Source organism: Ylistrum balloti, unplaced genomic scaffold (genome assembly GCF_031769215.1).
Source record: "Ylistrum balloti isolate Yb309-2 unplaced genomic scaffold, AGI_CSIRO_Ybal_v1 Utg370110, whole genome shotgun sequence".
Taxonomy (NCBI): Eukaryota; Metazoa; Mollusca; class Bivalvia; order Pectinida; family Pectinidae; genus Ylistrum; species Ylistrum balloti.
The window spans coordinates 1,281,734-1,570,091 of NW_026782132.1; the positions used below are offsets into that span (position 1 = coordinate 1,281,734).

Genomic DNA, 288,358 nt, shown 5'->3' on the forward strand with positions numbered 1-288,358 from the left:
TTTCAATTTTTCTTTTTCTTTCCAGGGTAACAGGAACACAACAATGCAATGTCGTGTGTAATAGTGGGTATTTATTGGAACTATCACGCTTATTCACATTTCTCTGTTGTGACAGGGTCATCAATGCCTTAATTGGAGACAAAATTATGTCAAATAGAAAGATGCTTAAGGAAGATGCTAGGTGAGAATTTAGATACCGATGGTAAGTATTACATCATAAAATTGGTTTTACAAAAAGGTAGAATTCCTTGAAGGAGGTCTAACCGCGCCAAAATGCCTCTAAGAGGAGCTATTGAGTTGGTCCCATGGCCCCAAGACGCATTCAAGACCATAATCTCATGAGCTCTAGTCCTATAAACCCAATCTCTCAAATTCACCACGGAATCCAACCATCAAAAGTTCTTATCGGCAAATCTGTCAACCTGACAGATCCCTATCGAAATAGTCTGAGAGAAAATGTCCTTCATGTGTTGCTTTGAAGGACAATAGGAGCCTTTTTTGAGGACCTCGCCAACTGGTTTTATTCTGGATAAAATTGAATTGCCTGCTAGGGAGGGAATAACATATTCTTGATTCTAGGTCCTACAATTATCTTTATTGAAGTAGTTTGGGGTTTTACAACATTTGCCGGAACTGTAACAATTAGTTTAAAACTATTAAGTAATTCAATAAAAGCTCAAAGTTACTAGAGTTGTTCATGATTTAGGCGTACAGTATCATATACGGTTATACTGATCTCGTTAAATATCTTATTTAAATGGCGGGTGTCGAAGCAGAAGCCGCTTACATTTCTGGTGTACCTGGACTTATTCTCCTTGTACTTTGTTAAACTGGTGGCCCGAGTTTTTGTTGAATGTTGACCTGGATAAGTGGCTGATAAATTCGATTCTGGAAAAATAACTTCATATCTAGAACTTGTTAAGTGCTTTATTAGTTAAATCAATGACTCGTGAAGTAGCTATGAAATATTACTGATATGTCATCAATAAATATTAGCTTGAGATGTATAACTTGTTTTTTTATAGTTTATCGATGGTACACGTACACGTTAATGTATCAATTATCACCAAAACAAAATGTATCTAGATCGTCCTTGAATACGTGTACTAAAGGAGGAGTAGATTGTACCAATGCTTTAGCAAAGCATTGGCGGACTTAGAAAGAAGCAATCATTTTTGCAACTGTAGAGAATGTTGTACATAATGTGTATGGCTGTTCATACGGGAGACGATGTGGATAGGTATACTATAAGGGATTTGGTTTCAAGAGTAATAAATAGGATATCGCTATTTGAATTATTTAATGATTGGAATCCAGCTCAATTATCTATCTAAATAAGTGAGAGGGTTATTATATTGACTAAAGTATTTGGAGGTATCGGTTGACCATTGGAGCAGGACAAGAGCAGTATGAATGCCAACTTGATAAGAGCAGATTCATTGATGTGCATCGATACTAGCGGGATGGAGATACATATTTAGAATGTATAGACTGGTTAAGAGAGTTTTGTATTCTAAACTAGGAAAGGAGGTAAGTATCTAAGGAACGTAGGTTGACTAGTGGAGGTGGTGTTAGTGTCTTGATAAACTTATGTTTGTGATGTTTGTCTACAATAGAGAACTGACTGCATTCATAGATATAGACAATGGAATGAATACCTTGATTATTAGAGTAATATATGTAGACAATCTTGGGGATCGTACGATGTTATCTAGGCACGAGTACTAAAATCCACGATAGGCATGCTTTGTATGGCACAAATGGCACACGCATCCATTGGATGGAAGCGGACATGACTTTAAGTTTCACTTAGTAATGTCCATTTTCGTCCATGTTTGCATGAAAAAAAATCAAGACGTTTTCATATAAGTTCTCCAAAGGATTGCTCACATGAAAAACATTAAGACTTGATTCGTAAATTCATATATCAAAAACAGACTCGTGTAAGATCCTATATGTAATTATGAGAAAGGTGAACATGCTTTTCGATATAAGAAACCGGCGGTTATTTTTCAACTTGGTATATTAGGAGTATGTCACCACATTAATGGAAGTAAGGGCTGCATCTAGTTTAATTGAATGTGTATCAAATCCATTGCTTTGCAATTTAGAAATAATTATGCCTATACTTATATCGGGGAATAAAGATGTTTTATCTGCAAAAACGTTAACCATATCTAACCTATCCCAAATGAGTATTGTCGAAGTGCCTTTTCAGAACATGGAATTTCAGTTAACTTTGCAGTAGATTTATGATGATGACCGACACAAAGACATGATGTGAGCACAAAAATGAGGAAGTTTATTAGGTACAAAACAAAAGTAAATAGCATCTCTCCGTACAAATTTAAAGTTAAAAACTGTAGAGCCAAACAATGAATTTCCCACTTTCATACAGCCGTTTCGGCCATCCAGGACTGGTTATTGAGCTAAGGGTCTAAATTTAGAAGTCTTGGAGGCAGCTGAGAAAAATCCAAAGTAATTGAAATAAATGTCTAAATTTAGGTAAGAAGGTGCACTTACCGCTCGATTAAATAAATCTAGCAAATCTTTATTTGTCTGATGAGTACATGTGTATATTCCGGACGGTGTCATTTTTCGAATGAATTAAAACCACCGACAAGGTTGTACAAAGGACATACTACTGCCTAAATCCCAAAATGCAAATTAAGAATTTACTACCTTAAAGCCGAACAAATGAATCAAACTGCATCGGACAACCTTTTTCCCTTCTAGGATCAGTGATGCCAATAGCCTACATTTTGAAGCGTAAGAGGCAACAGCGGATATAACAAATTGAGCGAAAGAAAGTCAAAATATTACAGATAGTCTGGCTAAAGGAGAGCAAAGGAGACAATTTTGAAATATGGCCTGCTGAGGCAATTGATTTTAGCTCAATGAACGTGTTGACCTCCCTTCATATTAGGCTTCAGAAAGTAATAAAAGTAACGGCCGTCCTGTTCTTGAATTAATGGGACGGTGTTGATGTTTGACGCCAGGCTGTATTAAATTGCCATCTAAGATCAATACTGTGGACTTCGAAACCAGCTCTTCATAGATGATATGAAATACCAAAAGCATACACCAAATGGGATATTATCTTCATCACACAACATCATTATACATGAACACGAGCTAGATTCTTACTGTACATATATAAAGCAATAGTTGTTAATTGTTGTTAATTATCATGATCATTGTAGTAAGAACTGATTTATGTGTTTTCTAACGGATAGATAAAATATATACTGAAAACGATCAATTTTTACTGATGTATCGTACATGTAACATCCGAGAAAAACCCCTTAAGTTTGATTACCAGCCCGCAAGTTTTAGTCAAGAGTTACTATGCTTAATACTTACATTGGGTTATCTCCCCTAGTTTAAAAATCAGGATCAAACATATCTTAAAGACAAAACTGATAAATTCTCAGTTTAATTTATGGCTTTGATATTCTAGAAACGGGGACCAATCTGGCCTGCACTACTATGTTATTTTGAGCCTTCGGATATTATCAAGATAATTTAAGTATATCGTCGTTATCTTACTCAGGTTTCCAAATTGTACATACGTGGTACCAATTTAGAAAGGATATCAATTTAGGAAAAAGATTGAGAACAAGAAATAAAGACCACGAATATGAATTGTATTCATCAAGGTAATTGACAAATGATATTATTTTCTCTACGCTATGAGACAAATGCGGGGAGCTCAAAATATCCTATTGTTAAAGTCCATTTCTGGATGGTAATATTCCTGTTTCCCAATTCTATGGTGTTCATATTCCACAGCTGATTCGACAATTGGTATCGCGATTCCCTGTGATGGATGTTGACAGTCGGAAGCACAAGGTGTACAGAGATGCAGGCTGATGAAGACTGTAGGGTCGTTATCTCACTAGGAAAGATGGTATTTCGCGGGCAGTAAGAAGTTTTATGTGTTTGATTTCTGTCATCATTGTTATTGGTGTTGTTGTTTTCAATCAGGTTCACAATTTGAAAGAACGTCCTATTACATAGATTAATATTTACCTGGCGTGGATAATGATGAAAAAGAAATTATAGTTTTCAATGTTGTCTGTAAAACAACATTGTAATTCCTCATTGTAATCAGATACTGGGTGTTGTTAGAAAACGTTTTTACTTTTGTATCACACATATAACATCCGAGACAAAACCCCTTGACCACCAGCCGCAAGTGAAACACACGTAAATCTCTTGTAAAATTCAGGTTCGAAAAGACAGCTTATATGAAATGGTACATGTAGATAATTGACTTCCCATTGTTTCCTTAAACAGTATCTTCCTATTTTGTTTTTTTTAAATGTCGTTCAGAGAAAACCCCGGCCCTTTTCTGATCCGTCTTGGTCTCGACTTATACAGAAGACATAGTCACCAACAAGTTGAATTATAACTAAGGCCAAGTTGTAAAGTTCACTAGTGCTGCCTATATTTAACAACAGGAAATTTGTAACTCGTTAACTATAAAATGACTGCAGAGACATCCCTCCTTGCAAAGTAGCTTATCCATCAATCTATCACAAATCGCATACGCGCCTGATGCACTGTATGGCAATGCCAAGAATACGCTTTATTACTAAAAAAACAACCAAAGCATATACATGTATTTATCTTTAATATATCTTTCATCTACCTGATACAATCAGCCTAAATCGGAAATCGATTGTACAAAAGACACACAAGAGAATAAACTCCCACTTATAAGTGTTAAACTGGCTTTAAAATACATATCTTATTTTATTCAAATTACACACGGTGGTGTATTGCAACCATCAGATAAAGGAGTGGCGAAGCGTAGTAACATATTTTCATTAAACGGGTATGAGAATTTCTTTACAAAAATGGTTTTAAAACATGGCATCTTCCGAACTGTATAATATATGTATTATTATGATTATAGAATATTGTGATTCAAGTTCATATGACAGAATGAAATAATTATTACTATCTGCTTTAATTGCTTTTTTTAATTATTTGTTTCATCATGGGTAAAATAATGCTTCAGTTCATCGGTGGAAAAGACTGCTACTCTACAGATGCAATGATATCATACTTAAACTTTCAATGCTTTAGCAAGTATGTATTTTAATGAATGTTTAAGGAATGACATATCGTTATTAGGTTATAACAGTTCTGGATATAATAGGTAAAGGTGATGATATCATGTAATTATTTTAGACAATTAAATATTCTGATTATATGATAACGTTTACATATGACATCAGATAGTAATGTAAAATAAGTGAAGAAATTTAATGTTCGTGAGCAACATCATAGATGTGTACACCAATAAGTCATACACGCCGTCTTGAAGCAATTCAATTAATAACAATCAATGTAGAAATTATCATATCCACGGTACTGGAATGCATTTAAGTGTTCCTTAAAAGAAATTTGTCACAGTACGCAGCCTGGTTACATATCATAATCGGTTATATAGATGTACTTTGAATTGATGCCGTTAGTAAAGAGTTTGAATACTGTACAAGGCACAAGTTAGTTGTGTTTCTATGCTAATTAAACAATCAGATAAGATACAAATCATATAATCTGACATCACAAGGAGATTATAATTTTATCACAAAATTATCGTAAAATGTTTATGCTACCATCTTTATTATCTAGAGGTATAATGATCAACACTTTGTGAAGATCAAACTTATAAGCATGTATTTAATAAAGTCCTATTTCACATACATGTGACTTATTGAAACTATCCTTATGAAGCAGCACATGGAATTGGATATTAATAGTACTAAAGAAATTGACTACTTAAAACCTGTCTGGAATTAACTTGAAGTAGGGAATGTCAGATCCGGCACATTTTAAACTAAAAGAGCGGTGAAACATATTAATGCGGAATCCTTAAAGTGCAGAACTAATTTGGGATCACAGATCCTCATGGTGTATATATACATATCAAATAGAGTATTGGTATGTATACTAATTGATTACAAACCATAATGTTATATTATACATTTTGAACAAATATTACAATTCATAAGCTTAAATTTCCGGCCAGCCGGTTGCTTTTGAAATTATGTCGATAAAAAATTGAGTTGATACTCTCTATCGTTAATGTTCGTTTGCTACGGCTTTTTTAATGTCTTGATATTTAAAGTTATCGTCAATTTATCGTAGAGAGAGAATAAAAAAACATATTAAAAAAGTAAAATAAATATAGGATTTACCTAAATGTCGGAAAAGTTTCAAAATTAAGAAAAAAAATCCTTATTATGTATTTGAAAGATTCAAATGTTTTCTATTGACATGTAGCTAAATTTTCATAATGCATTTCTCCATTTCGTGTTTCATACCTCAGATAGAAATAATTGACTGAATTGGCGGGCATAGAGAAAAAAAAACTTTTTAACATTCTTTTCAGCAGGAAGACTTCTACAAGGAACATCTAAATAAACGTAGCCTTGTTTAAGAGTATGCTCTAATATTTCTTCTTTTTGCGATGAATTTGAAGTCAACCGGACCATGCGAAATACCATCACAGCCCACGATCTTTGGTAAGGATTCGGGATCCTCCGGTATAAACTCGAAATTCTGTACCATGCTGGTAATAAAGAGGAAAAGTTCGATCTTTGCCAAATCCTTTCCAAGACAAATACGGCGTCCTGAAACAGAGAAAAAAAATATACAATCTGTATGACTTTTTGATAATATTGAACATTCCATTAAGATTAACGGATACAATTCACTAAGTCGTGACACACTCCGAAAATTTTATGTCCCTTTGTATCGACTATAAAAAGTGACGGTTTCGGGGATTTTCTATCTTTTCAAACCCTATGTTCTTCTTTACTCTTTCCTCTGAATCCCCTAGTTTTAAGCACTTGTTCATAATGTGCACATGCTTTTGAGTTTTGTTTTAATCAATAACTGAAATTTATGGAAACTATTGAAATGTTTGATTTGTGCACCTCCCAATCTAGTTCTGTATATTTCTTTGGACCAATTAAGATTTCCATCAGTTTTCACGATTTAGGCCTTAAACATAAGAGTCCAGAAAGAACAAAACAACAAAATGAGCTAGTTTATCCTTCGTCATTTGACAATTATCATCGGACTTCGAATGGCCTTAGTTATTGCAAGAACAAAAAGTAAAGCAAACAAAGAAAAGGTACGGTCACGACAACGCCCGTATTAATGTTACACAGGTGTAACTATTTAACGTTACCTTCGGAGTAACTATTAAAATTACCTATTGAAAAAGGTATCAGGCTGTTTTGGACGACGTATGACCCGTTTCTGTCTAAAAATCGCTCAGGTCTAAACTCTTCTGGGTCATCGAAATACTTGGGATCCTTTAAGGCGGACGTCAGGTTCATAAGCAGAGTTGCGCCCTTGGGAATAAGGTAACCATTTACGTAAAAGTCTGTGCTGGCCGCATGTGGTCCGGAAAGGGGAGCAACATTGCCACATCGTTGAACCTCCGAAATGAAAGCGCGGCAGTAGTCGAGATGTGAATGGTCTGCCATTGTCGGTGGCCTGTCGGTTCCCACATGCGACATAATCTCATTTGCCATTTTCTCCTGCACGTCTTTGTGGTGGAGCATGAATAAGACAGCCCATCTTATGGTTGCACCGGAAGTCTCAACACCGGCAACAAAGAATTCAAACAGCACGTGCAGCAGTTGGTGCTCTGGAAAACAGTAACAAGTAACAACATATAAACTACCGCTATCGTTTTAACATTATTTCATGACCCGACGATACCGTCACCCATTAACGACGTCGCTAAGTATATAAAACATCGAGAGATTTAATAGTGCCCTTTTAATATCATCGGTAGATGTAATAGTATTCATTTAGTAACATCTATAGGTAAATAGAAAGCCTTTAATAACATCTTAATATGTAATATCAACCCTTCAAAAACACCGATAAATTAAATAACATTTCATAAGTTTAATAAGTTTACAAAAAATCACCTAACAATATGATATAGCTGCCCGATAGAACTCTCTACTGTTCTAACAATTGACAAAGAGCGCGAACTTTGTTTAATGAAAGTTAATTCTGTGATTCTCAAATGTTTATAAACGAATTGTTATTTAGTTTCTGTTCGTGTATAGAGGTGTACAGTTGGGTACTGACTACCAGCCCGCAAGTGAAACGTAATGTATTTTACTATAAATAGGTTCAAGTATCACTCTAAAACGAAGAATATATAAGAACGAGCTCTTTGTGAAAGGAATCATGAGAGATCCAAAAGAAGACAATATTATGGAATGGAGAAAATAATATATAAGATAGGCATTGCTATACATTAAATGAAACATAGAAGAGCTAAAGATTGATATAGAGGACGAGGGAGAATGGGAGACATAAAGGAACATTTACCTGTATAAGTAGTGTCTTCTTCCTGTGCCTTAGCCTCGAACAGGAAGGCGTCTATAAAGTCTTTGATATCATCTTCTTTTTCCGGAACATCACCACTTCGTTCGTCAATAAATGCTTTGAGCCATTTGAAAATGTTTTCTTTATCTTTCAACATTGATTCTGCATGAAACATGTCGCCGGGAAGGTACTTTAGTGAAGGAAAGAAGCATAGAGCTTCTGAAAAACCAGAGTATAACATTATATCATCAATGGCTTTCAAGAGTTGTATCAGCCGAGTGTCATCGTGCTGAAAGGACTTACTCATCCCCAATGTTAACGTCACGTTTGTAAGACTTGTTCCAATAATTCTGCGTAGTACCATTGGTTTTTCGTTAGCTTTGTGAATGCGCTTGATATAGCGAGTGACCTCGTTCTCTACCAAACTTTCAAGGCGATCTCTGCGAAATGATTTCCTGAGAAAATTTAAGATGAATGTCCGATGTTCCTTCCACAAATGACCGGAACTTCCTCCAACACCTGCAACACAAAACAAATGGAGACAATATTGTATTGTCCATTGATTCATCTGTCATTTCGTCTACCAAATCACTCATATTATCCCCTTTTCATTTATAAAGCAGCTGCCCTAGTCAATGTAGGTTGTCCACTGGTCATCATCAAACCTCGAACAAGAAAAAGTCTGGTCACAAGTAAGGTCATGTCATGGTAAAACGAGAGGTGCTTGACTGGACCTCTGAACGGGTATCTTGTTTGCAATGCTAAGACATGCCACACTGGTGTTGATAAAAACGAAATTAAGATGGTCAGCGCGATAGATGTGACACACGTACGTAAGGGGGGGGGAGGTACGGTTGGACAAATAGAACTTGATAATTCAGAAAACAATGGCAGCCTACAAGTCAGCAAATGATGTTACGGGTTGACACAAAAGTGAAAAGCACTTTTTCATAATTTAGAATGAGATACAGTAAAGCCAAACACTGAATTATTTTTGTTTTGTTTAACTGCATCATACAGCTGTTTCGTCATTCTAGGACTCGTCAAAGATGCTAAGGACCAAAATTTTGAAGCCTAGGAGGCGACTAAGGAAATTCTAATGTGATCAAATGAAAAGTCAAAATCTGGCCTGGGGAGTGCAGCAGCCCTGTAGTTAGATTTCTGAGCCGTTTTGCTACCTAACATCCTATCAATAGCATTAGCTACAAATCGAGGAGTTGCCAAATGGTAATAAGGTAATAAAAAATTCAGATAAAAAGTCAGTGTGGCAGATTGAGGGATTTCAAACAAAGAAATGATTGCAGCGATTACTATGATAAACAACAACACTCAACTGAAATATTATACAGGAGTGACCAATTCAATATTTACTAGAGAGGAACGATGTTCGGAAGTATCAATTTACATTACGCCATATTGAAAAGAAATAATCCATATGGATGTAATTGTAAGCCAACCAAGATAGCCAAATCGGCTGGCTTGTTGGAACAAAGGAAAACTACGATAGATAATCCACTCAACTGTGCGCTATTAATACCTATTATACAATTAAAGTATGGAAAGGAGTGATATCGCAAGCTGCTGGTTTTCCGATATAGGTACAGTAAATGTGGTCAACGGAAACAAGAAATTTACTACATGGATATCCATCAAACCCATTATTTGACCTCTTTATTTGATAGGTGCAATCTGGAGAGATATCTTTAACTAGATACTATTTGTTTAACACATTCCATGATAGAAGTTGAGCCAAATGCAAATGGAAAGAGAAAGTGTCATGTGCAGAACGAACATGTGTTTAATAACAAGCTCCGCACACCTCTCGCCTGATCGTCTTGACGGAAAAAGCCAACTGGCGGCATTTTTTTTTCTACATAAGCGTTTTAGTTACAATATTTAAACTCAACTGGAAAATACGTTAAGACACAAGAGGGTATGTATTCAATAATCGATTGATTCAACAGGTTACTTTTGTGTACAGTAAATAGAGATATCATATAACCGTAAACACTAAACGCGGGAAGTTTGACTTGTCTACATGATACACAGAGACCCTGTCAGGTAAATTGTTATGGATACGACGAACATGACCTATCAAAGTGTAAGGTACTCCAAATGCTTACTTAAATCACAACCCTACTTCAATCAGATGTTCTACTGATGACAACGACGGCGTGGGCGTGGGCATGTGCTTCGAGGTGTGACGAACTTGACTATCAGATGTTTCAACAATGAATGGTGTCCCGGGACCTATTGAACGAAAATTGTCTGTCGGCTGATGTTTTTTTTACAGAAACATATCTCTATCGTCATATATTTCTAAGACAATGTGCTATTTCATAACACGGGATAAGATCCAAACATCCGACGGTTGAAGAAGTCTAGTGTTCACATAGTTTATGTGATATGATATGAGAAATAGTGACAAGAACAACTATTAGACCGAAACGTTTCAGAGCTACTGCGTGCGTCTATTCTGAAAAGTTATCTCGGTGCAGAAACTTTAATTCAACTTCTGTTTTTAGTTAATAATATCTAATATGTTTGTTGTACAAATGGAAACATATATATATATATATGAATGTTAATGTATGTGTCTTTGGGAATAAAATTGCAAACAATGCTTCTTAACTTTGTTATATTTAAAGGGAATACTTTTAATTTTCATTTAAGTAAGAAAACTTAAACCAATTATTTGTTTGGATGAAAATTATCTCGTAATGATAAAAACTAAGCTTTAAAAATCGTTCATTATGTTGTATGCTGACAAATGAAGTGGGAGTCCTCTAAATGTTTCAATTATTAATCTGCCGTTCATCATGACACTCCTATATTCCCTCTAGCACATGAAATCAACACCACGAGTAACTCTTCTTCATCAGCCGATTGCATTGTTCTTGCTTATGTGACCAACAGAAACAACGTTACCCTTACTGAAAACCTAATCATCCATCTTATTGCTTTTTCTATTTCCAAATAATCACAACCCCAGTGTGTGCTGTTAACGTGCTGTGATTGAATTTTGATAGTCTTAAGCTTGTTCCCGTTATCACCATTTCCGTGAACGATGTTCCTACGTTTCGAGAGAAGGTTAATGAATACTGTTAGAAAAATTTCAACTTTTCTTTTGCGATAAGTTAGATATGTCCGATGCTTGTCTGTGTGACTGTTTAATTGTAATTACCGCAATAGTTTTGACTGACTTTTGATTAATTTCATGGTTGTCATAAGAGTAGAAGGCACATTCCTTTAGGAAAAAATCATATAAGAATTGAAATAAATGTTATCTCCGTGTATTGACGTTATTGTGTTACTTGTATATTAGCAGTATATCATAGTTGTTGATCAGATATCAGTATTAAATGTCGAAGTGTCATTATCTTCCTTGTTTGTTATCACTGTATTAAACTGTCATCGACAGCAAGTGAGACCTGGCGTGGAGGGCGAAAACTGTGATGTACGTGCAATTCATACTTTACGTGGGCGTGAAAGAATCAATATTATATACGATCATTTTTTGGCATATGATAATCACAACAAGTTAGACTATACGTCTAACTAATGAATAGGTATCTGTAATCATTTTCAATCCAACCAGACCAAAGATTCACTTGAATTGACTTGACCGAAGGGGGCCTAAGTATATGGAAATAGCTATTTATTTGCAAGACAAACAACACATAAAAAACTTTGCCCAAGTTTCACTTTAATTGACTAGATGGAAGCAAAATAGAAATATATGGAAATAGTTATTCATTCGCAAAACAGAGAGACAACAAATAAAAAAAATTAGTCCAAACACCACAGTTGAACGCCCTCTATATTAAAACCCGAGTATAAAGAGAATATCTGTGGACTGATTATTACCACTAACACTGTTAGTATTTATTATTCATCACTTTATTTATTCATTATCTGACTAATGTGCGTATTTGGTTTATAATGGCAAGGCTTTCATACGATATACATGTTGCCCAATTCCTTTCTATCCTTAAAATCATGACAATAAAATTTTGAAATGAAAAAAGAAACAACTTCAGAACACATTAAGGCTCTCCACACCTTGTATACAAACCCGGAGTTACATACACACTGGAACAGTAATCTCTCTTTTACTTTATTTCTAAACAGGCTCGAAATGGAACTTGCTGAGATAATTCTCGCCTTAAGGTTAATCTCATTGTGGTTCTTATACTATTACAAGATATGGTTTTGCTTCCTAGTACACATTGCTTACTCTACAAAGCATAAACGGATTTGAATTCGAATACTAAGAATTAAAGGCGATATACCATAGAAAAGCAGTTCATTTAACATACATCATGAAGAATGCATCGATGACAATACTTCACGGAAAACTACCTATAGACGGGGACACATTAAAAATTGATAAACAAATTGTTTATAACCCTGAACAAGGGAATTCCGCGTGATGGCAGAATGACATTTCAGGACTGTTCGGAAATTTTTCATACTTACAACAAGGCGATTCCATGTTTTGGCGGAGTTGAATTTTACTTTTAAACTTAAAGTGTTTATATTTTTTCAGAATTTCACACAGAAGTTACACGTTGTCGAATACTCAAATAACGACCCATACTAATTCGTAAAACTAAAGCAAGTTTTGGTCTAATTTTTACCGAAATAATGACATCCATATATTAATATATTAAATAATATTGAACAGTGAATTATCTTAAATAATATGAAATAAACATGTGAATAACCAATCAGACGTTGCCTGTAAATGTTTGGTATTATTAAGTGATTTTACATTCAACAAACCACCAATCGAATATGTACATGAAAAACACAATTTGGAAATAGATCTTAGATATCGTTTGCACGTTAAACGTTCATAATGCCATTTAAACAGGAATATTTTCCAATCATTTTATCTGCTTATATACTTCCTTTGTCAACATGCAACATAATGAAACAATTTCGAAATCAAAAAATCAAATAAGATGTAATATGCTACTAACATTGTATCATTTCCTATTTGGCAATATTGCGTAATGCACCTATTGTAGTCGTAATACGACATTGAGCTATCAGCATAATTGCATAATATGTATATCTATGTTACCCAACAAATGAGATACTGTTAACGTATAAAAAAGCCTTGCAATAATAAATGAATATACATGTTGCAGTAGTCAATATGTATTGTAATATGTACTTAATATATCAATTATAGGTCTTAGTAACAGAAAAATAGCTTATATTAAGAATAATCTGTTAACAGAAAATAAATTAGTTTTATTAAGAATAATTAGTATGAAAATGTTCACATTCTCCGTTTGAAGGTTAATAATTTACATACCATATCCTTTCTGTATCGATTTGATGAAGAAGCTCTGAGGAGGTCTATTAGCTGTTGCGTCTCCTTTCTTGACAAAAACTTCACGGATAAGGTCATACCCGCTGAATATGACGCAGTTTGTTGTTCCAAAAGTCAGGCAGACGATGTCTCCAAATTCAGCTCGTAGTTGCTTGTAGACTTCAAGTTTGTCAGTCGGTAGGAGCTTCAGGATATTGCCTATGATGGGCAACGGGGTAGGACCGGGTGGCATTCGAACATCGCGCCGCGAACTACGAGAAAATAGAATGGCAATATAAGGCAGTAGAACGCAAATTGCGGCAATGATAACTGACGTTACTGACAGCATTGTGACGATACTAACGAGAATGGGGGGAAAAGAAGATAACTGGCGTTTATATAGCCTTCAGATAGTTGTTATGCAAAGTAGTAGTTATCGCCTAGATTTTCTGAATGAAGAGGTTAGGTATATTTCACGTGACCCCATACAGCAACGCCGTTCGCTACTTCAGTTACAACAATATACGTCAGCCACATGACTCTGTCGGATTCTAGTCAATAGAAACACACGTGAATTTGTGCAAATGATATATACATCCCGGTTAATTTCACATTTGTTGTTGGTTGTTACCAAAACAGTTCTAGAATACTTAATCAGACTATTTATGATATGGACCAAGTAACTGAAAGATTGGTTAGAATTAACTATTGATTAATCAAACTTTCGAATATAAATACAACAGATTGGAAAACATTCAGTATAACTTTACGGCTCTAGATTTGTTGGAACAGGACAATTTCATATGTTTGTAGTAAATTGTTTACTTTAAAACCTTCTGTTTGCTAATACTAATTATTGTACTTTAAGCTGACCATTCGTTAAGTTAAACAATCTTTACGATGTCACCATATTTTATAAAGTTGTATAAGTGCATTCATAGTCATCACACAGATAAATGATATGAAACCAGTGTCAAACCATGGTACGTATTTTACTCTTTACAATCTATAAGATCAATTACTGTTGAGTTATCAATATTTGAGTTTAGTTATGCTGAAATCAATAAATAAAAATTAAATATCTGCAGCCGATATATAATTAGATATAGCCTATTGTTTTAGCATTCTCTAAATATATCGCATTGATAGGTTCATAAAGTACAGACTTAAGCTTCTTACAAATCAGCAATCTTCACCAAAAACAGCTCGATTCCATAAACTGAGTAAATGTGCAAGCTATCTCGTTTACGTGGCTTTGACGATATCTCAATAAAGATGGTACTAATGTAGACACACCATCAATACATTGATACTGTAGAGAAGGGCCAGTGGCTAAACATTGACACTACAGTGGTATTTTACAAACAATACATATATACTGGAGAGAAGGGCCAGTGACTCAACATTGATACTACAGTGGTATTTTACAAACAATACATTGATACTGTAGAGAAGGGCCAGTGGCTCAACATTGACACTACAGTGGTATTTTACAAAAAATACATAGATACTGTAGAGAAGTGCCAGTGGCTCAACATTGACACACCAGTGTATTTTACAAACAATACATAGATACTGTACAGAAGGACCAGTGGTAAAACATTGACACTACAGTGGTATTTTACAAACAATACATATATACTGTAGAGAAGGGCCAGTGGCTAAACATTGACACTACAGTGGTATTTTACAAACAATACATAGATACTGTAGAGAGGGGCCAGTGGCTCAACATTGACACTACAGTGGTATTTTACAAACAATACATTGACACTGTAGAGAAGGGCCAGTGGCTAAACATTGACACTACAGCGGTATTTTACAAACAATACATAGGTACTGTACAGAAGGACCAGTGGCAATACATGGACACACAAATGGTGTTTGACAGACAATACATAGATACTATCTACATTTCAGTGGCGTTAGAATGACACAACAGCGGTATTTTGCAAACAATACTTGTGTGTACAATATTTTGACGTGCTACACTGACACTACTTGGATACTTTACAAACAGTAAGTAGACGCTTTAAAGACATGTTCGTGACGCTGTGTTGACACACGATCTACCTTTTCGTTAAAATGGATCGTAACAACAATGTTAGTTTACTAATAACACATTGACAATATAAATACCTCATTGTTAGATTTTGCTATTTAACAAACAACACTTATGGGACGTGTAAGTGACACTACACATGCATTTCCGACACTAATGGCTAAATGACTAATACAGTATAAACTTAGACAAATAATAGATGTATTCTCAACACGCTGTTTATTTATCTGGAACTGCTGCAGTCATTGTCAGAAAATAGTTGCATTTTTGGACTTGTACCTATTTGCTGAAATTACTTTCTAATTTACTTAGATATTCCATTTAAGGTATTGTCAATTTCTTACATACGCTTTTTGATTTTCTGTAATGAATATTTTCATTTACAAACTACATATATATATATAATTTGTAAGTTTTACGTTGAATTCTATAACTATATTTCGGGGTGTAATTCAGCGTAACTCCGTCGTCAGGTAAGCAGAGACATAACAACAAACTTTTGAAGTTTCGATAGAAATGTTGTAGGATTAATTGGATGCATTGTCAAAGTCTTTAAATGTAAGCTGCATTCCAGCACGGGACAGAACAACTTACATGTAAGTGACTCGCCAGAGCCTCGTCACTTTGGTTTCTCTTCATTCTCACCAAAATACAGCCTATGTGTATTTCGAAACATTTTCTGGTAAATAATATCTGCATAATTGTGTAATAAACAATAGTTATAATACAACCGGTAGAAGACTGTGACATAATTACACTGTCACCTTCATTAGTAGCACTGAAGTATGTAGTCTACGAAATGGAATGTAATCGACTGTCTTAAAATGGAAAATAGTGGGACGATATGGTTAGAAAGTACAGAATAAAGGTCACAAGAAAGTAACAACATACCCAAGTCGATTCGGCTACGGTTTTTACTTCTTTCTCGCATAAATCCCGTAATTATAACCTGGCCGCCTCATATACTTTATATATATATTGCCCTCACTGAAATAAAACACTTTTACACACTGTTTATACACTTTATCAGTTTCACTTTGGTACTTAGGATTTTATTCTGAATTTTATTCAAAAAATGCAACTTTAGTTCTATAAAATAGCAAATTCATCGGAAAAAACAATTTCTCATCACGGCAATAGCACTCTTCATAATGAATGCCACATATACCCCGTTATTTCGTTTTAACACAACCAGATTGATGTGACTGTTAGATGGGAGGTTAACCAGTGTCGTCAATGGTTTGTTGTCTATCAACAGGGATACAATTTCAGTATATAAAAATATACATCTAGTCATATTTTTATCGTACCATAAATTAAAACAATACATTTTTACGAGTAAAGAATACCGGCATTTAAATGTAATTATATTGTTGGTTCTGACGCTTGACTTGTTGTTATCTTTAGCTACAGGTGTTAAATGTTTGTAAAAACTTTAATTCAGGAGTCGTATCACTTCACTGATGTATTTAATATTACCACATTCATAATATCACAATATATTCTAAATAACAAGCATGGATATAAATAAACCTGTGAAATAAGTAGTCATTCAGACCGTTTCAGTCTAAGGTACACGATATCGCACATCTTATGTCTGAAATACTGCAAAATCATGGTTTGTTGACCTTAAAAGCACGTTTTTTGAATGGCCCGGTATTAAACAGCAAACCTGTATATCAAATAAAATATTTGTTATTGGGAGTTGAAAAATATTCCTGTAATCAAATGGAACGATACAAGAAAACGTCAAACCATGCACTCGTTCTTAATATACGATTTGGGTTCTTGGATAAAAATTTATGCTCGAAAATTTAATGATTGATTCGTCAATTTTTTTGTTTATCTTTAAAAAAGGGGTGATAGGACGAAATGAATTTCACACCTAACACCTAGTACATTTCACATCCAACACCTAGTACATTTCACACCCAACACCTAGTACATTTCACACCCAACACCTATTACATTTCACACCCAACACCTAGTGCATTTCACACTCAACACCTAGTGCATTTCACACTCAACACCTAATACATGTTTTACACGAAACACTTTGTACATTTCACACTCAACACCTAGTACATGTTTTACACGAAACACTTTGTAATTTCACACTCAACACCTAGTACATTTCACATCGAACACCTAGTACATTTCACATCCAACACCTAGTACATTTCACACCCAACACCTAGTACATTTCACACCCAACACCTAGTATATTTCACACCCAACACCTATTACATTTCACACCCAACACCTAGTGCATTTCACACTCAACACCTAATACATGTCCTACACGAAACACTTTGTACATTTCACACTCAACATCTAATACATGTTTTACACGAAAACTTTGTACATTTCACACTCAACACCTAGTACATGTTTTTTACGAAACACTTTGTACATTTCACAGAGCAAAATTTTTAACCGTAACTTTATGACATGTTTTCATTCATTTATTTTTTGTTTTTGTTTTGTTTTTGCAGAAGCATTGCGAGTTTATTTTGATAGTATGTCTATCCGTACTGACACAGGCCTCCTCCGTACAATCTACTCGTCCTTGTTTATCTGGGATTATCCGCTATTCACAGGACAAGTCCCGAGATACCCCGCATTCCATTGTTATCTTCTGAATCAAGGTGAACATAGATACTGATGTGAAAGGTAGTAGAGCCGAAAAATATAGTTGTAATGAAACTTGACTCATTCATTTTATTAACACTGCAATGTTTGTTTGAGTCACATATTATCGTATTATAATGCTGTTTATTTTCCTTAGTGGTGACAATTAACTTCCGGGTTTACACTTAAATATGCCAAACGACCGGGTCAAGAAATAGAATATGATACCAGTATCACAAAGTAGTACGATAACATATGGACTGTATCCTATTGTACCCAGGAGTGTACCTTTCAATAAAAAAAAAAAAACAAGAAAATACCGACATGTTTATAGAATATTAACCCTTACACAAATTCACAGGGCAAAGAAAGATTAAAACGGAAAAAGTACAAGGAGAATACGAACAGGTATTCAGGAAGGATAAGAGCCTGCCGCTTCACCGACAACAGAGTTCCATCATTACATAGCACGATAATATAGAACACAATATATCATAATTATGACTACCGTAAAACTTTCCCATGATCTTAACGTTTATATCTCGAAACCCTTTGTTGTTATATTGTCTGTCATCTAGCGAAAACTTGCAAGAAAATCGTGGTACATGGTGTTGCTATCCAGAAATAGAAATTTCACAGTATGGAAATTGAAATTATCATGCTGAACATGCCGCGTGGTGGAAAGCTCTACATGTTGATTTCGTTGTAAAACTGTTGATGTATTTGTAGAAGAGTCTGGTGTGTTTTTAATCTTAAATTCCGGTTGGTTTATACCATGGTGTTCATGGTAAATGAAAGTTTAGAAAGTGAAATTAAAGACCTCGGCAACGTCTTTGTGATCCTTGTTTTGAAAAAGCACATAGATAAAATTAGCTTCAAAAGATGTTATTTATGAGGAATCATCAATGTCCCACACAAGCCACTTCGGCTAGATAGCATCGAACCAGTCACCCAAGTTTACGGGGGCACAACGATCTCCCAAATGAACCACCGTAGCCGAATTTCCAGTTAACACATTTTATATATTGTCTGAATTTTAAGACTGTACAGTATATTTTTACCAAGTAAATAAATAGTACATCGTATTTTTGATAATACGACCGCACTACTTTGTGTAGTTTTCTTTTTAACTTTATTTACTTTTGTATACATTTACTACCAGAAGTACTATCAATAGTAAAGTATATACGAATTCCATTTGAAATACGATTCAGCACAAACTTTCTCCGTGCTTTTTTTTTAGCGTTTTAGAACAGTTCATGTGTATCGACAGCGTTTTGTAGTCCGTTTATTATTTGTAGATAACATGTCAACATTGTTGATTGAAACTGGAAATATTTAAACAGAATGTCTTTGGTGAACATTCTAGTGTTTATACAAATAAATTGAGTCCATTCACCTGTGTAAGGGCATACTTAATGACCTCGTGTCTGAAGTGCAATTGGTAACTGATCTTAGCTGATAAAGTGTTTTATCAGATAAGCTATTAGATCTAAGATCATGTTGTGATTGGTTAAGAAAACATTCGAGCATTTTGAATGATAATGACGACACAGGAATGGGGTCACGAGTCGAATGTGCAAGGACACAATGAGCATAAAGTAGTCACAAGACATCAAGGAAAGAAAAATTGTATGCAAGCTTGATACACCAAATATCCGCTGGTTTGACTCGGGTTCTAAGAATGTCCTATAAACTTGACCATAAGTTAAGAACCATTAGTTCAAGTAGAAAGATTTAAGCAAAATTGATTTTTGCAAAAATAAACCTTGTCATAACTTGCAGCGTTTCTTTTTTGTGTTTGGTGTCGTATACCATCAATCGATACATCCAACTTAACAGAATCCGAATTAAAACAAAATACATGTTTGTTTTTCCAACTAAAATAGTCCTTGTATGCGTTTAATTAGTAATTTAAGCACATGATCACACTTTATTTTGAAAAATGATGTCAAAAATCAACACAATTCTGGAATGGTTCCGATGTTGTATACATTGTTCTAATTTGAGAACATGACATTCCTTACTTGGACTGACCAAGTTTCACATTGCGGGAATCGTCGATGAAGCAGAATACGCTTACTCTTCTGGAACACATGGTCTTATTCTCCAGTCGAGTATATATTTGTTTGCAAACAAATGTTGTTTTTTTCCAAGTTCAAATACATTAGAGAATTATTCAACTCATCAGTGAATACGTCACATAGGTAAACAATAACATTACTTGATAAATGACATAAGTATTCTAACTCTATAATAACTATACATGTACATATACATATAAAAGATTTCTGTTTAATCACATTCAAATCGCCTTATTCTAATAGTACACATTACAATATAAACATGCAAATTAATGTCCATTGCTAGTAAATAAATCAAAGCAAAAAAAAAATACCGATAAGTTAACAGAATAAATGACGTATCAATAGGAACAAAGAGAATGGTAAGCGCCTTTTGTTACATTGGCGACATCCACCTTGTAAATCTCTGTCAAGTCAACTAGGTCAACAAAAACGGAACAGCCTGGCAAACAACAGAGCATCAAAGATATCTTATTTTTATCGCGAATAGAAAGGAAATGTTTCCTTGTGACATCAGTGTGAGAAACAAAACACTTCCGAAGGGTTTTCATAAATATGTATCCATCAAAACAAAGGATTTGTGTAACACTTGTACTGACAGATGTTGACATCATATATGCATATTGTGGTAACAGGGGCAAGCTCTTGAATATCAAATAAAATGCAACATGTAAAATAGACGCTAAACATTTGGAAGCAGGATTGTTACTATCTAAAAATGGAAATATTCAAAATAGAGATATCGAAGTCATTGCGCTTATATTTCAGCCTGTTGAAAAGCTGTCTCTGTCGTCGTAAGAAATTATGTTGGTGAGTTGTTCTCAAATTATGTCGGGTATAAAGATGGACACAATTAACAAACGTCTTGTTATCTAAATACATTACATCATCAATACAACAAAAAGTAAAATGATATGACAAAATACACATGTACGTTATTCTAAAATTATCTGATGAATGAAAATAACGAAATTTATCTTATCATGAGACTGCTGCACCTCCCTGTCTAGACTTTGGATTTTTCTTAGTCGCCCCCAAGGCCCTTCGCATCACTGACAAGTCCTAGAATGGCGAAACAGCTGTATGATGCAGTTAAATCCATTGTTTAGCTCTACTGTGTCCCACTCTAAATTATGAAATGGTGCTATTCACTAGTGTGTCTTTTGTACAATGTTGGCAAGGTCTCTGTGATCTTTGATAAGTTCTTCGATAAGTTCTGCTTTTTTTTTTCACAAAAAACAAGTCAGCCAAGAAAGGGACACAGTCTGACCCATGGGTATAGCAGTGGTACTATTGAGGACCTTATTACCAAATTCGATATTGTCAACAGCAATTTGACCAAGACTTTATTCTCATAATATTTCTTCTTGGATTTAGTCGTTCTTTTTATGCTCCAGCAAAGTGCTCACCCATATATTGGTACCGCCGTAATCAACTCAGCGAGTTTTGAACGGATTTTTAAACAATAATTGGCAGCGGGCGTCAGGAAGGGTTTCGGTGCCATTGTACTCTGCTAAGACTTGAGGAGGGGCGTCGGATACCAGTCTACTCTGATGAGACTTCAAGAGGGTTGTAAAGTGGCAGTCTGCTCTGCTATGAATTCTTGAGGATTGCCTTGGGTCTTGAATACAGGCAGTATTATTGGAATCATTTTGAAGACTCTGTGCATCCCTCACAATCTGCGTTAAGAGTATAATGTACGTCTCGATGTCAAAAACATCGAGATGAGACCAGTAGGGGTTTACGCCTTTTGAAATCGCGCGTAACGAAAGAAGTAGCTATTTTTTTACCATTCTTATTTCAAGCCAACGACGTTAGTTGATGTAGTAAATATTGACACCTGGTAAGACTCCAGTAGTAACTTTGTAATGTAACAGGAGTGAGACGAGATTGGACGATAGTACCCCTACAGGATTTCCGGACTGGAAAGAGGGACGTCCAGTCACTGTAAAAAAATAAAATTTAATTTAAAATGGTTTATATAATTAGACAGGACTACTAGACTTATTCCTTGGTTGTATGTTTAATACCGAGTGGGCACAATGGGCCGCTGTTTAATAAATGAAATGATGAATGTCAAATAAATACATATGTATAGATGTCATTATACTGTTATAAAAGTGTCAAAAGGGTATTTATTATGATTTTATATAAACATATGTATGTGTTATGTCATAGAAACCTGATACTTGCAAGGAAGTCTACCTACCCCAGGAACAATTCTGTTTGTAAATTTACAAATGCAAGATAAAAGACATCTCTGTGACATTTTTGTTTCAATTCTTTACTCTTAATTTGAAAGTTTAAGTGCCAAATGAGTATTTTAAGTACAAATGTTGAAATATGTCCACTAAATATAAACATAACCCACTTTGTAAATATTGTTATGAAATTTGTTCATAAATACAACATTTGTAAATACATATAGAGTTTTTTTCAGTTTATTGCAGCTGCTAGGGAAACATTGATGATAGTGACTAAGCTACACGTAAACCCCAAAATCCCATTCACAAGGTTTCGTGTGACCACTACCACCAGCAGAAGTGACATATTCGATAAATAAGTGTCAGTTTGTGCTGTTTTCATGATCCTTCAATATTTGTCACTCTTAAAAGATACATTCAGACACGTCATGACCCCGTTTTGCACGTCAAAGGTTCTGAATAACGTTAACATCAGAAGAAGAGGTAGTACCATTATTGTAAAGACTTTATCATTATCAAGTCATCATCATGACGTCATCATAACAACTGAACTGCTGATTTTTGTAATAAGATAAATCAATTAGTAATTAATTAAAATTTAATAAATGTGGAAATCTCGGATAAATATGTAGAGATGAATAAGATTTTTATTATAATTGAAATCCCTATAAAGATGGTGAAGAAGGTGATTTAGATTATTGATTGGTGCGACGTGAGGCAAACAGTCGTATGACATATCTCTGATTTGTTATTAGGAAACAAGGAATGTGTATACAAATATGAACTACTACCTATATTGACTTAAGTGTACCAGTAGATGGTACAATGCAATACTTATATATGCTATCACACTTACGTTACCGGTGAAGGCTTTCCCGATCATACGATCTTACTGATATTCAGTAAATAAATGATAAAATTATCCTGATAACTTGACCAGGGCGCTTGCCCGCAGTGTACTCTCACATTTGACAAGTAAATGTGACCTTAACCTGAATTAAAAGTACATGAGTGGTAGCGACTTATTTAGCACTAGATTAAACCTGAGGAAACCTGGATCTAATAGATGTGCCGTTATTGTACATGTTAGAGCTTATCATATATCGGATATTGTATACTAATTGCCTAAACATACAAATGATTCTTTACTGGAGAAATCAGATTGGAATCTCAATATTTTATACAAATCACATTTCCATTTGGAAAACATGGAGTTACACAATTACAACATAATCAACCAAGTTATTGAAACCTTAAAATCATATCCTGAATTACATGTGTTATTGTTGATGTCTTAATGCCAAGCATGCCAAATGGCTTAACGTGAGAGTAGGAGAATTCAGTGATACAGCGGTACATTATATCTGTCAACCAAAAGAGGAGCACAGTACGCTGAAAATATCAGTTGATTTTGGAAGAGCTCACCAACAAACTCTATAGAGATACTGTTCAATTCAATCACTTTATCTTTGCTTTAGAGATGTACTTTCTATGATTTACACTTAAGTATATGTCTTTGTTCTTTAAGAAGAAATATCCTTGATTAGAGGAAGGTGTTCCGTTACCGGAAAAAGTCAAACGTCCTTTAATCATTTCATTTAGGATAGGATGTTCGAAGTTGGTGAAAACCGTGTGATTTCTTCAAATTCCTCCTTCTATTTAGTCTACTCCCGGAGTAAATTATATTACATGAATCATTGACTTTGTTTTTATAGAAATAATAAGACAAACAAGTAAATAACACATTTCATAAAAAATTGAGACGAAAACAATCAAAATAGAATTCTCTATTTAACTTCATCATCAAGCAGTTTCGTTTTTTAAGACTTGTCAAGTTGAAATCTAAGAGGCGACTATGAAAATCAAAATCGGTCTGAACAAATATGAGATTCTGTTTATCTCAAAAGGTACACCATATCTTATATAAACATACACGAAACCAGCATTTCGTCCAGTTCTGTCTATATAGTAATGCCGTCATCATTAAAAAAAAGAATGAATCCTTAAGCCATGTACAACTCCGCTTAAATTTATTAATTATTACACAGATATCTAGGCAGTTTTGTTACACAGTTATTTCCTTATTGTGTCATTGCACTATAAAAACATATCGATTTATAGAAGACATTTTTCTTCTTGCTATGTCAAGAGTTGTTTATTTATAGTTATTTGTAATATGTAGGTCCTATACTCATATCTATTTACTTAAGCGTAATGCACTAATAGACATGTGATTTTAAAGTTATTACAGAATATTTAAAATTGTTATTTGATGATTGGCGCGCATTCGTATCACGAACATCGTGTAATTTTAAACACACAGATGTTGATCACGGAGAAGATACTTATGTATATGACCATCAATCCCAGTGATCCGATATAAGGGATATCATGTTCAGAAAACAGGTTTTTGATGTGGCTTGCTTTCACCAAATCATAACCTCATGGTATAACGTGATGACATCATCATGTCATATGATGAAATAACATTCTTGATCAATTCATATATATAGTGAAGACGGAAAGTGATAGGGATCTGATTCAAATATCTTCGCTTTTGGTTCTCGTGCTATCCTGTGTAATCGTTACTGTATGGATAATGTATTGTCGTTCAGATAATGTATTATCGTTGAAATGATGTATTGTTGTTCGGAGTATGTATTGTCGTTCAGATAATGTTTGTCGTCAACATTATGTATAATAGTTCAGATAATGTATTGTTGTTCAGATAATGTATTGTTGTTAAGATAATGTTTGTCGTCAACATAATGTATAGTAGTTCAGTTAATGTATTGTTGTTCAGATAATGTATTGTTATTCACATAATGTTTATCGTCAACATAATGTATAGTAGTTCAGATAATGTATTGTTGTTCAGATAATGTTTGTCGTCAACATAATGTATAGTAGTTCAGATAATGTATTGTTGTTCAAATAATGTTTGTCGTCAACATAATGTATAGTAGTTCAGATAATGTATTGTTGTTCAGATAATGTTTGTCGTCAACATAATGTATTGTTGTTCAGATAATGTATTGTTGTTAAGATAATGTATTGTTGTTCAGATAATGTTTGTCGTCAACATAATGTATAGTAGTTCAGTTAATGTATTGTTGTTCAGATAATGTTTGTCGTCAACATAATGTATAGTAGTTCAGATAATGTATAGTAATTCAGATAATGTATTGTTGTTCATATAATGTATTGTTGTTCAGGAAATGTATAGTTGTTCAGATAATGTATTGTCGTTCAGAGAATGTATTGTTGTTAAGATAATGTTTGTCGTCAACATAATGTATAGTAGTTCAGTTAATGTATTGTTGTTCAGATAAATGTCACATAATGTTTATCGTCAACATAATGTATAGTAGTTCAGATAATGTATTGTTGTCAGATAATGTCAACATAATGTATAGTAGTTCAGATAATGTCGTCAACATTGTATAGTAGTTCGATAAACATAATGTCAACATAATGTATTGTTCAGATAATGTAAGATAATGTAATTCAGATAATGTATTGTTGTTCATATAATGTATTGTTGTTCAGGAAATGTATAGTTGTTCAGATAATGTATTGTCGTTCAGAGAATGTATTGTCGTCAAAATTGTCACGAACGCAAGTGCGTTATAACATATTTTTGTCAGGAAAGCGATCGTATGTTTGAACGCGTGAGTGAGTACGGGTGGTGTGTGATCGGGAAGGTTAGAACGACGGCCATTTTGTATGGTTTACCCGTGTTCGGGTCAGTTTTTTTGGCCATATAATGTTATGGAACGGAGCCCAGGACTCTAACTGGGCTTCACATGATGGGCAGATGACATGAGCACCACCAAGAGCTAACAACAAGGTGACTAACAGACAGTGGCGTCAGGACCGACCAGCATGATATGTCATCGGGGTCAAGGTCAGCCTCTGTAAAGAACGTCACGCTCTCAGGCAGGCTACGTTGGGAGCCAGGATTGTACCAAGCTTCTGGTTTGATGGCTAGGGTTATCGGACTGAGGTTGATACCCTCATCACCTGAGTAGTTTACCTTCTCGTACTGTGTATACTGTTGGCACGGTCTGTGCTACTGGGGATATATTATTCACTGTCAACGAATGCTGTCAAGTGAAGTTTTACAACAACCCATCTATCTGTGAAGAGACTGTAGGGTCATTACTAGTATAGACAAGTGACTGAATGATAGCGAGCGTTAGAGTGAGAGTGAACTGGTCAGTATTTAGGTTTATTTAATGTAAATGCATGTGTATATATATATGTAATTATTCTGGCTTTCCTGTGTTTTTTCCTTAAATACTAAACCGAGACTCGTCCCGCGTTACACAAATTATATATAGTCGTTCAGCTATCTGTTCAATGATATGGACTATTGTCTTTAAGACTAGTTGAGGAATCATTTTCAACTCACAACACTCATGCACATACACCTCAACATTACACACATACACACATCCCAACACTACGCTCATACACACACCTTAACACAACACACGTACACACACAACACAACACACGTACACACACAACACCACACACACACAGACACACATACACCACACAATAAACACACATACACCACACACATACACACACACTTCAACACTTCACACATACAAAAACATTAACACTACGCTGATACATACACAACACCACACACATACACACATTCCAACACTACGCTCCTACAGACACACCATAACATTACACATATACAAACATCTCAGCACTGCACTGATACACACACACGTCAACACTACACACATACACACATTCCAACACTGCGCTCATACACATACACCTCAACATAACCACACACGCACACACACACACACCTCAACACTTCACACATACACACCTCAACACTGCACACATACACACACCTCAACCTCAACACTACACTCGTACACCCACACACTGCAATACTACACACGTACACACACCACAGACTACACACCTAAACACTACACACATTTACACCACACATACACACAATATACACACGCAAACAACAACACATCAAACTCATACACACAACCCTCAACACTATAAATACAACAAACCACACACATACACACACACCTCAACACTACACACATACACAATCTACACCACACATACACACAAAATGCACACACATACAACAACACACCACATTCATACACACACATACCCACCACACATACACTACATACACACACATACCACAACACACCACTTTCATACACACACACGACAACACCAAACACACACACACACTTCGTACACACATACCACAACACACCACACTCATACACACACCCCTCACACTACACACATACACACACCACACATACACCACATACACACACCATACACACACATATATGAACGGAACTTTATTTTATCGAGGTATAAGGCAATGCTGAATTAAGAAAATCCCTTTCATTGTGGTCGATCTTATTTCTGTTTTCTCTCCAAGTACCATGACATTGAGTACCTGAATTCGAGTTCCGTTACGATATCAGACAGGATAAGAAGGAAAAGGACATGCAAAATGGGAGGACATTTTTCAGCTTTCATCAATGGTAGAATTATTGATTTTCATATACGATTTCGCCTGTTATTATTATTAGATAAATAAATAAGAACGAAATGAAATTATGAAGAACATACATGATTAAAATCGTTACAATGGATCTGTTCTACTCTTTATAAATTAAGTCCCTACAACCATATCTGAGACCATGACACAAGACTTGGATGGCGTTACAAAAGTACATCCACTCTTTGTTATTATTACGTTCTGTTTTATTTACACCGCTACTATATCTGGCGGCCATCAAAACTATTGTCGCTGCAGCTATTTGTTTGTCGTTTTTAATTTATTGTAAAACATTTGATCCTTTTTCTATGAATGTTTGTTCACGTGTTCGATGTGTGACTTCTGTGAAAGATAATACGTGACACACTCGTACCCGATGACTTTCAGCTCGCTGACTGCAACTGTCGTAAGTTTATGAAGCAACACCCAGAAATTATCTTTTAATATTTTTAACTTTCATTGATTGCACACTTTTTTTTAAAATACTTCGATGAGTTACTGATTTTTGCAGATTTGACTCTGGACAAATCTTGATGTTATGGTTAAATTTATGAAAATGAATACAAAAGTATTCAACAGTCTTGGAAACAACTAGACGGTGTTACATTAACTAGACGGTGTTACATTAACTAGACGGTGTTACATTAACTAGAAGGTGTTATATTAACTAGAAGGTGTTACATTAACTAGACGGTGTTACATTAACTAGACGGTGTTACATTAACTAGACGGTGTTACATTAACTAGACGGTGTTACATTAACTAGACGGTGTTACATTAACTAGAAGGTGTTACATTAACTAGACGGTGTTACATTAACTAGACGGTGTTACATTAACTAGAAGGTGTTACATTAACTAGAAGGTGTTACATCAACTAGACGGTGTTACATTAACTAGAAGGTGTTACATTAAGTGGAAGTTGTTACATTAACTAGAAGTTGTTACATTAACTAGACGGTGTTACATTAACTAGAAGGTGTTACATTAACTAGACGGTGTTACATTAACTAGACGGTGTTACATTAACTAGAAGGTGTTACATTAACTAGACGGTGTTACATCAACTAGAAGGTGTTACATTAACTAGACGGTGTTACATTAACTAGAAGGTGTTACATTAACTAGACGGTGTTACATTAACTAGACGGTGTTACATTAAGTGGAAGTTGTTATATTAACTAGACGGTGTTACATTAACTAGACGGTGTTACATCAACTAGACGGTGTTACATTAACTAGACGGTGTTACATTAACTAGAAGGTGTTACATTAACTAGACGGTGTTACATTAACTAGAAGGTGTTACATTAACTAGAAGGTGTTACATTAACTAGACGGTGTTACATTAACTAGACGGTGTTACATTAACTAGACGGTGTTACATTAACTAGAGACGGTGTTACATTAACTAGGTGTTACATTAACTAGACGGTGTTACATTAACTAGACGGTGTTACATTAACTAGACGGTGTTACATTAACTAGACGGTGTTACATTAACTAGACGGTGTTACATTAACTAGACGGTGACTAGACGGTGTTACATCAACTAGACGGTGTTACATTAACTAGACGGTGATACATTAACTAGACGGTGTTACATCAACTACACGGTGTTACATTAACTAGACGGTGTTACATCAACTACAAGGTGTTACATTAACTAGACGGTGTTACATTAACTAGAAGGTGTTACATTAACTAGAAGGTGTTACATTAACTAGAAGGTGTTACATAAACTAGACGGTGTTACATTAACTAGACGGTGTTACATTAACTATTAAGGTGTTACATTAACTAGAATGTGTTACATTAACTAGAAGGTGTTACATTAACTAGACGGTGTTACATTAACTAGACGGTGTTACATTAACTAGACGGTGTTACATTAACTAGAAGGTGTTACATTAACTAGACGGTGTTACATTAACTAGAAGGTGTTACATTAACTAGACTGTGTTACATTAACTAGACGGTGTTACATTAACTAGACGGTGTTACATTAACTAGACGGTGTTACATCAACTAGACGGTGTTACATTAACTAGACGGTGTTACATTAACTAGACGGTGTTACATCAACTACACGGTGTTACATTAACTAGACGGTGTTACATTAACTAGACGGTGTTACATTAACTAGAAGGTGTTACATTAACTAGACGGTGTTACATTAACTAGAAGGTGTTACATTAACTAGACGGTGTTACATTAACTAGACGGTGTTACATTAACTAGAAGGTGTTACATTAAGTGGAAGTTGTTATATTATCTAGAAGGTGTTACATTAACTAGACGGTGTTACATTAACTAGAAGGTGTTACATTAACTAGAAGGTGTTACATTAACTAGACGGTGTTACATTAACTAGAAGGTGTTACATTAACTAGACGGTGTTACATTAACTAGACGGTGTTACATTAACTAGAAGGTGTTACATTAACTAGACGGTGTTACATTAACTAGACGGTGTTACATTAACTAGACGGTGTTACATTAACTAGAAGGTGTTACATCAACTAGAAGGTGTTACATTAACTAGACGGTGTTACATTAACTAGAAGGTGTTACATTAACTAGACGGTGTTACATTAACTAGACGGTGTTACATTAACTAGACGGTGTTACATTAACTAGAAGGTGTTACATTAACCAGAAGGTGTTACATTAACTAGACGATGTTACATTAACTAGACGGTGTTACATTAACTAGAAGGTGTTTAACTAGACGGTGTTACATTAACTAGACGGTGTTACATTAACTAGAAGGTGTTACATTAACTAGACGGTGTTACATTAACTAGACGGTGTTACATTAACTAGACGGTGTTACATTAACTAGACTAGAAGGTGTTACATTAACTAGAAGGTGTTACATTAACTAGACGGTGTTACATTAACTAGACGGTGTTACATTAACTAGACGGTGTTACATCAACTACACGGTGTTACATTAACTAGACGGTGTTACATTAACTAGAAGGTGTTACATTAACAAGAAGGTGTTACATTAACTAGACGGTGTTACATTAACTAGACGGTGTTACATTAACTAGACGGTGTTACATTAACTAGACGGTGTTACATTAACTAGAAGGTGTTACATTAACTAGACGGTGTTACATTAACTAGACGGTGTTACATTAACTAGAAGGTGTTACATTAAGTGGAAGTTGTTATATTAACTAGAAGGTGTTACATTGACTAGACGGTGTTACATCAACTAGACGGTGTTACATTAACTAGACGGTGTTACATTAACTAGACGGTGTTACATCAACTACACGGTGTTACATTAACTAGACGGTGTTACATCAACTAGAAGGTGTTACATCAACTAGAAGGTGTTACATTAACTAGAAGGTGTTACATTAACTAGACGGTGTTACATTAACTAGACGGTGTTACATTAACTAGACGGTGTTACATTAACTAGACGGTGTTACATTAACTAGACGGTGTTACATTAACTAGACGGTGTTACATTAACTAGACGGTGTTACATTAACTAGAAGGTGTTACATTAACTAGACGGTGTTACATTAACTAGAAGGTGTTACATTAACTAGAAGGTGTTACATTAACTAGACGGTGTTACATTAACTAGACGGTGTTACATTAACTAGACGGTGTTACATTAACTAGAAGGTGTTACATTAACTAGAAGGTGCTACATTAACTAGAAGGTGTTACATTAACTAGAAGGTGTTACATTAACTAGAAGGTGTTATATTAGGTGTTACATTAACTAGACGGTGTTACATTAACTTGTTACATTAACTAGAAGGTGTTACATTAACTAGACGGTGTTACATCAACTAGACGGTGTTACATTAACTAGACGGTGTTACATCAACTAGACGGTGTTACATTAACTAGACGGTGTTACATTAACTAGACGGTGTTACATTAACTAGACGGTGTTACATTAACTAGAAGGTGTTACATTAACTAGAAGGTGTTACATTAACTAGACTGTGTTACATTAACTAGACGGTGTTACATTAACTAGAAGGTGTTACATTAACTAGACGGTGTTACATTAACTAGAACGGTGTTACATTAACTAGAAGGTGTTACATTAACATTAACATTAACTAGACGGTGTTACATTAACTAGACGGTGTTACATTAACTAGACGGTGTTACATTAACTAGAAGGTGTTACATTAACTAGACGGTGTTACATTAACTAGACGGTGTTACATTAACTAGACGGTGTTACATTAACTAGACGGTGACGGTGTTACATTAACTAGACGGTGTTACATTAACTAGACGGTGTTACATTAACTAGACGGTGTTACATCAACTAGACGGTGTTACATTAACTAGACGGTGTTACATTAACAAGAAGGTGTTAGATTAACTAGACGGTGTTACATTAACTAGAAGGTGTTACATTAACTAGACGGTGTTACATTAACTAGACGGTGTTACATTAACTAGACGGTGTTACATTAACTAGAAGGTGTTACATTAACTAGACGGTGTTACATTAACTAGAAGGTGTTACATTAACTAGACGGTGTTACATTAACTAGAAGGTGTTACATTAAATAGACGGTGTTACATCAACTAGAAGGTGTTACATTATCTAGACGGTGTTACATTAACTAGAAGGTGTTACATTAACTAGAAGGTGTTACATTAACTAGACGGTGTTACATCAACTAGACGGTGTTACATTAACTAGACGGTGTTACATTAACTAGACGGTGTTACATTAACTAGACGGTGTTACATTAACTAGAAGGTGTTACATCAACTAGAAGGTGTTACATTAACTAGACGGTGTTACATTAACTAGAAGGTGTTACATTAACTAGAAGGTGTTACATTAACTAGACGGTGTTACATTAACTAGACGGTGTTACATTAACTAGACGGTGTTACATTAACTAGAAGGTGTTACATTAACTAGACGGTGTTACATTAACTAGACGGCGTTACATTAACTAGAAGGTGTTACATTAACTAGAAGGTGTTACATTAACTAGACGGTGTTACATTAACTAGACGGTGTTACATTAACTAGACGGTGTTACATTAACTAGACGGTGTTACATTAACTAGACGGTGTTACATTAACTAGACGGTGTTACATTAACTAGACGGTGTTACATTAACTAGAAGGTGTTACATTAACTAGAAGGTGTTACATTAACTACACGGTGTTACATCAACTAGAAGGTGTTACATCAACTAGAAGGTGTTACATTAACTAGACTGTGTTACATTAACTAGACGGTGTTACATTAACTAGACGGTGTTACATTAACTAGACGGTGTTACATTAACTAGACGGTGTTACATTAACTAGAAGGTGTTACATTAACTACACGGTGTTACATCAACTAGAAGGTGTTACATCAACTAGAAGGTGTTACATTAACTAGACGGTGTTACATTAACTAGACGGTGTTACATTAACTAGACGGTGTTACATTAACTAGAAGGTGTTACATTAACTAGAAGGTGTTACATTAACTAGACGGTGTTACATTAACTAGAAGGTGTTACATTAACTAGACGGTGTTACATTAACTAGACGGTGTTACATTAACTAGACGGTGTTACATTAACTAGACGGTGTTACATTAACTAGACGGTGGTGTTACATTAACTAGACGGTGTTACATTAACTAGACGGTGTTACATTAACTAGACGGTGTTACATTAACTAGACGGTGTTACATAAACTAGACGGTGTTACATTAACTAGACGGTGTTACATTAACTAGAAGGTGTTACATTAAGTGGAAGTTGTTATATTATCTAGAAGGTGTTACATTAACTAGACGGTGTTACATTAACTAGAAGGTGTTACATTAAATAGACGGTGTTACATCAACTAGAAGGTGTTACATTATCTAGACGGTGTTACATTAACTAGAAGGTGTTACATTACGGTGTTACATTAACTAGAAGGTGTTACATTAACTAGACGGTGTTACATTAACTAGACGGCGTTACATTAACTAGAAGGTGTTACATTAACTAGACGGTGTTACATTAACTAGAAGGTGTTACATTAACTAGAAGGTGTTACATCAACTAGACGGTGTTACATTAACTAGAAGGTGTTACATTAACTAGAAGGTGTTACATTAACTAGAAGTTGTTACATTAACTAGACGGTGTTACATTAACTAGAAGGTGTTACATTAACTAGAAGGTGTTACATTAACTAGAAGGTGTTACATCAACTACACGGTGTTACATCAACTAGAAGGTGTTACATCAACTAGAAGGTGTTACATTAACTAGACGGTGTTACATTAACTAGACGGTGTTACATTAACTAGACGGTGTAACATTAACCAGACGGTGTTACATCAACTACACGGTGTTACATCAACTAGAAGGTGTTACATCAACTAGAAGGTGTTACATTAACTAGACGGTGTTACATTATCTAGACGGTGTTACTAGACGGTGTTACATTAACTAGAAGGTGTTACATTAACTAGACGGTGTTACATTAACTAGACGGTGTTACATTAACTAGAAGGTGTTACATTAACTAGACGGTGTTACATTAACTAGAAGGTGTTACATTAACTAGAAGGTGTTACATTAACTAGACTGTGTTACATTAACTAGACGGTGTTACATTAACTAGACGGTGTTACATTAACTAGACGGTGTTACATTAACTAGACGGTGTTACATTAACTAGACGGTGTTACATTAACTAGAAATTGTTATATTAACTAGAAGTTGTTACATTAACTAGACGGTGTTACATTAACTAGAAGGTGTTACATTAACTAGAAGGTGTTACATTAACTAGAAGGTGTTACATCAACTAGACGGTGTTACATTAACTAGACGGTGTTACATTAACTAGAAGGTGTTACATTAACTAGACGGTGTTACATTAACTAGACGGTGTTACATTAACTAGACGGTGTTACATTAACTAGAAGGTGTTACATTAACTAGAAGGTGCTACATTAACTAGAAGGTGTTACATTAACTACACGGTGTTACATCAACTAGAAGGTGTTACATCAACTAGAAGGTGTTACATTAACTAGACGGTGTTACATTAACTAGAAGGTGTTACATTAACTAGACTGTGTTACATTAACTAGACGGTGTTACATTAACTAGACGGTGTTACATTAACTAGAAGGTGTTACATTAACTAGAAGGTGTTACATTAACTAGAAGGTGTTACATTAACTAGACGGTGTTACATTAACTAGAAGGTGTTACATTAACTAGAAGGTGTTACATCAACTACACGGTGTTACATCAACTAGAAGGTGTTACATCAACTAGAAGGTGTTACATTAACTAGACGGTGTTACATTAACTAGAAGGTGTTACATTAACTAGACGGTGTTACATTAACTAGACGGTGTTACATTAACTAGACGGTGTTACATCAACTAGAAGGTGTTACATTAACTAGACGGTGTTACATTAACTAGAAATTGTTATATTAACTAGAAGTTGTTACATTAACTAGACGGTGTTACATTAACTAGACGGTGTTACATTAACTAGACGATGTTATATTAACTAGAACTTGGTACATTAACTAGAAGTTGTTACATTAACTAGAAGTTGATACATTAACTAGAACTTGGGTGGCGATGTAGTTCGTAAAAAGATTTGTCGAAACATTTTATTGATGTCTGCTTTAAAGATCTGTTGAAACCTCAACGTGAACACGAACACTGTAATGTACAACTATAAATCTGTTTAGTTCATACAGTTATTATAGTACCATGGCTGGCGTGTAACATCTTTACATGATGTCGAAATGCATCGATTGAACAAAACGCAGATTCAGCGATCGAAATCGTTATAAGGAATGTAACAAAAGAACATCTTTTACAGGCGAGTATTGTTTCAAGGGTAAAAATGAATGATAAAGATATAACTAGCCTGTATGGTGGACGGATGGAGAAGTGAACTTAACACTAGTATTGAGGTCTCCTTCTAATTTTTGTTTATGTGCCTGTTGGTTCCATCGTTATAAACCTTATTGTCATTTGAGAACATGGCTTTACTTGCTTGGATTGACCAAGTTTTGTCGTCGATGAAGCATATGACGCTTATTCTTCCGGAACACCTTGTCTTATTCAATTTGTACTTTTTCAGGACAGGAGTCTCCGTGTGAATCTTTCTTTTGTTCATATTTTGTCCTAGTTTTATTGAATTCGAGTTTGGATTTTGTGTTGACATGTTGGTATTTCCTTGTTTATCGGGAGAGGAGCTATAACTCACAAGGCCGACAAATTTAACCGTTGTGGTATGATTACGTTTTGAACTGTACAATGTGTTTGGAGATATGTAACAACGAGATGCTCAATGAGACATTATCTTGTTCATTCCACATCCTGCCGTTTTCAATACATAATAATCCAAAATGAAACACACCTAACAAATGAAAAAACTATCAAGTAACCTTGCCGTACACCAAACGTTGGTGAATTAAACAGATATTTTTAGATATGGTATGAATCTCTGGATTACTTTGAAGCATTCTTATTGAAATCATTCAGGCATGAAGGACAAAAACAAATTCTTTCACTTTACTCGAAATTTGTTTAGTTGAATGCCGTAAAACGTTTTATGTACTATCTCAGAATCTTATTATCAGAATCATCATCTAAATTGTAGATTAACGTAATGTCATGCTGCGAGTCAAGTCGGCACATCGCAACAAAAAGGCAATATGCCCGAAATGGTGCGTTTTTTTTTTCATTGTTAGCAGATGATGTTACTGAACTATCGGGGTTAGCTAAGACATTCTGCACTCGTATGACCCCACTTGTTCTATCTCGGTGTAAACGTGCCTCTGATAATCTAAGGCATGTAACGTCCTTTATCACAACCCTGTTCATGGTTCGTGTTGTGACTGCCCATTCAAAACTATGTCATTTGAGTTCGCACTAAATGTTTCAATGTGATTACATATTACGATAAGATTTGACCTTTACCATTAGTAAATAACTGATACAAAAGGTAATTTATTCGGAACATCGTATGTTACGTAAGTTGTAACGTCCTTGTCTCCTGAAGGATATCGTCTCGACCTTGAGTGGAGATGTATATTACCCCTGTTTTTTGGTCCGTGCGATTTATGTGTGCGATACAATTTATTTAAAGGGTGAGACATTCTATAAATCCCTACAGATACGAACGAATAAAAGGGAGATTTTCGTCACTACTTCTTACTCTAAAGTTCGCAATTTTTATTCCCGATTTTTATTTACATGTATATATATTTGTTTTATTTATTTTATTATTTTTTTTTGCGGGAATATATGTTAAACAAAGTGGTCACCAATTGTCATACTTATTTCTAATACAAACATTTCGAGCAGTGATAAAGAATCCACTTTCGACGATAGTATTATTAATAACACAGTCCATGCGTTTACTATTCATTGTATTTTAATTGTATGATTCAAAACACTCATGTTGATTTAATCTAAACGGTATTTTTTTATTATAATAATGGTAATTATAAAGAAAACAGGATAATATGACTTAAATATCATAATGACATTTGTATGACACATTCGAGGCCCATGTCCCCTATCTAGATTGTCTGAGAAATTATGTAGTCGTAAGCTTTACCATCTTTAATGATATAAAAAAAAATGGTACTTTCTGTTGTCTGAATCCTTATTGTGTCTTAATGTATGCGGTAAAACGCCATTTCTCCACAAAAGGCTCTGCTCGACTTCATTTCAGAAATCACCTCACTAATTTTCCAGTTTTGTGTGCAATTATATACAATTATGGACTTCGGATGAAGTCTTTCAGCGATTTACGAGACTGTTTTGAACAAAACTCATCGAGGCCGATGAGATAGACAGAAAACATGGTAAGATCCATTTTTCTATTAACAAGTTGAGTTTCTTTCACAAACAAGCAACATACACAATTACAAATTCAATTCATGTTATGTTTGATTTCCAATAACATTGTTCAGGTTCGATTTTCTGAGAATTAGTCACACTGAATTCTACCAATTTCTTCTTGGGTAATACGCCGTCTACCATATTGCAGACTATTGTCATGCAAACTTTGTGTCATATACGATGTTGTGATTGGCTGTTAATCGATGGCTGGGGAATTGTCTATGCCTATTTTTAGAAGAGTTCAGAAACCCTTTTTTATTTTAGATCAAGGTTTGTAACATTTTCTATTTCTAGACTGAGGTCTGTGACAGATTTACAGACTCCTCACATGACGTCACTCCTCCAATCAGGATTGGAAATTAGCACCAGTTATATAATAACACTTATCATAATGTTTTGCATTATGACGTCATAACGTCAAGTTGTCATATGTAATGTGACGTCACCGTATAAATGGGATGTCGCCAACTTAAAGTGCATGCCAGTCAAATAAGAAAGATATTTACACGGATATTGGAAAGGTATTTTCTGTAATGAACCTGCGGTCAGTACATGACAATATTTCTCCATATGAGTGCCGCTTAGGCATTGATGATTTCCGTAACCCACTAAAGTTCATGTGCAGTGCACTACCGTAATTACAGATGTAAGGGGCAAATACAGGCTCGAAAATTATAATGCATTATCTGTTTTGTTTGAAATTCTGGTGATTGTGGAATGTAATAATTAAATCTATGAATTGATGTCGTCTTAATTTTTTTCTTGTATTGTTCCTTTGAATATTTTCCAAGATATGATAAAGCATTGAACATATACCGACAGTTCTCTGACCTGCTGGGCAGGTGTAGTAATACGCTGTGATTTGATGTTCGTCATCTGTCAAACAATATTGTATCTATATATTGTATTTTGTTTGCAATTTATGTCGCGAACGGATCTGGCACCGTATAAGGTCAGTGGATTGTCGATGAACCATGACTTCATGGGCTCCTGCTTCGCTCAGGTGTTAATAAAGATAGCTTATTGCTTGCTTCATTTGGAAGGTAAAAAGACACTATAACATCAGGATTCAGATCTTTTCCAACCAAATGCTTAGAACATACCCTAGCTTCTTAAGAACACTAGCTGTTATGATTAAACATCACAGTATAGCTCGTTTTGGTGTCCTGTACTTGTCTTCCGTGTATTTACAACATATACTTCACTTTGGATGTGAGGCTGGGGCATAATCAAGGTCATCTACACAGACATTTACTATTCGACGGAGTTGTGCATTCATCATCAAAGACATCGTCGTTATTTTCATTGCCATTGCTGTCTTGCTTAGATCTTTTCTTTAAATATTTAACATAGGACTTTAAACACATTTTCATATTCTCTTCGTCTGTAAGAGACACTTTCTTCGGACAAAAGCTTTAGCATACATGACTGAACTCTACGAGGATGGACGCCATCACCTACTTTGAAGTACTTAAACTTGGTGGTGCATTCAAACCCATTACACGTGTATTTTAGATGTATACAGAATTTTATTTTTATAAACATCAATGATTTTCTATTCAAATATAAACAAAATCAACAAAAATTTTAACAACATTAACAATAACGACTGTTTAACAAAGGTACAAAATGATATTTTAATATCTTTTACTGAATAACAAAAACACATAACAGTACTATTAAATCAACTTTTTAATTCTATCAAGATTGATAGCTGTGTCAGGATGATGATATCACTTTGTGATAGTGATACCAGCTGAGAGCCTGATCATAAGACTGTAATGTCCTCGTGATACAGGTTAATCTCATCCAAATGATGAAATAACAAATTTGGCGATAGTCGAAAGTTTCCCTCAAGGCCATCTGTCAAATCGTGTTAGATGCAAATATCAAAAGAACAAAAATGATATGGTTTTATTGTGTTTTTCATGCATATGTCTTCTTAGGTGAAGAATGAAGGTGTGTTGTTTCGTTAAGATTTACAATTTTATATGTTAAATGGGAAATCCTGTTAATAATAGTTGTACATATGAACATAAACTCATATGGAATCATACTTACTTCAAAATTAATATCAATTAAAAAAAAATTTTTGACATTGATTTTCCTGTTCAAGTGTGTTTTTACATATAATGTCTCAATAGAAAGCCAATTATTATGTAGAAATTTAAAGGTAACTATGTATGCTGCTGAAAATGGTCAATGTGTTGCCATATGACTAGTTAATGGTGCGTGGGACAATAGAATTTGTTTGATTTAGTGTAGAGCTGCTTCAAATTATTTTATATCATTAAAACACCCTATCAGGTGCAACACCCTCTTTGAGAAAGATTTATTCAATATATTATTTGGAAATAGCAGGAAACTTCTATTATCAAAATTAAAGATGGCTCCTATCGGCCATTTTGTCACAAATTGAAACAAGCACATCTAGGTCTTATGTATCACATTATGTCAAAACTGGCGAGTAATTAATCCTACAGCTGATAGGTTATTTTTATTGTACGATTTGACCATGTACTCTCAGTACTTTGATATTCAGTCAAAAATTAGGGGGTAAACGAAAAGAAGTTCCGAAATCTTTGCATATCCAGTAATTCAGAAAACACTAAATGTATATGATGAAAGATAGTTATTTAAAGATAATTATAAGCATGAAAATTTGAGGGTACACAAATGGTTATTAATTTGTTTTGCTGTTTTTGTACCAATTTGTTGAAAAAATGGTTTTTGGGGGCATGTTTGCAATTAAAATGCAGTTTGTATTAAATGTATATGACACATAGCCGATTGTCATATATCAGTTCTAAGGTCACTATATATGCTGTTTAGCTGTGTAACTGTGATATAGATCATTTTTATGACTTATGTCAGGTAAAATGCCTACAGGCTTCTGTTTTTCCTGGTATCGATATAGGTGACACTGCAGTCAGAATAATGATCCAACAGGTTTTTAACTGTAGCGTGGACCGTTTTTCACCCTCAATGCAACACCTCCTTTATACATTTATGTAATATTGGTGGGTTTTTTTTAATTTTTTGTGGGATTTATTATTATTATTATTATTATTTTGTGTACATAGAACACAATGTCAATGGATTAGTTCGTGACTTTATTCAGCCATTTACGAATTAAACTATTGTAACAAGTAAACAATGAAAAAAAATCAATAACAACACTTACATAGGGGAGATAACTCTTACAAAACATGACGGAGCGAAATGGTTCACGACGCTTCTCATATATGTTACAGAAAAATAAATTTTGTGTCTTCGATAAGAAGAAGTTACATCACATGATATAGTTAACAATGATCATACAAAGTAGACATAATAAACATATACAACAATAAACCTACAGCACCCAAGTGTGGTTCAGAGCCACTTACAAGTACAGTATGAATCCATGTGTCACGCTGGTATAATGCATTATACATGTAATAATATATACGTTTTGTCTCTGTCAGTACGTGTCCTGTTGACAAGATGGTAAATCAATAACGAAATGACGAAACACAGAGCAAAACTAACTGTAATGTCGGGTAGCTGCCAATTAAGACATCAAGGAAACCTCAGAGCCCCTATGACGGTATACAAAACTGACCACTCTGACAAATCGTTACAAGTAAGACTTACACTTTGCAAACAACGACAACTAGGGACGACAAATGTACACATTACGGAATTCACCAGCGAAAATCATAAACTGGATATAATATTGAACCTAAAGTAACACATATTACATGTAAAATATAAATGTATACATCAAAATAGGTCACTGCTACAGTTATGTGTTATTTTTGTTTTTGAAACCATCTCAGAAATTAATTAAAAGCTTTGATAGGAATATCTTTTAGTTTCATGCTGGTATGAAAGAAAACCCTTTTACAAACCGAATGAATTAGCATTCATGATACGTTTGCATAAGGTTTTTCTTTCATTCAACATGAAACTAAAAAATATTCTTGTCAAAGCTTGATGACGAACATCACTCTATAACAGTTCAGTGTTTTTACTACCTACAAATCGATCTGTCTCGTGCTGATAAGTATCTGATTCCAATTTAGATAACTGATGTTTTTCCAATAATGTAGTCTCTCAGACGGAACAGCCTGTGTTCCAAGGACGTCATCAAGGTAAGGTCATTGGTACATATTGCGTTGGTTTGAATTACACCTCGTTCGTGGTAATTTTTATGCAATGACGTTGGTTATGTCTATAACGCGTAATGTTTGATTTAAACATATTTTATTGGTATCAAATATACAGGTCGGATTGGGCACAAGTTTTCTAACTTTCCTATAAAGTTTGACAAAATACATAATAATAAGACAAGACGATATGTTTAAATACAATTATTATGCGAAGAGAGAGAAAAAGAAGAGAGAGATTAATTAATTTCTTATAAATCTGTCTCTCCTACAATGAACAACACTACTAAAAATATAAAACACGTTTCAAAACTTGCAAACTTTTCTAGAGTTCGTCACATCTCGTGCTTATTTCACTTTCTCCTGTCATACGGGTCCTTCAAGTAAACATCACCACTAGTGCGTCGGAGCAAAGAGAGACCAAACATTTTCTATAGTGTAAGTGTACCTTTAAATTTCACACACACACACACACACACACACACACAGAGAGAGAGAGAGAGAGAGAGAGAGAGAGAGAGAGAGAGAGAGAGAGAGAGAGAGAGAGAGAGAGAGAGAGAGATCAAAATCTATTTGAGTTAAGTATATACTGCTGAGTGATTTGACATATTTTTACATTATCTTCATACGAGTAGTTAAGGCTACCATATAGAAGTAACTGCAGGTCTAGAGGGATAAAATTATTTAGCTCTCGGTAAAGAATCGCTCTCTGGTTAGTATAATAATTACAAACAAAAAAATAGTGGTAAGTGTCTTCAACGGGATGTCCACATTCACAGCAACGATAATCTATAAGATTGGAACTGAAAAGGTCATTGTTTAAGGTAATGGATTTACTTCTTAACCTCGCGTGCAGTATAGTAGCCTTACGACTACCAATTAAATAATAATTTGGAAACACTGTAGGGGTTCGAAGGGAATTTTTAAAGATAGAACAAGAAACACTTTGTCTTAATTTCAAGTTCAAGTTGGTTCCAAAGTCGGATAGTAGACGGAAAAAAGGATAAACTTGTTAGTTGTAGTCGGAAATTTGGTAAAGAGTAATTTTGCACATGACGGAGGTTATATAGAGAGTTTTCTGATACTAAAAGGGACAACAGAGAGGACAGATAATTAGGAGTGAGATGGTTACTTATTTTGTAGAAAAGCTGTAGTATTCTCCTAGAGCGTCTTTCTGATAGCAGTTCTAGACCACTTTCAGAATAGAGTGAATTTCTACTGATATAAGATGGTAAACCAGTGATAATTCTAGCAGATTCTAACTGAGGTTTTTCTAGTTTGTCTGCATCACTGAGAGAGCACCCATCCCAAACTTCACAACAGTATTCTAGTAATGGAAGTATATGAGCTTTATAGATTTTGACCAAAGTTTGTCGATTTAACATGTATTTAATTTTACAAAGGATATTTACCTGTTTGGATGCATCTTTACAAATATTTTCTATGTGTCTTCCCCATTTACAATTTTCATCTTAAGTTATCCCTAGATGTTTATGATGGTCTACAAAGTCGACACTCACATTATTAAATTTAATATCTATGACACGATCGTGCTCAATATTTGAAATATGTAAAGTTTCCGTTTTCAAGGGATTAAATTTAACAAGCCACTTTTCTGTCCAATTTTGAATTTTAGCCGGGTCTTTATCAATTTTAGTTTCGATGGCCAAAAGGGAAGTACCGGAGCCAAATATTGAAGTATCGTCGGCAAACAGTTTAGAGAGACTTTCAAGGTTATCAGCTATGTCATTAATATATAAAATAAAAAGTGAGGGGCCCAATACCGAACCTAGTGGAACACCTGCATTTGTAGATTTAACGGAAGATTTACTATTTCCTACATAGATTTGCTGTTTTCTATTACCGACATAATTGTTCAACCAAACTAGAAGTTTTCCATTTATACCATAATTAGCTAGTTTTACATTCAATCCCTTGTGCCACTCCCTATCGAACGCTTTAGAAATGTCACAAAACACTAAACACGTTGACTCCATATTTTCAATATTTTCACATAATGTATGATAAATTTCAATAATTTGATGAACAGTAGAATGACCAGGCTGGAAACCTGACTGGTGTTTCAAAATTATCGAATTATCGAGTAAATAATTATTAAGATATTTTACAACCAAACGTTCAAAAACTTTGCCAAGAGTACTAAGTAGAGCTATTGGTCTATAGATAGAAGACTCCTTTTTATTCCCTTTTTTGAATAACGACATAATTAAAGCCAATTTTCCACTGTGACGGGAAGACGTGTAATATATAACAAATTGTTGTACATTACACACAGCGAATTATCTATAGGTTTCAAACAACTTGATTTTTAGGATAAAATTTGTATATGTTACTATATAATCTGAACTACTTAATGTATACAAGAATTTTAAAAAAAACTTTAAAATGAAGCAGACTGAACTGAATATATGTTTTTGGAGTCACACGTACACTTGATAAAGGGGAGGAAACTCCTACTTAAAATGCTGCAGTTGTACTACAAGCCAAACCTGTCCTATAGTAAAATTGACTTCATAGTGACTTCTCTTGTTTACCAACACATTTTTTTCATCTCCTAACAAATATTTTAATATGAAAGTAACCTAAACTGTCATGAACACTATACACTGTGTATACGTATGTAATCTTTGTTTAAAGTACTCGTATAAACAACTCAAATACAAAATAGCCTTACTTAATTAAAAACAAAACAAAAACAAACAAAAAAAAGACAAACAAAAAGTCTTGAATAGGTGCACAATTGGTAACTCAAACACCGAATTCGTGCCTCAGCTGCCCATTTTTTTTTTTTTTTTTTTTTTTTGTCAGTTTCAGCAATTATGATGATTTATCATACAAGACAATCGAAGGCATAAGTATCGACTTCGAACTGAGTATTGTTGGTATTAGTGATTTACGTGTTAAAGTATAACTTGGGTATTTGAAACGTTTACGACTGTACAAAAGACACATAAGTGGATATGACCTCTCTCTCAATCTCAATAAAACGTTAGAATTAGATACAATACAGCCAAATAGACAATTAAGCCGTGTTTCGTCCTTCTAGGACTCGGCTTTGATGCCTACCGCCTTAATTATTGAGGTGAGGGGTTTTAATTCAGAGATAAGTTATCTAGAGAAAATATGTATTTATTATTATTATTTTCTCGATTGAGATTTTAACTAAGATATTGATATCTGAAGCAGCCACATAAACAGTTAACACAATGTCTTCCGTAATTCCATAATTCTTCGTTATGTCATCGCTTCAATGTCTTGTCTATCTGTTCTTTCTGATGATAAAATGCCCCTCCCCTCCCCCCTCCCCACCTCCCTTGCCTTGATTTCGCACGATTTTGAAGTACAGCTAATATATAGTAGACTGTGTTGAATATCTACTATTTCATTAATGTCAATCAGTACACTACCTAGCTGATTTGTTGAAGGGTTTATCAAAACAGGTCACAAAGACCCTGCCAATTGCTTTATTTTATAGATATATTGATGATCTCTTGTCTTCACATAACAACCAATTTATTGACCATATGCAAATCGTGTATACCCAAAAACGATTTCGAGTTGCTTGTTCTTTTAAGCATGATAGACTACGTGGAATATTATACACACTGAAAATGGACCCAAATGACACAAAACTATGTTTGTGTAAATAATTTAGACTAAAGCACATTTATATTAAATAAATAACTTAGCACACATATTCGGTCAGCACCGCACCACATGTATATTAAAAAAACATCGGATGTAACATACAGAAAACGTTTAAGTGAGTGATAGAACAAATGAAAACTACCAAATGTATGTAAGGTCTGAATCATACAACCTTGCCTGGACACTCGGTTTATATATATATATATATGTATTCAGATAAAAAGTTGTACCACATACAGTAAGTCTTGCTATGTGAAGATTTTGTGTAAGTAAAAGTAGGACAGAGGACGTTGAATTTACAATAATATTTGAATGTAATAACGCTAGCAGATCGATAGTGTTCGTGTTTATTTGGCTATTTATAGCCACACCGCGTCGGTTGCCAAACTGTCATGCTCCAGTTCTTTAACGTATTCTACATCCAACTGTACTGATTTCAGGAAGTTGGTACTCTTTGGCTGACAGAATTTTCGTTGAAACCACATGTCATATTAGGGGAATAATCAGGTCACATGAAAACGTAAGTAGCTGGTTATTGTATGGCCGACAAATTCGGATATTTAGTACATACATGTAGCTTCCATATAAACATAAATGTAATTTATATAAAAATGCATTCGTCGCTTCATGTTTTCATATTGATCATCTTTAACATTAGGGTTTACACACAATTTGATATGGCAAGGTATGGTATGTTGAAACTGTCAATGCCGTGTAATATACATGTATATACACCTGTACTGTATAAGATACAGGTGAGCGGTAAGTTATGTGTGCTGGTGACACATGTGGAAGATCCATTGATCTATTTTAAGCTAACCGTTCTCAGTATAACACGTGTGATCGAGAATATCAAGACATAATACACCCGGAACTTGTTTACTTTTAGCACCACCTCATTCACTCCAGACTTGACGAACGATAAAGAGCTCTGGATATTGGAGGATACTTCTGAGCCGAACGCCATCGTGACGTCATGTCTTCAAGAGCTGCTGTTGACAGTGACAGTGATGATACGTTAGACATTACAGAGTTTACAAAACATGGCAAGAGACTCAAGAACTCAAGATCAGCATGGTATGTATACATCTTTTTTTAATTAAGATCAGAAAGTTATTTCATCACTCATAGTTTAGATATCATGAAACATGATTTTGGAATATCATATATTTATTAGATAATGGTAGGTTTGTATGAATATGTCACTAAAAATAAAGACAATTTCGACAGAACATCATTTTATTGTTGTTTCAATGCTACAAACATTATTGTTGTTATAATATTCATAATAGAATCTTTGTCTGTTAGTGTTCATATATACGTTAAAATGGATATCGTTATTAATAATACTGTTATCACAAAAGTAGACGATTCTTAGTTGTGATATATATATACTATGTACAGGATACTGCTACATGTATCAAAATACATGTAGAACTTTGTCTCGTTATGGTCTTATATATGATTTATTGTATACTGTTATCACAATATCAAATAATTGTGTCTGTGTATGTTCTTAAATGTGTTGTACTGAATACTGTCATCATAATATTAGAATCAATTACATAAATGTCCTGTTGTAATTTTGATAACAACCTTTACATGGTTGACATGTTTAGTATAACAAGGTGAGTGTGTGACTGCTTCCCAGTGTTTTCCATGTGACGTCATGACTTCACGGCGTCATAGATATTGTGACGACACCAAGGAAAGGGATACAAGTACATTGTATGGAGTTAGAATATCGCCAGTTCAGTCCAATAAAATACTGTAAATGTCCGGAAAATAAGTTATGTGATAAAAGAATCTGTTATCATTATCATTATAAAACTCGTCATGATTTATTTTCAATTACCTCTCTGAAGAGAGTCTCGCTTCATAAATCTCCTATGAATGAGAACTCAGGTAAATTCTCTATGTGATTTGGTAACACCTTTATATATGATATTTGTACTTCCTGATACAACGCCCTATAAGTTTACTCAATCCGTTCTGATGTAATAAAGGATACATTTTTAGATGTTCTAGAACCTACCAGTATTACTTCCTGGTGCAGCGATCATAGCCATTTTAAATGGAATAAACCATGAAGATAATATAATATCGTGAAGGTGGTTAAAATCCGTGTACAATGTACCCCTATATTGTATCATTTCTAATTTCTCGTCTGGATTTTAATTTCCCCCCTTTTGATCTCTGGCATTCCAAGCCTTGCTGAAATGTCTTGGGTGCTATTTACCAGATATACGTTATGTGTATAGCGCTTTGTGGTTGACGGGTTTAGTAGATCAATTAAGATATTGAGACAAAGGGCCCTTGTTAATGGGATTAGCAAAGCGTATATGTAAATGGATACGAATTGCACCATGATATGTACTGGTACAGTATGTGATACGTAAGATATCTATGTCAGTATAATCAGATGTCAGAGTTGCATTTCTGTTATTTCGTCGACATAGAAACACTTATTTTATAAATCAGGACATCAGAAGTACCGAAGACCATGCGGGAGGAAATAGAGGTCGCAGAGACAGAAGCTGCTTTCTACCAAGGAATTCTTGACGTCATCATAGCGCATCTCGACCCTGATATTGAGGCTGAAAATATCGAAAGGCTTGTCCTGCCACCAAGGGTTCCAAATGATGTCAGAAAGAAACTCCGCAAATACAGGGTTGAGGCAAAGAACATTATTGAATACATAAACGAAAACACGGGGTGAGCTCAACTGTAACAGAGATAGATTAATTTGTGTTGATATGATTTTTAATAGTTAAAATATGTATACTCTTGAAATAGATGTTTACGAACCATCCTTTAGTTTTATTATTAATGTAATAATAAAACAACCTTATATATATTGAAAATAATTGACATTTTGCTTGTCATGTTCAGAGACGAGAAGGAAGACGAAAAAAGGAATGAAGATGAGAAAGCCGAGGCTATATTTTTAACGACATTAATTGAAAAGTTGTGCTCGGCACTGAAACAAGACACCATATCTTCCAAGTTTAAACTACCTCGTGTTCCTGTTGTGAACGTAGAGAGAAAAGATGTATTGAAACAGTACAGAAAAGACGCAAACGAAATCGTCCAATGTCTAAAACGGTTAGAAATATCTTCTTAATTAGTTCAGATTTTAGATAAGATAAATAATTTTGCATTCATTTGATCAACTGACAAAGTTAATTCTAGTGGGTTCTTTTATAGAAATATCATGGTGATGTTTGTTAAGGTTAACATGTCCTCATGTCAACATAAATATTGAAATCATACTTATCAATAGTTGTCCTCCTGAACTACCCTTATGGCATTTATATAACTATCCAATGAAGATATCAAGCTCGTTGATCGCATGTCTGAATAATATATAAAGTTTGTCAATAGAAACCTCATCTCTTCATTGTTTAAGGTTAAAAACTCAGAAGATAGATAAGGTCACCCAAACCGACTTTCCACAAGAAGACAAGGAAGTGAGACAGACTAGGGTCACAGAGTACATTAACTCAGCTTCATCAACAAAGAGTGTCCCCGAAACGAAGAAGAAAAAGATTATTCAGCGCACAAGACAGACTCAAACAGACTTCGACGAACACGCTCCGTGTACAGCATCAGTATTAGATCCGATTGGGAAAACACTCGGCAGTTCTGTACACCCTCCGTCCTACAATACTGTTTTGTCCGACTACAAAGTAACACAAGACGGTGTAGCTGTTACTAAACCGGAACAAGTTCAACATCCTGATCTTTTACAGACTATTAAAGGTGTAGATGGCAGAAATTTTAAACAACATCAAGATGCAAATGAACAACAATATCAACATCATCACTACCACACTCACAGCATTCAGCAGCAACAACAACAGCAGCAACAACAGCAGAGGGTGATGGACGATGTGGTTCCTAACAGAGAAAGTCGAAACACTGCTGATCAACAAGATAGGTTGACTGACGGGCATAACGCGCAACATGACCAACCGAGACAAAACAGAAGCTCAGATCAGTCTAGTGGAAGAGTGATGTCAGGTTTAGGTGATGATCGACCACTCACGTCTGACAATGATACTGAATTGTCTAATTACCTGAAACAGACCGATGGAAGTCCCACAGATAAGTCAAGTAGGGATTATATCAACATGCTGGAAGCTCACAACTTCAAGCTGTCATGCCGTGTATCGTTATTAGAGAGTCAACTTCACGATTCACAAAGATCCCTTGTGGTGTCGGCGTACTCAAATCAAACTGTTCTTGACAGGTAATTTATACACATTTGAATTACAAATATATTTAGAAAAGAGATATGTAATCTCAGAGATCTTTTAAGCATTTTATCTTTTAATTTTAACATTCGGGTCAGCATGTTTAGATATCTTGGTTTACCATTTTCTTTTTTACAGAGTAAGTGATAATATAAGGTCATCTGTCCATGAACCACCAAATTTACATGACATCCATTCAACGTCACAGCCCTCCACCCGTGAGTTGTCGGATCTTGCGGACAGATATAGACCAATTAAGCTAGCAGAGAAATTTGCAAAATTATACGATAGAGAGTGGGTTGATATATTCACGTTTGAAACGACAGATATGAAAAAATCCGAACAAAATGCAATAACTGATATTCTTGAGGTCATCCAGGTACGTATGGCTTAACTTAACGTAGGAAAAATTATGTTTGCATCATGGTGTCAGTACTCTTACTGTTATTAAATACAAATGAAAATTAAAAGTACTGAAAATAAAAAAAATAAATTTGTTTGATAAATAAATTTAGAGCAAAAGCAATATATCTCGTCAGACTAAATTAGCGTATTGTCGGATGTAAAAAGGATGTAAGAAAATGAAACTTTGGAATAGCAATAAATAGGAATGTCTGTCATAATTCTCACAAATGCACAGAATTGGTTATGGTGAAAAAAGGAAAAAAAATCAAAGTTTCATTTCATGTGTTTATTGCGAGAAGTAATTATACAATTATACTGTACATCTGTTTCACATGTTTCTTCAGTGCCGATACTCTGAAAGTATTTGATAAATAACAGCATCATTAATATTCATATTTCACCGTCATTTGATTCATCCCGTTTTCTTGTTGGTAAAGCAGTCAATAATACTGTATGAAAGATGAAGGAAAATTCATTTCACACATATGTCAAGATTCTGAGAACTTGTTGATTATCTAATGACCATATTTGGAATATGTTTATTATCTTCTCAGAGCATTTACCAAATGTGTGCAAGACTTTCACAAGAACAAATCGAGGATTGGCAGGACCAGATAATGACCGTAAAGAGATCAGAATTACCAGAGGTACTGTAGAAACAGAATTATGCTGCATAAAACGAAAGAACACTTACACATTGTTTTCGTATCTGTTTTACGGGAAGGTATCGCACCAACTATGAATGTGTTTATGTGAATATTAGTGTAAATAGATAAAACTCTGTTACTAGAAGATTATCAAAATAGATATCAACAACTTCTAAACTATTTCAGAGGTCACCTTCTGTGGATCTTTCCATAAAATTTTGCCAAATCCGAAAAATATCAAAGAATCTGTCAGTTATATCATTAAACACGTATAATGAGAAGCTTAAGATATCCTGTTATTATCACATATGGAACTAAACAATCAATAGATAGTGAAATTGGGAACAAGCTCCGAAGTAATAATTACGATAAAAGAAAGTATGTTAAAGGAAAAGAAATATTTTTCCTTGATGCATTTTTGGTTTTGAATTTATTTTTCAGTTTCTACGACACGTTCGAAAGCTGAAAGATGACGCCTTATCCGCAGCTTTGAAACAAACTCAGAAGGAAATGGCAGTTGATTCGATTCCGAATATACGGCAGGTATGAATTATCTATAGGTAAATTTAACACAAAGGTATTGTTTCAAATCAGCACTAGTTTGCATGACTGTGGAGTACAAAGGTAAATCGACTTTGGTATACAACAGAATAAAAATTAGATTTAGAACACATGAATCAATTGGACGTAGAACGTATGTTTTTAATGAATAATTTTATATTATCTTAAATTATTTCTTAAACAAACAAGTCTAGCGCACAGCAGCATCTTCTGTCAGTAATGAATGCATGAAACAAAGCTATACACAGCGATACAATTTTGTTCATTAGTGATTTTGTTTTTGTATTATCACTCACCTGAACCTTTTTTATTTTATACACTTCTTTCTTGTGATCTTGACCTACAGGAGATTGTCACCAACGAAGCATTGGCATCGTTTTACGGCCCGGAGCTAGCTAGCTGTGAGGAGTTTGTATTAGCGTGTGTTGATGTGTGTTGGCTAATGACAGTGAGCGATCCCCCCATACTTCTCGATTTCACGTGCAAGAACGGGTCAAAATTTGACAAGGACGTTTACTCAGTATACACAAAAACGGGCAAGAAGGTGGACTTCCTCGTTTGGCCACCTGTTTATGGAGAGGGCCAATTACTTTATAAAGGAGTAGTTCAGCTGATGTAAGAAAGTGATTAGTTCGTAGTATGATATATTTGACAAAATGGCGGTCTTTCTTGACGGCGTTACATTTGTGTTCTTGTAAACTCTGTTGTATTCTTAATATCCGTGAACAAACTGCTTTGCAAAAATATCTAAACATACTGTAATTGACATTCTTTATTAAAAATAAAAGCTAAATATCGTCACCATATCATAATGTCCTGTAGTAATTATTATGAAATATTACGAAAGACATTAACAACAGTATATATTTGTTTTAATGTAAAAGAGAAAGGTTGACGGTAACGCAAACGCAATACGTGTGTTATAAGGTATCCAGATTTTTCCACCCGAATTTATCTTATAATGTTATTGGATATTATAATATTGTTTGGACTTTGAGAAATAAGTCTTTCAAATAGTCTTATTCATTTATGCCTCTGTAGAAGAACTCACAACACAGTTTTCCATCATTACACCGTATATTCATATCACCCTGCCTTTTTGGAAATGGGGCTTCTTACGTCTTTAGGGGCTCCAAATGCTTGTGAAAACTGTTTTTTGTCCCCTTGGATTTTAGCGTTAGGGGTGCGAAGCGCTTCAGCTCGATTTTCCTCTCTTTCCTTGATGATCTTTCGTTTAAGTTTCCGTTCCCCTTCAATGAATTCTCTGTAATTAAAGTAATGATACATTGTCAATAGCGATCTAACTTTTGTGATGTTTATGCTTCTTATTTAGTTGTATCTGTTTTAACGATATTTTTTAAACGAATCTTCAATGATTTGTAAACCAATATCCTCGGAATATAGACAACAAAACGAAAAGTGCGCGTTATCTTAAAACAAATCAAAATAACACTACAAATAATGCGGACAAAACATCCTCTTTAAGTGAGATTCAACTTACAAGGAGTTTAAACCATGCGACACAGACAAATATCGAACATAGACAAAGGCACATTAATACATGTACTGTAAGTAAGCAATGCACACGATTAGATTCCTTTGAGATTGCATGACAAATTAAATCAGAGCACACATTTTCCTTCCTATTCACCTAAAGACCGATGATGGGTTTAAAACGGGACAAATTTATAATTCATTTTAAAAGACAATACTAGGTTAGGCATTATTCAATTAAATATTTAAGATTCAATTAAATACATGTCAATAGGTTTGTTCGAAACAAACACATCCTTAGATACGAAAGTTTGAAAACAGTGTTGATATGTGATTGGGATTTGATAGTGAATACTTTGTGTATGTCAGTTAATGTTATGATCACCCCAATCAACAACATCCATTTACCCTGGTTACTACAGAACATTAGTTAACTGTAGCACTTGCTGCACTCATCTGCTGAAGACTAGGAAAGAAGAAAGGAATCAAAACTGATTCAGGTGACATCGTACACAATAAAAACACTAATACATAGAATTAAAATGAACAAATAAAAATACGCTAAAAGCTGGCATGTGGTAAGAAAAGATTAGCAACCTATGCTACATTTAGCGTTTATCATGATGGTGTACGTCAAATCTATTATCATAAAGCCTGGTTGAAAAAAGTCCTGTTTGTGCTGTTACTGTTTCCTAAAAGTCCGGCGATGATAAGGAGTGAGGAGGGGATCATCGTCATACAAATATGTTCATTCAAAATTCTCTTAACCATATATCAGATTTCAATGCGTCAAATTATGGACGTTTAATCGTTCAATTTCACCTGTATCAAATGTGCCAGAGCCTATATTACCCCATCAATGGAAATTATAAATCGCAAAGTGTCTCGTGGCTTTATGGAAAGGAAATAGGAAATAGTGTCAGTCTTAGTCACAGAAAAGGTAGAACAGAGTTCTTATATTTTTAGAATTTTTCAATTATTAAACGTACAAAATTGAAATAAAGACCAATAGGAATTGCGTAACAGTGATGAAAGTCATAGAAAGAGTATCTTAAAGAGGAGATCAGTCATTCAAATTATTTGATAGCCTATTCTGTGAACTCGATGATCTGAAGTTGTTTCTTTTAAACAACAAAGATACGATTTCAAACAACATACATTTTAAATACTGAAATGTTTATCTATCAAAATATGAATTAACGTGGAAATGATATCATGCTTGGATGCGGACTTAATTACACTAATAACTCAGTATGGTTATAGAATAATTAAACGGAATACAGAAGATGGCTCGTACAACAAAAAGAGATCCAGTAAGGCGAAAAAGCAAGCCTTTCTAGCTTCAAAAACTAGCATGCATATTTAACATTTTACCTGTAGGTACCTGGATACCGTCGTTCCATCCTTTTCACCCCGGTTTCTAACCTATCAATCCTTTACAAGTGTGATCAACGGTCAAATTGGTTAGTACATTATCAATATTTCAAGAAAGGAAATTTTCAGAAATAAAAGTATGACATACACAGCGAAAGGTCATGTATAATATAAACCGGATGGATTAAGTAAAATAGATATGAGTAGATATGATTCTAATCAAAATAGACAAAACCACGATTAACATGTGTATTAATTTCTATCGATCTAACTGATGTCAACAGGCTACATAATGTACATTTATAAAATTTTGTAATATATATCTGTAAAATATATTTAAACACAGAAAAAGCAACAGTTTCTACATAATAGCAAAATGTGTTATCAATGGATGATCACTTTTGGACGCCTGTCACCATAACTAAAATCACTTTAAATCGACTTTATATATTTGATTTATACTTGTTTAATTACAGATTAACACAAACATACTCAGCAGATCGTATATTAACCCTTTGAGAGTAAACTTTAACGACCCGTAACCAAAAGATTTGATTGTGATCACTAGACAATCAGTGATAGGAACCAAACCAAAATGTTACTCGAAAATGTTAGTGGAGTTAAATGTTGGAAGTGATGGAATTCAATCTAGTTCACACCGTTGAGAGTAAACAAAACTATGAATGCTATAATATTACTTACAGCAGATCTACAGAGCCGTCTTTGTTGGTGTCAAGGTAACTCATGACGGAGTCTAAAGCAGCACTGCTGATCGGGTAACCTTCCAACTATGTAACAATAAATATAGTTATACAGTAACTCATGACGGAGTCCAAAGCAACATTGCTGATCGGGTAACCTTCCAACTATGTAATAATAAATATAGTTATACAGTAACTCATGACGGAGTCCAAAGCAACACTGCTGATCGGGTAACCTTCCAACTATGTAACAATAAATATAGTTATACAGTAACTCATGACGGAGTCCAAAGCAACACTGCTGATCGGGTAACCTTCAAACTATGTAACAATAAATATAGTTATACAGTAACTCATGACGGAGTCTAAAGCAAAACTACTGATAGGGTAACCCTCCAACTATGTAACAATAAATATAGTTATACAGTAACTCATGACGGAGTCCAAAGCAACACTGCTGATCGGGTAACCTTCCAACTATGTAACAATTAATATAGTTAAACAGTAACTCATGGCGGAGTCCAAAGCAACACTGCTGATCGGGTAACCTTCCAACTATGTAACAATAAATATAGTTATACCTGATAGGGTAACCCTCCAACTATGTAACAATAAATATAGTTATACAGTAACTCATGACGGAGTCCAAAGCAACACTGCTGATCGGGTAACCTTCCAACTATGTAATAATAAATATAGTTATACAGTAACTCATGACGGAGTCCAAAACAACACTGCTGATCGGGTATCCCTCCAACTATGTAATAATAAATATAGTTATACAGTAACTCATGACGGAGTCCAAAACAACACTGCTGATCGGGTATCCCTCCAACTATGTAACAATAAAAATAGTTATACAGTAACTCATGACGGAGTCTAAAGCAAAACTACTGATAGGGTAACCCTCCAACTATGTAACAATAAATATAGTTATACAGTAACTCATGACGGAGTCCAAAGCAACACTGTGGTTCGGGTAACCCTCCAACTATGTAACAATAAATATAGTTATACAGTAACTCATGACGGAGTCTAAAGCAACACTGCTGATCGGGTAACCCTCCAACTATGTAACAATAAATATAGTTATACAGTACATGTAAGGCATGACGGAATCTAAAACTGCACTTTCGAGTATGGCATTCAATATAGTTTCAAAAGATATGATTGCGTTTCCATTTGAAGAACTTTGTCCCTGCTAATTTTTTATATGACAGGCCTAATACTAATCATAAAATAAGGGTTTCTCTTGTTAACTATACACATTTTACTGCCCTAGATACATCACAATATGAATATCCTTAAGTTAATATTTTATGTCAACATACGTAAGTATGTAGATTCGCATATATCAAGACTCAAACTATCTTAAAATGTGTTGGATTGTGCGTATCAAATAATGTCGTTATACCTCGAAAGCAAACTGCATTTCCTCTCGCGTGAGGGAGTTGTCAGAGTCCTTGTCTATCTTCAGGAACAGGTCGATGGTACGTAGATGTTCCTTCATGAAGAAGAGTATCCTGATGGGATCTATGTTAAATATGTTTTTAGGATCGGCCTTGAAAACCTTGGCTTTGTTTAGAGGTAGTGCCATATCGTATCGCACTATAAACATCCTGTTTTTTTGTAGTTCATCAAGTATGGGCTGGAAATCCTTGTCTACAACAACTCCCTGAAATCATAACCAACATACTTCTGTTAAAGCAATTTCAGCATTTAAAGCAACTTCCGACGTGCTGTAAAGTAATCAATAAAAAGGTGCGAGAGTTTCTATTATTCCCATGGCTTACTTTAGGTACAAAGGGGAAGGAGGACGAGATGCAATAAAATACCTCGATATCCAGTTCTTTCATTGTGTTTTCCTTGGCATGTAGTATTCGATTCAGTAAAATGGAGGTCATCGGAGCAGTAATAGGGTTGTGCGCTAACTGAAAATATAGGAATTAAGATGTTCAGGGTGAAATCAACCTGGAATGCTTGTTTGTCAAAAACTACAGACGTTGCTTTATTTGTATGACAAGTAATGTGTGAAGTGCTAACGCAAAGCTTTGGTTCTTTCGTCTCTAAATCAATTCAAGGATGTTGTATTGATAGAATGATGTACGTAAGTCGAATGATGAACATGTTTAACAATTGTTCAATAGATTATGTCATTTATCCCTAAAATAGCAAACACAAAATGGTTCTTACTCTTAAGGATGCTAGTGTCTTGTTTTTCTCCAAACCCTTTATAAGTTCAAACAAAGCAGGTGGATGCACACGATTATTGGCCAGATCGAGGCTCATCAAAGTGGAGTTATTTTCTAATACACGAGACAGGGCAACACAACCTTCAAACCCAAAACCATTCCATGCTAGATTCACTGTTGTCAATTTCACGTTTTTCTGCAAGACAATAAGTGATAAAATACCATATATTAGTATGGTTGTTGTAATTTCATATCAGATTTCATGTAATAATCGTTTATTTTTTTTATCTGATCTGATCTCATACAATATACTATTAACTCACCTCTAAGCCCTGGGCGATCCCTACAGCACCGTAACCCCGTATATGGTTCCAGCTAAGGTCAAGGCTAACCATTATCTCGTTTTCTTCTGTATGTCGTGAAAATAAAAACATATGTTGGTATTTCCATGTCAACATACAGAAAATTCAAGATGTCCAGCCATTTCATCAAGCGTGTTTTTGTGGTAAACGACATTTTACATTAGTTTCCAAAGTTCACAGTAACACTGTGAGACACGTCATTCGTTTTTTGTCTTTCTGAAGTAGATCATATCATAAACAATAAATACCGAAATTATGAAAAAAAAAATTTGGGGGGTTAGTGCATCTGCCCTGATTTTCTTGGTTTGCTCATCTCATGTGAATTGTGGGATAAGTTCATTTCCCCTGAGCTGTAGGGTTAGAGCATTACTGACCTATCACTACTGACCAGTCTTATTGACCCATCCCTACAGGCTACTCAAACTCACCTATCCCTACAGACCAGTGTTATTGACCTATTCAAACAGGTCAGTCTTACTAACCTATCAATACAGGCCACTCATACTGACCTTTCCATACAGACCGGTCTTACTGACCTATCCATGCAGGCCACTCTTATTGACCTATCCCTACAGGCTACTCAAACTGACCTATCCCTACAGCCCACTTGTATAGACCTTTCAATACAGGCCACTCATACTATCCTATCCCTACAGGCAACTTTTACTGACCTATCCCTACAGGCAACTTTTACTGACCTATCCCTACAGGCAACTTTTACTGACCTTTCCATACAGGCCACACATACTATCCTATCCCTACAGGCAACTCATACTAACCTATTCATGCAGGTCACTCATACTGACCTATCCCTACAGGCCAGTCTTACTGACCTTTCACTACTGGCCAGTCTTATTGACCCTACAGGTCAGTTTTATTAACCTATCCATACAGTCCAAAAGGGTATGTTTGATATTCATTCTGGTGTGGATGCAAACATTAAAACATATGATATTAAGCAAAAGAACGCTATTGTACCCAAACGAAATTCGCATTTTTCCTAAGGTTTCATAACAAATCGTAATTTCATAGAGGTTTAAATTTGGAGTAAGCGATATATTCGCAGTAGAGAGAAACTTGGTTATATAATAATGTATTTTATCATATATAGTAACATATTTCAATATCGTTGGATGGATTGTCATTTTCACGCAATGTTACACATCAACACTAATATAAGTAAAAGTAATAAAACATAGCAATTTAGTTGCAATTGAAATAGTTAACTTCCTGAAATTTTAACCAAGACCAGTCATCAAACAAATTCAGTCAATAAAATATTGAATTAATATTTCAGTTCAAAATTATGCTTTGCCTTTTTTCTTTTTTAATATACAAGCTTTTGTATGTAAGATATTGGTACATGGAAGGTAACTCTTTTCTTGAAGTGACTTCAGCTGCTTTTAAATGCATTGTTTGGCTCTACTGTATCTTATTCTAAATTATGCAAATGTGCTATTCACTTGCGTGTCTTTGTACAAATCTTAATGGTCAGTCACTTAAGTAATTTGTTAACCGTTATATATGGATTTAGCAATCAGACTACTTGTTGTCATTGCAAACCAAGAATACGTAAAAAGTAAATAGGTTTCATATATTATACATCACAAATATCATGGATTCAGACAAGAAGATTTATTTTCTCTCAAAGTACTTTTTCTGTACTAGTTTTGAACCTATACTTACTGATGGCGTGACCGATCATAATAGCACTCTCTCCAAGCTTGTTCTGTGACAGGATTAATTGACCGATACTTTCGTTTTTCTAAAAGAAAAAAAAAGTGATGATGTTATTTTGTACGAGTTAGGCGTTCTTCCCGTTTGCTCATAATCCTGACTATAAATACATTGTAGAAGCTGGTACATTTTCAGAGTTTAGAATACAAAGCATGATGCCATCAAATGAAATGTTTCGTAATGAAAAGTTGTGTACAGTCATTGAATGTTACGTCACTAGTTTGCGTGAGTTTGTGTTTTCATGATGTTATTCTCAAATAAATTACAAACACATGTTCACAAGGGCAGTTAACATTACGAATGTCATTTTTATCTTGCCAACAGAGTTATGTAAAGAGGAAATAATCTAAAACTAAAATGATGAGGAAAGTTCGTTTTTACTTAAAAAAGAAAACGATGACCTTACTTCTGGACCAATATACAAAAATATACATCAAGCAATCAGCATATGGTACTCTACTTGTTACATAATTTCTCGTTTATTTACTTACCTCGATTATTTTTGCAACGTGTGGGGCGTCGTTATCATCCAAGTCATTATCTACAAACACAAGAGACGAACATGTCTGAAAAGAAACTAGTTTCTGCATTTTTTTTTCAAGTAAATGTAGATACGTAAAACCTAACCGCACTATTCAAAGTCACTTTACGTTTATTATCATCACACAACGTTATCATTTATGCCTACATATCTTTTCAAAGAAGCCTTGCTGTGTTTTACTGATCAAAACAATTTTGTGCGACCAAGCGCTTCTGTTTTAAAGTATTACTCCACACCCTGATGAGGCCAAACTTGTTATGCAGATATGAAAATGTGTTAATATCAATGTTTATTTACATAGTCTACATTTTACTTTCTATGTATTGTTCATCCTCTAGCGAGGGAGGATGTAAGTAACAAGGCTCCTTTTTTTATTTTTCATTTCTTTCAAACAAACCATTAGTTTTGTATTCTATATTGATAAAGTGACAATGAAAGTATGTTTCTGGCATATATTCTGTAAATGGCATATTCGTTGTTGTAGGTATTAGACCTTTCTTATGCAAATATTAAATCACTGCTCTTTCAGCGATTTTGTCCACCTATCTTGGTTACTTTAGAGTGCTACCTCTTCGACATTAACTGACCAAATGACACTAGCCTTCTGGTGCACAACCTTAAATAGTCAGTGAATAGTAGAGCTGCAAAAAGAAATTCCTACTTAACTTCTTCAATAAAAGGTTCACTTAAAAATCAGCCTTCGCATATGCCTGTTTGCATTGATGTAAATGTCCTACTGTGGTTAAATGACTAATTTGAATATTATTGTATACATACCACCCAGGTCCAGTTTCCGTAAAGTATTTGATGTTGACAAGAAGTCCGCTAAGTTCTTCATGGCTGGACCATGAAGGTTACATTTTCTCATTATCTGATAATAAAGGCAACATTTGTCAAAACACATGTCAAGTGCAGCAAAAGCGAAATTCAACACATATTCAATAATAACATAGAAAACCTATTGGTGTAAAACAAAATAAAATCATATCTGAAAATGTATAGTCAATATGTTTCAGGTAAGAGATTTGACCAAAACAATATTTAAAGACTCCTTTTAAACCCCACAAATAAAATTAAAAAAAAAAACCCAACAAGATCCTTTTCTCAACTGAGATTTTGAACAATATATCCTTAACTAATTTCTACATATCTTATACATGTACTAGACTTTACTTCTTACTTGAATTTATGCACTTAATACCACACTGGGTCATACTTTTGAATATATTTCATAATACTATAGAAGTCTTAGATCACTATTGTCTTAAACATCAATATCAGTATCACTCTTGTGTATATTTGTACATAGGGGATCTTACACCAGTTTCTATTTTGATAAGATATATTTTTTATATGAATGCTTCTTGCGAGGTAACGATTCAACACTATTTGCCACAATTTATTAAGACCAATGATGGTTTGACGTGATAAGAGATAATGGAAACATTCATCTCAGCCAATCAAATCTTCGCTTGGTCATATTTCACATGTGTATTACAAAATCAAAGTAATATCTAACAACGGGATAAGTGTGCGATATACCTATCACTCCTGTGTATGTTATATGCAATAACATGACAGGTGTGTGATATACCTATCACTCCTGTGTATGTTATATACAATAACATGACAGGTGTGTGATATACCTATCACTCCTGTGTATGTGATATACAATAACAGGATAAGTGTATGATATACCTATCACTCCTGGTTATTTGATATACATTAATATACGTACTACCACACTCAGTTGTTTATTAGATTTCAGTATTTGGCACAAGTAGCTGATTTCCTTCACCCCGAGTTTGTTTCCAGACAGATCGAGTTCCAAGACATCAAGGTTATTCTGGAAAAATATTGACACTGAATAACTAGGAAAAAGTGTGACAATATTATTTCACTCAGAAAAGACAATCTTTTGAATACTCATAGCACAGTTTTAAAAGTATTCATACTACGATAAAAGCAAATCCCAACTTGTTCAGCAATGAGGAATGAATTCTGTTTGCTTACCATTTTCTCAGAAATTACACATCAGAAAAGGAAATCGACCTGATTCAAGAGTGGGATTCAATAAACTAAAGCAGGAAACAGGAGGAAAAGAGGGATTCAAAAATTAATAATTATTGTTATATTAACAAAGAACCATACATTGTTTACATTTCCCATAGCAATATTTCATACAATTTTTTCATTAAAATTAGTAATGTATCCTTATTGGGAAACTTTCACGAAGAAAACCGGAAAACCATTTTTATACAATGTCCAACAAGTGTACAATCTTTCTTATGAAATGTGTTACATGCCATTGATAAAATGTGCATATCGTTGTAATAATCAAAACACAGCCAATGATATCTCAGTCATCTATTTGTATATACTTACTGCAATACTGACGAAAATGACTTTAAGTTCACGTGCGGACAACTGGAGGTCGTCTATTGAGAACACTGTCTGACCAATCTGCTGTAAGACCTTTTTGATTGGAATTAAACCCTTTCGTTTACATGACTTCCGATATAATGCACGACATTGTTCGATCTGAGTTGCATAGCGTTCCGCTTTTGGAGCGTCTGTAGGGGAGGAAATGGTCTTTATTAAAACCTTATGGATTAACATATATACATTGTATCTTACACAATTTCACAATAATTGCTATTAGAAATGTCGCTCATGTTTATCTGAAACTCGTTCACCATTTTTTGTTTAAACATATTCTATTACCGTTATGCAAAAGGATTGGGCACAAGTTACAATAACATTCTTTACGCCCTTTCCTTTAGAAGATAGAGAGATTTACCCGAATTTCATTGCTAAATAAATACATTCTTACAAAATACATCTTAAATATATCTTACACTATCTTATTCATTTAACCGCACAAACCGAATCATGCTATCACACAACACAAGCATGCTCGCAAGCCATAAAATTTGGACACAAAATTAAACTAATTGGAAAGAAATTATTGTGCGATTTCATAGAGAGCCACAAGAACGTGGAACGCGATCTATCTAAAACCGGCGAGTACTCAATATGTACTGCTGGAAATATATAAATAAATCCTTATTATCATCACTTGAGTAGCCTTCATAGCCAATTAATAATGGCAAAAATTTATGAAGGTTCCTGAACATGGCCAGACGTTGGTCGTTATATCTACCACATGCAAAGGAGAAATGATGAGCATTTTCATAAGGATATCCACATGCACAAGAAGGAAAGTTGTTTATCAATCAATTCCTGTATACTTTTTTCTACATGTTTATATATTTTTCAGTTTCATGAATTTGTTCTGTTACCTTCCTCATCTTCATCGAAATCGTACGGTTCGCTCGGATCAAATGTAGTGGCATTTTCAAGTGTGAATTTTGTCTTCCTCTTCCTTTGCAGAGCCTTAAAAGACGCCCGAGAAAGATTCCGAGATTCCAGGCGAGGACTAGTCGATTCTGGCTCGTCTTTTTCGTCGTCTTTTTTCTTCACTGAGGTTGTGGACAATACTGTGTGCTTCCGAGAAAATGTCTTCGACGGAGATGAAGGTAGTGGAGGTAATTTCACGTCCGCCATGATAGAAAGGTCACTGTCTTCCCGCTTAAGGTCTGTAAATAAAAACTAACTGCATAAGTCACCGCATATTGTGCAGCTATACGTAGAACATTATCATTAAACCAATAATGGATTAATGCACTGATAATATGTACAAACTAGCAAGGCAATATTGTAAGGAAATCTGGCACGGAATAAATGGTAATATTGGGCATAAAATAGTACGTCTTTATTATACGGAAAATCAGCTAAATATAGTACAGCAGGTATGTACAGAAAATAAGCAAAACATTGTGTCGATTAAATAGTGTATTAAACAAAAATGGTGCATATTTTGATAAATACCGTGAACAATACGGCATTATATCGTTCTGTAGACAAAGTACTGTAAACAGGTAACCGAGTGTACGGGATTATCATTAACCAGTACATATGATTGTTAACGTCAATACAATAATTACAATACGGCATTATAACGTTTTGTAGACAAAATACCGTAAACAGGTGATCGATTAAACGGGATTATTATAAACTAGTACATATGGTTGTTAATATCAATACAAAGGCTATATAATTATATACATTAAGTATTGATATAGTAAAATATAGATATATGATGATTGCTCAAAAGATGCACAAGTTGATATCACATTCTTAGTTTAAAGTAAGATAAAGTAGAGCTAAACATCGAATTCATCTGCATCATTCAGCTACTGCTAATGTGGCAATGGAGGAAAATCAGGTGTGATTAAAAAGCAATAATGTCAAAAATCAGATAATAGAATAACACCGATATGACTGCTGCCAAAACCACAAACTCTCTACCCATTGTTTATTTTGATGTCACGGCTGGATGAGATGACATCATTATAATAAAACTTGTTTGTTATATACCTCGCCGTATTTAATTTGTTATATTTAACTGAACCTGAACATTTTACATTTACCTTATAGAAAATAATAATGAGCTGTTTATTTATCCAAGTTTCCACGGTAGGCCTACGTGTTACAAAGACCAATAAGCAAAAGTACAGTGAAGTATATTCCCTCTGACAGTTTTATAGTACTCATTGAAAAGAAATCCTTCGGCTGATAAAACTACAAATCTGACCGCTATTTATATATAGGTGATTACAAAATAGATCAACATTGATATACAGATGTTAACGATAAAGATATATATATATAGGTGATAAGTATAATTTGATAAACCTATATATATATATGCAGGTGATAACTACAAAAAGAATAATTTGTGTATATATAGAGGTGATATATATAAAATGGGCCATATTTATATATAGGTTATAACTACAAAATAGACAAGTATTAACATATATAACTTTCACGGCGTTTATATACAAGTTATTACTCTGAAATAGGGTTATATAAGACATTTTTATTGATTTGTGTTGTGTGTGTGTGTGTGTGTGTGTGTGTGTGTGTGTGTGTGTGTGTGTGTGTGTGTGTGTGTGTGTGTGTGTGTGTGTGTGTGTGTGTGTGTGAGGGTGTATGTGTGTGTGTGTGTGTGTGTATGTGTGTGTGTGTGTGTGTGTGTGTGTGTGTGTGCATTAGGAATGGATATGAACGACAATTTTGCGTCGATATATGTATATCCTGACTCGAATATGATCGGAACTTCTACAACAATGGTTAAAAGGAGAGTTTGGAGTGGCAAGGAACATATGAGGGAAAGAAAAATGTGTAGATTTTAGTTTTTGCCGTATTTCGTTGATACTTTGATCTCTTTTAGTCTTAAATGATTTTAGTGTAGGGATAATGTTTTTTATGAGTATACTAGTAATAAGATTAGGAATTTTGCTTTTAATACGAAAAAGCATTCCGCTATATAGTGTTATATGATTTATATATTCAAATAAGAAAAAAAGTGATATGTTATTAATTTTTGTGATGTTAACAAGTAAGAGCGACATAAATGTACCTAAAGAAAAACACCAAAAATATACATTATGTGTGCAATAACAGTGACAATGTGGGTGTAATAGCTACGAGACGGAACGGTATCTAAGTATCGACAATTAGATATGAGACAATTAGTTATTCAGAAAAGAAATTAAAGAATAACATTTTTTCTCATACCTTTGTGTTCATTATAGCAAAGTTTACAAATTTAAAGGTGGAAAATCCACAATACCTCAGACTAGTCTCCCAGCAAATATCCCTTTTCTTTATAAATCGAAAATCGTTATTGTATACAGAAAATACTGGATTTGTTAGTGAATGTACAAGGAAGAATAACGTGAAGTGTTACAGATGAGATAAGATATATTCATTATTTTATAGCGTCCTCTATGAACGTACTCCTTTGTTTCCTATTGATTTACAGCTTTGGATAAATCAAACCTACTTCACACACGTCCTGTATCACTTGTTGAAAGTACTTAAAGAAGTTTCAATATCTACACCTGGACGACATTTTGTCGCGTGTTGTTAGAGCGATCCGTTATGACACATTTTACTGATATATGTCATGAGACAGCAATGTATAGTTTCCTTAGCAATGTCAAGCCGGAGAGTACAAACCTGTTAAAATTAATATCTTAGTTTACAAAAGAAATTTATTTACAGGTGATATTAGCAATTAGAACTTTCAACTGCCTAAATTTACACAGAAAATATAAATTAAATATTATTCTGGAAAATGTTGATCTTTAACTTAAATGAACCATTTGAAATACCTCAGATCCCTTGTATTAGAAGAAACTGTCATCCCACTATCCCACTGGTCAGCCGACCAAGTGGAACTCTGATGTCCCCAGTATCCTGACGCGATGCTACATTTAGTGACGATTCTACTGATCAGGTGACCACCCCTTGGTAAGACATTATATATGGTCTCAAACGTCAAGGTATTGTTCTACTTCACATACACAATTAGATTGGTCGTATTAGCGATATAGGTTTATGTGTTCAGGTGTAATCCAGATATATATAAATCTTAAAGTATGGATGAAAGTGGTGTTAACAATTGACCTTTTATCAAATAGCTTTATATGTATATTATAATCGATTTCACAGCTGAGATTTGTATTAGTCACCTAAAATAAAAACAATTTTATTGTACAGAATAACGTCACTGTAAATCTGGTTATCTTGATAGCAATGTAATCCGCGAGGAAGTACAGGTTCATATTACAGGGATATTATATATACAGTGTTAAATGTCCTGCATAAACATTGGATATAGCCGAAAACATTAGCGTATTCCACATCAGTGATATGTTTCTCTGTAACTACGTATGTCCAAAGGGAAATCCAGGCGAAATATTTACCAGAGAAATGTAAACATATCGATTATAGGTGAATTAAAAAGGCGTTTATATGTAACATATTGTTCTATATCACTCGATCATAGTATAACGGAGTGTCCGGGTACAGTTTTACTGATTTATAATTCGCATGTAAGTGTCGACCACTTCGTTTCATTTTGCTGCCAAATGAACACACGAGTAAATGAGTTCCAGTTCATTTTTGATGAAATCAAGTGAAAGAAATTGATTATTTTTCCCTCCCGCGATAGTTTGTTTTACCGGTACTTACAAAAGGTCTACATCAGAAAATCATTGACCCCGGTAATATCAACTGCGGTCTTGTTTACTGACATATCTCCGGTTGAAATGTTATAAAGATACGATCGAGCTCAGGCGTAAAGTGTGGTTTCATTGGAAAGTTTGTACCTTCATTAGTACTCAAACACGTTTGTATTTAAATACGCCTTCTGCTTGACAGCACTCAATCACATTTACAGATTTAGCATTGTATTATACTGAATTAGGTTTTCAACTATGTTTATTATCGAGTACTTAACGGGGAAACATATATGTAAGTACAATTGATCTATGATTTGATGACGCCACATGGATATTTGGTATATACTGAACATCAGTCTGAACATTAGTTCTCAATACCTTTTTCCATTTATCTATAACCGTATGTACATTATATCCCATGTCCTCGATGGCTGCTTAATTTTGTACTTATACCCAAACTTTTCTCTCGTAACGCAGTAACTCAGAGCTATAATTCAACTGTATCGGGGCCCTACTGAGCTATAATACGACACTAACTTAGTAACCAAGGTCCGTAACACCGTAATTTGGGCTATAATTTAGCTAAGTTAGGGCCCTTACTAAGCTATCATAACAACCTAACATAGTAACCATGGTGCATAACACAGTAATTTGGGCTATAATTTAGCTATATCAGGGCCCTTACTGAGCTATCATAACAACCTAACATAGTAATCATAGTGCATAACACAGTAATTTGGGCTATAATTTAGCTATATCAGGGCCCTTTCTTAGCTATCATAACAACCTAACTTAGTAAACTTGGTGAATACCACAGTAGTTTGGGCTATAATTTAGCTAGGTCAGGACCGTTACTGAGCTATCATAGGAACCTAACTTAAAAACCTAGGTCCATAACACAGTAATTTGGGCTATAATTTAGCTATGTCAGGGCACTTACTGGACTATCCTAGAACCCTAACTTAGTAACCTAGGTCCGTAATGCAGTAACGTAGAGCTATTATTCAACTATATCGGGGCCCTAAATGAGCTAAATCTTATGTATCAAAGGAACCTTACTTAGTAACCTAGGTTCGTAACGTAGTACCTGAAGGCCCTTATTCAGCTATGACAAAGCCACAATTTACTTAGGTCGGTGACGCAGCACCCGAGAGCTCTTACTTAGCTATGATAGGGTCGTAATGCTATAACTTAAGGCTATAATTCAGCTTTGTCAAGGCCCTAACTTGGCTATCACAGGACCCAAACTTTGTAGCCTAAGGCCATAACGCAGTAAACAAGTGACCCGACATAGCCATTATAGAGCTATAATTTACATACCTAGATCCATAACGCAATACCCGAGGGCCTTAATTTAGCTATAATTGAGTCATAATTGAGTTATAATAGGACCTTAACTTAGTAACCTCAAGCCGCCACGAAGTAAACTAATGATATAACCTAGCTATTATAGAACCATGATTTACTAACCTAGGTCCGAAACGCAGTCAATTAAAGCTATAATGTCAGGGCCCTAACAGAGTTACCATAGGACTCTAACTTGTAACCTAGGGCATAGTAACTAGAAGTCCGAACTCCGTAACCTAGAGGACTAACTTAGCAATGCTAGGGTACTATCTGAGTATGCTATGGTTCTTACTTACATTTAAATAACTTCATGGACAAATTTAACTATGTTGCCTATCTTAGTAACCCAAGTCCCTAGCTTACTAACCCAAGTCCCTAGCTTAGTAACCCAAATCCCTAGCTTAGTAACCCAAGTCCCTAGCTTAGTAACCTCGTTATTCTAGAGCAGCCTAACTACCATTGGGTCCGAACTGTGGTATTTCAGTGTCCTAGCATTTTGTAAGTTAGAGCCTTTACTTAACATAGGTTTGTGTCTTAACTTAGCTATCTAAGGCCCCTTACTGAATATCCTGGAGTTTAAGGTTAGTTACCCCATGCACTAACTTAATCATTGAGGTTCCTAACGTACCTGTAATAAAGGAGTGCTTTTTGTTGATGGGGTTCGATATTAAATTTTCAATTGTTCATACAAGTAAGATAACACGCTTACCTTAGCATAAATACGTTTTGATACGTGTCTTTACAAAAAGCTGTTCAAAGTTCCCAGACTTTTTATCACTTAGAAACACCAGGCTTATCTCAAGTCCAAAATGTAATGCATCCCTTACACTACTATTGAAATATTAATTTTATCATTTTGTATTTCCTTATTTTGCCCAAAGTATATTTTTGATTATCTTTACAGATAGCAACTAGCAACGTTACATATCATTTCATCTAACTCCTGATCATGAAGCAAATGTATATTAATATCTAGTACAAGGTACAGAGTATCATATAAAGAAACAAGAAAATACCAACATGTATGAGGTGATTGCTGATTAGGCCATAAATCTAATGTTTAACGTCATTAAAACAACCATAGTTATAACAGATCAATTTGTGTGGAAGAGACATATTACATGTGTTGTACATCTGTACACCAGAACTCCTGTAGCGACATCTTCATCATTACATTAACACTTGTCTAGGTAATCATAATTGAAAATATATATGACATAGTCACAGTTGTTAATTAAGTATAAAAAAATATTTTGATTTTTCTTTGAGAATTATTGGCTAGTAAACGATTTTTTTTTTAATTAGTAAGACAAAGCCGCTTAATCCTGGTTTTTTATTGACGTTTCACTAAGGTTGGGGGGCTGGTAAAGCTAAATCTGGACAGCATAAACTAAAGTGTTATCTTTATATCTACATTTTAATTCTGTCCTGTACCGTTATATAAACAGAACGTACCAATATAGAAATCACTCTAGAGTAAAGCTATTGAATTGATCATTCGACAGACAATGACAAACGGAGAGAAATCGACCATTTCGCCGTTTGAACTCTTTGTCAACAAACACACATTGGCTGTCATAACATTGTCCAGATTTTAATTTCCACCGGAATAGTCGAGGTCACATATCATGCATGTCCGTCATGCTTTACAGTCAGGTATACTTATGTTTGTATCGATATATACAGCCAAATAACCAGCTTCTTAAGCCTAAATCGGATAATCCTGTCGACAGTTCCACAATAACCTTGGTTTTCTAGACAGAAGAATATCACCCATTGTTTGTCATAGTACGATCGTTATAAATAATACATTCTACCAACAAACGGCATTTAGTCACCAATGTCTACAATTGTACACCGTCATTCGAAAATAATTTTTATATCAACAGAAATAGCTTGGATTATTGCAAGCAGACATCTATATATTAGATTATTATATACCACAATGCCTGCAGGTTTTGTCAGACATGAAAAGTGCGAGGAAAATCGTTATTGTAAACTACCTATGTTTTGTTTCACAATATTACTCTTGTACATTTTAACAATGGTTGGTTTATGAAACATTCAAATTAAACACAAACATTTTGTTTTCTTTCCTGAACTATGCCTTGTTAATTATATTTTGGGGATTATCTTTTTACTAATCTGGTTGTATCTACTACACGGCATCAGATTTGTTTCTCGTCGATATGTATATTCATTTACAATATGTTTAGTACGGGGTTTTGAAAAAAGAAAAATGGTAAGAAAATATCCCTATGCATCGGAAAATGAAATAAAAATAGAAATTATGTCGTCATATTTTGCTATAGCTCAATGGTGACAGTTTAACTGGTGTTTATTTATTCAAGATGTCAACATATACAAAGAGCACTGATATATCCGCAAACTATCTGAACAGCTCCTCTAAATGTTGATAGGTGTAGGAGATGCTATGCTTGCAGAAAACCTTATATCTTGTAAATTATCATATACGTCAACATCTGAACGAATTGCAAATATGCTTTATAATATGATCACACGTCCGCAAACATTTCTACACTTTCAGCAAAAGACTATGGACTCTAACCTATCATAATTAACACCAAAGTCAACAAGAAATAAAAGCACGTGTTTACTATGTTTAAATGAGGTTAGACACGATAAAAGAATTAGGAGTGTCCATCTACTTAAATCGCCTTAAAGAGTTAATGACATTCAATGGGGGTGCTTGAATAATGAGCACACCTGTATATTCTTATTAATTTCCTTTCTATATATTTGTTGTGAAGTACAGAAAAGATAAATAATTCTGACTCTACTGCAAACCTTGATCGTATAGTTCTCCTTCCATTTTGATCACGCAACCGTAAGTAAGTATCAGTTTTGGTACATCCAGGGAGAATATCCGTGCTGCTATTCACATCTAAGGTGATATCACTGCGGCTTGTACTCCACCAAACTAGTCGAATCCAGGTCTGTGTGATGTAATATCATCCATCTCCACACCAAACAGCCGCCATGAAATATATTTACTACATTATGTTTCGTTTTTCATTATTTTACAGAGCAATAATTTCAATGAAGACCTCGTCCCATGTTTGTCAGGCGTGTTGTTCGGGTACGTGTAACTGGTACTGTTGTCTCTCTGATTTAGTCACGCCCTCCTTGCTGTCACATCACCCGGCAAGTCTCCAGTCAAGTGTGAGTTTTACCGACAAAGAACACCAAATACTACTAATATTTACTCGTTATCGTTTTCGTTTGAGATAAAAACAAAATTGATAGACGAAAAACCAAAACGTGCTTTTCTGATTTAAGTGAGTTGAGTTAGGGAATTAAAAACATCCATTACGGTCTGTATACTTTGACAAGGACATTTAAACCATATTGAACTTGGGACTTAAATAGTCGATATGGTCCATTGATCCCAACATGTCAGTGAGCGGTTCGACTAGAATCAGGAAATACTTAAATCGTATTAAGTCGTCTTTACATCGTATTAACAACTATGTACTTAATCAAAATATAGCATTACATTGATTCTGAAGTCATCTGGCACAGTAATTCACTATTACTTAATCTATTAGTGAAAGGAGTGAAAGCTGATTTTATCAGTAATGATTATGGTTCTGCATTTGTATACACAGGTAATATTGTATAAGCCTTAACAATGCCACACTCACACCTTTTATATTCGGGAACTCGGTACGTTCAAGGTCTCTTGAGCAATCAGAAGTGATTCTTTGTTTATTAATACATAATAATCTGATGCTTATGTTTCGACATTTAATAAGGCATTACGGCACATACTGGTACATTGACTGGGCGTAACGCGAATTTCCTCCATACAAAGCGCAAAATTCGTTCGATACTATCGTTATAGAGGTGGTATTGTGAACGAACAACATATTGTGTTTAAAATGCATATGATCATAGAAATTACGATATATATCTTACTGTGCAGTGTATAGTTAAGGGGATATATATCGAAATCAAAATATGACAAAAAGATCACAATGTCATCATATATGTATATCTGTAAGTCCTATTCTACCATCATAAAATGTCCTATTCTACCATTATAAAAAGTCCTATTCTACCATTATAAAAAGTCCTATTCCACCATTATAAAAAGCTGAGTTACAAAGTTGATTTATTTAGCATGTTTACACTAATTATTTTCAACGGGGGTGCCGAAATGGAAGGTCGGGTAGCGTAGTGATGACGCACTCGCCTTTCACCGTGACGTCCGGGGTAAGACCCCACGAACGGACGGGAAATGTACGGAGTCACCTGCCAGACCGCGTTGGATTTTCCCGAATACTCCGGTTTCTTCTACAGAAAGACACCCATCGCGCGCTTCCATCTGGACCAACAAGGATGATTGATATAAGCTTAACGCTTGCGTATATCCTGAAAACTGATAATTTATATTCGTGTAGTTTCACGAAAACAAGTGCTAATACTGACTACGGATATTAAGGTACAGGTAGAAAATGGCATCAACGGTGATGTTGATGTTGTGATTTACAAAAGGATTAAGGGATCAATTAGTTTACATTGGTTAATAACAACAAAGAAAATATCGACATATTAACACAATCTTAATTCAAAAACAAATTCAATGAACCGATGGCAAAATTATACCAAAAGAAATATTAACATAACTGTACATAACATAACTCCAGCCTTAAAGGATTACAGTATTAACAAAAAAGTACAAGAAGAATAAGACCAGGTGTTCAGCAGGGTTAGCGTATTCTGATTCATCGACAACATAAACCATGTACATTGTAATCAATAAGAGTAAGTAAACAATAATGGAACCACTCAGCATACTAATGAGTATCAAAACGTCTAACACAATATCACAACGAAAATGTCCCAATGAGATCTTTGTGAAGACTGTAAAACATTCCAATGTTCAATCTGCTTCTCTGGAAACCCTGTGCTGTGTTTTTGTCGTTTCTGTTGTTTTGAAACAGCGAAGGAATTATTGACATAGTGATAAGGTATTTAATAATTTTATAAACGAATGAACGTTTTTATCTGTTAACTAAGACACGATTTCGTGTTTCCGTGAAAATACACCAAATGCCTATTGATGGCAGTTACTAACCTTCTCACACGTGACGTTTTTATCAACATTTATGTTTAAGATCCGTGACTATTATAAATCATTAAAGCTATGTGTGTTTTAAAATGAATAATAGGAAAAATTTAATTAAAACCGGCTTTCAGTCGACACGATTCCATAATTTACTACACGTATTAATACTATTTTTATATATAAACGTAAATGCGAGAAAACGTCTTTATATCATTTGGACCCTAATCAATATTTTATATTACTTTTAGGTATTGGGATACATAGAAAACACATTACTGACAAATATTCAGTAAATATTTTACAATAACAGTAAACGAGATGGATTATTCATAGAGATATTAACGATGTGTCTATATCTCCACCCGAAAAAACAAATCTTTGGAGATTTGAGGACTAAAAAGTGTGCAACCAAAGGTCATGTTACGTGTTCAGTTATCATAACAGATTTTTAGCAATATCCATATCCAACATCACCCACTGATCATTTTGTTTTTCACAAATTCCTAAGTCTACTTCATATTGTACATATTGGCTTCAATATGAAAGCTAAGCAGTGTTATACGTGTTTAATGCATGACTGCAATTAATGAATGAAATATAAAACCTTGGATAGGAAATTAAGAACAGCCTCCAGCCTTAAAGGATTACAGTATGTAAAGATATTAAACAGGTACAGGTATACCTACATATATAACTACCATATGTTGATACTTATACGGGTATTAATGAGACTAATTACTTTAGTTTATTAGTAACGACATATGTTCCTTATCCGAAACATTATAATATAATATATACAGAGGCTGAAAGTAACCATTATAGTACAACCCGTTATTCTTTAATTGATGCAAGTATCTTTAAAATGTGTTGTTTCTTTATATAAGATGTAAAAAAAACAGACAACATTTTAATTTTAATGAATTGGAGTTGATCGTTAAGAAAATTAATTGTTGTGGCATTGTCAATAAAATATTGAATCGTTGGACTCGCTCAGGTTTACACGAATGAAAAGTGGCAATGATTAGCCACATACAAGGGCTTATTTATAATCGGGTTAAAACTTTTCGTGGTCAACCTCATTCAACTATATAGAATTGTAGGGATGTTCGTGGCGGCTTACGTTAAACAGTAGATTAGTTAAACGTTTATCTACCACATAAGTATATCTTAAGTGTGATATGACAACCTGTGAAGTATTTTAATTGATTTGTATATGATGATAATCGGTGAAATATCAGACCGAGTCAGAAGACAATGTTGTTGGAGATGATTTAATCCGTAACTATTTAGTCTTCCAATAAGGTCAAACACTCTCACGATATAATTTGTATCACCCATCGATATCTCATCTACAGTCCTCACGTGTTGCAAATGACAACAACAATCTATATGAAATGACTTAAGGTGTCATCTCGCATTTTCAACAAAGACCTAAACCTGACCGATGGGTAGCAGTTATAGATCGCAGATAGATATGTATTTCACTATAAATGTTTATTTTTAAATTAAAGTCACTTATTTTGTGTTCAATGCCATCTTAAAATAAAACAAACATACCCACGAAACATTACACACAGATTTAAAAAACATAATTCTGTTCCATCTACTCCGAATGCGTTGAGGTCTAATGTTCGTTAATTTTATTATAGTCCATCCTCTAAAGTGCAGTAATTGAAGATTTTGTTTGTGTTGTTCAGAGTTTAACATCTTCGTATTAACTAAGGAAAACAAAACATATGTATTGAAGTGATAATAAGGAAACACATAAATTACGACGGTTATAACGCCTATAGGTGAGAGGTAAGAAACCAACAAAATTAGATAACACTGCAAAAAACAAAAAACAAACAAACAAAAACAAAAAAAATTATATATATTTAATTTGTATCATAAGATTCTAATGTCTTTGACACAAAAAACAATTCAGATAGGACATGGAGCTTGAACTACATGGCATGCAATGCATTATATGCTAATGATCAAATACTGATGAAAGGTAATGACTCTGCTGTACCTAGTAATTGTATTCCGACGTGATACTTGTTAATGTTTGACAATACAAAAGGTGGGACACAACAATCAAGAAGAAGAATGGCGGAGTTATCTCCCTTGTGCTTCAGGCCTCCACACATCTATTCGTGTTGTTTTTGTTTATCTGTCCAAAATCAAATATACAGGTATTTAGCAGCCGTTAATTACCAACAGGATTGTTGATAATTCTATGTTTTCTCGGGAGTCGATCATCCGCTCTTAGATATCCATTATCAACATAGACACACAGACCAAAGGTACTTCTCTAAAGAGAGTCCCCTTGTCTTTCTAGTCCAGGATTGATTAATTTCGACTGTCTAGGACCTTGTTTCAACTAGACAGTTTTCTTTGGCCATTCGGGGATGACTCTCGAGACATCACGGGGGACAAGAGATTGGGCGCGTTCGACACCTTTAGTCTGAATGTCATTGGATCGATATTTCCTTTCCTGAATGAACGTGAATACTTATTCATGTCTTCGTCTCCCGTCTTTCTGGTGTCTCTAGACATCTTCCTCATCTTCTTGTCGCCGGCAAGAAATTCCCTGGAACAGAAACCATAATTCGTGAAAGTGTATTTCACGGGTACTGATATCCACTTTCATACATTAATAAGGCATAGTACATAAACAATATTTGAAACTTAACGAATTTTCGCCGGGCTGATTCCAATAAAACTTGGTCACAAGCATCGACACTTAAATGAATCAAATTCCCAATGTCTGTGGTGCTCATTACTTGAGCTCCGGTGAAGATGAAGCCAAACAATGAAATAGCAAGTTATTCTTTTTTATCAAATCTTCTTCTATAGTTGGAGACATATTTGAAACAAATGTTTAATGTGGTTGTAATGTCAGCGACTAACCAAAGCAAAAGTGCAATACGATAGCTGGATGTAGTTGGAAGGATGAATCAAATTTTTGACGGAGAAAAGTATTGAAACAGCAATACAATTCTGGTTTCTTTGAAAACAGATAACTAATTATGTATTTGTAAGTTTTAGAAAATGTCATAAAGATTTCCCCAGGTTTTAAGGCCACTGGGTTAAAGGTCTGTTATTGCTAACGTTTTCACTGCTTCAAGAACCACCGGATAAACGAACCAAACTTAATCACGCGCATCAATACCTGAAATGTCAAACAAATTGCAAAATCCTTGGTCCACACCTTCTCGGTGGCCAGGGAATAGGGAGAAAAGTATGACATTTTATGTTATCTTATAAAACCTCCTATAAGTTTGAGATAAAACTGAAACAGATGCTCCAATAAATAACTGTGTCAAATTCATGTTCACTGGATGCATCGTTTAGCATCCATGGGTGGGTCATGTTTTGGGAGGAATCAAAAGACTGAAACGGCAACCACTTGAAAACTGTCAATTGTTTTATAGGCAAAATAAGCTTCTCGTTTGACGAAGTAACTATAAAAACAACAGCTAATCCGACCTACAAACATCACAGAAGCACCATTCACTCAACAACAGCTTACCAAATCAGCTCCACAGACTTCAACAAACACGATTAGACGGAAGATTCACGTCAAGTGTCTTAAAATCGCTCTGCTTCTTTAAACACGTAATGAAATTATATTTATCTTGTCTGTGACAGACAACATATCAGTATACCGAAATTTATATTTGACAGTAGTTATACATTCTTTTATGTGTTGTAAATCTCATTGTAAAACGAAAATTAAGAATATTTTCCACGGTATTATGTGACCATAGTACTAAAAGTATATAAGCATGTTATTACCTCATGTCGATATGTCCGTCTCCATCCTCGTCCAGGAAATTTACAATTTTTTCGATAACCATATCAGACACAGGTACGCCAGATTCCTAGAAATAAAGTTAACACGCGTGTTTATGTTATGCGGAAAGTGTGGCTTTCCAGTCCACAATCCAGTAATTTCAGGCTATCGAACTGAGTCGCTAGAAAATATTTTTTTGAAAAACAAAAACTAATTATTCGAAATATTTTGGAGTAGCAACACTGACCCAAATATTTTGATGACGATGAAAGAGATTGCGATTAATAATGAATGTTTAATATTTCATGAGTTGTACCAAGGAAGTCTACATTTTTAAGAATTTTATAAATAATAAGAACGGATTAATTATATTTGTGAATACGGAAGTAGCCTTACTTTGAACAGTTGTTTGATTTCCTCAGGAGACACAGAATCGTCGTTGTCTTTGTTGATCCGTCTAAAGAAATCCTGGGCACGATTCTTCTCTTTGAGCATGTACAACAACTTAAGTGGGTCCATGTTGAATACAGATGGGGCCTGGATTTCCTTCCGCATCTTGTCCTCCGAGATACTCTTTACCGGAAGTGCCAACTCGTACACTGCGTCGAAACCCCGTTGTTGTTTCAGCTCAGTTAATGTGTCTACAAATGGCTTATCGACCACAATTTTCTGAAGAAAAAAATCTGCTGTTATGATGACATCTGACTTATATATTGTAAATATATTGATATATAATGACACAGTGTTATATTCTCCCAATGTATTGTAAATGTATTAATATCTCTTGACACACTGTTGTATTCTCCCTACATTTGCGCAACGATGACAACATGCGATAGACAACTATCACAAGAAAGGAAAAGTTTCTAAAATTAAACAAATTCCGAATAATTATATATTTTTACCAGACAAGAAAAAGCGAAGGTTTATAAGTGAGCAGTATTAAGATAATGATCTCATCTACCCGTTATAAAATCCTCAATGATACCATCAAGGAACACAGTAAATCAAGCTACAACCAGACTTCGTGTACCTTAATGACAAAAATAAAACTTTGTATTCCTACAAACTATTTAGATACTATGCAACCAAGGAAGATGAGCACAAATTTCGGCAACATAGATAGGTGTGTGAGATATAGGGCTACATGTGTCATGAGGTGTTATTTCTTTCAGTAACAAAGTATCTACCAAGTGATTGTAACATATAGATAGTTGTCAAGGAATAGAAGATTGTCATACAATATAGAAAAAGTGTGTAAGCAAATAAGACATTATAGCATACCTCCAGACGAAGTAACTGTAGCGACATCTCGGGGCATTTCTTGATAGCGTTGATAAGGATGGTGGTATATATGGGTGTGATAGGGTTATTACTTAACTGAAATGTATATAAAAAAAAACATAATAAGACCTTAAAAGAAACCTAGATCACGAGGCAGCAGTAACGGTAAAGGTAATAAATTACATAAGACGAAAAATGTTATAGACTGTAGACGAGAGAGTCACTCATTAGTCAGTCCTGACGGACCACTGTTATAGACTGTAGACGAGAGAGACACTAATTAGTCAGTCCTGATGGACCACTGTTATAGACTGTAGACGAGAGACACACTCATTAGTCAGTCCTGACGGACCACTGTTATAGACTGTAGTCAGTCCTGACGGACCACTGTTATAGACTGTAGACGAGAGAGTCACTCATTAGTCAGTCCTGACGGACCACTGTTATAGACTGTAGACGAGAGAGTCACTCATTAGTCAGTCCTGACGGACCACTGTTATAGACTGTAGACAAGAGAGTCACTCATTAGTCAGTGACGGAACACTGTTATATACGAGAGAGGTGTGAGTCCTGACGGACCACTGTTATAGACTGTAACTGAGAGATATATATATTAAAAAAAACCACTGTTATAGACTGTAGACGAGAGAGTCACTCATTAGTCAGTCCTGACGGACCACTGTTATAGACTGTAGACGAGAGAGACACTCATTAGTCAGTCCTGACGGACCACTGTTATAGACTGTAGACGAGAGAGACACTCATTAGTCAGTCCTGACGGACCACTGTTATAGACTGTAGACGAGAGAGTCACTCATTAGTCAGTCCTGACGGACCACTGTTATAGACTGTAGACGAGAGAGACACTCATTAGTCAGTCCTGACGGACCACTGTTATAGACTGTAGACAAGATATTAGAGTCAATCCCGGAGGAATAAATGTTATAAACTGTAGACGAGAGAGAAATTAATAAGTTGATTCTGGAGAAAAACCGTTATGGTCTGTAGGCGAGAGAGAATCTGATAATTCAGTCCTGGAGGAAAAATTTAATGACATATTTATTACCCTTTCAAAATAGATTGTTTCCGCTATATGCGGATAATGGAATGAGAGATTGAAGAACTGTAACCTTCAGGAAATAATTCATTAAAAAATCAGACCTAAGCAGATATGTATAACTAGCTAGTCGACACGTACGTCCAAGACGAGAAGGCACTTGTTCATACAGAGACCTCTGGTCAGTTCCAACATGGCGGGAGGATGGACTCTGTTGCACGCCATATTTAACCTGGTAAGCGTGGTGTTCTGACGTAAGGCCTCGGACATTGCGGAACACCCTTCAAAACCAAACCCATTCCAGGCCAGGTTAACATCGGTAATACAGGTGTTGTGCTGAAAATAAATGGTGACAACAGCGGAACATTCCAGGTCTGTTCTACAGTAATTATTTAAATGTTGTACAAAAGATTAGTGTAAAACGGTGGCACATGCAAGTGTTATACTGAAGATAAAAGATGACAACGATGGACATACAAGTGTAATACTGAAGTAAAAGATAACAAAAGTGGACATACAAGTGTTATGTGTTATACTGAAAGTAAATGATAACACGAAAAAAATTCATCTGATTATGTGTGTGTGTAGGTGTGTGTGTAACAGGCGCTATGAAATACAGATGTACTGATTATCGGTGATAACCACTTCATCACTAATCTGTGATTCTCTTATTTGTTTCTATGGTAGGTACGCTCATCGTCGGTTCTAGTTACAAGTGTTGAACATATATGTACACATATAAAGGAACTAGCTACTAAATTGTATTTCGAGAGTTTTATACGTACCAAAGTAAACAGACTTTTGCTGAGAAATGAAACTTTTGGAATGAAATTGCATTTTGCATTCGACTTCTCTAGTAAGCGAACAGAATCAACAACTGCTAAGTAGGAGTCACTTTATAGGCAATGATAATAACGTTCATCATTCGAGACAGAATTAACTGCTGGAATGTCACGTGATCATGAACTACATATATTAATATATTATTAATATTAATACATGATGCTGGCAGAGCGAACATAAGGTTTCGATAAATGCAGGTGGATATAACCTATGTTTCATGGCTGCGATACGAGTACATGCCTATCGGTTTTGTTACCACTACTTTGATTCCTGCTTTGAGAACATGACATCAAATGGATTTGACCTAAACTTTCATGGCTTAAGAGTCTACATCGGTTTTCTTTGTTTGGTTGGTGACACGGAAATATCTTATCCTATTCGTCAGAAATAATAGTCTTAGATAAGCAATGTACAACGGAGAATTCTATACAATCGTGATTTTCACGCCTGGCGTAAATCTACAGCAAGTAAAACAAAGAAAACAAGTTATTCCGTCAACAGTCTGATTATACATGTTCCATACCTGTATACCACGTGATATATAGATACTTCCACGCCCCCGGATATGATTCCAACTGAGATCCAGTTCCTTTATGTTGGTGTTTTCCTCTGAAATTTCATATTTTCTATAATTCAATGATGACAGAATCTGATAAGTTTTCAGTAAGATTTGTCAGGTTTAATCATCTAACAATATTGTGTAAACCAAAGGCAAATGCAAAATCTAAATTGTAAGCTTCATCTGTTTCTTTGTCTACATAAAGATCGCAAAACTACCTGGTATAATTCAAAGTTTATCCATGTTAAACGGCATGGTGTTTGTATTATCTCACATTCATTTCCTTGTGAATGACAAATCGGTACTTATATCCGTAACCTGTGTTTGACGTTCTTAATAGGATCACTAGCATTCCAACACGACAGTGATACCTGGCATACTGCACTATGATCCTTATTAGATTTATGTTCTATCGTGTCTGTGTTGGTGGGGATGGTTACATATCGGTGAATGAATAGCAGTGATAGACATATACACTTATTGATGAGTCATTCACTTACTTATAGTATAATGTTGGATCTGGCTTTACAAGAATATGGCCCCCTCCCCTACTCCCCTTTCCATCTCCGTAATTATTGCGAGATACTTGAAATGACAAATTGACAATGGCGTTTTCTTTACATAATTCACGTCGTTTCGGTTTTGTTTTTAAATTGTTAATGTTAGATTGAAATTTCATTTTATCAATTTCTTCACGTTGATTCATGAATAATAAATACCCCGAAACGCCTTACAAGTAATATAAGTGTCTCCCCTTTCTCGTCCCCTCATACTCACCCCCTCCCCCAACCCCCACCCCCCATAATATACATAATATATAGGCCTTCCTGCCGAATTAGTCTTACTATTTGTGCACTTGTAGTACTGTTTAAATCTAATACATCCTTGCCAGGGTAAAAACTTTCGTCACAAAACTGTACAGATAATTCTTGCATCTGAAGTCATTTTTATTTTCATGATTCGTCTACATCCACGAAAATATATATTTTATAAAGCACTTGCTTCCTGTATTATATCACTATGTATTTATATGCCGATTATTGATTATATAACATATCATGGTAAACACGCATTCGTGTTTGAACAAATATGCAAGGTGCGCAGTGTTTACAACGTTTCGAGATAGAAACAATGCCACCCTCAGACTGTACCTAGTTGGTTCTTACCTATGGCCTGACCAAGAATTTTACATCCTTCTGTCTCAAATGTATTATGGCTCAGGTTGAAGTGTTTCAGTGCCTTACAGTTCTGTAAGTAGGAAACGTTAGTAAACAATAACACAGCGGTCTAGCGCTATAATTGATTCCTGCACGTTAATGCATGTTGTAAATGCCGATGCCAAGTCGAATTACGTAATGGATGTTGTCAAAATATCACTTACATCCATCATTCTGTTTTCATAGTGAAATATGTTTCAAACTTGTAAATGTAATAATTGACATGTTTGTGAACACAACAGAAACTCAAAGGCCATATTTTTTATGTATTCTGTCCGAAAAGTCTTATAACTATGTAAACGTTGATGTTTGCTTTGGTAGGCGGTATGGCACGACTCTGTGATATAACATATAGAGGCGTCTTTATGCTTGCTAAAACCTACATGTAGTTATAAGTTATATGCACGGTAACGCGTTTAACGTGACTGATATACGACAGTTCCTCTTAGCATCTCTTTGTATTGCTGCCCGCAAAATGACGTCAAACGACAAAGCCAACTCGTTCCGCGAAATGAAGGAACAGTGGATTTTTTTCTTACTTTGAGGGATATTTGCGATTTCTTTATATTGCTCAAGCGAGTTTTCCTCTTTTAACATTACTTTTCCTTTTTGTGTTTCTTTTTTTTTTTTTTTTTTAATTTGTTAACTTTTTATATTATCGCCTTAATTTGCTGCTTCTGCACATTGCCTAGTGACGTCTTTCCGCGGCCAACAAATAACTTACTAATTTGAAAATTACGTTTGGCGTTGGAGTTTCTCGGTTGCCAGCCAGATTAATTTGATCAAGAGGCAGATACGCCATGCCCGGTTGCCATTGATTTGAAATGAGGGGCTTATAGATTCTGTCCGAGCAAAGCAAAATTACTTTCCTCTGTCATTGTTGAAACGTCAGCTATACGTTTGGGGCAATCCGCTAAAACTTTGATCTCTATTTTGTACAGCATTGCCTGGGTAACATGTATTATAGACGATCACGTTTACCTGTATGATGTATGCTATAGATCCACTGTCCTTGTCCTGTATACGGTTACCTACGGTAGAAAAACTATATTTATTTCCCTACAAATATCTCCACCTTACATTGTTTTATGTCAATCTAAGTTTATTTCTTGTTTTCTACGTCTTTCTAAAATCAGATTTTTTAAAATCAGTTTTACTAGAAAAAGTAAGACAGAAAGACAAGTTAATTTTAGTAAAAATGAATAGGTCAAATGCTACTCCAATGGAATAAATTTTCCAAATGAAGCAGCTTAGCAACACAAGTTAATATGCAAGTATTGAGCTAAAAACACACATCTTAAACGGATCAGAAATAGTTGGTCGAAAAACCGATTACAAGCTGTACTTCGTGAAAGTACAAGTAACCCTCTTTTTGCAGTGTGAAATTCAGATTTAATTTAAACAAACCTCGTTTACTTTTGTTTTCTCTATGAGATTTATTCATTGTAAATATATTCGTCAAATTCAGTTTGATTTCTTTCTCATATTTTCTTTACACTCATTTGATCCAGTAAAATTGCCATAATGAATTCAAACCCAACGTCGATCCTGAAGGATGAGAATACAACGCTATCTAAGCTATTGTTGTTAGTAGTTACCAGAATAAGAGAAGTATTGAATTTACTTTTCCTTTCCTGAAACTACTCTGAAATGACATAAAAGTTGTGAAAATCTTTTACTTAGTATAGATCTGTATACATTATAGATCTTTATTCTCCGTGTTCATGACTGATATCTCACTTGGTAGATCTGTAAAACTGATTTTTCATCTCGCATATCTTGTATTGTCCGTGACTCCGCAACATATTTTGACAAAACATGTATTTCACAATATTTTTCCTATTGTGATTACCTGCCAGACTGAGATGATGAAGCTGACGAATACCCGGACACCTGGACAGACCATCTAGAGTTTCACTTCCCAGTCCACACTCATCTAAAGCCTGAAGGTTAAAAAAATGAAACTTAAAAAGTAGCACTGCTTTCTTCAGAGCCAGGCGTTTAACCATCCTATCCTCCCAGTCCTTCTGAACCCGAAATTGGTCCGTACGCGTAACCAATTTTCCTACCTACGTTCTTTAACATGTAAACCCACACGTAGACAATTCCGCTTCCCTTCTCTCCCACAAAACCTAAATAGGGGTTTGCTGTAACCTACACAATTTTTTTTATTCATAGGAATAGCAGCACGGTTAAGAATATGTAGAGGATATTTAATAGTCTTCAATAATAACAAATATTTTTCACAAATGTGTCCATTTTAGCATCTTTCATGAGTGCGCATCAAGACTGAAAGATAAAAAGATATCAGACACATGAGCGAAATGTATCTGTTATTACTTAAGACACTAATAGATATTCTATTTACTACATTTTCACAAGCAAAATAGCTAAATTCCTAGCATAATAAGTACAGATATAAGAGGACGAAGCTTTTTCGATGACACTACTCACTCATTACAACTTCGTAGTACGCGATAAAATATAGTCTGTTTTTCAAAAATCCTTAGAAATATGTAAACACAAAAAATAATTTCAATGACAATTTTTTTACATTAACATATAAAATGTTTTTTTAATGTCACTAACAAACAAAATATGCAGTGAAACGTTCAAAGAGAGTGTGACAAGTTACTACGCAACTGAAAATATGGCGGCAACTTAACTGTCGCTGTTGATGACACGAATCCTCTTGAAATGTCTGACGTGACGCTATCCACAATGGAACACTTCTCAAAATTTGATGCAGATATTTTGTTTTGCAATATAAGTGATTATTGACTATACTAAACTAAATGTAGTGTATTGTGTCATTTTAACCGGCTCGCGTCTTCGATGTTGCTAACCATCTCCAGTTGAAATTGAAAATACGAAATTATAAAACTTTTCCTGGAAATGATGCCATGCGACACCACAAATATTGTATCATGGTTTAATACAATGAAAAGTGTGTTTAAAATCAAAATTTTGATAGATATCTGACTCTCGTGAGTTCAAATGTGTAAGTTTTCGATTGTGTTGTTTTTCACTTGTGGAAAAAAACAGCACTTTTATCAGTGAGATATTTTTCTATATTTCACAGGCAAAAACGTTATAGATACATATACGTTCATCTGAAATTGACACACATGTATAATGACATCTACATTTTGATTTCTTTCGATCACTTTCGGTTTGCCTAGATATCCTCCTAATTTTTAAAATTTAGTCCCCTTACCTTTTGACGAGTCCTAGAAGGACGAAACAGCTGTATAATGCAATTTAATTCATTATCTGGCTCTAGTGTATCGAATTCAGAATGTGCGTTTTTGGTACAATTTTCTAACAGGCCTTCTTTGTGTGAATAGCAGACTAATAAAAATGTGACATGAAGGATAGCCATGTTTCCTTGTATCTCTGCTGGCTTATCTCTCTGTCAGACGTATTATACTTCTACATACATCACCGTGTACTGTAAACCACGAGCTACTTCACCACATACACCAACCCGAGTCATATTTAAGATTGTGTTCCGGAAACTCATACCATAGTGTTGTGGAAAAGGCAGAAGATCTCGAATACTGACCTTTTCACACAGGGAAGTGACACCATTTCTTATATATTCCCTTGCAACTATCCCTGATACAAGTGCGACCATGGAGTTAAGTTTGTGCCAAGAGGCCGTGTTCTTGAACCAATACCTACTAGCGTGGTCAGTTTCGAGGTATATATCAGAACTTCCTGGACATAGCGGCCTTCTCGACTGGACAACATGTTTCCGGAGAGATCCAGTGTTCCGAGAATCCCGTCTCCCTAAATCATTCAAACTTTCTTAATCAGAAATATAATGTCCACTGTCTGTTAACTATATATGGTATAACACCTTATCTACAACCATTTAGTATAAACTATACATGGTATCACACCTTATCTACAACCATCTAGTATAAACTATACATGGTATCAAACCTTATCATCTACAGCCATCTGGTATAAACTATACATGGTATCACACCTTATCTACAACCATCTAGTATAAACTATACATGGTATCAAACCTTATCATCTACAGCCATCTGGTATAAACTGTACATGGTATCACACCTTATCTACAACCATCTAATATAAACTGTACATGGTATCAAACCTTATCTACAACCATCTAATATAAACTATACATGGTATCACACCTTATCTACAACCATCTAATATAAACTATACATGGTATCACACCTTATCTACAACCATCTAATATAAACTGTACATGGTATAACACCTTATCTACAACCATCTAATATAAACTGTACATGGTATAACACCTTATCTACAACCATCTAATATAAACTGTACATGGTATAACACCTTATCTACAACCATCTAATATAAACTATACATGGTATCACACCTTATCTACAACCATCTAATATAAACTGTACATGGTATCACACCTTATCTACAACCATCTAATATAAACTATACATGGTATAACACCTTATCTACAACCATCTAATATAAACTATACATGGTATCACACCTTATCTACAACCATCTAATATAAACTATACATGGTATCACACCTTATCCACAACCATCTAATATAAACTGTACATGGTATAACACCTTATCTACAACCATCTAATATAAACTATACATGGTATCACACCTTATCTACAACCATCTAATATAAACTATACATGGTATCACACCTTATCTACAACCATCTAATATAAACTATACATGGTATCACACCTTATCTACAACCATCTAATATAAACTATACATGGTATCAAACCTTATCATCTACAACCATCTACTATAAGATATACACGGAATAACACCTAAAAGTATTGATTGATTGATTGATTGATTGATTGATTGATTGATTGATTGATTGATTGATTGATTGATTGACTGCCTGGGTTATTTTAACCATTTTATCGATCTGTAAACATATGATTCATACAATAATCTGAATATAGATAATATATTTACATAGATTGTGCACATCTGATACATAGAATAATCTAAATATAATACAACCAGCATGTATATAGCATACATGTAGTCTTTTTCTGTGTTTAGTAAATAAATTATATTAATTATTCATTGTTCATAAACACTGAAAGTTACGTTTGAAAATATTCCCTCTGTCGTTAATGACCCGTCTGGGCTTCATTACAGACATTAACACTGTGAAGTAGAGATGACCTACCCTCACTGTTTTACAGACTGCTCTGATTTCTTTGCCTCCGAGATAAAAATTTCGGACAGACATACGAGATCCTCCAATTTGACCCATGACCCTTCGGACAGGTATGACCTTGATCTTTTGGCATAATTTCGTGTAGTAATTTCTTCGTCTCCCCGCCTCTTTAGCATTAGCACGAGTCTGCCAAACTGAAACTGTTATTTTTCTATGTCATCAAATTCTTCGATTTGAAAAATAAAATGCATGGAAATGTTATTTTAACATCCACAAGTAAATGACAATGTTGGTTGCATTTGTTTAATATTAATACGTATCGCATGTCGTTATATATTCTGGAACGGTAAGGGCGTATCAAACACATGTTTCACCGGAAGTAGGATATAATTCAATTTAAAATGAGTTCCAATGTAATATCTTGGATTTCTGAGACTTTGTCATCTATGAAGTTGTACTTACTAGCTGATATAAGATGCTTTAGAAGACGTTCTGTAGAGAATTTGCTAGTGGACTACTTTTTTATCAACGGCTCTGTGACGAACCCAGAAAACAAATATCAATAATAAGATAAATCCTCATCATAAAAAAAACTTCTTTATCGGAGTAAAAAGACTTGAAAGTTTTAGAACATGGTCAAATAAACGATTTAAACTATCCATTTTTTTCATTTTTGTTGCTATGACATCCCCAGTTATGAGGTTATTAAATGAAATAAGAATTCAGCGCTTTCACATGTTTTTCCTGTTATCCAGGTATCATTCTATTGCCTTTCAATAAAAGTGGAAATTCATATTTCAGAAAAGGTTGCATTGAAAATAACAAAGGGCGAGTAAAATGGAAAAAAATCAGAAATAGAATTAGAAATTTTAACCACTAAGCCTTTATCCATCTTTAATGCAATGGCACTGTATATCAACACTCGTATACACCGTATGTCAGAGTGACCAGTTAACTACAATACAACACGTTTTCACGTTTTATGAAATAATCATAGAGTAGGACTCTAATTCAAAACTATTATTTTTTTTCTTTTTGGTCATATTATGTGTCATTTCCAGCCATAATAATAAACCGAATTTAGATTCCGTTTTAACACATGGAATTATTTTCCTTGTGCTTAATTTATAACAGATATATGTGAGACATGTACAGACACTTACCGACTTTCTGTGATGTTCTTTTCTTCACTGCTACTGTTAAGAACTCGGTGTCCGAGCGCGTGAAGGCTACACGGAATTGGTCACTTGTTTTAAGCCTCGGTAGTGAGAACTCTTGCTTAATGACATCATCCCTCTTACTCTTCTTTGTTGTAAGAGATTTTACTTTGTCCATACTTGGTCTTGTCCAGCCCATGGTCAAGGCACTGACACTAAAAATTCAATCATTTGATTTTAACATGTTGGTGTCCCGATTCAGCAACTGCTTTCAAACGTAACCTTTACGAACCGACGAACAATTACAGGCTTAAGATTCCAGGCAAGCTTTTCGTTGCATTATCGATGACTGTCTTACAGTCTTGACATTCCGTTGAAGATATTACATGCTCGTCATGAGGTCAAACGGCAATTGAATAGAATCGTGTTCGTGTATTGAATACCAGGAAATCCATAAAGATGTAGGAGGTAGGGATAAAACATTATTTTTACCTCAACATTCTCTCACTAAGCATTCCTCTTTAATATCATATACATGTTTATCAGGTTAGGGAGTTAAACTATCTATCGATTGCAGTGTAAACTTTTCCTTCACGCAAAGATATGGGAGATGTTTTACTTTTTATTTTCATATAATGATATTATTGAAAAAGATCAGATGATAGATCCTTATAGTGATATCACCTGTTCATTACAGTGGTATCACCAATTCATTATAGTGATATCACCTGTTCATTACAGTGGTATCACCTATTCATTATAGTGATATCGCCTTTCCATTACAGTGATATCGCCTTTCCATTATAGTGATATCGCCTTTCCATTACAGTGATATCACCTATTCATTACAATTATATCACCTATTCATTACTGTGATATCACCTATTCCTTACAGTGATATCACCTATACATTACTGTGATATCACCTATTCATTACAATTATATCACCTATTCATTACTGTGAAATCACCTATTCATTACAGTGATATCACCTATTCATTACAATTATATCACCTATTCATTACAGTGATATCACCTATTCATTACAGTTATATCACCTATTCATTACAGTTATATCACCTATTCATTATAGTGATATCACCAAGAATTGGTTATAGTGAATAGGCAATATCAATAAATCATTTGGAGATATCACCGATTGATGATGGTTACATAACAGTCAGATATATTATCAATCCACGTTGAACTGGAGCTATCAACTTTTTATCACCTGTTCACTATAGTGATATCGCCTATTAAGATATATTATCAATTCACTTTGAATTAGAGATATTTACTATTAATTGTGGTGATATTTTAAATCCATTTGGTGATAAAGAATTGAGGATATCACTGTAATGAATAGATGACGCAGCCATCATGAATTAGTGATTTCATTTCTAGTGGTGTCATCTAAGTGTATTTGAAAAATATATTGGCACCTCATAAGGATCATTTTAAGTTGTTGTCATCATTTTCCAGTACATTTAAATGGTAAGTATCTAATGTTTTAAAACCTACTGTTCGTTTAACTTAAAACGTAAGTTGATGAAATTCGGTTAATGAAACGATTTTTTTTAATCTAAATATAGAATAAAAAAATGAAACGGGGTACGACTTTCGTCCACTGGCTATTTCATCTGGCATGAATTCCTGAGTAACGAGCTCCAGTGCTGACTCATCATTAAACATCTATGTGGGATATGTACCTTACTACATCTCATAGCAAGCAATCATTCCCTTACCACTCAGATACGTGTAATTGGATTCAATCCAGTTTCACTTTTTTAAAAGATTCCTTTTCTTGGCGCTCTGCCGCAGCGGACATGGTTTAAGAATGTATCACATCTGATCAAGGCACTCTACCTAACTAGCATTTACAGCCATGGGAAACAAAATGCTTCTCGTTTGTTTCTAGTATGTTCTGAGCACACAGAGGGACTAGTGTGCCACTTTTTTGCAGTAATTTGCAATTACAGACTGAAACGAAATTTTGTTTAAACAAATTTCAGGATCAACGTGCAATTCTTATAATCATATGGGATGTCTTTGTTAAGTCACTTTTTGTTCTGTTACATTATACACTGGTTACATTGTGTGTGACACTGTACATCAGTTGTGTTGTGTTACACTGTACACCAGTTACAATGTGTGTGACACTGTTCACCAGTTACAATGTGTGTTACACTGTACACCAGTTACAATGTGTGTGACACTATACATCAGTTGTGTTGTGTTAAACTGGACATCAGTTACAATGTGTGTGACACTGTACACCAGTTACATTGTGTGTGACACTGTACACCAGTTACACTGTGTGTGACACTGTACATCAGTTGTGTTGTGTTACACTGTACACCAGTTACAATGTGTGTGACACTGTACACCAGTTACACTGTGTGTGACACTGTACATCAGTTGTGTTGTGTTACACTGTACACCAGTTACATTGTTACATTGTGTGTGACACTGTACACCAGTTTACACTGTGTGTGACACTGTACACCACATCACTTTTTGTTCTGTTACATTATTGTGTGTGTGTTACATCAGTTGTGTTGTGTTACACTGTACACCATTTACAATGTGTGTGTGTGACATGTGTGTTTGTACACCAGTTACAATGTGTGTGACACTGTACATCAGTTGTGTTGTGTTAAACTGGACATCAGTTACAATGTGTGTGACACTGTACACCAGTTACATTGTGTGTGACACTGTACACCAGTTACACTGTGTGTGACACTGTACATCAGTTGTGTTGTGTTACACTGTACACCAGTTACAATGTGTGTGACACTGTACACCAGTTACAATGTGTGTGACACTGTACATCAGTTGTGTTGTGTTAAACTGGACATCAGTTACAATGTGTGTGACACTGTACACCAGTTACAATGTGTGAGACACTGTATATCAGTGGTGTTGTGTTACATTATACATCGATCAAATTTTGTGAAACTGTACTTCAATTGTGTTGTGTTAAACTGTAAATTGGTTACCTTATGTGTGATACTGTACGTCAGTTGTGTTGTGTTACACTGTACATCAGTTACAATGTGTGTGACACTGTACATCAGTTGTGTTGTGTTACACTGTACACCAGTTACAATGTGTGTGACACTGTACACAAGTTACAATGTGTGTGACACTATACATCAGTTACATTGTGTGTGACACTATACATCAGTTGTGTTGTGTTACACCGTACATCAGTTGTGTTGTGTTAAACTGTAAATTGGTTACCTTATGTGTGACACTGTACGTCAGTTGTGTTGTGTTACACTGTACACCAGTTACAATGTGTGTGACATTTACATCCGTTGTATTGTGTTACACCGTACATTAGTTGTGTTGTGTGTTACACTATATATCGTCTGTGTTACGTTACATATCAGTTGTTTTATGTATCACACTATACGTCTGTTGTGGCACGTGTCACATTGTAAACTGCATTTGACATGTCAAGCTGTACATCTAATGTGTTGAGTGCACTTCATTTGTACTTCAATGTAACACATAACACAACACGAGCGAAGTACAATGTGACACATATCCCAACACAACTGATGCACAATGTAACACATTCCAGACAACACAACTGATACACAATGTAACACATAACAGAAAAAAACGTGATGTACTTTGTGACACATAACATAACACAAGTGATGAAGAATGTAGCACGTACACATAACATAGAACAACTCATATACAATGTAACTCTTAGCAAAACACAACTGATGTACAATGCTACACATAACACAGCTGATGTACAATCTAACACGTAACGCAATTGATGTACGACGTAACACATAACACAGCATCAGTGATGTACAATGTAACACAACAACGGTGATGTACAGTGTAACACAACAACGGTGATGTATAATGTAACACAACAACGGTGATGTACAGTGTAACACAACAACGGTGATGTACAATGTAACACAACAACGGTGATGTACAGTGTAACACAACAACGGTGATGTACAGTGTAACACAACAACGGTGATGTACAGTGTAACACAACAACGGTGATGTACAGTGTAACACAACAACGGTGATGTACAATGTAACACAACAACGGTGATGTACAATGTAACACAACAACGGTGATGTACAATGTAACACAACAACGGTGATGTACAGTTTAACACAACAACGGTGATGTACAATTGATGTACATAACACAACAACAGTGATGTATTGTGTTAACACAACAACGGTGATGTACATTATGTAACACAACAACGGTGATGTACAGTGCAACTTTTTACATCTGGTATTGTGACAAGCAGATTTTCAGAGAAATACTGATGGTATATGTATATATCCCTCAGAGCGATATCTATAAGAACACTCGTAGATAAATCACTAAAACGTGCCGGTTAGTTCTAGGCTCATGATCTCAAATGAGAGTGAGAATAATTACAGGTGTCGGGCAAACTCCCACAGAGGTCATGGCCTTGGTTTGAAAGTTAACCTCGGAGTCCTCATCATATACCGCATGCCTTTTAGTGTGATGATAAAAACAGGTAATCAAGATTTGTTTACAATATACGTGCTTGTATCTGGAGATGCCTGGAAAATATTTATGCGGCGAATTGTAAGGAAAATGTCAACAGTTATGCAAAATATAACGTCTGAAATATTTCAACATATTCCGGACCCCAATTCGGAATTTACAGAAGAAAATGAAATATTAGATTTTTTTTCTAAATTAAATATCGATATTCAAAATTTCCGACATCTTCATTTACAATTGTACAAATCTTCCCTTCATTTGTAGACATTTTGATATTTTAAAGGAAACGTTTCGAAACGGCTAAATATAAAACATATATTATGCGATTCACAAGCACTTAAAAATCAATCATTTGTAAGGAAACTGCAGTGTAAAGCACTACTAACAAATGTGCTTAACTTTATAACTGGACAAGGAGTAGCTGTCGTTTCTACACAAGATAAAAATAACATACAGAGAGCGCTTATTTTTATGGAAGTTTATTAACAACACCTATCACTTTTCTGAACAAAAATCGTCACGATTGAATAAAGCTGCTTTTTAAATACGCTCATTACAACACATACATGTGCGATTAGATCTGACGCGAGAGAAGATAGTGATTCAGACAATAAAATGTCGATTACAAGGCCCTTGATAGTGAAACAAAACTTAAACAAAAGCGCTTAATAAATAAACTATACTTAACTTTATAAGCTAGTTTGATTAGTTCATTTTAACCACTGTTGCACCATTATTTGAATAAGTCTCTGTTGGATCATTATTCCAGTTAGTCCATTTCCTCTACAGTTGGGCCACTACTTTTTTCGCCTTGGTTTTGGCCTTGACCTTGACTTCCGCCATGGAGTTTGCTCATTAATGGTGCGCACACAGTTTGAACCTCTTTCATTTTGAAGTCGTACTCATCTTTCTCTGCCAACATATTAGCCTCCAGCCACTTGAGAGTCTCTTCACATTTATTCAAAGCACTTGTTTTTTCCTCCTGTGTCAGTTTATCACCTGCTGTTTCATTGATTGCCATTCTCACATTAAACACATAATTCTCGAGAGCATTCCTAGAGGATACGGCTTGTCTCTGCTTCTCGTCCGCCTCGCGATATTTCTCGGCTTCCGACACCATTCGGTCAATCTCTGCCTTACTAAGTCGTCCTTTGTCGTTAGTAATGGTGATTTTGTTCGTCTTTCCGGTGCTCTTGTCTTCGGCGGACACGTTTAGAATACCGTTAGCGTCAATGTCAAATGTGACATCAATTTGGGGCACCCCACGGGGAGCGGGAGGGATACCGTCGAGATCAAACTTTCCAAGGAGGTTGTTGTCCTTGGTCATAGCTCTCTCTCCCTCGTACACTTGTATGTGAACCCCTGGTTGGTTGTCCGCGTACGTTGTAAATGTTTTCGAGGTTTTACACGGGATCCTGCTGTTTCTCTCAATGAGATTGGTCATAACGCCTCCAGCAGTTTCGATACCGAGGGACAGTGGTGCTACGTCCACCAATAGCACATCTTTGATGGCGCTACTGGTATCACCGGACAGAACAGCTGCCTGGACTGCCGCCCCGTACGCCACTGCCTCATCTGGGTTGATTGATTTATTTAGCTCTTTGCCATTCATGAAATCTTGTAATAACTTCTGGATTTTTGGGATACGAGTTGAGCCACCGACCAGCACGATGTCGTGGATCTTACTCTTGTCTAGTTTGGCGTCGATCAGCGCTCGTTCAACGGGTTCAATGGTGGTTCTAAATAGGTCTGAACAAAGCTCCTCGAATCTCGCACGAGAAATTTTAGTGTAGAAATCGATCCCCTCAAACATTGAATCTATTTCCACACTTGCTTCTGAGCTGCTAGATAATGTGCGCTTCGCTCTCTCACATGCCGTCCTCAAGCGCCGGATGGCACGAGGATTATTGCTCATGTCTTTGTGGTATTTTCGCTTGAACTCATTAATGAAGAAAGTGACCAACCTGTTGTCAAAGTCTTCGCCACCAAGATGAGTATCTCCGGCTGTTGAGCGTACTTCGAACATGGATCCCTCATCGATGGTAAGTATAGATACATCGAAAGTACCTCCACCAAGATCGTAAATGAGGACATTTTTCTCACCACTGAGGTTTTTATCGAGACCATATGCCAAGGCAGCGGCCGTGGGTTCGTTGATGATACGGAGCACATTAAGTCCAGTGATGGCGCCAGCGTCCTTTGTCGCCTGACGTTGAGAGTCATTGAAATATGCGGGAACGGTGATGACAGCGTCCTTCACCTTTTTGCCAAGGTAAGCCTCCGCTGTTTCCTTCATTTTAGTCAGCACCATTGAACTTATTTCCTCAGCGCTGAACATCTTGGTTTCACCTTTAAATTGCACTTGTATCAAAGGTGTGCCACCTTTGTTGATGATTTTAAATGGCCAATTTTTCATGTCCGATTGAACTGAGGCGTCATCAAACTTTCTACCTATGAGTCTTTTGGCGTCAAAAACGGAATTACTTGGGTTCATGGCTACCTGGTTTTTAGCAGCGTCCCCTATTAGTCGTTCAGTATCCGTAAAGGCCACATAACTGGGAGTTGTCCGGTTTCCTTGTTCATTAGCGATAATCTCCACTTTCCCGTGTTGAAAAACTGCCACACAGGAATATGTAGTACCCAAATCGATCCCTATAGCTGGGGCAGACATTTTGCCTTGTGAAAGTTTGTGTCGGGCACTAGACTAGTCCGTCTGTAGTCAGTACGCTTGTGTTACTGTATGTTGCTCGCCTCAAAGAATGCTGATTGTAATGAAACGGTCCCGGAAGCTATATACATCTCTGGGCACCTACGCACACTCTACAAACTATGTCGGCCCATCTCTCATGTTCTAGTCTGTTCTGGCGCGCGGAACCTTCGGCGGTTTTCCAGAAACACGCGGGATTACAATGTATAGCTCTAATTCATGTATGTATGATGTTGTAACCTGTCTGATATGACTCAAAATGTTCATATGTTTAATCATTTGTTTACATATATTTAAAAATAAAAGATGTTTCCAGAAACAGGAACGGACATTTTGTAACCATTAATTACATCACATATACAGTTAAAGAGAAACTTGTATCAACATTACCCAGTATCATTCAACATGGTTATCTGCTTAATAGACTTCCACGTTATGTCAAGCTGTCGGAATTTAAGGCATTTAAAATGAGAATGAGCTAACTCTATCAATTTTTTGTCTTCGTATGGAATTAACTCGTCTCTGTATGTGTTAGTTTAACAGGTGGTCGCTTAACTGTGTGTACTCAAAGGAGCGTTTGTGAGATGGTTACAGCTAGGGAAATATATCACATTCCGGGCCTCTCGGATATAATTCTTTCATCAATGTTGCTCCTGTACTTCGTTTAAACAACATTTTTATTCAATATTCAACAATTTAACACATACATGTAATATGCTTGGGGTGGGAAAACAAGCTTAGAACTTATCTTAACTCTGACCCTGTACTCAATCAAATCATATCAGATATCTAATTGATCAGAATAATAGACATAATTCTGACCCGGTACTTAATCAAATTATATCAGATATCTAATTTATCTGATAAATAGACATAATTCTGACCCTGTACTGAACCAAATTATATCAGATATCTAATGATATCAGATATCTAATTTATCTGATAAATAGACATAATTCTGACCCTGTACTGAACCAAATTATATCAGATATCTAATGATATCAGATATCTAATTTATCTGATAAATAGACATAATTCTGACCCTGCACTGAACCAAATTATATCAGATATCTAATATCTAATGATATCAGATATCTATCTAATTTACTGATAAATAGACATACCAAATTATATCAGATATCTAATTTATCTGAATAATAGACATAATTCTGACCCTGTACTGAACCAAATTATATCAGATATCTAATTTATCTGAATAATAGACATAATTCTGACCCTGCACTGAACCAAATTATATCAGATATCTAATTTATCTGAATAATAGACATAATTCTGACCCGGTACTTAATCAAATTATATCAGATATCTAATTTATCTGATAAATAGACATAATTCTGACCCTGCACTGAACCAAATTATATCAGATATCTAATTTATCTGAATAATAGACATAATTCTGACCCTGTACTGAACCAAATTATATCAGATATCTAATTTATCAGATATCTAATTTATATCAGACATAATTCTGACCCTGTACAAATTAACCAAATTATATCAGATATCTAATTTATCTGATAAATAGACATAATTCTGACCCTGTACGTAACCAAATTATATCAGATATCTTAACCAAATTATATCAGATATCTTATTTATCTGATAAACAGACATAATTCTGACCCGGTACTTAATCAAATTATATCAGATATCTAATTTATCTGATAAATAGACATAATTCTGACCCGGTACTTAATCAAATTATATCAGATATCTAATTTATCTGATAAACAGACATAATTCTGACCCGGTACTTAATCAAATTATATCAGATATCTAATTTATCTGATAAATAAACATAATTCTGACCCGGTACTTAACCAAATTATATCAGATACTAATTTATCTGATAAATAGACATAATTCTTGAACCAAATTATATCAGATATCTTATTTAACTGATAAATAGACATAATTCTGACCCGGTACTGAACCAAATTATATCAGATATCTAATGATATCAGATATCTAATTTATCTGATAAATAGACATAATTCTGACCCTGTACTTAACCAAATTATATCAGATATCTAATTTATCTGAATAATAGACATAATTCTGACCCGGTACTGAACCAAATTATATCAGATATCTAATGATATCAGATATCTAATTTATCTGAATAATAGACATAATTCTGATACCTAATGGTACTAATTTATTAACCAAATTATATCAGATATCTAATTTATCTGATAATAGACATAATTCTGACCCTGTACTTAACCAAATTATATCAGATATCTTATTTAACTGATAAATAGACATAATTCTGAACCGGTACTTAATCAAATTACATCATATATATAATTTATCTGATAAATAGACATAATTCTGACCCTGCACTGAACCAAATTATATCAGATATCTAATTTATCTGAATAATAGACATAATTCTGACCCTGCACTGAACCAAATTATATCAGATATCTAATTTATCTGATTAATAGACATAATTCTGACCTGGTACTTAACCAAATTATATCAGATATTTAATTTATCTGAATGATAGACTTCCATATCAGATCAGGATATCTAAATTTTGGACAAGAGGTAAGTTGTTTACAGAATTAGTTTTCTTATTTTAGAAACTTTATTCAATAGATAATATATCTTATTAATTTTTCTTTCAAAATGTATCTTATTTAATAAATTAGATGTATCATAAATTTTAAATAAGATATTTCGAAATTAAATAGATATCTTATTTGATAAATTATATATCATATTTAGTAAATTAGACAGGAGACCGAAGCTAGAGCAGCTACGAAACATTATTTTACAAATCTTCTGAACAACATCCCGTTTTATTATCAGTTTCAGTTGGTTTTGGAATTATGTTCAATGATATCAATTACATTGTATATTCATGTATGTCTTATGATTGATTTTCAATTAATTTATACTCAATAGTTCATGTCATATTCTAAATAAATGCAAGTAACTTTTCGGTATGATTTACCAACGACTTTCAGATATATATTGTTCACGAATTTAATTATGTAATTATGTTTGGTTACAAGAAAAAAAAATCTTGTAAATGACATATGTCATAAAGAATTTGATACATTGGAAGGATTCATTTTCAAAGCATTGCACAGAACTGTCCTCACAATTGTAGCTACTTCTTGAGACACTTACCAATTAACGGTGATTATATATTTAAAGAATACATACAACTGATACCCATTGGGTATATATATGTGTATGAGGGTGTGTGTTGGTATATAATATAATGTTAACCTTTATAATTTAAAGATACAGTATTTCTGTATTTAATACTATGATTTTTTCTAAATGTCTATGATTTTAAGAAATAAGTACATAAATACTTTTGTTTGGACAAAGCCTTTTTTTCTGTCACAAGGTGGTCACTGGTCTGTGCTGTTACCAGTCAAGTTCCGCTACACTAGCACTGCCCATCTCTGTCAGACGATGGACACTGGTCTGTGTTGTTACCATGAATGTCACCCGGGAATATGTCATGTATGGGGCTGCGGGCATTCAATCAAGAGAGTCAAGGGATTCAAGAGTCACCAGGTTACCTTGTCTAAGATTGAAAATAAATGATGAAAACTTTTTTTCATTCAACTTGTAAAATAGATGATGAAAATATAGTTTTAAATCTTTAACCATCATAGGTCATGCATTTAACACATGTTTGTATGGATGTGCTACATCAGGGACGTACATAAAAAATCAAGTTTATATCTTCGTAAAATATCAGAGACTGGGAAAACATGATGATACTTCAAGTTTCCAAATTCCCATTGATCTTTTGATGTATTTTGACTTTACATGACCTGTTAATGTCATTTGTGTAATAACATTCTGTTGTTTGGGTTTGTTGCACGTGGATATGTAATTGTTGCTAACATTTTTCCTACTATAATTGTCTTTAATTCTTTGTGGATTCTCAATCGTTTTAGTTTATGTTATCATATAACGGCATCGTCTTAGCTGATGGACATTTCTTATGACATTCTGTTCATTGGCGTGCATGGATCCTTAATTTTATATTATGCACGAACTGTCTGCCTTAATATCTAATACTGCGCATGAGTAACCGGAAGTTTACATCGACATGTGGAAACCTGCTTGTATCCAAACACGGTGTAACGCTCATCAAGTAAATTGAATGATCGAGAAGCACCTAGGAATTTGACAAATGCAGTAGGTATAAACAATGTTAAATCAAAAGTCAGTGGATATAATGTTTGGAATTTAATGAATCTTAATGGAAAAATTGACCCTTTTGGTAACCAATGTTTTAGGTAAGCTGTCGAAGTCTTACCTGTCATCTTAATCTGCTTGGCGAACATGCGACACGACACATGTTAAGAGTTTCTCGTCGTATTAAACCCCAATCATTGTTTGAGTACTCTATTTCATACACCATATTATCTGTTTTGACGGACATGTACATATGTCTGGCATGCAACATACATTTATCAATGTTAAGCATTCCCTCATTTGTCGTATATGCAAACAATGAAACTTCAGCAAAGAAAAGTAACAATGCAACGAGGGTTTACTGATTATATGTTTATTCCAGATGTCTCTCTTCCTGAGATACCATGACCGCCAGATTTTGAAAGTTTCTTACTGAGCTGAGGAAGTTGGCCTGTACATGTGACACCTATTAAGCTAATAAGTCCAGAAAGAGTAGTATTATTTACTTGTCAGCATGGCTTTTACATCGGACATGGTTTCAGCCTTAGCTGAAATATTGAAACCTCCTGAGAATGCCGATTCAGACAGTGATTTGGATGATGAAGCAGTATGTATTAACAATGATATACACATTAATGATGTGGTTACACATGTTTAACTTTACATTCTGTTCTAACATGTTTTTTTATATGAAAAGATTTTAAACATTTCAATTGACGAAGTGTAGCAGACTTAAGTGATATTATCAATCAATGTTGTTTAATTTATTAGTACAATGTCATAAAATCTATCTCCATGTAAGTAATACAGGTAATGAGTCAAAATATTATGAAATTTAAGTATTTACTTAATATTTTTTATCATGATCACAATATTCATTCATGTAGACAAAACAGTATTAACAACTATCTTAATGTTTGTCTTCCTTATATTGTCCCGAAAACTAATTCAATATTTATTATTTCTAGCCTAAGACAGAGTTTGCTAAGATGGGTCCAGGAGAAATTGGTCCTAAAAAGAAAGATGACAGTAGCAGTGAGTCAAACCAGGGTCAGTACCTAATGTAAGATATAAACAATACCTGAAAGAGCCTATATATAGATTTAAAATTCAATGTATGTATTGCATCAGCCAGGAACATAGTATGTATATTCATGATAACTTATCATAATGTTTTACCTCTGATTAAAATCTTCCATTCACATGAGAGAATTCCACAAAGAAAACATCTGAACTTATGTAGACTGCTATATATTGCTGATGATATGCTGTTAACATTGTTCCGTAGTAGATGCTAAGAAGAACACTAAGGATATCTGGACAGAAGAAGATGTTGGGGAAGGTGCGGAATATGAATCACTCTACGACCCTCGGCCACAACCAGAGTAAGTAGACTGTTTAACACTTAATAACTCTCAGCCAAATTAGGTAGTCTGTCCTGATGAAGTACTGAAGTAATAAACTCTATGATCCTTGGCCGCAACCAGAGTAAGTAGTCTGTTCTGAGATAGTACTTGCAACCCTCGCCTACATTTTGGATAGGCATCACAATGCGGTGCCCTATAGTAATCAGCTGGTTTGTCAGTCTGTCTGAAAATTACTTATTTATTATGCTTTATGACTCTCAGTCACAAATAGCGTAATTTGTCTGTTCTGAGGTAACACTTGAATATCATACTCCATGGCCCTCAGCCTCACCCAGAGTAGGTAGATTGTTCTGAGGTAATGCTCCATTATTATACTCTGTGACCCTCGGCTACATTCAAATAAGGTAGTCTGTTCTGAAATTATTTTTAAGAATTATACTCTATGACTCTCATCCACAATTAAGTTGTTGGTTTGTTATGAAGTTATATATAATTATTATACTCTACAACTTTTTGCCACATTCAAATAAGGTAGTCTGTTCTGAAGTTATATCAGTCACAGTAGGTTGTCTATTTTGAGGTCGTAGTATAGTACAAGGTGTTAAGTTCTATGACCTTCAGCAACAGTCCAAGAAGGTAGTCTTTTTTGAGGTGGGCATTAAATATTACACTCTGTGAACCAAACTATAGTGGGTAGTCTGTAGTACATTATAATTTGCTCTTCAACCATCAGTCATATACAAAGATTGTTCATTGGTAAAACCAAAGCAACATATACAGTGTAAAGACTTTGTACTCTAGGTTCAGGTTGAATTAATCCTAGAATTAGTCCTGTTTTCTTTTTCATTGTACCATAATGGATGTAGCTTGTAGACTGGTATTTACCCTGAATGTTCACCTATTTAATTAGAACACATATTTCATAATTCTTTTTTTCCAAATATTTAGAACTCTGTGTCTTACAGTGTAAAGACTTTGCACTCTAATTGCAGGTTAAATTGATCATTGAATGAATGTTTACCTATGTAAGTAGAACACATATTTCACAATTCTTTTTTTCCAAATATTTAGAATTCTGTGTCTTACACATATTATAGTTGTACTTCCATTCCAGGTATGAAATCCTCTACAAGCAGGCAGTGACATCCGAGGACATGTTCTTACAGATGGGTAATAAAAACCCAGCTACAGCTAGCTGTGAGGATATGGTGGTAGGTTAACTCCACAGACCATTAGAAATCAAGAGTTTTATTGTTTATTAACATGATAAAAACAAGCTACCTCAGCATCTATTTTATAACCTAAAAAGAAGTTATGTTTGCTCTAAGGATGTGTAATTTGTATTGGAAGAGACTTAAGTATTCAAAAAAATCCCAAGGGGGTCAGAAAGGTAAACAGTTTCATATTCTTTTGAGGGAATTAAACTCCCACCTTGATGAAAGACTTTATGTGTAATTCAATATCCACGGTGTCACCCAGCCGACCATGGTTCCTACTACTAATATTAATCACCTGCCAGGTAATGTGACTGATCAGTCTGTTGTGAAGTCTTTTACTCCATTTGTATTTTCTGGTGTAAATGTCTTACTATCATGTCATACTAATCTATGTTCATTTTCACAGGTGAAGATTAAGTTACCAGACACTAAGATATCTGACATGACGTTAGATGTAAAGTCAAAGTTTCTGGACTGTAGAACACCAAAACTGTGAGTCTTCCATGTTTTATATTGTGTGTTCTATCTAAACAGTGATGTAGAACATTGGCATTAAAATTTATTCATTTTCTCATCATAAGTAAATATACTTCAAAATCCAAGTTTTAGTCTAAAACTTATTTCTTATCTCTGTGTACTGTTGACAGGAAGTTAGGACTCCATCTGCCCCACCCAGTGGACCACGAGTCAGGCAAAGCCAAGTGGGATGGAGATAAGGGTGAACTGTCTGTCACACTCAGGATGAAGAGGGAACTGGACTTTATGAACTTTTAATCCCTGTCTTGGAGATACTGTACAAAAAACTAGCAGTAAACCAGTACACAGGCAAAGGATGGGGATGTAGATTTAATTCATGGGATAGATAATTTTGTAATGTGGATCTATATTTCAAAACTATTTCATATTACAACAGAACAGTGTAATAACAGAAATAGTTTCTTTCCATCCCAGACTTAGGTTACTCATTCTACAGTAAGGATGCTGTCCCTTTGATCGATTGGTTTACTGGTGATAAAATGATATCGATATTACTATCAGGAGCTTACCTCTTAAAGTTTTCTTCAAATTCATTCCTTTAATATCAGATTAGCATATCTGATGAAACAAAAGACAGAGATACTTTACATGTAGATGTACTTTATCACTTAGAACACTTAAAAATCGTCTTTTATATTTCATTCACAAACTCACAAAATTATGAATTTCCGTCCATGTATGATATGATGTATCCTGGAGTGTTGATTTCTGAGGAAACTGTTGAATACTGAGCTTATCGTTATAGAATTTTTGTACTGGAAAAATTGCTGATAATTCTTTTTTAATTTCATTAGAAAATTTTCTTCATAATTGCAAACAATTTGTTATTTTGTGAGGAGTTTACCAATCAACATTCCAACACTTGTACAATATTTGTTGTGTTATATTAAATATTGACAAAGTCAAATGTTGCATCTTATGTTATTACTTATAACTGAAAGAGAACAAGGATCAAAACCATTCCATCTGGAATATTTATTTGTCACTTATGTTGCCCTGAGTCTAGACAGGGACATACTTATCTTCTCCCTATTTTAATTAGTGTGAGAAATAGACTGTTATGATTATGTTCTAATGAAGCTGAGACTGGTGTTAATTTTGTCATACTTGGCTGGGGTTCATCTCATTTGATACTCATCAGTTTGCCTGTTGATTCTGTTGTTGAATACCTTGTTCTTATTTGAGAACGTGAAATTAAGTCTAGTCTTTAAATAAAAAGAAATTTATTGACTAGCTCCATCATATATATCCACTAGAACTCGAAATCAAAGATATGACAGACTCTTCTTTATCAGCTGCTTATCTCGATCTTTTTCTACAACGAAACCAACATAGACAGCTTTCCATAAAGTTGTATGATAAACGTGATGCTTTCAATTTCCCTATTGTGAATTTTCCATTTCTGGATAGCAATGTAGTATTTACATGTAAGTGTTAATTTGATATTCAAGGACCTATTCCCATTTTCATGACTTTCGTGCAAGAAGTTGTAAACTGACAGACAGACTCGTAACACAAGGGTTTAAAAGATGCAGGTTGATGAAAATTATGTGGAAGTTTTATGGTCACCATAATGATCTTATTGAGAAATATTCTATTTCTTTCTGCGATATGAAGACGGACGTATTTGGTGTTTGTTAGTTTGCCTTGTTGATTTTGTTATTTTGTCATTTGAGAACATGACATTACTTGCTTGGATCGAACAAGGTTTGCATGGCTGGTGTCGTCGATGAAGCAGAAGACCCTTACTCTTCCTAAACACATGGTCTTATTCTCCTTGTACTTTTTCAGGAGTCTCCATTTTAATCTTTCATTTGTTCATATTTTACCTAATTTTATGGAATTTGAGTTTGAATTATAATTATGTTGTCATGTTGGTATTTTCTTAATGTTTCTTGTCCTTAAACTGGGGCTCATCTTGTCCTATTGGAACTGGGACTGTGGTGCTCATCTTGTCCTGCTGGACTTAAGACTGGTGCTCATCTTGTCCTGCTGGACTTAAGACTGGTGCTCATCTTGTCCTGCTGGACTTAAGACTGGTGCTCATCTTGTCCTACTGGACTTAAGACTGGTGCTCATCTTGTCCTGCTGGACTAAATACTGGTGCTCGTCGTGTCCTACTGGACTTAAGACTGGTGCTCATTTTGTCCTATTTGAGCCGAGACTTTGTAGCTCATCTTTTCTTACTAGAGCTGAGGCTGCAGTGCTCATCTTGTCCTGCTGGACTGAAGACTGGTACTCATCTCGCCCTACTGGACATAAGACTGATGCTCATCTTGTCCTACTGGACTAAATACTGGTACTCATCTCGTCCTACTGGACTAAATACTGGTGCTCATCTTGTCCTACTGGACTAAATACTGGTGCTCATCTTGTCCTACTGGACTAAATACTGGTGCTCATATTGTCCTGCTGGACTAAATACTGGTGCTCATCTTGTCCTAAGTTTTACCTCTAATTCCCCTACTGGATCCTGTCGTTTTACCCCATGAACGTTCCGATCATTGATTATACAAAATGTGGTGCATCATTCATCAAAGATCCTTTAGATCAAAATGGAAAACCGCTCATCTAATGATAAGTTGACCAAAGTTATCGAAAATCCAATCAAGCGTTCTCAGGAGAAAAGTTGACAAACGGCCGCGCCATGCCATAAGAACATCGGTCCTTTTGACCTGTGAGCATGTGTCCTGTCGCCAGGTAGGTTCAGGTAAGGTAGGGAGGGAGGATTACTAATATTGTCTCTTCTCACAGTTTATCTGGAGTTCGGACTGATTTTGTTATCTCAATTCGTGTCTGACCGACTATCCTATGTAGAGTAACACCTGTTTTTTTTCTCACAAATTATCAAATGAAGTATAATTTCTTGGCTGTAACAGCCGACTCGGCCCCTTAAGACGTCAAAGTAACCGAAAAGCTTGTGACTTACACCATCATGAAGCTTCTCGTCATTCTGCTCTCTCAACTGGCCATAGCCTTTTGTGCTGAAAACAGAACTCTGTTCCAGTACATCCAGGGTCATAGCGAATTCAGCATTCTAGAGGGATTACTGAGCAAAGCTCAGCTTAGTTCAACACTCAACAGCCCCGGTAAGGCATGTCATCGTTATACATTATAGCATGTTTTGGTTAAATTAATGATCCATCAATACTGTAGAACTAATGGCGTCCCCCTAGAGTATGATAAATGGCCGTTTCAAACTTGAGTTTCACGACTCTCACGTCTTCTCCGGACCACCCTACAGTAGACTTCCTCACCTCCATGTTAATATGTCCTCTCCGGAACACCCTACAGTAGACTTCCTCACCTCCATCATATGTCCTCTCCGGACCACCCTACAGTAGACTTCCTCACCTCCATCATATGTCCTCTCCGGACCACCCTACAGTAGACTTCCTCACCTCCATCATATGTTCTCTCCGGACCACCCTACAGTAGACTTCCTCACCTCCATCATATGTTCTCTCCGAACCACCCTACAGTAGACTTCCTCACCTCCATCATATGTCCTCTCCGGACCACTCTTCAGTAGACTTCCTTACCTCCATCTTCATATGCCCTCTCAAAGACTACCTTACAGTAAGGGTTCTCACCTCCATCATATGTCCTCTCCGGACCACCCTACAGTAGACTTCCTCACCTCCATGTTAATATGTCCTCTCCGGACCACCCTACAGTAGACTTCCTCACCTCCATGTTAATATGTTCTCTCCGGAACACCCTACAGTAGACTTCCTCACCTCCATGTTAATATCTTCTCTCCTGACCTACCTACAGTAAGAGTTCTCACCTCCATCATATGTCCTTTCCGGACCACTCTTCAGTATACTTCCCTACCTCCATCTTCATATGCCCTTTCAAGACCACTTTACAGTAAGTGTTTTCACCTCCATCATATGTTCTCTCCGGACCACCCTACAGTAGACTTCCTCACCTCCATCATATGTCCTCTCCGGACCACCCTACAGTAGACTTCCTCACCCCCATCCTAATATGTCCTCTCAAGACCACCTTACAAAAGGCCTCACTAACTCCATCTTAATATGTAATCTCCGGACCACCCTACAATAGGCTTCCTCACCTCCATCTTAATATATTCTCTCCGGACCACTGTACAGTAGACATCCTCATCTCCATTTTAATATGTCCTCTCCGGACCACCTTACAGCAGGCTTCCTCACCTCCTCTCTAGCACTTTGTACTAACACTTGATTTTTAGAAGACGAAACAAGGACATTTTTTTGTTCAGGCTACAAATCTCGACATTTAAAACCCTACTTTTTCTTCTGTTGAAAAAACAATTAAAGCACGTTCTATCCATTTGTTGATGATTAACATTCCCTTTTAGGTACATTCACATTGTTCGCCCCGACGAACGATGCATTTAACAAGCTGCCCAGTGGAATGCTTAGTAACCTACAGAGCGTGGACACTGTAGCTCTTTCCAACCTCCTCTTATACCACGTTACCAATGGTATTCTCATCGCCCCTCTCCTCACCAACGGGATGTCCGCCACATCCATTAGCAACCAGACCATCAACGTGAACAAGTATCCTAACGGGGTATGTTACTTCGCATACAATCACAACGACTTGACTCTACTCTCAATCAGAATAAGAGAAAATATTGGTCGTAGTAGCTTTTCTCATGCCTTGATAATCACATGGATCGGTCCATCAGGGCGTATTTACTACATGAACACTCTAGGTATTATTAAAAAGATGGTTTCCGAAAAACTGCAACCTTTGTACAGATATATGTTCACCTAACACTGTCCAAATACCTGCACATTTGTTTGAAATCCACGTTCGTAAAGAAAATGGATCATATGTTTATAAGACATCAGGAAGAAGAAATATGGTTAGAAAACAGAGAAAGCATACAGACCCTAATGTGACTTTAGTCGTATCATCTTTTCACAGGCTGTGGTTGTACAGGGTTCCACTGTAACCGGAGGTGACATCATCTTGACGAACGGAGTCCTACATGCCATTAGTAGCGTTATGTTTCCATCTTCTTTGTCCATATCTCAGTACATGGGGAAGGATGAAAGTGACTATGTTGACCTTTACTCCGCTCTGGTGTTCACAGGGCTGGAGCCAGCTCTGGCCAGCAGTAAGATTTAATACTATTTCAACCTACACATAGTTTTCATTCAACTCTCTTGTCATATTATTAATTCATCATCAATCTTTTTTTATGTATATATATTGATATTTTATTTTCAAAGTCCGGGATTTTTATCACATTTACATTACAATGAACACGTGTTCCTGAGTTTGTAATATATATATATATGCGTTACTGAACCAGAATGATATGATGGGCTTTATTTTGTATATGTCGGGAGTGTTAACTCTCGTATATATATATACGATAAACATGGAATGAAAATGAGATTCCATGTTGGTATATAAGCAGCGTCCATATTTAGCATGCAGTTCTCCTGTATGTTAACACTCCTGACATATACAAAGTAAAGCACATCATATCATTCTGGTTCAGTAACGCATGATATGTTAACACCATTTAAATCTGTGCAGGTCGTCCTTCCCCGTCCATAAAGTTATACTTAAACATATACACCCTATTATCAGTTCTTGATGAGTGTGACAATACATACTTTCTGCATTACTTACCACTCGCAATATATACATGTAAACATTATCTTTCTATTTTCAATTCAGCTGGAACATTCACTATATTTGCCCCTAATAACGATGCCTTCAGCCAGCAGATTGGCGGTCTCCAGTCTCTTACCGCCGACAAGGATGCTTTCGCAAGTAAATAATTACGTTATTTAAGAAATCTTTTGATAATTATAAGAGAATGATGTTGTTATATATCTCAATCGTTTAAGCACATGTTTCGTCTCGTTGTAACATTTCCGTCGTCAACAATGCTTTCCAAAAAGTGAAATTTACAACCAAATTCAAAAAGGTGCTGATGTCTCTTTTCATAAACACGAATAGACATAATGCATGTAAATTTAATATTTCTGAAAGGTTGAATGTGGAAACAGATATGCTTAATACAGTTGGTCTCACTTGACCTTTTGTTCGAGTTAGTGCTGAATCTTGGAGTGGCGTGATTTGTGGCCAATACTATGTTCGTGAATGACTTATCAATAGATTGACTCACCTTTAATGTCATAGGGGACATAGGTGTACAATTCATGGTAAACAGGTGGTCGATACAGGCCTTTATGCCTCTTTTCTGTGTGCATAGTAGTGTTCTCGATGTCGTTACTTATACAAATGTATGTTAAATTTCATCCTTCTGTAATAGGACTTTGTACTTGTGCTTGAAGTCTCATTTCCCTTATCTTTTGTAGTTGTAAGTTCTCGTGTAATTAGGTAGCAATATCGATATTTGAAGATTTTCAAGTGTTAATCTGTTCTAATACCGAGTTCAAATTTCTGACAACGATAAAATAATATCATGTCATGCATGCAGAATGACCACCATATATGGGCAGACATTTCATGTCTGTTGAATGGCATCACATAAATCACAGAATTTTTTTAATTAAAGGATGTCATTTGGTATATGTCGGAATAAAGAAATGTAGAATTGCAGAATGTCATTATATAAATGTCGGATTATAATAATTGTAGCATGTTATATAAATGTCGAATTATAAAACTTATAGAATGTTATATAAATGTCGGATTATAAGCCTTGTAGAATGTTATATAAATGTCGGATTATAAAACTTATAGAATGTTACATAAATGTCGGATTATAAGCCTTGTAGAATGTTATATAAATGTCGGATTATCAGATTATAAGCCTTGTAGAATGTTATATAAATGTCAGATTATAAGAGTTGTAGAATGTTATATAAATGTCGGATTATAAGAATTGTAGAATGTTATATAAATGTCGGATTATAAGCCTTGTAGAATGTTATATAAATGTCGGATTATAAGCCTTGTAGAATGTTATATAAATGTCGGATTATAAGCCTTGTAGAATGTTATATAAATGTCGAATTATAAGCCCTGTAGAATGTTATATAAATGTCGGATTATAAGAGTTGTAGAATGTTATATAAATATTGGATTGTAGGGATTAAGTGTCGTTATATAAATGTAGTATTATAAGGATCATAGAATGACATCATTCATATAGATGTCGAATTCCATGAATTGTAGAATGACACTTTATAGATGTCGGATTATGTGAAAGTTTTTGTTTGAAATTTTGAATGGTATTGGTTTGAATGTCGAACTATATGCTTGAATAGTAGTGCAATATAGTTTAAATCCTTTTCTCCAGACATCTTGAAGTACCATGTGGTTCCACAAACACTGTTCTCAGCCGGACTGACGGACGGTCAAACTCTCACGACTCTTCAAGGCACAGATCTCACCGTCCACATCGATAGCACGGGTGAGTACTATAGCGCTTATTAGGGAGGTCAGTTTACTTCATCCATCTGTAACTGTAGATAGTGATACCAGAAAGCCCAGTATCGGTATTATCATCTAATCTACTTGGCTACTCACACAAACATCAATAATTACGAGACACTGAAATCCCGGTACTTTTGGCGCTCGTTTGTCTGTGGATTCTGTTGTTGTAGTCTTTGTTTTCATTTGAGAACGTGAAACAACATGCTTGGTTTCACTAAGGCTAACATGGCGGATGTCGTCGATGAAGCGTAAGACGTATACTCTTCCGAAACACCGTGTACTTTTTCATGAGTCTTCATGTAATTTTTTTTTCATATTTGCTCTAGTTTTATTGAATTTGAGTTTGGGTTATGATTATGTTGACATGTTGGTATTGTCTTGATTTTGGTGTATGCTATGTACTGATCATGTGTAATCATGACGGATCAATTTTGTTGACAGGTGTGCACATCAATAACGCCCTAGTCCTTAAAGCTGACCAGCCAGTGACCAACGGAGTCATCCATATGATTAACACCATCCTGACCCCCGTGTAACCTTTTAATAAACTTATTATAATACTATGTTTATACAGTGCCGTCTTTACGTCGTTATGTATCAACATGTTTCGCTTTAGCGTATTGTGAAATCATCCTCGATACTGCAGCTTGAGTATCGCGGATAGGGTGAAATATTCACAAGCAGGATCTTCAGCCAGGGGAGTCAATTCTCATCTAATGCCTTACATTCCGAATAGTATCCCTAATTGTGAACATTCCCTTTCCATTGTAATGGGACTGGCGGTCTTTTTCTCTTACTACTCTCATTGCGTGCTCTTTAATATTGGCGACTGGGGATAGTAGGTATCAAATGCTGCAGTCAGTTTTAAACAGAAATTTTTAATATGTATAAAAAGTTGGTTAATCATTAGTAAGGTATAATGCATAGTTTCGTGTTGTTATTTATCTGTGTTGTAACTATATTCTTGTAAGAGCGCGGCTCTCGGGTACCGCAGTCGCCCGAGAGCATGCACGTTGCTTTTCAAAAACTCCGAAATGATACATTAAATAGAGTTGTCTGTCTCCTACGGGAGCGTATTCCGGCCACGTTGTGTTTCACTTTATCTCGAAATTTCGAAATAGCAACGGTCGAAATTTCGAGTTCGTAATCCGAAATTTTGAGCTATTAACCTGAAATTTCGAGATAGCAACGCGAAATTTTGAGATAGCAACTCGAAATTTAGTGATAGCAACTCGAAATTTCGAGTTAGTAATCCGAAATTTTGAGTTAGTAAGTCGAACCCGAAATTTCGAGATAACATAAAACACAACGTGGCCTGAATACGCTTCCGTAGTCTTCCCATACTTGCACGTGTTACCAAAAACCGTACGATCCTTAAACCGGAAACAAAACTCAACTTAAACATTATAGCTAAATCATCTTGATTTATAAATAAGTCAAACGTACAGAAACAAAGCATGATAATGTTTCATTTCTGTTTTATGAAATTCGTGAAATGAAAATAATTTAACTTCATTATGTTTCTTTTCAATATTAGTTTCGCTTCGTTTCAATTTCGTTACTACTTTTAGCAATATCCTTACATGGAAGCCATTTTGTTTTTAATTCCTCTGGCGCCATCTTGATGTTTAAATGGCTTGCATATCCTGTGTTGTCTAGTTCTGTTTGGTGGGACGTCACATCAATTAGTGAGCGATATAAGTATAAAATTATGACGTTACGGCTGGTACATGTAAAACTTCACAGTCGGCACTAAGAATTAATATCAAGATAAATATTTATTGAAATTCACATTTTAAATGACAATAAATTAAAGAATTACATATCAAGCCGGGTCCGTTCATACATAACATTATTCCCTCAGTTGGACTTACAGCATCCTTCTTACATGCTCGAAAAGGTTTACTCCTTCTCGTTTCCTCTCGTTTGTCCTCTCACACTGTCCTCACTACCTCCCACTTCTCTCCTTCTTTACAGTGTTAACTCTCACATCTATGAATCACTAGCATCACAGCAAAACGTTAAAGTAGACAGTGTTGTCAGTTTACAATAGCATAATAAACATTTCTATGAACACATACTTAATTTCTTAATTTCTAAATAACAACAGAACGAACCTACTCGATACTAAACATGACATTATTCGATCGCAAAACACTCGACAGGTCCATCGTACATATGGGTTAACGAAAATCACCGATTCCTTTTGGGAAGGAAATTATATATACAAGCTCTAGACTTTGTTTACTCATCCCATATCGTTCATTATGAATGAGATAGTGATTAAACTAAAGTGATCGATCGTCTGTTTCAGCACATGTTTTGACACGTCAGCACTTCAGCGAAGATATCATATTTTTAAATAAGTTTTTGATCAAAGTCAGTTTAAATCACCATTGTATACAGCACTTTTCTTTCTGTAGACACTTTTGTGATGACGTCACTTCCTTCTATACAGTTGTCACATTCGATGTCTTCTGTTTTGAACCATAGGATGACTTTTCTTGAAAGTTTTCGTTTATCTTGTTTTCATTTTCATGAAGCGACTTGTTGATCTGTCAAAACGAAACAAACAGATGTATATTATGATTCCATTGGATGAAATAATACCAATCATAAAATGGCATTTAATCGTAATTTTTAATGCATTGCTAAATTACGTTACCTTGGAGACGAGTTTCCTTGTTGCTCTGTGTTGACTATATCGGAAAGCCGATGTCATCAACGCATGCGCAGTTTCCTTTCCAGATGTACTATTTAATGAGCGACGGACAAAATCCCAGCAGGCTGATCGCAAGTCCTCCAAACCAAACTGATAGGCTCCACACAACAAACCTGTAGAATCATACAAGGTTAATTAATTGAATTTTATTTGATTTTGAATATTTGTTAAATTTTCTCGCGATTTTCAATGATTAAAATACAAAGTGTTATTCGTGGAACCAAACCCAAAACTTTTATATTGATAAAGTTGGACTGACCTCGGCCAGTCTGTGATAAAACAGATAAGAGGTGTCAACTTACCCGCTACATTGTGAACACCAATGTCTACAGATCCACAGTGAACAAATTGCATCAACATTCTGAAGTCCTCCGGCTCGTACTTATTAACGTCTATGATAACATTCGACTTGGAATGGGACTTTCGTAATTTCTTGAATGACGATCTTTCTGTTGCCGCTCGATGTTGTTGATTTAAAATGAGTTGATACAACACTCTGAAAAAGTGGTTAAATAATAAGAACTGATGTCACAAATATCAATTAGCAAAACTACTGAATATGTCATGTCGACAAAATAGATCACTCCCTGAGCAAGCCTTCAGCAAATACCTGTAACCTGCAACTTTAAAATTCGTCAAGATATTCCGGTAGAAAAACCTGAGATGAAATGTTAATTGATTATAAAAGATCAGAAAATTAACAAATTCATCAATTTTCCAAGCTAGTACACCTCGTCATCGTTTTAAGATTTATTCAAGTCATTTTTTTTTTAGTTTCTCAGTCATCTGCAAGTATTTTTTAAGGGTAGGCCCATAGCATCACTGGCGAGACCTAGAACGACGGAACAGCTGTATGATGCAGTGCAATTTATTACTAGTCTCTACTTCATTCTACAGTTGTAGTAAAGGTGAAGGATGGGATCCACTTGTATCATTTGTACAATCTTATACGTCACAGGTAATTTCTGTTCACTTTTTATATAGTATATATATATATATATATATATATATATATATATATATTCTATATATTTAAATTCTATTAATGATAATTAAAATGTGTTTCTACTTGACATTACCTGCTTCTTGTGCCGAGAATTGCCTTTACTCCGTACACTGGAATCTTAGTTGGGCCGACCAAAAACGTGACGTCACACAACTCTGGCATGGAAACGATGTATTTAAGATGTTCACAGAGTGCGCTGGTACTTTTGTAGCTCATGACTTCTGTAGCCTCGTCTTCAGACTCGCTATCACATGCGGAGTCACATGTCAAGTATGGCTGCTGTGGCTTTAACAGACTGGTTTCCGTATCGGATACTTCCTGTGTGGAGTCATATCCCGAGGAAAATCCTGAAAGTATGATGTTTATTTGTTTGATGATTATGTGTTGTTTGTGTGTGCCTTAGTAAGTTAATGATTAATGGTGCTTTCTTGTTAAATGGTTTTATTTCTTCAGAGAAGAGACAGCGCGCAGCATTACGTGATAAGTTATTTACATTTTAAATATTTTAAATTAAATTCTGGTGAAGATTGAAATGTTGCAATAAAATTACACATATTTGTATTTAATCTCCTCATTGAGAAAAAACTACAAACAAACGCATCTCTAAAAAATTTGGGTGAAAGATGTTTAAATCTCCTAAGTCTTTGGAACACATTTACCATTAAGCGTTTTGTTGTGTAAATATAGCAATTTATTTCCACCATGAACAGACATGAAACATGTTGACTAGCTTGTAGGAGCGTGAGAAATCCAAATTCGTTGTTATGATACAAAATGTACAACAATGATACCACACAAAAATATCCGATATCTGAGAGATGCAGTTTTTAACTGGCACTTACCGTCTTTTTCCTGGTCAGACGTCGCAATTTCCAAATGGTCATTTTCCAGCAGCAGAACCCGGGATTCGGACTTAGACATTCTGGTTAAATTAACTGTTATATTTACTGAGGTAAACTGTACAAGGAATAACTGTCAAAATAACTTCAGACGCACTCCAAGTTTCTCAAAAAATTATCGGAGTTTAGTCCGTAGTTACAGCTAGACGTGCAAGTGGTGTCGTATGTCGTGGTTGTGACGTTTTATACTCCTTACTCAGTGTCCAGTGAATGACAGGGCATCTACTCAGGATGGACACCGTCGCACCTTTTTAACGATGAGTCGATGTCCTTCTTAGTGGCCGGGGGTCGTACTGGAGGGGAGGCCTCGGCTTGGGGAGACCACGCCCCGCTGATCACGTGGACACATCAGGCGTTTGGGGAACTAATTGAGTTGTTTGACTTGTTCATTTTACCACCTATCTGTGTAAACGGCTTGGGCCCATTATAGTTAATCATGTCTGAGTAATTTACGTACAAAAGAACCTACTTACGGTACCCTATACAAATAGTACTTCAGTATTGATAACGATTAGTAAGTAATCTATACTACGCAATATCTGCTTCTTCAGTCTTTACTACATCTAGGGTTAATATATATATATATAAATAAAACAGCTGGAGTAAGGGCCCGTGATAAAAATATACTTTTTCCTCATTTTTACTGAATGAAATATTTCGATCTGAATAATGTATGCAAGTTTTGGATTGAAATAAATAACGAATGTACAGAAAACTGCTTAAATGTTAACAGTAAATGTTAAATAAATGTTAATTTTGATGATCGCTTAAAAGAAGTTCCATTTTTGGGGATTGAATTTCAGAATTCAATTAATAATTATTCAAAAAAAAAACCTTGGGAAAGATTAGTAATTCTCTTTTCCAATGTACGTGGCTATATTTATTTTATGATTCCTTTTGCTATTTAACATTCAATTGCTGTGAAAGTGTATGTCAGCAATTTGTTAAAAAATGTTGAAACGGAAACATTTATTGAAATAATTTATTACATTTTGAAATATAGCTATTGAAATGTGACATGGACGTTTCAGTAGGTAATGAATTGGAGAATTCCACCATCAGAGCTAACATTATAATGAGTCAGAACTTATACATGAAACAGTTATTTGATGGTGTGTGTAGGATGAGGAAGTTTCACATTATTGTTTACGTCTGAATATTTTTATGTTATATTTAAATGCTTGAAAAAAAAATCAACGAAGAGCAACTGAACTACTATCAGATGTTTTCGTACAATTAATGATAAAGGGAAAATAAGCTCTCCACCCTAAAATATTGTAGAATTAGGGAAACTGTAAGTTTTCAAAATAATGAACAATATTTCATACGAAGGCTTTACCTGAATCCATTAACAGCTTCTACAACCGAAATAAAATGAGAGATCAACTTGTAGACATAGTGCGTAAATTGTAGTGTTTATATCCCCGATGTAATACAGAAATAGTGCTATTAGATATATTGATTCTATGGAAACATTGATAGAGAAGTCCTCGGTGTGCGTTCACAATTTTAATTCCCATTAAATATTGAAAATCCAAGGTCTTATAAAAGTGTTTTGATATATTCTAAATAATAACTAGGAGAGTAACTATTAGTACACCTGGTTTACCAATATCCAGGTAACAATAACCCTCTACGGAATGAGGTATACATCAGTTATAATGATATACATGTACAGAATTAGTTGTACATCGGTTATAATGATATACATAAGTTATAATAACCTTTTATACAGAATGAGGTGTACACAAGTTATAATAACCTTTTATACAGAATGAGGTGTACATAAGTTATAATAACCTCTTATACAGAATTAGGTGTACATCAATTATATTAACCTTTTATACAGAACTAGGTGTACATCAGTTATAATAACCTTTTATACAGAATGAGGTGTACATAAGTTATAATAACCTTTTATACAGAATGAGGTGTACACAAGTTATAATAACCTTTTATACAGAATGAGGTGTACACAAGTTATAATAACCATTTATACAGAATGAGGTGTACATCAATTATATTAACCTTTTATACAGAACTAGTTGTACATCAGTTATAATAACCTTTTATACAGAATGAGGTGTACATAAGTTATAATAACCTTTTATACAGAATGAGGTGTACACAAGTTATAATAACCTTTTATACAGAATGAGGTGTACATAAGTTATAATAACCATTTATACAGAATGAGGTGTACATCAATTATATTAACCTTTTATACAGAACTAGTTGTACATCAGTTATAATAACCTTTTATACAGAATGAGGTGTACATAAGTTATAATAACCTTTTATACAGAATGAGGTGTACACAAGTTATAATAACCTTTTATACAGAATGAGGTGTACATAAGTTATAATAACCATTTATACAGAATGAGGTGTACATCAATTATATTAACCTTTTATACAGAACTAGTTGTACATCAGTTATAATAACCTTTTATACAGAATGAGGTGTACACAAGTTATAATAACCTTTTATACAGAATGAGGTGTACATAAGTTATAATAACCTTTTATACAGAATGAGGTGTACACAAGTTATAATAACCTTTTATACAGAATGAGGTGTACATAAGTTATAATAACCTTTTATACAGAATGAGGTGTACATAAGTTATAATAACCTTTTATACAGAATCAGGTGTACACAAGTTATAATAACCATTTATACAGAATGAGGTGTACATCAATTATATTAACCTTTTATACAGAACTAGTTGTACATCAGTTATAATAACCTTTTATACAGAATGAGGTGTACATAAGTTATAATAACCTTTTATACAGAATGAGGTGTACATAAGTTATAATAATCTTTTATACAGAATGAGGTGTACATCAATTATATTAACATTTTATACAGAATTAGTTGTACACCAGCTATATTAACCTTCTATACAGAATTAAAGGTACTTGTCAATCAGTTGTGTATTGTAATAACCTTATCTACAAACAAGGGAGTTTAAAATCGTTTTTTATAAAAATGTCATTTACATGTATTTCGCTTTAAAATGAAATCATGATGAAATGACAAAACACATCAATATTGAAATTTCACACTTTATTCCCCTTTGAAATAAATCATTAAAACAGTAGTGAAACAACAGTGTGTTGGACCAGTAGTCCTGGTTTACACAACCAGGTAATAACCAAGCCGAGGTACCCGGTGTTTGTTTAGTTAAGGTCTGAAGACGATCTATGTCGGGGAGATCAAAGAGAAACACACCGGCAAAAAAAGACACAGGCGTCACTAAGAAGACTACACGGACACTACAATATCGCTTGTGTTGTTTTAGACTAGCGCAAAGCAGATGTTCCTGGAAATACATTTCAAATAAACAAAACACGTAAATGAAAAGGCCTAGGACAACTATGCCACAATGTATAGAATAATATATATACATTAAAAATTAAGATCTGTTTACGTTTTCCTCAAAAATGGTATCACAAAAAAGGTCACTTGCCGAAAAAATAGGATTGTGAAATAGGGGATACCGCTTAACATAATTAGTAACTGCTAAGAAACATATTTCCAGTGTGTTTTATTGAGAATGCCTGTCGACATTCGTGTGAAAGAACTAGTGTAGTAATATTGCAGATTTCTGGAAACTCATGCAAATCTTTCTTTCGTCACAGATTGTGTTTCTAAAAATTAAATCCTGTGAGATCATTTTCATTCAACTTGAAATTTTGTTTAAATCAACCATTACTAATGTATGTTTTTGAAACTGCAACCAATGCATGTATATTTCATTTCAGGGTGTAATAGCCATCATGAATGTGTTACAGGTATATGTTATCGAAGCTTCAGGCCCAGAGTCAGTCGATAAGTGTTGAAAACAGCTGTAGAAAAATAGCGCAACCACTCGGTATTTTGATCAATGAAGCATATAACATAGGTATGGAAGCTTATAGTGGTAATCACATAAAGATGTAAATGTGTGTGCAACATAACTAGCTTATCATGTTCTAAACAGCAACACTGCTTTAAAGAAACTATACCTAGGATATAATATAACTGTGTGATGTCAAACATCCTCATCCAATCAAGCTATTTCATGTTTCTATCCCCATCTCACATCCTCGGCCACATCATACTATTTCACGTTTCTATCTCGATCTCACATCCTCGTCCCCATCATACTATTTCACGTTTCTATCCCCGTCTCACATCCTCGTCCCCATCATACTATTTCACGTTTCTATCCCCGTCTCACATCCTCGTCCCCATCACACTATTTCACGTTTCTATCCCCGTCTCACATCCTCGTCCCCATCACACTATTTCACGTTTCTATCCCCGTCTCACATCCTCGTCCCCATCACACTATTTCACGTTTATATCCCCGTTTCACATCCTCGTCCCCATCACACTATTTCACGTTTATATCCCCGTCTCACATCCTCGTCCCCATCATACTATTTCACATTTCTATCCCCGTCTCACATCCTCTTCCTCATCATATTATTTCACATTTCTATCCCCGTCTCACATCCTCGTCCCCATCATACTATTTCACGTTTCTATCCCCGTCTCACATCCTCGTCCCCATCATACTATTTCACATTTCTATCCCCTCCTCACATCCCCATCCCAGTTTATATTGTAATTACATTGCCAAGACACTATCTATATGTATGCATCCATCTTTTGTAATCTCCAATAAAAGAACTTTATTAGTTGGAACAAGTTGTGTTCAATCATTATGTTTGAAAAAAATATATTATGTTTAAACCGACTTTCATGTGGCTAAATATAAGCCTTGTCGTTCAGTTCAAATTCACTAACGTAAACAAAAGTTCGTTAAATTATCAAATTTGATTTCAATATATCTTATACCACAACGCTTGTTGAAATCATACAGGACCGTCCATGCACGTCCAGTTCTAAATCTGTTGAAATGATAACGAAAAATAGCTTCACAGTTGATCATAGAAAATTGAGGTTTATTAACATTTAACAGTACAAGATTAGAGGGCAGCTATTTTAGCCTTGAGGCTGCTGGGGACCAAGACGTGATTTATCTTGTGGACGACTCCGTTAGTAGCACTCATGTCTCTATCAGTGACGCGGGCACCGTCAACCGACAAGGAGTATCCTATAACAAACAAACGCAAACATGACGTACCACTACAAACAACGACGGAAACAATGGCGGCCAGTTAATGCAGCTTCATTGTTCTTTATTTAAGTCATTGTATGAAAATAGTTTAGTCAATCTACTCCTAAATAATTGTAATGCCGTTTTGTCGTAACCATACCAAATTCAGTTTTGAACTACCGACTCATGTTGCAAAGGTATAGGAATACAGCAAGTAACAGACACAAATTGGAATTGCTCCCCCGCCCCTTACAATAGAATAAAAATAACCATACGATCGTCAGAAAAATGACAGTGATAAACATTGGTCCTATGTTAACATTCATGAATGTTACGAATGTCAACTGAATAATCATAACCAAACCAAAAATCTAGTTTACATTGGTTGGCAAATAATTAAACATTACAATCCATGGAAGACATGACGGAATTATCACCAAAGTTTCAAAAACTGAAAAAGACAACAAGGTTTCAAAATTGGGCCATCATAATCATATGTTTACAAAAAGCAAGGAGATTGTCCCACTGAAAAAAAAGCCAGTATTTTTGGAAATTATAAAAACGCTCCTCGTCAAAACATTGATACAGTACCAAATTTGGTCAAGCAGAAAAAAATATATAAATACGTATTTATACAATCTCAAATAATCGATAACTTCAGCGCGCAGAGTTACTACATTCTATGTAAATAACCATTACACTAATTTAAACTTGAAACGGCATAAATCACCTTGCTTACTGAAACCGCTACCGACAAAAATATAAAATGTTCGGGCCACACACAAAGATCTTATCTTGACAATGTAATGACGTGAGAACATCACTTCCACAGTTTCTATATATAACGACTAGGTTACAACAGCATCAACATTCAAATCATACAATATTCAATCACGGTCTTTGATAATCATACTTAAAAAATAATTATGTGAATATCTATTTCAAAAGTTTTTAAACATATTCACCTGTGAATGAGGCATACAGCCTCTCACGATCGTCTTGTTCCAGGGTGTTAAGATACTCGGAGTGCATACCCGCGGAGTACAGAGAACCGTGGATCACATGGTACTTCAAAACATCTGAAATGTAAAACCCGTGAAATTCAGGCTCCAGGTCAGTATCAATTGCCGCTGGTGCTGCTCGATTCGACGTGTTCGGCGTGACGGGCAAATCGAGTGCACCCGCCGATATCAAACGACTGTTTCCACATTTACAATATGATACACAAAAGACAGAATGAGGTGTTACTTTTTAGGCGGCATCGTTGTGTAGAGCCGTTGTTTACAAAAAAGTATATTACAGCTTACCCTTATTGCCTATGTTCTCTTTTTATTAAAATGAAAAAAAATAACAGTGTATGTCTCTGTTTGATTTAAATTGATTTACAAGTTACGTCGCGAATGACAATGCGATTGTATCGTTAACTAATTTCAGTAGACACTATTTTGATCGTTTGTCTGGGTACATAATATGACTGATATGGACTTCCGGTTAACAAGAAACTGTCACGGTATATAACATGGCAGTTATCGACTTCCGGTAAACAAGAAACTATCGCAGTACACAGCATGACCGTTATCGACTTCCGGTAAACAAGGAATTGTCTCGGAGGACAACCGGGCCATGACTGGCTTAACGAAATATTACGGATTTAGATATTAATTGTGACTTAATAAGAAAACTTATATTTCATATCATTTGTTTGAAGGACCAATTTGAAGCTGAAATAAATTCTTCTACAGCGTACTAAAATTGTCCTAACTATACTCTGTTGTCATTGTTCCAGTTTAATGAAAGACTTTATAAAACGCCTACTGCATATTACCTGCTAAAATATCTGGATTAGCTAGAAGTTTAGAAACGGTTTCATTTCCAAGACTTGCAAAAGCATTGTCGTCAGGCGCCATAACAGTGATGGGTCCATCTGTGGGGAAAAAATAACATCTTTAGCTCTTTCGCTACACATGTATGTATTATCTTCCAATCGAGGATTTTTCGAAGATTTTATATAAATAATCAGTCTCCTGATGACGAGTCATCTCGTTGGATAAACACTGACCAAGCACGAAAGATACATGAAACAATACCGATCAAGGAAACGTTGAAGAGGATAGTTGTGGGGATTCAATCGTATAAACCTCTATCATTTCACTGGTAAGGAAGTCTATTAGTTGATCAAAAGGTTTTAATGATATTGTTTTGCAACATCTTCGTGGAAGAGAATAGTCATATCTTTGTTACAGGTCGAAAATAACCTCATTGGTAATTTGCTAGATATATTTTAATATGTCTGGCCAATAAACAGAAATAAATCATTGCATATTGATTTCGAAATCAGGATTTAGAGTTGCTGTGAAATACAGCATTAGATATACACACATCTTTATACATAATTGTGAGATGTGGGGAAATCTCTTGCCATGCTTATTTACCGCAATTTTTCCCTCAAAGAAAATAGTTATTTTTAAAAACAAATCGAACTGACTGTAGGTTCATTGACGTACAGTGGTATGGATCGACTGGTCACATATATCTGTCCGTTTATCATACCTGCGAGGGCGTCGACTAAACCAGCGGCTTGAGCAGCAGCAATGAGTGTGTTGAAACTTCCATCGGCTTGTAGTACATCGACAACAGATCCTTTTGGTGGCATAAGCACTTGACTTACGCGATGTATAACTCCATTACTGACGATCTTATCAGCATACGTGATTGTGGCACCCTCTATCGTGATTCTCTGTAAATAACAATTCTTACGTAATGATGTTTATTAAAATGAAAAGAAAGTATTCCACAACTTAATTCATTTCAGTTGACTACAAAATACACATTACATAAAGGTTTACAGCCGGTACAAACATTACAATAATAATCCATTGCGCCATTACAATGGCGAATAGTGTTGTCGTAAATTCATCTCCATTGTCATAGCTATACAGATAAAACTGCATCCTGTATATATTTCGTCCTTCAGTGCATTGACGGGGGGAATGGAAATAAATACTTGAAATATAGAGGGGAAATATATATATATATTAACGATATTAACGTTTATGAAAATCTAATTTGTTTGTGCATCATGAAGCCAGGCCAAGAATGAAAGGAATCTAGATATGGCCATTATCGATATGACAAGTCTATAGGACTTAACTATTCCATAAACAATATATTTTACAGCTGCCTCTCTAACAATCTCATATTCAAACATCAAAATATGACTTTCAAGTACCATTTTGTTTCTTTATTTTTATTTTTGACACCATACATTTATCGGAAATCGATAAGGTGTTTCAAGAACAAAGATAGATCGTTATTATATTCTGTTAGAGTGTTCAAAAGACACAGAAGTGAAAAGCACCTTTAAATACAAATTTAGATTGAGATACAGTAAAACCAGACAATTACTTAACTGTAGCATATAACTGTTTCGTGATATATAGGACTCGTCAGTGTTACTAAGGACCAAAAGTTTGAAACGTTGTAGGCGACTGAGAAAAATCCAAAGAGATGAAAAGATATGTGAAAATCTAGACGTAATGATGATATTTCTTAATTATGATATATAACATCAACTGATAGCATTATCACCTAAAATCATGCTGAAATTGTCACCTTCCTTGTTTTAACGCATGGCAGGTAAATCGGATCCAGTAAACGTTTAAACTCTATTAGGTTTTTATCACAGAGAAAGGCCCGTTCAATATCACGATAAGGGTGATTGTGATAAGAAAACTTACACGTTTGTACATATAGTCGTTGACTCTAAGTTGATCTCCAGTCAGTGTCTCCAACATCATTTCATTAACCTTCAAATCATCCATTTTGTACGTGCCACTGACCACGTGATACTTGAGGATTTCTGCCAATGCATTGGTATCGTTCTTCAGCATTGTGAGGGTCGCCGACGGGAGCTTGGAGAAGGCAAGGTCATCAGGAGCGAATAATGTAAATGGCCCTGGATAGGTAAAATAATCTCCATGTAAGAACAAAAGCTATGTCATAATATTTTAACTTTTGCCAAGCACACCGAGTGTCTACAAAGTTGGTGGTAAAAAGACTATAGGTGTTTTACAGATGTATGAAAGTAAAGCTGATATAGAGTTGCCATAGAAATCGTCTAGCGGATAGTGCTCTCAAGGTACATGTTTCTGGATGGTTGTTTCAGGCATACAAAATTATCTCCCCTGGTGACAAAGGCTTACCGGGCACCAGGACAATTGCCCCCCCCCCACCCTCTGGTAACAAAGGCTTACCGGGCACCAGGACAATTGCCCCCACCCCCCTCTGGTGACAAAGGCTTACCGGACACCAGGACAATTGTCCCCCTCTGATAACAAAGGCTTATTGGGCACCAGGACAATTGCCCCCCCCCCTCTGGTGACAAAGGCTTACCGGACAATTGTCCCCCTCTGATAACAAAGGCTTACCGGACAATTGTCCCCCTCTGATAACAAAGGCTTATTGGGCACCAAGACAATTGCCCCCCTCTGGTAACAAAGGCTTACCGGGCACCAGGACAATTGACCCCTTCCCCCCGATAACAAAAGTCAATTGAAATAGTTTACCGCATACTTAAATTGACCTAGTTCCATATATGTTAGATACTCATTCAACATAGCTTACTGGTCCCAAACGGAAAATTCAAATCGAAATCAGCTCGCATTCATGCATTAAAGAGGGTTCGGAAATATTTGTTTGAAGAATATTTTGACGAGTTAAGTAGAATGTTGATAGTCTTACAAGTTTGTCAAGCAAGCATCGTTTGATTAATTGATTTGATGGAAATAACGGAACGAAAACATGGTACCGTACTGTATCGAATATAATTACTCGTGAGAAAACATTGTAACAATCCAAACTGTATTCATTGTCGAAAAGATATACAAGACAAGTTCATCATCGACATAAGGCAATCCCTGATATTTAAAGGACAATGGGTACCTTTGTGTAAACATTAGGTCCCTGACAGCTGCTTTAATGTACAGATTGATACTTTTTTTTAATTGATTATTGATAAACTCATCAAATTAACAACTAGACATATAAAGATATAGTTTATAATATATTTGGATAACACATAATACATTATATTAATAATTCTCAGATTAAATGTGGCAAACCTCCAGTGGCGAGGACATCTGTGAGTCCCGCCTGTTGGATTAGGGCGACTAGTGTCTGTTCTCGCGAGCTGGCTTTCAAAGCATCTATAATGGTATCATTGGTCTGGGCGAAGACACAGGGCAACAATACAGCTAGTAGAACAAGCATGGTGACGGTCGTTATGGCAGAAACTCGGGGCACTGACTGGTCTGTTTGCTGTGGCACTGTTCAACTGATAGTTCTTATCACTCCGATATCAGGGTCTACTTAGGGGTCATGACCTAACGCCCTCGACTGCACCCTAATTTCTTTACAGGAGCTTTGTTGTATCATAGGAAAGTTATTTATTTAATTGAGTAATTACTTGTATTCAGCGGTAAGGTTTATACAACGTATTTTATGTTGAGAACAATTAGATCTTGTAAGGTTATGGATAATTTACATTTTGGTCAAACATGGACAAAATTTACAGAAAATAAGTACACAAATCACACGTGTGATAAATCGTACGGTACCCTAGAGTTCACGCAATTGTGCTTCACATTTCACGTGGACATATGTAACAATGATTCCATAAATGAAGCCTTACTGTAGGACAATAATTGGAACCTCGGTTACACAACATATGGGATTTACCACACGTAACCAGAACGGATAGATCACGAATACTGTATTGCGACACACAGAGATAAGGTATATATCGGAGCACTGACGTCATTCCGTGAACATGACATCTGTACTTATCCAGGTTTTGTCCATTTTTGTGGCCGTTCGAGCTGAGCCGAGTCGTGTCCCTGTCTGACAATGAAGACTAGTCTTGTTTTTCTTTCCATCCTCTCACTGGCGGCAGCCACACTGCCTAACCTAGTGGATCTCGCTAACGCCAATAATGCTACCACACTTACACAGTTCCTCGCTACAGCAGGACTTGATGACGTCATCAGGGATCAAGGTACACGTATCATGTTGAGATATTATTAGATTTCATATAAATTACTTAATTTCTATCTAAAAGTATCGCGAATTTAAGAATATATATAAATTGTCAAAGAATGAGTTTCGGTAATGCGATGACTCTCTTCAACATAATCAAAGACGTGTATTTATACAATCTATTGAGAAACCATTGAATGATTACCATCAGAAATACTGTTGTTGAAAAATAAATAATAACTACCCTCTTATCGGTGTTTTACAAATCGTCACGAGGATTCTTTTTATCATTAGTCTATCCGGCCTCATTATTCTTAAATAAAATCGAAACTTAAGTATGGTCCTATCATATAACCAGTTCTCCTGTTCTGCGTCAGTGGAATGTTTTACAGTTGGAAAACATTCTTCACAAACAATTTTCTTAATTTCTTAATTCATGAACGTATTTTAACGTTTGGTAAAGTATGTTTTAGGATTAAAAATAATAAAACTTATGAATGACATTGTAAATGAACCCTGTTGCAGGCCCTTTCACCATTATTGCTCCTGTTGACTCTGCATTTGCCAAGATTCCAAGTGAGGTTGCCGCCAACCTTACCGCTAACCCAAATGAGTTAGCTAACGTTCTCCAGTACCATGTTGTCAAGGGAGAGATTTTCACCTTTGACCTTCGATCCGGACAAGTCCTGACAAGTTTGAACGGACATTCCATTAGAGTATACATGTCTGGAAATGTAAGTCCCTTCTTCAGGGTTAAACTTTTGATATCAAATACATTCAAATTATTACATGTAAAACTTAGCTGAGCAAAGTATCAGTAAAAGAAGCATGATGTTAATTCTAGTAACTATAGCCACAATCACATTAAAGATACAAATCCAAGATTTGAATAAGTATAGTATTCTTATCAAAAATGGTACAGGGTAAAAGTTGAATGGAATAATAATCTTTCAATTAATTCCATCTTCACAGCAAATCTTCTTCAACCAAGCCAGGGTCGTGTCCATGGATGTACTTCAGGGCTCTAACGGAGTTATCTACCTTGTTGATGAAGTCCTAAGTGTCCCCGAGGGAACCATTGACCAGATACTCATGAATCCTGATTATGAAATTAGTGAGTTCCTCGAACTCGTCAAGGTGGCGCGTCTAGAGGGCGCCCTGAACAGGACTGCAGGTACGAATACTGACCAAGAACTGAGTATAGAATAATATCAAGATAACTGCTACACTGATTTTTTGTTTTGAATGACTCTAAGGAGTGAAAATACTCACTTCCGGTGCATTAAAAAATGTTCTTTTTATATTCAAGTTCCTACAATTTGTAATTCATGAACAAATATGATTGAAAATAATTTACATGATTGAAAAAATATATTAGCACATTATTCGTGCAGAACAACGAAAATGTAATCACCATTCTTATCATACAGAAGTCTTTATTGTATTCTGTTATAACAGTATAAGGAATTCATACAAACCAACAAAAATGATCTTTGTATGATAAAATAATGTGTTTCCAGGAACAAGATACACAGTATTCGCACCGACTAACGCCGCCATCAATTCTCTGGATCCCTCCATTCTCCAGAAAATCAAGTCCAGCTATTCCCTGACTCATCGTAAGTTTCTTATATCTCATCACTAATATTCAATGTATCAACCTTATTACTCCGCGCTTGTGTGTGTTTGTATGGATGTCTAGGTTATTTGTTGAAATATGTTGTTCACCTCTGTTGCTATGATGATTTATATAAGTATGCGAAAAAATCACTGTCAAAAAGGCAACAATCCACTTTAAGTTGATAAAAAGACGATACCACAACGACTGACTACTTTTTAAATAACTGTACGTTAAAATCTAACTAGGTTGAAATGGATCCTCATTTGTGTGCGTGTGTGTTTGTTTGTTTGTGTGTGCGCGCACAGTGATCGTTGAACGTTCATAATCCTATCTGTTCAGTTAAACGCAAGGTATGAAATACCGTACTAATATCCCGTTTTTGTACGTGTATGATTTCTGCAATCATGCATTTCAGTTTCCTATTGGCGTTGAGCTCAGTATTTTTCAAAAGTAATGAATGTTCAAAATATCTTCGAGAAATGTTCTGATTCAAGGACAACATTGCTTTGACATGATGTAACATACACTTGTATGCAAACAACTCAGTTCGTGTTCTTGACAAATCACAGACCTGGCGTAAAAAAGGAGCTTTAGGGTGTTGTATTCAAAAAGTAGCATTTATCTCGGGTACACCTACACCGCGTATATTTGGTGATATAAGCATATCCAAATATACAGCTTATGTAGTGAACACAATAATGTCATAGTTTATATTATTAAGGAGTCGGTGAAACGCCTGTTGATAGATGTTTTCACTGGTTCATCATCTTTCCGTCTTTCAACAGGTTTGGTCGATTACCATATCCACCGCGGTACCCTCCACGAGAAATCTCTCGATCACAGCGGTCACATAAGCACCATGTACACTGGTCACTCCATTACATTAACCGTCGGTTCAGGTCAGTATTCAGGAATTGCTTTTTACGGCCATTTTGTTCTTGGTCACAAAGTAACACATCGTGAACAAGTCATTCAACGTAATGTTGATCAGTTATCAATTATTTGCTCGATCATAAATCGAACATATCAAGAAAAAAACTTGATATTGCTCAATCTATCTAGTCGTTACTATGGTAAGTACCTAATAATTTACACGACTACTGTTTGGCACAGTTTTATACTGATTGTGATGCTCTTTTTCCTAGATGGCGTCGCAAAGCTTAACAACGTGGCAACGTTACAAGAAACTGACATCGAGGCTGAAGATGGCGTCGTTCATGTAATCAGCCACGTGCTCATTCCTAGTACACTTTTCTCTTCTATTGTTGGATGAATGTTTCTGTGAATAATTTGACGCGACACGGGCAAACAACAAATAAATTAATTCAAACTGTTAAAGATGAGTTTCGTTTGTTTATTATACATATAAATATATAAATGCTACCTACGCTGGGCATTTGCAACAAATGTCCAAGGCAAATTCGACCATGTTTCTCGAAAGGTCATGTGTCTTCTGCCTTAACGACGACCTTCGTCATGTAGAGTTCGATGCCGGTCCAAATAATGTCTCACAATTGAAATAGGGTTCAAAGTCTATAAAGCGAAGACCAAAAAGGGACTAGGGGATGGCGTCCACGGATACTTCTGAAATATTTAATTAGAATAAAACCTTCAGATACCTTCTTAACCACACTGAGAAACATCAATTAGCATTGTAACATTTCTCATATTACACTTGTTCATTTAAATCGTGTCTTTCATTTATAAGCCATTTTGATAAAATTTGATAGGTCTCATAACACTACATTCACTGACTTTAAAAGGTGAATCTAGGTCTAGTTATATAATGTTTCTTCAGAAGTCGTATCTCAATCTGAATCGCATTCCTCTTCAATTTCACCGCTGTGACAATATGCAAAATTATTGCTATATAATAAACATATCGTTTAATATCAATATTTATAGATGAATTGATTTACTATTTTATATTCCTTCAAATTAAAAATTTTTGATATTCTGTTTTTACTGATTAAATAGTGTTGTCATATGCAAGATCAAAAATTCAAACTCGTCTTATTATTTTTTTTCTGTCATCTTTTGTTGCCAAAAGTGGACACACTGCTATATGAATTGTAGACATTACAGTGCAAGTGCACCCAGATATTTATACATTTAAATGTGATTTTGTAAGTATTTTCTTTGTTCATGTCGTTATTTTAGTTCTTATCAAAATGTCCAATAACAGTGTTTTGTTTCCAATTTATAGGGAATGATGGTAATCAGTTTAAGATCTTTTTCACAACGTATATATCCATTACATATTAAAAATAACGAACCGTTCATCAGTTTTGAAAACAAAGGTTCACTATCTTTTCCATGGATTCTAGGATAAACTAATTGTATATCCTGCCAATTCCACTACACATTCTTTCTCAATTAATGTTTCGTAACGTCGTGCTTATCTATGACAATTATCGTCCGAAATTATGAAAAGTTCCTCCATACAACCTTAATGCGATGAGTCTTGGTTAGGACCAACTATGACACCGTCCATTCGTCGGAGCGCTCACCCTGATTCATATGCCCGTTGGAAGTCCGATATCTCCCGGAAGAAATTAGTGTGAAAGAGCTAGTTGATCACTTAGAGTGATGAACTACAACAGGGCCAGTACAAAGACAAACAACTCCATCGATACTATCATTTAGACGCATTCTTATAAAATAAAGACAAATTTCTCATTAAAGAGTTCATAGTAAAAGCCATAAATAACAAATGAACGATGTTGTTGTTCAGTAATTTATTTCTTTTAAAAAATCTGTTTTTAACAAGTATATTTAAAATAGTTCATTTCTAATAGTTAAGTCAATTTACCTTGTCCCCATAGAAATATCGCAATTTATGCTGAAACATCATTCACCAACCCCTGCAGAAAGTGTGCGGAATCTGCCTCTAAAAGATTCAGACTCAACAAAGTCCGCCTGGTGTACTTCTGATCAACTGAGTCTATCTGTCTGAGAGCTGTTTTATTGCATCATCTTCCGTAAGAATGGAATGTACGTTTTCCTGTCAAATCTTAACTGTACTGGCTATATAACTCTCTGTAACTCGCCTTTCAGCCATAACAATATCATTGACTTTGATAACCATTTCTGGGGTTACAACATGACAGGCCTTCCAGGACGGGCGTCAATCCCAAAGGCTCTGCCTGCCACGCTAAAATTATGCCATCCACCTTTTCACTGTAGCATATGGTTTGGATATCCTTCGGTGCTGGACATTTCTTATGCAAATATTGAATCACTGTTCTTTCAGCGATTTTGTAGTTTTTGCTACCTCTTCGACATAAATTGAACAAATAACACCAGTCTCCGGGACATAGCCGTAAATATTCAGGGAAAAGTAGAGCTGTAAAAAGGCATCACTGCTGAAGTTCTTCAATACAAGACTCACAACTTATCTATCAGTCCTCGTACACGTAACAAATGCTAATGCGTTATGATGCGTAAGTAATGTTTGACTTGAAGACTTCGAGATAATGATATTCAGAGAAAACATTGTATAGACACCTGTTAATATCAAACCATAACTATATTGTCATAACAGCAATAATATGTTTGTTCTTAATTTCATATATTCTATCCTATTACTGAATATATATGAGGTTTATATATAATGCAGACAGAGATTACCACATCAAGATTACATGACAGATATATTCTCTAACAGATAAACTTTGTTCATTTAGTAATTTAGACACCAAGTAATGATTATGTTTTATACCATGAACTTACACAATAAACATTCAAACTTCATAAAGTCAAAAATTGTTCGTCTTATATGTCCGAAATCCAAGGGACATTGCGGCCATCAAATACAAATGGTAGTCGTTATTATATTTTCTTTGATTAGGATTTATAATCACTAAGGAATTGCTGGTTCATGAATGCTTATTGCGGCCTGACCTACTACCGTCTTTTCACGGAAAAAAAGCTAAAGATAGATGGCTGAATATCATCTTAAAATAGTTCCTTTCAGATAGATATGTAGATCCAAAACGTCAATCTACAGTGACGTGCCAAAAGTATTCGGTATTAAAAAGTCACTGATAAAATTTACGCTTTCATAGTCACTGATATACGTTGTCGTGCTTTTACTACGAAGCCAAGATTTCGAAAAGGCAGATCTTTTAATGGCCGTGTTTACATGTGACGATACACAACAAATATAGAATGAAATTTTTGTTGTCGTCTGCTTTCTGGTTTCCCCCGAATTACTACGAAGCCAAGATGGATTGAAAAGGCAGGGATCTTTTAATGGATGTGAAAAATATTATCATAGGGCTATTTCAGAGCGGATATTCTCGCCGAAATATAAGTATGATGCTAAAATTACCTAAATCTACAACTATTGATATCATTAAAACGTTTTCAAGTTCTGGATCAGTGGAAAACAACGAACAGACAGGCCGCGTTCAGTGAGCAACCGTGATTATCGCAACAAATAGAAGGGATTCGGTGAGCGATATTACAACTAAACTTAATGAATGGCGAAAGTTTCCTATCTCAAAACGACCTATTCAACGCCATCTGCACAAACATGGATACAATAGACGTGGTGCTGAGAAAAGGGGAAATGGACTTTAGACAACTGGAAAGGGTCATATTCTCGGAAGGGTCATATTCTCCGACGAAAGTAAAATAGTTATTGGTCAGGACCGCCGTGTTAACATCTGGAGAAAACGAGACGGAGGATGGAGACCCGATCTCTTCCGGCCGCGTTTGATACACAACAAATATAAAATGATGATTTAAGGCTTTAATTACTGTCAATTTAATTACTTTTATCGATTGAAATTTCAATGCTGCAAAATATTAGGAAGTCTTGGAAGAACATCTCTGGCCTGTTATAACAAGGCATTGTCCTTCAGGTTGTTATTGTTTCCAAGACGATAATGCGCCCCTACATCGTGCAAGGTCCATCCAGGAATGTGTTGCCCGGAAGGGAATCCACTGCATGAGTTAGCCAGCACAGTCTCCAGATATAAATATTATTGAAAATGTTTTGTTGTCTGTCAAAATCAAACTCCAATCCCGCGTAACATTTGTAAAATAGAAAGAAGACTTGTTCAGGGAAATACAAATATCTGGATGGAGATTACATCTGACTACATCCACTGCTTACATAATTCGAGGGTTTAAAATGTGATCAGATTAAAGAGATATCTCACAAAATACTAAAGTGTGTAATTTTGTTGCAATTGAATCATTAGTTTACCTCTCGGCGACATTTTATATCGACCGTATACTAGTGTATGTCAAAATGTCAAAAAAAACACGCCGCCGTTGTGATCGAATACTTTTAGCACGTCAATGTATGTCAACTTTTTCATATCGTGAAACCCCGTCCATTGGCCGGAATGTGAGTTTCAAGATATTTATGGATTCCGTAGAAAACTACGCTAGAGAGTTGTGCTTTGACCACGTGGGGTTATATTCTTTACGCGATATAAAAGTGGACATATTTGATGCTCATTAGTATGCCTGATGGTTCAATTGTCATTTACATTGTTCTCATTTGGGCATTTGACATTACTTTCTTGGATTGACCAAGAGATACATGGGGTGTCACCGTTGAAACAGAAGACGCGTACCCTTCCAGAATACCTGGTCATCTTCTATTTGTACTTTTCATTTGTCTTCGTGTAAAATCCTTTGTTCAAATTATGTTGGTTGTTTTGGTACAACTTCGATCAACAACAAGGTTAGGGATTAAAATAAAGATTAAGGTAGGCAGTAGAGGTGTGACCAATAACAAGGTTAGAGATAAGAAACGAATTGGGTATGGGGTAAAATTGCCAACAATACCGTGATTTGCTATGAAACAGAAGTCAGATGGTAGATTTTCCCACCTCATTTTACGGAATACAAATGTTATTAAATAATGAATATATGCCCAATGTTTATGCAAGATTATATATATATATAATGTGTTTAAAGATTCTCGTCTGGAAGAGAACTTGTTTCGGTTTATTTTGCTTAACAGCTATGGTAATTTATGAACAGCCTCACAATGTGTGCAATGTATGCGAGACATGTGTTGAGAGAGTCGTCTTCAGGGGCTGCTATTTATTTATGATAGCCTCCTTGTGATAGCACTGTTGTTATCGACTTTCTAGTGCTTCCACACCGAAGTGTACTGCCGAAGACCTCCAGCAGGACACTCCACCTGGTCACATTATATTTACGATTGTTAAGCAATTATTACACTACCGCAATGCTGAGAGTTAAGCGGGGAATACTATTTTATACCCTTTGGTATGTCTTGACCTGCAGACAAAGTCCGAAGCCTTCTTCACATAGGAAAGCCATGGGCTAAAGTGTGACATCGTTAAGGGATACATCAAGAAGGATACAGTAGTTTTCAAAGAAAAAATACAAACTTTACAAAAAATCATACATTGGGGACATCATATGTAACTTCTACATCTTATGTGCAGAACAGGGAAGTGTAAATGACGCGTGCACAAATGTGAATGGTTGTTACCGTTGTGTGTTTATTTGGTGTGTGTGTGTACCATTGCCAACATGATGTCGTATATGTAGTTTTATTATTAAAGTCTTAGACTATCTACACATGTACTTCGATAAGACCATTGATTGATCAATTCTATCGAATTCTAGTCACTAAAATTTCATTAATCAATAGTGTACCCTTCATCTATGACTTTTGAACAAATATGATATACAATAAAAGCATCACTGACGAGTCCTCGAAAGACAAAACAACTGCATGATGCAGTTTAATTCATTTTTTGGCCTCTAACTCAGTTTTGCTTGTATAAACTTGTATATAAATATGCTAGTTCTAGTGTAAATCGTTACTTCAAAATATTCCAGGTCATTGAAATAGAAATGATATCGATCACTTGAAGACAGGAATCTAGTAAACACGTACAGACGAAGTGCTTTATCTTACTAGATATTGTTTCATAACCAATGGTCACATACATTAACACGTGTCCTCGCCAATGACCTTACGTACATGTAAATACAGACTTTAGAGTACTGTCAGCCTAACAAACAAAAGCATAACACTCAAAAGATAGACATTAAAACAATGCCAAACTCATAGTTTTCAATCACATCATTGACAGACATGCGTGCTGCCTTAGTACTGGATCTCTTAATAAAACATCAATATCTATGTTCACGAATAATAAATCTATTCTTGATTTCAATCAGTTATCTATCCATGAAAACATCTCACATTTTAGGTTTTTTTTTCAAAATACAAGTTAATCTCGTCGATACTTAACATAGCCTTCTTGACACGACAGAATAATCATATTTATTTATGGGACGGGCTTATAAAGATATGGTTTTGTTTATCTATTTTCATGTTGACTATTTTTTAGCTTGTTTACAATTATTACGGCTTATGAATATGAGGATCATGTAGCAGTATTCTGAAAAATGGAAAACAAATAAGATAAAAGAAGGCATTTATCAGTTAAATCCTCGCCAGTAAGCTAACCAAAGATGATAGTTTGGAATCCTGATAAGACTCTCGTTGGTCAACATGTGCCTCGTGTGCTATATATATATAGGCAGTCAGAGCCATGAAATAAGTCAGTAGCGAACAAAGACATCATCTGATCTACACCTCTGAATCAAAAAAATGTATACCTTACTGATTGTACAGGTAAGCTGACCATCAGCTCCGTTATCTAAGGGTAATGCTTATCAACTTACAATATGTTTATAAGTTTTCATGTAAAGTTTTTATATATATTTGATCTCATGATTGTGCGAAAAATATTCTAATTGGGAACATACTGTTGATAGATTAATGAAAGAGCTGTCCATTGGAAACAGCATTCATAATGTAATGTGAATGTTATTTCTTGTAGTTGAAATGTTGATTGATATCTGTAATTATATATATAACTGAATGAAATCCGATTATTGACAAAAGGGGGCGCTTACTATTGACGATCATACTTTAACTTACTACACTTATATCCATACACGAATCCTGTTTATTCTGAAGAATGTCAAACTATGCAGCATTAAATGGTAGGGAAGGCAATGCTTATTTAGCCGATTTCATTCATATAACGATTACAAAGTGTTAGTCAATAGTAAAGATTGTATTACACAACACTCTATTATCACAAACTTTCTAATTTAACAGGTCATATGTGTAGGTATCTCTCATGCCTTTCTCGTGTCTGCTTCCGGGTGCATGGCTCCTCCTCCCTCATCCAATTTTACCAATGAACGTTACAATGGATTGTGGTATGAAATAGGTAAGATCCAGACAGCAGGAGGAGGGTTCTTTGAAAAGGATTGCGTATGTACCACTATAGGAATCCAACCTAAAGCCGGCGCTACAAATGGGGATGCAAGTGCTTTTAATAGCTGCCGAAAGTTATCTCCGACTGGAGATTTTCTAAATGCTACAGGTAAGATAAATGACAACAGGAGTTTATTAATATATCAATATATAATTTATATTGAATACATATTTGTGTCTTTATTTTACTTTCTGCCATTTTGAAATGATGATATTCCTTGCCCTTTATTTTTACCATTGATATACAGGATATAAACAATAATATAAATTTACGTGTGATTTATCTAAATTTTCTTTTTAAATAGGTGCTCTGACAGGTGAAGTTGTCCCTGGGCATTGGAAAGAAGGCTTTTTCTTCCTTGCACCAAAGGTATTTGATTTCTTTTATCTCGATCTTCCCAATTCGAAACCAAAATTATCATATCAAAATGAGCATTAAACAAAAGTCTGATAAAAACTAAAGGTAAGAATTTTTGTAATTTGCAATGGTTTTTTTAGTAAATAAATAGAAACAGGTAGATATTTGTCAGTAGAACCATTATACATTTGTGTCTCATTTAAAACACATCGTCAGCTGCAGTGTAATATCAAAGTATTCCAACGTTTAAGGACACAATCGAATTTCCGGTAGAAAATTCATGTTTATATACTGCCATATAATCAAAGAAATAGTACTATGAAATGTCAGAGTTTAGGAGAGGAGAATTAAATGTTGAAATATAGAAGGGGACTGAAGAATATCAAGGTTCAACTGATTTTTTTCATGAATGGATTTCAGTATAATTTAGTTCAGAATGAAGAGCAGAACGAGAATTTCGTATATATATTATGAGCCGGTGCCAAATTTTATCAAGACTTTATGGAATTTTAGACGATTAAGTGAATCTCTTTGTCAATGTGATGACAAATCCGTTAATTGAATTTACTAGTCAATGTGATTAAAAAATCCATTAATTGAATTTCTTTGCCCGTGTGACTTCAATTTCATTTATCGAATTTCTTTGTCAATGTGATTACAAATCTGCTAATTGATATTTTTTGTCAATGTGATTATAAAACCGTTAATTGAATCTTTTTGTCAATGTGATTACAAATCCGTTAATTGAATTTAGTTGTCAATGTGATTACAAATCCGTTAATTGGATAACTTTGTCAATGTGGTTACAAATCCATTGATTGAATCTTTTTGTCCAGGTGACTACAATTTCATTTATTGAATTTCTTTGTCAATTTAATTACAAATCTGCTAATTGATTAAATAAATTGAATATCTTTGTCCATGTGCATTCTTGATAGGCTATCATTGTATGACTATGTTTAGTAGATATAATTGTATATTCTTTTCCTGTTTCAGGCTGATTACACAGTCATCTACTTGGATGATAATTACGCCATTGAGTACGACTGTACTTCCGCTTTCTTCATGACAAATTACTGTATCCATTTGTTGGCAAGAAAACCCACAGCCGACGCAGCTGCAGTGACCATGCTACTGGACTTTGCTAACGCACTTAAGCTTAATACAGACCAACTCATTTATCAGCCTACTGTGCAGACTGGGTGTTGGTCATAATGTATCGTCAAATTCTTGTAAGATCAACTCCTACTAAAGTTTGCAAACTTTTTTTCACTGCCGAAGAAATGTTTAGCATTTAGTGAAATAGAAATAGAAATTTAACAAGACATACTGAGAGGGCCACTTTTTGGTTTTTCGGTCGGACCAGGAAGACATTTCCTATCATTTAAATACACTACGTCATTGTGTTGATTTACGTTTTGATTGTTTACGGAGCCGAGGTAAGGTAAATTCTGATTGCTCTTGTGTAAAAAAGAAATGAGTACTGGCTGGTTAAAGAACGCCCATGTGTGGAACATTCATGCATAAAAATGTAGTGTTATCGTTTCATAATTCACCGTTAGTTTAGCACATACAACATGTTATAATGTATTACATGAAGTTACGATTACTTATTGGTTGATGTTGTATTCATTTATCTGTATACTTGCGTTAGTGTGTCATCTTTGATATCTTAATATTGATATAAAATAAAATTGTTTTACTGATTCAAATTATCTTGTTTTGAAAACTTGTAAATCTTTTTATCAAATAACATTGCAATAAAGTATCAATTAGCACATCATTCAATATTATGACTTTTTAAAAGTGATCGTATGAGCGTGTTTTTTATATAAGAAACTTAAGCTTTAGCAGTATTTTCTCAATACAATGTCTTATACATTCATTAAGAAAATAATGTATTCTAAAATTATATTCTATCTTCCTGAGTTATTCATTGTTCTGAAATTATTTTCTGTCTTCTAGACTTATCATTTTCTTAAATTACATCTTTATCTTTTTTTATTGTATAAAATATGTACGTTCTTTTACAATTATCTGTACGAAAGCTAATATTCCAATCAAGATCGACCTTTAACATGACCAATTTAAAATTACACAAATATACTATATAACTAACCCATAGCTAGTCGTTACATTTCAACACAAAATCTGCCACGAAAGAGCCTCCACAATTCTTCCCACTACCAGAGTTACGTAACTTGCATTATTTACCTTTTGATATTTTCATTCTCATGTATGTTCTATTATGAATCATTCTTACATCACTTTTAACATCATATTTCCCTTCCAGAAAACAAAAAAAAAAAATCACAATTTCAATAGTCTACTTATAATGTTTTCCATTGCAATTATATTTTCCATATGTCATTGAATTTTGATATTTTAAGTTGGTATGTTGGTTGCCCTTGAAAAACTCTTATCGGATATTCATATTGCCAATACAAAGATATGAAACGCCAAAAGAGCCAATATGAAAAGCCATTACACGATGCCAAGATATACTATGGTGTTTGTTCATCATCACTAAATGCGAAATTTAGAGTATAACATAAACACGTATAAAACTATCACAAGGTTGACATAGAAGAATGAATTATAACCTTATGAATTTAAATAACAAGAAAATACCAATATGTAGCATTAAAAGCATGCAACTTCATTTCACACAAGGAAATAAAAAAAAGTTCAAAAAAAGAAATTATTGTGGGGTCCATAAATCTTCTCGATAGTCTTCATCAACGTTCATCTACCGAACTCCTGTGCTGCCAATATGCATGTAAGATGTCGCCATCTATCAAGGAAATCGGAGTCCTTGGAACAATTAGTTAACTTCCCTACCAGGTTCTAATTCGTTGAAGCAGTGGCATGGTTCAGAGTTTGCATATGTACATTCTTTTGAAATTATTAGATATTAGATAAATACGGATACTTCACCAAAAAAGTCAGAAATAGGGCTTACAAGGGAATATTCTAATATGCTTTTAGAATTCAGGTTCAGAACAACGGCAAAGCTTCAGCTCTGACCCAAATTCAGCACCATCGAAGAAAATACATACATATGGTTTATATCCATACATATAGTTGTGCTGGTTGTTAAAATAGTTCTATTTTGTTTGAGGTATAAAGAAAAGTTACATTAGTGTTAACAGTTCAAGATACCTCAAATAATTTTCCAATGATATAATATTTTGACAACCTTGGCATTAGGTCAATAAAATTTATATCAGAACTCAACAAATCTCAAAACTAAAATTGCATGAAAATCGAACATAATCCGCGTTAGACAGAAAGTATAACAGGTAGGTAGAAGGGACAAAAATTAAGATACTGCTTAGCTAAGCGGTGAGAAGGGCTGACGAAAGAACAATTCACGTCATTGTCAGTCATAGATATTACTCATAAAAAAAAGAAAGATGGACGCCCGACCACGCAGTCACAAATAGCGACCACACTGTCAGGCGTAGATACATAGATAACCAGTCAATATGCTGTTCAATGACATAGATAAGAGAACAAAGACACGTAATGCATCACATAAAAAAACATTTTGTTGACCTCTACACTAGTACATATTAAGTATTGTTAGGCCACTAAATATTTAGGGATTATTTGATTCTAGGCATCCATGAATGTATCACAGCCTGATGTATACCTAAACAACTTCCTGGTAGCCATTTATTGCCTTCATAGTATATACAAGGAAGCAAGCTGTGACTGTTTTTCTTTTTTTTTTTACCTATTTATCCATGGTCAAGACAAAATTATCCGAATCTCTATTTATGTCATAGAAATTTTACTTTTCCATATATGATTCCAATTTTTGTGAGTGCTCATATGAATATCAGTCTTTCCATTGTCCAGTGTTTGTCATTGTACTCCAAAATTATACTGATCTGCTATACCGAAATTTACTTTCAAAAATGATCTGAAACCCGTAAAGAATAGCTTCAAATTGTATTAAAACAGTTAATGTTACGAATATACTTCAGGTGTTTAAGCACCCATACCAGATACTCGTTGAAGTTATCTGGTAAACTTATCCCACGGTTTTCGCATTTACATGTAGAAAAGGACAACAGCAACAAACTTGTATGAAATTAATTGCCGAAAAGCAGACTCCTTATTTGAATTGCATTGACCTATCAGGAAGTTAACGTTTAAGATAAGGTTATCTTCAGACTGTCACGTGATCCAGTCGTCTGTAGTTTATAAAGATCTGGTCAGGTCCGGTGTCCTTGTCCAGCGATCTGCCGAAATGGAGCTCCTCCGAACAACCTTACTGCTGGCAGGTAAGTGTAGTAGAATCAGGCGTGATCTATCAGTGTTACTAGCATAAAATGTATTGTTATATCAATTAAGATACTAAAACTTGCGTTGTTTACATGTACATACAAGTTGCTAAAAATAAAAATAATGACAATGACGTGATGTCGGGGAAGTTCGTTTAAACATTTTATTCGTGTCCTTATACTTTAATTTATAGACCTCCTAAATTCCACTTTATTTCATTTTCCTTTTTGCAACTGTAACTCTTTGCATGTTATGGCTGTTTTTTCAGTCGTGCCGGTACTTGTTCTTTGCCTACCGTATTCAGAAGATGTCTCGCACAGCAAGCGTTGTAAGTATTTTCTCGGTACCATATATATACAATAATGAAAATAGGAGCATTTCACAATCAAGAATAAATGTTAACAGATAAAAGGAAGGCATTTCTCACTTGCCCAAAAGTTTGAGGGGCTATCATTGTTAAGAAAATTACCGATAGGTCAAGACACAGCAACATTATTCTAAACAGATAACAGGAAACGCTTGCCTAAGCACCACCCACAATTCTTGGAATTATGAAGTACTAAGGTGATTATTGACTATACCAAGAGTATCATTTTCAAACGTGTATCACACATTAATTTTAATTGGCATTGTATCACTTCAAGGAAGATGAACATATCTATATAACACTGATGTAAAAATGAAATAAAAATATGGCAAACTCGAAAATTCTGTTTGGGCTCTTAAAGGCACAACGTGCCGCTGGGATATACAAAATTAGATGCGAAACCGTTATTTATGCAGATTATGTATAAAAAGTTTTTGACAAACACATCAAAAATTATAACAGAAAGAAATATGTTTAGACATATCGAGTTTTCTCGTACATGAAGCAGTTAAATCTCACTCTCTAACCAGGTGCTAGATTTGTCTGACCTATGCTTTAAGGTCTCTGTTCCTAATTTATAACCGCAAATTGGATTTATTTGTAATTGTGCGTTATTGGATGTAATTATGCCTCATTTTGCAATGCGTCCCAAACGTTTGTCATTGTGTTACGAACACTAGTGAAGGAAACTCTTTGGCATTGTCTTGTTTCCCGAAAATTCTTTGTCTTCTTTCCCTGGCAATTTTTTGTCTTGTTTTCATGACGATTGTTTTGTCATTTTTTTAGGCAAAGATTTGTCTTGTTTTCATGTTTTCATCTTGTAATCATTACAGAGTTTAATCTTTTTTCATGGTAACATCTGGTCTTGTTTTGCAGCCTCGGGTCCGTTATGTTTGGCGTGTTCTTTGTCTGACCATCCCAGCCAGTGCAGTAAGACGGTTCGCTGTGAGGAAGATGAGGTAAGGTGAGAATGGTGACGGACGGACGGCGGAAGGGCGTATATAGGCTACGTAACTGTTACACAGATACATGCGCAATTTCTTGTTAAGGGTGTACTTCTCTTAGAAGTGAAAAAAGTCCAGTATTAAATTTATTTCTGATGTTTTTTTTAAATGGTGTGATTAAATTAAAAGCAAACGCTCAATATTTTGTTGCCTACTTTTACCGTTAAGGGCGCCAAAAAAGCATAACAGGAAATAGTTAATTTCCATATATTATTTCTTATATTTATTTTAAAAATTACATTCATCTTTTAATAAAAGGTAAAGGGTATGGTACTTGGATATTACTTATTTAACCATCTTCTAGTATTAATATTTGAGATATTTTCAACGATACTTTTCATGGTTAAACAGAGAGGGTCTCTGTGGTTTATAGTTTCGCCCAAACAGTTTCCCCGAGATCAAGAGTCGGGTCCTACAAATCTGGGAAAGTAATCAGAATTCACGAATTTGAACAAAGTGATTTAAGGCGATAATTCATGCTGAATTTAACTGAAATCTACATAAGACTTCCAGAGACATACTCAAGGGAAGTAGCGACCAGAAAATGCTGAAATGTTGAGCTATAACCCGAATCACGCCGTATGCTGCGTTGTCAAAAATGTAGTATACAAAAACAAAAAAATTCAAGATATTGTGTTGGAATTCATTTTATATTGAATTATGACTTACTTCCGGTCAAAATACCAGAGGAGCACATCCTTATGGTCTTAAAAACCAAGCACTGTTAATTAAATTTCATTTAATATAAATGATCTTACAAGGATACCGACATGCATCGTGAAGGTACCATTCTAAAGTGCCATGCCTACTCCATGCTAAGGTAGTGATATCATAGATAAGAAATCAGACTTAGATAAAAACATTGCCTATGGTAACCTTGGCTGTCCTTAACCTTAGCCAGTCCATATCAAAACCGTTCACTTACATGTCCTGATTATTAACATCGAGAAGGTGTGCAACTAGATCTAGAAACTAGGACATTATATCATAAATTAATTAAATAGATAAGTTTGAAAATAATCCAGTATGCGATCCACGTAGTTTGAGCGGAAACATTCTGTTTACCACGTTCTATACGAGTAGGCTTGCTCAACTCTGGAATGTTTATGTATCTAGAATAATTGACAAAAACACATTTACTACATAGTGAAACGTGAGTAAAATGTTAAATCAAATATGATTTTGAAACCAGCATTGATCAAGGTACCGATAATAATATTATCATACAGACAACTCCAACAAATGATCTAGATAGTCTAGATAGTCACGTCCGCGCTTCCCGAATCTTTGGTGTTTACTTGCCGCAGTTGATTAAAGGGCATGTTCCTAATATCACGATTTTCGTGGGAGGTGTCGACAGCTGACAGATAAACTAACAACACTGAGCTTTAAGAAATATGGGTTTATCAAGAGTACGTGGAATCTGTAACATAATATTATAGGGAAATATTACATTATCTTTTGCTTAATGCACTTAAAATTACTTGACTTTAAGCACTTAAACTAAGATTTTATATGGCCGATATTGTCGATACAGCAGAATCTACTTACCTTCCCGGAAACCCTGATACCATATACCTTATACATTTTCACGGGTCTCCGTACAAATCGTTCCTTTTTCAGAATTCTCTCTTTTGTTTCCTCTAGTTTGAGTTTGAATTGAAATTCTATTGACTCTTCTGGGGCGTCTTGTTCGTGTCGATTTTGGACGGAATTTGCACTATTGCTGACGTTCAATATGATGCATTCGCAACTTAATACTTACAGGTATGTTACGTGGAAAAGGTGACGATTTCGGGAACGACGGACAAATTCAATCAAGGATGCACTAGGGGACAGGTATGTCTGAGTTATTATAAATACTAAAATATTATTTACTTACTCGGGAAACTCAAGAATATTTTTGCATAGAACAGTTTGCAACTAAAATTTATTGTGTTATTTAAATTTCAACTTTCTTTTATTTCTTTCCTTTTTAGATGTGTACATCTTACTTCGGAGCAGTAGGTCCACAAGTAGGGAAAAGAGAGAACAGCCGGCCACGTTCTGTACCCGGGAACAAAAACAAACGGGTGATACCTATATGTAATAAATGCTGTACTGGTGATCTATGCAACACTAACGAGTGTGGTGCTGGAGCTACAACAGGTAAATAGGTCAACAAAATCAAACAAAGTAACAGCAGTTTTAATAGGTCAAGGACAAGAAAAAAATACATCAGAAATACATTGACATTAAGTAAACAGTCCAATCAAAGATACGCTGAGAAAAAAATGTAAAATGAATCAACGATAGATAAATAGATTGACAACGGGTCAGAGAGAAATGAATATATTAAAGGAAGCAAAATAGGTCGATGAGAGTTATATGAATCGGTATCAGGTAACTAGGTCACCGATAAATAAATATATTATCAAAACATAATCAGATCAATAGCTAAAAACGTCATCTAAAGTTAAAAAGGTCAATGCCAAAATACCTTGACTACATCTTGTAAAAGTGTATTAATCACTGACAACATTATTTCTTACACCCTATAAACGTAAAGCACGTGTCCACCATTAACATTTGAATTAAATTTTTTAGCTTTTTTAAGTGTTATTATTTTTCATAGATCCTCCTCCAACTGTGTCACCCAACAGTACTACCTGGGTCCGATTAATCGGAGGCTCGAATCCCTATGAAGGTCGTGTAGAAGTGTTCCATTCCGGCCGATGGGGAACAGTATGTGATGATCATTGGGGTGGAGAAGAGGCTGCCGTAGTTTGTGGAATGCTCGGTTTTGGACGGTATTTGATACAATTTAATATATTATAATTTTGTAATGAAGGTTCAACGTAGCAGTAATTATGTATTGGAATGATTCAGGATCTATTACAATACAAATTTCTTTAATTACATAATGTTAACATCCCTGGACGAACACGAGTAGCATTTTAAAGCGTCTTGCATTTTTAACTGAAACTTTGTTTTTCTAAGACAGCACAAAATCACCAGTAGAATGGATAATCATAGTAAAAAAATTTTCCATGTCAACGGAAAAATTCTTTGCTAGCAAAAAATAAAGACAATCTATTAATTCCTTTCCGATGCTAATCACTTATACTGAAATGACGACTTAAATAATGTAATGTAACGACAGTGTTGTTGCATTGTAGTGATGGAGCCGGAGCAGTACCAGCCGCTGGGTTCGGAAATGCGCCAAGCTATGCCCGTATTTGGCTCGACGAAGTTAACTGCACTGGAACCGAAACTCTGATAGATCAATGTCAACACAACGGCTGGGGTGTCAATGACTGCTACCATAACGAGGATGCGGGTGTAGTGTGTTCTCCAAGTAATTTTATTTATCTATTTTTTATCTAAGAACACGTCTTTTGCTTTCATCGAAAACTGCAACTCATTTTCTTTACCAAAATCTTTTCGTATTCATATTACTATGTATATTATATTCCTCAGTGAGAAATCAGGACAACTTCATACTTCTTGTGGATACTGGAGTCGGCGGCCTTATCTTTCGCATGGACATCGACACGCAGAGTTTCTCTCCTATACCGATGAACCCTCTGTATTCACCTTCAGCTATCGACTATGACCCCACAGAGGCCCGTATCTACTTCGTCGACCCGACTCTCCGACAGCTCCTTAGCGTGCACTTTAGCGGTACCGACATCCGGGAACTTGAGCAGCTTGATGAAAGTAAGTTAGCCTCCAGGGAGAATTACACAGTTCACACTTAGTTGTATGATAATTCTAATAAAATAGAAATCGCAGCAAAATAATACTGCTTTGTCCCGTATTAAATTGTAGATGCTGATTTGGAGAAGATATGTGTAGACCCTATCAACAAGGTTCTATTCTACGCTGATACTGGAAATAACTTCATTGCATCCATTAATCTTGACGGAAGTGACTTTACAATTCTCGCTAATGATACAGTAGACGAGCCACGAGACTTAACTGTAGATCCCCAGAACAGGTACGTTTTCATGATTAAAATGGATCGTTTCATTAGACGTTTCATGTTAACATTTCTATAAAAGCGTAATGATATATTTTCCGATTTTAACTCTTCAAAAAATACGATAAATGACCGAAATTTGACAGTAGAATGTTTCGTTCAAACAGACGTTTCAGTTCTACAACACACAAATATTATAATTGGGATGTTTACTTTGTAGAAGATATGATTGTTGTTGATGTACACTGGTTGGTTTTACTGAATGGGTCATTGTTACTAAATCACCTGTTATTTAAAATTAACAGTTAGTTTAGAGGATAGGTGTTCTATGACAAATACATCCCTCTTCTATGGGAGGGATAGGTCGCAATAATAAAACACCTTTTGTCTATAAACTTAAAATGCCCAATCAAATATTCAAGGATTTAAATTTTATCGTGATTTAATGTCACGAAAACGGTACTTTTTATAAATCGTTTCAACACGTATTGCACTATGTTTTAAAGAGAAACTTAAGCACTTCCTCCACCATGTTGTATAGAGAAACTTAAGCACTTCCTCCACCATGTTTTATAGAGAAACTTAAGCTCTTCCTCCACCATGTTTTATAGAGAAACTTTAGCTCTTCCTCCACCATGTTGTATAGAGAAACTTAAGCACTTCCTCCACCATGTTTTATAGAGAAACTTAAGCTCTTCCTCCACCATGTTTTATAGAGAAACTTTAGCTCTTCCTCCACCATGTTGTATAGAGAAACTTAAGCACTTCCTCCGCCATGTTTTATAGAGAAACTTAAGCTCTTCCTCCACCATGTTGTATAGAGAAACTTTAGCTCTTCCTCCACCATGTTTTATAGAGAAACTTAAGCACTTCCTCCACCATGTTTTATAGAGAAACTTAAGCACTTCCTCCACCATGTTTTATAGAGAAAATTAAGCACTTCCTCCACCTTGGTTTAAAGAGAAACTTAAGCTCTTCCTCCACCATGTTCTAAAGAGAAACTTTAGCTCTTCCTCCACCATGTTTTATAGAGAAACTTAAGCACTTCCTCCATCATGTTTTAGAGAGAAACTTTAGCTCTTCCTCCACCATGTTGTATAGAGAAACTTAAGCACTTCCTCCACCATGTTTTAAAGAGAAACTTAAGCTCTTCTTCCACCATGTTTTATAGAGAAACTTAAGCTCTTCCTCCACCATGTTTTAAAGAGAAACTTATTATCTTCCTCCACCATGTTTTATAGAGAAACTTAAGCACTTCCTCCACCATGTTGTATAGAGAAACTTAAGCTCTTCCTCCACCATGTTGTATAGAGAAACTTAAGCTCTTCCTCCACCATGTTGTATAGAGAAACTTAAGCTCTTTAAGAAACTTAAGCACTTCCTCCACCATGTTGTATAGAGAAACTTAAGCTCTTCCTCCACCATGTTGTATAGAGAAACTTAAGCTCTTCCTCCACCATGTTTTATAGAGAAACTTAAGCTCTTCCTCCACCATGTTGTATAGAGAAACTTTAGCTCTTCCTCCACCATGTTTTATAGAGAAACTTAAGCACTTCCTCCACCATGTTTTATAGAGAAACTTAAGCACTTCCTCCACCATGTTGTATAGAGAAACTTAAGCTCTTCCTCCACCATGTTTTATAGAGAAACTTAAGCACTTCCTCCACCATGTTTTAAAGAGAAACTTAAGCACTTCCTCCACCATGTTTTATAGAGAAACTTTAGCTCTTCCTCCACCATGTTTAATAGAGAAACTTAAGCTCTTCCTCCACCATGTTGTATAGAGAAACTTAAGCACTTCCTCCACCATGTTTTATAGAGAAACTTAAGCTCTTCCTCCACCATGTTTTATAGAGAAACTTAAGCTCTTCCTCCACCATGTTGTATAGAGAAACTTAAGCTCTTCCTCCACCATGTTGTATAGAGAAACTTTAGCTCTTCCTCCACCATGTTTTATAGAGAAACTTAAGCACTTCCTCCACCATGTTTTATAGAGAAACTTAAGCACTTCCTCCACCATGTTGTATAGAGAAACTTAAGCTCTTCCTCCACCATGTTTTATAGAGAAACTTAAGCACTTCCTCCACCATGTTTTAAAGAGAAACTTAAGCACTTCCTCCACCATGTTTTATAGAGAAACTTTAGCTCTTCCTCCACCATGTTTAATAGAGAAACTTAAGCTCTTCCTCCACCATGTTGTATAGAGAAACTTAAGCACTTCCTCCACCATGTTTTATAGAGAAACTTAAGCTCTTCCTCCACCATGTTTTATAGAGAAACTTAAGCTCTTCCTCCACCATGTTTTATAGAGAAACTTAAGCACTTCCTCCACCATGTTTTATAGAGAAACTTAAGCACTTCCTCCACCATGTTTTATAGAGAAACTTAAGCACTTCCTCCACCATGTTGTATAGAGAAACTTAAGCACTTCCTCCACCATGTTTTATAGAGAAACTTAAGCTCTTCCTCCACCATGTTTTATAGAGAAACTTAAGCACTTCCTCCACCATGTTTTATAGAGAAACTTAAGCACTTCCTCCACCATGTTTTAAAGAGAAACTTAAGCACTTCCTCCACCATGTTTAATAGAGAAACTTAAGCTCTTCCTCCACCATGTTTTATAGAGAAACTTAAGCACTTCCTCCACCATGTTTTATAGAGAAACTTTAGCTCTTCCTCCACCATGTTTTATAGAGAAACTTAAGCACTTCCTCCACCATGTTTTATAGAGAAACTTAAGCACTTCCTCCACCATGTTGTATAGAGAAACTTACTTCCTCCACCATGTTTTATAGAGAAACTTAAGCTCTTCCTCCACCATGTTTTATAGAGAAACTTAAGCACTTCCTCCACCATGTTTTATAGAGAAACTTAAGCACTTCCTCCACCATGTTTTAAAGAGAAACTTAAGCACTTCCTCCACCATGTTTAATAGAGAAACTTAAGCTCTTCCTCCACCATGTTTTAAAGAGAAACTTATGCACTTCCTCCACCATGTTTAATAGAGAAACTTAAGCACTTCCTCCACCATGTTGTATAGAGAAACTTAAGCTCTTCTTCCACCATGTTTTATAGAGAAACTTAAGCTCTTCCTCCACCATGTTGTATAGAGAAACTTAAGCACTTCCTCCACCATGTTTTTAAGAGAAACTTTAGCTCTTCCTCCACCATGTTTTATAGAGAAACTTAAGCACTTCCTCCACCATGTTTTATAGAGAAACTTAAGCACTTCCTCCACCATGTTTTATAGAGAAACTTAAGCACTTCCTCCACCATGTTTTTAAGAGAAACTTAAGCACTTCCTCCACCATGTTTTATAGAGAAACTTAAGCACTTCCTCCACCATGTTTTATAGAGAAACTTAAGCACTTCCTCCACCATGTTTTATAGAGAAACTTAAGCACTTCCTCCACCATGTTTTATAGAGAAACTTAAGCACTTCCTCCACCATGTTTTATAGAGAAACTTAAGCTATTCCTCCACAACGTTGTATAGAGAAACTTAAGCACTTCCTCCACCATGTTTTATAGAGAAACTTAAGCACTTCCTCCGCCATGTTGTATAGAGAAACTTTAGCTCTTCCTCCACCATGTTTTATAGAGAAACTTAAGCTCTTCCTCCACCATGTTGTATAGAGAAACTTTAGCTCTTCCTCCACCATGTTGTATAGAGAAACTTTAGCTCTTCCTCCACCATGTTGTATAGAGAAACTTAAGCACTTCCTCCGCCATGTTGTATAGAGAAACTTTAGCTCTTCCTCCACCATGTTGTATAGAGAAACTTAAGCACTTCCTCCACCATGTTTTATAGAGAAACTTAAGCACTTCTTCCACCATGTTTTATAGAGAAACTTAAGCACTTCCTCCACCATGTTTTATAGAGAAACTTTAGCTATTCCTCCACAACGTTGTATAGAGAAACTTAAGCACTTCCTCCACCATGTTGTATAGAGAAACTTAAGCACTTCCTCCACCATGTTGTATAGAGAAACTTAAGCTCTTCCTCCACCATGTTTTATAGAGAAACTTAAGCTCTTCCTCCACAATGTTTTATAGAGAAACTTTAGCTCTTCCTCCACCATGTTTTATAGAGAAACTTAAGCTCTTCCTCCACAACGTTGTATAGAGAAACTTAAGCACTTCCTCCACCATGTTGTATAGAGAAACTTAAGCTCTTCCTCCACAATGTTTTATAGAGAAACTTTAGCTCTTCCTCCACCATGTTGTATAGAGAAACTTAAGCACTTCCTCCACCATGTTGTATAGAGAAACTTAAGCACTTCCTCCACCATGTTTTATAGAGAAACTTAAGCTCTTCCTCCACAATGTTTTATAGAGAAACTTTAGCTCTTCCTCCACCATGTTGTATAGAGAAACTTAAGCACTTCCTCCACCATGTTGTATAGAGAAACTTTAGCTCTTCCTGCACCATGTTTTAAATGCTTATAACCATAGCAATCTATAAGCAAATATCAGACACTCTGTTGGCCCGGACAGAAAAAAGTCAGGGGCCTTACTGTTGGAGAAAACCGGAGTACCTAGGGAAAACCCACGCGACTAGACATTTGACCCAATATCTTCACACTGAGAACATCAACCCTGGTTGCCGGGGAGAAAGGAGAGTGTGTTAAATGTACAATGATTTTAGTCCTGAGTACAAATAAATATATCTCTTGAATTAATTACGTGACAAACATCGAAATATAAACGACATGACAGATTAAGCGGTGTCTTTATAGGGTGGTGTACTGGACAGATTGGGGAGCCACACCTAAGATCGAGAAGATGAACTACGATGGAACCGGAAGACAGACAATAGCCACTGACAACATGAAATGGCCAAATGGACTCGCATTAGATTATACCAGTATGATATCACTTTCTGTACATAGATTTTAGAGCAAGGAAAATATTGGTCAAATAATGAAAAATAATACCGTACATCTTTTATACGTTGAAATTCGCACTCGACATCGAGATGAAATAAAGATATAATGGGGAAATACACAGGCGGTACTATCTTAAACAGATAATAAGTACGCTTGTCAACATACAATCATTTTCCTTTGATTTTTGTAGCAAGAAAACTCTACTTTGTGGATGCTAGTACTGACCAAATAGAGGAGATGAATACAGACGGATCTGACCGTCAAGTTATCCTGACTGACCCTGGTTCGCATATGTTCGCGCTTTCGCTTTACAAACAATACATATACTACACCGACCTCACCAGGAGGTAGGTAAACATTAAATATAGGTTACAATTTGTTGTTCACCGAAGAATGCATTACTGTTCTTTAGTATTTACAGCGAAGACCGTAGTTACATCTCGTTGATATTCTAGAGGATTTTATATAACCAACATTTTCGAGATGATAAATTGGTCATTGATCAAAATATGACGTAGGGAAAGGTAAATATTTGTATTATTTTTCAGTTTATTACTTATAAGAACGACAAACAATTATTCATTAACACGTACATTTTAGTTCCGTAATGAGAGTAAATAAGGACGGAACTGGACTGACAACAGTTGGACCGCCATCCTTCAAAACGCTGGCAGATATCCACGTACACCATTATGGTTCAGGCATGCCAGGTCAGTTATTCATTTCTGCGAGGTATCCTTTTAGTTAATACACAATATATAAAGCATCATTTATTACATTTAAGTCGGTGAAATATAGAGATATTACATTGATAAACGTGTTATTTTTCACTAGTGAACACTTTGAGCACTTGATGTGGTTACGTCATCAATGTGTGCACTTTCCCGTGGTCCAGATGTGGTTACGTCATCAATGTGTGCACTTTCCCGTGGTCTACAGGTAGTTACGTCATCAATGTGTGCACTTTTCCCGTGGTCTAGATGTTGAAACGCCATCACTGTGTGTACTTTCCTGTGGTCTAGATGTTGAAACGTCATCACTGTGTGCACTTTTCCTGTGGTCTAGATGTTGAAACGTCATCACTGTGTGCACTTTTCTCTCGGTCTAGATATGATTACATCAATACTGTGTGCATTTTCCCGCGGTCTCGATGTGGTTACGTCATCTCTATGTGTACTTTTCATATACTCAAGGTGTGGTTACGCCAGCACCCATTGTACAGGATGAGACACATATGTTTGTGCGATTGCTGGGAAAAGGAAATCATAACGAAGGTTTGGTTGAAGTTTACGCGAACGGCGTGTGGGGCACCATTTGTGACGACGGTTGGACAAATGCAGACGCCAGCGTAATCTGTGAAATGATGGGCTTTGGCAAGTATGTGTTTCTTCTTTTACATGACTGTATGCGACATAAAACATGATACTTTAAACCCAGAATGATAATTAGCGGAAACAAGGCCAGATCATCCTTAGTATATTTGGAGAACACAAAAGAGTTTATTGTCCAAAAAGGATTAGATTTTGGAAAATTTGAATGCACATCAGACACAATGCCAAATGAAATTATAAAAGAGTGCTCAAAGACATGAATTTATTCGGATACATAATTGCTAAGTTATGTAGCTTATACGGGATGTGCAGCCATTGCTACAAGAAACTGGCAACAGTTGGTAATGTTTTTTATACAATGTTGTAGGTCTAACGCTGTGGCTGTAAATGAGTCCTTCTATGGAAGTGACGGCAGTGTTCTAATCTTTTTGGATGAGGTCAACTGTACTGGAGACGAGTCCCATATTGCACAATGCACATTACCGAGTGATTGGGGAGTACACGACTGCCGTCACAGCGAAGATGCTGGAGTCAACTGTCATTTAGGTACTCATCAGTTTTATCAAGCATATACGATGACTACATAAGAAATTATCATTATTTCTATAGTTATTTATAGGTAGCATAGCCATTTGTTAAAGGGTTTGTTTTTGTTTTGTACGTACATCGAAGTGTGTATAATGACCAACCAGACCGTGTACTCATCAGGAAGCATACAAACCACGATCAAATATTGGTAAATACATTGTAGTTGGTGAGCTCCATCTAGAGACTATCCAACGCCATGTCAGAGGGGAAAGGAATCGGAGAATAACAATGGATGTTTTGTACCTTTAATTCTGTTTACCTAAATGTAAACAACTCGAGACATAAGATAACGGAATCCACATTTGTTGTCTAGATCAACTTCTAAGATTAGGTGGCCAACATGTGTTATTACTGTTGTAACTATCACTTTGCGTGTGTGGTTTCTTTTTACAACGACATACAATATTTTCATCTAAATGTAGATACCTCGATACATAAGATGACGAAATCCACAATTGTTGTCTAGAGCAACTTCTAAGATTAGGTAGCATACATATGTTGTTATAGCAGTTGTAACAGGTGTGTGTGTGTGTGTGTGTGTGTGTGTGTGTGTGTGTGTGTGTGTGTGTGTGTGTTTTGTTTTGTTTTTTTTTTACATCAGACATACTAAAGTTTTAAATACACGTTTAACCGCAGCAAAGTTTATTTATCGGATTCAGTCCTTATCATGGAGAGATTTTCCATACTCTTCAGTTTCTGTTGTATATAGGTGTGTGGTATCGAACTGCTGTTTCCAAATTACTTGCAGTTTTTCCCCAGAATTTGATAACATTATAAAACTTTGTATACACTGTTTTGTTAATCTTACCTTTATTACAGATCCAAATTCGATCAAGAGCTTTGTGTTGATGGCCGATTCTTACACATCTGAGATTTATCGAATGGATTTGGAAACCGGAAGTTACTCAGCTATTCCAAATAACAATGTGTATTCTCCCATTGCTATCGACTACGATCCTGTAAGCCACGATGTGTTTTATACCGACGTTAGAGTGGGTGTCATCAGAAAGACGTCCCTAGATGGCGCCACCCAGTCGGATCTGTTGCAGCTCAACAGAAGTATGACAATACTTTAAATTGCATATAAAATCTCTCATTCAGAATAACGTGTTAGAAGCCATGCAAGTCATAATATCAAGATTTTTTAAAACAAAAATTGGTGATGTTGGAAACTCTAGGAACACAAGAATATTTCATTCCGAATGATATGTAATACTTAAGTGGTTAAGCTATCGGCGTCATTGCTGTTAGGATTGTTTACTCAAACTTCATCAAAGTATTATTTGGTTAAACTGGATAACATCTTAATCTTAAATTTGGTCTGATCCAACAAAAGCAGCGTTGAATAATATTTGCGTTGATATGAATATAACTGTTCTTCACTATTTTTTAACACCTTACTTGATGATTATCTCGCATTCAATGACATGTCCAAAAATGTTTTCGTTAAAACATAAACTTCGATGTCATAGTTCGACGTACCAGGGAGCATAGAAGGGAATTGGAGTGCTGTTTAAAAATCTGTTTCCCTTTATTTGGTACATATGAATAATATGACATGACGTGCGCAGATGTGTGTCACATACTTACAACATCTTTACCCTAGCTTTAAATACAATATAACGAGTGTACATGCGTGAGAGTACATAAGTACGCACCCGATGAAAATTTAAAAAAAAAAAAAAAAAAAACTTATGTCCCACCTGTACTTCCGTACTAAATAAAATACATTTACAGTTTCTACTCCGGATGGTCTGGTCGTTGACGAAACAAATCGCCTGTTATTTTACACCGATACCGGAAATGATGTCATCAGTAAAGTAGGCATTGATGGTACAGGTAATACTAATATCATCACAAGCAACTTAGATGAACCCAGAGCGATCGCCCTTGACGAAAAGAATCAGTAAGCTTTTAAAATATTGTTTCCTGTGTTTTTCAAGTCAACGTCAATGTTCAGTGCATGCTGATATGTTATATGAGATATATATATAATGGAAAATCACAATTTAATATTTCGCAATAGAGATGGAGAAATGAATTACAAATGATTATCAGCACCCTGTCAAGTAAGAAGAATTACCACTAAGGAGCACCGTTCTTTCGTTTGGAAACAGATGTCTGGATTTGGATCCTTTCTTATACGAACAATGTTTCTGTATTACAATGTTCTGTAATGTACGTCTTCTTATTGGTTCATAACCAGTTAAAACTGTATATGTGATCTCTAAGTGATGTCTCTCACCTAGGGTGATATATTGGACAGACTGGGGAAGTGACCCCAAGATTGAAAAAGCTAACTATGACGGGAGTGCCAGACAAGTTATCGCCAATGGTACTGGACTTAAACTGCCAAACGGACTTACCTTCGATGAAAAAGGTATACAGAAATTCACACCAGTTACGATTACTGCAAAACGGTAAAGTGCTTCACACAAAGTTAAAGTTTTTCGTAGAGACAATGCATATGTGATGCGTGCTGTGTGTAATCGAGTTCTTATTGCTACCTTACCATAAAGTAACTCATTATAATGTATTCACTAGAACTGAAATCGAGCTACTAGCAGTATACTCCGTTTGATTATCAGAAGCATGGACATTTCTCATCACTTATAACAAATACCCCCTTGATAGGATATTGAGTACAAAAAGGTCATGTCAATCATTGTGTAGCGTTGTCACTTTCCTTGTAAGAATAAGTTGAATCTTGTATATCACAAACTCGAACAGGATTTTTTTCAGGAGAATAAAATCTACACTTAATATTTATGGGTAACATGCAGTATCTTATGCCTTGATGCAAGTATTTAAAAGTATCCTTGGTAGCGGTATCACAATACAGGATTTTCCTTCTATTTCAGACAGCAAGCTTTACTTCTGTGACGCGGGAACCAACAAGATAGAAGTCATGAATACTGATGGCAGTAACAGAAGGACACTGTTCGAGGACTCCGGGGCTCACTTCTTCGGTGTGGACACTGACGAACAATACATCTATTTCTCCGACTGGACCAAAGAGTGAGTGATGAGGAAGGAAACCTGTCCCTACATAGGGCGTCTGATATGGCGCATTCATGGGTGATTGGTACTTAGCTAGAAATATGTACCTACACTGGGCGTTTAATATGGCGCATTCATGGGTGATTGGTACTAGAAATATGTACCTACACTGGGCGTTTAATATGGCGCATTCATGGGTGATTGGTACTTAGCTAGAAATATGTACCTACATATAGCGCTTAATGTGCCGCATTCACAAGTGAATGGTACGCTTGTACTTATCTCGTTTAGAATAGAAAATATACTTTAGTAATAAGTTGTGTCATTATAATAAAACAAGCATTCTAATTATCTAGGGTTTTATTGCCAAAAAGGGACAATATTCGCCACGAAAAAAAAAGTTAAAATCTACCTTAAATCATTATAGTAATAATATTGATGATATTGATAAAACATTGATAATTATCGTTCCAGTGGAGTGATGAAGATACAGAAGGATGGAGAGGCCGAGATTCCTATCGGTCCGCCAAGCTTCGTTCGTCTTAACGGAGTAGCTGTTCACAAGGCCAACTCTGTCTAAATTCTCGTAGGTATAACAATTTTATATAGACTAAAACAAAACCATATGTAAGATACGGCGTATGACCCAGCACAAATCATTCCGACAGGTTCTCCAATACTGTTTGATGTTGCTAACTTTTTGAGGTTTTGAAACAAGGTAGCACCTAATTTCGCTAATTCGCTTCCCCGTTCCTTCAGTTGAGCCCTTGGCTTTCCGCAGTTTAATGAATTACTGAATACATACTTAATTGAAATGTTTCTTTTTCAGCCCAGCATAAGAGTTCACATAGGTGCAAGTAACAACTGGAGGACTGATAAAATTGTTGAGTGAACAGAGATTATTTTCAATTTTTATTGTTACAATGAAAAAATTTATGATAGAGAAAAGCCGTGTTTTTTGTTTTGTTTTTAATATGAAAATACGTTGTAGTATTTGTTTAAATGATTCGTTAAGACTAGGAGGGGAGCGTCCACAAATATTTGACATATAGTCCAGCTTTACAAACACTTATATTGATTGCAATGTAAACTCTTCTCCATATATTTTTCGAAAGGGGTACACTGTACATGTACACAGAAATCTTGCTAGTGTGGCAACTTTTCAGAGTGCATGTTAATGATACAGACCTACCTCGATTATATTGGAATCATAAACCATTAAATACTCAGATTTATCGCTAGTTTTTTCTACCAACCTTTCCTAACATTTTTCTGTAATATTTGATCAGTTACAATCGTAATCACGAAAATTTTATTTCTTTCACTTATTTTTAGACATCAGCAAAAGACACATCGATACTGGTTAATTAACCTGTATGTAAAATCACTTTAATTTCATTTAGGTCGGCATGAATCGTCCGGTGTGACATAAGAGAACGAAGCAGATTTAACTACACGTTAGAGTGAATAAGAATTGAGTTGCATTCATATTGTTACATTGCATACCACAGTTAAAGACGTCAAGATTCCTTTTGATAAACCATGAACATTATTTTCTCAAAAACATTTCTTCTGTAAGAAAGTTGGCCTTTTCACACCTTTAACGATGTTTGGTTTCATTCCAAAGCTTATATTGCGAAGCTAAATGCCACTAGTGCGATCTACTGAGAATTGTCATAAAACGGTATACTTGTTAGGTTTTGTGCTAAGGAATTCGTCCGTTCAATTGACACTCTTACATCACATTACGCGGAAACAAAACAAGAGAATATTAACCAAGAGATCTCACCGGGATCTTGGCGACCACCACTGCTCGATCTTCACTTGTTCTTTAAAAGTTGGATCTTTTCCCTTCTTTTATCTTCTTTCCTCTTAATTATACGAAATTTGAGAATTCCTCTAAAGAGTCACAATAATAGTATTTAACTATCAAATAAAGGATGGACAACTGTCAGTATTTTGATTTCCTGACAGTCCCAAAATTCAAAATGGACACAAAAAGAGAACAAGGGAAACCTACATATCACATTGAAGAACATCCAGTACTTCTCAAGAAATGTTAAATGTCAAAATCCAACATGGCCACTGTCGACGATTTTGTTTCTCCGATCAGACTACTACAAGAGAACGCACTACTAGGGACGGCGAGGAATCTACATATGAAATATGCGAACTATCCATCAAATACTAATCAAGAAATTGTGGTAACAAGCTTTCACAGTCAATAAAAGATGGCCGCCTTTCGGCAAGTTTGCTTTTCTAAGCAGACTCAAAATCAGGACAGATGACAAACACTTAAGCTCATCCCTTAATTAGGACTGATAACAAACACTTTACCTCAATCCCTAATCAGGACAAATGACAAAACACTGTCCCCAATTCTTAATCAGGACAGATGACAAACACTTTACCCTAATCCTTAATCAGGACAGATGATAAACACTTTACCCCAATCCTTAATCAGGACAGCTGACAAACACTTTACCCTAATCCTTAATCAGGACAGATGACAAAACACTTTACCCCAATCCTTAATCAGGACAGATGACAAACACTTTACCCCAATCCTTAATCAGGACAGATGACAAAACACTTTACCCCAATCCTTAATCAGGACAGATGACAAACACTTTTTCCCAATCCTTAATCAGGACAGATGATAAACACTTTACCCTAATCCTTCATCAGGACAGATGATAAACACTTTACCCCAATCCTTAATCAGGACAGATGATAAACACTTTACCCTAATCCTTCATCATGACAGATGATAAACACTTCACCCCAATCCTTAACCAGGTCAGATGACAAAACACTGTCCCCAAACCTTCAGGACAGATGACAAACACTTCACCCCAATCCTTAATCAGGACAGATGACAAACACTTTACCCCAATCCTTAATCAGGACAGCTGACAAACACTTTACCCCAATCCTTAATCAGGACAGATGACAAACACTTTACCCCAATCCTTAATCAGGACAGATGATAAACACTTTACCCCAATCCTTAATCAGGACAGATGATAAACACTTTACCCCAATCCTTAACAAGGACAGATGATAAAAACTTTACCCTAATCCTTAACCAGGTCAGATGACAAAACACTTTACCCTAATCCTTAATCAGGACAGCTGACAAACACTTTACCCCAATCCTTAATCAGGACAGATGACAAACACTTTACCCCAATCCTTAATCAGGACAGATGATAAACACTTTACCCTAATCCTTAATCAGGACAGCTGACAAACACTTTACCCTAATCCTTAATCAGGACAGATGACAAAACACTTTACCCCAATCCTTAATCAGGACAGATGACAAACACTTTACCCCAATCCTTCATCAGGACAGATGATAAAAACTTTACCTCAATCCCTAATCAGGACAGATGACAAACACTTTACCCCAATCCTTCATCAGGACAGATGATAAACACTTTACCCCAATCCTTAATCAGGACAGATGATAAACACTTTACCCTAATCCTTAATCAGGACAGATGATAAACACTTTACCCCAATCCTTAATCAGGACAGATGATAAACACTTCACCCTAATCCTTAGTCAGGACAGCTGACAAACACTTTACCCCAATCCTTAATCAGGACAGAAGATAAACACTTTACCCTAATCCTTAGTCAGGACAGATGATAAACATTTTACCTCAATCCTTAATCAGAACTGATAAACATTTTACCTCAATCCTTAATCAGCGCAATAGACACCTACCCTTCTGTAATACCTGGGCCCAGTTGCTTAAAAGTTACAATGGTTTGGTGAAAATTTCAAATACACTAGGTGAACAAATGTGTGTAAATGTAAACAAATCTACAAATGACATGATAAAAAAGGTTTCCAATTTCGTTTGACTCGGGTTTGAAAATTTTCACTAACCACTAATCCCTTTGTACATTTGGGACCTGGTCTTGTTCTCCGTGGCATTTAAGGATCTTGGTGTAATTCATTGTTTCGTTGATATTTTACCTGTTTTATCGATGGTTAGTTGATATCAGGACACTGTACAAAAATAAAAGTTGTTAACTCCTCAATCACAAATCAATCTTGACCTTACCCTTAACAACATGAATCCCTACCATTCTATTCATCACATTGTTAATTTTGTATGCAAAATGTATGATCACCTTCATCAAATCACAAAAAGTATCTTCAAACTGAAATGTCCCTTTCTGAAACAAATGGATAATTTTTTTCTGTATTCTCTTCTGATGCAAATTATCATAAAACTAGATTTGTGCCTGGTTAGCTCCTCATCCAATCATTGCTTGCATTGTTTTTCATAACCAAGTTAATTATGAAGCATAAAGCAACTAACAAGATGCTTTCAAAATCAAGTGAACCAAGTTGCCATCCCCGTGCGGATCAAATCTGGATAAAAGAAAATCAGCTAAAATCCGATCTCAATACAACTTACTGTTCAGAAGGAGCACAATAAGTATTCCTGATTGTGGCCGATGTCCGCAGTTTATCAGGACCGCAAGTTAGTCAAACTAATTACTCCCAATTCATTACACCTACATCGCCCTCCCAGTATCACAATCTATCAACATTTTTTTTAAATTGATTACCGTAGTAAACATTAGCTTTCCAAAATGGCTGCCATCTTGATAGTATGATTTGCTTAAATTTTTAAGAACCAATAATGGACGATGACCTTTTCAATAGAGCAGTGAATTCAGGAGTTCCAGCAAGTTCTTTTTCCTCATAGATTTAGGTCAATTTTGAATGGCACATGGGCCTGGGCTTTAAGGATGAAAGGGTACAATGGTTACTAGTGGTAGTGACAGTCCCGTCTCCGAAGCAAAACCTATTCAGAGGCAATGACAGCAAAGCTTATGTCTAGATGGGCAGATGTAAGATGATGACTTGTGACATAATCACTTTTCACGATGAAAAAACCTCATCAAGCTTCCTGTTGTACCAAACTCCTCCGCTCAAAGATGCAGTCAAAAATTGTTTAACTAGACAGATACATGCAAACTGGAAAGAAAGAGTAGATCTCTGCAGATTAATTTAGACATTCCATACCAGACCTCCTTCCATAAATAGGAAAACAAGAGCTTTACCTTATAAACCTTTCACATACATTTTTAGACTAAACTTTCCTCAGACTCTCTTATCAGGGAAAGAAAAAAAGGAATTGCACATTTTGGTCATCTTTTTTCTTGAATCTGAAGTTGAATCCAATTTTTTCCCCTTTTTTGATACTGCAGAAATGACACTAAGTAACACACTATCTTTTCTTCACATGTTTATTTTACATGAAGTCCATCACAAATACTTAGATAGCATCAAACTGTGATGAGGGGACCTGCAAGGAAAAGAGACAAAAATCAATATTCTACTACCAAAAAAAATCCATCTTTATCTAACATCCAGGTTAACTACCAATGGTGTAAAACAGATTTTTTTTTTTATTTTGTCTCAATTTATCTCCATTTTACTCCTTAACAGTCTCAGAAAACCAGTTTAGCCATTACAGGAAGTTCATCATACCTGCTGAATGACATCAGTTCAGGATCATTCACATCAATACTTTATTTTCAGGTTCAATTACTTCTCTTCATTAATTGTTGGACACAATACTTTGGTAAAGACTAAAAATTTTAACTTAGCATTAGGAACAATGTTGTCCCATCTCCTAAGATACTACAAATGGTTATTGGCTCACAAAAGTGGTCATAATAATGTGAATGGTTGGTGTTATACTGTTGTTTCTAGGTTGTGAGCTTTCTTTGTGAAGACTTCAGAGTATAGGCCTTAAATAGTCTCATCATCTAGACAATGTATTTCATCTATATAAGAACAAGCTTCATCCTTACCCTTATGCTTGTGGTGTTTGTGCTGGTTCTGGGGCTCCAGGCTTGGCTGTTCCCTTCTGTTCACTGTAGGGCTGTGCTGGTAACTGTTCTTCCTTTGGCTCCACAATGTTTACATGATCTGGCAGAGGTTTCTTGGGGCCAATCTTACCACTAGGATCCCATGGTAACATAATCTTTACTTTAATTCCCAATACACCTGTAAAATCACATGACAACGTTAGTGTTCTTGGGTGTCCACAGAGCAATAACCATCATTCAGTTCACCAGTCTAACATATCAACAACATCAAACAAGATAATTCTGTATTCAGTAGTACAAATGTGAATTAATTCAATTTATCTTCATTTTGTTTGACCGACAAGTATGATGTTTCTTCAATGTAAGTGAACCCATAAATGGACAGTTCTCCCTTTGCAGCATTTGTAAATCAGTTTGTACTTCAATGGTCCACATTAAAAATCAAAATCACAAAATTTTCTTTACCATATACCTCTAATTAATGCAACTATTCTAGACAACTTTTGCCACAAATACTACATACTTTGTTTCAGGTTTTTATAACTGGAGATAAAAAAGAATTGTTTTGTTTTGCCCATTATGAGTATAGACTAATGAACTGTTGTATTTGTTGTCAATTGCAAACTTAAATCTCCAAATGTGAAGAAAGGTGTGGGGTGTGCTTTCATTCCTTTGACTATATTCTGAATAGGTCGACAGATTTTGTTTTATAAATTAAGGGTTCATCATTATATATGGAGACCAGTTGGATAAAATGTATATTTTCAGTCGCTTAATTAATAAGTTATGAAAAACACAGATTAAAGTAGATAGCCTCTGCATGTGTGTTCAGACACCTGCATACAATACAACATTAAGGGTCAATTTAATAGGATCTCATTTCATAATTTCAGTTGTAGAAAGTAATTTCTGTATGTACATAGCACTTTAAATATAAGCTACACATGAAAGTGTCAATGAATGTATCGCATAAAAAGCTAGAAAGCTTGCATATCAAATGCATGATGAAGGTTCCCCGTTATATTACTATAGGGCTGTTTTTGACAGTTGAACTTGTGTGATGAAACAGTTGTGGTCTATCCATATTGAGGCGATGGCTATTTAAATAAAAATATCTAGGAAACAGAATTAACAGACATCTGCACTTTTTGACCTGTTATGGTATAAAATGAAGTGTTTTATAGCTAAATATAGCAAAACTTCCTTGGTACACTTTAAAATGGATCCCACATGGTTATGTTTCAAAAACATTGGAGGTCACAACTAAATACAGACCACTAGCACAACACCTACCCTGCCTGAGGAGTACGTGTCTGACGGCGGTGTCTACATAATCATTAATGGGCTCTCCACTGTGGATCATAAGGCCATCCACAAATTTCATGGATTTAGCCCTCTGACCTCTCAGCTTGCCGGACACAACAACTTCGCATCCCTTGGCGCCACTCTCCATGATAAATCTCAACACACCATAGCATGCCCTGAAATATGGAGATATAAATATAAATATGAACAATTATCAAGGAAATTCAAAGAGAGGAAATTACTACCTGGGAGATTTTTTTGTTCATCAGAAGTGGAGAATTATGGAAAGAATGAAAATTACAGTAATAAATGACTGGATTCTGTGTTGCTACAAATGTACATGCATCAATAATGAATTAATGACTGTGATGGTTTAAATAATCAAACTGAACGTAAAAGGATTCTCAATACAGACACAAATATACTGGCAAGTAAAACATCCTAGAATTAAGTCACAACTACAATATTTTTATTATAAGCATCAAATGCTTGGTATTATTACCATCTTAACAGCACCGCTCTTGATATACAGGAGATTACTGCTAGTAATATAAATTCTACCAAGTGCAAGAGAATAATGTACTGTTAGACATGACACTCACCTCCTGACTGCCAGTCCACCAATAAGTTTGTATCTAAGGGACTCACACTGAGCGATGGCACAAAGACCTCTCTGGGCAACTTTCTCTGCATACAGCTATTAAAAAGAAACAGAATATACAATGTGGAAAAGGAAAATTCCTAGCCGTCAGCATCTGTTTCTCTTTTCTGTTGGCAAGACTCAAATTGTGTTCACTAATTTTTCAATGCCTACAGCATTTAGTTTTTTGGTTTCATGGTTTCATTACCTCTACAATCAAGAGAGGATAAACAGTTGCATTGTTCACCTTTGAATATACATAAGTGAAGATTTATCATTCCAGCAAAATCTAAATTAACACTTAGGTGAAGCAACATCTTAAGACTGAATCATTGAACCAATGTATACTCAACATACTTCAACTGTTCCCTCTGGGAAGCTGAATCGTTTCTGTACAACAGATGTAAGTTCCCTGATCCTGCGTCCCTTCTCTCCGAGGACATTCTGGGTTCTTGTGGCTAAAATAATAATTTCTGTACGGGTTGGTGTGACGCGTACTTCAACCCCGCTGTAACCATCTTCAGCAAGTTCTCGTGTAAGGAAGTTGTTCAGTTCTGCCTTGAACACACCATCTGCTACGAACTAGATAAACAAATATAAAGGGTTGAATATTTTCATGTTATTATCAATAGTGGTCTCCTCATGCTAGATTTCTACATAACATGTAACAAAATCGCAATGTCAGCTGTAACATTGTAGATACAGTTATTTTGATTGTAAGTAAAATAATGTGGGATTGGACACATTATAAACATCCGTCGGATGTCTTGTGAGTTTTCTTTTTGACTCGATCTACCCACTGTTCTCAACTTATTTTTTGATGACAAATCAAAACAAATACGATAACTGTCGTTTACTAGAAAACAAAAAACCGTAAATTTGATCTAAAATATTCTAAGCTCAAATTGTTCCAACCTAATCGAGCTCATTACACTATGATGCGTTCGGACATACTTCAAAAGGGCATAAATTTCTGCTGAACGTCAAACGAATGTGCAGTAACAACATGACATGCCCTGAACAATCCGTCTTAATCAACTTTAAATGGCGGCATCAAACCACAAAACATAATTTGTTACATAGATTTGTTTCATCTCATTCTCTTGGTGTCGTTTAAGCTTTATTAGAACGGTATTTCATGATGTAAAAGACGTTTCTAACCTTCCTTTTCTTGCTACCTTGCGTGGCCGCCATATTGAAAGGCTTAAAGAGGAAGTAGAGGTATTTCCGAACTCAGAGGTCTACTTTGTGTCGGGAGAAAATTTGGCCCCCAATTAATAGTTCCGCACTTTTCTCATAACATCATTAGAACAATTTCTTATAAATTGCTTGGATTATAGTCATTATTTCACAAAATCTATAACTTTCCTGTTTAAGCTTTCTATTTTAGTATTTACATTGTTAATTCCATGAACATTACTGCAGATTGTCTACGTTTAATTTCCATTATTCAGAGTTAAAACAGATGTAAAACTCTGGTTTTATAACTTTTTTAGTTCTGTTACAATATACTTGTTTAATAAGTGATTCCTGAGCATCAACAATCCCAGAATTATGTTATTTATCTATAGCTTCCCCATGGAAAAATAGCTTCCCAATCGGAGCGTTTTAGATATTAAGCTTTCAAGAGTTTTGCCTGCCTGCAGCGAACTAAATTGCAAATGTACATACCCCAATACATGTTTTAGATTGTATACCAAGCTTAGTTACGACTTGTTCAAAAAGTTCACATTTAGATACGCCTACAACTAGTATAGCTTCAACTGACAGCTAAACTGGTACAAAACGATGTTTCTTGGAATCTGGTCGTTTCTACAGACAGGTGGAACCGATGATCCTTACTACATGGGTGGTGATGATGGTGGTGGTGGCGATGATGATGATGATGATGATGATGATGATGATGGTGATGATGATGATGATGATGGGTGGTGAATTGAGATAACGATAAAAGACAAACTTTTACAGAAGTCAACGTGTTAGTAAAGACAGTTACAAATACTGTAATGTGTACTGTGCTGTTGTTGAACTGACTGGTACCTATGTCTTTCCATACATCAAACCATAACAGATTGAACAATAGAACACACGTTCACAATACTGATAATTTTATTTACTAATTGTTTGTTTCACATGTATTTTAGTCACGTGAGAAGACAAAAACACACACCCGAGGCTCCCTCTCCTGCACACATATTTTCTCACTCTTTCTGTCATCCTATATGTTTTCAAAATAAAACATGGCGGATGTTCTCGGTGAAGCAGACGACGATCGCCCTTCCGGCGTAAAACCTGGTCTTATTCTCCTCGAGTGAATTGCGAGCTTGTTTCACTTGTCTTTATATTTACCGTGCTTCAAAAATACAATAGAACCGAACGATACTGAAATTTTATTTTCTATGATAAATTTAATTTCACAAATTAAACAAAAATACATTGAATCTTTATGGGACATAGAATCCGAAATGTCTTTGTGTATGTTAGATTGTTTACCTTGTCCGTTGACACCATAGTAGGACTTCAAAGACATTCAGAGAGTCAGCTCTCTGACACTATCTAGAATGCTTATTCATTCATTTATTTTGTTTTGTGATTTCTTTCGCAAATGATAATACTGTTTGACATTTGATGTCTCTAATTTTAGTTTTGAAGACACCGGGGTTATTATCAGAAATGTTATAAACCGCTGTCATGCACACTTAGGTTAACAAGAATCACAATCCTACCAGCCACAGTATGTACGTAGCTTTTTTTTCGTTATGGTATAAACTTAATTATTTATTTTATAAATCAAATATTACAGGACAAACTGTTACTGATATAGACACCGTCTTTGGAAAGCTCAAATACCCGCGGTGTTTTCATTAAAAAAGGACAAATCACAATCGATAAATTCCGTGAATAAGTAAAATGATGCAATTAACCATGTCACTTTATTTAATATCTGTGGCAGAGTTTATTTCTATAACAATGACAATTATGTCGTTGAAAATTATAGCTTGATTTATAAGATATAAAGCCTTGGATTCTTGGCAGTTTGACTCACTTATTATATTAGAATATCAAAGGATATACATTAGTGTTAAGAAAGAATCAATTTCATAGCTACAGTATCATATACTTGAACAACTCGACTCTGGTAAAAACCAGTGGACCTACCAGGTGGTTTTAGCGTTATCATGATTACAGAACTGGTTAAAACTCAGAATTACAAACAACATTTTGTACACGTTAATGTAAGTACCACAACATACAGCGCTAACATTTTCAATCAGAGATATTTTTCAGATGTTCCCCAACATATCTCAATAGTCCGGAACTTATATTTGGGGTATAAAATTGGATAAGCACACAGTACAAATCAATGTTGACACAAGAGGCGTTCCAAAGTTACGGAAGTCATGTGGAATCCTATTTTCGCTTTGACGTTATTTTTGTTAATTGGATTTTCTTTGGAAATAGACATATTCGATACATTTTTGAAGTATGTCGATCAATACAAAAAGTCTTATTACAACGAAACAAAAGAGTTACATTTCAGATTTAACATATTTAAGGTAAGTTCCCTATAATTACCCTTGTCCTATAAGGTACATGTATACGCTGATATATTCATATGATGATTGTCAAACTTTATCATCGGACATCTAATATTTACATGTTATAGAGCTCATAATTACTCGTACTTCTCTAGTATTTATCTTTGACGATACTTATCTTCTGATACGGATTTGTCCGATTGTCAGACACTACAAGAGAAAAGAAAAATATGGCTTGGTGATCAGTTGGTCACAAATGTTGCTGGACATGGTTATATGTCAGTTCGAAGCTCAGTTTGCTCCTTTTCTTTTCTCTTATTGTAGTGTTTAGATACCAAATTATATACCTAAAGCCAGTTTCCGGTGTGCACAGTTTTCCCTTTCATTGCTTGAAATAAGATAAATCAGCCACACTGTGACAATTCCCCCCCCCCCCCCCCCCCCCCCCCCCCCCCCCCCCCCCCCCCCCCCCCCCCCCCCCCCCCCCCCCCCACTGCATACGTATACATATACAATGGAAAGAAAACGAAATACATTTATAACAAATAGTCTATACTTAAAAACTTCATGTAGGAGTATGGTACTTTTTTGTGACTTTGTTTCCAGTCAGTTAAGGATGATTGAATAATCATGCTCAGTGATATTCAATGATAAGCTTACACATTTTACTTGTATTATACTCATGTTTGTCATATAAACTTAACCCCCTTTCCCCCACTTCCCCCAAAATAATATCTGTATACAATTATGCAAAATTTTGAATACATCACATCTTTATAAAACTTTTGTGTATCTTCTCTACACTATTTCAGGAAAATTTGGTTAGAATAGAAAAACTAAATCTACATACCAACAAGTCATTTGCCTGGTATGGAATCAACAAATTTTCTGATCTTACACCAGAAGAATTCAAAGGTAAGTATCAATTAAAGTCTACTCTTTAAGATATCTGTTGTGAGGCATAGATCATAGAGGCTCTATATTAAAATACCAGACATATATAAAGTCAGAATATTCTACATGAAAATTGATATCTAGTACTATATTTTACCAGGTATAAGCCTAGGGGCAAGTGCACTGAAAATGGGTTAAAGTAGAGGATTGGCTAATTTCCACATAATATTGTATATATTCTTTTAAATTTTTCAAAGAGAAGTATCTGATGTAAAATTGCTGAATCTTGTTTTCAGCATCCTACTTGACTGATCTGAAGCCATATGTCGGTTCCCTAGATGATAAGAATCATATCACACAAGTTGATAAGTTACACTCCTTGAACATACCCCAAAAACTGGACTGGTGAGTATCACTTCATGTATGAGAAATGTGTTAAGCCTTAGTGGTTTATGATCAGCCATGCAGCAGTTTTATCATGAATCATATACATGTATAGTTGTTTCTATCACAGTATCTTGAGCATCAATTACAAAGCAAAGCACCATTTGTAATTATGTCACTCTGACATGGTCCAGTGACTTGGATTATGACCTAGCTGATTGGATTGCATTGCAATTGTTGTGTTACGTCAAATTTTGGTTTTATTTGTTTTAGTATTTGTCAGTTGTAGACTTATAGCTCAAGTAGCTGATATAATGTATAGGGAGCAATGTTGTCATGAATCAATATTCAGTAAATATGAAAATAGGTTACTACAACCTGTGCCATTTTTCATCGTCCTATGAAATAGTCATGAAAACTGGTTGTAATATTTCCATAAAATTATGTAATTTTGATATGTTTTTTGATCAGGAGAAACTTCAAGAACCAAAGCTATGTGAGTCCAGTCAAGAACCAGAACAGCTGTGGGGGATGCTGGTAAGTTTGTTATATGACAAACTGGAGGCTAGGTTTAGGGGTACCGTATCATATACAGATTATGAATAAGAAACAGAAACACATGCCACATCGTACACATATTATTTTTAATTGACAGGGCTTTCAGTACAGCAGAATTGATGGAGAGTATGTATGCCATTCAGAAACATGTGCCACCTCCTCACCTCAGCGTACAGGAGATTATTGACTGTTCTCAGTACAACTCGGGATGTACAGGTGGAGACACCTGTGCTGCCATGCAGTGGATGGTTGACGTAAGTACTCAGATTTTGATATGAAAAAAAATGTGAATTTTTATAGCCATCATGCTTCGTGTGTAAACTTTTGACAAACTTCTTCTCAAGTTCCACCAGTGGGATTGAGCTCAAACTTACATGAAATGATTCTGAGATTGTTGTTATTTCTCAGGTTGGTCTGAAATCCAAGATGGTCGCCATCTTGAAAAAACATATCTTAAATTTCTTTTCCCGTTCAACTGGAGCCATTAAGCTGAAAATTGATGGGAATATTAAGGTAGCCAACAAATTGTTATCAAGTCTTCGATATGGCAGCCAGGGAGACCATTTTGTAACATGATTGCGCAATCATGGTTTTCCTGTGCAACACCTCTTTCAAACTTCTCAAGTTTCACCAGTTGGATTGAGCTCCAACTTTACTGTCAAATAATAGGTAACACCTAAAACTATCATCTGCATCATGGAAAGCAGTTTCTTTCATTCAAAGTAGAAAAAATAACCCTTCTCCCTGCTGAAAGTTTTTGTAGTCAGATGATCGTCAAGGCCCATGGACCTGTGGTCTGATGAAGGGTGGTTGGGTAGCAGAGTGGTAATGCTCTTGCCTTTCACTGAGGGAGTAATATTCCTATTTAAAATGGTTTAAACAATCATCTAAGCCAATGTTGATATCATAAGACTTTAGCCAGAGGTCAAAGTTAAATTGTGGACTTCTCTGTGTATTAGCAGGTTTCATTGTGTTCAAATTGACATGAATAACCCTGCGACATACAAATCAAATTCAAACCATGAATTTATTTTTTTTCACATCCTCCTGGTCAGTGATATAGCTAGTTACCCTCTAACCATCATGTTGGACTATGATACATCATTACCTATTTCAGAGTCATGTTCCCCCTCTCCCCACCTAACCTCCTTGAGGACTTCGATTACCTTCTAACCATCATGTTGGACTATGATACATCATTACCTATTTCAGAGTCATGTTCCCCCTCCCCCCACCTACCTCCCCGAGGACTTTGATTACCCTCTAACCATCATGTTAGACTATGATATATTATTACCTATTTCAGAGTCATGTTTCCCCTTCCCCCACCTACCCTCCCCGAGGACTTTGATTACCTTCTAACCATCATGTTGGACTATGATATATTATTACCTATTTCAGAGTCATGTTTCCCCTTCCCCCACCTACCCTCCCCGAGGACTTTGATTACCTTCTAACCATCATGTTGGACTATGATATATTATTACCTATTTCAGAGTCATGTTTCCCCTTCCCCCACCTACCCTTCCCGAGGACTTTGATTACCTTCTAACCATCATGTTGGACTATGATATATTATTACCTATTTCAGAGTCATGTTTCCCTGGTCAATGATACAAAATATCCTCTAACGGACACATCAGACTACTGTAAGCTTTTGCCATCTCCAACAACAGGGGTCAAGGTCAAAAACTTCACCTGTCAATCGTAAGTACAGATCTTTGTACAAGGCAACACAGGTAATTGTTGACAAGTGTTGTTGTTCTTTAATTTCTAGATGTTACCCTGGCCACAATTTACCACCTGGCTAGTGAGATTGTAACCCTGGTAAATACCAGCTACACAATATACTGCCTAGTCAGGCAGATTGTAACTCTGATAAATACTAGCCACAATAACTGCCCAGCAAGGGAGAACTTCTCATTAGCTCGATCAGCAGAGTGCAGCATTTTATACTAGATATTATTGGTTCAATCCTTTACAAGGCATTCTTACAATATATACCAAATACAGCGTATTGCATACTCAGATTTTGATTGAAAATATTTGTAGATATAATTGTTAAAAAGCTTATGATCCATGGATGAAAGTGCTTTGCATTTTTTTAAGTTTTAATGAATCAACTTTAATCAATAACCTCAGCCATACCTGGACAGTAGAAATTGATATATATCTGTATGGCTCCTAGTTGGCCCTCGGAAGTAATCTGTTGTTGTAGAATTTAGGTCATGGTTGTCTCCATTGTGTTACTGCTGAAATTAGAAGTTGTAAAATGTAGGTCACAGTTATCCCCATTAAATTACTGCTTTAATTGTTAATTGTAAAATGTAGGTCACTGTTTCTACTTTGTGTAACAGCTATAAGAGGATTCGATAACATTTTGTGGTAAATATTTTGTCTTAATACAGATATCTGGATGATGAGCAGGACATGCTTATGCTTCTGTCTAATGGACCACTGACAGTGTCAGTCGATGCCACCTTATGGGCTAACTATCAAGGTGGCATTATTCAGCACCATTGTGGTAATACCATCAACCATGCAGTCGTCATCGTGGGGTACGACCTAACAGGTAATCCAACAACACATTGTAGGGTAGAGTAGAGGGCCAAACACAAGCCAGACAAACCACACATTGTAGGGTAGAGTAGAGGGCCAAACACAAGCCAGACAAACCACACATTGTGGGGTAGAGTAGAGGGCCAAACACAAGCCAGACAAACCACACATTGTGGGGTAGAGTAGAGGGTCAGACACAAGTCAGACAAACCACACATTGTGGGGTAGAGTAGAGGGCCAGACACAAGCCAGACAAACCACACATTGTGGGGTAGAGTAGAGGGCCAGACACAAGCCATACAAACCACACATTGTAGGGTAGAGTAGAGGGCCAAACACAAGCCATACAAACCACACATTGTACGGTAGAGTAGAGGGCCAAACACAAGCCAGACAAACCACACATTGTAGGGTAGAGTAGAGGGCCAAACACAAGCCAGACAAACCACACATTGTGGGGTAGAGTAGAGGGCCAGACACAAGCCATACAAACCACACATTGTAGGGTAGAGTAGAGGGCCAAACACAAGCCATACAAACCACACATTGTACGGTAGAGTAGAGGGCCAAACACAAGCCAGACAAACCACACATTGTAGGGTAGAGTAGAGGGCCAAACACAAGCCAGACAAACCACACATTGTGGGGTAGAGTAGAGGGCCAGACACAAGCCAGACAAACCACACATTGTGGGGTAGAGTAGAGGGCCAGACACAAGCCATACAAACCACACATTGTAGGGTAGAATAGAGGGCCAAACACAAGCCATACAAACCACACATTGTGGGGTAGAGTAGAGGGTCAGACACAAGCCAGACAAACCACACATTGTGGGGTAGAGTAGAGGGCCAAACACAAGCCAGACAAACCACACATTGTGGGGTAGAGTAGAGGGCCAAACACAAGCCATACAAACCACACATTGTAGGGTAGAGTAGAGGGCCAAACACAAACCAGAGAAACCACACATTGTGGGGTAGAGTAGAGGGCCAAACACAAGCCAGAGAAACCACACATTGTGGGGTAGAGTAGAGGGCCAAACACAAACCAGACAAACCACACATTGTGGGGTAGAGTAGAGGGCCAAACACAAGCCAGAGAAACCACACATTGTGGGGTAGAGTAGAGGGCCAAACACAAATCAGTAAAAAAAAAACACATTGTAGGGTAGAGTAGAGGGCCAAACACAAGCCAGACAAACCACACATTGTGGGCTAGACCTTACAAGTAAACAGAGGGTCAAACACAGGGCCAGACAATAAACCATGTATTGTGGGGTAGACCTAACAAGTAAATAGAGAGCCAAATACAGGTCCAGACAATAAACCATACATTGTGTGGTAGACCTTACTAGTAAATGGCATTTTGGGGTAAATAGAACAAGTATATACTAGTAGAGGTCAAACATAGGGGCCAGAAAAAACATGATGTGGCGTTCTCCATAACTGTCAGATGATAATAAGCCCAAACACAGGGTCCAAAGTACAAACTATAGAATTGCTGGACCTAGACAAACCACATACTGTATTTCCCTATATTAATCTTGTCATGCTATATTGACAGGTGACACACCGTATTATATTGTGCGGAACTCCTGGGGACCAGACTTTGGTATCAATGGCTATTTACACATCAAGATTGGAGAAAACATATGTGGTAGGTTTATTTATCCTGTAATGCAGACTTATTTTATTGTTTTGCCAAAAAGTGATGGTTTTCTAGAATGTACAACTGTCTTAGTGGAGAAACATGTTTACTCACTGGATTTGTAAAGTTCTGTTTGTTGACATAAACTTATAAACAGCTATATAGTTATAACTTTACCAGACAGTATAATCGATAAAAATAGTTACCTATACAAAATATGTCTAACTCCTTTGTTATCTTTTTTCAATAAAGTAAATATATATACAAATACAAATATATATATTTTGATTTGATGACATTTATAACCGTTTACAGGCATAGCAGGACATGTATCTACTCTATATATTGTGTAAGTGACCATCTGATGTTTTGATGATACAACGAGGAGATAGAACATACAGCTGATGAACCCTGACCTGCTTTTTGAGCTGATGACCTTTGACCTGGTTTTGTAAGCTGATAACTCCTGACCTGGTTTTGTGAGCTGATGACCACTGGCGTGTAAATTATATAATTTTTTGAGTTGAAGACTGCTGGTATGTCCACATTTTGTAGTTGTAGTCTGATGGCTGCTGTGTGTCCACACTTTGTAGCCTGATGACCACTGGCGTGTCCACACATTGTAGCCTGATGACCGCTGGTGTGTCCACACTTTGTGGTCAGATGACCACTGGCGTGTCCACACTTTGTAGTCTGATGACCACTGGTGTGTCCACATTTTGTGGTCAGATGACCGCTGGTGTGTCCACATTTTGTGGTCAGATGATCGCTGGTGTGTCCACACTTTGTAGCCTGATGACCACTGGCGTGTCCACACTTTGTAGCCTGATGACCACTGGCGTGTCCACACTTTGTAGCCTGATGACCACTGGCGTGTCCACACTTTGTGGGCTGATGACCACTGGCGTGTCCACACTTTGTAGTCTGATGACCACTGGTGTGTCCACATTTTGTGGTCAGATGATCGCTGGTGTGTCCACACTTTGTGGTCAGATGACCATTGATGTGTCCATGCTTAGTCCAAGAAATGGATATTTACCACCCTTTTAATAAAGAAATTAATAAATTAATAGAGAATTTATAGTCAGACTTCTGGGCTCAAATTCTGTGTGAGATAATTTTACTCCTTCTACTCATGGCTAAGATGGGAACCTTAATATGTTTATTGGAAAACATACTCAGAAATGAGGAATTGAGTTATTATTCATAGACAGTAGAAAAATTTAACATTCAAAATATCAAGAAAACGTTCATTACAATCTTGTGCAAGTTATTCTCACCTTGGTGAGGTGTTAAAATCTCCATGAGGAGATATTTTGCTTGGCCTTCAATAGTCAAACTGTTATGCAATGTCATTACATAATTCATCAATTGTTATTGTCAATTATTGAGTGTCCAGGTACATGTGAACTAGAGGTATGAATTATGAGTTTCTGTGTATGGTATAACAGGTATTGTAATAGATATGTAGAAAAGTATGTAAAATTTGGTTTATATACCATCGTTATGAATCTGATTTCACATTTAGGTTCTGATTTTTCTGTCTTCATCACTTAAGAGTGATAATCATTGATACATTCCTTCTCAAGTCCTGTCTCATGTACAAATCAAACAGTCATTAACATAGATAATTTTTATATACAAAGTCTATTGTATGTTTGTGTGATTATGTATACAAACACATCTTATCATATGATATCATTATAGACACATCTTCAACCACTGCTAGGTCCATATGATATCAGTATATAGACACATTTTCAACCACTGCTAGGTCCATATGGTATCAGTATAGACACATTTTCAACCACTGCTAGGTCCATATGGTATCAGTATAGACACATTTTCAACCACTGCTAGGTCCATATGATATCAGTATAGACACATTTTCAACCACTGCTAGGTCCATATGATAACATTATAGACACATCTTCAACCACCGCTAGGTCTATGTGATATTGATATATTGTTGGAATCCTGTGATTTATTATACAAGTTATGTAAAAATTATATAAATACATAGAGAGAGAGAGAGAGAGAGAGAGAGAGAGAGAGAGAGAGAGAGAGAGAGAGAGAGAGAGAGAGAGAGAGTCAGTCCTGATATAATCTCAGTTGAGGAAAAAAGAAATGTGATATGAAGTAATATTGCTCCAAATGATGTTCATTGTACTCTGTGCCTTTCTGATGTTGTCCAATGATTTGCTGTAATCAGTTTGAGGGTTTTGTTAATTGAGTAAACCAACAAGAAACCCTCACAAGTATTCCGTTTTTTTCTTCTCTTGACTTATGTCAAATGAATACCTATGATGTTTTAGAGATGTATACTACATAACAGTGATTACAGTGATCTGACAAACTTAAGGGTATGTTACAGCAGGGATAATTAGAACTGTAAGCCAATGGCTAACTAACAACCCTTGCTCACTGTCATTTGTAAAATACAGTTTTGTAGTACTGACACTGTAATTTGAATAGATATATTGACTGGTTACCATGGCAACCAATATTTTGTTGGAAAAAAAAGTTGCATGTACATCTACACATGGTCCCCAACATTCTTGTGTAGTGTAATTGAAATCGATCTGGTAGTTTAGGAGATTGGTCCAGACAACCTTTTTTCAACATAGAGACGGACAGACAGACAAGCTGATTCCAGTATACTCCTCTAACATCATTGGGGGTGGAGGGGGTGGGGGCGTATAATGATCACCTTAAAGATGTATGCTACATTACATTTGTATTGACAATCTTAAGGATGTATGCTGCTAGATTACTGTGATGTAACAAGAAGAATGTATGTTACTTTACAGTGATACACACCACTTTAAGGATGTATGCAATATTATAGTGATATAGATACACCACTTTAAGGATGTATGCAATATTATAGTGATATAGGCCATTTTAAGGATATAAGCTATATTACAGTGATATATACCAATTTAAGGATGTACACATCATTAATGTTATATAAATAGCCTTAAGAATGTATGCTACATTAGTGATGTAGACCACTTTTTGGATGTATGCTTCATTATTTTGATAAAAACCATCATAAGGATGTATCCTACATTACAATGGTATATATACACCACCTTAAGGATGTATTCTACATTACAATGGTATATATACACCACCTTAAGGATGTATGCAATATTACTGTGACATAATTTTATTGTGTCTCCTTTCCAAAAGAAGAGAGACAATTATGTAAATTAGCATACCAGTGGTGTGTGTGTGAAAACAGTGGTGCAGGTCTCCGTTGTACTTTAACAGAAATTACATTATTTGTTTATCATGACATATTACTGATAATAGCTGTATTTTTGCAATAAATGTTTATACATTCTTATCATTTCTTGTCTGTTCGTTTTGAAGTATAGAAAGAGAAGTTAAACGTCTTCACTACCTTGAAATGATCAAAGTCATCACATTAGTGTGCTTTCATCCTCACCTGTATATTGTAGTCGCGTTAGGGGACACTGTAGTCCTACACCCACTAACAAACACCAAAGAGAAAGGTGGCAACGCCTTCCCCCTCTTTCGCACTGATTTTAAAGTTAGATATTACCCAAAATGGATCAGCTATTCCTTTACACCCAGACAAATCACAAGAAAACAACAATAACACCATATTTATGTTGATCACTGATGATTTTGGTGTTGGTAATCAGAGGAATGATTGCTCTAATTACACTGATGATCTTGGTGTTGGTAATCAGAGTGTGATTGCTCCAATTACACTGATGATCTTGGTGTTGGTAATCAGAGGAATGATTGCTCTAATTACACAGATGACCAATTACATATGTTGTAGTCCATATTTAGGTTGTTATTTTTAGAAACCAGATAGGTCAGTTTTGTCTGAATGATATTTGCGTTTGGACACTTTTTCAAAAGATGCCTTGATATTTTATGTTCTTACACATTGTTTAATCCTGTAATACGTATGCATGCCACAGGATGCTAATTTGTGTGCACATCCTTGCTACTAAATAATAATTACCATGTGCCCAACTGATTACATTTCATACAGATATCATAAACTGGATCTCACACCGAGATGATGGCTTGTGTTCACGAGATACCTCGTGTTCATTATCTAATTTGAAAAGGGAATAAAACAAAAGTTGGCCCTACATGTAAAGTGATAATCTAAAACAACAAGGTAAACTAACGAGATAGCAAATTCTTCGCGTAATGTCATGTACTCCATATCGCACAAATAAACAGCTCCATATCGCACAAATAAATAGAATATTTCTCAACAAGATTACTATGACAACAATAAAACTTTCCCATTATTTTCATCAACCTGCATCTTTTGAAACCCTGTGTTACAAGTTTGTCCATCAGTTGACAATTTCAAGCACGAAAATTTTGATAATATTAACATGCCCTTGAATATTGAATCAACTGCGACATGCGAAAAACCATATTGGTTAATATAAGGGATTCAGGTCTGTTGCTATGCAGAAATGTAAAATTCACAATAGGTAAATTGAAATCATCTCACTTATCATACAGCTTGGTGAAAAACTGTCCATGTTAATTTCATTGAAAGAAAAAATCAATATAGGCCGCAGATGCAGAAGAGTCTGTCGTAGACTGAGATAAGCGGCTGATGTAGCAGAGTGTTTCACATCGGCCTTGATTTCCAAATTCTGGTTGGTATATACACTGTACCAGCGTATGCACATGGTTGATTAATCTCTTCATTTGATAACAAGATGTTGTCAATATATCTGAAGATGAAAATGAACGATAAGGGGCTTTTTGACCTGTTTTAATAGGCTCGTCAATAAATTTAGCCTAATGTGTTATATGTACTGATATAGAGACTCGTCCATAATGTATCATATTAAATCACGTAATATCATTTTAAATCGGATGAAAACAAAAACAAGTCAACCAGTAGATTGACACATGGATTGAAACCGTAGATAGTATTTTATATAAGAAAAAAGGATTTTTTTTCTCTGTTTTGGAGATTTTTTGTTTGTATTTTGACAAAAAAAGTTTTCCGAATTTCGTAATCCGGATTTGCAAATATAATCGTTTTTTCTGATAATAATTTCTACTTTAACTTCCGGTTCTTTGAACTTCCGGCGCGGGAAGGCGAACTGAAAACATCAACAAATGCTTTGTCCATATAATAATCACTACACTGGCATAGTTGTGATAACTTAATGCATCGGGTAGGATCCTCGCGGGTCTTTCTACTATGTCAACAAGAGGCATAAAATTCCAATACAGCATAGGAGAATGCGTCCTCTGTTTCGAACCTGATCCAACAAAAGCCAGAGTTTTATACGACGCGAAGGTCTGCATCATTGTTTTTATGTTTTGATTTTTATTGTTTTTACAGTTGAATTTGCATATGGTCATGCCATACATATGCCTAATTGCATACTTATAGACAAAATTTTGTTATTTATGTCAGTAGGGGATTATTTGTGTATAACCAAACAACCCCCCCCCCCATTTCGAATCCGGACAAAAAAGCTATGGTTGATTCCAACAACAACAGGGAGAAAATATGTAATGTGTATACAAAATCATCCATAGCTTTATCGTACCCTTATCAGGAGACATGAAGGATTTTAACTGTGTTTAACTGAAGTGGTAAACACCTTGTAACTGGTATTATTAATAGAAGACCCAACAAATGTCACAGTTTTATTATTGAAACGCATTGATTTCCTCAGTATACAGTACAGTGTCTCTTGGCTACAACTTTAAAAGGATATTCCAGACAAGCTAGGATTTTGTAAGGTGCTGTTTTATGAAAATTATACAAAAGGACAAAATTATATCTACACACTGCAACCCAGTACAAAACCAAAATGCAATATTTAATTTTTAAAAAAATCTATGTTTATCTTATCATCAAACAATATTGATTTAAAAATGGTCCTGATTATATCATAACCTGTTTACACTTGTGCAATGCTTTGCAGACAAATATGGCAACATATTGCATAAAGATTCATCTCTTATGATGTATTTAAACGTGATTGTTCATGTATTCCAGTGTCTAATTGTTGTATAACTGTCTAGGTAGTATTATGTGTTCTAGCTAAATGAAAAGAGAAAAAATGCCCTTTTTGGTTGGTTATAGATTTTCTGTCTCTTTCTTTTGTATCGCTATTTAGTGATTAGGAAGGGTTCTGCAAAAAAAAAAAACATCCCCAAATTTACAACTTTTCTGAAATACTCATTTGAAAAGGTATTGATTTGTTTGAAACTTCAATAAAGACTGCCAACTGAATCATTTTAAATGAAAAAATCAAAATTCAGTCAATTGGAGCTTTATACCTGGATTTGAGAATGATCATGATGGAAGGGAGGTAACTCCTTTGAGGTGAGTAAATTTCATAAGTAAAAATATTTGTTTCAGATACTAGATCAAACATTTGTCAAAGATGCTAAGAATGGAGGGAAAAAACCAGCTTATCACATTCACTTTCAAGGTTGGAATAATAGGTAAATATTACTTCAGTGTATTTCAAAAATATTGAATTTCATATTCATGGATTTCTTTTAATTTTAAAGATTTCTTGTTGATTACTTTGTTGAAAATTTAAGTGTACTGTTCACTTTACAACAGGAAATTTTTGTGGAAACAATATTTGGCAGTTTTGGCCAAGAAACTAAAGAAACTAGATGGCTATCCTATATTAGTGATTTGCCATAATTCAGAGATTTTGAGACTTTTTATAAAGTACCAGGTACACAGAAAGCATTATTTAGTCTAAATTGAGCTCACTGAAGTCTCTCATCCATGTCAACCTGATGACAATAAATGCTGTCCCAGATTATATTTAGTTTGCCTGTAGCCATCATTTGGTCTTATCATTGCCAAGCTACAGGCAGTCAGTCAATATTCTGTTTTCCATAGCGCAAATGATCAAAAATCCAAACAAAATGGCAAAAGATGAAAACTTCTGTAGAATTAACAGTGTTAAAATTTAGAAATTTCTTATGTGGCTATCTAAATGTAAATTCACCAAATTGCCGCAGTAAAGCTGCAAAAAAATTCCTGTGGTATATAATACTGTATTCAAGTTAGTACACAAATATATCTTTATATTAATTAATATCATTAAACCACATATGTTGTTACTCATAATTTCATTTTACATGTGTAACATTCAAACTGGTCCAGGGGTCAACATTGGAAAAATGGAGATTTCCTTTTTAAAAGTCCTTCATAACTGAACTCTGTTAGCTATGTGACTTAAATAACTCAGTTTCAAAGAGTATATCATGATCGTCTTTTTTAAATGAAAAGAAAAAAATGGAAAAAAAATTCAAGTCTCTGACCAAATTTTAACACTTGGGTTTGCCAAATTTACTTAATTAAGCTGCTTAAAAGTGAATATTTAACATGTATGAGAATCATATGAACTGGAGACTTAACACATATTATAAACATATTGTAAACAATTTTTACCACAATGTTGATAAACATTATATGTTTGATCTCACACATGTTATCTGTACTTGTTGTTTTCACAGCTGGGACCGTGTTGTGGTTGAAAACCACATTCTGAAAAATGATGAGGCCAACAGAGCTTTGATGAAAAAGTTGGCTGAGATAACAAAACGATAGTGAGTTTACATGTATATGCAGATTTCCATAGCTAAAGCATGTGAATAATTTTGTGATATTTTGATCTGTACATTGTTGCACAATATATACATAGTACATATAATACATATATACATTGTCTCCTTCATTCATGAGAAAACTAACAGTAAAAGTCTATTTTTAATAAAGTGTAAAAAGTGTGGTATGACATCTAAATCAAAAAGTTCATTTGTTGGCACACATATGTGTACATAGGTGTTTACATTTTACAACATGAAAAATTTAAGTGTTAACATGGTACAAAATGTCAAACTTACAATATAAATTGGTTTGTCCTATTCATAGTCGCATCAACAGAGCAAGAAATCATAGAATAGACCAGATCTTAAAAGAAGCATTTAAAGGTAAGCCACCTCTAATGGACTACAGCAGTGATTTCAGTGATGACAATGATGATTGTGATGATGAAGAAGACGACGATGATGATGACGACGATGATGACGATGACGACACTGAAGTTGACACAGAGGATGATGATACAGATGAAGAAGACAGTAGGATGAGGGACAGATCAACTAATGGTGATGTAGATATTGATGTAAGTAAACAGTGTATGTGACCTGTTTACTTCTGGTCCCTTCAGTATGTTCTTTATGGAAAGCTGGTATGACATGCTACATGCATTTTGCAAATTGTGTCAAATGCTGAATGGGAAATGCAAAAGGTTTTGATCTTGAAGTAATGTAATGGGGGGGATCATCAAAGTTGAGTAGAATTATAAAACACACATGGTTGCCTGTAGGCCTAAAGCAGCTGTAGAGCATTCATTATCTCAAAATACAAGTACCTATTTCATAAAAAGTACTCTATGTTAAGCATTTCAAATGAAGCATATCACATTATGCATTTTCATAAAGCATTTATCATAACATATTTTGCATAAAGCATTAAGAGTATGTAGTAAGTATTCAATTATATGGAATATCCCCAAAAAAATAAACAACTTTTAACATGATATGTAGGTGATATGACAACATATGCCAACTCAACATTTAGTACTCAAACATTCAGAGATATTTTCTGATGAAATCTTGGAATTTAAGAAGTCTTTAAGTGACTTAAAGATAAAGCAATTCACATTCAGCATTTAGCATGTCACATTAGTTTCCATTTTCTTTTACAGATATCAATTAGCTTGACTGTAATGTTGCCCCTTTTGTCATATTCTATTCTATGAATTAATTATTTGAAAATCCTCAATAAGTTTCAATTACATTTGATGTCTAGCATATGAATGACAAAGGTTGCTTTTCTAATAAATGCTGAAGCCAGTAGACTGAGTCTGAATTGATTAGTCCAATCTTTCTGTTCTAAATTCGTTAAAAAACCTTATATTTCTCATTCAGAAAAAAATAATTTGGAATACAAACTGTATGTTAAAGTTAGCTTAATAGTTTTTAAAAAACACAATGATATATATGAGATGTTTTTAGCATTTCTATTATCCTCGGTATCTGTTTCAATGTTTCTCTTCAGAGTGTGGATGGCAGTGAGATCAGTAGTCGAGGCAGTGGAAAATCTGAGGACAAGAAGGTGATGATTTGTAGTTTATACCGAATCCACAATATGTTGCTTTAATATGCTGCAGTAACATGAAAAAATATATATAGGAGATATGTTAAAATTATGGTTTTTGAATCAGGTATTGAATTGATGGAATGATAATTCTAAGAAAAATGGCATTTGTTAAAGTTTCTTAAACAAAATTCCAGAATCACCTACAGATAAGCCCACAAAATGTGCTCTACTTTTAAGGAATAACATAAGCTAATAACGTGTTACTGACAAGAAATATTTCTTATCACCATTAGTACAATTATTATAAAATAAGGCAAGTAATGATGATGTAGTCATTGGTTAACTTGTAGAGGAAAGATGAACCCTGTTTAAAGAGAGGTCAGTTTTGATCATTGTATTGTAAGCATCAAGTTGACAAGAAATTCTGAACATTTTTCTATCAATTGTTGTTAAGTCCAGTGACCACTGGAACCAAATGCTGTGAAGTAGGTTAGAGTTGAAGTGAATAGCCAATAGGTAACATTTGACTTTCTTTAAGAAGAAGCAGACAGTGGAACTGGACATCCCTGAAGTGTTGAAGGAAGTTTTGGAAGGAGATTATATAGCTATCAACAAAGAATGTCTGGTATGTGCAAATGATAAAGTGAAATGTGACAATACTGACACTGATTTGTACACATAATTATCTGATATGTGACAATACTGGCGCTGGTTTGTACACATAATTATCTCATGTGACAATACTGGCGCTGGTTTGTACACAGAATTATCTGATATGTGACAATACTGACACTGATTTGTACACATAATTATCTGATATGTGACAATACTGACACTGATTTGTACACATAATTATCTGATATGTGACAATACTGACACTGGTTTGTACACATAATTATCTGATATGTGACAATACTGACACTGGTTTGTACACATAATTATCTGATATGTAACAATACTGGCAATACTGACACTGGTTTGTACACATAATTATCTGATATGTGACAATACTGACACTGGTTTGTACACAGAATTATCTGATATGTGACAATACTGGTGCTGGTTTGTACACAGAATTATCTGATATGTGACAATACTGACGCTGGTTTGTACACATAATTATCTGATATGTGACAATACTGGCGCTGGTTTGTACACAGAATTATCTGATATGTGACAATACTGGCGCTGGTTTGTACACATAACTATCACATGTGACAATACTGACACTGGTTTGTACACATAATTATTTGATATGTGACAATACTGACGCTGGTTTTTACACTTGCTTTGTACACATTACTAATAATTTATATAACCCCTTTATTCATCATGGAATAACCGTTCGGAAATTCACTTCTTAGTATAAAGTTTTTAGAAAAGAAATGTATATTTTATGAAAATTTGTTTTAAACCAATTACAAAGATTTCTTTAATTATGTCACAGTTGGTTCAACTCCCTGCAGAAACAAATATTGTAAATATCCTAGAAGGTTTTGTGAAGACATTCTGTATCAATCTTCTATGTGGCACACCAGAGAAAGGAAAGATAACTGGGAGCACATCAAACATACCTTTTGACAGAAAGTAAGTTCATTTTTCAGGTACAACTTTGTCATTTTTATTTGTTTTTTGTTCTTTAAAGACTACCATGGATATTCGAAATTGAAGGATGTGTGAACTGTAGTCTTTTTCAGTTGGAACATTGCTAAATGAACTACAACCCTATGTGTTTTCTTCGATTGGAGTTCATTTATCATATAAGTGAAAGTATATGTATTCCTTACAAGCATTATCTCTTTTTCAATTATGACTAGTTTTTCTTTGTATATGTAGCTTTTTAATGTTTTCAAAACAATGTTCCATTAGTGCACTGTATGTTATGAATTGTAAGCTGCACCTTTTTTCCTCGTGAGTAAATCGTAAGTAATGTCAGGCCCTATGCCTGTGCATAGACAGTCTGTGAAGGCACTCAAGCCTAAGGAGTTCAATATTTGCTATCTTAGGTTTTTTTAAATACATCAATAAAATAAAGGATTATCTGTGTACACTTGCAAACTTTATTAAATGTTTCACTGGCATTCTTGATAAATTGCCTTCTGTTGTCTGTTATATCAATAAACTTTGGTTAACGTAACAGTTACAACTTTGTAAGAAAAGGTGCAGGTTATATTCTGGTGCAACTAATATTTGGTTAAAAATCCACTCTGCGGCTTATATTCTAGTATGGCTTATAACCTGAAAAATATAGTTAATATAGTTATGACATATGCATGTATTTATAACAAAGAAATTTGAATGGGTTGTTGTCTTCCCCAGTATCCCACTTTGTAAAGAATTGGTGGATGGCCTGAGGATCTGCTTCGATCACACACTACCACTGGTCCTGTTGTATGCCTCAGAGAGAGACCAGTACAGAAAGCTGCTTCAGAACAAGTTCAAACCTAACACAGAGTCAAAAACGAACAGGTAGCAATGACTCATGTATATGTTATATAATTGAAAATATTTTACTTGTATGTCCATGGTTCTTTCTCTTGGTTATATTTTACCTAACCCCTTTCCTAGCCTTTTTGACTCGCTGTACATACAGAATTTATGTATCATTTTACATTAGAAGAATTGATATTACAGTCACATTAACCCACTGGGGTCGTGATGTCAAAGAAAATGTACTATTATTGATTCATTCTTCTTTTTTTTTTACTTTTAGGTCAGAAGTGAATAAATTTTGGAATGTAAATATTAATCTTGACATTGTTATCTAAATACAATTGGTTAGAAAGTATGTTATTTATTTGTTCTGATGAATTGTCACAGCCATAATCATACAGAACCAGGAGAAACGAAATATCAAGAAGATCATTTTCACGCTCATAAAGATTCAGGAATCACCAGGAAAATCAATCAGTTGACATTCTTCAGTTAGATGTACGAGGAAGACTGATTTGTGTGTTAGATTTCATAAATACATGTATGCTGATTAAAACATGTATTTTGTTGGACCTCATGTTCTCAGAGAACAGATTTTCATATTACATCAAAGGAATAAGATGTATCTGTATTTGAGATACATACACTGTTTCTGCATGGATCTCAGACCTTTTGGGAAACTAAAACACGTTTTCTTGAAATTATTCCTTTATCCTGCAAAGATTGTTTATCCACATGAAATATATTTTGTGTTTTATTTGTACATATAACTGTATGTGTGTTTTGATGTTTACTTCAGCTTGCAGTCACCACTGATAAAGACCCCGTTATCTAAGACAAAACAGTTACAAGGAACAGTATCAACTACCCCAGGTACGGGAGATTCCTCACCCAAAATTCCAAAACTCTCGCCAAAAGTGTTTAAGCGTGAAAAAATTGAGTTCGATGTTGCTCCAAAATCAGAAGAGGTAACTCCACGTAGACTCACACGACAAGCAGCGCAGGACTCTGCTAAGAAATATCAGACATTTTCACAGGAGGCAACTCCATCAACAGATGAATTGGATATTGAAAGACGAGGGGAAGTTACTCCAAATAAACGACGCGAATCTAGACGGAGAAAATACAGTGAAAATTTGAACTCAGCTGCTGTAAAGGCTGAGTGTGGTTATGAAGGTGTTGAGGGGGGAGGTTCTGGTGTTGTGTCTCGCCGTGCAGACCCTCCACCACCCCTCCTCATCCCAAGTGTTATTTCTAATCAGGCATCTGGACAAGGAAGTGTGGACAGTAGTGGGGACAGTGTTCAGCAAACTGGACGTGAAAATATTGTTGAAAATGTGCTGGCCTGGAAACTCCTTCCTGATAAAGAAAGAACCAAGATTCCACCTTACCCCTCACTGGTGTATGGGGCACACCATCTACTCCGCCTCTTTGGTAAGTGTAAGGGTCATTTTCTCCTCAAACACTTTGGTAAGTGTAAGGGTCATTATCTCCTCAAACTCTTTGGTAAATGTAAGGGTCATCATCTCCTCAAACTCTTTGGTAAATGTAAGGGTCATCATCTCCTCAAACTCTTTGGTAAATGTAAGGGTAATCATCTCCTCAAACTCTTTGGTAAATGTAAGGGTCATCATCTCCTCAAACTCTTTGGTAAATGTAAGGGTCATCATCTCCTCAAACTCTTTGGTAAATGTAAGGGTCATCATCTCCTCAAACACTTTGGTAAATGTAAGGGTCATCATCTCCTCAAACTCTTTGGTAAATGTAAGGGTCATCATCTCCTCAAACTCTTTGGTAAATGTAAGGGTCATCATCTCCTCGAACTCTTTGGTAAATGTAAGGGTCATCATATCCTCAAACTCTTTGGTAAATGTAAGGGTCATCATCTCCTCAAACTCTTTGGTAAATGTAAGGGTCATCATCTCCTCAAACACTTTGGTAAATGTAAGGGTCATCATCTCCTCAAACTCTTTGGTAAATGTAAGGGTCATCATCTCCTCAAACTCTTTGGTAAATGTAAGGGTCATCATCTCCTCAAACTCTTTGGTAAATGTAAGGGTCATCATCTCCTCGAACTCTTTGGTAAATGTAAGGGTCATCATCTCCTCAAACTCTTTGGTAAATGTAAGGGTCATCATCTCCTCAAACTCTTTGGTAAATGTAAGGGTCATCATCTCCTCAAACTCTTTGGTAAATGTAAGGGTCATCATCTCCTCAAACTCTTTGGTAAATGTAAGGGTCATCATCTCCTCAAACTCTTTGGTAAATGTAAGGGTCATCATCTCCTCAAACTCTTTGGTAAATGTAAGGGTCATCATCTCCTCAAACTCTTTGGTAAATGTAAGGGTCATCATCTCCTCAAACTCTTTGGTAAATGTAAGGGTCATCATCTCCTCAAACTCTTTGGTAAATGTAAGGGTCATCTCCTCAAACTCTTTGGTAAATGTAAGGGTCATTATCTCCTTGAACTCTTTGGTAAATGTAAGGGTCATCATAAGGGTCCTCAAACTCTTTGGTAAATGTAAGGGTCAAACTCTTTGGTAAATCATCTCCTCAAACTCTTTGGTAAATGTAAGGGTCATTATCTCCTTGAACTCTTTGGTAAATGTAAGGGTCATCATCTCCTCAAACTCTTTGGTAAATGTAAGGGTCATCATCTCCTCGAACTCTTTGGTAAATGTAAGGGTCATCATCTCCTCAAACTCTTTGGTAAATGTAAGGGTCATCATGTCCTCAAACACTTTGGTAAGTGTAAGGGTCATCATCTCCTCAAACTCTTTGGTAAATGTAAGGGTCATTATCTCCTTGAACTCTTTGGTAAATGTAAGGGTCATTATCTCCTTGAACTCTTTGGTAAATGTAAGGGTCATCATCTCCTTGAACTCTTTGGTAAATGTAAGGGTCATCATCTCCTTGAACTCTTTGGTAAATGTAAGGGTCATTATCTCCTTGAACTCTTTGGTAAATGTAAGGGTCATTATCTCCTTGAACTCTTTGGTAAATGTAAGGGTCATTATCTCCTTGAACTCTTTGGTAAATGTAAGGGTCATTATCTCCTTGAACTCTTTGGTAAATGTAAGGGTCATCATCTCCTTGAACTCTTTGGTAAATGTAAGGGTCATTATCTCCTTGAACTCTTTGGTAAATGTAAGGGTCATTATCTCCTTGAACTCTTTGGTAAATGTAAGGGTCATTATCTCCTTGAACTCTTTGGTAAATGTAAGGGTCATCATCTCCTTGAACTCTTTGGTAAATGTAAGGGTCATTATCTCCTTGAACTCTTTGGTAAATGTAAGGGTCATCATCTCCTTGAACTCTTTGGTAAATGTAAGGGTCATTATCTCCTTGAACTCTTTGGTAAATGTAAGGGTCATTATCTCCTTGAACTCTTTGGTAAATGTAAGGGTCATCATCTCCTCAAACTCTTTGGTAAATGTAAGGGTCATCTCCTCAAACTCTTTGGTAAATGTAAGGGTCATTATCTCCTTGAACTCTTTGGTAAATGTAAGGGTCATCATCTCCTCAAACTCTTTGGTAAATGTAAGGGTCATTATCTCCTCAAACTCTTTGGTAAGTGTAAGGGTGATCATCTCCTCAAACTCTTTGGTAAATGTAAGGGTCATCATCTCCTCGAACTCTTTGGTAAATGTAAGGGTCATCATCTCCTCAAACTCTTTGGTAAATGTAAGGGTCATTATCTCCTTGAACTCTTTGGTAAATGTAAGGGTCATCATCTCCTCAAACTCTTTGGTAAATGTAAGGGACATCTCCTCGAACTCTTTGGTAAATGTAAGGGTCATCATCTCCTCGAACTCTTTGGTAAATGTAAGGGTCATCATCTCCTTGAACTCTTTGGTAAATGTAAGGGTCATCATCTCCTCAAACTCTTTGGTAAATGTAAGGGTCAACTCTTTGGTAAATGTAAGGGTCATCATCTCCTCAAACTCTTTGGTAAATGTAAGGGTCATCATCTCCTCAAACTCTTTGGTAAATGTAAGGGTCATCATCTCCTCGAACTCTTTGGTAAATGTAAGGGTCATCATCTCCTCGAACTCTTTGGTAAATGTAAGGGTCATCATCTCCTCAAACTCTTTGGTAAATGTAAGGGTCATCATCTCCTCGAACTCTTTGGTAAATGTAAGGGTCATCTCCTCGAACTCTTTTTGAAAGTATAATATTAAAGAGTCCTCATCTCCTGCGACTATCCTGTAAATGTTATCATATCTTACTATGCTTTGGTAAGAGTAAAGGTCTTCTACTCAGACCTTTTGGTAAGAGTAAAGGTCATCATCGCCGACCTTTTGGTAAGAGTAAAGGTCATCATCGCCGACCTTTTGGTAAGAGTAAAGGTCATCATCTCTGATGACGCTTTGGTAAGTACAAGGGTTCCCCATCTCCTGTAACTCTGGTTAGTGTAAGGGTCATCATCTACTTTGACTCTTTGGTAAGGGTAAGAGTAAGGGGTCACCATCTTCTCATATTTAGTTGCTTCAATCTCTTTTTGAATCTTCAGCAGTCTTTCATCAGTATAAGAGCTCACAACTTTGAACAAAGATGAAAATCTGAAACAAAGTTATCTGCCAAGTATTGAGATGGAAAATGGAATGTCTCTTTATAGTACATATATGATGTTTGTTTTAGTCAAACTGCCAGAACTGATCCTGAGTATGGATATGGAAGAGCAGAAATTGAAGGCCTTACAGACTTTACTGGAATATTTCATGGAGTAAGTACTGCTCTAATGGTGATATAATAATTACTTGCACTAATCCTGTTGGGCCTTGCTAAATGTGTAAATCTATGCGTCTGTACATAATGGAAACTTGTTTGTATCTGCGGGCCTCTTCAGGTACTGTGGTATATACTTACTCTTTAGTTCTACTCCTGATTAGATTTTGGTCGTAAACAGATCTTAAATTTTATTTAACAGTATGGCTGATTACAGGAGTTTTAGGTCATCAGACCCAAAGAGTGAGGATGACATATAGTCATTGTGTTTTATCCATCATTGTGTCCCTTGTGTTGTCCACGAACAGTCATTAGCCATCTGCCATGTATAAACTTTTCACATTTTAAACTTCTCAAGCTTCACCTGTGGGATTCTCCTCAAACTTGCCAAAAATGATACCGAAATGGTCCAGACCATTGATTGTTAATTTTTGGGCTAGTTCGAAATCCAATATTGCTGCCATGACTCCTATTTTGATGAGTGCCATCGAACTGAAAGTTGTAAGGATATTAAGGAAAGATGGTCAAGTTTTGGGTGTTTTTTTCTCTTTCTTTTTTTGTGTAGTCAAAACTTTGACATGACAGTCAGGATGGCCAATGTTGAACATGATTATGCAATTATAGTTTTCCTAAGCAACACCTATTTTAAACTTCTCTAATTCAACATGTGCGACATCAGAATTGTTTAGAATGATTTCAATCTTGTTCTAATCTTATTAAACTTTGCTGGTCATCAGTTTGGAGTGTGGGTAGGTGGGGGATACTCATTTGCCCATTATTTCAGTTTTATATATGAACAAGTGTCATGGAAAAGTAAGTCTATGGAACAGGTTTTAGTTCAGATTGATATTGGTGCTTAAAACTAATACTAGAATTTTTTTGTTACATCTGTTTATATACCTAATTGTTTTATCCCTGTCTTTTTCTGACATAGTTACCTGGTGGAAAGAAAAGATGACCTCTTCCCAGATGTGTCGTATGAAGCGCATCAGGTCTGAAGAATAAAAGGATCCCCTGTGTCCAAATATGACCCATTTACAGCTGATGGAAGAAATGAATGGCTGTTCTAAAAAGTGTGAAGTGAAAAATATAATATTATATTGTCTTACAAATTACAAATCATGGCTTTGATCCGTCTAGGTAACAGGAAGAGAGTTGAGTAATTTCTGGAAATGAACTTCCTGTTGTCACAGTATTTTACAGGGAACAGGTTCTGTAGTGTTATCAATAGTGTGAGCAAATTAACATCATAATATCATTAATGTTTCCAGCATATTGAATGTGGTATTTCTAAAAAGTCAGCACACAGCAGCTGTCAGCTGATTTGATATATATGAAACATTTTAAGTATTAAGGTCTGTATTTGTTTTTTTTTCTGATCTGAATTCCTCTTATGAGTCTGTCACATGTCTAGTCTTTCAAATATCTGTAGATCAGGTCTAGAAAGTGTAATAGAAACATTTACATGTATGTTTGTGTTATATTATACCAGCAAGCGTTGTTTAAGGGATTAAAAATGTGACACCTTACCATTACTTAGCATTATATCTTCAGTCAAAAGTTAAAGTTATAGATGTGAAGAAAATAACAATGCTCTGAGCAGTGAAAATAAACACTACATATATGTAATGTGTTTATCCAGTAATAAGCCAGTGTCTGGTAATAAGTCTATCTATGTATATTGCTATGAAATAAATTAGTAATCAAATGCTTGCTCATTGTCCTGTAATGAGCCCACCCCAGGACTTTGAATCAGGCTTGTCTGATGTTATGCCTTGGCTTTTTACCCTGTAATAAGCTCACCCCAGGACTTTGAATCAAGCTTGACTGATGCCCCCCTTGGCTTAATACTCTGTAATAGGCCCAACCCTTGACTTTGAATCAAGCTTGACTGATGGTCCCCTTGGCTTAATACCCTGTAATAAGCCCACCCCAGGACTTTGAATCAAGCTTGACTGATGCCCCCCTTGGCTTAATACTCTGTAATAAGCCCAACCCTTGACTTTGAATCAAGCTTGACTGATGGTCCCCTTGGCTTAATACTCTGTAATAAGCCCAACCCTTGACTTTGAATCAAGCTTGACTGATGGTCCCCTTGGCTTAATACCCTGTAATAAGCCCACCCCAGGACTTTGAATCAAGCTTGACTGATGCCCCCCTTGGCTTAATACTCTGTAATAATCCCATCCCCTGGCTTTGAATCAAGCTTGACTGATGCCCTCCATGGCTTAATACTCTGTAATAAGCCCAACCCTTGACTTTGAATCAAGCTTGACTGATGCCCCCCTTGGCTTAATACCCTTTAATAAGCCCACCCCAGGACTTTGAATCAAGCTTGACTGATGCCCTCCTTGGCTTAATACTTTGTAATAAGCCCACCCCAGGACTTTGAATCAAGCTTGACTGATGCCCCCCTTGGCTTAATACTCTGTAATAAGCCCACCCCAGGACTTTGAATCAAGCTTGACTGATGCCCCCCCTTGGCTTAATACCCTGTAATAAGCCCATCCCCTGGCTTTGAATCAAGCTTGACTGATGCCCTCCTTGGCTTAATACCCTGTAATAAGCCCATCCCCTAGCTTTGAATCAAGCTTGACTGATGGTCCCCTTGGCTCAATACCCTGTAATAAGCCCATCCCCTGGCTTTGAATCAAGCTTGATTGATGCCTCCCTTGGCTTATTGCAGATAAATATAGCATAAGACCAGCTGTAATTGTGAAGCCAGTATTTGTCAGGAGATTGGTATCATGAAAGGGTTAGTTGCAAGTTTCATTTGCCCTTAGGTTGCTACTTTTTAAATGTGAACTATTTATTAAATGTAGAAAATATGTACCAATCAGTTCAGTTCTAACAGCCTTTCTGCTGCTCCTCAGTTCTGGACTGTTCAGTCTGGTATATTAAAATACCATGCAAATCCATATTCAACTTTCCCATATCCTAGCAACCTTCGTTATATGTTTTTGTTTGTGAAAAAGTGTATTATAATGAATGCCAAAATAAATACAAAACATGAATGTGTCCTGTTGATATGTATTAAAAAAGAAAAAAAAACTTTCATTTCCTGTCACATGTATCATCACATTCATTGTACTGGATGTGTACAAAGTATTTTGACCTAGAGATGAAATCTTTAGAATGATTGTGGAATGATAAGAGAAGGCGACTGTCACTTGTAGCTATTATGAGTCAGTGTTTGTTACAAATAGAGGAGCCATTCAGTACAAAATTTAAACAATACTGAAAGACAGGCATTTTAGTTTTAAGAGACCCAGAGACCCATCACATTTTCCAGAGACACATCATGAAGCTGTAAGTTTAAGCTAAGTAAGAAGATACCCAAATTGTTTTTAATATTTATGATCAGATGAACTTCAAGCATATGCTTGTTGCAGCTGATATTGTATTCTCTGAAATTGTAAATAAGGAAACACGTTTCATTTTAAATTGAAGCATAAATCATTTCATGGGTTTAGATTTAGACTTTTCTGTCAAAAATCTACATTGATGGATCTGAAGTCAAGGATCATGAAAGTATACTTTTAAAATACAAACATTGTACTTTAAAAACTGATTTTGAAAAATTCAGATTGTAGCATTTTAAAGAAATAATTTTCTTGATGAAGAAAAATATCATTGCAATGGATAGTTCAGTATATAGTGAAAACTTGTAACTTCTGACATTTTGTTTTAAATATGACATTATTGGACTTGAAACAATACAGCAAATTTGAATTTACATGTATATGACTAAATCACAGTCACAAACAATTCATTATGTTTTATTTATTTGTTCAAAAGCTGGAAGCAAGGAAAAATGTGTCAGATAGACTTAACTGATGCTGGTCATTTTGAAGTTAAAGAGTATTGAAATTGGGTATACCAACAATTTTTCTTTTTTTTTTCTTCTTCTTTTTTTGTAACAGTTTTTAGGATTTGGATTATATATAGAAACATGTACATGCATTGATTTTCTTGGTTTTAAGACATTGTTTCCAGGACATTTGTCTGCTGTCAACACTGGATTTTCAAAAGGTATATAAATTTTGATTAGAATTAACATCATACATTATTCTTGAGATGGTTATGTATTCAGGTATCCTAATACTGACAGATTAAGAGAATTGATTACTGACACGCATGTATCAGAAAAAAAATAACTGGACATGTTTATTTGTTGACATGAAACTGGCTTTCAACACTTATAGTTAGGTATACTTACAGACTGTAAATGGCAGTTTAATCTATAACTTGCTTTTGATAATTTGTTAATATTTTTCTAATGTTAAGACTTTTAAATTCATGTTTCTTGATATGTATGTACTTCTTAACTCACCAAGCTTGAGGAATAAATGTCTTCTTATTTCTGTACATTTTTTTTCATTTTGTTATTATGATATCTGCATGATTGATTTCTTTCTGTCTTTGTCATCATGGCCAAGTCTAAATTGAAAGTGAGTTACATAATGTTGTTTTAATCTGTTTTGTAGCGGTCGTCAAATGGTGGGTTTTTCTAAGCAATGTACGACCATGGTCTGTTTGTGTAACTTTTTTTCAGTGCTCACAATTTCTCCAGGATATCAGTCGAGATTGTCTTATAACTATAGGTACATAAACAAGTTTAGTATGGACTCAGCTGTTCATGCCTGATTTTAAGCACAATCAGAAATTTCATATGGTCACTTGTCACCATTTTAGATTTTAACCATATGATCACTATTACACTATAACCCGATGTTAAGCTGTGCATTTTAGCACTACCGGGTAATTAGAAAAACAACATGGCAGCCAAGCAGCCATCTTGATTTTTGACAGTTTTAGATTGTTATTGCTATTTCTGGAGTGGAACAGGATGGACCATTATCATATCTCATATGTAGGTTTCCCTTAGTGCCTAAAAGTACATTACAAGTTTTGAGATTTATCAGAAAAACAAAACATACAGGTGGCTATTTTGAATTTTGACAAATAACATTTTTATTACGATATCTTGAGATGTACTTTGTAGATCTTTCTACAAGTTCATACATAGCTTATCCTTGCTTCCTAGTTGTGACCTTTTGATTTTGGGACTAATCAGAAAAAAATGGCCTTAAGGCAACATCTTGGATTTGACAGGATTTGACGCTATTTCTTCACAGGAAATTTCAAATTCCATATAATGAGCAATAACGAATAAGAAGAAGAAATATCTACACTTAAGAACATACAATTTGATCTGGGATTTCTTGTACATTACTTGTTTCAATATGTGTATGAACCCAAATTCACTAAAAACTATTGAATTGATGTCATTTATTTTGTGGGTTCAGATGTCCCTACTACAGTGTAATTATACTCAAGATGTGATTGAGTTAACAATTTTACCTTATAAGGCAAAGCTTTGAAATCAATCATGTTCCTCTGCATTCCTAAGTTTTAGGGTTAAAGTTAATGAATTTTTTTTGTAAACGATGGATGTGGTGAGGTGTCCACTATGTGATCTAATTATATATCAGTTTTAGTTTAAGTTTGACTTTAAACTTTTCAAGCAAAGATAAAACTTTTAAAAGGTGAAAAGTTGACAACAGAAAGAAAAGTAACAGCTTAGTCTCGCTTCCATAACATTTCCATCACACAAGAATAAAACTTCTTTCTAATTGAGGAATGGCTATCAATTATTAAATGTCAAAGATTTCTCTCTTTTTCTCCTGAATTTCAACAAATTGAAAAGTGTTTTTAAAAACTATTCTACAATCCAAATGGTTTAGTGAGTTTTGGATTGTGTTCAGAGGCATTTGAGATGACAACTACAAAAACAACAAAAGTCATGAAATATGCAAACAAATAAGTTTACCGGGTAGTTCTCTTTTTCCAAATAATTGTTCAATTCATACAGTCCATTAAACATTCAGACTACACCAGCAATCAGCTTAAAATATTCAACCATCAAGCAATTCTAAAAATGCAATCAGATAAATGCCAAGATTCATTTGTTTCTTATAAATGCATGTTTACTTCACAACCTATTTTTAATTTCTAATATCTGATGTATAATCTACTGTAATAAGTTTATTTATAATCAAGAAAAACAAGATTTCATCTGATCTAGATCATTAAATAAACCTATGAGTATTAAATTATTGTCATGTTACATGTACCACCACCAGAACCTCTTCATCACACATTTAAGTGTGCAAGGCTGCACAGGAGCAAAGGTTCCAGTTTTTGGTTCACAGATACAATTTTGCACCTATAGGTGACAAAGTTACATGCTGTAGACAGTGTGATGCCATGGTGAGCAAAAGGGCCATATCTCTACACAATGTGTATGGTAATTCTGAGACCTGATCTTAGTATGCGACACTCTAATATTAAAGACCTATTAACAAGACTACTGCTTGTTGGAACAATATACTCATGTCCCAGCCATGCTGAAGAGACATGTAAGATTTATTGTATAAAAAGAAAACAAATATGGAAATGGTAATTATGAGTCAAAATGTCAAAAGGAAAAAAGTGCTATATATTTTGATATTAAACTAGAAAATGTCATACACAATTTTGACAGAATTTTTCACTTATAGGTGAATTCTTTGGCTATGTAACAATTTAAACTTGTTTGGTTTGTTTATCCTGATTAAATATCACTGCTCTGGATTTCCTGGTTATTATGCAAGAGTTGTTAAAAGATTTGAAGACATTTGACCCCTATGACTTTGAGAGTACATCAAGGTCATTCATTTTCACAACTTAAATACCCAATCACCTAGGCATCTCACACATGAAATATCAAGACTCTAGACCTGATAGAACTAAGAAGATTTAAAAAGTTTGCTACTGAAAATAACACTTTTGAACTTAGGTAACTAAGGGACCCTGTGTTGGATTTTGGACAACTCCAATCATTAACAACACTTGTAAATTGTTACAGCTGAATCTCATTGTTGAAACTTGAGAAGAATAACACTTTGAATTTAGATCCCTACAAGAAAACTGAAGTTACTTTTCGTAACAACAGTTGATAGGCACTAACTTAAAGATCATTTCAGCCAAATTTCTGCTGAACTCCACCAGAGGAACTTCAGAAGGTGTTTATCAAAGTTTGATACCCGAAATAACAACTTTGAATTTTGGATCCTGCTGGAAGCTGGATGCTGGATTTTGGACCAATAAAAAAATAAAAACACTTCTTCAGGACTATCTCGAGATTATTTCTGGCAAGTTTCAACTGAATCTCACAGATGGAACTTGATTAATTTACTAAACATATCCAAAGCTGAATTCTACAGGTCAAACAGGTTACTTACTACTTGTGGTAGAACATCTGAGGAAAACTTTGTATCATGTCAAAAAAGACACTTTCTTCTTTGACATTGATGAAAAGCAGTTTTTATCAAAGATCAAAGCAAAAATTCAAAATGGGGTACACCCTTAATGATAAATAGTACAGAAACTAAAAACATCAAATTCATTGGATTTACATCTTATAGTGCAACATTTCTTCCACAAGAAGTAGAAAATGAAAAATTTAGAAATATATTGAGACAAAAAGTTAGCCAGGCAGTTTATCCACAAATCATATTATTGTAGGAATGCTGTATAAAAAATGGTCATGGCCCCTTCAAGATTTTGACAAATGAAATCATGGTGGCCATATCGGATTTTGACCTAACTTTGAAACACTTAAATGAAACCTTCAATCCCTGCTCGTTCTTATTCTTGACAAACTGTGAATATCTTCTCTACCAATCAAAAGATTAGGAGGTCTAAAAAAAATAAGCCCTAATTAAAGCACTCCAAGACTTAGGGAGATTGCAGAAAGCTTAATAAATCTCTGGACATTTAAAAAGCTTACCAAGAAATAGGTTGAAAACTGAAAGAGATCTCGGCTTATGATTAATATTATGAAATAGCAAGGCTCATTTACATTTCCAAATACAGTAGAACCAAACTGCCATTCAGTAAATAAAACTTCATGTTATGGTGATTAAGCCCACCAAGCTTAAAACAAATCAGTTTAAAACCGAGAGAGATCTCCAATCATGCTTAACTTGTTGAAAATCATAAGGGGAAATAACTCTAACAGATAAATTTGAATCGTCGTGCTGTTCTGTGAAACACAACTCCATGACTTGGTTATTAAGTCTACCAAGTTTGAAAGATATCGGTAAAAGAAAGAGAGAGATTTGGCGAAGTTCAACAGTATGAATATCTTAAAATCAAACTGCCTTTCAGGAAAACACATCTTTGTGTCGTAGTGTTTTGAGAAAGATTGGTCGACAACTGTGGGAGGGGATCTCCTGACTAATAAAGTCATACAATGGACAATGTCATACCAAAATACGAGCTGTCAGAATCTTTGACGTGTGTATGAACAGAGGTAGTGACAAATGGGCCAACAGAAAGATAACATACCAATAGTCCCCTCCAGCAGTACGGTCAAGCGCTACCAAGCATGACAGTTTAAACAGTTTGATTGTCAAAAGTTTTGATATGTCATTTGTGACCTGTGATAATGTGATATGGGTTGAGTTGTTTAATTAATTTATTTTTTCTTGTGCAAATCTGTGTTTTATATTGAAATGTTGTAAGCAAACCATCCTGTTATATCTATAAACACAATAGTAAAAAAATTATCATCACACAGTACCACATATATAAAAATAGCAATCCTTTCAAATAAACAGAACAAAATGAAACAAAAATACACCAGTACATGTACTTAACAAACATTAAAAACCTTTGTACAACAATACAATATACAAAAATATAACAATACATAGTTATAATACAAAATCAATAGAAAACACCAGCGGACACCAACAGGAATTCAGTATAATTCTAACCAATGGATAAGATATCACCAATGTTGCCACACAACAACCCTGATAACAAAATCACTCCACCATGGAGTAGTCTCCCCTTACCCTGATATAATGGTACAAAAGTACCTACTAAAAAGGGCTTGATAATTTACAGTTAACTTGCTATATTTGCATATACATAGCCAATCCACTACATAAATTTACTGACAATAATATGTTTTTATACAAGTATTAATGACATCACTCACATGTCCATTATGATGTAACTATTGATACACAGTGATCAACAGTAAACCAGAAACAGCTGTTCCATCTAATGAACACCATCCCTATTGAATTATTTTTGTGTAAATCTTTGTAGAACCAGCATAAAAAGACAAAATTAGTAGAATATTTAAACATCAGTAAACATGTACTTTCAATATCACTGCATTCATAGCCAACATAAATGACAGCTTTGCAGATTACTATATGTTTGCCTGTAAACCCTTCATTTATATAGACAATAAAAGCCATTACAAGGCAGGTCATAACTTAAATCTGTATAAAGTAAGTTCCACTGAAATACTGAGTATAACAGTATATGAACAGGTAACAAGTGTTTGCAATGAACATTTATGGGCCTTAGGAGTTGTTAGATTTCAACAGTAAAATGTATCAATAGTTTACAATATTGAAAGTCTCTACTATAAAATGACTTAATAGTTAAGGCTACATGTATTTCATAATATTTACGTACAACCTCAGTTACACACCATGGTAAATGTAAACAAATATTCGGCAGCAGTAGTTTTTGTGGTGAATTGGTAACATAAATACAGCCTATACACATGGATCAAACAAGAACACCTTTTTTCTCAGTGGAATGATGTTAGTAAAATACCCTATAAATGTCTATCTATAATGGAACTAAAACCAGTATAGATCATTTAATAAAAGACTGGAATGTTTTAGTTTCAACAAGCCAATCCTAAGTACAGTTGTTAACATTCACAGTTGAGCAAGATTTCAACATGGATAATTGTAAATTTAATTGATAGTATAAGAAATTTTGTATTGTGACAGCAATGACATTGAAACCGTTGTTAAGTCTTATTAACACTGAGCTTATAAAAATAAAAATTTTAAACATTTATCAACAGATGCTCTACAACATAATTTCATAACAATAATTAAATAACACTTACACAGCAACTCCACAAAATATCTCTCAACTAAAATATTAAAAAAAATCAATACAGTTATAAACATATGAAAATGGAATGTAATAGCTGATCTACATGTAGAACACACTCATAGATCAGATTCAGCAAAGTGCTTAAATGCCATACATATATACCCTGATCTATTGAACAATTAACCTTGATTTCAGGAACTTAACAAAAATCTATCATCTACATATAAAATAGTATCTGTGAAATTTCAAAATTTTTAAAACATCTTTTTTCTGAAATAATCTCTGATAATGAAAACAAAAATGAAAAAATACACAATGTATGTCTTTGTGCTCAAATTCTTCAATCTACCATGTTATGTGGTTATCAGGTGAGGAATGGCTTCCAAAAATATCATTAAATACCAAAGTTGAGAAAAACAAAAGCGGATATTGGAAGTATTTGCAGGGAAACCAACTTATTCCACCTGCGTCTCATATTGGTCCAAACAGGAAAACAGGAATGTGACAGCAACAAATATAATGCACTGCTCTGATTGGATGAAAGTACCTAAGTCATATACATTTTAAACATCATCACTGAAATAGTTGTACCATCACTGGTGATGACATAAAAAACTCTTATATCATCATGGCAGCAATGGTATAAGTGTTTATAAAATTGATAAATTCCATATATATTTCACCAACAAAAATGTGATAAAGCAAACATGTAAATAAATTGGCAAGGCAAAAACAATCAATATGGCACAATAACATGAATCATGAAAGTAATTTGTGTTCTACTTGGTAAGGACACAGTATCAGTTTGTGACTGACAAAGAGATTCATTATGGTCTCCATTTCAAACTCTAACTTACATTTACATTTCTTCTATAAAATTTTGCAATGTACTATGAACTTTGAACTAAAAGATTTGGATGACACAGAAATAAGTTTAACAGACTTTACGTATACACATTGAGTAACAAATTACTGTTTAAATATTGAATTATTTTACAATTCAAACAAATAATGCGAATCTGATTAGGATTCGAGATGTCTGTGAATCCAAGTAATGAATATACATGTCCAGATCTACCTGGTAAGTATGATACCAACTTGGAAAATCTGATGGTATAGAATTACAGGAGGCTCACTAACATGACAGAAACAAGTTCTGACATCATGATTTCTAGGATATAAAAGAATAAAAGAGAAAAATAAAAAAGTGAGACTATAAGAGTTCGAATTAGAAAGCCTTTTAAATCTTCACAATTAACAAAGTGACAAGAGGCTCTCCATTATAGATGTCTGTCTCACACACACACATGGTATATCAAAATATATAACAAAATCATCTATTTAAAACTTTACATGGTCACACCAAAAACAAAGATATACTGTATCTCCAAGAGATATTCTTCCTCGAATTAATTTGCATCGCAGCCACCATTACTTTAACATCAAATGGTTCCAAAATGGCTGCCACTTGATTTGATGATGTGGACAAAATGAGATTTGCAGTAAACATCCGTATCTGGATCTTAACAGATTGTCTCGGACATGTGTTGAAAGCCTCTAGTACCACACCATGGTCATTATCAGTGGTCAACAGTAGAAGACAACTGACCGATTTGTCCACAAAGTCTACCTTTAATTTTGAAAGCAGAGCTTTTTGAGGGATACTTTTGGTGGTAAAAAGCTGATCTGTTATACCTGATTGAAGGTAACACACACATAGATTGAGGTCAAGGCCTGGGTCAGCACAGATCTTAAAACCGCTGTATGGAGTGATACGGTCAAATCTTGTCAGCTCTAAAGACCCTGGTCTCCCTACGGAATATCTCAGTGCTACGAAGAACACCTCTGATGGTCTATTGCTGGTCAGCTGGACAGACAGCTCCATAGTTATGTAAACTGTGTGGTTCTGTAAAGTAATCACAGTAAATAAATAGTAAGCTTTAAGTGAATATCAACACTTTTCCTTAAAGTTACAAGATAAAATATGAAATTTAAAGACAACAATTATCATAAAGATGTATCTATAACCACAAAGCTATACCAGAATGATCACATTTTATCTCAGTAAGAATCCCATTAAACCACACCTTTAACTATTGTATCCAATTTAATTACCTTTCGAAAATTAGCTTTTACATTTCCAAAGCTGTGGAGTACAAGACGTTGACATCTCCCGAATGAAGAGCTGGATTTTGGATTGCCTTTCCTGTACTGAGAATGGATAACAGAGTTAAGCTTACTTAGAGCAAAGTGTGCAAACATAACATAATAGGAGTCATTCTTTACTGTATTCTCATAACCTTCACAAATACAGAGGTTAGGCATTATCCTGGGCATCTGGTCACAAGTCCGTGAAGGGGAAATCCTGGACAACAAACCATATTCAGGTACATGGAACTGTTCTTTGATTTTAACATAAGAAGACAAAGGAAGGAATGGTTTCTTGCTGGAAGAGAGTGATTTTCTGTGGTAATTTGAGGTATTAAAGGAGTGAGATGTTTGACCCATCTCCGCTATGTGATTTAACATGTGATGTAGGTCCAACAGACTGATCAGTTTATCCTGATTAGATATAAGAGAGCTTGACTTATCAGGACCGAGTTTGTTCCGGACACTCTGTGGAAGCACCATCATCAGAAATGGGTGGAACATCTCTACACGACCCTCCAAACTCTTGTCCAGGAAACTGCCATATGAATTTCCATGGTCAGAAAACAGGATGGTCATTGTATCATTCTGTGTTGCAGCAAACTTTAGATAACTGGCGAGTGACTTATCAAGTGTTTTAATTCTACGTCCAGTGTCCTCATGACCAACATTGGTCTGAAAGAAAGTGATGAAACGCTGTTGGAGGTCAGTCATATGAGATTGGTAAAGGCTGAGATAGTCAAAGGCGAACTGGTGCTGAAACTGACCACCATAACACACTGTGTCTGGTCCATGAAAGTGATCATTAATATTATTGACACGGAATATTTCACAGCTTGACAATGTGGTATCCAGCCCATCTATACCAGCCTTCTCTAGAGCTGCATTTAGGTCTTCCCATATTTTCTTCTTGGTATATGACTTTTCAAAAGCACGTAAATCCTTAGATATTCCCCACTCCCACTCCCAGCAAAGGTCTTCCAGCCACAGTGTGTGGTAACCCAGTGACTTAAAGGGATCAAACAGAGATTCAGTAGAGAGAGATACCGGAGGCATATCTAAAACACCAAACGGTTTCTCTGAAGGATCAACATAGCCAGAAAACAAGGCTTGTAAGGATTCAAATGTTCTTGATCTCATACTCTGCACAAGCTCAAAGTCCAAAACCATTGGACTGTGATTTTCTTTAATGTTGTCACGGTTGATGGATTCCATAACCTTGACTGTCTCTGGTAAGGTCCTAAAAAAGTGATGACGTGACACAGAATCTATGAAAATAATGTTGATGTTAAACAATGAATTCTTCTTTCTTTTCTTTATATTTTTAATTACTGGTGGTAGAACCATCATTTGAGACATATAATATACAGAGTGAATATCATCGTACATCGGAATTCCATCATCTTTGTTGTATTTCCCTATAACATCATACATGTAATCTTCATATGCCTTCTTCAAACATTTTAGGAAACAGAAGCCATAATGTTGTTTTGAGTTGGAAGGATCCACCATTTTAGTGAGGTGTTGCTGAAGAGACAATGAATCCCGAAAATTTTGCCAAAGTAACTCTCCTGTGTCTGGTTGGATTGTCCCAACAACAACTGGCAAGGCACATAATTCAATATCACACTCAACTTTGATGTAAGGCCCAGAACCCTGTAACAAAGAATTCAACTCTTTTATTTCAAGTTATTGTTACTGCTTGTTAATTTTTTTCATGGTGACAAAAGTATAATGTTTGGGATGACAGTAGGCTAAATTCTGGTATGATCATACAATGCTGTACTATTGCTCTTGTTTCTGTTTTCCTAATGCCATCTTCTCTTCGTGAATGTAACACATGGATATAGTTCACAATTAAATACATATAAGACTTATGATGAGTGACAGACTGTAACAGAACATAGATACACTATTACCAAGAGCATGCTCACAGAGGATGGACTTTGTTAAGTTTTATGGACATTAATTATAGATAATTACATCTGGAGAACTGTACTCCAACATAAGTCACAGTGACCTATATCTATTTTCATTGCCTTTGGTTACATGTTATATCTATTGATAAGACCTTGCACATAGCTCCATGATATAGCAGAAAAGGCTTTAATCGCTTAATGTCACATCCATAGTGAGGTATGACAAGGAAATACATATTTATTTGTATGTTTCACTAGATAATTGAATTATTTACCTGTATTATACATAATTTTGACTGTCTAGAATCACACTCTAGTGTACGAGATTCCAAAAACATCTCCCTAGCTATGGTACATGAGCCAGCCACAGGAGTTATACGGGAGCAAGCCACCTTTTCCCTGCTTCTGTTTGTACCTGTTGGGTTTTGACGATATCTCAGATGAGGAATCAGGCATTCCTCTGCTGTTTCAGCAACTGATTGTTTATCTTCCAGAAAATCAAAATCCTCAACAACTTTACGGATGATACTATTATGATGCCATGCTGCCTTCTCTGTATTGGGAAAAGATTTTGAAAAGTATGCCGAAATGGATTTTTTAATATTTGTTTGAAGAAGAATAAAGATAACAATTGATGCCAAAATGTACTTAAGACATTGATTTCTTTGTTTTCTTCTCATCATCATCACTTCTGCCTTTCTGTTTACAATGTCCAAATCAGCTTGCAGGGTTGGAAACATCTAATTAGCTTCCTATCCTGTTATGAAGGTTTTATGTCAAGGAAGGGTGATTCCAGTGTCTGCCATCTTCTAAACTCTTAAGGCAGTCATTGATATTTTCAGCTTCATTGAAAATCTGAAAAAAAAATCTTTAAAGTTCAATCTGCTAAATATTTCTCAACATTTAAATCATTCAATCAGTATGGCATTATCATTCAAATTAATACATCAACTCTCAAGAGAAAAATACATGTTTAGTAATCTAAAACTTCTGCTGCACCACAGCACCCCCACCTCCCACTTCAAACTAAAATTGAACATTTTAAATGTTGAAAAGAACTGAATAAACAATATAAATCTATTTCATATAAATTGCGTTTATGAAAAAGCAATATAAAGAATGCTCAATGCATTTAAAACATTAGGTTAACCTATTAACCCCTGAAAGTGCCATGGTGTTGTGAAAAATAATTGGGATGGCAAACCACAGGCATCGTAGGGCAAAACAAGCAATCTTACAAGTCAAGTTTCCTAGGGGAGTGCGTTTAAGTGGTATGATTATACTACCAACCCAGCAATTTTATAGATTTTGGATGACAGTTAAAAGGTTGCAAACATCTTTGGATGCGAGAGGATGCACTAGAACTCCAATGCGAAATCCAAAGGTGTTCCCAAGCAACGTAATTATCACATTTAAATTTCTCAGATACAGTATCGTTAACCTGTTAATCACTGATTAATCTGTCACAGTTTAATTTCATTAAATAGACCTGTTGTCAGTACCTTAAATTGTAATGTAGGCCTACACCCACTGAGTCGAGTCGGGGTATGCCGCTCTTTGATGTTTTTCCCGGTGGATTTTCGTAACTCCACAAGAAAGAGTTCCACCACCAGGTGCTTCCTGGAGGCATGTAAACATTGACGAAGGTCAGCATGCGCAAATCATTTCACGTATGTTTATACCCACATTCACTGATCGTCATTTCAGTTGTAGTTTAATTGTTATACACGATGCTTCAAACAAGCCATGGAATCAAAGATATTTGCGAATCATGGAATTAGACCTAAGTTTCATCGTAGCACTGGTTCAGAGAGTATTGTAAATAATCAAAAATGTCAATAGATTTTCTAACAAAGAGTCATTCATAACGAGTCATTGTTTGAAATTTCTACATTTGCAAAACATCATTTCATCCAGGACTCGCAATATATGTATATTAAGTGCATTAACGATTATCCATACATTTTATAGGAAAAAATATAAAAGAGTTGCTCCCCTTTAATCATATGGTTGGCTTTAAAATTATGTGGATTCACGGGTTCGTTGGCAAGTCACTTAAAATTAATATTAACTCATTATAGCTCTTAAATTATTTGTTATATAAAAGAGACTCATGTCCTACATTTGTAGGCCAACTTTTCAGTTTTCTGTTCCTGTCTCCCCGTTGCCTGTTCATGACATCACGACAATCTTTCGGTTTCAGAGAAAGTTAGCCAAGGTAGCATGTTGCACCAAGAAGAGCATGGCTAAAGCGGACATTCTGAATAAAGCCATTATCGGTGGTGATGAAGACGTGGTACGTTCTTTAATATCGGAAGGTGCCGATGTCGACCATCTACTTGGAATGCGGGGTACGGCGCTTTGTGCCGCTATTGGCGCCAAGCAATCTTCCATCGCATTGCTGTTGATCGAGAGCGGTAGTGGGGTTAACATAGAGGACTGGGACCGCGAGCCACCTCTTCACTTAGCAATAAGGAAAGGGTGTTTGGACATAGCCAGGACACTCATCTACCACCCTAAATGTAACCTCGATAAAGCAGACCCTCTCACAAAGACGCCAGCTTTCTGCTATGCTGCCGAAAAAGGTATCGCTGACGTGGTTAAATGGATGATACAGGCTGGCTGCAATACGTTGGTCAAGAATGCTTACGACAACACCGCCCTTCATCTGGCGGTGAAAGGGGGTCATCTAGAAGTAGTCAGACAACTGGTTAAATCCGGTGTTAACTGTCATTTCAATGAAATGGGATTGGCTCCCGTACATTTGGCAGCACAAGCGGGTGATGTGACCGTGTTTTTGTTATTGCTGTCCGAGTGGATAAATCCGCATTCCGGAAATGTCGATGACATTATTATTCCGTCAAGTGCAAGAAAACCTGTCAAAGATTTTGTAAATCTACCGAAGAAATATTCTAGCTGTAGTGTTACACCGATAGAATACGCTGTAATGGGCAGGCATGTTGATATGGTCAAATTCTTACTCCGTTGTGGAGCTTATCCCAACCCAGACAAAAATGCGCTAAAATTTGCAAATAACCTCCCGCCACTTCTGCGCGCATGCACTTTCTACATTGATGGTATTCTAGATATCGATATGGCTGAACATTTGATCAATGCCGGTGCTGATACGGAACTAGGAGGAAAGTTAATGACGGCGACGTTCGGTAGTCGTCCTGTAACGCCATTGCAATATGCAGCGAAAAAAAACTCTGTCAAACTTGCAGAGTTTCTAGTAAAACATGGTGCAGACGTCAACAACATTAATCAAAGTGAAGCACCCCTGTTTGTGGCACTTACCAACGGCTCTTTAGAAGTAGCCTGGTACTTCATGAAGGAGTGTAAATCACAGGACTTCCAGGTATTAGATATCAAAAGCAGAAATCTCTTGCATTCATTAGCGTCTTTGATATCGGTCAAAGAAATTGACGAACTCGTCAGCTTTCTAATAAATAACGGATGTAATGTCGATAATTCTGAGTGCCAAAATGCAGATGGTGTCTGCACACCCATCCATACCGCTATTCTTGAACAAAACACTATTCTTCTTGACGCTCTGATAACTCATGGTGCCAATGTTAACGCGAAGTCCCGCGGGCTTGCGCCTCTTCATCAATGTGCTTTAAATGGTGACGTAGCTATGGCCAATATGCTGCTTTTGTCTGGTGCAGACATTGACCTTGTTTCGGACAATGGACAGTCTGCATTGGCAATGGCACTAGAGTGTGACAGCGAGGAACATACTTTAGTTGCAAACTTTTTTCTCGATAATGATTGTTTTGTACATTCAGATTTGGTTGGTGACGTTGATGATGAAGCACTGAGCGATTCACAAGATTCCGGTTCAGATTCAGATTCCTATGACGACGATGAAATGGAGGGCACAAGATTGAAGAACAGTGTTCAAACTCGCGTGAACGCACTTGCTCTAGTACCTCGGACGCTGGTTCAGTTTTGTATGCTGTCCATCAGACAACATTTCATATCCAAAAAACTGAAATTCTGCACAATTTCAAACTTACCACTACCAACGAAAATAAAGGACAGACTTTCCTATAAAACAGAGACTGAAAATATTACCATAAAATGATCTAACACCAGTCTAGCTTAATTAATTGAACCGGATTACGTCATTGACACCGTCGACTTACTTACTGATTGTCATGCTGACAGATAATATTTAACATCTATTTTTGTGGCTGCCTGTCACCCAAATATTTGAATTGTTGATGTGATTAAGCATTTTATTTCAACTTTTATTTTGGTTGACATGTTAACGTGTTCTTATTAAAAACATCTATTTTCTTGACTCGACTTGAGTAAATTGTCTTACTAATAGGATGATCCGCGAGTTGTTACAACTCGGGTCGTAATATCAGCGTAGTGAATTGCAGTCATACTCTTTGGTCGAAACACCATCGATGCTCAGGGGTTACGATCACTTTCGCCCTCTGCATCTCGGGAACATGTCATGGCAAAACTGAAGGCACAAGCGGAGTAATTTTATTGGTCCAAGGAGAACAAAACTGACCAATCGTGGTTGATACGCTCCTCATGAAGATTACAAAGGATCGACACCCAACTTTAAAGCTATTACAACATACAGTTATGCAATTACGACGTTCGTTTGATGTAATATGAAAGTATTCTTATCGTGTTGTCCACAAGGTGTCGCACATGGAACCTTCAGTTTTGCCAAGACATGTTCCGTAGGGGTGCAGAGAGCGAAAGTGAGGTATCGAGGATGCGTCCGAAACGTCTCAGTGATACACCCTGTATTGAGAATTCATGATGCGATACGCCCATCAGAAATAAGGACAAAATCTCTTACGTCTTTACTAGGTCGCGGTTATTATCCCGCCAATTCTAGAAAGTCTGTTTATCTGCTAGTTTTGATGTTTGTCCGAGTTACCGGGAGATGTGTGTAGTTGATGAATCCATCCACTTTGTACTGAAGTGAGATTAATGTGTTTGTCCGGCGACAGTAACCGTCCAGCTGATAAAAATCGTCCTTCATGGAGACCTTTCGACCAAAAATACACCTCTGGTAATCGGATGTGGTTAATGTCGCTTGGATTTTGAAAATGTATTACAACGTATAAATAAATTCAAAAGCGACCCAACGAGATCGTTGTTGCACAGTTGTGTAACTTGATGGCATAATGCTATATTGTTAATATAACCTAAATAAGTTGAATAATTCATGAAATATTTGGTGCACAAGTTCTTTCTTGAGAGCAACATCCATGCATCCCTAACCTACGGTTTTTACACATTGCAGATGATTCGATATTCAAGAGCTTGCTAACAATATCACGATTTTCATGCAAGACGTGAGCAACTGACAGAGAAATTGACTACACAGGTGGAAAGGTTATGATGATTTCATTCTTTTTCCTTATGCGACATCAAGTTCGACGTGTTTGTCGTTCGTTAGTGTACCTGTTGGTTCCGTTGTGGTTTTTCCGTGTTCCTCTTCCGGAACATGATCTTATTCTCTTTGTATCCTTTCAGGAGCCTCCTTGTAAATCTTTCTTTTATTCATATTTTACCCTTGTTTTATTTTATCTGAGTTTGGATTATGTTTCTGCTGACATATTGGTATTGTCTTTGTTGTATATTCAGTGCTGTACGGACGAACGGAACCAATTATAGTTAGTACTGTATAAGCCTTATCTATAAGTGAGAAGTGTGAATAATGAATGACATTAGTATAAGTACTGCTGACGAAGATGTTTTACATACATCATCTACACATTTACTTTATTTATCATGCAAATGGATTTGATGTATTGCAGTTGAAAGTTAAACCCTTGTCAATTCACTTCTTTTATCTATGATCACAAAATATTGCGAGATAACGTAGTGACATATCATATCCTCCTATTGCACATAAGGCTCAGTGTGACGAGCCGCCCACCGTTTCACAATGATGTTGTTTATTATACAGCTGTGCCGTGTGTAGATACAATAGCGGTCGTATCGATCCCCAGCTTCCTCATCCGGAGCCAGGTATTTCACCACGTGCCTCTTACTCGGCCTGACATTCCCGACTGCATTGTATACATATATACTTTGTAACGGTGAGTGACGTCCGTCTGTCACGTGATCACAGGTAAATCTTTTACCAGTGTTAGATATCCAGCTGATGTTTATACCTGAGGCCGTCTGCTGGAGCGTGCGTATCTATATGTATGTGAGAGTGATACGCTACCCTGGGTATTCCGTTATACAGGCCACACCCAGTCGGCTGAGGAGACTGGGCTACCTTTGACTTACCTGTGTGGATGGCCATGCCGGAGGGGGCGGACTCTAGCTATCACTACACTAATGGGGACGTGAAGCTGGAGGAGTGTATTGATAGTGCCTCTAGTGATGTGGACCCTGGGGAAGCTAGCGATGAGGATACGGTGGACCCGAGGGAGAGGACGACTGGTGATTCTAACACTAAAATAGAACAGGTGGATAAAAGAAAGGGGTATCAGAGAGTGAGATACATTAAGATTGAACAGAGACCAAGCACCGCGGAACTGGACTGGAAGAATTTAGACAAAAAGCTGACTAAACTAGGGCCTAGTGAATGTGTGGTTCATAGTCTAAGTGACCGGGACTTGTCGGATCAAGCAAGGGCTCTGACCGTCAGAGATCCCGAGTTCAATGTGGACGAAAATCAAAATACGTCCAAAGAGGACACTACATTCGCGGGCCGGAGGGATGTGTTAAGTCCTGGGTCCATTAAGGAGAGACCTATAGTGAGTCGGAGGGGCAGTGTTCGAGGCTTGAAAAACAGGGTAAAGGCAGGCATCGCCACTTTCTTAAACCATGACGGAAACAATCAGGTAATTCATGTTAAACTTCTCTAGGCTTAAGGCCATACCTCCATACTAACGCCACTGACACAAGTCGCCTCATTTAATATTTATTTTCGATGAAAAATATATACCTGAGTCTTGGTACGTTAATCGTTTTATCCATGTAATCGATATATCATACTTGTTTTATTTGTTCTGTAGTTTTGATTACGTACGAATAACTTGTTGGTATGTTATAAGAGGAAGTACATATTACACGATCTCTGTCTTCACCAAGGGTCACGGCTATAATGCAGGGACTTGTGTCATATTACCTCATGTATTTAGTCAAATACATTGTACACATAAACCGGTCGGAACGCGCTACAAATATTAAGTCGTCAATTTACCAATGATGTCTTACACAGCTTTTTACATTTTATATGGCATTCACACATATATCTGTAGACAAATTAGTATCTATTATATTAATTATTCCGACTTTATATAGTGAAGTACAAATCTGGTTGCGACAGATGACTTACATTACCGGACAATCTGTCATCTGTCTGAACACCAAGGTAACTACCAGATACGTATCTCGACGGGTCTTACCATTGTTTATATCGAACTGTATATACGACATCATTTTTCTCGAATTTATGTCGCCTTCGCTGACCTCGAATTCATTACGTTTACCTCAATAGTTAAGTCATCTTTTACCACGAGACTCAAATCGGAGAAAAGACTTACAATTATCTCGATAAAAGATAGTGTTTGACAAGTTCATTTCGCATAATTTCTTATAGAATAATTTCCAGATTAAGTGACATTTGGATCATCTTGTATACCATCACTATGTTGGGTGTTGTTCAGGATAATTTTATCATTAACTACAAGTGGTCAATAAGTGGTTAATATGAAAGGAAGTTAAGATTTAACTCGGGTTATTAAACTGGGGTTAGACCTCCTCCACTGGGGGTGTATAGTCTCTATAACAAAGTTTACTAACACAGGGGCTGTGTCGTCTATATAACTAGGTTTACTATACACTGGAGCTGTATAGTCTATATAACTAGGTTTACTATATACTGGGACTGTGTAGTATATATAACTAGGTTTACTATACACTGGGGCATTATAGTCTATATAACTAGGTTTACTATATACTGGGACTGTGTAGTCTATATAACTAGGTTTACTATATACTGGGGCTGTGTAGTCTATATAACTAGGTTTACTATAGTTTACTATATACTGGGGCTGTGTAGTCTATATAACTAGGTTTACTATACACTGGGGCTGTATAGTCTATATAACAAGGTTTACTATATACTTGGTCTGTGTAGTCTATATAACTAGGTTTACTATACACTGGGGCTGTATAGTCTATATAACAAGGTTTACTATATACTGGGTCTGTGTAGTCTATATAACTAGGTTTACTATATACTGGGGCTGTGTAGTCTATGTAACTAGGTTAAGTATATACTGGGTCTGTATAGTCTATGAAACTAGGTTTACTATATACTGGGGCTGTGTAGTCTATGTAACTAGGTTAAGTATATACTGGGTCTGTATAGTCTATACAACTAGGTTTACTATATACTGGGGCTATGTAGTCTATGAAACTAGGTTTACTATATACTGGGACTGTGTCGTCTATATAACTATGTTTACCATATACTGGGACAGTATTATCTATATAACTAGGTTTACTATATACTGGGGCTGTATAGTCTATATAACTAGGTTTACTATACACTGGGGCTGTGTAGTCTATATAACTATGTTTACTATATACTGGGGCTGTATAGTCTATATAACTAGAATTACTATAGTTTACTATATACTGGGGCTGTGTAGTCTATATAACTAGGTTTACTATAGTTTACTATATACTGGGGCTGTGAAGTCTATATAACTAGGTTTACTATAGTTTACTATATACTGGGGCTGTGTAGTCTATATAACTAGGTTTACTATAGTTTACTATATACTGGGGCTGTGTAGTCTATATAACTAGGTTTACTATAGTTTACTATATACTGGGGCTGTGTAGTCTATATAACTAGGTTTACTATAGTTTACTATATACTGGGGCTGTGTAGTCTATATAACTAGGTTTACTATACACTGGGGCTGTATAGTCTATATTACTAGGTTTACTATACACTGGGGCTGTGTAGTCTATATAACTAGGTTTAATATATACTGGGACCGTGTAGTCTATATAACTAGGTTTACTTTATACTGAGGCTGTGTTGTCTATATAACTAGGTTTACTATATACTGGGGCAGAGTAGTCTATATAGCTAGGTTGGCTATACACTGGGGCTGTATAGTCTATAATACTAGGTTTACTATACACTGGGACTGTGTAGTCTATATAACTATGTTTACTATATACTGGGGCTGTGTAGTCTATATAACTAGGTTTACTATATACTGGGGCTGTATAGTCTATATAACTATGTTTAATATATACTGGGTCTGTGTAGTCTATATAACTAGGTTTAATATATACTGGGTCTGTGTAGTCTATATAACTAGGTTTACTATATACTGGGGCTGTGTAGTCTATATAACTAGGTTTACTATATACTGGGACAATATAGTCTATATAACTATGTTTACTATATACTGGGGCTGTGTTGTCAATATAACTAGGTTTACTATATACTGGGGCAGAGTAGTCTATATAACTAGGTTCACTATATACTGGGTCTGTGTAGTCTATATAACTAGGTTTACTATATACTGGGGCTGTGTAGTCTATATAACTAGGTTTACTATATACTGGGACAATATAGTCTATATAACTATGTTTACTATATACTGGGGCTGTGTTGTCAATATAACTAGGTTTACTATATACTGGGGCAGAGTAGTCTATATAACTAGGTTCACTATATACTGGGGATGTGTAGTCTATATAACTAGGTTTACTATATACTGGGACTGTGTACTCAATATAACTAGGTTTACTATATACTGGGGCTGTATAGTCTATATAACTAGGTTTACTCTATACTGGGGCTGTGTAGTCTATGTAACTTGGTTTACTATACACTGGGGCTGTATAGTCTATATAACTATGTTTACTATATACTGGGGATGTGTAGTCTATATTACTATGTTTAATATATACTGGGACCGTGTAGTCTATATAACTAGGTTTACTATATACTTTTGGATGTGTAGTCTATATTACTATGTTTAATATATACTGGGACCGTGTAGTCTATATAACTAGGTTTACTATATAATGGGGCAGTATATTAAATATAATAAGGTTAACCAATACTGGGGCTGTATTTTACTAACACTGGACCTATAAAACGGTACACGTTTAACATGTAAATTGGATACAGTTACACTTTACATGGGCTTTGTCGAACGAGGTGTCTTTATGACCATGGTCACTGGACGTGGACCTGTGTAACGATGGATCTTTATAAACATGGTCACTGAACATAAACCCTAGAACAAGGGGTCTTAATAACCATGACCACTGGCCCCTGATTTATTATTGGCAAATATGACTTTGAAAAATGGTGAATCACAGAACTGATTTTTTGGCATCGCTGACGCTGAAGTTAGAAATGTATACGTAAAGTTGTCTTTGTACAATAGGATGGTGTACACCCGATAGAGGGTGATTTACAATCGATGGACGTGTTCTGTACTTTAACCCTTATATCTAGTCAACATAGAGGAATGGTGTATGTCAATATTGATAAAAATAGCGTGATTTTCCACCTGTTATTTGCACCTGTAGTTTTCTGTTTATTCAGAACGAGGTTATCTGTGACGTAAGGACCACTATTGTTAAAAATTAACTCTTATTTCATGATTCGAAACTTTTTCTGGACTGCATCATACTAATATTATGTGACAGTTTGTGAACTCTTCATTGAAATACCATGGTTAATACACAAATTTAACTGTGCCAAATTTTTTTTATTAGACCATAGACCTACACAACAGAGGAAAACTCAATAATTTTGTGGCGCAAAATTGAAAAAAAAACAAAACAAAAAATAGCAAACAAACAAACAGAAAAAGGAAGGTATAACTATGTATAGATGTGTCTTAGTCTATTGTTTCCCAGAAACACCAAACCTTGAATCGTGACCTTAACTTTTCCGGATCATTTTCCCTGACCACGTACATTCTAATGAATGCTAATTGGTGCACTAGTATTTGATTTTTCTGTGTTTTTCACGGACGAGTTTGGTACATATAATAAACACTCTCACTTTACTCCAAAACGTTTCAAATTTTATGTCACTTATGCAGTATGCAACACAAAGGCAAACTCATAAACACTAGTCAAATGCATGTCAATAGTTATCTACAAACTGACAAACGAGGATAATTTATTCATTACATAAAGAGAGTAAACTGTTTTACTACCAGTGGACCTGTCATACCGGATCTAGAGTGTAGAGAATGGAGCTTCTTAGCCAGGTGCGAACAGTTGCTATCAGGTAAACTACTTGGGCAGGATAGGTGCATCTCGGGATCAATGGGGACGTGAAATATTGATAGACCGGTGTTACATACAGGGATACTGTCTGTGGATCAACAGAAACAGTCGTTACGACAACATAACACAGCATTTAGCTTAGTTACGTATCGGGCTCACTCTGTATTGACATGGCAACGGAATACAATTTTGCGTTTTAAAAAGTAAAGACGTTTATTTCCATGTAAAGCAATAATCACTTGGTATGTCATGTAAATGTCATATAAGGAATACGGCGGCGCATTATATGTAAAATAAAGAACAAGCTTTCTTACAACACAGAGAGTATACTTGATTATAAAAGCTAGTCTTCTCAGCAAACAGTTGTAACAGGCCTGGATTCGAACCCATCACGGCGGAGCTTTAGACTACCGTTCTTTAGATGACTACCCCGGTCACCGGCGAATGACCTGATCCGTAATAGTCCATTTATTGTGTTGTTACAACCCCTGTGGAGATACGTAGCTCAGGATAATCAAAGTTCGCACTGTTGTAATCGATATTGTATTGTAATGTCAGCGTTTGTCATCGACCTCCACATGAGGTGTGACATTCAAAAGAGAAGCTGGAATTGCTGTCTGACATTTCAAAATCCATTTCGATGTTGCTATTAAACAATTTCATTCATACAGTACTTTATTCTTTGGTATAGCTTGATCAGAACGAGGCTGGATCTATATCGGTAAGACAATCTCCATTTCTGTGCTGTTTGTACGGTGATGTGTTGTAATTCCACGTGTATTTCAAAGTATCCGCCCTATAATATACCCTTCTTTCATTATTGTATTCCGACATTGAAGAGCTTCGCTCCAGGTATACGAAGCGGAATCCTTGGATTTCGATGATGCACCTAAAAGAATTGTCGATATTCGTGTTAAGTTTTCTGTCTGTCTCGAGGTATTCCAATCCAGTGTTTCATTGTGTCAGCTTAAAAATTATTATAGAATCCACGGTCTGAAATTTTTTGTTACAAGTCAGAAAAATCCTATTAAATTATAAATGTTGGTTTTAAGATACGATCTCATGCATCCGGTGTCGCAGTGTAATTGTAGATTATTCGTTTTAAAATGCCACGTATCTTGCATTAACTTTGATTTTGTATTTTTCTGTGTGAGTTCCATGGATGTTGTTTTGTTGTGCTATAATGAAAACAAACTTCTCTATTTGAATCAAATTAAAAACCAACTTAACTTCTTACATACCTACACCTTTGACTTGGTGAAACACGGAATACATTGTCTGTCCTACAGAAATATATTAAATTAGCCTTTGTATGATGTTAGGGTTACGTTTACGTCTATTTTTGTTATGTTCTCGATCAGGTGGATTTATTTTCATATTGTGGCCCAACAATTGATTTATTGTTTACAATTTGGTGCTTACCTGTATTTTATGACAACTCAACAACAATTCTATGTACTTACACGGAGACGATGCTGATAACAAGCTTATCAATGGAATCATTTTCATCTAGAAATGTAAATAAAGTTATCGTGCTAGATGTGAAGTCTGTTGTTTACAGCGTTACATGTTCGACAAGGCTCCATAATGACATACCTAATCCGCCATATAATACTAGATTACCAAAAAATGTAGCTTGTACCAGCATAACACAAGATATTTCACCAACATAACACAAACCTTGTACCAGCATAACACAAACCTTATACCAGCATAACACAAACCTTGTACCAACATAACACACGGCCTTCCACCAACATAACACAAGACCTTTCACCAACATAACACAAGACCTTTCACCAGCATAACACAAGACATTTCACCAACATAACACAAACCTTGTACCAACATAACACAAGACATTTCACCAACATAACACCCGGCCTTCCACCAACATAACACTCGGCCTTCCACCAACATAACACAAGACATTTCACCTTCATAACACAAACCTTTCACCAACATAACACAAGACATTTCACCAACATAACACAAGACATTTCACCAACGTAGCACTCGGCCTTCCACCAACATAACACAAGACATTTCACCAACATAGCACTCGGCCTTCCACCAACATAACACTCACCACATAACACTCGGCCTTCCACCAACATAACACTCGGCCTTCCACCAACATAACACTCGGCCTTCCACCAACGTAACACTCGGCCTTCCACCAACATAACACTCGGCTTTCCACCAACATAACACTCGGCCTTCCACCAACATAACACTCGGCTTTCCACCAACATAACACTCGGCCTTCCACCAACATAACACTCGGCCTTCAACCCACTAATATAACACTCGGCCTTCCACCAACATAACACTCGGCCTTCCACCAACATAACACTCGGCCTTCAACCCACCAATATAACACTCGGCCTTCCACCAACATAACACTCGGCCTTCCACCAACATAACACTCGGCCTTCCACCAACATAACACTCGGCCTTCCACCAACGTAACACTCGGCCTTCCACCAACGTAACACTCGGCCTTCCACCAACGTAACACTCGGCTTTCCACCAACATAACACTCGGCCTTCCACCAACATAACACTCGGCTTTCCACCAACATAACACTCGGCCTTCCACCAACATAACACGCGGCCTTCAACACACCAATATAACACTCGGCCTTCCACCAACATAACACTCGGCCTTTAACCCACCAATATAACACTCGGCCTTCCACCAACATAACACTCGGCCTTCCACCAACATAACACTCGGCCTTCTACAAACACAACATTCGCCTTGCACCAACATGACTGTTACACTCATAGGCATATAATTCAAAAGTACGCCCCTGGACAACTATTACATTATATGTAATGCTTTGTAAAATAAACTGTCACTCCTGTATCAGAGGGATACAGATCTAGTAATGTGCTCATGTGAAATTTGAATTTGGCAACAAAGATAGTGAGATCTCATTTTAAACACTGTCAACTCAATACTAATACATCATTAACTCAATACAAACATATTGTTTCATGTAACTCAATACTAACCGTGTCAGCTCAATACAAACACGTTGTTAACTCAATACAATGACAATGTCAACTCAATACAAACATATTGTTTCGTATAACACAATACTAACCGTGTCAGCTCAATACAAACACGTTGTTAACTCAATACAATGATAATGTCAACTCAATACAAACATATTGTTTCATGTAACTCAATACTAACCGTGTCAGCTCAATACAAACACGTTGTTAACTCAATACAATGACAATGTCAACTCAATACAAACATATTGTTTCGTATAACACAATACTAACCGTGTCAGCTCAATACAAACACATTGTTAACTCAATACAAACTGTTAACGTAATACACAGTATTGATTTGATACAAACAGTGTAAACTCATTACAAAGGCAGTGTTAACCCAATATATACAGTGTTAAATCATTACAACTGGTGTAAACCTAATACAAACGCAGTTTTATCTCAATACAGAAAATGGTAACCAAATGCAAACAGCTTATTGACTCAATACAAACAGTGTTAACTCAATTCAAACGCAGTGTTAACCCACTATATGCAGTGTTAACGCAATTCGAACAGTGTTAACCTAATACAAAGGCAGTGTAAATTCAAAACAAACAGTGTTAACATAATACAAACACACTACAAACAGTGTTTACACAATACAAACAGTGTTTACATAATACAAACACTGTTAACAAAATACAAACAGTGTTAACTTAATACAAACAGTGTTAACACAATACAAACAGTGTTAACGCAATACAAACAGTGTTAACACAATACAAACAGTGTTTACACAATACAAACAGTGTTTACATAATACAAACACTGTTAACAAAATACAGTGTTAACGTTATACAAACGGTGTTAACGTAATACAAAGGCAGTGTTACCTCAATACAAACAGTGTTAACTCAATACAAACAGTGTTAACTCAATACAAACAGTGTTTACATAATACAAACAGTGTTAACACAATACAAACAGTGTTAACAGAATACAAACAGTGTTAACGTAATACAAACGGTGTTAACGTAATACAAAGGCAGTGTTACCTCCATACAAACAGTGTTAACACACTACAAACAGTGTTTACACAATACAAACAGTGTTTACACAATCCAAACAGTGTTAACGCAATACAAACAGTGTTAACGTAATACAAACAGTGTTAACGTAATACAAACAGTGTTAACTAAATACAGTGTTACCTCAATACAAACAGTGTTAACAGAATACAAACAGTGTTAACAGAATACAAACAGTGTTAACTCAATACAAACAGTGTCAATTCTATGCAAACATATTATTAAGTAACTACTAATTTCATTGACTTACCGATATATTAGTCACAAGACCAACTCTGTAGTATGCCCAACTTTGAGTATTTTACCTTTAAGTTGTGTCGTAGCTGTATAAATATTTACCCTAGGCGCTGTTCCTACAATACTCTACATTCACATGATTTATTTCTGATACATTGGTGATACAAAAGGTCCCCGGACTTCCTGATGTTTTGTTATCTAACTAGACTACACCAGGACAATGACATTTTACCAAAACATCATAAAAAAACGTAAAATGTGACGGATTGTGATGAGGTGATGTGAAAATCAATGTCCCGTAGATCTTGTTCATCATTACATCTTTGTGTCATGTAATTCAGAGATAAAAAATATATAGAAACAAATCTTCCTAACAACGACGTCAATCAAAATAAATTGTAACATTAATCTGATCCGGACCTATTTAAGATGTAATACATGTTGTTAAGATTTTTCACTCCAGACAATGTATATTGTAAACAGATCTTCGCTTTTCTGAAGAAGAGAATTCTTGATCTGAAAGTTCTTCAATAGCTAAAACAGTATGTTTAAGACACCGAGCACTTTATCTAGAGATAAAAGAGTGTAATGGCCAGTGTGATGTTCGATGTCTTCTGGGAGTTTGTTTATGTTGCACTTATGCTAATGAAGATCTATCACATCTATACTATATATAATGTTATGTGTTTTGTAACGTGTATTATCGGTAACGGCGGAAATGGCCGCCGGTCTTAAGTTTTGTAAAGAAAGCTGACAACAGCGGTACATCTTCACTTTGATGTACATTAACTAGATACGAGCGTACAGAATCGTACTTATCTGTTAGCACGAGAGAAAGGGTCGCCTGAGGCTTTAAATGACATTAAAGTTCCACTTACGTGACTCTGGATGAAAATAGAATTGAATATATTATTATTCCTTATGATTCAAATTAAAAAAAGGTTAAATGTTCAAGTTATAGTCTTTGTTTCATAGCCTGGAACGGTTGTCTATGCTAAAGTCTCAACCTTGGGCCGAGCTTTGACTATGACCCCCTCCTCTCGATTCTCGGGATTTGCACATAAGTCGCCTCTAATGAAAAGAATCCAACTTGATATCGGAGGAGGTGTACAAAAGTCTATTTACATTAAGCCCTTCAAGACTTGTTGGGGATACACATTAGTAAACTCTGACGACTATAAACCCCTCTTGACTCATGAGAGATACACGATAGCCACCCCTCTTGACATGTGAGAGATACACGATAGCCATCCTCTTGACTCATGAGAGATACACGATAGCCACCCTTTTTACTCGTGAGAGATACACGATAGCCATCCTCTTGACTCGTGAGAGATACACGATAGCCAACCTCTTTACTCGTGAGAGTTACACGATATTCACCCCTCGTTACTCGTGAAGGATACACTTAAGACTTAAGATACAATTAAGACTTAAGTCCCCTCTTGATTCGTGAACGTTACAAACTAGATGCATTTAAAAACTAAAACCCCCACCTTGACTCGTGGGCATTACGTAATAGTCGTCTATTTAGACTATATAATGACTCGCGAAAGTTACACATTAGCCACCTCTAACTAATATAACCTCCTCTTGACTTGCGGAAGTTACACATTATCCACCTCTAACTACCATAACCTCCTCTTGACCCGCGGAAGTTACACATTAGCCAGCTCTAACGACTATAACCTCCTCTTGACTTGCGGAAGTTACACATTAGCCAGCTCTTACTACTATAACCTCCTCTTGACATGCGGAAGTTACACATTAGCCACCTCTTACTGCTATAACCTCTTGACTTGCGGAAGTTACACATTATCCACCTCTAACTACCATAATCTCCTCTTGACCCGCGGAAGTTACACATTAGCCAGCTCTAACGACTATAACCTCCTCTTGACTTGCGGAAGCTACACATTAGCCAGCTCTTACTGCTATAACCTCCTCTTGACTTGCGGAAGTTACACATTAGCCAGCTCTTACTACTATAACCTCCTCTTGACATGCGGAAGTTACACATTAGCCAGCTCTTACTGCTATAACCTCTTGACTTGCGGAAGTGACACATTATCCACCTCTTACTACTATAACCTCCTCTTGACCCGCGGAAGTTACACATTAGCCAGCTCTAACGACTATAACCTCCTCTTGACTTGCGGAAGCTACACATTAGCCAGCTCTTACTGCTATAACCTCCTCTTGACTTGCGGAAGTTACACATTAGCCAGCTCTTACTACTATAACCTCCTCTTGACATGCGGAAGTTACACATTAGCCACCTCTTACTGCTATAACCTCTTGACTTGCGGAAGTGACACATTAGCCAGCTCTTACTACTATAACCTCCTCTTGACTCGCGGAAGTTACACATTAACCACCTCTTACTACTATAACCTCCTCTTGACTTGCGGAAGTTACACATTAACCACCTCTTACTACTATAACCTCCTCTTGACTCGCCGAAGTTACACATTAGCCAGCTCTTACTACTATAACCTCCTCTTGACTTGCGGAAGTTACACATTAACCACCTCTTACTACTATAACCTCCTCTTGACTCGCGGAAGTTACACATTAACCACCTCTTACTACTATAACCTCCTCTTGACTCGCCGAAGTTACACATTAGCCAGCTCTTACTACTATTACCCCGCCTTTTAAGCGACATGGTATGTGTCTCTGAGTGACATCACGGTTCACATACACAATAAGAGGTGATATCGTGTAAACAATCGAGTGACATGATATAGAGATTGACTTCACGGAAAACTTGACGATAAGATAATCACTGTTTCAATGTTTCATATACGAAGACTTTAATAATATTTTTTGGGAATACTTATTTCCTTATAAGGCCAGTTGGTTGTAATTATATATAGATGTGTACATTCGGAGTGAATCACGTGACACTTGAAGCTTCTGTTTATTTCAACATTCATTTTTTTCTTGTCGTTATGAAAAAGTTTTCGATGTCTCTGACGATAATGTCAATGCTTTCGATGTCTCTGATAATAATGTCAATATTTTCGATGTCTCTGATGATAATGACAATGTTTTCGATGTCTCTGATGATAATGACAATGTTTTCGATGTCTCTGATTATAATGACAATGTTTTCGATGTCTCTGATGACAATGACAATATTTTCGATGTCTCTGATGATAATGACAATGTTTTCGATGTCTCTGATGATAATGACAATGTTTTCGATGTCTCTGATGATGATATTAATATTTTCGATGTCTCTGATTATAATGACAATGTTTTCGATGTCTCTGATGATAATGACAATGTTTTCGATGTCTCTGATGACAATGACAATATTTTCGATGTCTCTGATGATAATGACAATGTTTTCGATGTCTCTGATGATAATGACAATGTTTTCGATGTCTCTGATGATAATGACAATGTTTTCGATGTCTCTGATTATAATGTCAATTTTTTCGATGTCTCTGATTATAGTGACAATGTTTTCGATGTCTCTGATGATGATGTCAATGTTTTCGATGTCTCTGATTATAATGTCAATTTTTTCGATGTCTCTGATTATAATGTCACTTTTTTCGATGTCTCTGATTATAGGGACAATGTTTTCGATGTTTCTGATTATAGTGACAATGTTTTCGATGTCAAACTCATGACAATTTCATTCGATAAAAGTTAGTTACCAATATCATGTCGTATTGCGATTTAGAATGCCCTGAACTAGTTGGTTGTACGGGTTGGATTTCCATATTTTATATGAAATATCTAGAAAATTTTCTGATTTGTCAAAAAAATCGGCAAGCATATTGTACTGAAATACCATAAAGCCATTGTAACGATATTCTGACTTGTGTTCGTGCAGAGATTGGTGTGAGTAATGAGAACTACAGATGAAATGTGTGTGATTAGGCGGACATCATGAAGACATTGATTGTGGTTAGATTAGAGAGTAGCCATACATAGCTCATTATCTATCAATTGTCCTAACAAACCCACGGTGATGTAGATAACGAAAGTATTCTATAGATGACCGATGACTGAAGGGGATATCGTTATTACTTAACCCTGGTAAAATACCAGCCGGAATATACTGCTTTGCTAGAGAAAACTTCTTTTAAGCTCGATGGGTTGAGCATCAGAACCAGAGGTCCTGTGTTCGAATCCTAGCGGAGGCATGGAAATGAATAATTACACTTATTATCTTGACGCCTATGTAGAAACTTGGAAATAATGCTGTGTGTTACTTTCACAATCATCATCATCATCATCATCATCATCATCAATCTTTATTCCTCAATAATTAGAGTATAAATATTCAAATAGGTTACAAAAGGTTATCCACAACATGATATTTGTCTTACGGCACGAATACAAAACTCATTTAAGTTGTATTGGTGAAACTAGATTTTTCAATAAGAAAGGATAAACCTGAAAAACAGAGCTCGATCTGTTGAGCGTTAGACTAGTAAACAAATGGTCTCGGGTTCGAATCCTTGCATTGGAATATATAATGACCCTAATTATACAAACGTTAAGGTTGGAGCCCTACTATACTACTGTTACAAGCAGTGATAAGTCTACCAAAACCGGAGGTAAAACTATTTCATATCTATTGTTGGATTACTTTCACACATTTTCTACAAGTATCTGTAAAAATTCAATTTCTGAATTGAAAATAACATTTAGTAATAGGAAAAAAACGTAGTCAAGGTTTATCAATATCTACCAAAATATACATAGAGCTCCATTTGATCTTAATAAAGGAACAGTATTAACGAAATAAATAATTCTGTATTGAAAACATACGATATCTTTTAGGGAGATCGCGAGGTAATGCTGGACTTGTGTACTTTATGGACTACCAGTCTCAAAGTTTCACAAAACAACAATTTATACAGATGTGTATGTGTACATCTATTTCAATTGTCATTAAATGCTTCCTTTAAATTATGGCTGAAAATGTATTTAGTGTTTATTGTGTGCAGTGTAAAATCAGGCGTATGATTCGGAACTCAGCGGATAAAAACAATAAATGTATTATTGAAATATGACTTGGGTTGGAATACATCTTGGACTAAACTAGATATATAACTGACGCTGTATGGGTGTGGTTGACCAGGAGATATTTAGGCTTCAGAAGGATGTTGTAGAGACAACAAGATTTAATGTCCAGCACACAAGTGTTCTTATACTCTTCACTCCTGTGGCCGCCTGTATTGTCGTTAAGTGCCCTCTGGACACAAGTGTCACAGCATCCAGTAGATGAGGTCGTATGTTCAGCACTTCTCTTTCAACTCCCAGTGAATTACCTGTCATATACAACATGGCTATATATAATGTTTTAAGCTCACAGCAGAAATGTGTAGGATAATTTTGTCAATACAAAGGGTTTGTTAAACCTAGTCACGAATGTCACTTGATAGTGCAGATGATTTTACATCGAATGACATTATGGGCGTTTATATAGTAGGTTACCATAGAAACCTAACACCTGCATTATTGTATGAAAGATACTTTCTTTTTTTTGTGTGTGGAAATTTGTCGATGATGTGCGAGAGTCGTATTTGCTATGGGTACAGCTTTAGTCGCGTGGATCTTATGAGATCCCCAAAACAAACCATGAGGTAAAGACTTTTGTACTGCTGGTTAGGGCTCATGTTCCAGGAGGACACGATCGACAGTGAGAGATACTGGTATTAATCTTGTGTAATGATGTCACTAGGAATAAACCTGATGTGTGTCAGTGTGGCCGTGTCAATATTAGTTCACAGATTCGGAAGGGTATATGCTATCACTAACACAAGAACCAACAAACGTTATTGATAGTCACCGGAAAGTTGTCTGCGATCCTGTTTAACAATGTACCGTTGACATTTAAATCTTAATCCCAGGATTGTGTCCATTGGTTTGTAAACGGTCAAATCGAGTTATTTTGATCTGCGTGATAAAAAAGTAAAATGTTAATCTGTTATTTTGATGATGTCTGTACAAGTTATGTCAATATTTGTATCGTCGGTTTCGTTGTTTATTCAGTAACGGGGTCACTTCCGGTTCATTGTACACTTGCGTTGACAATGATGCTGGGTCAGAGGTCAAACTACATAGTTCTCAATACCACTGCTTAATGATTATTTTTACATTTATCATTGTAGATTTAATTGTTCTTTCCTCTCATTGAATTCCATAACACGTTTCAAAAGTTGTCCGTTCATCCATAGCGGACAAGTGTTTCCTTGTTTTCTCCATATTGGACAAGTATTGCCTTTTCCCCCATATTGGTGTTGGCCCTGTTCCTCTGTATTGGACAGAAGTTGACCTTTTCACCACATTTGACACGTCTTGGCCTTTAACAGAATTTTGACCGGTATTGCCTTTGCCTCTCCTTGGTAAGACATTGTCCTTTAACCAAATTTAGATAATACACGATATTGTTGTTCCCAAACTTCAGACGTGTTTAAGACCTTGGTGCTTTGATGTTACTTTTATTTACTTGTTTGTCATTTGTGCAATCCTCAGGAGGATATGCCGACGTTGATGATATGAAATTCAAACTATAAACATATCCCATAATGCACTAGAACAATTTGATATGCTAGTAAGTTTTACAAAACGAAACCAAATGTGGCGTCTCATGTTTTACCAAGTTTGGTACTTGTTGATGTGACGTCAGTTTCTTTAAAACAATTTGAGGAAAATGAGTTCTTACTGAATGATAATATCGAGACATACTAACGATTCCATTGTCTGAATGGTAATTGTTTCCCAGTAGAATCATTGTTATCTCCGAGACGTTGCCCTTCATATGGCCTCAGAGAGGAGACTAAAACCATGAGGACCGAATTTAGATATGACATTTCAAGTAAAGAACCATTGATTTATTGTACAATTGATAAATTCCTCGCGGCGACATCCCCTGGCAGATAGAAAGTAAGTTGTGAGACACCTTTGATCGGACACGTCTCCGAGATACGTTTTTTCTGGCTTTGTAAGGTCCACACAGAAACTATTATGACTACAGTTGACTATTTGTGAATATTGGTTGGTGGTTTTTCACTTGTGACACAGTTGAGGCATTTAACATCTCAGCTGCAGGTTTGACAATTCTTCCTTGTGTGTGACCGGACATGTTTGCGGAGAAGGAATTACATCCGCGTGTCCAGTCACTGATTCATATAAATATCGGCTGGATTATAATGTTTCAGAAGGAAGCCTTTATACAGGGAAGAAGTAGTGTAGAATAACATTTCCTGTTGAAAGTTTGAAGAATATGAGAGTTCTAAGAATATCTTCGGTGTGGAAAGACAAGTTATATCACGCTCTTTCCCTGTATTGCATATACACACGTTTCACAGGTAATTCCGCCCAACAGAGCCCGGAAATAAAAGTATATGTATCTCCGAGTTGATCCTTATTAATTATGTACATATCTATTCCTATTTGGTTAAAGTTAAGTCACGTGACCAACTTGCGCTTCTGCTTGGGAATTGATCATCTCCATAATTAAAAGTATCTAATAATGTACGTCTGGGGGTCACCGAGTGTTTCAGACAGACAATTGGGTCGTGTGATGAATGGCTAGATTTTATTTACATACAAAATGCATGTGGTTAATTGTGACGTCAAGAACAAGTGCGTGCAAGGCTTTGAACGACGTGTCAAATAGACACGGGAAGATTTTTTTTTTATTGAATATACTTATACACGAATTTAAATTAACATACAATAAATGATTAAAGAAAGAGACACTGACAAACAGTATAACACATTGACAACTCAGTGCCAGTACATATTGTCGTATGTAGTATACACATCACTGTTTTCTTGTTCATATGATCGAAATGTTTATTGTCACAACTTTAAGCGATGTAATGAAGTTTTCACTGTTTTTGATAACGTCTGATGGATCTGTGTGCTGTGACCTGATTCGTGGTCATTTAAAAAATATTTTGTTTGTTTTGGCCCATTTTTATATACTTTTGATGTTTTTATTTGTCACACTTCATTTCGACCTTTTCGGTATTTCGCAGCCAAGTTGATGTCTGTCCTGCTTGTTGTGACACTTAGGTGGTGATCTTGTATAAGGTTATTTGCCAATAGAAATGCGACTGAGTTGTATCAACCTAACTTAGGTGTTCTAGTCTTAGTCGTTAACACGCAGTAGTTACCTAAAAACGTCGATAACGTTCGTGACGATTCAACGTCCCAGCACCTAACTCGCGCCGATAGCCACACAAATGGACTAAATGTGAAAATTCAGTTAATTGGAAATAGCTTGATGTCAGAGAATCATTTTCAGACCTATATGAGTTATTCATTTCCTTTCACTCTTCATCACAGGTGTATGCTTAATGAAAACTAGAAAAAAGAAGATGCGCTAGTCATGCGCAATCTTCTGTTTAAAAAATTGCCTTGGGTTAAACTAATCTAAACCAGGAAAACCTTACTAGATCTCAACACCAACATCAGCGCGATGTGAATAGACTTCAATTTCACTCCACATATTGAAAACCATTCAAAATTTCCGTAAACAGCACGGCACACCTTAATTAGTCTGAGAGTATAGGTGTATATCCATAGTAAACCTAATTTGATAAGGAAGTGTCTAGTTTAATGTACACTTCACTGAATCATTGAAAAGAAATCTCAATTAAAGGAAACGAGCTTGGCATACATTCGCGTGTTTTGAAGTGGGGACTAGGCTTTGTTTTTTTTATCGCACCCATGACTTTGTTCCTGTCCCAATAAAACCTTGTCCTCGTCTCACCATTACTTTATTCCCGTTCCGCCATTTGCCTAGTTCCTGTTTAACCATTTGCCTAGTTCCTGTTTCACCATTTGCCTAGTTCCTGTTTCACCATTTTCCTAGTTCCTGTTTCACCATTTGCCTAGTTCCTGTTTCACCATTTGCCTACTTCCTGTTTCACCATTTGCCTACTTCCTGTTTCACCATTTGTCTTGTTCCTGTGTCACCATTTGCCTTGTTCCTGTGTTACCACTGGCCTTGTTCGATCCTGTTTCACCATTTTCCTAGTTTCTGTTTCACCATTTGCCTACTTCCTGTTTCACCATTTGTCTTGTTCCTGTGTCACCATTTGCCTTGTTCCTGTGTTATCACTGGCCTTGTGCGATCCTGTTTCACCAATTCCTCTGTTTTTGTCTTACCGTTGACCTTGTTCCTGCATACCAATTTTCTTGTTGTTGTTTCAACATCGACCGCGATCCCGTCTTGCATTGACCTTGTTTCGGTCTCGCCAGCTACCTGGTTCCAGTATCGACATTGAACTTTTTTGTGTCTCACCATTGACTTTCTTCTGTCTTATATTTGACCTTGCTCCCATCTCGCTATTGACCTTGCTCCCATGTCGTTATTGACCTTGCTCCCATGTCGATATTGACCTTGCTCACATGTCGATATTGACCTTGCTCCCATGTCGATATTGACCTTGCTCCCATGTTGCTATTGACCTTGCTCCCATGTCGATATTGACCTTGCTCCCATGTTGCTATTGACCTTGCTCCCATGTCGATATTGACCTTGCTCACATCTCGCTATTGACCTTGTTCCGGTCTTGTCATTGACCTTTTTCTATTCTTAATTTTCAACTTGTCCCCATGGATACTTCATTCATAGTTTTGATTACGTTTATTATACATCTGTTTTAACAAACAATGTCTTTTACGTGTCAGTGATGAGAGTTTAATTTCTTTCTACTGGAAAGTGATTTATCAATAAATATCTATATCAGTGTGACTATAACAGTCAGTGCTGTGTTTAGCTATTTGTTATTCAACCCGGATGTAACATTAGAATATCGAACTGGACAACCAGAAAAGTGGTGTAATATAATGGACAAACTGGAACGTACTGGGGACACATGCGAAAATGGTCAGCGAAGGTTTCATTGACAGACTTCAGTAAGGATGTCCATTATCACGAATTCGTAAAATTGGGGACAGCCGAATATATTGGGAAGGCCGTAGTTTCCTTGACAAATTTCCTAAAAAAAGGTCAAGTTGAATGAACGTCTCCATAGCTCTGCATCCGAAGGTCATAACAAGAATATATGTGATATTACGTTATGATTGATTATAGTATATATATATAGGTTAATTTCTGTAATGTTTCAGTTTTATACAATTTATACTTATTTTCTGTTGTATTACTCCTTGATTATGTCAGTAATACTGTTATAATCCGTGACTTGTCAGTAATTTGTGGTTTACGTTACAGAGAAATTACAGTCAGCTGGAGAAGGGAAAGATCGTTATCTACACGTCCAGTATGGCGATTGTCCGGGAAACTTACGAGAGGTGTATCCTAGCTAAGAAAATCCTGCAGACTCACATGGTCCGATATGAAGAAAAGGACCTTTTTATGAGCGTTGAGAACCAGCGCGAGCTCAGGGAACGATTAGGTGTTGACGAGGTGGTGCTACCGCAGGTTTTCGCTGATGGCGTCGCCCTCGGGGTAAGTAAAATAAAAAATAATCATTTACTTTGTTGAGATTTAAACGAAATTTTCTCTGCAGGGAAGATTCGAACGTAAACTCCACTGTAGAAATAACAGGGAAGAAAATTCCAGTATCACGCGCACCTGTTCCCGATATCAAAACGACTTCCTGATATATTAGACGAATCTTACCAATCTATAATCTTTAAGTCTATATGGGTGTGTATTGTTAAGTTGGATGACTCTTCCTTGTACAAATTATACAGACTATTTTATATAGAGTATTTTAGTAACAGATGTGGTGTGTCATAGATCTATTGAATACCAATCTACTGACCAATCTGATTCACGTTTTACCAACTAACAGACTCTGGTGAAAGAGACAGCGTTTAAACAGCACATTTTGCATTTATTACCACGATAATTGAAAGTCGTTATTCCACACTAAGTACATGTACCCAGGTCCCAGTTACTGATCTCCTTTAAACCAACTGTGATTGATTGTTTCCTAGCAGCAGATTTAAAATACTGTGTAATAAATAATTTTATCGCAGTGTTGTTAGTCTGAGAATGAAATGTAATTGTCTAGACCATTTTAGTGATATATTGATGTCATGAGCAAATAGATTTAGAGTCCATGTCATTTCAAGGGTCAATTCATCGAGTTCCTTGAAAGTTTTACAACCTACAGACAGACACGTGGAATATATTGCCTAGGTTGTGACCAGGAAGACAGTCATTAGCCTAAATCACGACTTTCATTACACCTGTCTCTGTATATTATGTCATCCTAGCTATCTAACCTCACGGTCTGTTTGATAATTACAGGGCATGCAGCAGCTCGAAGATCTGAACGAGGAAGGTGAACTTCGGAAACTGTTATCAAATTTTACCGTAAGTATTCAATTATAACGCTAGAGCCTCGTGTAAAGCTGGAGGGGACACTATCGAAAACATGTAATGTTCAAGACAGCATGTTTAAATTATATAGAGCTGTAAGTTCAAGGTCAGATGGATTAGTTAAATACTTATCATGTCCTTATTTTTTTTTACTAAAGATGTATACAACATATATTTTATTTCATGCAGTAATGTTTCTCCAGACACATTTGTCTCCGAACTATTAGGTTAGTTCATATCCTATCTACCAGACAGAGTGTGTGTGACGTATGGTCTTCTTGTCTTCCGTTTGTAATAAAGGTTTTATTCGAGGCCTTAGTATTGGTTCATTAAAAAAAAGATCTTAACACCGAGTTCCGGATTCTGTTTTTTTTTCACTCTCTCTCTCTTTGAACGAGCTATTTACTTCTCTAATGTGTTCTTTTTCGGTTTCCAGAAAATCAACGTTCGTTCGTCATGTGAGAAATGTGGAGGGTATCGATATGTTCCGTGTACGTTCTGTCACGGCAGCAAAAAGTCACTGAAACGGAACTATTTCACAGAGGAATTTAGTGCACTACGATGCATGCAATGTGATGAAAATGGACTGCTCAGGTGTGACATGTGTTTGGATCAACAAGAATGACGTCACGTGCGTGCGAAAACTAAGCTATTGTGATCTAATAAATGACGTCATGTTTCCTGTAAAATGGAACGTCATGTATCATGTTTATTATGACGTCATAGATGTGATAAATGAATGAAGTTATGATGTAAGAATGATTAAGACGTCATACAGAATGATATGTTTTCTGTTTAGAAGATTGTCCTACTTAATTTGCCTCGTATGTAAAATATTTATAGACTGGTGGTCTGCAACCAACGACCTTATCCGCTATACATCTGCTCAAATGCATATCGTACTCGAAAATCATATGGTCACAATCACTCAGGCCACAAGTTGTACTATATACATGTCATTAAAACGTGTGCAAGTCTGAATGAATCTGCTTAGTTAGTATGTAGCTTGTCTAGAGTTAACATCCACCTGGAACACATTACGTATTTAATGGGTATGAAAATAAAGACGTATTCGTACTGATTCCATCTCGGGTTTGAAGTGTTCAGTTCGGAAGTCGGGTCCAATGGCTGGGTACGTGTAGACATTCGTAATCGGGTTGCCATGGTTGGGCATGTGCTGGCATTCCGAAGATAGTAACTCGAAATTTCGAGTTAGTAATCCGAAATTTTGAGTTGATAATCCGAAATTTTCAGATATTAACCCGAAATTTCGAGGTAGCAACTCGAAATTTCGAGTTAGTAATCCGAAATTTTGAGTTAGTAAGTCGCAATTTCGAGTTGTTATCTCGAAATTTCGAGTTCGACTTACTAACTCAAAATTTCGAGATAAAATAAAACACAACGTGGCCGGAATGCGCTTCCGTACCTGGCCATTCCAGTACTGCATGAGTGAGTGCCCTGTGAATGTCGAAGTTTAGTCCTGTGTGGATTCTCTGTGAATGTCATTGTTTTGCCATGGGTTACGTGAGGATTCTGTGAACGCCATTCATCCCCCAGTTATAATTGACACTTTTTCAATATTGAATTATTGTGTAAGCTGTTATCGATAGTTATGTGAATACAGATTTTGGCGTGAATCTAACACTACCAATGTTCTGCTCTAACCAATGCCTGACACGATTGTTTATAATTTATGTATTGTTATCATTATATTGCCACTGTAGATTGTTTATACCTCTGTCCTGGAATTTTCACTTTTTATCAGTGTAAGTTAAAGGGGCTGCGATTCGACCAGATAAAACAACCTTAGCGTTAGGTGAACAGCCGAGATGCGTGGTTCGACTCTCCTTACCGTGGTTGTTTGTTTCTCATGAAGCTATGAAACGGACAGGTCTTTGCTGACGTGGTTGTGTCTTGGGCAAGAAACAATACCCTGGTTGTCCTGGATGGCATACGACAGGCCTCCATTATGTTGTTTGGAGAAAAAAACCACCAGTTTCTGCAAGGAGACCCCGCCTCCAATTGATCCTGACTGCCCCACGGCCATAAACCCAGCGAACAAACAGAAAGCAGTGTCCTTTCATTTACACAATTGTTACAGACTTGATTGTAAAAATTCATTGAAGAAATTTTTTTTTTTTAATTTTTGTATGATATTCGTTTTAACCAAATTATTTATATTTTTATTTGATTCCTGCAGGTAAAACCTCCATTAAAATCCTTAACTACATGAACACATGTTATATATATAATATGCGTGCTGAAATCTAATCTAGAAAGTTACAGAAAGTGTGTCATGTTGGAGATAGGAACACTTACCCGGCGGTCGACCTCATCAGCTCTTCTCGATCAGGGGGTAATTAAAATGTACTAGAAATGTGATGAGTCCTGAGTTGGGACGAGAAATTTCCTGAAATCATCCGATCATAGAAGTAAGGTGTATTCTAGTAGTTAATGAAAAACCAGAGTGGTTTCGAAATATCACTGGTTGGATGATAAGTCCAGAGTGTATTCGATGTGATCTCGATCAGTTCCGAGACGTTTTATGGATTTCAAAGAAATAACTAAATCGCATATTGTGCCATTATATATATATATATATAGATGTACAAGGTTAGGGTATAGTTAACAATATCATCATTATTGATACATGACACTCGGGGACAACAGTGACGTCATAGTTTCGTACCATGACAAGTCAACATTTAGTTTAGTTTGAAATTTAATAACAATCGGTTCATGGAGTTTTCTTGATCAAACAATCAGCATCAGAGATAATGGAAATATACAAGCGATCTGAAACACAAGGCCATGCTTAGCTGAAGTAAAAAGAAGTATATTTGTAGACATAAAGTCAAACTCTTACAGATTAGGAACAAGTATAAATATGCTATAGTTTATACCATGTTGTGATTGACGACCTCCAATAACTTTGATAGTATAGCTGACCTACAGAGTAGGTACATGTAAAATAAAAAATAGGTTATATTTAGCATATCGGCCATTTTGACCTAGTAAGAGATTATTTCTGTTGAGATGATTTAGTATGATTGTTGTCTTTATTTCACCTTGCTGTTGTATATTTAACGACTTGTAGACTTTAGTTTTATGTGTAGACATGTGCCATATACACCACGTGTTTTGTGACAGGTAATAAAACACTGTGGGGTATATAGCACGAACTCTGAGGTCGCCTAGGCTGTTGTACTTCAATATGAGAGATATCAATTTCAAAAGAAAGACATTTGTTGTAACTTACGGAAGTATTGTGTTGGTTGTATTGTTTGTAGATACAGTGGTGATACGATTAAAATGCTGTTGTATATAATAAATGTATATTTCAATCCATTTTATTAAGAAATGTGAAATATTCCCGTAACTGTATTGCCCATTTTATGGATGGACCGGTATCACTGATATGACTTTTGGCCGTATTTTTTACCATGGGACTGCTGTGATTGAATCTGTTCTGACCGGTCTGTCCGTCTAATGGGAGCTTTACGTGCCGTCCGGGCGTTGTCTAGTCTCGGCGTACAGTGCAATCGTGAGGATGTGTTCGGGCCGGGAATAGAAACTCTTGCCAATAAAGTCTATTTTTACTTTAAATGAGTTCGTCGTTTTCCTTTGTCTTTAATCTTTTATTGCAAATGAAGTACCGTAAACAGAAAGTTTAATGGCATGTTATAATCTTCAACAGCACTTTTTGTATATATTAGGCGACGTTCCGGAGACGAAGGCGCCTGCTGCGTGATGTCCTAACACCAAGTACGATAGATGCCTGTTTTGCTTCTATCAATGGTGGTTTGTTGTCGCGAAAACGTGAAATGTAACATTTTAGCCTTTTTACACAGCGTTTTGTAGCCGAAAAATGACGTTAAGCCAAATAAAAAGACAGTTTTCCTCAGGCCAAAGTGCATGCATTTCGCATGGAAAATTCACTATATAGTGAGTTAAGTGACTCCCAGGAACAATACTTGGCAAATATATCCTTACAGAAAGAACAGATCAGAAACGTTGAAGTTTTTGTTTGCACATTGTGGCAAATATGCCCCGATGTATCAGCTGCCTTCGCCTCAGAGTTCTTACGACATTCTAAACTTTCAAAGGTAGCTTTGTCATGTTAGCAGTGGTCTAAGGTATCACTTTGTTACAGTATCTATAGAGTTTAACTTCCAGCCAATGCGATTATCTTTGTACTTATATACAACAGGCCAAAGAGAAAGTAAACAATTACGAGTTTATCATTTCGTTACTATAAATATCAAATGGAGTCATGTGGTTATCGACAATATCTATTCGATACGCAGGTTCGGCACCTCGGGAAGTTAGATAAGATAATAATATCAAGCTTAACTGTTATCGGCGAGACATGGAAGTTATTGCAAATATTTCCTTATCAAGAGTGCATATTATCAGATATAATTATGATTAACAGTGATTGGGTTTGTAATCCGAAGTTTCACATCTTCATAACAATTTCAGTGAAATATAATGACATTGTCCACGGTTAATGACATCATTCAAGGGCATGTACAGTGCTATCACACTGAAATGACATAACATTGAAACAGTAAAATGGAACACTTCCGGTCACAGTATACTGGCCACGAGCCAACCAGTTCTTACTGACAACTTATTAATAGCTGCTGTGAAAGCAGAGAGCAAGAAGTGCCATACCACTCACACCTAACACAGGTAACCCACATCAGTTACCTCTAAAACATGGGTCCTACATCGGTCAAATGGGATCATCCCACATTAGTAACCTCTAACACAGTGGTCTCACATCAGTTACCTCTAAAGCATGGGTCCAACATCGGTCAACTGGGGTCTCGCACTAGTTACCTCTAACACGTAGGTCCCACATCAGTTACCTCGAAATCAGAGGTGCTAAACCAATCACCTCTATCACAGGTGTCCAACATCCGTTACCTCTAAAACAGTTGTACCACATCAGTTACCCCTAAAACAGTTGTCCTACATCAGTTACCTCTCACACAATGGTATCCCACATCAGTTACCTCTAAAACATGGGTCCAACATCGGTCAACTGGGTCCCACATCAGTTATATCTAACACAGTGGTCCCACATCAGTTACATCTAAAACTGGGGTGCCAAACCAGTGACCTCATCACAGGTGTCTTACATCAGTTACTTCTAACACAGTTGTCCCACTTAAATCACCTCTAAAACATGGGTCCCACATCAGCTACATTTAAAATATATATTATGAACTTTGTCAACATGCAAATGAATTAAAATGTGACTTATTGGGTTTCGGGAAATCTCGAGGACTTAAAATAAGAAATAAAAATTAATCTCAGATGTTTGCATTACATTTGACAGGTGTACTACCACAACGCGATGCAAACAAATTTATTCTTTAAGTATGTTCGAGTTATCTCCCTTATACTCAACTGAAAAAGTAGTGAAGTGTAGAAACGTGATTGTATGTATCAAATGCATCTTACTGTAGCAACGTCCATAAAACAACACATACTGATTAACGAAATCAAATAATTTAGATATATGTAACACCATGAACAGCACATTTTACCGTGACATCACCTTAACCAGATTCTGACAAAACGGAACCACAGGTGAGGATGGTCTGCGAACATTGTGATCACCATTCATCCAGAACATCGTACCACTTAGTTAAATTTAAATTCACATCCTTTTCCAGAGAAGTGAATCTGAGACGGACCGTGCTACCTTATACTCCATCGTGACAGCTCTTGGACAATTTAATATGCTTTATTTTTAGTTTGAGCTTCAAAAACCAGTTTTGTAATCTGAGCAGTTGCACGTGACAAACTGACAGAATTCTTGTAAAATAAGCAAGGCGACTGTGGGGTTACGGCTCGCGATAGTGTGATTGAAAAATGCAAATTCAAAGTGCACAAGATAAACAGTTGAAGCTTAAATTTGAAAGTAGAATGAATAATTCACACAGACGGTTGAAAGTCACTTCTAGTGCCGCCTCTTGACAGAAACCAATTTCTGACATTTGGCAAGATGTTTGAATGTTTACATTGATGGATTGATCAGAAAGTTGCAGAAACATACGTCCTAATTAACAGTATGCATTCTATCTTATCAAGCTTTAGAACTATATTTTTGTGTCGACGAGATGCACATGTCGTATCCTGATCCATTCATGAAAAGAATAAAATAACTTCTGTAATTATTACAAAGTTCTTGAACGAAACAGATTGTATGAGCGTCAAGATTACACAAAATATGACTTAGATAAGACAGAAACGACTAAAAAGACATCATCCCAAAATATCAATCTCTACTCGGATAATACATAGTAAATATACGGGATACAGCCTTTTCATGCGTCATGATGGAGGTCGGCTACAAGATCACGCCAAGACCTATCTTAGCTCTGCCCCACAGATTCCAGACTGCATCGGCGTCACGAAAACATCGGAGTAACTCTGGTTCACTGGTAACCACACAGACAGTTATGATTCGTCTTAATACTGCTGCTTTACGGTCATCAGCACTACCAGTTCCCTTAACCGCCCGATTCAGTGCGGAGGCCTTAGCTGACCTCGACAGCTCTTTGTCCTTCAGAATGGTACCCATACGGCCCAGATTTACTGCTATGAAATCATTGATGTCAAACACTAAGGTGAACCTATCGATATTGACATCAAACCTTATGGGTGATGATGTTAGGACACATAAAGGAAGATTGAGTATGCATTATCTGGAGCATGGGACTATCCAATGAACTTAATCCCATGGAACACTGGTTTCCCTCTCAGAACTGTTCAGTTTTGGACACTATGAGCTGTTAAAGATTTGGTAGAAGAATGGAGCATAATGCGACAAAACCAAATGTACATTTTGAGCAAGTCGGCTGTATAGCTGTAATTGATTTTCATGGGCGACACACTCGATACTTAACAAGTTAATTGAAGATGCTTTCAGTTAAGTTAGTTTAAGTACCTCATTGTTACCAATTTGAGGGATAACCCTTCTTCTGTGGCCCATTTTCTTCTTTATTTTATTTTTATCTATATCCTGATATTTAGTCAATCTTTTTCAAATTGCAGTATCAATAAAATGAAATATTTGTGTTCAGTTATGCATCAAAATAAGCGATTCTAAGCAACATGTAATGAGCATATCACGTATATGTATATAGAATGGAAAACGTTTACTGGTAAGATAACCCCACCAATCAAATCCAGGAGCCTATTTATTAGTAAGATGACTCCACCAATGAGATCGAGAGTAAAAACAGACCAAACGATAGTATTTTCCTTGATACGAAAAAATAACTCAAGCCTCGTATAAAAAACTGTGTATTTTTTTTAATAAATTTGTATTTTATATTTACATACAGACAATGGATAATGAACATAGCTGTCATGGTCTATCACAAGGACAGAGCTAATATTTCTTGTACTTTCATCATTATTGTCTGGTGTACACATCCAGATAGACGGACTGCCAGACAGACATGCCAGGACAGCCTAAGGCTCTCTTTGGTATTAGGAAGGTCCTTTCACAAGTAATACCTATGTATGACGGATGAATAGACAAGCACCAAGTTACAGCAATGAATTTCGAGAAACATAATAATCATACGTAAAAATAATTTCTTTGTAATTTCAAAACCTTAGTCTTGTTTATCCAGTGATAAATTATCATAGTTTGAATTATCTACTTTTGACAACTTAAAACTTAAATTCTTTGGTAAGTTAAAACGTTCTAGATAAAATCTCTAATATAAAATAAAACTTTTCAAATTTTCATTTGGGATTGACAGAGACAAATCTTTTCAAGAATTGAATATGTTGTTAAATAATATGTTTGTAGCACTTGTACACAGAATATACCTTCAAATTTTGATTCTGTAAAGTTTTCCTTTCAAATCACTAATATACAATTTTTAACAAAAATACACACTTAAAACTAAGACAATCAAATCCTTCAAACACAGGCCTAACCTAATTGTAATAAATAAATGATGTCATCTACATGTAGCTGTAATGCCTTTTCATACTACCCAACTATCCATTATGAAATGGTAGAGTTTTGGCAAGCTGTGGTATAGTTAACTGTACAAAAGTAAGTTCACAAGGTCTTGATAATGTACAAATTCCCTTCTGACATGGAAATCAGGAGAGAGACCTCTAATGAAGAATTGTACTCAAAACGACCAAAATAAAATTATGGCCTTCATAAAAAGTGCTTTTCTCAAGCTGTACTCAAAACTTCCTATCCGAAAAGGACAGGGCCTGTATTTACACACAGCTAAACTTACAGGTAATGAAGGACTATATAGAATTGGTCATACCTATAAACAGGAACGGGATGTCTTTGGAACATAGATACTAACAAACACCTGATTTTCTTCAATCTTAAAAAAAAACAAAAGCAAAAATTGCTCGTCTTGATATGTACGAAGCCGTTTTTTGAGATCTACAGGAAAATATGAAACAAACAAGTACAATATATGTACTGCAAAACTTGACAAGAATGTCAACAATAATTCCAATAAGCATGTATGCTTTTATGACCGTTTCTAAAAACATCACTGCCCTGGTACCTGTTGGACCTACTAATTTAGATAATGTAAGCAGTTTAGATCTTAAATCCTAATTTAGCTTTCACATTAATTAACGTTCCATTGATTTCTACTGTATCTGTTATGGGTTTGGTCATTGATTCATGAATGAATGACTAATGTTAAAATTTTATAATGTTTTAATATCTAATAACATAAATATATTTACAAAATGGATGTTCTTTGCTTCTTAGCTTAGACTAACATTTCTCATAAATCAACACAGGTCTTACATTTCACTGGCGGTCAAATCCATCAAGAACCTATAGCCAAATAAAGCATAATATTTGTGCAAAGTAAAATATCAATGTCTTTTTCCAATACTCACTGATTTATAAACCTTTTCTTCCATCACATTGCTTAAGTGATTACCCTCATCTGTCAACCAATTAAATTAAGACTTTATCCTATGAGAAAATAGATCTTTGCATTTTCTCAATAATGCATATGATGATTAAAATTAATCTGATTCCTATGTGTATAACGTAAGAAGAAAATTGTGCCTACCCATGACTACCTTCTAGTGAGTGATAACATTACTGACGGTATTATATAGCTAAAATAAGTCTACATATACACAAAAACTTAGGTGATTAATGACTACCTTTATACTACAATTAACACATCTTATATAGCTATATATATTGCACTTTAGAAACAAACAATTTTAATGATTTGTTAGATACCAATCAATCCAATATTGATTATAATGCCAGCAGAGCGATAGCTCTTCTTGTTGGTGGTTGGACGGTGCAGTGGTAATGTACTTGCCTTTCACTGAGGCGTGGCGGTTAGATTCCCAGAACCAATGTCCAACCATGTGGTTTTCCCCCCAGGTATTCCCTTGAATGCTTCCATCCAGGCCAACAAGAATGATCTTAACTGTTAATTTATATTTGGTTCTTCTATATATTCAACACCAACAAGCTCAGACTTCTTTTCTATCAGGAAATATTCAGGTGAGCAAAAAAATGCCTTTTTATTTTTTCATTTAACATTTTGTAAACCAATATTTACCTAATTGTAGATAAAAAGATTGGTTTGGATTTTTCCATTTACAGTAAATTAAAGAAGGCATAAATTAAAATTCATATAGTTAGAAGGAACATGTTTACATATGATTACACTTGATAATAATAAAGAATAAATACAATGTATATATAAACTGACATTTACATATCATTACCTTTCCTCAATATTCGGTACAAAATTTCTCTTATTTGGACATCTCATCAACTTGTTCACAAAACAATTCTGACAGCAGAAATCAATTTTTATATGCAGGACTTGCTTCCAAAAGAATTTGATTTTTGTAATCACTGATCACTCAAGATAATTAACACGTTCATTCTAAAGCTTATTTTACACAATTTTCAGATACCTCACATGATTTGCGATATCAACCAATATGGAATGACCCAAAATGCAAGACACAAAGTCAGTATACCAGTTTCTATGATACAGTGGTGGCAGCTATGACAATAATGTATAAATGCATCAAAATGCCCAGACTGGGTCATTTATCTTGTGTTGTCATGACAAATAATAATGGTATTATCTGATATCCTTAACAGTTGTTGACTCAATCACTTTTTTGATGCGTTTTACTGACATAATCAAATATTGATGAATTTTAAACAATTTTTTCATAACAATATCAATCATGCTTTAAACATTTCATGATCATCCAAGTCAATGTTCCCTAAGTTTCAAAATAAAAAGCAGACGACACTAAATTTCCTTTAACACTAAAAGCTGGCACAAAACAATCTGGATCATTGTAACGGTAAATAGCTGTAGTTGTAAATAATTTGCAGTAGTTTAGTCTAATGTCCTGGTGTGCTGATCATCACTTACTTATAAGTGTTCATGGTCTGAGGAAGGGGTAGTCAGCTCAGCACCATGCAAGGGGAGGTATATGCTTACATCACATTGTAAGGGGAGGTAAGCTCACCCAATGCTATGGGGAGGTAAGCATATCATTACTTTCACTATCTGAAAAGAAAATGGAAGCTTTTAAGCTTAATTTTGGATGAGAAGTGTATTCTTTTTCCCAGACATCACATGTATCAGTATAGTCTTCAACACATCATTTTCCTCTTCACAGGTAATATATTGTCCCCAAACTAACATGGCGGTTAACATCCTCCAGGGAGTTAAGTGTACCAGGGGAAGTAAGTGGTTCAGCCTTGAGGGAGGTCAGTTTGTGTTAACTGCTCAGAGGCAGACTTTGCTAATTAATCTCTGAAATGTTTTCTACATCAGCTGACCTCAAGTTTCTGGAAACTCTTAACCATATCAAGAACCTTGGACTGTCTCTTGTCACTGCACTTGTCCACCACTGGCTTGTCTCGTAGTATCACGTTCTGTAACAACAAAAATATGCTGTCATCAACACATTGATGTTCTAGGTCTGTGACAAGTTCCAATAGCTGCAACATGTCAATCTCAATCATTCCTCGTGCTTGTTCAGTAAGTAATAAACATACTAATGTAACATTTTACTCCTAATTAGATGTTACTCAATGTTTCCTATGTACAATTGTGTACCAGTATATTAGTGTTTGATTGTTATGATTAGGAAAATCCAACAAGACATTTTTTATCTTTTGTCCATTTTCTTTAATTTACACGGATATTTAATCAAATAATTTCCTTTTTGACTGTATTGTTTTATGTTTAGTCCAAACAAACCCAGATGTTCCTTTCTAACTCTATGATCTAGAATACAAACCCTAATTAGCTAATTTGAGATAAATAATTCCTTTTACAATATCTATGAAAACAAAAAGAGGTTTTTTTACACAGATAGCTGAAAAATATAGAAACTGTCATTAAAAGGATATACAATATCAAAATAAAAAATCAGCATGCATATGGTATCAGAAAAACTGCTAACATTTTGGAAGAAAAAAGGTAATGAAAACCCTCCATTTTCCTGGATAAACATTCTCCCCCCTATTTCCCATTTTATATCCCTACTCCAATCCTCCCACACCTAAAACTCTTGACATATAAGACAGAGAGTTTGACATAACTGAAACACAAATATTATTGAGACATGCACATAATGAATAAAGAATCACAACAAAACATCAGCAATAAAAACAAGGAAAGGAAACAAGGGCAAATTTTTACACATACATGTTACACAACCCAATTTATTTTCCTCAATCATAACTCTGTTATGTAGTCAGTAGATGTTTTATGGATTCTTGGGAGTAGTTTCCCTTGGTTTTCTTAAACTAATGATCAATCCCTGACTGTGTTGTAGAGGATTCGAGACAGATTCATTTCTCAATAAACATTAATTTCTTTACTGCAGTTTAAAATCCTTTCATGATACAAATGTAAATGAAATCAATTAGCCTTCCTCTGTGCCAAATGCATGAGTGTAGGAGTAAATGTGATATGGAGGAATTACATGCTCCCAACTGGAGCTACTGATCCTATGGTTAAACTCTGGCAATACCCAAGTTATAGAGTTCTGGATACGATATAATATTTGTATCTTCAAAGTTCATTTAATTTTAACCCATACCCTAGAGTAGCAAAAGTGGGGTAGTAAAACAGGGGATCTGGCAGCATGCCACGCGGATACACTACTTACATGTCCTATGGGATCTGTCCTGCAGCAATTGAAATTAATTAGTTTTTAAGCCTGTTGTATAATATTCACATTTTTTTTCTTTTTTATTATGATAAATAACTAAGCTATCAATTAAGGAATTTGTTTGAGACGACTACCCCATATCAGAACTTAAACATTATAGCTTTCAGTAAGGAAATCTTTTTCCAGATTCTAATTAGAGGTTTTCCTGTGTGTATACAGCATATATTTCAACACTTAATATCTTATCTAATATTTTCAGGTATTTTTGTTTCACACATCTTGAATCCCCATCATAAAAGAGCAGAAAGTTCTTAACTATGGACGCTGAATAGCTAAGACAAACCACAGGCAAAACTAAGTTGTAAAATCAGCCAAATTTATAAAGCGGCTTCACATAAGCATAGACATTCTGCAGACTTTGAAAATTGCTATTGTAACAACAGTAAATTGACAAAATATCAAAATATTATCTTAATTGTTTTCAAAATCACAATTTAATTAAATGGACAATCACATGTAATAGGAGCATATTTTGTCAGATCTGATGATCCCTTTTGTCTCAGTGATTGTAAAAAAGTATCATACAGATGTGTTGAACTTATTCAGCCAAATATGACCCCTGACCATGACCTTGAGATCAATGAGAGTGACATGCAGAACAAAATACAGAAACAATGTATGTGAAATTTCATACAGATCTCTGTAACGATAAAAATGTTTCTGAAATCTGAATTCTGAATCTGAGCTCAGACAATGACCCATACTTGTTTTGCATTTTACTACTTTCATTCAAAGCAACAATGGTAAAGTTAAGCCTGGGACAAGAAATTATCAAGCTGGACTTCACATTTGACTTTATACACTGACCTTGACATTGACAATGACCTAAGGAATGTAAAAGTGTCAAGTAACATTTTTTGGGGGTATTTATAAACATGTCTTTGATTTTTTGAGTTCTATTTGCCACAGAAAGCCAATGACAAGTGTGTATGTATAGAAATCACTTACCTCCTCCAAGGCCTTGGTAGGTTTCTTTGGAATAACTGGTTTCTCAGTTTTCTTTTCAATGATTTCTATTTTGATTTGTGGTTCCTTTTCCTTCTTCTTCGCCAAATTTGCTTTCCATGCTGGAACAGAAGAAGTTGAAGAAGACGAGGAAGACATTGATGCTTGACTACCACTGCCAGTTGTAGAACTCTTTGCTTCAAACTTTGATCTATTTGACAGTGTCCTTTGTACAGGTTCTGGTTCCTTCTTTGTTTCAGGAGCTTTTTTGTTCCCATTTATTTTCTCCTTTTCTTCCTTACTAGAGACCCCTGAGGATTTAACACTGCCCCTGTTAAAGGGGGCACTCTCAGACTTTTCAGCCATTTTGTCTCTAAAGCTCCGTACTGACCCCTCCTTGGTAGCACTAGAGGTATTTGTAGTATCTGTAGGGCTTGGTTTTTTACCCGCCAAAGGGTTTGTTTTTGTTCCTATTGATGATTGTCCTGGAGAAGGCTTTTCCCCTGCTGATACAGGGGCAGGCTTAACACCTACAGAGGATTGTGCAGGTGTAGGTTTAGCCCCTATTGAGGACTGTGAAGGTGTAGGCTTAGCCCCCACAGAGGACTTTGAAGGTGTAGGTTTTGCCCCCACAGAGGACTGTGAAGGTGTAGGTGTAGCTCCCACAGAGGATTGTGATGGTGTAGGTTTAGCCCCTATTGAGGATTGTAAAGGGGTTGTTTTGGCTCCTGCATAGGATGGTAATGGGTTAACTTTAGCCCCAACAGGTGGTGAATTTTCCTTCTTTGTATCACTGGTTTCTTCTTTTTCTGAGTCAGCCTGTTTCCGCCTGGCCAAAGCAAACCATGAAGGTTCAGCAGCATTACTTGTCTCTTTCAAAGATGAACGTTTTGGCTCTGGCTTTTTAGACAGAGAAGAAGACAGCATGTCTGTTTTATTGTCTGAAGCTTCCTGTTTTACACTTTGGCTTAAATTACTGGTAGCTGCAGCATTCTCATTAGCCTTTTCATCCAAGAACTCCTGTGAAACTGGTTGCACAGGCAACGTCTTACTGCGGGACTGTCTTTTCAACCTATACTCTTCGCGCGGTGAAGCCAATTTGTTTGACAAAGATTTACTTTTTTCCTGTACAGAAGGAGGTACAATGTCTTTCTTGGGCACTTCAACTCTCACAGATTCTGCTTCAGTTTCAGTCGGCTTGGGCTTTGACTGGTCATCTTTATTTGGCTCCTCAGAAACTGCCTTCAACTGCGGAGTTTTAGCACTCTCTGATGATGATGTCTTTCTTAAGGGTTCCTTCTTCAACACGTAAGTTATTCCCCCTGTTGAAGGGGCAGCACCTGTAGGTGATGTCTTTTTGCCATCAGATGGCTGCACAACTGGTGTTACATCAACTGATTCCTTTTTAACTTCCAAGAAATCTTCTGAGAATTCATCATTTGTTCTTTCCTTTCGAACAGACAGGCGTTTATTGAAAGCCTTAGCCAGTTCATCCCCACTGGGCTGAGGAAGTTGTGGGGGCTCAATCAGACTCTTAGGACGAGGCCTGGTTCTGAGTTTGACAGCACCCAGAGCCACAGGACTGACAGGAAGACCAGGCATTTTGTCCTTATCACTCTCTGTCATGCTCCATCGCTTGCTAGGGCTTCCTCCAGTGTCCGCCTCCAATGACGGACTAACTGTCTGGACTTCAGCATTAGGCTTATCCTTACCTAGAAACAAACAGCACATTTTTGTGATCTTGACTAAACAGAACTGGTTATGAACAGAATTAATGAATACTAATAGGTATATCAAAACCATTTAAAAGATTTCCAAGTTTGTATGAATTGTCCTAAATTAATTTAAAAACTTGACAACCATATAAAAAGTTTGGTATATTCAATCTACTGGAAGTGTAAATGTTTTGTAGTTCACATATCGCTGTACACACCTACGATCTGGATACTAGTTTTATTATCCTTGATAGTAATCACAGGTTCCTGTTCTTCTGGTTTGGTTGAAGTGCTCTCCACTGGAGCAACCTTGGCTTCTACATCAATGACCTTGACCTGTTCTTTGGTAGGCTTTGGCTCCACTGGTTTCTGATCTTCCAGTGGTGCTGCTACTGTTTCTACTGGTGATGCAACTTCCTTAGGTGGAGATTCCTCCTTCAGAAGTGGCAAAGCACTTGCTCCACCTGATGGTTTCTGTTTAAGATTGGAAATTAAATTATCAGATAATGTCTCTTTCTGTTGCTTAATGAATAAAACAATCTATGAGTAAAAGTTACAATAAATACAAAACATGTTTTTTTTTATCAAATAAGATGTGAATACATCTGATTTATATTTATATATACAGATTTAATTTTGTCATTACTGTATCAATGCAATTTCGCAATGTCCTCAAATTATTTGAAATTAACCTAATTTATTAGGCTTAAGGCTCCCCTCCTACCCAACACACACAAAAGGAAATAACATGACCACAGATTAAACTGGAATTTAACACCATATAATGCCTATCATTGAATACATTAAGTTTGTAAACTTAACAACAGTACCCTCAGAAATCCTGATGTGTCAGGGAATGATCAACATGGTTGTAAGTAATCAGTACAGGACTGCTAGGTCTACACTTACAATATTCCCCGAAAGTCCAAATTTCAGTACAGGACTGCTAGGTCTACACTTACAATATTCCCCGAAAGTCCTAATATCAGTACAGGACTGCTAAGTCTACAATTACAATATTCCCTGAAAGTCCTAATTTCAGTACAGGACTGCTAGGTCTACTATTACAATATTCCCTGAAAGTTGTAATTTCAGTACAGGACTGCTAGGTCTACTATTACAATATTCCCTGAAAGTCCTAATTTCAGTACAGGACTGCTAGGTCTACTATTACAATATTCCCTGAAAGTTGTAATTTCAGTACAGGACTGCTAGGTCTACAATTACAATATTCCCTGAAAGTCCTAATATCAGTACAGGACTGCTAAGTCTACACTTGCAATATTCTCTGAAAGTCCTAATTTCAGTACAGGACTGCTAAGTCTACACTTGCGATATTCTCTGAAAGTCCTTATTTCAGTACAGGACTGCTAAGTTTACACTCGCGATAAAAAAGTAAGTAATATTAAGTCTCAAAAATCAATGAAAACTAAAACCCACATATCAGTTTCTAATGAACTGTCATTCAAAGAAATTGCATATTGCAGAAAAGAAATTGTCCTTGTGTAACTTAGCATGCCACAATAAATATTCTGTACCTTCTAAATGCCTTGTATTGAGAGTGGGAATCACTTACCGTCCTGGCACGTTGACTGGATGCCCGACGCGACCTTGGTTTGACAGAAATCTTGTGTTTAGCAGCCTCACTGTCCAGCATCTTAGTGTCTAACTTCACAGCATTTAAATCCATGTCGACTGCCGTACCTATTGTCAGAAAATATCTGTTTATTTTAACATAATTTCAATATCCATCACAACACCTGTGGAGAAAATCAGGTAAGTATGTTGTATATGGTATTGACAACAGTGTACAGGTGAGTTAATGCAACCAGACTGGAAAATTACAGGTAAACTCAATCTGTCTAAATCCCATACTTATATACACAAACTCTAAATAATCAAACAGAAAAAAAAGTATCATCACAAAGAAATAATCAATATGTCTTCCTTTGTAGTTCACAGCAACTGACACTGTCATTTAACATGTACCCCTTTTTCAACAATAGAACTGTTAATACTTTAAAATACCAGGTACTTTTTGTTATTTAGGAATTTAAGCCTATGTACAAGATCATGAATGTCACAAAATAAGATTTCTGAACAAAACTTGATAAAGTCTTTACTAAGTATTTCCCATAATAGGCCATAATTACATAAACCAAGTGCGAAATGCCTTAACTTTAAGCCCTCGTACATAAAGGTGGAGTCAATATTACTTTTATAAATTATGTAACAGTTATCTAAAATACATACTATTGGGAATATCAATTACAAAGTATGACACACCTTGTTCATTTACTCATTTCCAGGTGAAGTGTTTACATTTAATTTCTACACCTTAGAGATTGACTGCCTGGGAAGGAATAGTGCCATGAGCTATGAAGTAAGTCACCTGTAACTACCCACTTAATGAGAAGTTCAATTCAGTTTTAATAAACAGACAACTGACAAAAGTGACTGTGTACTTGTACAAGACCAGAAATTTCTCTGAATATTTTCTTTACTGGGATTTAACTTTAGAAAGTGACAAAACAATATCTGTCATCTGTAATTTTAAAGAGTACATTCAAGTATTTGACATAAATACACTTTACAACATGTGCAAAATGAGAGTTTGTAAATAAGTTTTGAAAGGTTCTATATAACTTTTCTTCTTTGAATGAATAAAACAATTACAATTCATATTTCTCTTCTTACTCCTGGATTGTGGTAGATGGCCGGGTCTACACAAGATTTATTTACTTTTCATTACGCCAAATCTCATTATTTATTCTCATTTAATTTACAAGACTAAAATTAAACTTAATACTAAATTTAGTAACTACAGCATTGATACTTCCTGAGAAAATGATTCATATGCAACTTTTTTCCAATTGGATCTGGACTCTCGTGGAAAAGTAACACCTTAGTCATGCTTCTGTACCACATTCATGGCAAGACAAGGACAAAATTCAACAGACGCTGTGTAGAATGCAAACTTATAAAGCCTGGGGTACATTCAATATGTATGATCTGTGTTTCATGAAATCTTTTGAATAACAATGGTATTGATTAAGATATGCCCAGGAGACACTCCCGGCCATTTCCATCACCCCCATCGCTTCCTGATTAAGACTGATGTCAGTGTTTACATCACTGACTGTAATTATCGTAACACAAATGCTCTCCAATAAAAATTGTCCCTGCAGACAAACACACACAGAGGTTTTCTGCTGCTCCTCTCTCAAGTCTACCAGTTTCCCATTTACACAGTAATGTTGACCATCTGATGAAAACAAGCCATTTGTTTATACCAATATAATAACACACAAGGTACCATGCTTTTATAAAATGATTTCCCAATATCTCTGTCTTACAGTATTATTAAACACCTTTTCTCAAAATGTAATCTATTTTGAAATAATTTATTTAAATTTTTCTCTCTAAAAATAAACAATAAAGAAAAGCAGTTAAAGATAAAATAGGTGAGTTGTATATTTGAGAAGAAACATGTAAATAGATAAATGAGGTATGCTGATAACTACATGTACAAACATGTATGCTTGTGTCCTTTCATTAAAAGCATGTTGGATAGATCAGACAATAAACATTATCTATCAAGTAATCACACATGGAATGCGACACCAAAGTAACCACAACATCTCAGCCTAGACTTTGTCACTACTATTTTTAAGTCGCTGCAGCTTCCGGATTTCCTCATGCCTTACCAAATGGATGTTACTCAAACATCCACATATCTAGTTACACAATTATTTACTTGAAAATTGGATTAAAAGTCAAAGTGAAAGGACAAGTGAAAGTATACATTTTCTGTTTCAACTATTCCTGTCTGTTGATGTTCTGTGCGGACTTCCATGGCAAACACTATTTACCATCAGTCTGTATCAATGACTGGATTCATAAATACTGAGAAGTAACAACAAGAGAGAAGATTGAGTATAAACTTAACAGCTATGATAAACACTGGAATAGACACAGTACACGGATCAGTTCACAGGAAATTTTATCAACTCCCTTGTTAAGTTTCCAGTCCCCTACATAATGATCGCGGAAGCCTTATCTTGGGAAAAACTGGTCCTGGATAGACATTTAGAGTCACACTTCTATCAGAATGCAAACTTGAATATTGATCACATGACAGACACATCCATTTAGAACTGTTATCTAATGCTATCGATAATATTCTGTCCTATGGGAAAATCACACACATGACTGACTTACGACAGTTTCCAACGTTAATGGAGTGATCCAAGAACAGATACTAACGGAAGAAATAAAAGGTACTGATAAGTATCTCCCTAGTACTTTGTATTACTTTTTTTCAGTATAAGGTTTAACAAATAATCTCTGAAGTGTTTTACATGTATATCAGTTGAACGTCTAGTACAATGATATACAGCTTTACCTGGAGCTGATTTTGATATTATTTTTTATATGTGGGCTGTTTATTCCAGACATAATTACAAATAATGACCAATTATCTTTCACTGGGGTTACTGAAAATATCCAAGCAAATTCATTAAAAGTCAACATGACATACTCCATATTCTGATGTCATGGATTTCTGTGACTCCAGGTCAACATAAATATTAAACCATATTCCAATGTCCTGGATTTGTGTGACTTGAGGTCAACATACCACATCATGCCATATTTTAATGTCACAAATTTCTGTGATTTACAGTCAATGTAACATACACCCTATTCTGATGTTTCAGACTGCTGTGACTAGAAGTGGACTAACCCCTATTTCTATGTCTCAGATTTCTGGTCGATTTGTTTGTAAGATAAAATTTAACCAACGTTAATGGTAAAATGATGATCAACATGTTTATACTAATTTCTGGCCTTCCCTAATTGGAAAGGATCCTGGGTAGATTGGTGATATTAACAGCCCATCGACTCGTCAACATCTACTGACTACAAAGCAGGTCAGATTATTAAATGGTCATTTAGTAGGTAAATCTGACTGACCTCTAGGCTAGAAGTGGGATAAGTCAATATCTCATAGATTTCTATAAATATGAAGCATTGTTAGTTTAACAGTATAAAACTTTTCAGTTGTCTTTAAATTGTTTGTTTGTAAATGCTTATCATAATGATGTGCAGACTATGTCAGAAGATCTTGGTGAACAGATCTTAGAAAAACATACAAACCAGACTTTAAAACAATGATACAGTCATGTTATTAAGCTGGCAAACCTTGTGACAACAGGGTTCCAAGAGCACAATACACCAATGTGATCATTCCATAAAAAGGATATTAACAGGAAACTGCCAGGAAGCATTGGCCTTTCCTGGACTTAGGGATGGTGTGAGAATAATCATGATAACAGGTTGCTATCCACAGTGGTAGCAAGCCAACCACAACTTACAGAGTACCTGATGTAAAAACAGTTGTGTAATAAGAGGAAACGCCGTGAAACCAGCTGCCAAAAGTTGTGTACAAAACACCTAGTTATTGCACTACATACCTGGAGAATTAGCAGTCTTTGACGATTTTGTGCCTCCTACAGAATCTTGCCAGCTGGTGTTGAAGAGAACATCCTACAATATATATAAAAAAAAAATACATCAGCAATCATATTAACGAGATAGATCAACACTTTTCAAAAATTAATTCAAAGACTGACAGACCCTCAAGAATCACATTTACTATTAAAATTCATAGAATTTTGAATTCATTGGTGATGAAAACAAATTCTGCCATGTAATCATATACAGTGCCTAGGGCACAGGAAAACCTCTCCCTGTAACACTCACTGTAACAACTTATATGTCTTGGGTAGGACAACATGATCTTTGTAGGACTGTCTACCATAATACAACAGCCTCCTAATGTAGGACAGTCTACCATAATACAACAGCCTCCTAATGTAGGACTGTCTACATCATGAGTACAATAGCCTCCTAATGTAGGACTGTCTACATCATGAGTACAATAGCCTCCTAATGTAGGACTGTCTACATCATGAGTACAAAAGCCTCCTAATGTAGGACTGTCTACATCATGAGTACAATAGCCTCCTAATGTAGGACTGTCTATTATGAGTACAACAGCCTCCTAATGTAGGACTGTCTACCATAATACAACAGCCTCCTAATGTAGGACAGTCTGCATCATGAGTACAATAGCCTCCTAATGTTGGACTGTCTATTATGAGTACAACAGCCTCCTAATGTAGGACAGTCTACCATAATACAACAGCCTCCTAATGTAGGACAGTCTACCATAATACAACAGCCTCCTAATGTAGGACAGTCTACATCATGAGTACAATAGCCTCCTAATGTAGGACTGTCTATTATGAGTACAACAGCCTCCTAATGTAGGACTGTCTACCATAATACAACAGCCTCCTAATGTAGGACAGTCTGCATCATGAGTACAATAGCCTCCTAATGTTGGACTGTCTATTATGAGTACAACAGCCTCCTAATGTAGGACTGTCTACCATAATACAACAGCCTCCTAATGTAGGACTGTCTACCATAATACAACAGCCTCCTAATGTAGGACTGTCTACATCATGAGTACAATAGCCTCCTTATGTAGGACTGTCTACCATAATACAACAGCCTCCTAATGTAGGACTGCCTATTATGAGTACAATAGTCTCCTAATGTAGGACTGCCTATCATGAGTACAATAGACTTTCCTGCTATCAGTATATAGGGGAGTCTGTTATGAGTACTACTGCCTTCTCTTGGTAGGACAGCTTGTCCAGGTAGGCCATGGTTAGAACAGTCTACCCAGTATTTAGGTCTGCCTGTCTAGGACAGTCACGTTGTCTGATTAGGAAAGTTTCCACTAGATATGACAGTATGCTTTTGGCACAACAGCCTACTCTGGGTTGGACAGCTCGTCCAGGATAGGACAACTTGCCATTGCCAAAGATAGCACAACTTGGCAAGTATGTGGGTCAGCCTGTCCTGGGTAGAATAGGATGGCCTGGTTAGGACAACTGCCTGTATAAGTAAACCACATGCCTTAGTTTACATACCAAATAACCTGGTTATTTGAATTTACAGTGAATTTGAAACAGAAACTCAAATGCACCATAAATTCTCCCAAGTTGAAACATGTGAGGGACCATTGTAGTACTTCTGTGTCTGTTGACCCTATGGGAAGCCATTAAAATCCCAGCCTTACTCTATCTAGCTTAAACATCTCCATAGTAAGGTAGTTCGACATTTTTTGGGGAAAAAAAAAGAATAAAATAATTACTTGACAAGTTCTGTCTGACATCTGCTTTCAATCAGTTTTCCAAAACCTACAAAATTTGGAGTCCTGTACACTGCAAACAGTTATTAACAGACTGAAGTCTCCTACTATTAGGAAATACTTCTTAAAATATCCTTATGTTTCTTGAGTATAATGATATTACTATATAATGGTAAAGGATAATATGTTGCTAGTGATAATAATGACAGTGGAGAACCAGAAGGACTAGGTCACTGAAATTGTGAGAACAAATTACAACAGACGTACAATGTTATATTACCTAGCTTATTCATGTCAGCCATAAAATTATGTTGGCAGAGAAAAGGGCTTTTGATAAAAAACCATCTTATACCTATTTTCAATTTGGAATTAAAACATTTTTATCTTTCACCAGAAGGCCACAAAACCACATCAAATCCTTAATTGATATCAGCTACCACACCATCTCCTAATATCTTTCCTCCACTTTACAAAACCCAGCCACACAGGTTCAAGTTCTGTTCACTTACACAGTACCTGTTATCATTCACACCACTAAACTTCTGTTCTTTATCACTTAATACTGTGGGTATGAATATCCCAGTAAATGTGCCTCTATTCATTCGAATGGATTCTCTGCTTTAAGTAGGAGGAAAAATTACCCTTTATCATATTACTCTCACTTCAACTTTTTGTAAACAGTAAAAAATACTCAAAAAGTGATTACAACATTAGCAATTTGTGTAACTATGTTGTACTTTCTCCATTTGTCCAGGTAAACTGTAATACTGCCACTATTATCCAGTAAAACCTTGTAATACTGCCATCATTATCCAGTAAAACCTTGTAATACTGCCATCATTATCCTGTAAAACCTTGTAATACTGCCACCATTATCCAGTAAAACCTTGTAATACTGCCATCATTATCCAGTAAAACCTTGTAATACTGCCATCATTATCCAGTAAAACCTTGTAATATTGCCATCATTATCCAGTAAAACCTTGTAACACTTCCATCATTATCCAGTAAAACCTTGTAATACTTCCATCATTATCCAGTAAACCTTGTAATACTGCCATCATTATCCAGTAAAACCTTGTAATACTGCCATCATTATCCAGTAAAACCTTGTAATACTGCCATCATTATCCAGTAAACCTTGTAATATTGCCATCATTATCCAGTAAAACCTTGTAATACTGCCATCATTATCCAGTAAAACCTTGTAATACTGCCATCATTATCCAGTAAAACCTTGTAATACTGCCATCATTATCCAGTAAAACCTTGTAATACTGCCATCATTATCCAGTAAAACCTTGTAATATTGCCATCATTATCCAGTAAAACCTTGTAACACTTCCATCATTATCCTATAAAACCTTGTAATACTGCCACCATTATCCAGTAAAACCTTGTAATACTGCCACCATTATCCAGTAAAACCTTGTAACACTTCCATCATTATCCTATAAAACCTTGTAATACTGCCACCATTATCCCATATCCAGTAACTTCCATCATTATCCAGTAAAACCCCATTATCCTGTAAAACCTTGTAATACTGCCATCATTATCCAGTAAAACCTTGTAACACTTCCATCATTATCCAGTAAAACCTTGTAATACTGCCATCATTATCCAGTAAAACCTTGTAATACTGCCATCATTATCCAGTAAAACCTTGTAACACTGCCATCATTATCCAGTAAAACCTTGTAATACTGCCATCATTATCCAGTAAAACCTTGTAATACTGCCATCATTATCCAGTAAACCTTGTAATACTGCCATCATTATCCAGTAAAACCTTGTAATACTGCCATCATTATCCAGTAAAACCTTGTAATACTGCCATCATTATCCAGTAAAACCTTGTAACAATGTCACCATTATCCAGTAAAACCTTGTAACACTGCCATCATTATCCAGTAAAACCTTGTAATACTGCCATCATTATCCAGTAAAACCTTGTAATACTGCCATCATTATCCAGTAAAACCTTGTAACACTTCCATCATTATCCTATAAAACCTTGTAATACTGCCACCATTATCCAGTAAAACCTTGTAATACTGCCACCATTATCCAGTAAAACCTTGTAACACTTCCATCATTATCCTATAAAACCTTGTAATACTGCCACCATTATCCTGTAAAACCTTGTAATACTGCCACCATTATCCAGTAAAACCTTGTAATACTGCCATCATTATCCAGTAAAACCTTGTAATACTGCCATCATTATCCAGTAAAACCTTGTAATACTGCCATCATTATCCAGTAAAACCTTGTAATACTGCCATCATTATCCAGTAAAACCTTGTAACACTTCCATCATTATCCAGTAAAACCTTGTAACACTTCCATCATTATCCAGTAAACCTTGTAATACTGCCATCATTATCCAGTAAAACCTTGTAATACTGCCATCATTATCCAGTAAAACCTTGTAATACTGCCACCATTATCCAGTAAAACCTTGTAATACTGCCACCATTATCCAGTAAAACCTTGTAATATTGCCATCATTATCCAGTAAAACCTTGTAATACTGCCACCATTATCCAGTAAAACCTTGTAATACTGCCATCATTATCCAGTAAAACCTTGTAATACTGCCACCATTATCCAGTAAAACCTTGTAATACTGCCATCATTATCCAGTAAAACCTTGTAACACTTCCATCATTATCCAGTAAAACCTTGTAATATCAATATATCCATGTTATTCAACAATCGAGTCTTAATCTATTTTTTTCCAGACTGATTTCTGATACACTAACTGATTTAGATGTCTTGCCCACTTAAGTGTTCTTTATGGAGATCATTTGGTATATACTAGAGAAATTTTGCCTACCATAAATTGTTCTTCAATTCTTGCAGGCATTTCAGGAAAAAAATTGAATGCTTTTAGTATGGTGTATATAATAATGAAAACATCGAAAAAAACAAATACAATTTGAACATTTTTTGAATGACAGGACTTGTAAAATTTTGTTGACAAATTCCTGATTTATATTGCTATGGAAAGAGCACCCAGATGACTAAGTAGACAGTATTTTACTTACCTCAGTCAAATCTGCTTCTAAGCTTGAGTCCTGACCGCCAGGTTTCCCTTCAGCAGGTGGTGGCTGAAAAACACAAATATACAACGTAAGGAATCATCTCACTATCACAAACAGCCAGATTGGTGTATGTATTCATTACCCGTTTGTCCAGTCCAAGACAGGTGTTCCAAGGCCTACTTACATAACAGACAACCTAATCTTGTACATACACAAAACATACACAACATTGAGAACTTGCTTTTAATCTTCTGCCAAGGGGCAAGATTGATAATTCTAATATATCACAAATGATACTACACCACTTGGCCACTAAGTTCACAAAGCCATCTTTGATTCTTTGTTAAACGATGGTCATCTGAATGTGTTTACCATTTTCACCACAGTTCGTTTCTTCTCCATTACTGGAACAATACAAGTGGTACATCCAACTCCACTAAATCCAATCTACAGCATAGCTGTCACAATAAATTTCTGTCTGATGTCAAATTACAGTTTCCCAGACACAATCAAAGCCATAGCATCTTGTTTTCAAACTGAAATTAACATTGTGTTTTGGTGTGTGGAAGTTCACTATTCAATATTTACAAGCATGGTGTAACTACTGTGTGGTATAAACAACAGTCACGGCTTGATACACCATCCAATCAATGCCCCGCAGAAACCTCCTCCACTGATTCCATGTGAACTTCACAGTAGTTGACTCATCATCAGCAAGGTGAATCTCTACAAGTGGTTTGATACTTCAACATGAGTTAGTAATTTATAGAAGAACTTATTAACCAATAAATCCTTGCCATGTTTTAGCACTGGCGGTCTTATAAGTCCTGTGGCCTGGTGGTATCACATCAGTCCAGCCCAGGAAGTCTTCATACACACAGCCCTATCTCAACTCTACACCACAGGAATACAAAGTAATACATCTTCAAGCCTATATTTCTATACACAAAAGGTTTCTGATCAAAACATACATGTGATCTGAAGGTCCTGTGTTATATATATATGAACCTGTAGTATTTTGATTCCCTACAACAGGTCATGACTTACTACGGCACTTACCTGTGCAGGTAGATGACATTGATCAAACACAATCAGTCACTGATTATTAACAATTACAACAGCCTGTTTTCACCTCAAGTGATCAGTATACCAACCTGCCCATATATGGTCATAAACATGTAATGTTTCACCATGTAGGCCTGTGGGTATGTGTATTATATATTGACCTAGACTTGTAGCACTGCCAATACATCCAATGATCGTTACTAATTCTTACAGTACACAGATAATTCTCACCTGAGAACTCACCTTACATATACATACCATTATTGTTTTGCTGAACTCATAATCAATAGATAATTGAGGAGTAGAAAAACCTGGCTACATATCTCTGATGAAAGCCCTGGTATACTGATATCACTAACCTGCTTCTATAATATTATCAGCAGATCTGATCTAGGACTGACCTCTATCATTATAACCAATGATATTCTCTGTCCTGTAATTACCTCAGCCAAAGCTCTGTTAGCTTAACCAGTAATTGTATTTCCTAAATCACAAAGACTTACAACATTACAACCTCTCCAATTACTTGTCAATGCTTGTGAGGCCAAACAAATGACATTTTATGACAGTAATTTTATCACAAGAAACATTTAAAACATACTGTACACCTTGACACTTAAAACTATGATGTCTTGTGACTTTGATATATAAAATATTATTTATTTTCATGAAGTTGAGAAATACTTGGATAGAAACAAAGCTACCTATAAAAGGATAGACACATAACACATGTTCTGGCCTTTGTGTGTCCAGGAGACTTGTTATTTGTTTCCCCTAACCTTTGTATATCCACAATGGTCACTTGTTGTCAGTGACACTTTAAACTGGTACCTGGACCCTATGTCAGTAAATAATGACCAGTGACACCACTAATCAATGTATAATGATGATCTCTGGTCAAGTCAGTACAACACCCATTGGTCACTCATGGTTCACTCTGTTTATTCCTGGTAGGAAGCTGTGAATATTTACAATGACCACCTTGTTCCATTATAGTAGCCCCTTCATGTCCTAATTCTGCCTTGAGAAGTAATAACAGAGTCAAATTACATGGAAACACCTTCCAGCTCCAATTTCATCTGACTGCTGACTTTCAATAGAATAGCAAATTACTGATATTTAAATCCACTCATGTAGTTTTCCATTCCTCTAACTTCTCCATTAAACTTGGCTGTGTAATGTCTTTATATCCCTTACCAGGCACTAGATATAACGTAGTATTCTGTAGTAATACATCAGATACAGGGTATCCTGTAACTCAGAACAACAAAGTATTCTGTAGTCATATATCAGATACAATGTATCTTGTAGATTAATACAACAGATACAATGTATCTTGTAGATTAATACAATAGATACAATGTATCTTGTAGATTAATACAACAGATACAATTATCTTGTAGATTAATACAACATATACAATGTATCTTGTAGATTTATACAACAGATACAATGTATCTTGTAGATTTATACAACAGATACAATGTATCTTGTAGATTAATACAACAGATACAATTATCTTGTAGATTTATACAACAGATACAATGTATCTTGTAGATTTATACAACAGATACAATGTATCCTGTAGATAAATACAAGATACAATGTATCCTGTAGATAAATACAACAGATACAATGTATCTTGTAGGTTAATACAACAGATACAATGTATCCTGTAGATAAATACAAGATACAATGTATCCTGTAGATAAATACAACAGATACAATGTATCTTGTAGATTAATACAACAGATACAATGTATCTTGTAGATTTATACAACAGATACAATGTATCTTGTAGATTTATACAACAGATACAATGTATCTGTAGATAAATACAAGATACAATGTATCCTGTAGATAAATACAACAGATACAATGTATCTTGTAGGTTAATACAACAGATACAATGTATCCTGTAGATAAATACAAGATACAATGTATCCTGTAGATAAATACAACAGATACAATGTATCTTGTAGATTAATACAACAGATACAATGTATCTTGTAGATTTATACAACAGATACAATGTATCTTGTAGATTTATACAACAGATACAATGTATCCTGTAGATAAATACACAGATACAATGTATCCTGTAGATAAATACAACAGATACAATGTATCTTGTAGGTTAATACAACAGATACAATGTATCCTGTAGATAAATACAAGATACAATGTATCCTGTAGATAAATACAACAGATACAATGTATCTTGTAGATTAATACAACAGATACAATGATATTTAATCACTTCACTAATCAGGAGATATTCACTAATATCTTGTAGGTTAATACAACAGATACAATGTATCCTGTAGATTAATACAACAGATACAATGTATCCTGTAGATAAATACAAGATACAATGTATCCTATAGATAAATACAACAGATACAATGTATTTTGTAGGTTAATACAACAGATACAATGTATCTTGTAGATTAATACAACAGATACAATGTATCCTGTAGATTTATACAACAGATACAATGTATCTTGTAGATTTATACAACAGATACAATGTATCTTGTAGATAAATACAACAGATACAATGTATCCTGTAGATTAATACAACAGATACAATGTATCGTGTAGATTTATACAACAGATACAATTATCTTGTAGATTTATACAACAGATACAATGTATTTTGTAGATTTATACAACAGATACAATACAGTACACTGGACTAAGAAATTAGAAATAATTACAAGGTAATATAAGTAACTATATAATCAGGAAATGTAAAATAATGCATTAACAGATAATATACAATGTTTATTGCAACAATACAAATATTGAAGAAAATATTACCTTTCATACAGATGTGAGCCAATCCTACAGTTTGGTATATATACATGAGTGTGAAGTACTTAAATAACAGGTCTTCATCCTCATCCAAATAAACACAATCTCCTTGACAGTCTGTCCTAACTGTTCTGGGGTATAGGTGGATGGGGACAAAACAATTTGTGCCACTTACATATATTAGGAGGATGTTTCCAGTAACTGTCAGACTAATAACAACAAGATAGACTGGCCCCTGTCTCTAGATTATTAGAAACATAAATAAAATTCAGCTTTAACAATTCACTTTCATTGATATGTCTGATTCTAGAGATTCACACAAGGGGATATAAGCCAGTGTAAGAATTTCCCTAACAATTGTTTACAAAAACGTAGGGCATGATTTTGATTCCTGCAGATGACAGGGTGTGGCTACATTTACTGCACAGTGAGACTGGTAGTATCAGACATTCATGTACAGAAAGTAAATGTGCTACTAAATACTGATATTGTCTGAACAGAAATTGCCAGTGTGATATAAGGTAAGCTTGCTTTCAGCCACAGCAGCTTGAATCTGATTCCTCGATAGACAGAAGTGTATCTCCAGCTAAATTAGGAAGGCAGTGTGTATTCTAGTGGTATGACATTCTCTTCCAAGTAATGGTAACATAGAACCAAAACAAGACCTGTATACAATCTCCATCACAATACAATACACAAAGCAGTACCAGATAGAAAATACTCATACCCAATCTGTTATTCAACCACCACCATAATCACCACTACACATACCAAAAGATATCCAAACACTTCACTCACTAATCAGGAGATATTTAATCACTCACTCATCAGAAGATATTTAATCACTCACTAATCAGAAGATATTTAATCACTCACTAATCAGAAGATATTTAATCACTCACTAATCAGAAGATATTTAATCACTTCACTCACTAATCAGAAGATATTTAATCACTCACTAATCAGAAGATATTTAATCACTTCACTCACTAATCAGAAGATATTTAATCACTTCACTCACTAATCAGAAGATATTTAATCACTTCACTAATCAGAAGATATTTAATCACTTCACTAATCAGGAGATATTTAATCACTTCACTCACTAATCAGAAGATATTCAATCACTTCACTCACTAATCAGAAGATATTTAATCACTCACTAATCAGAAGATATTTAATCACTCACTAATCAGAAGATATTTAATCACTTCACTAATCAGAAGATATTTAATCACTCACTAATCAGAAGATATTTAATCACTTCACTCACTAATCAGAAGATATTTAATCACTTCACTCAATCAGAAGATCAGAAGATATTTAATCACTCACTAATCAGAAGATATTTAATCACTCACTAATCAGAAGATATTCAATCATCTAATCAGAAGATATTTAATCACTTCACTAATCAGAAGATATTTAATCACTCACTAATCAGAAGATATTCAATCACTTCACTAATCAGAAGATATTCAATCACTTCACTCACTAATCAGAAGATATTTAATCACTCACTAATCAGAAGATATTTAATCACTTCACTAATCAGAAGATATTTAATCACTCACTAATCAGAAGATATTCAATCACTCACTAATCAGGAGATATTTAATCACTTCACTCACTAATCAGAAGATATTCAATCACTTCACTCACTAATCAGAAGATATTTAATCACTCACTCATCAGAAGATATTTAATCACTCACTAATCAGAAGATATTCAATCACTCACTAATCAGAAGAATCACTTCACTAATCAGAAGATATTCAATCACTCACTAATCAGAAGATATTTAATCACTCACTAATCAGAAGATATTTAATCACTTCACTCACTAATCAGAAGATATTTAATCACTCACTAATCAGAAGATATTCAATCACTCACTAATCAGAAGATATTTAATCACTCACTAATCAGAAGATATTTAATCACTCACTAATCAGAAGATATTCAATCACTCACTAATCAGAAGATATTTAATCACTTCACTAATCAGGAGATATTTAATCACTTCACTCACTAATCAGAAGATATTTAATCACTCACTAATCAGAAGATATTTAATCACTTCACTCACTAATCAGAAGATATTTAATCACTTCACTAATCAGAAGATATTTAATCACTTCACTAATCAGAAGATATTTAATCACTCACTAATCAGGAGATATTTAATCACTCACTAATCAGAAGATATTTAATCACTCACTAATCAGAAGATATTTAATCACTCACTAATCAGAAGATATTTAATCACTCACTAATCAGAAGATATTTAATCACTTCACTCACTAATCAGAAGATATTTAATCACTCACTCACTAATCAGAAGATATTTAATCACTCACTAATCAGAAGATATTCAATCAATCTAATCAGAAGATATTTAATCATCTAATCAGAAGATATTTAATCACTCACTAATCAGAAGATATTTAATCACTTCACTAATCAGAAGATATTCAATCACTTCACTCACTAATCAGAAGATATTTAATCACTCACTAATCAGAAGATATTTAATCACTCACTAATCAGAAGATATTTAATCACTCACTAATCAGAAGATATTTAATCACTTCACTAATCAGAAGATATTCAATCACTTCACTCACTAATCAGAAGATATTCAATCACTCACTAATCAGAAGATATTTAATCACTCACTAATCAGAAGATATCTAATCACTCACTAATCAGAAGATATTTAATCACTCACTAATCAGAAGATATTTAATCATCACTCACTAATCAGAAGATATTTAATCATCACTCACTAATCAGAAGATATTTAATCACTCACTAATCAGAAGATATTCAACTTCACTCACTAATCAGGAGATATTTAATCACTAATCAGGAGATATTTAATCACTCACTAATCAGAAGATATTCAATCACTCACTAATCAGAAGATATTTACTTCACTCACACTTCATTAATCAGAAGATATTCAATCACTTCATTAATCAGAAGATATTCAATCACTCACTAGTGAAGATATTTAATCACTCACTAATCAGAAGATATTTAATCACTTCATTAATCAGAAGATATTCAATCACTCACTAATCAGAAGATATTCAATCACTCACTAATCAGAAGATATTCAATCACTCACTAATCAGAAGATATTCAATCACTCACTAATCAGAAGATATTTAATCACTCACTAATCAGAAGATATTTAATCACTTCACTCACTAATCAGAAGATATTTAATCACTCACTAATCAGAAGATATTTAATCACTTCACTCACTAATCAGAAGATATTCAATCACTCACTAATCAATCACTCACTAATCAGAAGATATTTAATCACTCACTAATCAGAAGATATAATCAATCACTATAATCAGAAGATATTCAATCACTCACTAATCAGAAGATATTTAATCACTCACTAATCAGAAGATATTTAATCACTCACTAATCAGAAGATATTTAATCACTTCACTAATCAGAAGATATTCAAATCATTAATCAGAAGATATTCAATCACTCACTAATCAGAAGATATTCAATCATATTCAGAAGATATTTAATCACTCACTAATCAGAAGATATTTAATCACTTCACTCACTAATCAGAAGATATCAATCACTTCACTTCACAGAAGATATTTAATCACTCACTCATCAGAAGATATTTAATCACTCACTAATCAGAAGATATTCAATCACTCACTAATCAGAAGATATTCAATCACTTCACTAATCAGAAGATATTTAATCACTCACTAATCAGAAGATATTCAATCACTCACTAATCAGAAGATATTCAATCACTCACTAATCAGAAGATATTTAATCACTCACTAATCAGAAGATATTTAATCACTCACTAATCAGAAGATATTCAATCACTTCATTAATCAGAAGATATTCAATCACTTCATTAATCAGAAGATATTTAATCACTCACTAATCAGAAGATATTCAATCACTCACTAATCAGAAGATATTCAATCACTTCATTAATCAGAAGATATTCAATCACTCACTAATCAGAAGATATTCAATCACTCACTAGTGAAGATATTTAATCACTCACTAATCAGAAGATATTTAATCACTCACTAATCAGAAGATATTTAATCACTCACTAATCAGAAGATATTTAATCACTCACTAATCAGAAGATATTTAATCACTCACTAATCAGAAGATATTTAATCACTTCATTAATCAGAAGATATTCAATCACTCACTAATCAGAAGATATTTAATCACTTCATTAATCAGAAGATATTTAATCACTCACTAATCAGAAGATATTCAATCACTCACTAGTGAAGATATTTAATCACTTCACTCACTAATCAGAAGATATTTAATCACTCACTAATCAGAAGATATTTAATCACTTCACTAATCAGAAGATATTTAATCACTTCACTCACTAATCAGAAGATATTTAATCACTCACTAATCAGAAGATATTCAATCACTTCACTCACTAATCAGAAGATATTTAATCACTCACTAATCAGGAGATATTTAATCACTTCACTAATCAGAAGATATTTAATCACTCACTAATCAGAAGATATTTAATCACTTCACTCACTAATCAGAAGATATTCAATCACTCACTAATCAGAAGATATTCAATCACTCACTAGTGAAGATATTTAATCACTTCACTCACTAATCAGATATTCAATCACTCACCAATCAGAAGATATTTAATCACTTCATTAATCAGAAGATATTCATTCACACAGCCAATCAGAATCCAATTCTTGCCAATAAGAAAATACTTACACACTGTGCCAGTCAGAGATAGCCAAACACTCCAACACTAATGTGATATTTTATCCGGAACACTCTGTCTATGAAAAATATCCAAACAGAGCTGATCTGATTTACACACTGATATACTGCAGTCACTGTAGAACATAACCCTGTCAGAGTAAACATCAAGCTGACATCTAAATGCGCGATACATGCATGAACATGGATAACCTATTGACCATTACACACCAGTGGACCCAGTACATCAAGACACCAGTCTTTGATTACAGGTAAGTAGGATGGCAGGGACCATGAATGTTAATGATGAAAGCTAACGACCTCCCACCTGATCTGTTCCACCTAGCTATGTCAGTTAATGCACCAACAAACCTCACAAACTTGTATTGGAAACCATGATAAAACAATTTTACTTTTTGTAGTCTGGGTCATCAACATCCATACTAAACCTGTATTACAAACTAAGATTACACAACATTATTATTTGAAGCCAGTCGCCCTATATCAACTTTACATCAACTCTCAAGTATTCAGTGTACATAAGCAGCCATCTTTGGTCTCCAGGACACTGCAGCTTGAAATCAAGCATTTTTAATTTTACTATGTCAGTGTTGGTGAGCTATAACATCTGGATGAAATCCTAAACTTAATTCACAGATCAACATCCAGAGTTTTCTTTCCACACTTTGTTGTGAGATGTGACCTTGACAATCTAACATTAATGTCTGTTAACCTGGTTATATTACTTTTGACATGGTCACTACAATTATGAAAACCTCAGATATATCTAGTTTATTTATATATACCTTATGATTCACCCTCAACACACAATGCAAAATGCAAAAAAAATAAATAACCCATGCAGGTCTGACAGTGATGCATCCAAATCCTATATTCTTTACAGATGAGGCCTAGAATCATATTCACTTGTAAAAAAGCTTTGATCCAATCGATCTCTCCCACCTCCACTACACATCAACATATGAAAATATATATCTTTTTCTTTTGCCATATCGCTCCTAACTGATGCATCAGTAAATAGTTATCAAAACAGCTCTGCCCATAGGGACAGTAGATGTGATGGATCCATGCCGATATGTTTATTGTATGATGTACTTTATACCAAGGCAATTGTTGACAACGCCATGTTATAGTACACACAACTAATCATCATACAGCTTAGCTATGACGGCATAAAGCATGACAAAATTTAATTTCAGCGGAATCAATAAAACAATTTCGCTTTGCCATCGATCAGAATTTCCAAACCAAGCCACAAGAATGTGATTAACACAATAAAGAATACTGTAGCATATGATGTTTATGTCTTATGGTACAAGAGAGAAAAACTGCCATCTTTCTGATCAATGAAGCTTTATTGTATGCCTAAACAAAGTATAAATGAGATCACTATTGAAAACTAATAATAAAACGTATATAACTAGGCTTGTAACATTTACAAAACTCTATAGAAAACATAATTTACTGCTCACAAGGACTTCAGTTTAAAATGTAAGTCTATAAACTTATTGCTTCATCCCACTCGATTCCATTTGAACAGAACATTCAGTCACCACGTAAATGATAAATCAGCAGTATAACCTGGTCTTCTTTTTAACACATCAGTGGAAATTTATAAAGGGCCAAATTTTACAGGATGACATCAATTTTCAAACCTTACATCCTTAATTTGTATTGAAAATCAAGTTAGTTTTTTTTAATTTGAGGGTTTCTGCAAATAATTTTTAAAATCAGGATGAATAATTTTTTCTATTTTCTTTACAATTTATTTAACTACAACATCAGATTCAAATTAAAATTTATACCAGGAAGAACACATAACGCAAACGAGATGATTTGGTTTCCTTTCAAGAATATACAGCAATGTGTCATTACCAAAAGTCACGAAAAGTTGAAATAAAAAGCATTATGATTTGAGTAAAAATCAAGTTGGATTCCTGCTTCAATACTCCTGGCACATTTCAGACGGGCCTAAGTTACTTTTCTTCTTGGAATGAATACAGTAGATAATGGAAATTGTTAAGTAAAAAATTAAACCTCAAACTAGATGTGACCAAACAATAATGTTTTACTCATTTGACCTAGAAGAACCAGGACCATTAAGGGAGAATTACAGCCCATCGCATTAAACAGATGATTAGTGTCCTCAGAGCCTGGTCTTTTATTAGTTCAATCATGAAGTCTCCTCCACAGCAAGCCTTCCTCTGTATCCGAATCAATAGCATTGTTTACTACAATGGTCTGCTGCTTGAAGTCTTTTATACCAGCATCAGAAATCAGGCTTCTTTTAATTCATTATGGTGACAATATATTCTTGACCAGTCTGTAATCATGAGTCACTCCCTCATCTGTTGCTACAGCGGCTGGGAGGAAACTGACAAGTCCACAACATTGTATACAGAATAATTTACCAAATTGAAACAGATGATAAGCTGACCAGTCAATAACATTATACACGTAAGATGATTTAAAGCTGGCTACACACTGGAATAAAGATACAAGGATCAAGCTAACAAAAAAAAATATTATGTTGTTACACTCATAATGAAGCTGGTTCCTTGTATAGGAGGTGATTTCAGACTTAAAACTGAAAACAATCCAATGTACGTGGGACAGAGGATCGATTGAATGCAGAGACAGGAGAACGAAGCTGACAAACCCTAACCAACCTGAGATCCACATTGCCATATATGGCAGCCCTTTTATAGCTAGAGATTATCTTTATTGGAGAAACCATTGACCTATTAGCACAACAGCCAGCTGGTGACCTCCCTCTTTTCTGAAGAGTTCACACATGACTTTTCACCCAGAAACCTATCATAAGCACTGAAGGCGAAAACATGAAACCTTAAATATATCTTATTTCTGTTTTTATATAGATTGCACTGTGTCTGGAGAATTACTGATCTGTCAGAAATTTATATGAAGATCTTGAAGGACTATACAAAGAAGCAGACATACAGATCTAGAATAAATGGATCTAGGACTGACCAACAGATTTAGGACGGACATAAATCTAGGACAGACATACAGATCTAGAACAAATGGATCTAGGACTGACCAACAGATTTAGGATGGACATAAATCTAGGACAGACATACAGATCTAGAACAAATGGATCTAGGACTGACCAATAGATTAAGGACAGACATAAATCTAGGACAGACATACAGATCCAAAACTGACATACAGATCTAAAGAACATGGATCTAGGCCTAATCCATAGATTTAGGACAGACCAAAATATTTAGGACATACACATGGATGTAAAATGAACATCCAAATCTAAGACTGACAGTGTCTTGGACAGACACATAGATCTTGGACAGACATATCAATCTTAAACTAACATAAAGATCTATGACTGACACACTGATCAGAACTGATAAAAAGACACACTGTCAGATCTCAGGACAGACACATAGATCTTGGCTAGACATACAGAACTGATACATAGATCAAGGATGAACACACCGACACCTAAATACTGGATTGACACAAGAAGTGCAGATCTTGGACGCACACAAGTACCTAGCATACATTAACAGATTTTAGACTGACATACAGATCTTACCTCTGACAAGAGATCTAGGACTAAGACACTGACCTGGTATTTACATAAAAATTAAGGACAGACACACAGATCTAGGACTGACACACTGACTTCATATTTACATACAGACTAAGGACAGATTGACTCTTAGATAAAAAAAACTATAGAAATCAAATAAATATATCTGTAAAAAAAAGTTAACATAAAAAGAGAGAATTATTTTACCTCAATAAGAATTAACACATTATGAAATTTACCTTCCAGAAGCTGCACAAGTACGAACAGAAAGGTCACTTAATTGATTATTTTCGTTTTCCCTAGACATCTAGAACTGTATTTGGTCCTACAAATATATCTCCTTCCTGATTTAGACTGACACAAGACTGATACAGATTACTGAGTGTTGTGGAGTATGTGTCCAATCATTCCTGTACCTGTTGACAACCTCTTTGTTTTACTGAAACAATTTGTAAACATGTACCCTTACAAACGTCTACATCCCAGTCTTATGTCATCGATTTTCTGCTGTTCGGTGTTAAAAGGCAGGATTACCTCATCTGTTGTGCAGTACTGAAGTATTCTACACTGTGTCTACAAGTTACATAGTAACAGACAAGCATTGTATATCACCTTGATCAACAAACATCCAAGTTCAATGAAATTTATAACGACAAAAAAACTGTCACTCCAAATAAGAAATACTTGGTTATATGACACTTTTAAAACATTAGATATGTAAATTAATGTTATTATTATACATAGTTATAGATAGTTTTAACATGTGATTTCAGAAAGCGGTAGTTATTGTAAGTAAAGTATAAAAAAAGCCTGCTGATAGACCTCCAGACATAGAAAATCTCATCTCTCACTGTCACAGCATCCTACCTACAGTGACTCAGACTTCAAGACAAATTCAAAGCTTTCAATATTTCAGACATAAATGACAGTTATGGCTGACGTTTAAGATGGTGTACTGTACAATAACACATCAAAAAGGAGTCTTAAATTAGAAAGTACTAAATGTCGTCCATCTTATGATTCATAAACAATCATTTAAACATATCCAGTATAAGATTGATGTTTTTAATATGTTCAACTAATACATGTTGGGGTTGGTTCCACAGGTCCCCTCCTACTACTTTTGATGGCTGAACCTCCCATCTTATCCATGATTCACATTTTCAGGACAAAAAAAAAGTTATAATGTCAATTTTCTGGAGCAATCATATATACATAATTATTATCAGGAATGCTGACATTTAACAGACAGGAAGTTCTGTGACCTTGACTTGAAGGTCACAACTTAAACTTAATTTACTCATCCTGTTCTACACAGTAATCTGATCAAACAAAAATGTCAATATTTAGCTGTAATGGGAGTAGAAAATTACAGCAGAGTATGCCTGTCAACTGTTATCAGTGAAGGTATGATGAAGGACAGGAACAACAGGATGTGATGAATGAAATCTGTCCAAAGTCAGCAATTTAATAATAATAATATTTAAGTTCAATGAGAGCAATTTGTAGCTATATCCACATCATCTCTACTGTTTAAAAAATATCAAATTAATTTTATGAATGAAACAATGCCTAATCTAATTCAGTCACTACTGTAAACCATGGCAAATATTCATGAACATAGTTCTTGTGTTGTTACAACTTGTATGTATATGAAAACTCGCAAGAAAATTAAGTCACATAAATATGCTAACTTCAAATGTAAGATTCAAATTCTAAGGTAAACGAAAAAACATTGCCATTAAATATTCATTGAGAATGATATCACAAAATTAATAGTTACGAAATTAAATCTAAAAATAAAATAGAGGATTGAGCTAGAGAGTCTAAAGGAACAAATTCAAGAGACTTCTATAAGAAGTCTATAGAAAATTTAAATCTAGCTAAAATTCTTACCATGATAGAATAGTTTGAGGATTCTGTATGTATAAAGAGAGACCTTGGCCTTTGACCTTTGACTTTAAATAAGAACTTTGAAGCTTGAGTTTGATGAGATATGACTTAGAAAAAAGAAGTTCTTTCAAGAAGGCCATTGTTTGGGAGATGAGATCAATGACAAATTAAGCTAGTAAAAAAAATAAATAAAAAGAAAATCTGAAGTTAGAGGAATGGGTAGGCTGAAGACATTGGCTATGGTAGAAGGGAGCTGTAGGTGGTGTGGTAAAACAACAACCAATTACAAGGTAATTAGAGCTTCTTGTACTCCCAACATCTGGGGCTTTCTATTGGTTCCATGAGCCACACCAGGAGTTCATTCATAGTAATATACGCCATTACAACATCCTTGAACCTGGCATTCCACCCCAATCCTGATGTGTAGCTGTCAGGCTCACATACACATATCACTAACTTATACCCAGTGAAACAGCCAGCCATGCAACATGATATGAATAATATCTAACAGTAATAATGTACCATATATCATTCGAAGTGTCGCACGATAGTTTCTCTTATTGGTAATGTGGTGGCATTTTTGTGTACTTAACATCATTTTTACAGCTGATGTTTTTTCTATTTAGAATTTTGTAACGCAAATTGAATATATATAAAAGCCACATGTCACCATGTAATAACACATAAATGTAGAGTTGAGAGCAAGAAAATCTGGAAAATATTGACATGCACATTGTAACACATACACTGCATGGAGACATTTCATTAAATATAACTATACCTCAAGTCCTTATAAGTGAAAAAGGTAGAAGTGCAGAACAAGTAAAGAAAAAAATATCTATTTACATTGTACATCACTGGAACTAAAAAGACAGTGAGTGATCAATTAGTATAAAGTGTTCAGGAATAGGAGTGACAACAGCATTATAAATAACCCAATAATATGTCTGTAATTGTAATTCAGAAAACAGTACCTAAAATATTCCCTAATTGCTAGCACTAAGTATGGTACACAACAATAAATCCCCCACCCTCCGAATGTCTGGTGTGTTATCTATCTACAACAGGATGCTCTCTCTTGGTATACATAGATTACAAAGGTATGGCGTAACTACCAGAGGACTGGTGTCGTAACTATGGTAATTATAACCATGAGATTGTTTATCATCCTCTACCTCCCTAGCTCATTACTACTGATTGCAGTGTTCTTCAAAGCAACACCTTTATCTTACTTTTTGAACTTCACCATTGATAAGCAAAAAACATTATATGGAATGGGAAAGTAGGAGTCTTTTTATAAGTAAAGTCAGTTAGAACCGAAGAAATGAGTCTAAGCAACGAAGATTATAAATTTGGACAAAGATATTAGACAGTACACACAAAGGAGTTTAAATGTGTTCTTCATGATATTGTGAGCACATTCATAGAACAGTTAATTTCAAGCTTCATTTTCTACAAACTTGTGTAGAGCTGTATAAGCTATATCAGTTGATAAACTGACTTGAATCTTAAAACTGAAGACAAGGTCTGCCTGGGTCTCTTTCATGGGTGGGCTGATTATTGAGTTAAGTGATAAAGCTTTGTTTTCCTGTGATAATTCTGTGGATATGAGGATTAACTCCCCTGACTTCATAAAGTAAATTAGCATGCTACTTAGCTGGTACATAGAGCAAAGAAAAAGACATTTTTTTTCACTTTTTATATCATAATGGCCTTCAAATTCTAGAAAATGCACATAATGATGAAACCTACCCTCCAATGAACATAACTTTACCCTGTGAGCCACCTGATAATTATATGCGATTTCAAAGAGTTGCTACCTAGACATTAATAGTACCTATGTGTGTACGCATGGCATGATCTCCTGGCAGTTCTACAGAGTCTGCATACTAGTGTACTATTATCTAATGATGTGGTCCTGCAGGCTAATTAATAGCAGGCTAAATAATAGTACTTTGTACACAGGAGAATCAGCATTACATATACAGGCCAATTTGACAGTGGTTACATACTCTTGCAAGTAGCGCAAAATGTACGCTCTTGGCCAGATAGATTAGCGACCAGAAATTGGATTTCTTTTTCTCAAAATTATTTGTATATAAATACCAAACATCCAATTCTATAATGTAGACACTAAGGAAATATAAGAGTAGAATACAAATTGGAAACATCCACTATCAGAACAAGACCATACCATACAGTTTTCATAGTAGTTCAATACACAAATAGTATCACCTTCAAGAAAGGCTACTTATGTCATATCGCTAAGAGAATCCAAAGAAATTGGTATATGGTCCCGTTAAACCTAGCATGGCTTCATCAACATCCAATTAGCTTTAGTCTGATCAATTTGGATAACCAATCAGTGCCCTGTATATAAAAAAAACTCAGGAAATTCATATATAGAAGCTTAGTAAAATGTATCTGATCAAAACACTGTTAGATTAAGTAAATTGCTTCAATATTATTAATCCACATCAAATAAGAATGGTTCTCCATGTTGTCATCAATACATAAGTAACTCCAGAACCAATCCCCAGCACTCCCACCACTCAAAAATTAAAAGCAACACTTCAGACAGTCAAAAAACAGCACACATGATTGTAAAGTATTAACTAAAAGGATAGAAATGTAAATGTAAAACCAAGAGCATTGTCTAATGGAAAAATCTAGAGTAAGTCAGGTAAGAAAGTGATACTCACAAGGTACATACGATGACTATCCATCACAAGAACCTGGAGAGAAATCAAATCTGTTACTTTGTAGTTCTGATCATTCTTATTATAGCTGTCCCTGTCTCATCAACAATTTCACCTGTTTATCTTTCAGGTTGATGTGTGCGATCAGATGACCCAATCACGTTACCTGAGGTAGATTGTTTGACCTCTCAGGAGTTATCTATAGTGTAAGGTCGGTGGACTTTCATATTATTTCCATTGAATTTAAGTCAGTAGAAAAGCCTACAATGGTAACCATATCACTAGTGACAAACAGACAAATATCACAGGTGTCAGATAATCAACATATGTCCTATACTAACCATACATTAAGTTGTACTTTACTCAACAACACTTCTGTTGACATGATGAAAATTTGCCAGCACACACTGGTGTCACATTGTATACAACCAATACATTCCTGGGAATTATAAGGATTCAAATGTTTATCAAAAGATTTTGAGCCAAAAGTAAATGAATTCGGTTAAGTTCAGGTTTGTCTTCTTGGCCAACAAGAGGCTTTGTTGCTAAAGTATTATATATATATATGAGGTCACAAACCTTGGCATCCATGTTTGCTTGTATGGTCAGTGGAGGTCCAGTTAGGTCATTACAATGGTCATCAACTAGTGGTCAGCAGTACATACCACAGAGTAATAATAATGTTAGCGGTCAGTGTGAGTGTTCTCACTGCTACCACCAGTCCTACACCAGTACTGGTTACTGAGCGTATATATACACCTTTTGTCACTGATAACTGTGTGGGATTTTCAACGTCTACAATACCAGCAACCAGAGAGATGGTGAAATTGATGTCTTATATCAACTTTGTGTCCAAGAATAATAAAAAAAATCCAGACAAATGTCAAAAGACTGTCAATCCTTATACAACTGTCACTCCATTACATGCACTAAGATGCCTCTACCAATGGCTTGATCAATAACACATCCCTCACACTATTGAGAGGCAGTTGCCTTGGTGATGATACCACCCTAATACCTCTCAGCTCTAGTATTTCACAGCCATTATCCATCTAAGCCATGTGATTTATGTAAGTACATATAGATCTATATGTTAAATTATACCTTGTTGATAAACACCAGGTATAAATCTTTGCTTATAAAGACCTAGTTTGAATATCAACTCTAACCAAAAATCTCCAGTCAATTAATGACTGTACTCAAACCGTGAAGCCAATCAAATGACAATGAGCTGGAGCTAAATCCAGCCTTTTGTAGTAGGTTACATATGTACAAACAGATCTGGGAAGGGTTGTACACCTGTTTATCAAGCATGCATCATCTCAATCCAATGAAATAAGCCAAATCAGCATGCTGACTTATCAGATAGTTACCCTGCCTGGTAGATAGAGGAGTTTCCTGTTTTCCTGCCTCACCAATGCCATCTTTCCTAAAGGTCTGATAGAAGTTACAAGATCCTCACTAATTATATCAAAATCTGCACATATCACATTCCTATTGTACTTAAAACAACTCTGCCATGTTTTTTGTGATAAGAGAAGAATGTCATGACATGACATTATCTTAGAAATCAGTGATTGAAACCAATGTCACTTGACTTAATCTAATAAGATTTATGTTCATTAGGTCAACGATAATGCTATAAATTAGGTCACTGATTTAAATAGGTCAAAAAAATTAGGCCAAGTAAACTGAATAAGGTCATGTTTATAAGTTATGATGTTGATGCAACTGGAATCCAGATCATGAGACTCTCTATCTACACTGTGTATCACATGTAATACAGGAGTTGATCAAGGTTCTACTGAGGGACTGCTATCACTCTGTCTAGATATAAAACAGATAGGTTTATTGGACACTCCGTCATCAAGGCTTGATTTACAATAAGACTTGACAGCTATAAGATATAAGATTCAGTCATCAATGTCACTAATATACTAGCCCTGCTATAATGTATTGTTTCATAAGTGATGATACTCTACACATATAATATCAATTTTTTATATTGATCTTATAAAGGTATAGGATTTCTCGGAACTAATTTCTAAATCACTATGATGAATGTGACATTATTTGAAAATGATAATAACAGGATTTTCTATCAAGCAATGAAAATCACCAAAGTGTCATTGCCATGGCGACAGAAGTAAACTACTCACACTTGTATATATAACTATAAAAGTAAATGTGTAAATAAACATATCAACTTGGTTATAAATAGCATCACATACAGGCTTTATGTGTGTTTATTTCATGGATGACAATAAATATGCAATATTTTGACACCAGAAGTTCTTGGCATACAGGTCCACATAAAAAATTAAACATATTCTATACATGTACTGGCTGTTTTACTTTGATAAAATAGTTTGATCAAGGCCATTTATAAAAGTGGAAATTTGCTTCTATTTACATAATCCCACTTAATATAGTATTTATCAGAAAAAACCCTCCACTAATTTCTAACATTTGCTAACAGCCTTATTTTATAAAATTATAAACTTTCTGCAAATACATTATGTAAATTCAATACTTTCAATAATATGTTAAATATCAACAATAATAACATAAAGAACACAAAGGATTTCATACAAATCACCAATCCACCAAAATAGGATTAAATAGGACAAGAGAGTGTTGAAGTGTCAGGTGCCAATATGGTCAGTCTACAATCTATTTATAATGCTAAACTGCAAACAGGGTTGTGATGATAAAGATGACTGATTCTGTAAGTAGATCTGAAGATGGGGCATGGAAAGGTCACTTTAACTTGATAATGACCTTTAATATTACTTGTTTTCTGATAATTATACCTATACAAAGTTGAATTTCCAAAACTTGACCATGACCTCTAATATTACATGTTTTCTGATAATTATACCTATACAAATTTGGGTTACAGTAATCATTTGATAGCCCGTTCAATCCTACTAAAGGCATGTACCATTTAGTACATGCTATGTAAGTCAGTCTATTAGGAGTGTTTATCTCTGACTCTGAGATTAATACAGGTCCACCAGCATGAATGCTTGTCTGTTTATTTACCCTACATCTTTACATACACCAAAAGTTAACCAGGACTTGGAGATACCACAGCATATTCACTGACTGCTAGGAATAAATGTGGGCCAAGTTGTACTGATTTAGTGTGATATAAACAAACATCAATCGAGCTAACACTTTGACAAATTGTATGGAGTTAAGTAACCAGGCTTTTTCCAGCTCATTTGGGAATCGGGTTTTGATCTCATTTTGGAAAAGACATGGTACCCTGAACCTCCACACCGTTGAGACGGTAGGGTAATGGTGAACTCCCACTACAACCAGCAGTATGTTGATGACCTCTGTCAAAGACATGGTACCCTGAACCTCCACCCCGTGGAGACGGTAAGGTAATGGTAAACCCTCACTACAACCAGCAGTATGTTGATAACCTCTGTCAAAGGCATGGTACCCTGAACCTCCACACTGGAGACGGTAGGGTAATGGTGAACTCCCAATAAAACAAGCAGAAAGATTCCAGGTATCCTATTTATATGACTTTATTGGTGTTACTATTAATTTCTTCCCTTTTTCTCTAAGCATTTAAATAACATCCAAAATGAACAAAAACTAGATAAAATACAGAGTGTTTTGCAGCTTGTACATTTTTTGACATTTCAAAAATGACACAGCCTCCTTAAGTTTGATGATCAGGGGTAAATGTCAAAAAGAAATAATTTGTCTATACATTTGATTAACTTGTCGGACAGTTAGCAGCACTCTAATTAGAGAAGGTACGATATGTAGACCTTGATCCTTTATACTTGTACCAGCTGGACATCAGAGATAGGACAAAGTTATACAGTATACTCTACTATCACCTTGCCTCGATGTTGTTATCAAATAAGATTTTGATTTCCAAGTGCCTATCACTTCACATGTTTACAATTAAATAAAGGAAAAGTCTGTGTAACCTTCCTTAGTATTTCCATTTATTTATTTGTGAGACTGAGGGGGTCATTTTCATTAATTTCATGGTCTATGTTAATCCACCAAACAATGAACAGATAAAAAATGACATGGATTATGGTACTAGTGGATTCTGCAAGCAAGATGTATCCTCAAATTCTTTTTAAGAACCATGAAATTTGAGCTCAGTGAAAATATATGATTTCACAGTACTACTGGTGAAATAATATTCCTGATATCTTATAAACTAGGATAGAAACATTTGTTAATTATAAATTGGAAAACTGATGAAATGATAATTTCAATAAATTCAAACTGTTTTTTATTGAACTGAAAGTTCCATCTAAAAACAAAATGTTTTTAGATAATCTGCAAGGAACAAGAATGTCAAAATTACTAACTAAAAACTAGATTAATAATCTACCTGACAAAATTAGCTTAATGATAACCTAGAATACATTGCCCATTAGATATTTCATGACAACCTAAACAATACTTGTATCAGAAAATACTAGATGATACAACAGAGACAAACAATGTTAAGACATATCTGACACTAGCATGGATCTTTATGAAATTCATCTTATAAGAACAGTAACTGTAGTGATTTCAACATCTCAAAAGTGAAACTGCATTTAGAACTAAACAGTGTTCTATATAAAAATATTACACTGGAAAAAAAGGCTACTTTTTAGTAACTTTGAGACAGCTCATTTTACGGAGAACAATTTTTTATGATGTTATTACTACTACACATTCATAAGCAACTATCTGTGAAAATCAACCAACTGTTTCAAAAACTTACATGAACACTGGTAGTAATGAAAGGCTTTCACAATGACTAAACCAGCACGAGCCAATACTCACACATAAATAAGCAATGAGCCACACAATGCTAGCAATAACTCACATGACTTGCAAAAATCCACGAAAGGCTTGCTACAACCCCCATATTGCTAGCAATTATCAACACATGATGTATGATATATTAAAAGACTAAACACTAGCACTAGTTATTCATATTGTAAATCTGAATGATCTTGTCATCAAAAATCCAAGCAGTAATTTTTCAGGAAAATGAAAATAAAAACATAAGCAGCAAAAACAAGCATATTAAGATATTAATTCTAGACAGATCAGTGTTAATTGTTCATCAGTATAATGATATGACAGTTTCAGATTGCCATGTCAACCACTGTGATGTCACATGACATCCAGTATCAAGGTCGTAACAAATTGTTCTTCTTCTGTTAACTGATCAATTCATATTATGATTAAGGTAAATTAAGGCAAATCAACATTTTTTCAAGAATAAGCAAAATAAAAGTAAAAAAGTAGAAATTAAAGCCACCACAATCAAATTTGGAGTTCTAAGTCAGGAAAAGGAAATCAGCAATACTGGACTTGTTCAGAGGTAGAACTAAGGCTGAAAGGCAGAAATAACTCACATGATCAGATGTAGGAAGGCAGCAAAAACTCTATACACAGATGTAAGAAGGCAACAAAAACTCTATACACAGATGTAAGAAGGCAACAAAAACTCTATACACAGATGTAAGAAGGCAACAAAAACTCTATACACAGATGTAAGAAGGCAACAATAAGCTACTTCAGGTGTACAGATGTAGTAAAGCAACAATATAAATCTCCAGTTCAGATACAGGAAGCCAACAATAACAATGTCTCGCTTAACAGATGATGGACGGCAACAAATGTCCCCTTCGGATGCTGATAGGCAACATTAATCCTCCAGTTCAGATGTAAGATGGCAACAAAAATCTCCAGTTCAGATGTAAGAAGGCAACAATACTCTCTTATTCAGGTGTAGGAGGGTAACAAAAATCCCTTGTTCAGATGTAAGATGGCAACAATAATCTCTAGTTCAGGTGTAGGAAGGCAACAAAACTTTCTAGTTCAGGTATGCAGGAAGGCAAAATAACACAGAACACAGTTCAGGTACAGAAATTAAGGCAACAAAAAGTCACCAGTTAAGGTAAAGGAATGTAGAATCAAAACAAGTCAAGCAAACCTAGAAAAAAATGATAATAAAAAAAACAGCAATGGCCTACACCACTACAAAAGTTAATCCATTTGTGAACACAGCATACTACACTCTAAAAGAAAAGATGACAACACACATGTGAAACATATCACAGCTATATGCAGTGACTGGTGACTGTAAAACACAATGTGATGTGATGTTTGTGTATGACATTAGTGATCATAACACACATGAGATCAAAGCTAGGTCACACCTATCTATAAAGCTGATCTACATAAAGCCACACTTGAAGCCCAACCCCGAGGCCGACTAAGTCATACCTTCGGTCGACCCCTCGTTATGACCTCATCATAGGGTACACGGGTGGATTGTAGGAAACCAAAATCATCTTCATCTTCATCAGACGACATTGTACTTTGCCGTTTCCGTAACTTACTGAACAATTCAGTCTGTAAGAGTAGTGATTAACATTTAAACACACAAATTACCCATCTCATTGTTACAGTAACATAAACACCCCTTTCACAGTAATTGGTCACATGCAAGCTCAACAAAAACCCGGCATACATGCAAACAATGGCACGCTTCTAATGTTTTTCTATAAATGTTGCAGAACACAGACAATTCAAATAAAGACAATCAACAGGTAATGTTAGTTTTAACAAGGAACATGCTCAGCATATTAAGGGAGGTAACTCTACTGAAACTGTTGGCTGAAGAAGAATCTAACACTAATGTCTTTGTAGTGTTACAGGTAAATTATACAGGTACATGCTGGACATAGCTGATGTCTGGGCAGCATCTACTCACAAATTATGTACACACCAACACTTTCAAAACACACTATGTAAGCCTGTCTTGTTATTTTGGGTTGGACATATAACATTTCACACATGTCCTAATAAAAGCCTCAATCTCCACTTCATGACTAATTTTTAAACCAATCAAAATACATTTCTTCTTATCTTTAATATCACAAATCTACAATCAATGCCTAAAACAAAATATATGCTATTTGTGTTACAGTAGTAAACTATTGAAATGTCAATATTATTTCTAGTAATACCATTTTTGTCAATTTTCAACTTTTGATTAATTTAAAAAAATCCATGCACTCAATGCAATGACTTATAATCATAATATAATATAAGATTTCAATTTCATGTTTGAAATCATATATAACACTTGATACTTGTTTACAAATTTGAAGCAATGAGACGAATCAGGGTTTTTAATATATGTATTTATAGCTCTCGTGTAATAAATACTGGTACCAATATTTACTATTTAGGGTATTCCTTAAATCTACAGAGGACTGATACTATAAAATTACACTCAAATTCTGAGTATTAATACTATGATATAATTTATAATTTTAATATTAAGGAGTCTAACACCATGGGTATCTATAACATGCACTCCAATTATACTCATAGGATTACTATGACAATTCTAAGATATCAAGTATATTAATGCACTTTTACATTTAGAATGGAGACCATGGCACTCAGAAGATCTTAAGTATTACATTGTATGGTACCAGCTGTAGTCAAAAGATCTCGAGTACATGTGGCAAGGTACTCAAATTTGACCTTAAGTATGTATTTTAGGGTTCTCCAGATATCTCAATCTGATGTAAATCATGGGTTTTGTTTTGCCATTTGTTGTAAAATCTTTAGTCTGTAGTGTATTTACACATCTCCCTAAATACCTACCCTAAAATCCTGTTTGATATTCTCCATAGATACTGCAGTCTTGCGCATGCCTGTCAGATCTCGTTGCTCTGGATTAAACACACTGTCTTCTGATATACTTCGAGTTCCCCCGAGAGGCACACGCTGAAATCTGTTGAAGAAAAATATCAGTTTCAAAGTCTAATTCCCATTCTAAATAAGATTTGGTTCAATCTTATGAAGTAACAATCACCAATGAGCACAACCTGTGAAAAATCCTGTCACAATTTTTTTTTACTTCATTATTTTTCTCCAGGCTTCTCCGCAGTTCTTATATTCCTTAATCAAAATACGTGTCAAAACATAACAGATGCATCTTACAAAATTTGATATATTTAAGAACATCTGTAGGTTTTAAAGCTACATCCATGCCTGATATATGTACATCAAATTGTGTAAAAATCAGTATACACAAGTGTGTGTTAGTGGTGACATATCTTCATGTCCTCTTGTCAGCTGCAACAGACTGAACTAAAAATCCATACCACAAACATCACAGTCCACAGTTACCATGTATGGATATTCATGGTAATGAAATATTTATAACATTAAGAAGTACACATCTCCTGGGAATATTAAAGCAGAAAAGGACAATGAATAAACAACTAGGGTGTTGTACACATTTACAAACATTTATGTTGGACCAAAGAAATAAAATAGTAGCTGTGATATAGAAAAAATAACATAATATGGGCTGTTCAAGAAATATTTTCAATTGTTTAATTTCATCATAGAATTTTTTTTTCTTTGCTTGTAACGTACATAATATTATATATTACCCCTACATTTAACTAAAGATTACATATTGATGCAGATACATTAGTTGTTTGGACACAGGTAACACAACTTGTTTCATACCTGATGCCTGTAAAAATAATCTGAAAGTGAGAGTGCAATTTCATCTCTTTAAAAAATTCTTATGAAATATCAGTTCAATTTCCTTGTTTTATCTTTTTGTGCATAATTGTTTAGAAACAGGCAACACAACAATAATTTGTCTGGCCTTAGGGAGGGAACAGCTTGTCTGAGCATTCAGTGTGAAATTCCTATATTATATACATGTTTTTACTCTATAGTGGCCATGCATACCGATACATACCAGATAATATAATACTTTATTGAAAGGTACTGCTTAAAAGTATATGACCTGTTTAAAATATGCTCACAAAAAGTTTTAAGATCTTCAAGGTTAATATTTATGCAATTAAAACCTTGGTGAAGTTTCTATGCAGTACATTTAATAGTAAATATAGGTCATTGGGTCATTTTGGACTGTTACAAGCAACAACTTATTTATTTCAAATTAAGGTTAATTTTCTTCTTCCTTACAATTTTTCCTCAATATGAAAATAAAATATTTGAAAATAAGCTACTTCAATAACAGATACATCACATGTTTGTGAAATAATTCAATTTGTTCCATTATGCCTTTTTCACTTTAAAAATCATCAATATTAGATGGAGGTGACCCATATCTAGAAACTCAAAAGCCTGTGGTTGAAACCCTAAAACAGCCGAATCCCTACTTAAAGCACCCATTACCAAATCTCCCAGTTTTTTATCATCAGACTATGATCTTGAATTATGGAAGCCATTAGAGTGCAATTTATTAATGATGTGCCAGTCAGCCTGATGTGTATTGCACTGGTTATCACAAATGATTCTTTAATCATGATGTAGAAAACATCTGACGAGGAGGAGTCCTGACTGACAGAATAATTATAATTCATCAGAGGTATTGCTATAGCTAACAGAGACATCGATTCACTCCAGAATTCTAACCCCTGATCACCGATGGCATTTATCAAAGTGTAAATGAATGTTATCTACAAAACACAAACTGTGTCCCTTGTAATTCAGCTGTTAGTCTATCACATGGAACATAATGAAGTTTTATCAGGCTAATATTTTTATCATTAATTTTTATTATCCTGAACTCTCATCCAAAATTTGTTTACAAAGGAATTTCACTCACTTTATCTCTGGATTACTCAGTTTTGTTCTTTTGAGACTACAGATTACTCTAGATTATAACCTATCAAAATTAAATTGCTTTCCAGACACAAATGTTGATTGGAATTATAAATCACTATAGTTTTTCGGTATATGAAAGTGTTGATTTATTCAAGACATCTATTTCCTTGAACCTTGACCTTTGTCTATGAATCTATATATGCCTCGTCAATACAAGACGTCCATATGGCTCCAATCAAATTAAACCTATGAACCTAGTTTCCTTTCCTCATATACATAAAACCTTTCTGCCATTAAACTTCAAACACAGAAATAAAACTTTAACATATTTACAGTCAGTATTTAGGTTGCCATTCTGTAAGTTTTATACAAACATCATATCCTTTCTGTTTACTGATGCCACAGAAAAACATTTGTCTCCCATATCACATTAGAGTATTTCTTTCGTTCTTTGTTGCCCATCTATAATTACATGTCAATCCTTCCCAAGAGAGATACCCTGCCATCTGAGGGATACTCTGCCCCTCAATAATTACCCGCCATCCTCTTCGTCGTCCTCCCCATGAGGAACCTCCTTGTGTAAAGCACTAGTAGACTTGGATTTCACAGAAACAATATTAGGATCCCTCTCCTTGGACTTGGAACGCTTCTTTCCACTCTTAAAAAATTTAAACATTCTCTCCAAAGGTTTGAATTTCTTTTTCTTCCCATCACCTCTTCCATCTGAAATAAAAAATATAAGAATATAGATTTCTATTACATATATGATAAGTTAAATCTTGCCTTGGATATATTAAACTCCAAACTCTAAAAATCCCGAAAACAAAATTGTACTGTAAAAATTATCTGGAAGTTCAACTTTGTTTGAAATTTTAATTACTGACCTAAAAAGTGAGGGGTCAATTCCCTTAATCTCACAAGGAATAGGACCATTGCTATGCAAGTCAATCAAGCCCAAAATAATATTGATTTTCCAATTGTTCTTCAGTTTATACAATTACAGCTTCTTTCAAAATTCTATAAAATAAAATTTAAAATTCAACCAATGCATTAGCAGAAATAATATGAACTAATCAGTTCAAGAGGGCTGACAGTATAAATGTTAAGCCACCTAAGTAGATATTAAGATGACAGCAATTTAACATATATATCTGTAACATGAGCTACATTACTCCAATCAAAGGGAAATAACTCTCAGATACCAAGTTATAAATATAATCATTGTAAAAAAAATTCCCTTTTTCAATTATGTGTAATTCCCTTTATTGTCAAACATTTGACATTAAAAATTTACAGACCTGGCATAAAACTAATCAATCAAACTAATATTTTAGCATCAACTGAATTCTAGAAACCTCTATATTGGACTAATAAAGACAGCTAACTGCACTTAAAGAGTGTTAATACGCATCAAATGAGCACCTGTATTGACTTAATGGATTATATTCTACATCGTATTATCAGAGTGAGGTATTGTAAAACATATACATTAATCTTCAGCAATTTGCAATTTTGCTGCACTCAATTTTGCATCTCCAAATGATATTTAAAATACACATACTATTGATTTTCACACAACTTCTCCCCATGGGAACAGTTTAAATGCCCTATTATAAAATATACATGTACCTATTAATGCCTGATGGACAGAAACTAACACCCCAGCAGCAATAGCTTTCTCTGTTGTTTCTATGTAATCACACTTTTTTAACTGACAACAATCAATAAATGTGACTCATCGTCTCTGGCTATGATTCAGAAACATAACATTTGTGATTTACATATAGATCACATTGGCAGTAGCTATGTTGCTCCCGTCCAGACAGGGCTAAAATACCATGGATCCCGGAACCTGATCCATGTACATAATATACTCAAAACATGCAACACTGATGGGTATACCCCATATCTCCTAATAAAAAATGTTATAAACACTTGAGACAACTTTATATTGTCTACAGTTGGACCTATTTGTTAAGTTTGACTATGATCTGTATATAGATATAAATCTATAGGCTACAACCTCTATTTCTCAAGTTTGACTATGATCTGTATATAGATCTAAATCTTTCGGCTACACCCCCTGATTATATAGATCCAAATCTGTAGGCAACACCCCCTGATTTCTTAAGTTTGACTATGACCTGTTTATATAGATCTAAATCTATAGGCTACAACCCCTGATTTCTTAAGTTTGACTATGACCTGTATATAGATAAAAATCTATAGGCTACAACCCCTGATTTCTTAAGTTTGACTATGACCTGTATATAGATAAAAATCTATAGGCTACAACCCCTGATTTCTTAAGTTTGACTATGACCTGTTTATATAGATCTAAATCTATAGGCTACACCCCCTGATTTCTTAAGTTTGACTATGACCTGTTTATATAGATCTAAATCTATAGGCTACACCCCCTGATTTCTTAAGTTTGACTATGACCTGTTTATATAGATCTAAATCTATAGGCTACACCCCCTGATTTCTTAAGTTTGACTATGACCTGTTTATATAGATCTAAATCTATAGGCTACACCCCCTGATTTCTTAAGTTTGACTATGACCTGTTTATATAGATCTAAATCTATAGGCTACACCCCCTGATTTCTTAAGTTTGACTATGACCTGTTTATATAGATCTAAATCTATAGGCTACACCCCCTGATTTCTTAAGTTTGACTATGACCTGTTTATATAGATCTAAATCTATAGGCTACACCCCCTGATTTCTTAAGTTTGACTATGACCTGTTTATATAGATCTAAATCTATAGGCTACACCCCCTGATTTCTTAAGTTTGACTATGACCTGTTTATATAGATCTAAATCTATAGGCTACACCCCCTGATTTCTTAAGTTTGACTATGACCTGTTTATATAGATCTAAATCTATAGGCTACACCCCCTGATTTCTTAAGTTTGACTATGACCTGTTTATATAGATCTAAATCTATAGGCTACACCTGATAATAATTCCTTTATTACTAAATATAACTTCTCTGTCTGAATCAAACTACTTTACATTGGGTAAACAAATATATTTTCCATATCAAACATATCAAAATATCACCTGATACATGTTAAAAGAATTACATTTTTGTTTTAGGCAAACACTGTATAGTCAGAGAAGATATCGAGTACAGAACAATAAACAAATGTTTTACAGGGACTCAAGAATCTACTCAATGGGTAGCTTTTGGCAACCACTTGATTGCCATCATTAGCCTTTACTATTGCCAGTGTGGGGTTTATGATTTAGGGGCTGTGATAGTTTAGTTGGTTTAAACATTGGCCTACGTCACTAGAACACTGACGGTTATTGGTGAAATGATACTCGAACATGAGAGGAGTAACAGAGATGGAAAACCTGTCAATCAAACATTCAATCAGCATTGGCCAATGTATTTCAGGTGAAGATCTGAGGTGGTGCACGGTTTGACACTTCTAACGCGTGGCTGTTTGTGTTTCTCTGGAAGCTGAGAAATGAATCAGTCTGTGCTGTCATCATTGTGTCTTTGGAGAAGACACCTTCCCCTAATTGCTCTGGATGATATGCAATGTGCCTCCCCTGTTGTTCACCCTAGGAGCTACTACCTATTGCAAGGAAACCTGGACGATCTATCCACCAAACAGCTTACGATTTAAAGCTGGTCGAGATTCAATCAGATATATAATATGTTTACACTATCAAAATATCACCTATTACATTAGAATGGTAGCCATGTACAATGTATATTAAGACCTTTATATCTGTGTCTATGTAATTTCCTACCAATTGTACGTGTGTATAATGAGATGGACACTGTGATTACTGCAGAGTATGGCAATCAGTACTGAATGTTAATTTGACAGCTGTAGACCTAGTCCATGTTTTAATCTTGGTCAATAGAGAGCTTTCCTTTGGTAGAGAAATGTTATCTTTTCCAGGACACATCAATGACTCATTTTGTATGATTAGGAAAAGGGAAAGAATTTTACATTACCACAGGAATGTATTAATACAGGTATTCAGACTGATAGGTGCACTGATTGATAATTGATCTATACTAACTGTATCACCATTCTGATGTCTCCAGTTACCATTTTCTGAATCACATTAGCTTGTGTTCCAATCTCTAGCATTGTTATATTGTTCAATATTGCACCATTTAAATAAACTCTGATCACTGTTAACAGTTCGTAATCTGTTATTAACGACCTTGGTGTCCCCAGTTCCAGATCTACCAATTAACTCTGCCCCTTAGCCATACATATATTGTTCAAAAAGATTAATTTTATTCTTTTAAATAAATTGCGACAAATGCTTGTAACTTTACACAAAACTGAATAGCTTGCATTCTATGTATAGGACTCTTGGATGGGGATCATTACAGGAAATTGAAATATAGTAGAAGTTGGTGATTATACTACACAGAAATAAATATAGGTTACCAAACATCTTAGATAAATATGCATAATTGTACAGAATATAATGTTTGATATCCATCCTTTTTACTTCTTAGGATTATAATTTATGTAAATTCATTTATTTTTGTAGCATTCAAATTTCTTGATTTTCCAAAAATGGACATTTTTGTTGGCACTGGATTGAATGGTTAAATCATGGTCAAAGGATCCCTAAGTACTATAACCCATGTCAACATTTATCTGTTTATAATTTTCTGGACATAAATATCTGTTGATTTAGAGTATGGGCAAATTCAACAAAAATAGTTTCCACACAAAATTAGCAATTTTATATGATAAAGAGTTTATCTGTTTACAATCTTTAAATTGCATATATTATGAGAAATAAATCCACCTGAAAGGTACCACACCTAAATATATAGGGTATGACTGATCTGTGTTTATCTTAATAATAGCTAAAACACAATGCCTGAGAAATTAGAGCTACCTGTTTGCATGGAAATCCTGCTGGAATATTTTATCAATGTTTGTAAGAAGACAGTAATCTTCTACATAATCATATGGGAATTTTTAAATTTTTCATTTGACAAGAAACATGTTTTCTGTGAGAAACCTGACAGAGATATCCTGTATATATAATAGCAGCTACCCTTTTGTATATTCCTGTTACAGGCAGTTGATATACACACAAGTATATCTTTATGAGATGTATAGTAACCCCAGGCACCATCTGTCTTCTGTCTAAATAAAACCAGGCTTCACTTGATCTGGTAATAAAGGTTTCTGGTTTATTGTAAAATACTTTGTTAAATAGTCAAGAAAAGACTGCCATTCCAGCATCTTTAGTATTTGTCTCTAGTTTCTATTTTTCTTTGTATTTGTGTTTAGTTGTCTGCCCTTGGCACCTGTCTCTTGTTTGCTGTGTTCAATTCTTTACCAATCTTGTACTTGTTGTATTTTCTGTAGATTATAACTGTACATAAAATCCCAACTATATGTTTGTGTCCTCGTCTACTGTATGCTGTTGTTATAAAAAAAAATCAGTTCATATTTTTTCTGATGACTGGAAGTGACTGGAAATACAGGTGCATGCTAGTGTAAACTAGTGTGACCTTAAATCGATTCTACAGTTGTATATCTAGTCACTGTCATTTACAAAAGATTGATACATCACAGTAACACAGGTGTTTCACCACTACATTAGCTATTATGGGCGAA

General features: G+C 35.3%; 18 protein-coding genes across 31 annotated transcripts in view; 9 read left to right on the plus strand and 9 right to left on the minus strand.

The window, feature by feature from the left end:
• Positions 1-6,450: 6,450 nt before the first annotated feature.
• Positions 6,451-8,548, minus strand: LOC132550194 (cytochrome P450 2J4-like). Its single transcript, XM_060214226.1, has 3 exons — positions 8,377-8,548; positions 7,235-7,675; positions 6,451-6,647 (listed from the first exon to the last, which is right to left on the minus strand). Exons 1-3 carry the CDS (start codon positions 8,546-8,548, stop codon positions 6,451-6,453), a joined length of 810 nt encoding a protein of 269 aa, XP_060070209.1.
• Positions 8,549-46,952: 38,404 nt separating this feature from the next.
• On the plus strand, positions 46,953-52,464 carry LOC132550195 (uncharacterized). The gene is made up of 8 exons (XM_060214227.1): positions 46,953-47,053; positions 48,458-48,691; positions 48,869-49,081; positions 49,386-50,228; positions 50,371-50,611; positions 51,192-51,284; positions 51,726-51,827; positions 52,192-52,464. Exons 1-8 carry the CDS (start codon positions 46,953-46,955, stop codon positions 52,462-52,464), a joined length of 2,100 nt encoding a protein of 699 aa, XP_060070210.1.
• Positions 52,465-52,931: 467 nt separating this feature from the next.
• On the minus strand, positions 52,932-64,263 carry LOC132550196 (leucine-rich repeat-containing protein 74B-like). The gene is made up of 14 exons (XM_060214228.1): positions 64,254-64,263; positions 63,549-63,845; positions 62,632-62,819; positions 61,985-62,092; positions 61,024-61,117; positions 60,197-60,246; positions 59,655-59,733; positions 57,930-58,015; positions 57,608-57,802; positions 57,250-57,345; positions 56,829-57,089; positions 55,416-55,501; positions 54,714-54,773; positions 52,932-53,109 (listed from the first exon to the last, which is right to left on the minus strand). Exons 1-14 carry the CDS (start codon positions 64,261-64,263, stop codon positions 52,932-52,934), a joined length of 1,788 nt encoding a protein of 595 aa, XP_060070211.1.
• Positions 64,264-75,716: 11,453 nt separating this feature from the next.
• Positions 75,717-89,061, minus strand: LOC132550212 (leucine-rich repeat-containing protein 74B-like). The gene is made up of 12 exons (XM_060214249.1): positions 88,869-89,061; positions 87,715-87,905; positions 86,208-86,315; positions 84,376-84,466; positions 83,505-83,554; positions 82,473-82,554; positions 81,271-81,356; positions 80,046-80,240; positions 78,848-78,943; positions 77,960-78,232; positions 77,566-77,651; positions 75,717-76,357 (listed from the first exon to the last, which is right to left on the minus strand). Exons 1-12 carry the CDS (start codon positions 89,059-89,061, stop codon positions 76,144-76,146), a joined length of 1,665 nt encoding a protein of 554 aa, XP_060070232.1. The 3' UTR covers positions 75,717-76,143.
• Positions 89,062-93,852: 4,791 nt separating this feature from the next.
• On the minus strand, positions 93,853-96,185 carry LOC132550223 (major heat shock 70 kDa protein Ab-like). The gene has a single exon (XM_060214262.1). It carries the CDS (start codon positions 96,059-96,061, stop codon positions 94,160-94,162), a length of 1,902 nt encoding a protein of 633 aa, XP_060070245.1. The 5' UTR covers positions 96,062-96,185; the 3' UTR covers positions 93,853-94,159.
• A 4,032-nt stretch (positions 96,186-100,217) lies between these two features.
• Positions 100,218-104,221, plus strand: LOC132550216 (dynein axonemal assembly factor 6-like). 3 transcript variants are annotated; one of them, XM_060214254.1, is made up of 7 exons: positions 100,218-100,295; positions 100,674-100,898; positions 101,260-101,341; positions 101,580-101,676; positions 102,773-102,869; positions 103,282-103,367; positions 103,523-104,221. In XM_060214254.1, the coding sequence occupies exons 2-7, from the start codon at positions 100,806-100,808 to the stop codon at positions 103,647-103,649; spliced, it is 582 nt and encodes a 193-aa protein (XP_060070237.1). In that variant the 5' UTR covers positions 100,218-100,295; positions 100,674-100,805; the 3' UTR covers positions 103,650-104,221. The 3 variants fall into 3 exon arrangements, with proteins under 3 accessions (XP_060070237.1, XP_060070239.1, XP_060070238.1); XM_060214256.1 differs by having other exon boundaries at positions 101,583-101,676; XM_060214255.1 differs by having other exon boundaries at positions 100,269-100,291.
• A 2,126-nt stretch (positions 104,222-106,347) lies between these two features.
• On the plus strand, positions 106,348-111,367 carry LOC132550197 (transforming growth factor-beta-induced protein ig-h3-like). Its single transcript, XM_060214229.1, has 6 exons — positions 106,348-106,501; positions 107,761-107,975; positions 108,336-108,528; positions 109,101-109,196; positions 110,695-110,808; positions 111,273-111,367. Exons 1-6 carry the CDS (start codon positions 106,348-106,350, stop codon positions 111,365-111,367), a joined length of 867 nt encoding a protein of 288 aa, XP_060070212.1.
• Positions 111,368-113,281: 1,914 nt separating this feature from the next.
• Positions 113,282-115,480, minus strand: LOC132550215 (serine-enriched protein-like). Its single transcript, XM_060214252.1, has 5 exons — positions 115,402-115,480; positions 114,633-114,906; positions 113,856-114,049; positions 113,497-113,666; positions 113,282-113,386 (listed from the first exon to the last, which is right to left on the minus strand). Exons 1-5 carry the CDS (start codon positions 115,478-115,480, stop codon positions 113,282-113,284), a joined length of 822 nt encoding a protein of 273 aa, XP_060070235.1.
• A 4,961-nt stretch (positions 115,481-120,441) lies between these two features.
• LOC132550214 (transforming growth factor-beta-induced protein ig-h3-like) lies at positions 120,442-125,840 on the minus strand. Its single transcript, XM_060214251.1, has 6 exons — positions 125,693-125,840; positions 124,310-124,527; positions 123,123-123,309; positions 122,398-122,496; positions 121,538-121,651; positions 120,442-120,569 (listed from the first exon to the last, which is right to left on the minus strand). The coding sequence occupies exons 1-6, from the start codon at positions 125,838-125,840 to the stop codon at positions 120,442-120,444; spliced, it is 894 nt and encodes a 297-aa protein (XP_060070234.1).
• Positions 125,841-126,476: 636 nt separating this feature from the next.
• LOC132550213 (transforming growth factor-beta-induced protein ig-h3-like) lies at positions 126,477-129,499 on the plus strand. Its single transcript, XM_060214250.1, has 6 exons — positions 126,477-126,624; positions 127,131-127,339; positions 127,578-127,779; positions 128,126-128,224; positions 129,012-129,125; positions 129,372-129,499. The coding sequence occupies exons 1-6, from the start codon at positions 126,477-126,479 to the stop codon at positions 129,497-129,499; spliced, it is 900 nt and encodes a 299-aa protein (XP_060070233.1).
• Positions 129,500-135,844: 6,345 nt separating this feature from the next.
• On the plus strand, positions 135,845-138,095 carry LOC132550167 (apolipoprotein D-like). Its single transcript, XM_060214184.1, has 4 exons — positions 135,845-135,868; positions 136,361-136,631; positions 136,828-136,892; positions 137,877-138,095. The coding sequence occupies exons 1-4, from the start codon at positions 135,845-135,847 to the stop codon at positions 138,093-138,095; spliced, it is 579 nt and encodes a 192-aa protein (XP_060070167.1).
• Positions 138,096-141,138: 3,043 nt separating this feature from the next.
• On the plus strand, positions 141,139-157,194 carry LOC132550198 (low-density lipoprotein receptor-related protein 6-like). Its single transcript, XM_060214231.1, has 20 exons — positions 141,139-141,172; positions 141,442-141,501; positions 142,417-142,499; positions 144,312-144,383; positions 144,524-144,692; positions 145,159-145,333; positions 145,703-145,881; positions 146,004-146,243; positions 146,355-146,523; positions 151,244-151,371; positions 151,584-151,740; positions 151,994-152,103; positions 152,587-152,770; positions 153,092-153,270; positions 154,132-154,371; positions 155,050-155,218; positions 155,562-155,692; positions 156,174-156,330; positions 156,787-156,898; positions 157,142-157,194. Exons 1-19 carry the CDS (start codon positions 141,139-141,141, stop codon positions 156,890-156,892), a joined length of 2,742 nt encoding a protein of 913 aa, XP_060070214.1. The 3' UTR covers positions 156,893-156,898; positions 157,142-157,194.
• Positions 157,195-161,575: 4,381 nt separating this feature from the next.
• LOC132550199 (small ribosomal subunit protein uS3) lies at positions 161,576-165,803 on the minus strand. Its single transcript, XM_060214232.1, has 7 exons — positions 165,794-165,803; positions 165,284-165,354; positions 164,480-164,704; positions 164,085-164,179; positions 163,471-163,658; positions 162,160-162,355; positions 161,576-161,648 (listed from the first exon to the last, which is right to left on the minus strand). Exons 1-6 carry the CDS (start codon positions 165,801-165,803, stop codon positions 162,162-162,164), a joined length of 783 nt encoding a protein of 260 aa, XP_060070215.1. The 3' UTR covers positions 161,576-161,648; positions 162,160-162,161.
• Positions 165,804-166,362: 559 nt separating this feature from the next.
• LOC132550200 (cathepsin O-like) lies at positions 166,363-174,106 on the plus strand. The gene is made up of 10 exons (XM_060214233.1): positions 166,363-166,417; positions 167,585-167,679; positions 168,474-168,576; positions 168,852-168,960; positions 169,411-169,476; positions 169,595-169,751; positions 171,089-171,204; positions 171,906-172,069; positions 173,620-173,712; positions 174,019-174,106. Exons 1-10 carry the CDS (start codon positions 166,363-166,365, stop codon positions 174,054-174,056), a joined length of 996 nt encoding a protein of 331 aa, XP_060070216.1. The 3' UTR covers positions 174,057-174,106.
• A 4,729-nt stretch (positions 174,107-178,835) lies between these two features.
• On the plus strand, positions 178,836-194,400 carry LOC132550177 (male-specific lethal 3 homolog). 2 transcript variants are annotated; one of them, XM_060214208.1, is made up of 11 exons: positions 178,836-179,026; positions 180,104-180,189; positions 181,225-181,317; positions 181,643-181,895; positions 182,834-182,890; positions 183,414-183,500; positions 184,323-184,462; positions 185,195-185,344; positions 186,108-186,742; positions 189,950-190,034; positions 190,971-194,400. In XM_060214208.1, exons 1-11 carry the CDS (start codon positions 178,928-178,930, stop codon positions 191,032-191,034), a joined length of 1,749 nt encoding a protein of 582 aa, XP_060070191.1. In that variant the 5' UTR covers positions 178,836-178,927; the 3' UTR covers positions 191,035-194,400. The 2 variants fall into 2 exon arrangements, with proteins under 2 accessions (XP_060070191.1, XP_060070192.1); XM_060214209.1 differs by having other exon boundaries at positions 183,417-183,500.
• A 6,974-nt stretch (positions 194,401-201,374) lies between these two features.
• On the minus strand, positions 201,375-204,824 carry LOC132550201 (uncharacterized). Its single transcript, XM_060214234.1, has 3 exons — positions 204,360-204,824; positions 202,133-203,821; positions 201,375-201,923 (listed from the first exon to the last, which is right to left on the minus strand). Exons 1-3 carry the CDS (start codon positions 204,822-204,824, stop codon positions 201,375-201,377), a joined length of 2,703 nt encoding a protein of 900 aa, XP_060070217.1.
• A 912-nt stretch (positions 204,825-205,736) lies between these two features.
• LOC132550202 (ankyrin-1-like) lies at positions 205,737-231,661 on the plus strand. The gene is made up of 7 exons (XM_060214235.1): positions 205,737-205,754; positions 206,288-208,156; positions 210,384-210,920; positions 214,850-214,954; positions 229,918-230,154; positions 230,965-231,030; positions 231,473-231,661. The coding sequence occupies exons 1-7, from the start codon at positions 205,737-205,739 to the stop codon at positions 231,659-231,661; spliced, it is 3,021 nt and encodes a 1,006-aa protein (XP_060070218.1).
• A 6,687-nt stretch (positions 231,662-238,348) lies between these two features.
• The window catches only part of LOC132550168 (cell surface glycoprotein 1-like), a 71,015-nt gene continuing 21,005 nt past the window's right edge, over positions 238,349-288,358 (minus strand). For 5 of the 11 annotated variants that reach the window (XM_060214186.1, XM_060214189.1, XM_060214187.1 and 2 more), the window contains exons 3-12: positions 283,267-283,453; positions 280,739-280,868; positions 273,074-273,106; positions 256,239-256,301; positions 251,435-251,507; positions 247,537-247,664; positions 246,179-246,434; positions 244,249-245,957; positions 243,238-243,256; positions 241,885-241,993 (exon numbers count right to left, since the gene is read on the minus strand). In XM_060214186.1, coding sequence (XP_060070169.1) covers positions 241,992-241,993; positions 243,238-243,256; positions 244,249-245,957; positions 246,179-246,434; positions 247,537-247,664; positions 251,435-251,507; positions 256,239-256,301; positions 273,074-273,106; positions 280,739-280,868; positions 283,267-283,453 — 2,600 coding nt within the window. In that variant the 3' untranslated portion in view covers positions 241,885-241,991. Of the gene's footprint in view, positions 241,994-243,237; positions 243,257-244,248; positions 245,958-246,178; positions 246,435-247,536; positions 247,665-251,434; positions 251,508-256,238; positions 256,302-256,607; positions 257,064-273,073; positions 273,107-273,649; positions 273,779-280,738; positions 280,869-283,266; positions 283,454-288,358 lie in introns of those variants that run through there. The other 6 variants (XM_060214190.1, XM_060214196.1, XM_060214192.1 and 3 more) reach the window with 6 other exon arrangements.

What these genes read in the sequence shown, in the direction of transcription:
- LOC132550200 (XM_060214233.1), top strand. Translation starts at nt 166,363, where the DNA reads ATGGCGGATGTTCTCGGTGAAGCAGACGACGATCGCCCTTCCGGCGTA. An exon ending in CCCTTCCGGCGTAAAACCTG is followed by an intron (nt 166,418 to 167,584) that starts GTCTTATTCTCC and finishes CTTTGGAAATAG; the next exon opens with ACATATTCGATACATTTTTG. An exon ending in GATTGGAGAAAACATATGTG is followed by an intron (nt 173,713 to 174,018) that starts GTAGGTTTATTT and finishes AACCGTTTACAG; the next exon opens with GCATAGCAGGACATGTATCT.
- LOC132550177 (XM_060214208.1), top strand. Translation starts at nt 178,928, where the DNA reads ATGTCAACAAGAGGCATAAAATTCCAATACAGCATAGGAGAATGCGTC. An exon ending in CTATCAACAAAGAATGTCTG is followed by an intron (nt 183,501 to 184,322) that starts GTATGTGCAAAT and finishes ATTATGTCACAG; the next exon opens with TTGGTTCAACTCCCTGCAGA. An exon ending in ACAGAGTCAAAAACGAACAG is followed by an intron (nt 185,345 to 186,107) that starts GTAGCAATGACT and finishes TGTTTACTTCAG; the next exon opens with CTTGCAGTCACCACTGATAA.
- LOC132550198 (XM_060214231.1), top strand. Translation starts at nt 141,139, where the DNA reads ATGGAGCTCCTCCGAACAACCTTACTGCTGGCAG. An exon ending in TGGAGTCAACTGTCATTTAG is followed by an intron (nt 153,271 to 154,131) that starts GTACTCATCAGT and finishes CCTTTATTACAG; the next exon opens with ATCCAAATTCGATCAAGAGC. An exon ending in ACTTACCTTCGATGAAAAAG is followed by an intron (nt 155,693 to 156,173) that starts GTATACAGAAAT and finishes CTTCTATTTCAG; the next exon opens with ACAGCAAGCTTTACTTCTGT.
- LOC132550201 (XM_060214234.1), bottom strand. Translation starts at nt 204,824, where the DNA reads ATGTTTCCAACCCTGCAAGCTGATTTGGACATTGTAAACAGAAAGGCA. An exon ending in CAAAATTATGTATAATACAG is followed by an intron (nt 203,822 to 204,359) that starts GTAAATAATTCA and finishes TCTTTGTTACAG; the next exon opens with GGTTCTGGGCCTTACATCAA. An exon ending in TAAAAGCTAATTTTCGAAAG is followed by an intron (nt 201,924 to 202,132) that starts GTAATTAAATTG and finishes ATTACTTTACAG; the next exon opens with AACCACACAGTTTACATAAC.
- LOC132550223 (XM_060214262.1), bottom strand. Translation starts at nt 96,061, where the DNA reads ATGTCTGCCCCAGCTATAGGGATCGATTTGGGTACTACATATTCCTGT.
- LOC132550214 (XM_060214251.1), bottom strand. Translation starts at nt 125,840, where the DNA reads ATGCTTGTTCTACTAGCTGTATTGTTGCCCTGTGTCTTCGCCCAGACC. An exon ending in ACGACTATATGTACAAACGT is followed by an intron (nt 123,310 to 124,309) that starts GTAAGTTTTCTT and finishes TGTTATTTACAG; the next exon opens with AGAATCACGATAGAGGGTGC. An exon ending in TTTAGTCGACGCCCTCGCAG is followed by an intron (nt 122,497 to 123,122) that starts GTATGATAAACG and finishes TTTTCCCCACAG; the next exon opens with ATGGACCCATCACTGTTATG.
- LOC132550213 (XM_060214250.1), top strand. Translation starts at nt 126,477, where the DNA reads ATGAAGACTAGTCTTGTTTTTCTTTCCATCCTCTCACTGGCGGCAGCC. An exon ending in TGACGTCATCAGGGATCAAG is followed by an intron (nt 126,625 to 127,130) that starts GTACACGTATCA and finishes ACCCTGTTGCAG; the next exon opens with GCCCTTTCACCATTATTGCT. An exon ending in GAGTATACATGTCTGGAAAT is followed by an intron (nt 127,340 to 127,577) that starts GTAAGTCCCTTC and finishes CCATCTTCACAG; the next exon opens with CAAATCTTCTTCAACCAAGC.
- LOC132550167 (XM_060214184.1), top strand. Translation starts at nt 135,845, where the DNA reads ATGTATACCTTACTGATTGTACAG. An exon ending in ATACCTTACTGATTGTACAG is followed by an intron (nt 135,869 to 136,360) that starts GTAAGCTGACCA and finishes CTAATTTAACAG; the next exon opens with GTCATATGTGTAGGTATCTC. An exon ending in AGATTTTCTAAATGCTACAG is followed by an intron (nt 136,632 to 136,827) that starts GTAAGATAAATG and finishes CTTTTTAAATAG; the next exon opens with GTGCTCTGACAGGTGAAGTT.
- LOC132550197 (XM_060214229.1), top strand. Translation starts at nt 106,348, where the DNA reads ATGAAGCTTCTCGTCATTCTGCTCTCTCAACTGGCCATAGCCTTTTGT. An exon ending in TTCAACACTCAACAGCCCCG is followed by an intron (nt 106,502 to 107,760) that starts GTAAGGCATGTC and finishes ATTCCCTTTTAG; the next exon opens with GTACATTCACATTGTTCGCC. An exon ending in CGACAAGGATGCTTTCGCAA is followed by an intron (nt 109,197 to 110,694) that starts GTAAATAATTAC and finishes CCTTTTCTCCAG; the next exon opens with ACATCTTGAAGTACCATGTG.
- LOC132550216 (XM_060214254.1), top strand. Translation starts at nt 100,806, where the DNA reads ATGGCTTTTACATCGGACATGGTTTCAGCCTTAGCTGAAATATTGAAA. An exon ending in GACCCTCGGCCACAACCAGA is followed by an intron (nt 101,677 to 102,772) that starts GTAAGTAGACTG and finishes CTTCCATTCCAG; the next exon opens with GTATGAAATCCTCTACAAGC. An exon ending in CTAGCTGTGAGGATATGGTG is followed by an intron (nt 102,870 to 103,281) that starts GTAGGTTAACTC and finishes TCATTTTCACAG; the next exon opens with GTGAAGATTAAGTTACCAGA.
- LOC132550196 (XM_060214228.1), bottom strand. An exon ending in TCATTTTCGTCAGTATTGCA is followed by an intron (nt 62,093 to 62,631) that starts GTAAGTATATAC and finishes ATATTTTTCCAG; the next exon opens with AATAACCTTGATGTCTTGGA. An exon ending in ACGGAAACTGGACCTGGGTG is followed by an intron (nt 60,247 to 61,023) that starts GTATGTATACAA and finishes TTGTGTTTGTAG; the next exon opens with ATAATGACTTGGATGATAAC.
- LOC132550199 (XM_060214232.1), bottom strand. An exon ending in AAGGTAGCAAGAAAAGGAAG is followed by an intron (nt 164,705 to 165,283) that starts GTTAGAAACGTC and finishes TTGTTTATCTAG; the next exon opens with TTCGTAGCAGATGGTGTGTT. An exon ending in TCCCAGAGGGAACAGTTGAA is followed by an intron (nt 164,180 to 164,479) that starts GTATGTTGAGTA and finishes TCTTTTTAATAG; the next exon opens with CTGTATGCAGAGAAAGTTGC.
- LOC132550212 (XM_060214249.1), bottom strand. Translation starts at nt 89,061, where the DNA reads ATGGGCTGGACAAGACCAAGTATGGACAAAGTAAAATCTCTTACAACA. An exon ending in ATATATCACGTGGTATACAG is followed by an intron (nt 80,241 to 81,270) that starts GTATGGAACATG and finishes ATTTATTTTCAG; the next exon opens with CACAACACCTGTATTACCGA. An exon ending in GACGGACATATCGACATGAG is followed by an intron (nt 76,358 to 77,565) that starts GTAATAACATGC and finishes TTTCTGTTCCAG; the next exon opens with GGAATTTCTTGCCGGCGACA.
- LOC132550194 (XM_060214226.1), bottom strand. Translation starts at nt 8,548, where the DNA reads ATGTTTCATGCAGAATCAATGTTGAAAGATAAAGAAAACATTTTCAAA. An exon ending in AGAAGACACTACTTATACAG is followed by an intron (nt 7,676 to 8,376) that starts GTAAATGTTCCT and finishes ACTGTTTTCCAG; the next exon opens with AGCACCAACTGCTGCACGTG. An exon ending in CCTGATACCTTTTTCAATAG is followed by an intron (nt 6,648 to 7,234) that starts GTAATTTTAATA and finishes TCTCTGTTTCAG; the next exon opens with GACGCCGTATTTGTCTTGGA.
- LOC132550202 (XM_060214235.1), top strand. An exon ending in AAAAAGGAAGGTATAACTAT is followed by an intron (nt 214,955 to 229,917) that starts GTATAGATGTGT and finishes TTTACGTTACAG; the next exon opens with AGAAATTACAGTCAGCTGGA. An exon ending in AACTGTTATCAAATTTTACC is followed by an intron (nt 231,031 to 231,472) that starts GTAAGTATTCAA and finishes TTCGGTTTCCAG; the next exon opens with AAAATCAACGTTCGTTCGTC.
- LOC132550195 (XM_060214227.1), top strand. Translation starts at nt 46,953, where the DNA reads ATGTCTTCAAGAGCTGCTGTTGACAGTGACAGTGATGATACGTTAGAC. An exon ending in TACATAAACGAAAACACGGG is followed by an intron (nt 48,692 to 48,868) that starts GTGAGCTCAACT and finishes TGTCATGTTCAG; the next exon opens with AGACGAGAAGGAAGACGAAA. An exon ending in CGATTCCGAATATACGGCAG is followed by an intron (nt 51,828 to 52,191) that starts GTATGAATTATC and finishes CTTGACCTACAG; the next exon opens with GAGATTGTCACCAACGAAGC.
- LOC132550215 (XM_060214252.1), bottom strand. Translation starts at nt 115,480, where the DNA reads ATGTCTAAGTCCGAATCCCGGGTTCTGCTGCTGGAAAATGACCATTTG. An exon ending in GTCTGACCAGGAAAAAGACG is followed by an intron (nt 114,907 to 115,401) that starts GTAAGTGCCAGT and finishes TCATACTTTCAG; the next exon opens with GATTTTCCTCGGGATATGAC. An exon ending in TGGTGTTCACAATGTAGCGG is followed by an intron (nt 113,667 to 113,855) that starts GTAAGTTGACAC and finishes ATGATTCTACAG; the next exon opens with GTTTGTTGTGTGGAGCCTAT.